The 288,358-nt window shown below is 42.3% G+C and overlaps 1 protein-coding gene across 3 annotated transcripts; it reads left to right on the top strand.

The window, feature by feature from the left end:
- Positions 1–138,608: 138,608 nt before the first annotated feature.
- COL8A1 (collagen type VIII alpha 1 chain) lies at positions 138,609–287,740 on the top strand. 3 transcript variants are annotated; one of them, XM_077294126.1, is made up of 5 exons: positions 138,675–138,733; positions 214,866–215,009; positions 217,977–218,053; positions 279,896–280,187; positions 285,141–287,740. In XM_077294126.1, the coding sequence occupies exons 4-5, from the start codon at positions 279,899–279,901 to the stop codon at positions 287,051–287,053; spliced, it is 2,202 nt and encodes a 733-aa protein (XP_077150241.1). In that variant the 5' UTR covers positions 138,675–138,733; positions 214,866–215,009; positions 217,977–218,053; positions 279,896–279,898; the 3' UTR covers positions 287,054–287,740. The 3 variants fall into 3 exon arrangements, with proteins under 3 accessions (XP_077150243.1, XP_077150241.1, XP_077150242.1); XM_077294127.1 differs by lacking the exon at positions 214,866–215,009 and having other exon boundaries at positions 138,684–138,733; XM_077294128.1 differs by lacking the exons at positions 214,866–215,009; positions 217,977–218,053 and having other exon boundaries at positions 138,609–138,733.
- The last annotated feature ends 618 nt before the right edge of the window (positions 287,741–288,358 follow it).

Below are 288,358 nucleotides of genomic sequence, written 5' to 3'. Positions count from 1 at the left end.
TTTATATGGGACAAAATGTGGGCACTGCTTTCTAGGGCACTTGCACCCGGCATTACTATATGCTATATGGCTGCTTTAGAATTTAGAAGGCCCATAGTGCGACACAATAGGTGCAGTAATACACATACGCCAGCAGTGGCTCAGTATTGGGGTATCAGCAGGATGAGACATTTGTACAGGTTGGGGATAGATGATGATGGGGCTGGAATATGAAAAGTGAAACGCGTTTTTGTTGTATTCTCTACAGACGAGTCCTGGGTGGAAGAAGTTGTCGCATCGGTCTGGGCCAGATGGAAAAGACGTGAAAAGTGAACGATTCCATCAGAAAGAACGTCAGCTGTAAGTCACCAACTATAACTGTGCAGTAATCAGTTACATGTTTTATAGGACTGGTATCTACCACTGACCATATGACCGTAATATCCATGTTGGTCTTTATATAGAGATTATTTTCAGTAACAGCACAGTCATCTCCTACATCGACTATTAGGGTTTGTCACCGAGTTGTAATCAGGGTTACCTGGTTAGGGGCCCACTGAGAAGTTTCACCCTCCCTGAACCAAAACCCTAGCTACGCCTCTGCCTATTGGTAAAAAAACTGAAAGTAGTCACATTAGCCCATACAGCATCTACAAATTTGCTATCTACTGTACCATACAGTACTGGATTTAAAGAACTTGTAGCAAAAAGTCATAATATTTTGAAGAGGAAATTTGCATACTACTATATTGCACACTCATATATCCTGCATTTTACCTTTATAGCACAAGTGGATTTGTGGACCCACTGTGCCACAGGAACAGGCCTGCTCAGGAAGGGACTTAGTTAAGCAGCTTCCTGGTGTTTACTGGAGCTTCTGATTGTGGAGACAGACTGGCCTGCAGATAGCTGCTAGGTACCACTCCTGGATAGATCTGAGTACTGCAGCTTCTGATCCCAGGTGTCCGGTTTGCTGACACTGATTAGGGCTATGTTCCGTCACACTATTCTAGTATACTGGGTTGGGGACTGGCCACACCAGGATTAGAAGACAATGTGCAGGCACTGGCCGCACTGGGACCAGGAGACTTCGGGAACAGGACTGACCGCCCAGGGAGCAGAGGACAATGTTCAGGACAATGGCGGCACTGGGACCAGGGATTTGGGTTCAGTACACTGGCCGCACTAGGACCAGGGATTCGTGTTCAGGACACTGGATGCACCGGGACCAGTGATTTGGGTTCAGAACACTGCAGTGGGACCAGGGATTCGGGTTCAAGACACTGGCCGCACACAACTGCACTGGTAGAACACCTCACTACCTATTGACTAAATTCATTGCTTGGTGCTCCCTAAGGGAGAGGGAGTCTTTATACAGGATGACTCCCAGCAATAGGCTCTAACAGTAATCAGTAACAGGCTAAGGGCATTTAGCTATATGTCCATGATGCCCCTTTAAGAGCAGGGGAGCGCGCTTGCATGTCCAATATGTGCGCCACCCGGAGCTGTGCCGAGCACCACAGCAGGAAGACGGAGCACCTGGGAAACCACGCCATGGGGTCAGGGAGGTGAGTACGCCGACCTCCCTGCATGGACGAAGAAGGGGACACCATGCAAGAGCACAAGCCATTGTGCTACAGGCTGGTTGACATGCTTTTTTTTGACCAATAGAGAAATCTAGTTTCTTTAGGATAGGGTCACATGACCGATTTTCTCTCATCTGAGAAAACTAGTACAATTATGCTAGTCAGACTCTCATCACAGTTTGATCAGAGTGTGATCCGATTTTCTCGGAGGTGAAGAAAAAAAAAAGGTTTTCCATTCAGTTTCTCCGTGAAAAACAGACAACACTTGGAAGTCATCCAAGTGCTTTTCAATGTGTATCAAGGACCCATATATTTGAATGGCCAAGTCTGATCCGAATATCGGAGACAAATCGTGCATGCTGCAAGGCATCACTGAATAAAATAATCATAATCAAAACTATGGATAGCACTCATATCATTTTTATGTTCTTGTGAATCTAGCCTTATGGAAAGACAAAGAGGAGCTGAAGCACTGTGTCTCGTTCATTTCCTCTGCGGTTCGGTAGGGAATTAGCAGAGGGATTTCTAGGGATATATTAGCATAAATACCTCTAACCAGCTCTGTCATGGTTCACACCGTGCTGCCAACAATATGTCACGGATCCCGGGGAGGATACCTTTATCGTCCCCACTACTCACACCCACTACTCACAACAACTTGTCATGAACCGGGGTTGATTGGTTGCCCCTGGTTCCTTTTGTAGGGGATTTATTTATATCCCACTTCCAAGTTCCGGTTTGGAACTTGCAGCTCTCTGGCGCCCCCTTTACCCTCAGGTCAGACTAGGTACTTCACCTAGGGTAATTAGTCGAAAGAAAGGCTGCCTGATATGTACTGGCTATTGGGCATGTGGCAGTGAGGGCAATATAACTACTCCCACATAGGAACAATAATTATCAATGCCGCCGTCGCTACAAAGATTTCCAAGCGCATAGAACAAAGTATGCTGCCACCAGCTCCACTTCCACAAGGGTTAACGGGTCCGGAGCCAACCCAAATCAGTAGCATAATTCACTTCAGAGGAAGCGACAGTTCGTTTATAGAACAGAGAGAGACAAGCTAGCAAATTATATATTTTACTCCATAAAAAGATAGGCAGTGTTTACAAAGTATAAAAGATATTGTAAAGAAGACAAAATCGCGTGTACATTACAGATTACAAATAAAAAAGGATTAACATTGAAAAGAGAACTTACAGGTCGTTATCTCACAGCATCATCATTGCAGCCGTGTGCTGGGGGGAAGGGTGAGCATATATCCAGATGCATAAAACCCCTCTCTATAGCAGCTAGACCCCCAGACAAAAGACACTGCAAACTGCTGTCCCACTAAGTTGTCTCACAGCCCAAAACCCAGGCACTCCCCCTGTGGTGACATCACTTAGGGGCTGATGCCTCCCCTTTTACTTAGAATATGAAAACTATTTTTATGCATATCTCGCTGTATGAACCTCATATAATAAATACCCCAAGATCACAAGGTGCAACATGTCGGGGTGATTCTTTTAAGTGTAAATACGGATTAATTACCAGACCTGCTTACGAAGAAATCCACTTTTTGCACTCGTTGTGCTTAGCTTCTAGCAGTTTCAGTGAGTGATAGATCTATCGAGGTACATCCAGAATATGTAATTCATATATTTCTAGCTCTGGTTGGTGCCCATGTATATCATATTAATAAAACAAAGGAACTCAGGGCTTCTACACAAGTTTTGGCTGGTGTTCGATGTGAGGGAGAATGAGTAGTTTTAGGGAGATGTCTGATATTTGCAGCTAAAAGCAATACAAATTCTTTTGGGAGGGAGAAATGAGGGGCTTAGGATTCACACACACAAGCAGGCAGTGTGAGAAGAGGGGGTCAGGATGGCCCGCAGCTTGTGTCAGCTCAGCTTTAAGGGACTTAGCAAAGCTCAGTGTGCGTGGTAATACACAATCAAATACCTCATGATCCTGACAAGCTCTGTTCTCTGTTTTTCATTTGGTGTCTTGGTATATTTCAGGGATTTATTTTAATAATAATTTTTGTTTTGTTCTGATATTTTTCCCAAGTCCCTATTTCATTTTTGTGTCATTATACATGTAAGTTGCCTGCAGATTAGCCATATATCTGCAGGTAAATTGTATTTACCTTCATGACAGTCTCCCTTTAATTAGCTTAGATCTGAGCTACACAGTGACTTTGGTAGCAACATAGATGTATTCTGCTGCTACATTGCAGAGTAACGCAAGTGAATGGGGTCGCATTGCGACTTGCATAGTATCGCAAACAAATTGAAAAAGAGTTTGAACTATTTTGATTATTTGTGATTTCCTAATTCTCATCACAATATGATCAGGGGTCGAGGTAGAACCAATTACTTCATCATTGTGGTTTACTGGTCACCCATGTAGAACGGTTTGATGATACTATATGCAGAAAAGAATTTTGACATTACTGAAACTTCACACATGGGTGACTAATAAAATAAACTACTTGGATGTTGTACTTGTTTTTTTCATGTACACAATTTCCTTATAATATTGTAGCAGAATTCCTTCTCTGTATTGGTGGGCAATTTTTCAATTGTTCAAGAATTTAATCCAAAAGCAGGAAGACATAAAAGATTGGGAATTTATAGTTAAAACATGCATTGTTTGTTCCAAAAGCTGGCACATACAAAACACTATTACACAGAACCCTAATTTTTAGTTGAAGACATGACATTGGGTATTCGTGATGCCCGTGAGTTTCACTTAAAACTGACCGTTAACCTTAAGCTCTTCTAACCACCCGTTCCCCGCACTCTTTTAACCCATACCCCAATGACTACTCATCAAACGTTTGTTTGGATAAATTGGCCACAGCAGCCTTTTTATTAACATTCAAGCATAACAGTTTAATTTCTTAACATTAAACCCCAGGGAAGGCGGTCCTCGAAGCCCTAAGAATTAACCAAGTCATATCCAATCTCCATAATTTGGCCTCCAGGTCGTGTCCTTGCCTCTAGCCGCTAGGCACCAGCTCAGAGACGCTTAAAAGACTCGCCCGGCCAATATCCGCCAGAATCCCACGGCCCCAGTCATCTCGACTGTATAACCACCAATTTCCTTTCCATTTTCTAAACCACACCAGGGGGAGTCCAGGATCTTAAAAATCCCCCCCCCCTCCAAGCTGCCATTTCTTAGCACCACCAACTTCGAGGACCTCTTTCCCCCCTGCCCTGCTGCCGCGACGAAGCATACTTACAGAACCCATAGCGCAACTGATCCAACCCTTGCCAAGCTTGCCTAAAACTCTTGACACGAAGTCTCCAACCTTTGTAAAACCCAGCAATTCCGCAAATTTAAAAAGGGAGGGTGGGTGGGAGCTTGTTATATTGCTAAGAGGGGCACCAAAATGGTTGCTCTCCTAAGATGGGTGCCCCCTTTTATAATCGTCCCCCCCGTCGCCCCCTTTTTCCCGCCTACTTCACCTCCTAGCCAATCCGTGAGCCCGATTCAAATAAAAATTGCGTCCTCACTCTACATTATTACCCCCTCCTTTCTGTTCACTCCCTATAGGCCCACTCAACCCTGTCATGCTGTCCTCCCTTAAAGGCCTGCGGCCCAGTCCGTCCTCACTTATTCAATAGTGGAACAGACGGGGGCATTTCTTTCAGTGAGAGCTCTATTTATGTGGAATATTACTTATTATGGGTATACAAGATGTTTTCTAAAGTGCCAATATAGCAATAGTTTGCAGGTTGAACAGATAATGAAATTTGGTGAAAATTTTAAATTTGGCGAATCCACAGATGATCTGCTGCATAATGTGCATGTGACATTCAAACATAGCGACAGAAGAGTCCACAGAAAGTGCTTGATCATCAGTGCAAGGATGTCTTATATTGTCTGGTTCAAATATATTCATAAAAGACCTAAAATGCAGACAGAATAAAAGCTTTTCCAGCGATTTTTTAATTGAAATAAAAAGATGTGTTGTGCCATCAACACAAGGTCCTTCACCCCTAGTATTATACTTATGAACCGCTGTCTTCAGCTCTTCCTGGCACCACTCCGATCTTGCACCGCCATCTTCTGACTGCAACACCTGACTGACTGGAAGTCAGAGGTAACGGTCACAAGATCTCAGTGCAAGTCAATGAGGGCCTCATATTGGCTCTCATAGACTAACATTGAGTTATGACTTCTGGATCAACAAGCAACACTGGAGCAATCCAGCAGTGCCAGGAATAGAAGACAGGAGCAGGTAAGTATGGACACTAAGTGCTGGAAACTTAGATTAGTGGCACCACTCCGGTAAAATAAAAGAAACAAACGCTGGAGTGGGGCTTTATAGGGGTTGTGTCACGATTGGACTGGTGAGTAAACTGGGACCAGGGGCACCTTTCCTGGCCCTAGCACTTGGGGGCACCCTAGTTTGCCCTGCTTCCCGGGATACCTCAGATGGCGAGGATGCCAGGGTCTCCGCCCTTGCCCTTGCCCTGTCTCCTAGCTGCAGCCCTGCACCACCCGGGGAAGAGAGGCGCTATGGTGTACCACAGTACACCAACCTGACAGACAGGGGAACAAAGACAAGAGTAAAAGAAAATTCCACTCACACAAAAATATACTCTCACAAATAACAGAGGTATTCACCAGGATGTGAAGGACGGGGGAAGAAAATAAGGCAGGTAAGGATGAGGAATTTTCAAGTGTACAAACCAAGCAACTGTCACACAATAAAGTCCTCCAGCTTTCCAAACACCAGCTCCTCACTCTCCAGATCTATGTAGCAAGTGCTAACTCAGACAAGGACCTGGCCAGAAAGCCTAGCTTTTATAGGAGAGAGGAGTGGTTAACCGAGCACAGCTGAATGCAGGGATCTCCACATGGCCAATTAACTCCTGTCCTGCTGAAAGAAAACAAACACATTTAATACACTGGAGAAGTGCTTCTTCTCAGCGGCGAAGCAGGAGTTATCAGATGCTGTGGTCTTCTGGCACTGCCCTGTCATGAAAACTCCATGACAGTTTGCTCAGTGTCAAAAGTAAAATCTGCAATCACTGTAATAATTCCCCTCTGTGGGTGGGCAATGTGCACACTTGAGATCTCCTGCTGACTTGTCTCACTCAGATTATCTCAAAAGAAGACAACTGAAAGAAGGGCAAAAGTCTAGTCGACACGTGATTGCAAGCAAGCAAATTGTGTACATCAGTTTTCATGAGACTGCCGAGCACTTCTGTGTTATCTATGAGAGTTGCTACTGGACATCTGTGGCAACGGAATATATCAGGGAGAACAAAAGGAGCAGCAATCCAAAATCGGACATGCCAGATCCTTAACTCTCATTAACAATCATATGTCAGGGGCTCCCATACACATTGCACTGTCAGCCAAACCTTTTGATATTGGCAAGATTGGCTGATGTTGGTCTAACGTGTGTTGGGGGCTTTAGAATGGATTTGCCACCAGATTTTACAATATAAACTTTACATATTATTAAATAGATCTCTTAGACAATTTAAGAATGTTGTATTTACTTTGATTATCCATGTCAGAATGTCTGTATAATTCTTTTTGAAAGATAGGCTCAATCTCCACCCAATCAGATAAACAGCTCCTCAGTGTCCCTCCTCCCTGCTGAGAACTCGCACTGCTCAGAACAAGTTGCAGATATCAGTCAGGCTTTGTGGGCCGAGATAGAATACACTTGGACTCCTGAGCTATTTCATTCTATAGGTAGGCTCATAAAATGCTAATTTTAATATACCTGTATAATAAAGGATCATATTGCCTTTGTGACATAGATTCTCAAAGTAAACAAACCAGTTTCATTAACTGCAAAATATAAAATTTAATAATGATTGCAGTTTGTGTTATGAAATTTGGAGGTAAATCTGCTTCAAAGGAAATTGATTCCGGTGCCTGATTTGCAGGCAACATGTAATACAGTAGAGACAATTAATGTATAGTTTTGTGGGGAAGAAATTAGTATAATTTCTAGTTTATTGAAAAAGCCTCAGTTTTTTCAATACTTTGGATTTATAGCGTTCCCTGTATAACAGTGAGTTCAGCTATAGTTGTTAGTCACTGAGTCAGTGGAATATGCTGTACATGCAAAACCAATGGGTGTAACGGTGCACTAAGCCTCTTGGCCAAGCCGAGGGTACATCAAGCACCATAAGTAGGATGTTTGATAAAACTATAGTTTCTGCAGAACATAGGCAGCGATCAGAACAATCACAAGAAGAACATGTAAACTCCAAGTACATGTTGTATTTGTAACCAGGACTCCAACTTATCAGGTTTAAACTTCAGTATGATTGTTTTATTCTCCAGCTCTGCAATACACCGATCCACTCTCAGCACAATGGGGCATAAGACATATAGGCTAGAATTCATCATCACTTGCATTATTTTAGTGACTTTTAGTTTCTTTCTTGTTTTTATGGTATTTGTTACCATTTTTGTGCCAAATCCTTTCAAATGATGCCATGGGTTGATGGATTTTGGGCAAAATCAAAGATATTCTTTTTTTGTACTGTTACTTTTTTTTGAGCTTTTCAAAAATAAAAAAATGCATGATCTTTTAAAATGTCTCACTTTAGTCTTCATCTGCGCAAAAACTAAATTAGACAGATTTTGTACCCCAGTAAGGTACTGGCAGAAAATGTAAAGTTAGGGTATTTTCATATCAGGGTTTTAATTTGTGTTAGTGGCTCTTTCAGGGCTTCCATCTAAAGCACCTAAAAATGGGATTCGGTGGGAATGAAGACGCTGCCATTGACTTTAATGAAATAGGGTCTCTTTGTGCTTTATCTAACCTCTTTTTCGGTGATGTGCACCTTTTTGAGGCAAGCACAAAAAGCGTGTTTGACTATGCTTATTAGGGCTCGCTCACATTGGTGTATAACATGCCCGAGTGCTATCCGATGTTCTATTGGATATCACTCAGCTATATGTTATACTATGGGGCATTGAGGATCTGGATGCCATGAGAAAACAATCACAAAGACGGCACTGTTAACGAACCCTTATAGTCAGCAGCCCTGTCAACACTTTTGGCAAAGTACCGTTTTTCAGGGTTTCAGATAGAAGTCTAGATGAAATCACTGACATGAGTTAAAAGAGTAATATGTACATTCCCTTAGAGAGCTGGATCACCAAGTGATGAAGAGCATAGTGTATAAAAGTTCCCAATGTACTGCTGACTCAAATGTACCATGTACCATGTTTCTCTAGCATACACTTCCACTCGAAAACCTGTGCACTGGGAGCTTCATGGCAAGGATTTTTATGGCCGAGCAGCTGCGTTCAAGCCTTACATGAACAAGCACAATGCCAAGGGTCAGATGGAGTGGTGGAAAGCCGCTGTTACTGGACTTTGGAAGAGCGGAAACATGTTTTATATCATAATGGAACATATTTATCATTCTGGCAGTCTGATGGAGGTGTCAGAGTTTGGCACAAGCCAGGAGAATATTACTTGATTGAATTCATTGTGTCAGTTCTAACGTTTGGTAGAGGAAGGCTAATGCAATGGGCTTATTTTTCAGGGATTGGCCTAGGACCCTTACTTTTAGTGAAGTGAATGCTTCGGCATACAAAGACATTTTGGACTTTCAGTTTTGTGGGCCATAAAGACAGGCTTGGGTGAGTTTGGTGCGGAAGAACTTGTCAGGCTGCACAGAGAAGTGACCTCAACTCCATCTAACATCTTTGAGATGAACTAGAAAGGAACTTGTTGCCTCGGGCGTCTCATCCAACATCAGTGTCTGACTTCACAAATATTCTTCTAGATGAATGAGCAAAAGTTCTGACAGCCACAATCTAAAATCTTGTAGAAAACCTTTGCAGAAGAGTGGACGCTGTGTTATCTGCAAAGTGAGGTCCAAATGGGATGTCATAGAAGCTCCTGTGAATGTAATGCGCAGGTGTCCCAATATTTTGTCCATATATTGTACTATAGGTGCAAGGAAACAGTATTTGCTAATTTTCGAGCACCAACATACTCCTCATCACTGTACAGAGATTGAAAAATCTTCAGTCCCTTCCGTAATGGGATTCACAGCCTAATGTCATACCCCAGAAACAAACATGCACTAGGGACGATTTCATTGGTGTATTTTTAGAGTGGGAAAGGAAACCATTGTAAACCCAATTGGTCAGGTATTTCCAAACACTAGTAATGGAAGCCAGCAATGTTAACCACTGAGCCACCATGCTGCATTTACTTTGGTTACTGTATTATTAAAGAGAACACTTGGCACTTGCTATAAGTTTTAACCTGGTGCAAATTCTTCCATTCTCCTGAATCCTGCAGTATTTTTCTTTTTTTCCTCAGAATTCTCCATTCCTGAGATATGGTTTACTCTTCCCTGTATATTAATTGGGCTTAGTCCTAAAGAAGACTCCTATAGAGAAGAATTGACGATCATGCCCACATAGGGAAACATATGAGATTTTCATACAAGGAAGATGTGGGCCGTATCACAGGAAGGGAGAAAAATATGCCAAATTGATGTGAACAGTGGTATTTACACCCGAAAAAAGACAGATTTATGGCAATTTCTGGGTTCTTTTTAATTCCGAGAATCCCTGTTAATCTATTTAGGAGTCTTAACAAATCGTAAGGCTCAAAACTTTAAGGATTATGTACATAGGTTTGCTACTATGTCCATCCCAATATAAATCTTAAAAAGTAATAAATGAGGAAGTGAGAACTTTAACATTTAATATCTGTTATTCCTATGGATTTACCTTTGTAACTTATAAAGTATTTTAGAACTAATGTTACTGTGTCAGTGAGCACAGCTAATCCGACAATCCCAACTCAGTGAAGAAAAGGAGTTGCTTACCTTGGCCAACCGACCAGAGGAGATGTATTTCTGATATAACAATAATTCATACCAGCCTTAACATTCAATTAATTCATTTCCCTTCATGGATGTCCAGAAAATGACTGAAATAGTGAGAAAATGTTCTAGGTTATTATTGTAGCGGATGAAGATATAAGATATTCTGCCCAACGTGCTTTATTTATATTATCGCTGAATATTGGCATGGTCTAAGGACATTTAATATACTGAGGAACTGTAGCGAGATAACTCTTCTCTTTCCCAGGATTTCTGCTGCTGCATTCTTCACATCCTTTCGCCAGTGTTATGTAATTCAGACATGTTTCATGGAAATGTACAAAGATCGGAACAAGTCAGTCACTGAATTCTGTAGACTTCATTCACTATTGGGAAACTTGGGCTTAGCTAGCTATAAAAGGGCAAAGTCAGAAAACATAGAATAAAAAAAGGATAAAAATAGTCTATTTATTAGGGCAATGATCCTCAGTGGACTGTTATATTAAATATTCCCATCTTCATAGATGGATATTGCTGGACAGTGCTAAGCAATTTTTCAGTTTGCCGCATATTTATATTTTCAGCAGTTCTTGAGTTATTCACCCTTTTGATTTGTTTACAGCCTTGGACTCTTGGACACTGACCACCGTTGCTAGACAGCAGAACATGTGCAGTTCTTATAAGCTCTTTTCTATTGAGCTGGTAAGCACTGTTTTGAAGCTGGCTGGGATCACTGGAGCAGTTACCTCCTAATCCCGAATAACTTTGTTGCAGTGCATACAAGGTAGACTGCTGTGGTGGTCACTCTCTTAGGCAATGAGCCTATCACCTGCAAATTTTAAAAAGCAATAAATTGCAAAAATTCTTGTTCTTACAATCCTCCATTTTTCCAAACTGAACAACTCCAAGTTAACTTGTCTTAGTACTGCTGTCTATGCATTCCCTTAAAGATTTTGGTTGATGTTCTAAGCACTCACGCTAGTTCAGCTATGTCCATTTCAACTTTAATTTATGACTGTGTGAACACGTCCTTAGCACTGTGTCTCACCCTCTGTCTGTGTGAGCTTCGTTTTGTTGTCGAGGTTTTGGGTTACACACTGTGTATAGTTGAGGGTGCAGTTAAGGACAATCGGGTTGAGCCGACATTGAGTGGAAATGTCATTGTGTAATTTTAGGGTGCCAACCTCCACGGTCAGGCAGGGTAAAATCAGGATGAGGTTAGGGATTGCCTAGCCTGTATACAAACTTTTGGTTTGCAGGTTTAACATCTCCCCTGGTTTGTTCATCATGGTGTAAGTGTTAGGGCTCAGTCATAACAAATATATTATAAAAATAGAGGGCCTAGTACTGACACCTGTGTTACCCCACTGTTAACTGTGACCCAATCTTAGTGTGTTCCCTTAAAAACCACCCTTTACTTGCTATCGCTGAGCCAGTTGTTAATCCAATTAACTAAAAATATTTTCCCAAGTCACATTTCTCTCGTTTTATGTGCCACCTTTAATTTGTGGTACTGTATCAAACACATTTGAAAAGTCCAGATTAGAGCACATCTATGGCTTTACCTCGTCCAGTCTAGAACTTACCTCCTCAAAAAACCTGATTAGATTAGCCTGTTTATACTAGGACACAAAGTTATTTTTAAATGAAATACTCCAGGACAGAAAACCATCAAAGATTTTTCCATAATTAAGGATAAACTTACTGGGATTTTCTTTCTAAGTAGATATTGCAGAAAAGAGGTCTATTAGTATATTAGTAGATAATCTGCTGTGAAATATGGAAGTATAATAAATAATACTTGAAGATATAATCTCCTCTAACCCAATGTGCATAAAACCCTTTGTCACTGATAGATTATGACAAACTATTCAGATTCTTCAATGATGAAGTGATACTGAAAAAACATCTTTATCAATGGAAATAATTAAAAGGGTTGGTCCACAAAACAACGTCAACCTCCTATCCATAGGTAAGAAGATATAGGCATGGTCACGGGAAGCTCCACGGCTCAGTAGAACGGGGTTCCCCATTTCAGAGGATTTTGAATGGAGCAATAGTCATGCATGTGCACTACAGCTCTATTCAATGTCTATGGGACTATGGTGACCATTTTGTTCACAGGATTACCCCTAACAATTAATAGCTTATATAATTAGATATGATAGTACTGGAATGCCTTGGGCCACCTAAGAATAAAGACTTTGACTATTCTCCAGCTATAGGTATCTGTCCACATTATAAACATTATTAACACAGGAAAGATATATATCTTGGTACCGTGTTAGCCAGTAGATAGAAAAATATTTAGAATTGAGAGTCTAACACAATCTGGTCATCAATATACCATTTGGAGATTTTGAATGCGAGTAAAAAATAATGGATTAGTTCTTAATGATATGTCTTAATAATGTTTGAAAAATATTTAGAATTGAGAGTCCTCAGTGGTTGTTACCTATTAATGGCTAACTGAAAAGATGGTAACAAATTGCAAGCTTTCGAGACTACTCAGGCCTCTTCATTAGGCATAGACTAAAATAAATTCCGGAGAATCACATATTTATGCACAACACTGCACAGAAAAAAAAAAAATCATGGATAAGACAGGTGACATGAAGCAGAATTACCATTACTGTGATAAACAGTTATGTCCATAAATATTGGACCAGTTCTTAGATAAGGAATGTTTTATTGTCCTCTGATTGTGGTCTGGTTCTGCTGTGATGACCCCACATGGTCTGAAGGGCAAATTCCTAAGTGCCTTAGTTGATGTAAAAAGACAAACCCATGCGACACATTCATTCCTGCACTAAGATTGTCAAAGGTCGTCATCAGTTTATATTCCCATATTCTTCTGTCTCTTTGAGATTTGAAGTTGCCTTTTAATACAAGTAATTTCATGTCCATAATGTTATGATCGGGGAGACAAAAATGTTTGGCCACAGGTAGATCCATTCTTTTTTCTCTTATTGTATGGCGGTGAGAATTCATCCTTGTCCTCAGTTTTTGCCCTGTCTCCCCTAAATACAGACCCCCAGTTGGACATTTAGTACAAATAATTAAGCACACCACATTAGAAGTGGAATTGGGGATCTTTATCTTGTCCGTGGTCATTATAAATGGACAGATTTTTTCTGATTGCAAGGAAAGGTACCTGCAGCTGTTGGAGAGGAAAGGGAGCTTTTGACAATGATGCTTCTTAGATTTGGGGGCTGCCTAAAACACAGTAGTGGGGGGTCTGGTAAAATGGATTATAAGCTGGCATCTTTTTTTCACCACTGTTCTTAGCTTTATTGTTTTCCCACCTGTACTGAGAGGGACATTGTAGGGAAGAGAGGGACGGCCTGCATTGAGTGGGGGCGCCAAAAAAATCATCTCTTAGGGTGCCAACCTCCACAGCAAGGCAGGTGTGAGCAGTAGGTTTATTTAGGACCTTGTTAGGTAAATTATTTGGTTATTTATTTTTTCTGTATCATATATGGTATTGAACCAAGTTTTTTGAATACTGGGTCTGGGTTTTATATGATAATATTAAAAGTGAAGTTTTAAGGGATTATATGTAAGTACTTAGATTTATTAATTCCTAAATATATTTAGTTTTTTGAGCATAACTGTTTATCACTCATGGTAATTCTGCTTCATGTCACCTGTCTTATCCATGTTTTTGTTTTGTTTTTTTTTGTGATGTGTTGTGCATAAATATGTGATTCTCCAGAATTTATTTTAGACTATGCCTGAGTAGTCTCGAAAGCTTGCAATTTCTTACTATATATCTTTTCAGTTAGCCATTAAAAGGTATCAACCACGTAGGACTCTCAATTCTAAATATTTTTCAAACATTATTAAGACATATCATTAAGAACTAATCCATTATTTTTTACTCGCATTCAAAATCTCCAAATGGCATATTGATGACCAGATTGTGTTAGACTAATCCCAGGGACAAACCAACTCTAAATGACGTTGAATATGAAAGTGGGAGAATTTATTACTAAAATGTCTTAAGTTTCTTCATTTTATTCAATGGATCACTTTTCATTTCGAAGTTTATGGAAGAAGCTACAGCCCCCACCTATATGACCTCTTCCAAAGATCAAGTTTTCCATGACTCTGCTCTTTATCTTCACCTCTTAATATTTAGGAACAGTAAGTGCTTTGGATGAGACACAGCAAAGTCTAGACAGATGTGTACCTGGTGATAACTGAGCATGATGATTCATCTGAACAGTCAGCACTGCCCATCAGTCTACTCCTGTTATGAGGCCCAAGAGAACAGTAAAATATTAGCAAAATATTATTCCTAAAACGTAGGTGATAACTGCAGTGAGCCTTTATTTTACAAAGTACAATTATGTAAAATGAATAAAGGAATCATACTGCAAGAATATAATATTTCCATTACTTTCCCACTGTCTGTGTAAAGAAACTTATACACATAACTTCCATTTTGTCTCTGTATTACTTGGTACCAGTGTAAAGAGGTGGGAAAAAACAGAAGATGTGGTTCATTAATGTCCTACACCACTTACAACCAAATATCTGTGGAGCAAACCAAGTAGGCCAGAACTAAAAAATGGAGGAAGCAATTCTGAAGGGAAGAACTTGAAAGTGACATGAGGTCAGGTGCCGCTGTGGGCAAATTATCAAATATAGGAGGCCAAAGTAGGAAGGCAGAAAAGCAGTTGGCACAGGCAAGCAAGGCAGAGAGGATGTGTGAGCGGTGGAATGCAGAGGCAGAGCAACCGAAGCGGGGCTGGAGACCAGGACAGGCAAGACATTGATGGTCAAGTACCAAAGCCCAGGTTTCTCCGGTCAAGACCTGAGACCCTGACTATATTGGTCAAGACTAGTGATGAGCAAATACATTCGGCACTATTCGCTATTTGCACGAATAGTACAGTATTCGGGCTATTCGTTACTCGGCAAGTAATTAGGTATTCACCTTGGTATATTTGAGTGACCCACCCAGCATGTTTGGTGCTTTATTTGCAGCCAATGAACATGCTGGGCTGGGTTACCAATGACAGTAATGCTGATGCCATCTTTGGTGTGGCATTACTGTGATTGGCTGGCCATCCAGTGTCATAGGGACTACTTAAAGGCTGCTAGCGCGATCTTGCACACATTGGAGTCAGAAACAGCATAGGGAGAGCATAGTTTGAGTGTAGTGAAACTGAAAGTAATGTAGGGAGAGTGATAGGAGTTTATACTGGGCATTTATTAATTCCAAAAAGCTCTTTTAAGAGCAGAATATTGTGAAGAGATTAGATTACTTGTTTGTTAGGTGCAGATTTCAGTAGTAGTGAGAGATTTAATAGGAGAGAGGGAGGGTGGGTGAAAGGCAGGCATCTGGGTGGGTGTTCCGATCATTGCAAGTTCATGCTGCAGATCTCTGCTATTTTCCACTGTGTTGTATAGTAGTTATTATTAGGAGCAGAGGGATTAGGGTGAAGTAGGGAGGGTTTCATCCACTACCATAATATACAAAACAGTTATTTGTAGAGTGAAATAAATATTAAGTAGTAATAACATATACAAAACAATTTTTTGGGAGCTACATAATATTCCTGTCTAGCAGCCTATTTTTTTTTCTTAAAATAATACTCGTCAGTGCCAGCATACAGTAACATCCATTCTTTAACCTAATTTCTAAATAATATTCCTCGTCTTTTGTTTAAATACGTAATATTTGTCTAGCAGTTGTGTGACTGAGGCAAAACCTCTTGAGCTGCGGAAGCGTCACTATTTCCCATTCATTTCCATGAGTCTGCTGTTGGCTTGCCTCATAATGCATTTAAAAAAAAAACTCTAAAAAAAAAAATTGTTAAAAAAATATGATTTCTTTATCACGTAGTTGCGCGAATGGCGCAATCTGCGTAGAGATAATCTTACGTGACGATTTAGCAGGGGCAATAATCTTCATTACCCTGCATTTGAAGTGTGTCAGCAAGGCGTTTGAAAAAAAATTCATAATTTCTATTGCTTTAAAAAAATAGCATTTCTTTACCTAGCAGTTGTGCAACTGGGGCAATCCGGGTAGAGATAATCTTATGTGACAATTTAGCAGGGGCAATAATCTTCATTACTCGCTGTTGGAATGTGTGAGCAAGGCAATTGATAGGGAATACAAGTTTCACCATTGCACAATGGTGCATGTGCCAAGTTTTCACAAAGTACAAAACATTAGCCACGTGGGGTAAACATACACTACCATTAAGTACTTGTTGCAGAAGCAGGAGGAGGAGATTTTTGAGTGCCCCCAGACGCAGGGCCGCGGGGTACTCGGTATTGGGCCTCTCTGTCTTGGTCCTGGGGTTGTCACGGTGGCTAGACCCGGTCTGTGACCCTGCTAAGGGTACTGTCACACAGTGCCATTTTCATCGCTACGACGGTACGATTCGTGACGTTCTAGCGATATCGTTACGATATCGCAGTGTTTGACACGCAGCAGCGATCAGGGACCCTGCTGAGAATCGTACGTCGTAGCAGATTGTTTGGAACTTTCTTTCGTCGCTTGATCACCCGCTGACATCGCTGGATCGTTGTGTGTGACACCGATCCAGCGATGTGTTCGCTTGTAACCAGGGTAAACATCGGGTAACTAAGCGCAGGGCCGCACTTAGTAACCCGATGTTTACCCTGGTTACCAGCGTAAACGTAAAAAAAACAAACAGTACATACTTACATTCCGGTGTCTGTCCCCCGGCGTCTCAGCTTCTCTGCACTGTGAGCGCCGGCCGGCCGGAAAGCGAGCACAGCGGTGACGTCACCGCTCTGCTTTCCGGCTATGGTGCTTACACAGTGGAGAGAAGCAGAACGCTGGGGGACAGACAACGGAATGTAAGTATGTACTGTTTGTTTTTTTTACGTTTACGCTGGTAACCAGGGTAAACATCGGGTTACTAAGCGCGGCCCTGCGCTTAGTAACCCGATGTTTACACTGGTTACCCGGGGACTTCGGCATCGCTCCAGCGCCGTGATTGCAAAGTGTGACCGCAGTCTACGACGCTGGAGCGATAATCATACGACGCTGCGACGTCACGGATCGTGCCGTCGTAGCGATCAAAATTGCACTGTGTGACAGTACCCTAAGGGGCGTCCAATGAAAGGTGTGATGGTGGTGCGTGGTGCAAGTCGGGATGAATAACGAGGACACAGGGTTGCAGTCTCTTTACCTCTTTACTGAAGGCTTCAGGGTCCGCAATCCAGAGCACTGCTAACAGGGCTGGCTGAGACCGGCCGGTCCAAAGGCACATCCAGAGTTCTCTTTGCAGGTGGAAATCAGTGCCTACCTTCTAGCGCCTGTGTGTTGTAGTACCTCCCTGCTGAGCACCACGGGATAGTCCTCACAACTGTTGTGTCTGTTTCTGATGTTCTTTCTCACAACTTTCGTTTCTGTTCTGATGTTCTTCTCCGTCCCCCAGATGATATGGCTAGGACGCACCCGTATGATGGGTAGGCCTGGAGTTCTGCCGGGACCCTAGAGTCTCCCCTCTCCCACAATTGCCTCCTATGTCTGCTTAGGTGATTTAGGTGAGACAGCCAACCTAAAGTCAACTGCCCTGCCGCTGTTTGAAGTAATGCTTGGAGCCCAATACTTCCTCGGCGTTCCGGCCACCGGCTACGCGCCTCAGTAGGATGTTGCCACGATCTTAAGGCACGACTCCTACTGATTCTATTCTCCTTCGTGCTGTGATCTCGTTTCTCACTTCTCCACAATAAACCTCGCTTCTTATCCTTTCTTAGATACTGCCGCAATCAGGTGCAGGCGCGGTTCCGTAACGATCTGTCCTTTTCGCTAGGCCTCTGTCAGGATCCCACCCCTGACAGGGACCCCCCTGAATCTTCCCCTGCAACACCCTCTGCCACAGGATGTTGCCTGGATCAAACCCAGTCAGCTTCTCCCTAACTTCCTATCCAACCCCCAGTTTTACCAGATTGTGAGGAGTGGCCTAATACATAGAACCCTTTGCTCCCCCTGGAGGCCAGAGTGTGGAGTGTAATGTGTGACTGTGATACCTGGTCAGGTGAACTCCTTAAGTGCCATCAGACGTACCATCACTCCCCCTTAGTGGCGGAGCGTCAGTACTGCAACGACCAGGACTCTGGGGCGCTGCAATTTCATGAACAAAATGGGTTTGGATGGTAAGGGATGGATGTTAAGACAACTTCGCCAAAATAATATTTTGGCTGTTTTTACATTACATTGCTGTCATCCGTAGGGCTTACAAAGTCAAAGTAAATCCAGCCCTTGATCAATTTTAGATGAGTCAGGCTGCCGGCATTTTCCATTGACAGGCATGTGCACCTATCCGTTATGATTGCACCAGCCAAACTAAAAACCTGCTCAGACAACACACTTGCAGCAGGCAAGGCAACACCTCCAAGGTGTAGGAGAGATCGGGCCAAATGTAGAGCTTGGACAACCAATAGTTAAAGATCACTGAAGAATAAGGAAGGACGCTGGAATGGTAACTTAAGCAGTCTTTCACCATCTTTGTCAACTTCTGCCTCCTTGTCATAGTTACACTCACAGAAAGCCCTTGCTGATGTGACGGTCTCATGAAAATGGCCCTGTTGGTGGACATTTGCTTGACCCTCCCCTGTAATCCTTGTGGGGGAAAAGAGCCGGTACCTCTGCCAGCAGCGTCGTCTAAGGGTAATCTTTTTAGCAAGTCTTCCGCAACGGCCCTCTGGCATGCAGGCACTGAAAATGTCCGTCTGCCTCTGACATGAGAGAAGCAAATTTCTCCTTGTACCATAGGTCAAGAAAGGTGCACAGCCAGTATTTCATGGTGGACAAAATGTTTTTCACACAAGGGTCTTGAGAAAGGCATCTGGACATGAACTTTGCCATGTGTAGCAGACTACAAAGAGTCAAACGTTGAGTGTCATCACCAGGAAGAACACTAACCATCCTCTCCTCCTCATGACACAAAGCCTCCTCCTGCTCTTCAGGCCATCCATTCTGCCATTCTGGATAGGCATGAAGCTGGGATTGGGAGCCCCCTCTGTAGCACAGACCAAAAAGTCCTGTTCCTCCTCCTCCTCTTTCTCCTCCTGTTCCTCGTCATCACCCAATGTGGCTTGAGAATATTGTGTGAGGCTGGGCTGTGTGGTATCAACCACTGTAAAATCTTGCTCCATAGCCACCTGCTTGGCATTCAAAGTTTTCCTCTTTGAGATTCTGCAGCAAATGTTTAAATAGACAGAACAGCAGGATGGTTACGCAGACAATAGCATCATCAGCGCTTACCATCTTGAAGTATGCAAAGTTTTAAAGAACCTCACAAATGTCATCGATCCACACCCAATCAGCAGTCATTATGTGTGGGGGCTGAGTGTTTCTCTGACGGGCATTGACAAGCCGGAATTCAGACAATGATCTCTGCTGCTCACTAAGCCTTGCCAACATATGAACTGCCTACCACCTCAACACATTTATTTAACTATCCCTGTGTTGCCCATTCAAATTTGTATACATAACCAGGATCCTTGTATTTTGTTCTTTCATGCTTTATACATATAATAGCCCTCTGTGTCTATACTTTTACACATACTGGTTCGTAACCGGTTCAAGCAGCATTACATGAACACCCGATTTATTACATTATGGCTGGTCAGAACAATGAAAGCAATTGTTAACATCCACCTTTCGTGTCTCCCCTATTTCCTCATAGATTGCAAGCTTGCAAGCAGGGCCCTCACTCCTCTTGGTGTCTGTTGTTTATGTGATTATTGTTATTTTGTAATGTCTTTTATTGTCTATACAAGTCCCCTCTAAAATGTAAAGTGCTGCAGAATATGTTGGTGCTATAGAAATAAAATTATTATGATTTATTATTATTATTATTATTAGCATTATTAAAGGTCGAATTAGAGCATGTGGGCAGGTCACAAATCAGTCGGTGACAAGGCAAATTAAAGCACTGCTGCAGGAAGTTTAGTCTGGCGAAAGCCCAAGATGACTTTCGCAAATGTGCGCTCCCCCGCCGTACTTTGGCAAGTAGGTGCGGCAAGTCAGGGTATGTTTTTAAAAAACGCTGTACAAGCTCAGCACGTGAACCATGCATGAAATGTGTTTACCAGCTTGCCGAGCTTTAAAGCTGCCACCAAGTTACACCCAATATCACACACAACCAGACCTGGTTGGAGGTTCAGCGTGGAGATTCGCTGATCGGTCTGGTCTTTTATGACCTTCAACTGCTCGGCTGAATTATGAGCTTTATTACCTAAACAGATGAACTTCAGCAGAGCTTTTGCTGCTTCACCAAGGCAATGCTGCAGACCTCCCAGCTGGGGAGTGATGGGGAGGCTAACTTTGATGAGGAGGAGAGACAGGAACTGTAATATGAGGAGACTGAAACCCTGATGGAAGTTGGGGCCACTATTCTTGGTATGGGTTAGATGTGTGATGTCCCAGCCTCTGACTCTGTCCCAAACTCCACCAGGTTCAGCCAGTGTGCCATAAGGGAAATGTAGCGTCCCTGACCACAAAAACGTGTCCCTGTGTCTGTGGTAAAGTAGACCTTCCTTGTGACTGAGTTGGCCATAGCATGGCTGATTTTGTGTAAGACATGTTTGCTTATGTAACACGCATTGATGGCACACCGTAAAAAATAGTGTCGGATGGGGATCGCGTACCATGGTGCTGCCACCGCCAAGAGGTCGCGGAAAGACTCAGTTCCCACAAGTTGAAATGGCAACATTTCCAGGGCTAGCAATCTGCCAATGTTGGTGTTTATAGTTTTTTCAGGTGGGTAGGTGGATATTTCTGCTTTCTGTTAAACGTCTGGGGCAGGTACAAGTGAACACTGCACTTGAACAATGAACTGGACGTGGTTGCTGACTTTTGAGTCTCAACAGGTTGTGGGCAGGAGGCATCAGCGACTGCTTGATGGACAGCATATTTGGAAGGCCGTAACACAGGGGAAGTGGCAGTGCTTTCACCATCAGACAAAGATTTTGTACCCAGGCATTCCGCCCACCTACTGGGGTACTTGACTGCCACGTGCTTTTGAATGCTGGTGCTACTCAGGTTTGCAGTGTTTTTGCCTGTTCTTAGCTTGGTTTTCCAGATGATGCAAATTACATTTGTTTTGTCTGAAGGAATTTCAGAAAAAACTGCCATACAGGGGAGAACTTGGCCTGTTATCTAGCCAAATGCGGGGAGCTCTGTGGAACAGTTGACCGAGTTCTCCCTGTGGTCAAAGCACTACCTCTTCCTGCCTGTTTTTGTGCTATGGATCTATCCCTGTCTGCACTGCTGTGCACGCTAGGCGTGCCACCACGCCAGGTTGGATCATCTGGCCTCATCAGTGACCACGTCATCTTCCAATTCATCAATCTGATCCTCCTGACTGAGTTGCGATTTTAGGCTGACCTCATAGCAACTCTGAGTCATGATTATCCTCCACCTCTTCAGACATGAATTGACCTTCCCCATTGTGGCTTTCTCATGGTCGTGGGTGATCAAATGTTTGGGCATCACTGCACTTCACCTCCTCATTACCCTCTTTAATGGTGCACATTGAGAGGCCTGACAAATTACAGTTCCTCACAGTGGCCAGCATTGGGGTCATATGTCTCCTGGGACTCTTGATGGTGGGAGGAAGGAGGACAAGGTTGAGAATTCAGAGGCCCAGCTTCTTGGCTACTGAGACTGAACTGTGTGGAAGACTTCATGGTACTGCTTGTCAGCACACTGGAGCGTTTGTCTGCCATCCAACCCACAACATCCTGGCAATTGTCTGGGTTCATCAGTGGTGTACCGCACTGACCACATTTTGACAGGAAGGTAGAATGAGATCCAGTCACCTTCTGATAACATAGCATTGGTGGACACCATCGCATCTACGTCCCTTATCATCACCCTTTCTCATATTGAATGTGTGGCACCCCAGGAGTTCAGGTACCACAGTAGTGCTGCCTTCCTCTCGGGGAGGGTAGTGCTATGCCTGGAGACAAGTGAGATTCCCTTTGGCAGGTTATCACACACAACACCTTCCAAATCAAGGCCAGGAGGGGGAGCTCAAAACCCTGTTTTAGGGCAGCTTCCCTGGATAAAGATCCTGGTTTGGAGGAGGAGTCAGTTCAGCTGGTACAGGGAGTCTGTGAGCGGGGACAGACAGGAATGGAGCAGAGAGGAGATACAGAACTCAAGGAGGCTACGAGTAGGCCTCCAAGGAGTCAGTGCGCAGAAACTGGGTACCGAGAGCCCGAGGCTTTTGTGGAAATTCTAAGACACAGAGCAGAACCGGAGGGTATAGGATTACACGGACATTGCCCATTCACACCTGTGGTACAGCAGCACCCTGGAGCCTGGAGTCACCGTGCGGAGACCCCCAGTAGGTATGGCTCAAGCTGCCTACCATACAGGCACTTGTCCCAGGACAGGGGAATCAACAAGGACCTTTTTGGAGCACTTAGTGGCAGCTGGGACCTCAGACACAGCAAGCGCAGAGTGGAAGGCCCCCAACCTGACCTGCTAACGGGATTCTACTTGTCTCTGGACTGCCTGGACTCCTAATGTACCTGTTGCCGGTGCCCTGGACTGTGGCCTACCATCTGCAGTAAACCAGGTAAAGACTTACAACTTGTCTCCTCCGTTTATTCATTGGCATATACTATCCACGCCTTACACCATAGGACCCCTGGGGACCGCGCTTCACCTGTGGGAAGTGTAACACCCGTGCTGCCGCAACATCCCCCAGGTGACCCCTTCAATGCAGCATCGGCCCCACTACTGACCGAACACCACAGGTGGCGTCACGACAGACTCAAACATTTTCCCCTTTAAAGAGCGTTCCCCTTTAACGTTGAGCCCCAGGGCCACGGACCAGGTCGCAGCCACTGTAACATCCCCCTTGAGACCAGACCCGGTCCGAGTACCCCACTGCCCTGGCTGGGCGACTCAAATGCTTTATGCTTATGAAAAATAAATTCCTGGCTTTATTTTTGACAAGTACCATCACAGAGTGTTATGGACAAATTCAATTTATCTAGCAATGTGTTGCAATTTTTAGAAGATATCAAATTTATTACACATGGCAACAGCAGACTCACGTAAATTAGAGATAAATAGTCACGTTTGCGTATCTCTGCAGGCTTTGCGCCAGTCGTACAACTGCTAGATAAAAATACGTTATTTATTAAACCAGCAAAGAATGCGTAGGCTTGTGCAGATTTATCAATGGGACTCCTTTCTCTTTCCCTTGAGGAGTCTGCTTCCAAGTAAAATTCGGCTTGCACATGTTCCTGACATGGGTTTCAGGCCTCACAGACTGACCACAATACAGGCCTCCCTTGCATACACTTTATTCAGAATTTAATTCTAATTCTTTTGGTGTCTGGTAGAATTAAATTTTCTGACATTGATCATACAGCTGCCCCAACTCCTGTATTAAATTCACCTTACAGCAGCTTCACCCGTTATGATAAAATGACCTGTGGAGCTTACAAAACGCAGGTTTCACAGCACCTGTTGGCCCTCTGCAAATTGTAAGCAAGGGCCGCATAATGACATGGCGGTGGACATAGTGGTAGTGGTGAGCAAAACCCAAAATTCAAATGAGCATATTTGCAACGACATGGTAAAGGGATGGGGAATATGTATTCCACTAACTGGCAAACTATTTGGCATGAGGGAGGGACCTCCCGAATGTAGGAGTGAGAGCTTTCCCAATTGTATGATACAGAGCCACCTGTGGGCCATTGCCAAACTCAGGTTTCACGGCACCTGCTGGCACTCTGCTATTTGTCAGCGAGGGCCACATAATGACATGGCGGTGGACATGGTGGTGGTGGTGGGCAAAGCCCAAAATTCAAATGGGCATGTTTGAAATGGCATTTTAAAGGGATGGGGAATATGTACTCCACTATCTTGCTATTTGGTATGAGAGAGGGACCTATCAAATGCAGGGATGAGAGCCCTAGCAAATGTTAAAGTAAAAAATAAAGCCAAAACGCTCCATGTGAACATATGCTAAAGTATAGCTATAATTTTTTTTTTTATCATTTTTATTTGCGTTATATACATGTAGTTGTGAAGGAAATAATGTTTATTAGCATTTTTTTCTTTAAAAAAACTTAGGTTTGGTTTGGCAGGTCTTTTTAAAATCCGTAAAACCGGTGCAATAGTCTGACAACATTATCCCCACATACCATATGTGTGCCAATTTTCCCGAATCCAAATATTTCACTATCGGCTCATCACTAGTAGAGACCTGAAGCTCAGTCTCCACCACTCAGGACCCGACACCATGTGCCCATAAAATCGCTGAAGATAATTGCACATAAATGTACATCTCCTTTAAAGGGAATATATCACCAGGTTTATGCTACATTATCTGACCACAGCATAATATAGAGGTAGAGACCCTGGTTGCAGAGCTGTGTCACTTACTGAGATGCTTGCTGTAGTTTTTAAAAAAAATCACTGTTTTCTCTTCTGCAGATCTACCAGTTAGCTGAATGGTGAGCTCTGTATAACCCCACTCACACCACTGATTTGCATATTTCTGTATGCACTGCGCATAGGCAGAGAGTGTAGGTGGGGTTATATAAACCATCAATTTCATGAATATGGAGGACTATATGGCAGCAGGTTTACTAGTCCTGTAGAGATCTCCTAATGATAAAACAGTGATTTTATTAAAACTACGTTAAATAGTCCAGTAAGTAAGTGACACATCGCTGGAATCAAGGTCTCTGTCCCTACATTATATTGTTTTTAGGTGGAAAAAACTTGGTGTCATATTCCCTTTAAAACCCTTCCAAGATGTGGCCTTTATAATTTTATTTTCAGCTGCCTGTATATAAATGTGGATAGGTATCTAACCCTTCAGGGACGACCTGGGTTGTGCACTATACTGTATATGATAAAGTATACATGTGTGATTATTTTCTCATCTCCTTTATGGAAGGAATTTACATAGAGGAATAGTTGCATGCATCTCACTATTTAGCAAACCTTCAGCCTATAATAAATACTTGTACTTTCTAAAACCGGCACACAGGGGAAAAGTTAAAACAGCTGACAAAATAAACGGAGGTGCAAAATTAGAATTACATAAAAAATTACATAAAAAACAGATGTAAACTCCCAAATATGCTTTTTATAACATCCTTCGGAGCTGAATGCCCGCAAACACAATTTCTCTGTAGCAGAAGTTTAAAAAAAAAGTGCAAGTGAACCCTCAACACTTGATAGGACACAGTCTGAATGGGTTTCAATGTACAAATGCAACAGCCACTGATAATTCCTCATCCTTCGTGGCAGTGGAGCTGCTGTACTTTATAGACAACGCTACTGTCGCAAAGGATGAGAAATAATCGGTGGGCTGTTGAAACAAGCTACTAGATGAAACCACCCATGACAGTATCTAACACAACGACCTCGGGTATACATTTTGGAAACTGCTCGATTTTTGGTGTTTGAGAGATTGAACCCATTCAGACTGCGTCCTACTGAGTCATTGTTTTTTTGTAAATAATATTCAACTTTGCTTCTTAGTGTGTGCAGTGACTGTGTATAGTCTTTCTTTTGGAAGATAAGTAATTTATAGTCCAGACCTCTCATTAAATTCTCATGCTCATCTGTATTTAAATTGGACAATTGCAATCTGATAAAAAATCCAATTGCACTCTGACTAATGTTATTCAATGATTATTTGCGTATCTGCGATTTTTTTTCTCAGCTCGGATCGGACTAAGAAAAAATCGCAGCATGCTGTGAGTGGCTGCATATATCGGACGAGACTCACCATTGCAAGTCAATGGGAGCAAGAAAAAAATCGCAAGGCACACAGAGCATACGTGTGTCATCCAATTTTTACGCACCCTTCACATAGGAAACCCAACATTTCATCAGCCAAGCACAGTAAATTCCCAGATGAACCGTCACAAAAGAATAGAAAGAATAGATATATAGGTAGAGTAGAAAGATGTCATTGAGATATACTCTATAATCAGTGTAGTGTGTGTGCAGTTTAATGTACATAGCTAATAAATGTAAAATTACATTTCAAAACGGTGTAGGATACCCCTTATTTTTACTAACCAGTTGACATAAAGCAGACAGCTGGGAGCTGGTGTTATTATTCGGAGAAGGGGCCACTATACATGAATCTTCTAAGCTTATTAATTACCGCTCCCAGCTGTCTGCGTAGGCTTTACTGGTTATAAAAAAGGGGGACAAAAAAATTAGGGTCCCCCTAGTTTTAATAACCAGCAAAGGCTAAACAGACATCTGTGGGCTGATATTAATAGGCTGGGAAAGGGCCATGATATTGGCCCCCTCCCATACTAAAAACATATCTTCCCACTTGCCCTGGTGCATTAGCAAGTGGGGTAATAACTTGGGGGTTGATGTCAGGTGTTTTATGTCCGCTAACATCAAGCCCAGAGGTTAGTAAAGGAGAGGTGTCTATCAGATTCCCCTCATTACTAATCTAGCAGTCAAAATGAATAAAGGCACACACATAGAAAAGTCATTTAATTGAAAGAAAATACTCCCCGACTCTCTATTACCCATTTAGTAACCTAAAAATAAAAATAAAAAATCAAAGTAATCCTCACCTTTCTAACAAATTCCACACATAGCAGTAATTCTACTTTGTGTCTGCTTCCTGGACTGATGATCATTTTCACATATTTTACACTTAAAGGGGTTATCTGGTCTTTAAAAAATGGATGATTTATCATTAGGATAATCCATCAATATTAGATTGCAGGATGTCCGAATATTGGCTATGCCCACTAATCAGTTGTTTGTAAAGTTTGTAGGACTCACAGCTGCATTTATTGTTCAGATTCGTTGCAGGCTGGTACATGCATTCAAGATATTGCTGCGTGGTTCTTTTTGCTTTAACATTGCAATATCTTAAAGGGATGCTATAAAAATAGAGAAGCACAAATCAGCTTTCAGCCAATGTTAAAGGGTTGTCTGGCCCTGGGCCCTAGCTACAAGTCTGCAGTCACTCTATGTGACTGCTGACTTGCGATCCTCACATCAATCGCACTGTGCACTGAGAGGATTCTCTGGGTTTGGCACAGAATGTGATTTGTATAAACAGTATGCTGTCGCGACCTTGCTCAGTGCAGTTGTATTGAGGGAGACCGGACACAGTCTTGTCGGATTGTGGGCGGTAGTTTGGAAATCACATACTTGCGGTCATATAACTTCTTGCTTCTTGAACCGGCACTGGAGATTCCTCACAGCGCGCAGTTTTCATTTTTCAAGACTTTTATAACAACAGTACATTGATCATGTCATGATTAAGGGAGTTAAGTCTCCAGAAACGCGTTGAGATTCACACCCACATGGTTTATGCTGAAGTTTGTATCCTCTATGCTACAAGTTTGTGAATAAAGAAATTTTATCTTCACAGATTCGGTGGAGCTGGACATTCTTCTTTTTTTGGACCTTACACGTTTCGACACAGCGGGTTCGTGCTCCCGAAGTTCAACTAATGCATCACGGGTGAGCTGGTTTATTTCTCTTTTCTACATTGATCAGTACACATGTGGTCCTGGACTTCAGCTGCAACTTTTTAAGTAAAATACACTTTTGATTTATCATAGTCAAATCCTTACATATCTAAGCAACCCAGATATGTTGTGACACAGTAGACTTCAAGCTCCTTTTCTTTTGGCTCATATGAAGCATATACTGAATTGTTACTCAGCGGAGATCAAGGATAGAATAGGAATGAGGTTGTGCATTAAAGCTGTGGTACACTCCTCGGTTGCCCCTGGCAGTCTCATTTTCTAGGCTAATAGTAAAGCCCACCTTTATTAGGGTAGTGTCAACATTAATAAGAGATAAAACTGCAAAGTGAATGTAAAAACAAGCGGAGAGATTTTTAATGTTCAATATCTAGGCTGCCGGCTACCACTGTTCTCTAGAAGAATGGCCCAGCATGAGCAGTGCTTACAAGCTTTTATTAATAGCTCTTGTAATCACTTATCTAAAGCCAGTATCACTGTGATCTTCTGATGCGGCTACAGTATTGAAAGGTGCACATTTGAGACCAGCAGCACCAACAGACTACTGGTCCAAACTGGCAAGTCAGGACCATCTTTGGTAAACAGGAATTCAAGGGGGCAGGGGAGCAGTGTGTTCCCGATGATTAAACTTTAGATCAACCGTTTAACACATGTAGAAGTTTTTATTTTGTATTATTGTTGTATTGCTCAAAACAATCGTGTTTAGGCTTCAGTTTATAGACAGATTTTGGAACATTTTCATGGCACAGTACAAAGTTCATAATTTCTTCAATACATTACCCAGGGTACTGATGCAATGTAGGTGCTCCACACAATCACACTTTGGGCTTGTGCACACGATCAATTTTCTTGAACGAATATTTTCCATGGTTTTCATGGATAGCACTCATACCTATGATATTTTATAGGGCTGTGCATGTGTCTGATTTTTTACTCTTGGACCAAGTGGTTCGTGGAAAAAATCGGAGACATGTCCAATTTTGATCCGAGTGTCGGTTAAAAATCAGCAATGGTAGTCTATGGGTCCATGGAAAAAGTCGGACTGCACTCGGATAAGATCCATGTGAAGCCCGATTTTCTCATGGAGATGCTCACAGAGAAGAGTTGAAAACCACTCCCACTTGGATAAAAAAAGAACCTGGATTTACATACAGTAGCGGAGAGGTAAAGGAACAAAAGAAAAGCAACTCCAGATTCAGGAGAACATGTAGCCTGACAAAAATGCAGTTAAAAAGGCTCCAAAAACACGGAAAAAAACAAGGCAAACACTCCACAAAACCTGCCTTTTTGACGTTACTTCTTTACTGCCGAGAGAGCATGTCTTGCCTGTGAAAAAAAATGAATCAAAAACGCAATGTGTGCACATAGCCTTAGGCTTTTTCCAGTGCCGGTGGAAGCTGTGACTTTGCTTTGTTGAGCATGCTGCAGGATACGGGTTACGGTGGCTGCTGCTCCATGATTTCGGGGTTTTACTTTTCTTCCTGACTTACATGGCATAACAAGTGACTTTTCTAATTCTTTCAGAAAGAGTCTTCATTTATGCAGTTTATTGGCGTTCCAATCAGGTTTTTTTGAAGCCATGAAACAAATGCATTGTAGGCAGATACATCAACAATTCTATAGAATAAAACCATTGGTCACCGATTGGTTTTGCGTTTGCTTATGTACATAGCTAATAGTTGATCTAGTGTCTCACCTGCCCCTTTGGTGGCATTATAATCTAATATCATCTGCGGCTTTTTGTCATCTTGACTACTTACCGCATCATCATGGTGCATCACGCTCATCAGAATTGCCTTTTTGTTTTTTCTCTTACCAAGGATACCTTGCGGCAGTTCTGGCTTGCATTTTCTTACAGTGCCCAGCATTCTAAGTTTTCATTTTAGCAACAGCTGCCCCGGTTAATACGATGTGAAAAAGTTGTCCCATGTCACATTTTGTCCTCTTAGTCCACCTCAAATAGGAAAAGACTCGCAAACTCTGATTCTTTTCAGATTTTTCTCCAGATTTAATCGGACACCTACCTAATATGGTTAAGATACAACAGGACTGCGAAAGATGCATAGTATGTTATAAGTAGCAATTGGTTAAAATGACTGCTACAAAAAGAAATGCAACTAGTTTTTAAACGGGTTGTTCTGTGAATACATGGCATCACCGATCCACAGAATTAGTGATAACTTGCTGATCTGTGGAGTCCACTGTCCACTGGGACCCATACCAATTGGCAGAACCTTCATCTCCATTAGTATGGTTTGACAGTTCTCATACTATCCCTGCAATTCATTTATTCTCTAAAGGATTACTAAGTGATGGACTTGGCTTTTTCCGGCAGCCCTTTAGAAAATTAATGGAGAGGCATTTGGGCGTCCTACTTGCCACTCCATTTAGTAAGTGGAGAAAAGTTCTCCATCATGGATACACATTCCCCGTTCCACCCAGTAGTGGGACTCTCACCAATCATCAAGTTATCCCCCTATCACCTATAACTTGCTTCAATCCCTTTCAGTGTAAGGGGCAGCAACTTTTATCTGCTGTGCATCAGAGTAGGATAGTTAGTTCATTATAGCAATTGATTCATGGAGACATCACATCTTCAGATTTACAGCGACATGTAAAAGTGTTGGCACCCCGAGTCAAAATTACTGTTACTGTGAACAGTTAAGCAAGTTGAAAATGAAATGATCTATAAGTTAAAGATCACACATTTCCTTTGTATTTTAGGCAAAAAAAAATATTTTGTCATCTTTTACTTTTTAAAAATTACAAAAAGGAAAATGGGCCGATGCAAACATTTGGGTATCCTTGGAGATTTGTTTGCTCAGATAACTTTGACCAAGGTTCTCAGACCTTAACCCCTTCACGCCGCGGCCCTTTTTCGTTTTTGCGTTTTTGTTTTTCGCTCCCCTCCTTCCCAGAGCCATAACTTTTTTATTTTTCTGTCAATATGGTCATGTGAGGGCTTATTTTTTGCAGGACAAGTTGTACTTTTGAACGACACCATTGGTTTTGCCATGTCTTGTACTAGAAAGCGGGAAAAAAATTCCAAGTGTGGTGACATTGAAAAAAAAAGTGCAATCCCACACTTGTTTTTTGTTTGGCTTTTTTGCTAGGTTCACTAAATGCTAAAAGTGACCTGATATTATGATTCTCCAGGTCATTATGAGTTCACAGACACCTAACATGTCTAGGTTATTTTTTATCTAAGTGGTGAAAGAAAATTCAAAACTTTGCTAAAAAAAAAAGCGCCATTTTCCGATACCCGTAGCGTCTCCATTTTTCGTGATCTGGGGTCGGGTGAGGGCTTATTTTTTGCGTGCCGAGCTGATGTTTTTAATGATACCACTTTTGTGCAGATACGTTCTTTTGATCGCCCGTTATTGCATTTTAATGCAATGTTGCGGCGACCAAAAAAACTTAATTCTGGCGTTTCAAATTTTTTTCTCGCTACGCTGTTTAACGATCAGGGTAATGCTTTTTTTATTCATAGATCGGGCGATTCTGAATGCAGTGATACCAAATATGTGTAGGTTTGATTTTTTTTTTTTTATTGTTGTACTTTGGATGGTGCGAAAGGGGGGAGATTTAAACTTTTAGATTTTTCTTATTTTTTTCATATTTTTAAAAACTTTTTTTTAACTTTTGCCATGCTTCAATAGCCTCAATGGGATGCTAAAAGCTGGCACCACTCGATCGGCTCAGCTACATAGCAGCGATCATCAGATCGCTGCTATGTAGCTGAAATGCAGGCTTGCTATGAGCGCCGACCACAGGGTGGTACTCACAGCAGGCCGGCATCAGTAACCATAGAGGTCTCAAGGACCTCTATGGTTACCATCCTGACGCATCGCCGACCCCCGATCATGTGACGGGGGTCGGCGATGCGCTCATTTCCGGCCGCGCGGCCGGAAGCTGTAGTTAAATGTCGCTGTCAGCGTTTGACAGCGGCATTTAACAGGTTAATAGTGGCGGGTGAATCGCGATTTCACCCGCAGCTATTGCGCGCACATGTCAGCTGTACAAAACAGCTGACATGTCGCGACTTTGATGTGGGCTCACCGCTGGAGTCCACATCAAAGGGGGAGACACGACATGCGCCGTACTAGTACGGGGCATGTCATGAAGGGGTTAATTAGCCTGTTAGGGTTATGGCTTGTTCACTATAAATATTAGGAAAGGCCAGGTGATGCAAATTTCCCAGCTTTATAAAAACCCAGCGTCCTATAACCTAGTGCCAAAAAACAGCAGCCATGGGATCTTCGAAGCAGCTGCCTACCACTCTGAAAATGAAAATGGTGGAGGCTCACAAAGCAGGACAAGTCTACAAGAAGATAGCAAAATATTTTCTAGTTGCCCTTTGCTCAAAAAGTCATAGTAACATAGTTAGCAAGGCCGAAAAAAGATATTCGCTCATCCAGTTCAGCCTATATTCAGTCAGAATAAATCCCCAGATCAACGTCCTTCTAAAGAACCTAATAACTGTAAGATACAATATTGTTACGCTCCAGGAAGACATCCAGGCCTCTCTTGAACCCTTCGACTGAGTTCACCATCACCACCTCCTCAGGCAAGGAATTCCAGATTCTCACTGCCCTAACAGCAAAGAATCCTTTTCTATGTTGGTGGAAAAACCTTCTCTCCTCCAGATGCAGAGAATGCCCCCTTGTGACGTCACATTCCTTGGTATAAACAGATGTATATACTTATACATGGCTATTAGATCGCCCCTCAGTCATCTTTTTTCTAGAATAAATAATCCTAATTTTGATAATGTCTCTGGGTATTGTAAGTCCCCCATCCCCTTTATTAATTTTGCTGCCCTCCTTTGTACTCGCTCTAGTTCCAGTAACATGTCTCCAATGCTGGTACTTGCTCAGCCTCAAGCTGCTTAACATCTGCAATTTGACGAGAGCAGGCAAATTCAGCTTAGAGTGGCCATGTAATTAAGAAATATTAGTTAACAGAAACAGTGAAGGTCGAGATAAAGTCTGGAAAACCAACCAACATTTTAGTGAGAGCTGCTTTGTAGGATTGCTAGAGAGGCAAATCAGAACCCCCGCTTGACTGCAAAAGACCCTCAGAAAGAATTAGCAGACTTTGGAGTTGTGGTACATTGTTCTACTGTTCAGAGACATCTTCCCAAATATGGCCTTCATTGAAGAGTCATCAGAAGAAAACCTCTCCTGAGTCTTGACCATAAAATTCAGAGTCAGAAGTATGCAAAATAACATCTAAGGAAACCTGATGCATTTTGTAAACAAATCCTATGGACTGATGAGGTTAAAATAGAACTATTTGGCCACAATATCAAAGATATGTGTGGAGAAAAAAGGGCACACAATTTTAGGAAAAGAATATTTCACCAACCATTATGAATGTGGGTGGATCTATCATGCTTTGGGTTTGTGTTGCAGTCATTGGCACAGGGAACATTTCACAGGTAGACGGAAGAATAAATTCAATGAAATTTCAACAAACTCTTAATGAAAACATAACACCATTTGTAAAAAAGCTGAAGAGAGGATGGCTTCTACAAATGGATAATGATCTTAAACCCAAGTCAAAATCCACAATAGACTACCTCAAAAGGCACAAGCTGAAGGTTTTACAATGGCCCTCACAGTCTCCTGATCTGAACTTCATTGAAAATCTATGGCTAAACCTAAAAATAGCAGTGTATGCAAGACGACCCAGGAATCTCACAGAACTAGAAGAATTGAACCTCTCTTGTCTGGCTACAAGAAGCATTAAGAAGCTGTAATACTTTCAAAAGACAGTGCTTCTAGGTACTAACCATGCAGGGTGCCCAAACTTTTGCATTGACCCATTTTACTTTATGTAATTTTTAAAATGTAAAAGATTAAAATATATGTTTTTTTTGCCTAAAATACAAAAGAAATGTCATGTGTCATCTTTAACTTTAGCCCTTTTAGAGATCATTTCATCTTCAACTTGCTTAACTATTCACAATAACAGTAATTTTGACCAGGGATGGCCAAACTTTTACATGCCACTGTAAGTTGGAATAGTGATCAATGTCGGTTTAGTTTCAGAAATCCCAAGTCATCGACTGTTATCACTAGTCATTAATTTCCCATAAGATACATAATATCACATACTGGCCAAATCTACTAAATACATGGTAAGGCCAGGACCACCGCAACGAACGTAATGCTTCCGTAGTGTCTTTTTCTCTAGTAATGAGCCACTTGTAGTTTTCTTTAAATTAAAAAATATATAGTTTAACAAATATATGTAAAATTTTATTTTTGACTAAGAAAATGCACCTAACACAAAGAACAAACATAGCCTTACATATCATTGTGGGGTACAAAGTTCCAAAAGTGTAATATGTCCTTTAGTTTGTTCTTTGGCCTTTCAGATCCAGACTGACGAAATTCCAATGTAAGTACTAAGCGGCCGAACATGAGACATACAGACGCTCTGTTCTATTGATAAGCTGCATGGTTACCATCCTCTGCTTATTTATATACAGTCTGAGATCACAACTGCAACCCAGAAGCCAATGTAAAAGTTTCACCAGACAAGAAAATGAATGTGTATACAGTGAAGCTATGGTAGGCAAATGCTCAGCTTAACACTTAGTCCTTCTCTGGTCCTGAAGAATTTCCTTGTGATTGCTGTTTACTAACATAAATGATGTTACTTAGTAAAGAGCTGTATATTGTAGGACGGTAGAGGCCACCATTCACACACGTCAGTCTACGAAACCCCGTAATGTAGAATGTCATAGACATGGAAATACATGACTGACACCTCTTCCTGCTTTAATCGTCATGTTAAGAAGAGTGATTATATTAAGTATGAATTAACTAGTGTTACTTATAAGGAGACATACTGAAAAAGCTTTATAAGGGCACATTCTTATAAAATCAGGAACATGTCAAGTAGAATATTTTATTTTACCATTTATATAATTAAAACTTAGCAGAGAAACATAAATGTTGGTAGAACTATTAAATTAAAGGGGTTGTCTACTGCTCAGAGAACCTCTTCACAATCCATATGTTTCCACCTTGTAAAATAACAAGACCTATACTCACCTCCGGTGCTGATGCCATTCCAGCAGTGTTGGTACTAGCTTTATAGTGATCGTGCGACTGTTATGCCACGTGATCCCTGCAGCCAATCCCTGCTGGCTTCACTCTCTCCCCTCTGTTAGAGCACCAGTTCTAATTGAGTGCGATGAAAACCTATTGGCCTCTAAACCCAAAACTGTCAAGCACTTTTTAAACACAGCCGCAAACAGATATCGCAATAAAAAAGACCCATCCCCTTAATATTGGGCCTGCCTTGTTCCCGCCTAAAAAACAGGTACATGCTGGACCCTTTTAATGCCCTTAAAATGACTCTTTTTCTTTAAACATCTTATCGGTTTTTGAACGACTAACTCAGAATTCCAATGACTCCCCCGCCGCTACGTCATCTTGACTCAATATGTCCCCCTCTCTGACTGAAGATGGTGCCACCAATTCCCCTATTCCCATGGCCCCAAAAAAATCCTTAAAGCCTCTGAACTTACAGTAATGGGACCTCGTATGACAGTGAAGGAATTTTGAACCATAACGAAAGCAGTCCGAATAACACTGACTTATCCCTCTTCTGGTACCTACTTAGACAAGGGGCCATCACGAGAAGTCTCATTGGATTCTCTCCCTTTTGTAATGTCCCCCATTCCTATTTTTTCATTTATTAAAGCTGCGGGTCAAATCGTATGATTCCCCACTACAGGACGAACACTAATGTTTAATTTGCAATTCCTACCAAACTTCCACTGTCCTTCATTGAACTACTAACATAGACCTGGCTTTGCTCCTGAACCCCCAGCTTGGGCTGCACCCTCTGAAACTCCATGTTGGGCAGATTCCCTGGTCACCCTTTAAAGGACTGCCCAAAACAGGATGGTGCCATTACTTTTAACCAAAGCTCAATATCTTTCTGATCCCATGAAATACTAGGCCTCTCTGCCCTCTTCTGATGGAATTGATCATCATATCTCAGCCAAGTCTGCCCCTCATAAACACTATATGCTTCTCCTATGGCATCCGTATAGCAGAACAGCCCAGAGCAATGCTCCGATGTCTTCTCACCTATGACGCTAGGTAAAATGGCGAAAGCCTGCAACCAATTAACAAATGTTTGAAGAATAAGCCACCACCTATTATTTTCTTCTTCCTCCTTCTTACTCTCATCCTTTTTTACTTTATCAAGGTAAAACTTTTCCAACGGAAAAAGGGAGAATATTTCTACATATTCATCCTTCCAGATTTTCTCCTCCTATTTAAAATGAGCCCTTGATGGAACCTCCTGGCTGGTGTCCTTGCATGGAAAGTTTAACATAGAACAAAAGTTGCAATATAGCACCATGAAAATTTTAATTGCATTTTATTCAAAAAACTTTCTACAGAAAAAGATGAAGGAAAATATGTAAAATACAGATGGGAATGAAAGAACATAAAGGATAAACCTTACGAGTGTTTCGAGTCTCTGCAGTCTACCATAGGTCCATTCTGTTCCTCTGTGTTGGCAGGACAGGAGTCCTCTAGCAAAAATTCTTTACAAGGATGTTAGCTAAAAACAATAAATTAAATTAGCATCAAGAAAGTCTCAACTGTACTGAAAAAAAGGAGCGACTAAAATTTGTCTAAGGTTTCCTTACACCAGTCTTCTTCATGTAATTGAATGCCTATTCCAAACATGGGTAAAGGTAGGATTTTGTGATTTTTGGGAAGGTTGAATACTCAGGTAAGTGAATTTATTTCGGCACACGAAAGATTAGTAATACGAATATTTTTTATATAACTTTAGCATTAACATAACAATTCTATCTTAAGACACCTCCTAGTAAGAAAAACCAATATTCACACCACCAAGTTCCCTTATAGGTGAACCTCCCCAAGCTGTTTATACAGTATGGTCATGTTGCTCTCCTAAATATGTCAGCCACACCTTTATCTATGTAATTTATGGTTCCTTTACTGAAAAAATTTTATTTTAATTCATCTGTAAATGGCACATAAGGGAAGCAGATGCTTGGAAAGTGCTTTGAAACTCCCAGAGCACTTAAGATTAATTTGCATATGATTTAAAAAAAGTGATTTTTCAGTCAAGGAAAAACAAATTGTGTAAATAAAGGCGTAGGTAACATTATCTTTCTGAGAGCAACATGACCATATAAACAGTTTGGGTAGAGAGGAGATTCTCTCTAATACATCAAATTACTAATGACTCACTTGTATGCTAATTACCCTTAAATTCCTTATACGGTAATTTCTGGTTATAAATGCCCTTTAAATATGTCTAACAAAGGAAAGATTATTTTATATATGATATACAATTAGGAAAACAAGGTTGTGATATGCATCTGGTTGTCATCAACATATTTCTACCCCGGATATGCTGGGAAGCTGGTTTACAACCTGGCAGAGCCTCTGTTGTGTGCCGACTGTCTACATGCAGACATCAGTCTATTTTAGGGCTGTGATAAAATGAAGAGTACAGTAATATCCTTTGTATCTTTATCATGTGCAGACCAACCCTCTGGGACACACAGCAGTGAATTTTGGCGATCTTCAGGCATCGTTTTCCTAAATGGTCTATGTCTAGGTTGCTTTGTAACATATCATCGGTATCTTCCATGCCAATGGTGTGCCAAGCGGGTCTGGTTGCACATCAAGTAGAATATATGTGAGTTGTGAGAACTTTTTAAAACAAACATTGCAAGGTGCAAATATTTCATAGATCTGCTAACTCATGCCTGAAGAAAACTGGCACGTTTAATTCAATTGCCTTTATTGTCTAACCCTTCAGATCTTGATGCCAACAACAGCTGTTTAAGATTGCTTCTTCATGGGCGCACCCCTGGCTCTGAAATTTATTTTGGACTGTCCTTCATTCTTCTAGGTTTGTGTAATATTCCTATCAAGTATTAGTTCGTGCAATTATTTTTTTTAGATTTCTTTTAACATATTTTATAAGGTTTTTCCTCTACTTTTTAGTTTTGCAAGTGAAGATAGAAAAAAATAATAGGTCTTTAAAATATTGATGGTTTGCCCAAGGGCTTGCCCATACATGCAACTGTGCCTGGTAATGTCGGTCCACACATTAAAATTTAGACGTGTCACCGGGCAATCATTCATGGCCTTATTCTAAAGATGGGCCATTCATTTTTTTTATCTGAAATACCCCTTTAGCGTTCCCACAAAATCCATATTCCATTCCTTCTTAGGTTAAATGTTACTCGTCATTGAACTTGTTGTTGACATGATTACATTGTGCCTCCATATTGTTTTACGTATCGGGCTCATTTAGATATCCATAGATCACAGTCCGATCATGGACCACAAATGAATGTCTGCATGAGCCCTTAGTCTTCAGGTGTAGAAGACTGGTGATCCCCTCTGAGAGGTAATAATAATGATAATAATAATAATTTTATTTCTATAGCGCCAGCATATTCTGCAGCACTTTACATTTTTTAAGGGACTTGTACAGACAATAAAATACATTACAACATAACAATAATCACATAAATTGACAGATACCAAGAGGAATGAGGGAACTGCTCGCAAGCTTACAATCTATGAGGAAATTGGGGAGACACGAAAGGTGGATGGTAACAATTGCTTGTATTGTACAGACCAGCCATAATGTAAGAAATCGGGTGTTCATATAATACTGCATGAATCGGTTATCAGCCTAAGTATGTAACAGTACAGAGACAGAGGGCTATGAAATCCATAAAGCATAGCTCCCAACCGTCCCTCATTGTGCGGGACTGTCCCGGTTTTCAGCCTTTGCCCTGCACTCCCGCACAGGACGCTCTGATCCCGCAGACAGCAGGAGAACCAGCCGACACGCCCCCTTGTAAGCCATGCCCCGGGCCCTTACCCTTCCGTATGGCTGCCTGCTTTCTGTGCACAGGACCTGTGATGAGGTCACAGAAGGGGAGGAGTCAGTGGTCACATGATCGGGACCTCCGTGGATTGCAGGACTCGGCTGCCTGTGCTTGTTGCCAACTTGCCACATGGTGCTGCAGCCGCAGGATAAGGTAAGTAATGCCTTGTGTGGGGTCAGGAGGTGTACAGTGTGGATGTAGCAGAGCCGTGTGTGTACGATGTGTATGGAGCAGAGCCATGTGTGTGCGCGAGGTGTATGGAGCGGAGCCATGTGTGTACGAGGTGTATGGAGCGGAGCCGTGTGTGCGAGGTGTATGGAGCGGAGCCGTGTGTGTACGAGGTGTATGGAGCGGAGCCATGTGTGTACGAGGTGTATGGAGCGGAGCCATGTGTGTACGAGGTGTATGGAGCGGAGCTGTGTGTGTGCGAGGTGTATGGAGCGGAGCCGTGTGTGTACGAGGTGTATGGAGCGGAGCCGTGTGTGCACAGTGTGGATGTAGCAGAGCCGTGTGTGTACAAGGTGTATGGAGTGGAGCCGTGTGTGTACGAGGTGTATGGAGTGGAGCCGTGTGTGTATGAGGTGTATGGAGCGGAGCCGTGTGTGTATGAGGTGTACGGAGCGGAGCCGTGTGTGTTCAAGGTGTATGGAGTGGAGCCGTATGTGTGTGCGAGGTGTATGGAGCAGAGCCATGTGTGCAAAGTGTACGGAGCGCAGCCGCGTGTGTAGGAGTAGCTATGTGTGGCCATTATATGGTACGAAGTATCATGTGCGGCCAAAATACAGTATGGAGCATCATGTGCAGCCAATATACAGTATGGAGCATCATGTGCGGTCATTATACAGTATGGAGCATCATGTGTGGTCATTATACAGTATGGAGCATCATGTGCGGTCATTATACAGTATGGAGCATCATGTGCGGTCATTATACAGTATGGAGCATCATGTGCGGTCATTATACAGTATGGAGCATCATGTGCGGTCATTATACAGTATGGAGCATCATGCGCAGCCAATATACAGTATGGAGCATCATGTGCGGTCATTATACAGTATGGAGCATCATATGTGCCAATTTTACAGTATGGAGAATCATGTGTGGTCATCATACAGTATGGAGCATCATGTGTGGCCATTATACAGTATGGAGCACTGTGTGGCCATATTTTTTTGTTTATAATTATTGTATATGAAACAGTGGGATCAGCAGTGCTAAATAGGTGTGGTTGGGACGTGGATATGGGTGTGACTAATTATGAATGGGTGTGGTCAGAGGCGTGGCCTAAAATTTGCCGCAGCGTGCGCTGCGCGCCGCAAACTTTGTCCCTCTTTCCCATCTTCAAAAGTTGTGAGGTATGATAAAGCATGTGAGAACATGATACAAGGAACCTGGTTATGGTCAAAATTTTGAATGGGCAACACAGGGATAGTTAAGTAAATGTGTTGAGGCGGTAGGCCAGTCTGAAGAAATGCATTTTTAGGGCATGCTTAAAACTGTGAGTATTGGGGGTTATTTGAATTATCCTGGGTAGTGCATTCCAAAGAATTGGCGCAGCATGCGAGAAGTCTTGGAGACGGGAGTGGGAGGTTCTGATTATTGAGGATGTTAATATCAGGTCATTAGCAGAACGGAGGGCACGGGTAGGGTGGTAGACTCAGATGAGGAAGGAGATGTAGGGGGTGCTGAACCATCTTTGTGGGTATGAGTGATAAGTTTATATTGAATTCTGGAGTGGATGCGTAACCAGTGCAATGACTGGCACAAGGTAGAGGCATCAGTGTAACGGTTGGTGAGGAATATGATCCTGGCTACAGCATTCAAGACAGATTGGAGAGGGGAGAGTTTAGCAAAAGGGAGACCGATTAGTAGAGAGCTACAATAGTCCAGATGAGAATGAATAAGAGCAACAGTAAGAGTTTTTGCAGAGTCGAAAGTAAGAAAAGGTCGAATTCTAGAAATGTTTTTGAGGTGCAGATAACAAGATTGAGCAAGTGATCAGATGTGGGGGATGAATAAAAGCTCTGAATCAAGTATGACCCCAAGACAGCGGGTGTGTTGCAGGATAGTAATGGTAGAACCACACACAGTAATGGCAAGGTCGGGCATAGGTAGGTTAGCAGATGCAGGAAACACAAGGAGTTCAGTTTTTGACAGGTTCAGTTTCAAATAGAGAGAGGACATGATGTTGGAGACAACGGTAAGACAATCACTGGTGTTTTGTAATAATGCAGCAGTTGTGATGTCAAGAGTAGAGGTGTATAATTGGGTGTCATCGGCACAGAGATGGTACTGGAAACCAAATCTACCTCTAAGAGGTAGTAAGGGAATATATCCCTGTACAATTTCATCAATCCAACAATCTTTTGAGAAGTAATGGAAGAATTTTGTTTAGCCTCTCTGTATTCAAAAAAAGGCAATACTCCTGTGTTTTGCATAATATGTTGGGGTATTTTTGTGTATGAGTTTTAACAAGAATTAATGAATTTAACTCCTTCCCGACATGGCTTTATCAATTTTTTGTTTTCTTTACTCCAGTTCTTCCAATATCCATTTTTTTAAATTTCTAAATCAACATAGCTGTATGAGGGCTTGTTATTTATTATGGAGGATTTGTAGTCTTGAATAGTGTTGAGCATTCCGATACCGCAAGTATCGGGTATCGGCCGATTTTGCTGTATCGGAATTCCGATACCGAGTTCCGATATTTTTGTGATATCGGAAATCGGAATCGGAAGTTCCCAGTGTATGGTTCCCAGGGTCTGGAGGAGAGGAGACTCTCCTTCAGGCCCTGGGATCCATATTCATGTAAAAAATAAAGAATAAAAATAAAAAATATGGATATACTCACCCCTCGGACGGCCCCTGGACCTTAGCGGTGTAACCGGGAGCCTCCGTTCCTAAGAATGCAGTGAGTGTAGGACCTGCGATGACGTCGCGGCTTGTGATTGGTCGTGTGAGCGGTCACATTAGCAGTCACGCGACCAATCACAAGCTGCGACGTCATCGAAGGTCCTTCACTCTGCATTCTTAGGAACGGAGGCTGCTGGTTACATCGCTAAGGTCCAGGGTCCGCCGGAGGGGTGAGTATATCCATATTTTTTATTTTTATTCTTTATTTTTTACATGAATATGGATCCCAGGGCCTGAAGGAGAGTTTCCTTTCCTTCAGACCCTGGGAACCATCCAGGATAACTTCCGATATTTGTGTCCCATTGACTTGTATTGGTATCGGGTATCGGTATCGGCGAGATCCGATATTTTGCCGGTATCGGCCGATCCAATCCGATACCGATACTTTCGAATATCGGAAGGTATCGCTCAACACTAGTCTTGAACAATGGCGTCATTATTTTACCATTCAATGTGCTAGAAAATAGGAAACAACATTCAAGTGTGGCTAAATTGCCAAAAAAAGCAATTCCGCTATTGTTTTTTGGGTTTTATTTTTACAGTATTAACCCCATAAGGACCAAGTCACTTTGTAGGTTAATGACCTGGCCTCATTTTTTAAATCTGACCACTGTCACTTTATGAGGACATAACTCTGGAACGCTTTATTGGATCCCACTGATTCTGAGACTGTTTTTTCATGACATATTGTCCTTCATTATAGTGGTAAAAAAATTTTGATATGACTTGCATTTATTTGTGAAAAAAGCGGAAATTTGGCAAACATTTTGAAAATTTTCACAATTTTCAAACTTTGAACTTTGAGAGTTATGTCACACAAAATAGTTAATAAATAACATTTCCCACATGTCTACTTTACATCAGCACAGTATATATATATATATATATATATAGAGAGAGAGAGAGAGAAAACAACAGGGCTCACCACCTTCTTTATATATCAGCTGGATGCGGGATAGATGAATGAACTGCCGTGGGTGCCAAGAATTTTGCTGGGGTGCTCAGCAGTCGTAGATAACATTTTAGAAATTCGGCACATCCAAACAGAAGTAGATAAAAGTAAAAGGTCTTAATTGAAAATCCATAAAACCACAAACTAGTTCAGGTGACACATTAAAAACTTCTGACTTGTTTCTGGCAACATATTTATACATGAATGGACCAATTACTGCAAGTATTGGAAACAACCTATAGCGACCCTCCATAGAAACACCCAAATGATCGACATAGCACTGGTGAGAACCTGCACAGTACATACCATATAAATAGAGTCTGTAGAGCAATGGTGGAGACATGCACAGTATAGATATAGGGTCTGCAGAAAACTAGTGAGAACCTGCACTGTGTATAAATATATGATCTGCAGAGCACCATAGTCCAGACAGCATCCACAGTGCCTCCATCAAATCAGAGATTTACACAGAAATCCCATTGTAAGCGCTCAGCGCAGAGCGAAGGATAAATGTGATCCGAGCCTTACTTGTGACCTTTGGGAGCCATAATGAAAAAAATAACAGCAGGTGAAGAATTGGTTTTATTTATTTTTTACGCCATTCCTCGTGCGATATAAGTGATTATATATATATATGTATTTATATATACATATATATGTATAGATATGATATATAAAAGATGCTTTATATTGCAAAAACTAGCTTTTGCATCGCCATATTTTGAGATCTATAGTTTTTCCATATTTATTTCTGCTAACAAAGTCATGTGAGGCTTTGTTTTTTTGTGGGACGAGTTGACGTTTTTATTGGTACTATTTTCGGCCACATGACTTTTTTGATCGCTTTCTATTCAGATTTTTGTTGAGAGAGAATGAACAAAATCCAGAAATTCAGAATTTTTTTTTTATTTGATTTTTTCATTGACACTCCTTTTTGTGGTAGAATTGATAAGGCATCTTTATTCTTTGAGTCAGTATGATTTATGATTTACATGCAGTGACAGTTCAAAGTCATGACCGACTTAGTACATCATGGTGCTGGAACTGCCACCCGCTCATGACGTGCTATGTCCATCATTGGACATGAAGGGGTTAATTGTATGGTAAAAATGACCTGTCAACATGGTTCTCCAGGTCAGTACATTTACAACATAACCAAACTCATATAGTTTTTTATTATTATTATCATTATTAATAATAATAATAATAATAATAATGAAAAAAGATTCAGATATTTGTAAAAATAAAAAAAATGTCCTCATGTCGCCATATTCGTGAGATCTGCAAAGTTTTTATTGTTCAATTGGTGGAGCTGTGTGAGGCCTTGCTTATTGCGTGGCAAGCTGTTGTTTTATGATACTATATTGGCAGATTCAAGGTTTTGATCATTTCTAAGGATGAGCGAATTTCCCCAATGATATTCGGATATCACTCGAGTGTCTGGATGCTTTGATATGCTCAACACTCAGAGAGCATTAACTGGTGCTTAGATTTGAAGCTCAAATCCCCGCATGTTTAGCGCCTGTTACACTGCCAATAAAAATACAAAGATTGCATGCCAGTCACTGTATTGCCATAGCCATTTTGTTAGTGGTGTTACTCTGATTGGCTGGTCTCATTACATCATCAGAGGTTATAAAAGTACAGGTGCCGCCACCCTCGGCACACTGATGCCATTCCACAGCTCAGAGACAATTCTTATTGGAGCGAGAGAGTGCTTGTTGATACTGGTGCTGAAGCTGAACAATTATACTATCAGTAGTGTTGAGCGATACCTTCCGATATGCAAAGGTATCGGTATCGGATTGGATCGGCCGATACCCAAAAATACTCGATACCAATGCATATCAATGGGACACAAAATATCGGAATGGTTCCCAGGGTCTGAAGGAGAGGAAACTCTCCTTCAGACCCTGGGATCCATATTCATGTATAAAATAAAGAATAAAAATAAAAAATATTGATATACTCACCCCTCGGACGGCCCCTGGCTCTCACCGGTCCAAGCGTCTGCCTCCGTTCCTAAGAATGCAGAGTGAAGGACCTTCGATGACGTCGCGGCTTGTGATTGGTCGTGTGACCGCTCATGTGACCGCTCACGCGACCAATCACAAGCCGCGACATCATCGCAGGTCCTAAACTCACTGCATTCTTAGGAACGGAGGCTGCCGGTTACACCGCTAAGGTCCAGGCTCCGCCGGAGGGGTGAGTATATCCATATTTTTTATTTTTATTCTTTATTTTTTACATGAATATGGATCCCAGGGCCTGAAGGAGAGTCTCCTCTCCTCCAGACCCTTGGAACCATACACTGGGAACTTCCGATTCCGATTTCCGATATCACAAAAATATCGGAACTCGGTATCGGAATTCCGATACTGCAAATATCGGCCGATACCCGATACTTGCGGTATCGGAATGCTCAACACTAACTACCAGTCTTCTAAGTACTCATCTTGTTCTATTTCTGTTTCTATGCAATACATTCTGCATTTAGCCTAGGGTCAGCTGCAGGAGCAGAGAGAGTGGCAGATTACAGCATCTAGGCAGGGCTTAAAACTTTGTAGTTCATTGTTAAATACCGTATATACTCGAGTATAAGCCGACCCGAGTATAAGCCGACCCCCCTAATTTTGCCACAAAAAACTGGGAAAACTTATTGACTCGAGTATAAGCCTAGGGTGGAAAATGCAGCAGGTACCGGTGAATTTCAAAATTAAAAATAGATACTCCATACCATTGATTATGGCCCCATAGATGCTCCACATAAAGCTGTGCCATATAGAATGCTCTGCACCGTTCATTATGGCCCCATAGATACTCCACATAAAGCTGTGCCATATATACAATGCTCTGCACCGTTGCCCCATAGATAGCTGTGCCATATATATAATGCTCTGCACCGTTGCCCCATAGCTGTGCCATATAGTGCTCTGCACCATTGCCCCATAGCTCTGCCATATAGTGCTCTGCACCATTGCCCCATAGCTGTGCCATATAGTGCTCTGCACCATTGCCCCATAGCTCTGCCATATAGTGCTCTGCACTGTTGCCCCATACCTGTGCCATATAGTGCTCTGCACCATTGCCCCATAGCTCTGCCATATAGTGCTCTGCACCATTGCCCCATAGCTGTGCCATATAGTGCTCTGCACCGTTGCCCCATAGCTGTGCCATATAGTGCTCTGCACCGTTACCCCATAGCTGTGCCATATAGTGCTCTGCACCGTTGCCCCATAGCTGTGCCATATAGTGCTCTGCACCGTTGCCCCATAGCTGTGCCATATAGTGCTCTGCACCATTGCCCCATAGCTCTGCCATATAGTGCTCTGCACCGTTGCCCCATAGCTCTGCCATATAGTGCTCTGCACCATTGCCCCATAGCTGTGCCATATAGTGCTCTGCACCGTTGCCCCATAGCTCTGCCATATAGTGCTCTGCACTGTTGCCCCATACCTGTGCCATATAGTGCTCTGCACCATTGCCCCATAGCTCTGCCATATAGTGCTCTGCACCATTGCCCCATAGCTGTGCCATATAGTGCTCTGCACCGTTGCCCCATAGCTGTGCCATATAGTGCTCTGCACCATTGCCCCATAGCTCTGCCATATAGTGCTCTGCACTGTAGCCCCATAGCTCTGCCATATAGTGCTCTGCACCGTTGCCCCATAGCTGTGCCATATAGTGCTCTGCACCGTTGCCCCATAGCTGTGCCATATAGTGCTCTGCACTGTTGCCCCATAGATGCTCCACATAAATCTGTGCTGCTGCAATAAACAAAATAAAACACATACTCACCTGTCTTGCTTGCAGCTCCTCGGCGCCATCTTCCCGGCGTCTCTCCGCACTGACTGATCAGGCAGAGGGCGGCGCGCACACTATATGCGTCATCGCGCCCTCTGACCTGCACAGTCAGTGCAGAGAGACGCCGGGAAGATGACGCGATGCCCGGCGTGTGGAACGCGGACAGGTGACTATGCGATACTTACCTGCTCCCGGCGTCCCGCTCCTTCCCCCTGCCTGTCTTCGGTGCCGCAGCCTCTTTCTCTGTCAGCGGTCACCGGCACCGCTTCATTAGAGAAATGAATATGCGGCTCCGCCCCTATGGGAGGTGGAGCAGCCTATTCATTTCTCTAATGAGCGGTCCCACGTGACCGCTCAGGGGAAGAGGCTGCGGCACCCGGAGACAGTGGGACGGGCAGGGGGAGCGCCAGGACCCCCGGAAGCAGGTAAGTATATGACCGTGCTCACCCGCCGACCCCACCACCGATCATGACTCGAGTATAAGCCGAGGGGGCACTTTCAGCCCAAAAATTTGGGCTGAAAATCTCGGCTTATACTCGAGTATATACGGTACATATCTGTTGCATGGGACCACATTCTTTTTTTGGGGAGTGAAAAAATTGACTAAATTGTCATCCATATGTATTACATGCTTCCTATTAAATTTTGGTAGTATATAACACGCCAAAAAAGCATTTAAATTTTTTTCCGGATTCAATTAGTCATCTATAGAGTATTATATGCTTTCTGTTAAATTTGGGTTGTATATAACACTCCAAATAACATTCAAATTTTTTCTGGATTCAAATAGTCATCTATAGATTATTACGTGCTTTGAATCAAATGTTTATAGATCCCAATGGGGTAGTATGTCCCATAATGCACTAATGAATATAAAAATGCCCCAAAAAATTGTGCTAGTACAAAAAATATCAAAAATTATAAATATTACATTTTATTAGATACAAAAATACATAAAATATAAAAAAAATTCCAAGACATACAGACACATAAAACAGCCCGGGCGGTGAGAAACCCCAAACAATTGTGAGTACCCTGAAAAGGCAAAGATGCAGCAGTTACAAAAAATACAATAATATGGTAGTATAAAAGGAGTATCACCAAAATCATCGGTCCATTTGTAATGTTGACATAAAATGCATCAAGAGAAACATGTATCCCACAATCTCAAGACATTTATCTGGTACTGTATAGTATAACTAGTAGCTGCATGCACAAGATAAACAACCAAATCATTATTAAGAGAATATGGGCATCCCTATGTTTTAGATATTAAAGTGCATCAGGCATAAAGTATGTTAGAGGTCTTGTGAAATGAATGGACATGGGAGAGGCTTCATGAGGCGGCTTGAGACAGGGCTATCACCCCCAAGAGATAGGACTGTTCTAGGGGTTCCCCTACTCCTATGTGGGAGCAAGTGACACAGGGGGTTGTCACCCATTTCTACATATCGGGTACTCCGGCACTATCAGAAGCAGGTGGAGGTAGTACCCCCAGTCTCCTGAGGAAGGAGAAGAAGAAGCAGCAGACACCTGAAGAGTATTACTGTATCACCCTCCTTATAATATTTTCCTTGCTTTGCACGTTGTGTAAAGCCTTTATGAGTGTTGGAGACTAGAGTACATTAACTACCCATTCAAAATATTTGAATGAGGTCCACCAGTTATTGTCTTTCATGGGACTATGGATGACTAAATGACCCTCCTTTTACTTTTTTTCCTGGCTTTGCACTTTGGGAAAAGCCTTTATGCGTGTAGAAGTACATCAACTACATTTTCAAAATATTTACGTTAAAAAATTCTTCTAGGTTGAATTTGTCATCCATAGAGTATTATGTGCTTTGTGTTGCATTACATTGGTATTTACTGTAAAACTCAAAAAAAGTTCTAAAATTTTTCTGGATTGTGTTTGTCATGCATTATGTATAGTATTATGTGCTTTGTTTAAATTTCGGTGGTATATAACACTCCAAAATTTTTTCTGGATTCAATTAGTCATCCACAGAGTATTAAATGCTTCATGTTCCATTTTAATGGTATACAGTGGTGAACAAAAGTATTGAATCTTTTGTAAAGTGTCATTACTTCTGTCTGGTTGTTGTGATGCCATTTTCCTGGTGATTTTAGTAAACCGGAATCAAATGGTATTCAGCTATAAGGATGAAAATTATTTTTTTTTTAAATGTCGAGTTTCCCTTATTTTTACAATCAGATAAGGCTAGGCAGATAAGTGTGAGCTGATGTTAAAATAGTGTGTGTATGGCCCAATAACTATGGTGCTGCCTAGCCACTTCATATCAGCTCACAGCTGTCTTCTGAGGCTTAGCTGGTTATTTTATATAAGGGGAACCCTATGCAATTTTAGAAAACGAAAAACCCTTTAATAAACAATGCCAATAACATAGCAATGCAAGGCTCTGCTTCACACCTCCACTTGGACATCTGCTTCCTCGTTTCACGTTTTTTGCAAAATGTTGAAATTTACTTATTAAAAAGCCTTTTCCTATACACATTTTGTGTGTTTTCAAATGTAATGCCTGGACGAAGCTTCTCCAGTAGCAGGTCAAAGGTCTTCATGGACATTCGGCAGTAATCAAAAAATGTGTCTGGGTGCCTACGTAGATGCCCATATATATGGGAAAAATGGCCTCTTGTAGCATCTCAGCACAGGAGTGGATGTACCCAGTATCTGCGATGCCTACTCAGGGTGGCTACAGGCGGACAGCCAGCTCCAAATTCCCTTGGTAACATCCAGGTATACAGGAGCTGCTGAGTAATAGTAAACACCAAGTTTGAACGGGCCATAGCTGCAGTATGGATGATGAAAACATTTTAAGGTTAAAATATGAAAGGTCGTTACCCAGGAAAATATGGATGTGCTCAGCATCTGACCCTTTTGGAAGGGGTTTATATAGGGTTATCAATCGAAAATGCCCTTAAATAATAGTCTGCTTTTAAATTGAAACGGACACGGCAAATGCATTGCATACGGATGGCATAGGCATGTCACTCGTCCTACTTTTCAGGTACAACATCGGACTGATTTTCTTAACGATGATGAGTGTGAGCCCTTATAGTTGTGCTCAATGGACTTAGGGGGGTTTTTGTAGGGACGCAACATCTATAAGAGCCTCAGAATCCGCGGCTGCAGCCTTGTGGATGAAGCAAAAGTTATCCCAAGTACCAATTCACTTTAGTCGAGATATGACGGTACCTGATTGGCGCTTGCGGGAATTAACAATCCTTGATGGTTTAAAATTAAGGTTTTTATCACCGAAACACATTGGTGTAATAAAAACCTTAATTTTATACCATCGATGAGTCTTCATTCCCGCACTTGGAGCTCAGGTACTGTGATATCTCCACTAAAGTTAATTCTGTGGTTTATGTGTTTTATGATCATACCATTTACTCAGCTAGTCGACTCATTTCTTATATGTTTTTATCTACCTATTTTTAAACTTATGAATTACTAATAAAGATCATATATTTTCAATGTTGTACTGCGTTGTGACTGGGACTGGATTATATTAATTCTTTATTTTTATAGGTGACAAAACAAAAAAGCCACATGCCATAAAGCATTTTGCTTTTTATTTTTCACTATAGACTTTATTGTAACATCTGACCACAATGTTCTTGGCCCCAAAAATAACACAAAGAAAGATGCTATAAAAAGCAATTTTTATGCAAAAAATATGTCTCCCTTATGTCTGGAAGGGGTTTTTACATATCCAAAATATATTGTTTTGCAATTTGGAAAGTAGCAGGCATTACATAAAGGGAGATTCTACCATGAAATATTTTGTACAGGTAACGTCATAAAAAGTGGTCTTTAGGAAGAAGTGAGAGCATTTCACCATAGTACGGTAGTTTGGCTGTATTCGGCAGCACATAGGCCTTCGCATTGCAGACAGAAATGTTTTTACTGCTACAAAAATTGTAAAACATCAGACACAGAAAATCTGTTTTCTAATAATCCTCCTTTTACAGAACACTTATGTGAATTGTTAGTTCCTGAAAAGACGCTATTGCCATAAATAGAGCGGTGACACATACTGTAGCGTCTAAGGAGCTCAAGGCCAGAAAACGAAAGTCTGCAGTCTGGTTCAAATTAATGCAAACTCTCTCCATGTTTGTACATACACAACTAAATCCACGCAATGGAATAGTAAAAAGAAAGTGTATATAAAAAATGAAATTTCTAAGAATTAGAGATGAGCGAACTTGTTCGGGAAACATTCACCAAATCCGAATGTGCCATATTGGGGTCGAATTTATGTTTGGTGATCGTTTCCAAACCTATCCATTCATCTCTACTTGTATGAACGAATATGTTCAGAAAATGATCACCAAACATAAATTCGACACAAAATATGGCACATTCGAATTTGGCTACTGTTTTCCGAATAAGTTCGTTCATGTCTAATGAGAATGATTAATAATCATTACAACCATCTGCAATTAAAATTGTACGTTAATAGGACTAACGCTAGGCTAAGTATAAACAGGTTGTTTTTGAAGAAGGAATAAAGATATGTGAGTTTGACTTTCTCTATGGTTAACTCTAGGGTGAATTCACACGCAAATTTATAGAAGAAATTTGAGTGATTGCCCTGTTCATCTGAATAGGATCTGCAGAATCCATGAACATGGTCCAGAAACAAGAAATAGATTTTCATCAGCATAAACTAATATTACAAATTTGCCATAGGTGAATATTACCTGTGATTATAAGGGTTGTCCAGTACCGACTACTCATATATGTTTGCACCAGTAAAATAATAACAATTATACTCACCTCCGTTTTAGCAGTGTGAATGCTGTTCCAGCAATGTTGGCGCTGTCTCTCCTAAGGATCATGTGAAATTTTTACGTCACGTGAGCCCTGCTGCTCTCATTTTCTCCAGATGTATGTGATTTGTCCGAAGGAGGGGAGAGCAAAGTGGACGCTGACTGGCTGCAGGCCTTGCATGACATAACAATGTCACGTGATTCCCTCAGAGAGACAGTGCCAACACTGCTGGAACAGCGCATGCACAGGAGGTCGGTATAAGTGTTATTATTCTAATGGGTCAAACATATGGATTAAGAAGAGGTTGTCCAAGTAGTGGACAACCCCTTTAAGTTCACATTAGTTGGATGTAATAGTTGTGTATGTGTAATTTCTGTGGGGGAATTTGTGTTGTGTATTACAGTATCTGCTTTGTAGATGAGATTTTATGAAATTGAATGAATTGATTAGTGCTGTGATTGTCATGTTGACTTATGCTGTGGATTTTCACCTTGGATTTCTTTGGCCAATTGTGTTCTTTTCTGCAGCTGAATTTGCAATAAACTTTGTACAATTTGGTGTGGAACCCCCAGAGGTTCTCCATCTAAAGAGTCAACTCAAAGGGGAGTTAATAAACTTTCAGCAAAGTTGACCCCAAATGCTGGCAGACACGTAAAATAGTAAAATCAGCTGGTACTCAACCTTCCATGTTGCTCCGGTCTCTGTGTTTTGGCTGCATTGGTGACATCACATTGAGCATGTACACCTCCACTGCAGGCTATCAATGAGCTCAGCTGTTTGAGATAAAAGTCCAAATCATAAAGGTATGAGCACTTCACAGTGCATGCAGCTTTTTCCACAGGCTACCACAAGAGTGTCCAACGCTCCAAATGCCAAAAATCCATGTTTCCAAATGTAAACTAGTGTTGAAATCATCATTGTTATTTTACAGACAAGTTTTATTTATGCTCAAAGTTTGTTTCCTCGTTAAATCAAGAAAAGTACAATCATTAATCACTAAAAATAGAACTACTGGCTTGGTGTTGTAAATAACTCCGTCAGATAGCAAAAAATTAAAACGTGCTTTTTAGTTAGACATTAATAAATAAATGCGCCGCCCACATAAAACAAGGATGCATCTTTGGTTGTGTCACCAGTATAAGATTCAATAAACATCTTTGCACATACTGTTTATTTGCTGTCCAATATTAGTATCTGATCTTCAAAAACCTTGTAACAAAACAGCCCTAGTTAAAAATACAGACAAATCCATAATATCCATTCACATCTGTTTGTGGGTATGACCTTCTAATTGGAAATACCACAAAATAATGAGGACAACCCATGAGCCTATCAATACAGTATATCCCCCATCCTCTGGAATTCTGTGCCCCAAGATGTCCAATTATCTACCACATTTGGATCCTTCAAATGGAACCTGAAAACCCATGACCATGCTGCCACCTCAACACCACCGGAACCACTGAAACTCACCAACATACTGTCTCCTTCCCCATCATCCTGTACAATGTAAGCCCACAAAGGAAGGGCCCTCTTCCCTCTGTACCGGTCTACTTTTGTTAGTTTGTCTACTGTAAATGATATTTGTATTTTGTATGTAACCCCTTCTCATGTACAGCACCATGGAATCAATGGTGCTATATAAATAAATAATAATAATATATGACTGTGACTAAATAAGGAAGATAATTAAAGATGATCAGTGTTGGACACCACCAAATCTGCATGCTTAAGATAATGGACTCAATGACATTAAACCCTTTGCAAAAGAGCACCTCTTTATGAAGACCACTCCTTTATGAAGACCACCCATTCATTCAGATGGGATGTTCCGTGGCAGATTTTCATATATTTTGCACATCACACATAGTCTTTGAGCGAACAACACAACTGGAAGACCCTTTTTCAATGCAATTCTGGATAGTCATCTCAAACAGTTTTTCACTGTAATAATGTTGTGGCATAAAAACAAATGTTGACCCTCATTCTTACCTGTAACTATTACTATGGCAAAGGATTTATTTCCTTCTTGTGATGAAAGGCTAACATTCCCTTTATAAAATATATATAACAGAGCGGTTCCTCACTCAGGAATGTCAGGAGGAATTCGGGAATACCCAGGTGACAGTTTAATAACTTTACTCACAAGGAGACAAAATAGTTTATGGAGTTATTCCCAAGGCAATGTGCTTGATGGTTACATAATCTTACAATAGACAACACTCCAGAACAGAGGGAGACAGATGGCATTACAACAGGCTGACACGTGTTTATTTGAGACACTTTACTTGTGCTTGCGACAGGCTAGTAAGTCACCCAGAGCAAGGTCTTGTAGTTTTTTCCTACTAATTTGAACATTTTTGCAGCCTACACTTTCAGTCACTTTGTATCAGTCACCACCAGTCTTCAGTCATCTCTCGAGTCGCAATTCTCTTCAAAGTCAAGCATCAACACTCAGACTCCTCTGGAGCTGCAAGCCTCATAGTCAGCAAAAAGCCTACTTGTTAATGTGAGTCTAGCCAGAAGTGGCCTTTATAAAGAAATTGCAGCCAAACAGCTATTCCTTTAACGTGGAAAGAAGACCAAGCAATGTAGGAATTGGAGCGCAGAAACTGACAGTGCTCTGAACCGATGCATATCAACAAATGGTGTTGGGGATTTTTCAGGAGTAATGGTGCCAAGAAGGCTTCTCCAAGCCAAGAAGGCCCCCTTGTTTGGGACATCTGGAAAAAACATTGTCCTGTGTCATGCCAACTTTAAAACATCCTGAGGTCATTTGTGTGTGGGGTTGCTTTTCATCCAGAGGAGAGGGCTCACTCCATTTTACCTGAGAACTTTTCTATGAATAAGAATGGGATCTAAACGTTAGTGATGGGCGAGCATACTCGGCAATGCTCGTTACTCGCCCGAGCATCGCTGTACTCGCAGTACTCAGTGAGGACCGAGCATTTTAGTGCTCACCCATCACTACTAAACATCCTTCGAAGAGCAACTGCTAACTCTTCCAATGATACAGGAGCCATTTGATGATGAATAATGCTTTTTTTTTCAGAATGATGGAGACTATGTCACAAGGCAAAATAAATAACGAAGTGGCACGGTGAACAAAACTTTGAAATTTTGAACCCATGTCCAGGGAACTCCCCAGATGTCAATCCCATTGAAAACCTGTGGTCAATCCTCAGAATGTGAGTGAACAAATAAAAACACATAAATTGTGATAAACTACGCAAGGATGGGCCATCAGTCATGATTTGGCTCAGAAGCTGATATCTAGCTGCCAAGGAAAATTGCAGAAGTCTTGAAAAATAAGGCTTCACATCGTACATAGGGTTGAGCGAAATGGATCGAACAATTTCAAAAGTCGCCGACTTTTGGCAAAGTCGAGTTTCGTGAAACCCGACCCGATCCCAGTGTGGGGTCGGCCACGCGGTCGGCGATCTTCGCGGCAAAGTCGCGTTTCGTATGACGCGTTCAGCGCCATTTCTCAACCAATGAAGGTGGACGCAGAGTGTGGGCAGCGTGATGACATAGGTCTCGGTCCCCACCATCTTAGAGAAGGGCATGGCAGTGATTGGCTTGCTTTCTGCGGCGTCACAGGGGCTATAAAGGGGCGTGCACGCCGACCTCCATCTTACTGCTGCCGATCTGAGCATAGGGAGAGGTTGCTGCCGCTTCATCAGAAGCAGGGATAGCGTTAGGCAGGGTACATTAACCCCCAAACCACTTGTGCTGTAGCGATTTCCACTGTCCAACACCACCTTTTCTTTGCAGGGTCAGTGGAGGCTAGATTTCTCTTCATCAGCTCTGTAGCTTATTGGGCTGCCCTAGAAGGCTCCCTGATAGCTGCATTGCTGTGTGTACGCCGCTGTGCAAACCAACTGCTTTTTTAAAAGCACAAATCCTGTTGCTCCTTCCTTTCTGCACAGCTATCTTGTTTGTTTGTCCACACTTTTTGTGTGCAGCAGTCCTTTTTATTGCTGCCTGCCATACTTTTCAGAGATTATTGTAGGGAGATAGTAATTGTAGTACAGTCCCTTTTATTTATTTTTTTATATATCTTCCAGCCACTTTCAGCCCCCGAAACTGTGTAGTGTAAAACAGTGGGCCTGTATTTTTCTGCACTGTCCCACACCTGAAAAGGGAGATTAATATTGCCAATCAGTGCATCTGCGCCAGTCCTGTCTGTGGTATCTGTCAGTCATTTTGTGCCACAGAAACTATACTGTAATATAGTGGGCCTGATTTATTCACTAGTCTCCCCCAAAAAAATAAAAATAAAGGGAGAATAATTTTGCCAAATCTGTGCATCTGTGCCAGTCCTGTCTGTGGTATCTCTGTTAGTCATTTTGTGCCACAGAAAACTATACTGTAATATAGTGGGCCTGATTTATTCACTAGTCTCCCCAAAAAATATAAAAATAAAGGGAGAATAATATTGCCAAATCTGTGCATCTTCAAAAAGAACCTGAAGACCCACCTCTTCCGACAAGCCTACAACCTGCAGTAACCACCGATCGACCAAACCGCTGCATGACCAGCTCTATCCTCACCTACTGTATTCTCACCCATCCCTTGTAGATTGTGAGCCTTCGTGGGCAGGGTCCTCACTCCTCCTGTACCAGTTATGACTTGTATTGTTTAAGATTATTGTACTTGTTTTTATTATGTATACCCCTCCTCACATGTAAAGCGCCATGGAATAAATGGCGCTATAACAATAAATAATAATAATAATAATAATAATAGTCTCCCATATAAAAAAATAAAAATAAAGGGAGAATAATTTTGCCAAATCTGTGCATCTGTGCCAGTCCTGTCTGTGGTATCTCTGTCAGTCATTTTGTGCCACAGAAACTATATTGTCATACAGTGGGCCTGATTTATTCAGCACTCACCCACACATAAAAAGGGAGATTTATATTCACAACAAGTTAACATACACCTTCTACCTTGTTTTTCAGTAGCATATAACAGTTGTTAGTTTGGTTACATTTTCCCAAGAATGAGGAAGGCTGGTGGAAGAGGTCGTGGCCATGGGCGGTCATTGCCATCTGGCAATGCTGATGGTGGTGGTGGTGGTGCTGGTGGAGCATCGGGTGGTAGAGGGAAAATCAAAATAGCACCTAAGTCTCGAGTTGTTGAGCCAGCGTCATCGTCCAGCTACACAAGGCCTCGAACGCTACCTTTTCTGGGAGCAGAAAAACTGCTGTTAAAGCCGGAGCAGCAGGAAAAAGTTTTGGCTTTCCTTGCTGACTCTGCCTCTAGCTCTTTCGCCTCCTCTTCGGATAGTTCAAAATTGAAAAGTAGCCAGTCGTCGGTGGATGCTCCCGGTCAGGAACAAGTTGATTCCTTGTGTCCTTCCCCCAAAACAACAGTGAAGGATGCGTCAGGTGACACAACAGTTTACTCCATGGAGCTCTTTACACATACCATGCCTGGGTTAGAAAGGGAAATAGTTAACAGCCCACTAGAAGATGATTCGGACATGGAGTGCACTGATGCACAGCCACAGCTAGATTGTCATGCTGTTCCATCGACTCACATCACTACATTGCCCTCGCAGTGTACTGAGCCAGAAACTGACCCTGATGAGACGATGGTGCCCATTCCCGAACATTATAGCACCTTACACGGTGACACAGAGATAGCTGAACATGAGATTGAAGAGGAGGTGATAGATGACCCAGTTGTTGACCCAGATTGGCAGCCATTGGGGGAAGAGGGTGCCGCTGGCAGTAGCTCAGAAGCGGAGGAGGAGGATCGGCAGCAGCCATCTACATCACATTTGCATTCATCTGGCAGGCCCGTCTCTGGCCAAAAAAGTTTGACAAAACCAAAACCATTTTTCGGACAGCGTGGCCATCCGATTAAAGTAGCACAGTGTGCAATGCCTGAAAAAGTATTCAATAGTAGGAAGAGTGCAGTCTGGCAATTTTTTAACCAAGATCCGAATGATCAGTGCAAAGTGATCTGTAAGAAATGCTCAAGGACATTTAGCAGAGGTCAGAATGTCAAAAGTTTAAATACAACTTGCATGCATCGACATTTAACCACCATGCACTTGCAAGCCTGGTCAAGCTACCAAACGTCCCGTAACGTTGTTGCACCCGCTCACAATGAAGCTAGTCAGCAACGCTACATTCCTTCCCTTACTGTAAGCCCACCGGTTAGAACAACAACAGCAGCAAATGTGAAGGTGTCGTCACTAGGGCAAAGCAATCAGGGAATCAGAAGTTTATTGGTAGGAAACACAGCATGTAGGCCTACATCGAGAATACCATCACCAACTCTCTCTCAATCCGCCATGTCCACCACCAACCCCACCGCAAGTCCCACCATATGCACCTCGCCAGTCAAGCTCACCCTCCAAGAGACTCTCATTAGGAAAAGAAAGTACTCACCCTCTCATCCGCGTACACAGGGTTTGAACGCCCACATTGCTAGACTTATATCGTTAGAGATGATGCCCTACCGCTTGGTTGAAAGCGAAGCTTTCAAAGCCTTGATGGCCTACGCAGTACCACGCTATGAGCTACCCAGTCGACACTTCTTTTCGAGAAAAGCCATCCCAGCCCTCCACCAGCATGTCAAAGACTGCATTCTCCATGCACTGAGGCAATCAGTCAGTAGAAAGATGCACCTCACAACTGATGCATGGACCAGTAGGCATGGTCAGGGACGTTATATGTCCATCACGGCACACTGGGTTAATGTGGTGGATGCAGGGTCCACAGGGGACAGCCACAGTGGGACAGTTCTGCCTAGCCCACGGTCTAGGAATTAGTTGGCTGTAGGCATTTGCCACCCCTCCTCCTCTTCCAGCCGAAGCGAAAGCTCATCCACAGAGCGCAGTCGCACGACCACTCCATCCGCAGCTGCCAGTGTTGCACATGAAGAGTCCCATTATGGAACAGCTAGTGGTAAGCGTCAGCAGGCTGTGTTGGAAATGAAGTGCTTGGGCGACAATAGACACACTGCGGAAGTTCTGGCCGAGTTCTTGCAGCAAGAAACTCAGTCATGGCTGGGCAGTGTACATCTTGAGGCAGGCAAGGTAGTCAGTGATAACGGGAGGAATTTTATGGCTGCCATAGCCCTTTCTGAACTGAAACACATACCTTGCCTGGGTCACACCTTGAACCTGGTGGTGCAGTGCTTCCTGAAAAGTTTTCCGGGGTTACCAGCCCTGCTCCTCAAGGTGCGACGACTTTGCTCTCACATCCGCCGTTCGACCGTACACTCCAGCCATATGCAGAACCATCAGTGATCGTTGAAGCTTCCCCAGCACCACCTAATAATCGACGTTGCTACAAGGTGGAACTCCACACTGCACATGCTTCAGAGGCTGTGCGAACAGAGGCGTGCTGTCATGTATTTGTGGGAGGATACACATACACGGGCAGGCAGATGGATGGCAGACATGGAGTTGTCTGCTGTGCAGTGGTCGAAGCTCCAAGACCTCTGTCAAGTTCTTCAGTGTTTTGAGGAATGCACACGGCTGGTCAGAGCGGACGACGCCATCATAAGCATAAGCATTCCACTAATGCGTCTGCTGATGCAAAGTTTGAAGCATATTAAGGAGCAGGCGTCTGCCGAGGAGGAGGGAAGCCTTGATGACAGTCAGCCATTGTCTGCTCAGGGAAGTCTCGGGGACGAGGTTGCGGACGAAGAGGAGGAGGAGGAGGAATATGGGGATGATTATTTATGGGAGGAGGAAGCATCTCAGGGGGGAATAGAAAGTGTTGGTGGTGCAAGGTCAGGTACAGGTTTTTTGCGGGAGACAAGTGATGTGGATTTGCCAGAAAGTGCTCCTCAACCCAGCACAAGCATTGATTTGACACCTGGAACATTGGCCCACATGGCTGATTATGCATTACGTATCCTAAAAAGGGACCCCCGCATTATCAATATGATGACCGATGACGATTACTGGTTGGCCTGCCTCCTGGATCCATGCTATAAAGAGAAATTGCAAAATATCATGCCACATGAGAACCTTGAGCAAATATTGACTACCAAACAAGCAACTCTTGTAGACTGTTTGGTTCAGGCATTCCCATCACACAGCGGCGGTGATGGTTCTCACACGAGCTGCAGGGGGCAACATGCAAGAGGTGTTAGAGGGGCACAAATCAGAAGTGGCGTGAGGAGCCCACCCCTGTACCTAGGTATGCCACCTGTTTCTTTGTGAATTTTTTTTTGCCAGACATTAACCTCACTTTATTATTTTGGCCTACTAACTGTGTCAGACACTCCTTACAGTTGTCCTCCACTGAACAAAGCTAGGCCGTCTGTGTACTCCTGTAACCTATTTTTAACTGCTTTTTGCCTATTACTTTTTTAGGCCTACTAACTGTGTCTGCCCCTCGGTGCAATCATCCTCCGCTGACCACACCAATGCTGCCTGTGTACCCCTGTAGCCTAATTTAAACTGCATAGAGCCTGCTTTCTCATTTTAGGCCTAGGAAGTCTGTCTGCGGTCCCTCCTTGCAATCGTCCTCTGCTGACCACACCATTGCTGCCTGTGTACCCCAGTAACCAATTTAAAACTGCATAGAGCCAACTTTTTTATTTAACACATACTACCTTTGTCTGTCTGCGCCACTCAATACCGATGTCCTCCACTGAAAAAGCTGAGCTTCAATCTGCAGGCTTTCGGACAGTATTTAGAATTTTAAACTGCATTTGGCCTACTACTTTGGTTGGGCCTAGTAACGGTGTCTGCCGCTCCTGGGTTTTCTCCTGTTTGGTTTTCCTGAGCTTCAATCTTCAGGCTTTCAGCCTACATTTGAAATATTAAACTGCATTTGGCCTACTACTTTGGTTGGGCCTAGTAGCGGTGTCTGCCGCTCCTGGGTTTTCTCCTGTTTGGTTTTCCTGAGCTTCAATCTTCAGGCTTTCAGCCTACATTTTAAATATTAAACTGCGTTTGGGCTACTAGTTTGGGTGGGGCCTACTAACGGTGTCTGCCGCTCCTTGGTGTTCTCCTCCACTGAACAGAGCTGAGCTTCAATCTTCAGGCTCTCATTAAGTAGTTGTTAATATAACACTGCAGTTGGCCTACTAGTTTGGTTGGGGCCTACTAACGGTGTCTGCCTCTCCAAGGTGTTCTCCAGGTTTACTTGCCTGAGCTTCAATCTTCAGGCTCTCATTAAGTAGTTGTTAATATAACACTGCAGTTGGCCTACTTGTTTGGTTGGGGCCTACTAACGGTGTCTGCCGCTCCAAGGTGTTCTCCTCCACCGAACAGAGCTGAGCTTCAATCTTCAGGCTCTCATTAAGTAGTTGCTAATATAACACTGCAGTTGGCCTACTAGTTTGTTTGGGGCCTACTAACGGTGTCTGCCGCTCCAAGGTGTTCTCCAGGTTTACTTGCCTGAGCTTCAATCTTCAGGCTCTCATTAAGTAGTTGGTAATATAACACTGCAGTTGGCCTACTAGTTTGGTTGGGGCCTACTAACGGTGTCTGCCGCTCCAAGGTGTTCTCCTCCACTGAACAGAGCTGAGCTTCAATCTTCAGGCTCTCATTAAGTAGTTGTTAATATAACACTGCAGTTGGCCTACTAGTTTGGTTGGGGCCTACTAACGGTGTCTGCCGCTCCAAGGTGTTCTCCAGGTTTACTTGCCTGAGCTTCAATCTTCAGGCTCTCATTAAGTAGTTGGTAATATAACACTGCAGTTGGCCTACTAGTTTGGTTGGGGCCTACTAACGGTGTCTGCCGCTCCAAGGTGTTCTCCAGGTTTACTTGCCTGAGCTTCAATCTTCAGGCTCTCATTAAGTAGTTGGAAATATAACACTGCAGTTGGCCTACTAGTTTGGTTGGGGCCTACTAATGGTGTCTGCCGCTCCAAGGTGTTCTCCAGGTTTACTTGCCTGAGCTTCAATCTTCAGGCTCTCATTAAGTAGTTGGTAATATAACACTGCAGTTGGCCTACTAGTTTGGTTGGGTTCTACTAACGGTGTCTGCCGCTCCAAGGTGTTCTCCAGGTTTACTTGCCTGAGCTTCAATCTTCAGGCTCTCATTAAGTAGTTGGTAATATAACACTGCAGTTGGCCTACTAGTTTGGTTGGGGCCTACTAACGGTGTCTGCCGCTCCAAGGTGTTCTCCACTCAACAGAGCTGAGCTTCAATCTTCAGGCTCTCATTAAGTAATTGTTAATATAACACTGCAGTTGGCATACTAGTTTGGTTGGGGCCTACTAATGGTGTCTGCCGCTCCAAGGTGTTCTCCAGGTTTACTTGCCTGAGCTTCAATCTTCAGGCTCTCATTAAGTAGTTGGTAATATAACACTGCAGTTGGCCTACTAGTTTGGTTGGGGCCTACTAACGGTGTCTGCCGCTCCAAGGTGTTCTCCAGGTTTACTTGCCTGAGCTTCATACTTCAGGCTCTCATTAAGTAGTTGTTAATATAACACTGCAGTTGGCCTAGTAGTTTGGTTGGGGCCTACTAATGGTGTCTGCCGCTCCAAGGTGTTCTCCAGGTTTACTTGCCTGAGCTTCAATCTTCAGGCTCTCATTAAGTAGTTGTTAATATAACACTGCAGTTGGCCTACTAGTTTGGTTGGGGCTTACTAACAATGTCTGCCGCTCCAAGGTGTTCTCTACTGAACAGAGCTGAGCTTCAATCTTCAGGCTCTCATTAAGTAGTTGGTAATATAACCCTGCAGTTGGCCTACTAGTTTGGTTGGGGCCTACTAACGGTGTCTGCCGCTCCAAGGTGTTCTCCACTGAACAGAGCTGAACTTTAATCTTCAGGCTCTCATTAAGTAGTTGTTAATATAACACTGCAGTTGGCCTACTAGTTTGGTTGGGGCCTACTAACGGTGTCTGGCGCTCCAAGGTGTTCTCCAGGTTTACTTGACTGAGCTTCAATCTTCAGGCTCTCATTAAGTAGTTGTTAACATAACACTGCAGTTGGCCTACTAGTTTGGTTGGGGCCTACTAACGGTGTCTGGCGCTCCAAGGTGTTCTCCAGGTTTACTTGACTGAGCTTCAATCTTCAGGCTCTCATTAAGTAGTTGTTAATATAACACTGCAGTTGGCCTACTAGTTTGGTTGGGGCCTACTAACAGTGTCTGCCGCTCCAAGGTGTTCTCCAGGTTTACTTGCCTGAGCTTCAATCTTCAGGCTCTCATTAAGTAGTTGGTAATATAACACTGCAGTTGGCCTACTAGTTTGGTTGGGGCCTACTAACGGTGTCTGGCGCTCCAAGTTGTTCTCCAGGTTTACTTGCCTGAGCTTCAATCTTCAGGCTCTCATTAAGTAGTTGGTAATATAACACTGCAGTTGGCCTACTAGTTTGGTTGGGGCCTACTAACGGTGTCTGCCGCTCCAAGGTATTCTCCAGGTTTACTTGCCTGAGCTTCAATCTTCAGGCTCTCATTAAGTAGTTGGTAATATAACACTGCAGTTGGCCTACTAGTTTGGTTGGGGCCTACTAACGGTGTCTGCCGCTCCTTGGTGTTCTCCTCCACTGAACAGAGCTGAGCTTCAATCTTCAGGCTCTCATTAAGTAGTTGGTAATATAACACTGCAGTTGGCCTACTAGTTTGGTTGGGGCCTACTAACGGTGTCTGCCGCTCCTTGGTGTTCTCCAGGTTTACTTGCCTGAACTTCAATTTTCAGGCTCTCATTAAGTAGTTGGTAATATAACACTGCAGTTGGCCTACTAGTTTGGTTGGGGCCTACTAACGGTGTCTGCCGCTCCAAGGTGTTCTCCAGGTTTACTTGCCTGAGCTTCAATCTTCAGGCTCTCATTAAGTAGTTGTTAATATAACACTGCAGTTGGCCTACTAGCTTGGTTGGGGCCTACTAACGGTGTCTGCTGCTCCTTGGTGTTCTCCTCCACTGAACAGAGCTGAGCTTCAATCTTCAGGCTCTCATTAAGTAGTTAGTAATATAACACTGCAGTTGGCCTACTAGTTTGGTTGGGGCCTACTAACGGTGTCTGCCACTCCTTGGTGTTCTCCAGGTTTACTTGCCTGAGATTCAATCTTCAGGCTCTCATTAAGTAGTTGGTAATATAACACTGCAGTGGGCCTACTACTTTGGTTGGGCCCTAGTAACGGTGTCTGCCACTCCTTGCTTGTCTCCTCCACTGAATAAAGCTTAGCTTCAATCTTCAGGCTTTCGGCCTATAGGGATTTTTAAACTGCATTTGGCCTACTAATTTAGTTGGGCCCTAGTAACGGTGTCTGCTGTTGTGAATTCCATTCTCGGGCTCCCTCCTGTGGTCATGAGTGGTACTTTGTGAGTTCTGTTCTTGGGCTCCCTCTGGTGGCTTTGAGTGCTACGGCTGGTCTGTAGCTGGACTCCAGCTGCCTCGTTTCCTGCTAGGCTTGCTGCCTATTTAACTCCACTTGGACCTTTACTTGTTGCCTGCTGTAGTTGTATTCCGTACTGGTTCAGATCTCTCTGGGACTTCCCTTGTGACCTGTCTCCTCGTGGAGAAGCTAAGTTCATGCTAGTCTATTTTTGCTCATTGCTATTTGAAAATGTTTCTCAGTATATGATGAGTTCAGTCCAGCTTGCTTATATGCTATTTGATTGCTAGCTGGAAGCTCTGGGGTGCGGAGTTGCGCCCCTCACATCGTGAGTCGGTGTGGGGGTCTTTTTGTATTCTCTGCGTGGATAATTTTTGTAGTATTTTATACTGACCGCACAGATTCCTTGCTATCTTCTGACTATTTAGTTATTAGCGGGCCTCATTTGCTAAAACCTGTTTTCATTTCTATGTTTGTGTTTTCCTCTTAACTCACCGTTATTATTTGTGGGGGCTGCTCTCACTTTGGGGAAAATTTCTCTGAGGCAAGTGAGGCTTTGTTTCTCTCTAGGGGTAGCTAGTTTCTCAGGCTGTGCAGAGGCGTCTAGGCCGAGTTAGGAACGCTCCACGGCTGCCTATAGTGTGTTTTGATAGAATCAGGATTGCGGTCAGTAAAGTTCCCACATCCCCAGAGCTTGTCCTATGTTTTGGTTTACCTATCAGGTCAGTTCATGTGTTCCTACCACCAGGACCATAACAGTCTGCCACTCCTTGCTTGTCTCCTCCACTGAATAAAGCTTAGCTTCAATCTTCAGGCTTTTGGCCTATAGGGAATTTTAAACTGCATTTGGGCTACTTGTTTGGTTGGGCCCTAGTAACGGTGTCTGCCACTCCTTGCTTGTCTCCTCCACTGAATAAAGCTTAGCTTCAATCTTCAGGCTTTTGGCCTATAGGGAATTTTAAACTGCATTTGGCCTACTACTTTGGTTGGGCCTAGTAACGGTGTCTGCCGCACCTTGGTGTTGTCCTGTGTTATTTTCCTGAGCTTCAATCTTCAGGCTTTCGGCCTATATTTTTAATATTAAACTGCATTGGGCATACTAGTGTGGTTGGGCCCTTAAAACGGTGTCTGCCGCTCCTGGGTTTTCTCCTGTGTTGTTTTCCTGAGCTTCAATCTTCAGGCTTTTGGCCTATATTTTTAATATTAAACTGCATTGGGCCTACTAGTGTGGTTGGGCCCTTAAAACGGTGTCTGCCGCTCCTGGGTTTTCTCCTGTTTTGTTTTCCTGAGCTTCAATCTTCAGGCTTTCGGCCTACATTTTAAATATTAAACTGCATTTGGCCTACTACTTTGGTTGGACCTAGTAACGGTGTCTGCTGCACCTTGGTGTTGTCCTGTGTTATTTTCCTGAGCTTCAATCTTCAGGCTTTCGGCCTATATTTTTAATATTAAACTGCATTGGGCCTACTAGTCTGGTTGCTGGTGTCTGCCGCTCCTGGGTTTTCTACTCCACTGAACAAAGCAATGCCGCCTGGTTAGTCCTGTTACCAATTTTGAACTGCATTTAGCCCACTTTATTATTTGGGCCTAGATCTGTGTTTCCTCCTCATCCTGCCCATTGCCCAGCCAGTGCTAGATGAGTCTTGTGGTGCATTGACCCAGACCACTACATTCCCCTTGCACGCTACACAGCCACAATCTGACCCAGCTGAAAGTCAGGTTCCCCTTCCCGCATACTATACCACCTTACACAGGGACAAAGAGGAAGGTGCAGATGAAAGTGCAGGTTCCTTCATCAGGTGGGGGGGCATACTCGTTGGCGATGTGAAACATCGCACAGGGCCCCTCAGAGTACGCAAAAGTGTCCCTGCTGGTGGGAGGCGCCCCCGCCGTGCAAACACACCGCCGTACTTTGAGGGACCCTGTGCCAGTGCCAATGCGAATGAGTGGGCCCCCCCTGCTTGCTCGGGATCACAGCACTTGCAAAGTTGAAATACTTACCTCTCACTGCTCCACCGCCGTGACGTAGTCCACGTTTCTCGGGCCCACTAAAAACTTGAACCAGCCCTACCCCCCACAACTTTAGCCAAATGACCCCCAATTTCCAATGCCTAACTATTATTATAAAGTAAATTAAGTTTGACAAGCTTCAGTAACAAGAATGGATGTTTTTGCCATTAAAATGGGCACTGTAGGTGTTTTCCTGGCCTCCACTCACTGCCGACTATGCTTCCCCATTGACTTGCATTGGGTTTCGTGTTTCGGTCGATCCCCGACTTTTGGCGATAATCGGACGATTTCACTCGACTCGACTTTTGACAAAGTCGGGTTTCGCGAAACCCGACTCGATCCTAAAAAAGTGAAAGTCACTCAACCCTAATCGTACATATTCAGTGTTTGCAAAAGATTGATATTACATTTGGTATTTGTCAATGAAAGTTTAAAAACTTACGAAAAGATTAAAATTGTACTTTAGTAACCAACTTCAGTAACCAAAATAAATCTGACTAAAAACTCTGTGAAAACCAAAATGTGTGCCCGTCTCAAAACTTTTGGCCACGGATATAGGTTACAAGGTATGGGAGCAACTCACATAGTAATGAGGTGGTAGCAAAAAGTTGTAGACTTCTCTAAAAGGATGGGTTTACAGGTTACACTTGAAGACTTCAATAATGGAGGCAGTAGTATACATAGAAATCATAGGGCAATACAGAAGAAGTTACAATTGCCCCCCATGTATGTAAAGCAGGTGATCTGAATGCAACAGCGTAGACAAGAGTATCAACATTCTACTTGTAACTTATTCACGTAACAGGGTTTAATGTGGGAAAGATTATTATCACAGATAAATTGCACAAGAAGAATATTCACAGTATCATTTACAGTTAGTTCTATGCATAGAGATATCTAGGTTAGTACATTACTAGAGATATGTACTCAAGAGTCAAGATCATTTTGGGGTCTACAGTCTAATCTTGGTCTAACCGGGAAGGGAGTAAAGGCTGTATTTAGTGGGAACAGTCTCTAGGGCACCATTGTGGCTTTCCGTTCCCTAACAAAGTCTAATAACGCTTTCTTGGCTGCTTTAGTGTCAGCCAGACCCTGTCTCATCTGCAGCCTCCCCCTGCCCCCTGTGTGTGTGGGGCGCTGCACTATACTGTGTGTGGGGGGCTGCATTATACTGTATGTGTGGGGGGCTGCATTATACTGTATGTGTGGGGGGCTGCATTATACTGTGTGTGTGGGGGGGCTGCACTATACTGTGTGGGGGGCTGCATTATATGTGTGTGGGGGGGCTGCATTATACTCTGAGGGGAGCTGCATTATACTCTATGAGGGGGCTGTATTATACTTTATGAGGGTGCTACGTTATACTCTGAGGGGGTAACATTATACTCTTTGTAAGGCTGAATTATACTCTATGAGGGGGGTTGCATTATACTCTATGAGGGAGGCTTCAGTATACTCTGAGGGGGGCTGCAGTATACTTTGTGGGGGGCTGCAGTATACTCTATGAGGGGGACTGCAGAATACTTTATGAGGTGGGCTGCATTATACTCTATGAGGGGTGCTGCATTATACTCTATGAGGGAGGCTGCATGCATAATACTCTATGAAGGGGACTTCAGTATAGCCTGAGAGGGGCTACAGTATACTCTATCAAGGACCATGGCGAGTGCATTATACTATATGTACTATATGGGACCTGCATTATACTGTATCGAGGACTATCTGTCCCCATCATTCTTCCTCAGCCGATGTAAAGAAACTCGGGAGCGACTTCAATATTGTCGATCACACTCATTTAACAGCCTGAAGTCAGTGCATGTAAATACAAAATGTTTCTGTGTGATGTGCAATATGTTAGCATTTGGGGCCGCACTTTAAACATTTGCCCAGGGCCCCACTTTGACTAAAACCGTCCCTGGCTTGAGCAACAAGTAACAGGGTCAAGTAATCTTCAAACTCCATAATGACGTTCAACTGGTCTCAAGACTAGTAGAGGTATATGGGCTTCTATATTATGGAGATTTATTATCTAAAATACTGGAATCTATCTATTCTTCACTCATTTCTTTCAAGCAAGAACAATCCTGAGTGTAGCTACAATAAGGTTTCATTCACATGTCAGTTTTTTTCACGTACAAGAAAAACTGACCAAGTTTCATCAGTAGTGGTAAATATATGTGGCATAAATATCTGATTCTTCAGAATTTGTATTAGTCTATGCCTGATGAAGAGACCTGTGTAGTCTCGAAAGCCTGCAATTTGTTACCATCTTTTCAGTTAGCCATTAAAAGGTATCAACCACTGAGGACTCTCAATTCTAAACAAGTTTCATCAGTGATTTCGGTCAGAGTTTCATACGAGTTTTATCAGAGTTCAGTCTGAGTTTCACCAGATTTTCTGATATCTAACAGTCTATGAAAATCGGTCCAAACTAAGAGGGCATCCGATTGCTGTCTGATATTTTTCATGGACCTATTGACTTACTGATTTTAATCTGACACTCATATCAATATTAGACATGGCTCCACGATTTTGGTTTTGGAAAATCACAGACATATGAGTAATTCCATTCACAATTATAGGTACAAGTGCTATCCGTGAAAAACACTTAGCACTTGTACGCAAGAAACGCACATAAGAATGAGGCCTAAAGCTGAATTTTCCCCTTTTGCACTCGAAAATGGTTGTGATATTAGTGGGTAGTGTACCATTAACAATCAGAGCCAAAAGCAAAGATGTTAACAAAAGAGACTAAATTCTCAGCATTTTCTCTACATTCCTACTGCATGCGAAACAAGGTTTTACGGCAGTCTGTAGATTTTGTTCTATAAGTTGTATTTCACCTTATACAGGAGTGTGTAGTATGTCAATGGGATCTAGGGCAACCCTTGGAATTTATTATATTTGACTACAAACCTCCAAACTTGTATACTTAAGAGGAATTCTATGGTTTTATCACATTGTATGGTTGTTATGCTTTTTCCTTTTCAATTTTCTTTAGCTAAGGATGAGCTGCATGCATTGATATCATAGATAGGAGAAGACAGTACATAGAGATCAATTCCATCTAGGCAGCAGCGGGGGAAAGCATACAGTAGCTATGGCATTTTACACTGATTATGTTGAACTCCTTAAAGGGTTCTTTGGAACTAACATATTTTTAGTCCATCACTCGGCAGGCACCCACACTGATCAGCTATTAACTGCTTCAATTGCAGAAGGGTGTAAACAGCTGCCACGGTACTGATCCATACATTGTCTGTTTAGAGGCCATTACCGTATACTGCACCTTGCCTCTCATTCATGCAAAAGTTTGGACACTTCTGGTCATAATTACTGTTATTGTGAGCAGCTAAGCATGTTGAAGATGAAATCATCTCATAAAGGCCTAAAGTTAAAGATGACACATTTCCTTTGTATTTTAGGCAAACTATATATTTTTTTATCTTTTTCAATTTAAAAATTACAAAAAGGAAAAAGAGCAGATTCAAAAGTTTGGGCACCCTGCATGGTTAGTACCTAGTAGCACCCCCTTTTGAAAGTATCACAGCTTGTAAACGCTTTTTGTAGCCAGCGAAGAGTCTTTCAATTATTGTTTGAGGGATTTTCATCCATTCTTCCTAAGAGAATTCTTCCAGTTCTGTGAGATTCCTGAGTTGTCTTGCATGCGCTGTTATTCTGAGGTCTAGCCACAGATTTTCAATGATGGTTGAATGTTGGTGTTATATTTGCATCAATAATATGTTGAAATTTAGACTTGAGTTAATATGTTTGGAATCGATCACCAAATATGAGTTTGCCATATTCGTGCCATATTGCTACCCTATTTGTGCCAAATTTATATTTGATGATCAGTTTCCGAACATATTTGTTAATTTCTACTCACATTGACTCCAATGACTCTCAGCTGAATTTGCTAAATTCACTCAACTTTATTGAAATTTCATTCAATCCATTCTTCCCTCTTTCCATAAATTGTTCCCTGTGCCATTGGCTGCACCACAACCTGAAAGTATGTTCTTTTTTTGAAATTATGCGCCCTTTTTTCTCCACACATACGTTTGATCATTGTGAGCGAAGACTTTTATTTTAACCTCATCGGTCCACATTACTTGTTTCCAAAATGCATCAGGCTTGTTTAGATGTTCTTTTGCATACTTCTGATACTGAATTTTATGGTGAGGATGCAGGAGAGGTTTTCTTCTGATGACTCTTCAACTTTTCCATGAAGGCAATATTTGTGTAGATCTCTCTGAACAGTAGAACAATGTACCACAAATCCAGAGTCTGCTAAATCTTTCTGAAGTCTATTGGAGTCAAATGGGGGGTTTGATTTGCTTCTCTAGCAATCCTACAAGCAGCTGTCACTGAAATTTTGCTTGGTCTTCCAGACCTTATCTTGACCTTTGTTGTTCCTGTTAACTCTTAATTACATTTCGAGCTGATGAAATGTCAACTTGAAACTGCTTTGCTATCTTCTTATAGCCTTCTCCTGCTGTGTGGGTCTCCACCATTTTCATTTTCAGAGTGCTAGGCAGCTGCTTAGAAGAACCCATGGTTGCTGTTTTTTGGCAGAAGGTTAGAGGAGTCTGAGCTGGGAAATTTGCATCACCTGGCCTTTCCTAGTGATGATAATGAACTAGCCATAACCCTAAAAGGCTAAATAAGGTCTGAAACCTTGGTCAAAATGATCTGCACACACAAATCTCCAAGAGTGATCAAACTTTTGCATTAGTTCATTTTCCTATTTGTAATTTTTAAAATACAAAATATGACTATATATATATATATATTTATAAATATAATTTTTTGCCTAAAATACAAAGGAAATGTGTCATCTTTAACTTAGATCATTTCATCATCATGTTCACAGTTAACAGTAGCAGTAATTTGGACCAGGGTTACATGTCACTGTAGGCGCACTGTTCGGTCTTCATACATTATTTATGTTTGGCTGCAGTTTCCGCTGATCAATGGTGGTGTTGGGTGTTGGATCACCACTGAGCCGATATTGATTACCTCTTCACCGGTTAGGTCATCCATATGTTAGTCCCGGAGAACCCCTTTAAACTCTGGTACATAGCTTGTAATAGACACTTTAGATGAACTACTCAAAATATTATACAATGAAATTAAATCACTCTTGCTCTGAAAAATGGAAAAAGTAAACTAATAAAGAATAGAATAATAATTGTTATATTAAATACCTTTAAATTGCCAATGTTCCATATGTATCACAAGCACTAAGTTTTTCAATTCTTTAACCACGACGCATGCATAATCCAAGTTGGGTGCAAGACAAGGGCTATAAATTATGTTATAAACTGAGACATCATGACCATATTAAAATGATTCACTGCTCATAAAACCCACGTGGTCACTGACCAAATCTGAGCAAACAATGCAGACATAATAGACAATGAAATTAAGCTAAAACGCCATGCATGAGAGGAGAAATACTATTTTAATTAGGAAATGTATTTTCTGTGGCATGAAAAACCCACATTTTTGGCTTACTTGGACCAGTGGCTGTATTAAAAAAATTCCCACCATCATCTCACTAAAACAGTGTTGTACCCTCAAACTTCACTAAGTGTGTAATGAAATATTGGGATAGGAGAAACAAGTCTATACACTTTACATGAAATTCTCACTAACCATAATATTCGACCATGAGAAGAACTTAAAAGCATACTTGTCCTTTCATAAAAACCTTGTATAAAATCATGGCCTCACTGCCCTCATGCCCCACTAGAGGGACAGACAGGAGAGCCGGAACAGGGAGACAAAGACCCGCTCCTGTAATCCATCTCAGCATCTCTGTTGCTAGAGATGGTTACAAATTGTAAACTCACAAAAAATATGATCAAAAGTGCATCAGATCAGATATTAATAAAATGGAGTCCTCTGCAAAACAATCAGCAATTATCAGAGTAACAAGTAGGACACAAAACCAGGCTCAACATGCGTTTCGCTTTACCTTCTTCAGGACACCTGCCAGCCTCAGTGCCCCTATGGTCAGTGTTCAGTAAACTGGAAAATAGGTGAGCGATGAGCACCAGAAAAACGATGATTTGCAAATTGTCTGTTTAGCACATTAACTATTAAATCATATCAACTTGTCTGAAGCTGCAAAAATTTAAAAAGAGCGATGCAAAAATATGAATGCACATATTCTGATAAAAGCATAAAAGGTTAACTAAATGCTCATGGACTCTGATAAAAAAAATATTCAACAGGACCCACCACATCATTTATATCATTCATATATTGACAGAAGAACTTTTTGCACAACTCATGAGCTCAGGGGTAGAGTTGAGTGAATTCTGTATATTTGGAAACAATTACCGAATCTTAATTTGCCATATTCGTGCCATATTGGTAACCTATTCGTACCAAATTTATGTTTGACAATCGTTTCCGAACATATTTGCTCATTTCTACTCCCATTGACTCCAATGGCGTTTGGCGAATATTGTAAATACAATATTTGCCGGTGATCGTAATAAATATTGAAAAATTTGCTCAACTCTACTTAGGGGCAAGCACAACCTCTGTAGCCCTCATAGTTCCTCCTTTCAAAAATGGCAATCTTTATTGTCACTGTCTGTCTACAAGCTATTTTTCTTATGTTTCATTGTTCTCTAATCGAAACAAGAGGCAGAAATGGTGTCTTCTAAATAAAAGATATGATGAGATAGCTTTACATAGTATTAATACTAATATATTGGAATATGTTGGGTTTATTTATTTATATGACTACATCTCCACAGACATAGCATCAGAAAAACGAGACATAACATATGACACCAGAGCACTGCGGATGACATTCAGATTAGATAATCAGTAATAAATATATTTGTTAACATTATCACTCCATTACATAATTACTTCCATAAACATTTAGAGTGGCTCTTGGATGGATGCGGCTTTGACTGTATATACGATAAGAATATTTTTCCCCGAAAAGGAGGATCCCACATTCGACATAAACACCCTGGGCTAACAATACTGCAAGAAGTCTTTATGAATGTGTGCCCTGGGAGCAGCAGAGGGATCATTTAAAATTCTTAATAAGTGTAATAAATTAATCTATCAGAGTTGTGACAAAAATAAACATCTGTGGTTCTTCAATGGAACCTACTTAATGGAATATTCTATATAACTGTTAATACCATAATTCTTTACCATGTACCATTATTTACACTCATTAGTTTTTCATGTAGAAAAGATTATTCATAATGTGTTTGTAAAAAATACGCCGATATTTTAAAACTCCACGTTGGTCCTAAAATTGATCCAATGTGGTAAATTTCAATATAAAATTTATGGAACAGAGAAAAAGAAGAGGAATGAAAGTGTTAATAATGTGATGATCTGTATAATTACTTATACAGAGACTTACAGACTTTCCTTGTTGCCTTGTTGATATACCAATATAAATCCCAAAAGTAACTGAACGCTAAGCCGTGTTCACATGGAATTTTTTCAAGGCATTGAAAATTTAAAAAAAAAGTTTTTCTAGTAGAAATGATCCATTTTTGTGGAGGTTTTTTTCAGAACTTTTATTTTCCCAAAATATTTTTAACTCCTTCATGACATATGACGTACATCATATATCGTGTTCCTAGCTTTGATATGGGCTCGCACACTGAGCCTGCATCTTTCACTGAAGATGATGGCTGAATAATTCAGCCATCATGTGCATTTAACAGCCACGGGTGGAGCGCAGCTCTGCCCGCTGCTGTTAGCCTATAAAATGCGTCGGGAGGGGGCGTGCTTCATTCCATGCAGATGTGATTGCAGGGCGACAATAGGTTGTTATGACAGTGGAGGGGTCGACTGAAGACCTCTGTGTTTGTCGTGACAATCCTCCTGTGAAAGCCAGCCCGTGGCTGGCATTCATAGGAGATCGTGATTTTCTCAATACATAGCAGGGCTGATGCACCGCCATGTATAGTTCAAGAGATCAGATGATCACAGCTTCAAGTCCACCAAAGGGACTAACAAATACAGCAAAAAGTGAAAAAAAGTTTTTTAAAAAATGAAAGAAGTAAAAAAAAAAACACAAAAGCTCACATCATCTCCCTTTTGCTAGTTTAAAAATAAAACAGTAACAAAAAAATACACATATTTGGAATCGCTGTGTTCAGAAATGTCCGATCTATCAAAATCTAAGATAAATTAATCTGATCAGTAAATATAAAATAAATTAATCTGATCAGTAAACAGTGTAACGAGAAAAAGATAATAATGCCAGAATTATATTTTTTGGCTGTCGTAATATTGCGATAAAAAGCAATGAGAGGTGATCAAAACATTGTATGCACCCCTAAATGGTATCAGTAGCAACATCAGCTCGGGCGCAAAAAATAAGCCCCCAACCAGCACCATATCCCGAATATTGAAAATGTTACGGGTCTCGTACGTGGCAAAACAAGCAAAAATGTTTTTTTTTAACAAATTTATGAATTTTTTTTACCACTTAAATAAAAAATATGTAGATGTTTGATATTTGCAAAATCATACTGAATCTTATTGTCAAACCAGTTTTGCCGTATAGTGAACATAGTAAATATAAAAAAATTTAAAAAATAAAACAAATTGTGAAATTGCACTTTTTTTGCAGCTTTAAAACACACTTGAAATTTTTTTTCCATGCTTTCCAGTGCATCACGATAAAATCAATTATGTCATTCATATATAACTTATCCCGCAAAAAACCAAGCCCTCATATGGCTATGGGGATGGAAAAATAAAAAATGTATGGCCCTTAGAAGAAGAGGGGGAAAAAACGAAAATGAAAAAAAAAGAAAAATCGCCCATGGTTGCAGGGGTTAAACAAATTTGTAAGTGTTTTTTACCTAAGTGTTTTTCCAATCTTTTTGACTTAGTGTGTCAAGTTTTGAGAAGATACAGAAGGACTCCAGCTCAAAAAAGGTATTTTTAAAAATTTGAAGAGGAAAAACTGCTGGAAAAAAATGAACAAATGAACAGTAAAGTAGATTAACACTGAAATTAATAGGAAGAGTCTTCCAAGTATTTTTGCATCTACTTTTAAGGTGTTCTGTTTTAAGCAGATTTGCTGTTTGCCCCCAAAAGAAAACTAAAAAACTATGTCTTATAAAGTTATAATAGAATTCAAATGCAAGCAAAAGCAACTGTTGTGGCTGATTTATAGATTTCCTCTTTGAATGAGTGGGAGTTAAAAATATAGCTAGTTGATCTGCGCTTGTTTAAAGTCCCTTTTATAAGGAACGTTAGAAATGATATAGGGATAAATGATTGTTAATATGATTGTTCATTCCCAATACAGTTCTCATATTGTCGGCAGCATATTCACATAGCCTAATGATTATGTACAAGCAATTGTCGGCCTCAGTAAAAGGGTGTCCACCCTTCAATGTAGTTTATTACATATTACGGAAAAAGTGGACAATTAAATTGTACTACAATTTTGGGCTGCTACCAGTGATTGTTGCATCCTTTACGTTTATGGCAACATCAGAAAGTTGTGGTTGAAGTACCACTCTGTTCCTACATTCTGCATTGCTATTATACAATGTTCTGTGATATACCCTGTTTATGTGTACATGAGTTTGGGAGCTTAAATACTGTGACGGATCGCATGTTTCCTAAGGAGAAGATAACCATAAGGTCCTGGTCCTGGTCAGCATACCTGGCAGAGTATTGGCATGAGTCTGATGAGATATGAAATGCTGCTTTAGTTAGAAAAATTACATCAGATGTGAGTATTAGGATAATATACTTTTTACTGGTGAGATAGTTGGGTCATGGAGTATGCAATACAATGTACTTACTCCTTCCCTTAATGTAGCAAAATCCGTCTCTATTTTTCTGCCAGAAGACATCAGTGGCAGAGGCCAGAAGCTGCCAACCTAAGTGTAGCAGAAGCCACAGAAGGGCAAAGAAATTTTGCACAGTTAGGCAAGTATTAAATGTTGAAGAAAACAATGCCCAAACACCAAGATGTATAAGTCTATTGACCCAAAAGCACAGGAAAAGTTGCCTCCAAAATGGTTAAAACCATATAAATAAGCCACAGAAGTTTTTGGATTCTGTTATGTGGAGAGATGAATGAAAACTGGAATTTTCACTTTTACAGATAAGCGGTATGTCTGAAGGAAGAAGAATGAAGCAAAGGCTCAAACACAGTGTCTACAGTGAAGTATGATGGTGATTAAGTGAAGCCTATAGTATAGCATGGTGGTGGCTCAGTAATGCTGAGTGTGAAGCATGGATGTGACTCATTGATGCCCACAGTAAAATATATATTCAGCCAAGAAAAGGATACAAAGTAACCAAAAAATCACCACTCAAGGAGATATATAATATTAAAATAGAAAATAAATTTTATTATAAATTATAACATATTAAAAGAAGACATGAATCAAAAAAGTAAACCTGAAAGATGTTAGAAGAATCAAGAAGGAAATAAATCAAGTGTAAAGAAGTGGCAAAAGTGGAGTAAAGTCAAACTGCGGGTACTAGCAGCATAAGTATATGAACATATTTCATATTATGGATGCCAGAAAAGATAGTGAGTAGTTATATATATATGCAAATATCAGTAAGAGTTAAAGAATCCACATGGAGATAGGTATGGAGTAAGGCTTACCCATAGTGCAGCTAGTCGACCAACCACAGAGCCACCAGCGCCCCAATGTACGTTTTTCTGATCCGCTTTCTCAAGGGGAGTGTGTTACAGTAAAATGTGATTCCTACAGTGAATCATGGTGGTGGCTTGGTGATGACTACAGTAAAGCATGGACAGGAGGGAAGGGTGAAATTCAGCGCAGACTTCCAGTAGATAAAATCCAAAATTTATTAAGTGAAAAACATAATTAAAAACAAAACCTGATGCATTTCTGACACATCAGTGTCCTAAGTCATAGTATCTTATTTCACCCTCCCCTCCTGTCTTACATTGCCGCAGTCACCATCTGGACTAGCACCTTCCAGGATCATACTAACCAGGAACGAACATTGCACGGCGTGGTAAGCCGTTCTCTTTATACTGTATTACTACTACAGTAAAGCATGCCAGTGGCTTGGGGATGCCTACAGTGAAGCATGATAATAGCTCAGTGATGCTCTGCTACTTTGCTTCTTATGGCACTGTAAATCTGCACTGTATGGAGGGCAAGATGGATTCAATAATATATTCGGAATTCCTAGATGAAAACGTTATGACTTCTGTTTCTGTCAGGAAGCTGAACTCTCACCATCAATAAGTTTTACAATAGGAGAATAATCCCAAGCATACCTCAAAGTCCACCAGTGCTTGGTTTTAGAAGAAGTCCTACAACATTCTGGAGTGGCCATCACAGTCGTCTGACTTGAACCCCAAAGAAAATCTTTGGTGGAGTTTGAAGAAGATGGTTGTTGCACCCATACCCAAGAATACTAGTGAACTGGAGGCCACTGCTCATTAGGAATAGTATAGTGCAGATTTTTTACATAAGAAGCTCCAAAATTGTTATTTCAAGGGGAATTCAAGTATTTACTAAACCAGACATGTCAGGAGAGCTGGCGGCTCCTGTTTATGTAGGTAATGTTAGTATACATCACATCCTCCTCTACATTACCTTGTCATCTAGTCTCACTAATTATCCTGTCAGCAAGAAAAATAAAATACTCCAGATAACTTAAAGGAAAGATATGAAATGACGTTATGGTTGGTAAACGTCTAGGGCTGCTACTGAAAGCCACATTTCTTACTTTGATAGAGACGTGACATGGTGAGATATAGCAGTATGATTACTCATAGTGGAAAATCACCCATTACATTCTTTTTGGTGAAAAAAAGATTAATTCACATTATAAAGCCAAGATCTGTGCCGCTCTGCATGGCTTTAATTTAATGTTGAGACGATTTCATTCTTAAAGTCAAAATGCCTGTGTTTAGTAGAGGCCAATCTCTTGGCAGACTAAAACAAATAACATTTTTGTCAAAAATGTCTGGCATCTTCATTAGGTGCCAAATATTCATGAGACTCAATTTATTAATGTAGGGGAAAAAATGCCATGTAATGTAAAACTATGGGCTAATTTGTCAAAATTCTCTAATGAAAGCTACAGAGACCCACAATCATTATGAAACATACCAGAGTTGCCATAATGTTCCTTTATGATCGATGTAATAATGTTCTGCTATTATAAACTGTCCCTGAAGGGCATTCAGTTAAAGCCTACACTCAGTCATGAACATAGCGGATTAGTATTATAGAGTGGAGCTAAAAGGAATAGTCATTTTCAGCTGAGAAATGTTTGGCCTCCTATATTTATGAGAAACTAAAAGAAATATATTGTGGTTTTCTTATAAGAAGAACACATCGAAAAGGTTAGCTAACCAAGTGTTATGGTCTCACATTGTGAGGTGGAACCTCTAAGCCCAGGTCTGGGTGGGCAGATGGGTCCCAGGACATTGATGCAGAAGGCAGGTAATGCATGCGGGAAAGAAGGACTAGAAGCACTGGGGGGTTGGCAGACAGGACACCAAAAAACAGCAATGGAGCAGGTACTAGAAATACTGTAGGACGCAAGCAGACAGGACACCCCGGAAAGCAGGTATAGACCAGGTACTGGAAGCACTGGAGGCCGCAGGGCACAAGGAAACAGGTATGGAGTAGTTAGTGTGGCACAGTCAAACTAAGAGTGTTAATACCAAAACACAGGTGTGTGTCTGGGTAGACCTTATATAGACCTAGGATGATAACCACATGGAAATACGCCCGGCCAGTTGCAAAATCTGGTGTGGAACACAGCATAAAGTAGTGACAATGGGAAAATGGTGATAAAGCCCTGCAGAGCTTGGGCAGATTCATAACATCTAGATGGTTTTGAGTGACAGCGGGCCTCTATACTTACTAATCACACATACCTACCATACCTGCTTTAAAGAGGTCCTGTCACCAGGTCAAAAGTGACCAGTTTTTGCCCCAATTTTTTTCCCACTACTCCCCTGATTATTCCATGTTGTTTTCCTTTTTTTATTCACTGTACAGTTCCAGAGATATGGGACTTTTTATCTAGTGCTACTTTTCAAGGGGGCATGGCTCACAGGGTAATAATGCAGAGAATCCTGTGAGCCACATCTCTTTGGAAAGACCATATAAATTATCAATAAACCGTACAGTGGATTTTTCAAAGGAAAAAAAAACACAGGGGGCAGTGGAAATAAAATAAAAACAAAGACTGGCCACTTTTGACTTAGTTACAGGTCCTCTTTAAAGCCCAAAATCTGGAAGCTTAAGTCCTTTCTGTAACGATTCAGGAAATGCTCCGAAAAATATCTAATTACAGTCTCATAAAGCCAAACAGGGAGCTGGGTGCAAAAAACTAGGCCCTTTTTTTAAACAAAGGTCACACCATTATGTCTGCAAGATCTGGATTGTTATCAAGTGTAGACCCTATGAAACTGCAAATAATAATGAAGATAAGTGACAGAAACAACAAAAAATAGAGACAACCAGGTCTCCTCGAGGTTTATGATGTCTGTTCCTTGGTGCACAGAACATACACTGACCAGACGTCCAAACTAATAAAAAATGTAAAAGATTGTTCCAATTTCGCAAGGATTCAAAACATCCAAATTTATTATAATATTTAAAACTCCATCATCCAAACAAAAATAAAAATAGTACAAAAAAAAAAATGTTTTAAAGCAACAGGTGTTCTTACTCATGGCATCCATATCACTGGTTACAGAAGATACTGATGAACCTACTCTTCAGGAAAGTGATTGTCTAGGAGCAGGTATATAAAATGTGCAACCTATACAGGGGATTAATAGGTAACGTGAGCAGCTATCACTGTAAAAACTTCTTTACATTTTATTCGATTACATGTACGTGACTGAGCTAAATAATTTCATGGCTCATAATAACTGGTGGCTTGTTAGAGACCTTATAAGGTTAAAGGTGTTGTCCCATAAACAACATTTGTTACCTGTCCACAAGATAAGGATAAATGTGTGATCGTTGAGGGTCCAGCTGCTTAGACCTCAACCAATCTCGAGAACTTGTGGTCTAAAACCTCCAGTGTGAATGGAGCTGTAGAAGCATGTCCAACGAGTACTCCTATACACAGTGAATGGAGCAGTGGTTGCACATGTTTACTAGCACTCCAATAATTAATAATGAGGACCTCGGGACCCCCATTCTTTTGATCAGTGGGGGTCCTAGCAGTCATATTCACAGCAATCTTATATTTATCACCTATCCTGGCTGAAGGTGTTAAGGTCTCTTTTGGCCATCACTCGGGGTCAGCTGCAGAGGGCAAAAGTGAAGGTTGGACCTTATGCAGCCTGAATAGCCTACAACGAAGTAAAGTGAGGGACAGATGCATGTCTCTGTGCCTCCCCATATGGGTGAATTGTCAAAGACGTGGAAGTGTGACCAGCCTGTAGGAGATGAGGAAGACTAGCCTCCTAAGTCTAAGGCCGGCGTCACACTATGCGTAAGACAATACGGGCCATTTTTTACAGCCGTAATACACAGAAATGTTCCCAAAATAGTGATCCGTATGTCATCCGTAGGCAGGGTGTGGCAGCGTATTTTGCGCATGGCATCCTCCGTATGTAATCCGTAAGGCATCCGTACTGCGAGATTTTCTCGCAGGCTTGCAAAACCGACATCTAATGGATTTATGGGCTCAAATGTTCGGTAAAACATATATACAGTATATATATATGTCATTGAGACACATATATATATATATATATATTTATATTTACTTATGAGCGATATAGCAGAAAAGCTGGTAATTCAACTGCCGGCTTTTCATTTCTCCTTCACAAACCCGACAGGATATGAGACATGGGTTACATACAGTAAACCATTTCATATCCCTTTTTTTGCACAGGGATATGAGATGGTTTACTGTATGTAAACCATGTCTCATATCATGTCGGGTTTGTGAAGGAGAAATGAAAAGCAGGCAAATGAATTACCGGCTTTTCGATAGAACACCGGTGCGTATTTCTCGCAAGTCACACTGCTGGTCCGTGTGGAATCCGTATTTTTCTCGCCCCCATAGACTTTCATTGGCGTATTTTTGCGCAATACGCTGACAAACGCAGCATGCTGCGATTTTCTACGCTCGTAACATACCGTATATTACGGATGCGTAATATACGGCTGATAGGAGCAGCCCCATAGAGATTCATTGGGCCGTGTGTATTGCGTATTTTATGGACGTATTTTCTGCGCTCATACATCCATAAAACTCGCTAGTGTGACACCGGCCTAAGAGGATGACCTGTAGAAGTAGCTACAGAACGAGCAGTGCCTGTGGAATAGTGTGAGAGTAATCTGCCCGAGTCAGGAATAAATCTAGGACTCTGCTTACACCATAAATTATTATAAACACGTGTACACATTTTTTTAACAAGATCCCATTGTATTAAAGAGCATTATCAACTATGCTTTAAAAATACAGTTGTTTTAAAAGAAACATATGCTGCCCCAGACCGCCCGAGTGTGGCCATAGAAGGCTATGGATTCATTTAATATACACGAGTTTCCTGGGATATAAGTCACACATAAACCATGTATCGTGTGATGAGAGCCTAGTAAATACAGAAATCAGTCTAGCACCACATGAGTAAAAAAAATCACCAGTCTCACTGATAGTTATTCACACCATTCTGACTGATGGTATATTAAATTTGAGGACACTTTTTCTTATTCTGTAGCAATTATTTTTCTTAGAAATATGCAGTACAGTACGGCTGTTCCCAGCACTTCAGTTTGTCGTTATACATAGTCGTCATTCATAGGAACGCATAACTTTGCCAAATTGGGTGTGAGACGTGGTAGTATGAACATTTTCTATTCATTTCTCACCACACAGCTTTTATCCCTACCATAAAAAGGCACATAAACCAACAACCACAGTGTGTTAAGAACTGATTGGAAGACAGCATAGGGAACGATCATCAGCCACTTTCGAGCACATATTATCACTTTCTTTCATTTTTATGGTTTATTATGTTATATGAGGAGACAAAACTTTAAATTCAGCAATAGATTACGTTAATGCCCGTCAGTGTATGATAAAGCTTAGTATGGAGCGAGAGTTGTCAGTATTCACATGGGTAGAGGATTTAGCAAGGATATTTCCTAATTCTTTCACACATCATATAAATTTACATTTCCTAGAACTGGGGTCCCCAACCCCGCAGCTGTCTGCCAGTTTGTTGCATAACACCAGGTTTATCAAACAGCTATGATGAGAAGGTCTCCAGGTGGTAACTTCAGGGTTTAGAGATAAATTAAGTATTGTATCAGTATAGTAAATCTGGAAATATAATGATACTGCCAGTCAGACGAGGTGATTAAAGCTGAATGCAATAGTATGGCTGAAGCACTTGGGGTGGGCCGCTCAGTGCATAGTGAGCAGTGGCTGTAACCGTGCTCTTGGCACTGACTGACAGTCGGTTCAAGCATTAGAGGTGGCTGTCAGTCAGTCCATGGTTTCAGCCATAGGCGGATTATAATGACGATAATCTGGGCTACACCCAGGGGACCAGGGCCTGATTGCCCTCATTATAATGTTTTGAGCTTTCCAGACAATGCAGAATGGCAGCACAGCTCCCGTCGCCTCTGCTGTGCCAGTGCAATGAAGTCATCAGCTGGCAATGGTGTGATGACAGCCATAGCATGGATGTGCTGGCCAGTAGAAGTGGAGCCTTGGGAACCGCAGCATGGAGCCAGTGGAACGGGAGCGAGGTGAGTATGTCTTATCTTTTTATATTAATATGTGTATGAGATGTGAGGACTCATACTGTATATAGGAGGTTATATGGTTGTATGTTCTCTCCGTGTTTGCGTGGGTTTCCTCCGGGTTCTCCGGTTTCCTCCCACATTCCAAAGACATACTGATAGGGAATTTAGATTGTGAGCCCCATCAGGGACAGCGATGATAATGTGTGCAAAATTGTAAAGCGCTGCGGAATATGTTAGCGCTATATAACAATAAAGATTATTATTATTATTATTATTATTATTATATGGGGGCTCATACTGTATATAGGAGGCTATGTGTGGGCTTATACTGCATATAGGAGGCTATGTGTGGGCTTATACTGCATATAATAGGCTATGTGGGAGAACATAATGTATATAGGAGGCTGTGTGGGGGCTCATACTGTATATACAACCCCTGGCAAAAATTATGGAATCACCGGCCTTGGAGGATGTTCATTCAGTTGTTTAATTTTGCAGACAAAAAAGCAGATCACAGACATGGCACAAAACTAAAGTCATCTCAAATTGCAACTTTCTGGCTTTAAGAAACACTAAAAGAAATCAAGAACAAAAAATGTGGTAGTCAGTAATGGTTACTTTTTTAACTAAGCATAGAGGAAAAACTATGGAATCACTCAATTCTGAGGAAAAATTATGGAATCATGTAAAACAAACAAACAAAAAAACACTCCAATACATCACTAGTATTTTGTTGCACCACCTCTGGCTTTTATAACATTTTGCAGTCTCTGACGCATGGACTTAATGAGTGTCAAACAGTACTCTTCGTCAATCTGGCTCCAAAGCTCTGGCTTTGCTAATTTCACTTGCATTGAGAGAGGCCATCTAGTTAGCACGTAACTGCATATATGCAAATCACATACTTGTGGTAACATGATCAGGGGCGTAACTACAGTAAGTGCGAGGGTTGCAATCGCACCCGGACCCTAGAGCATAGGGAGGGCCCAAAAGTCCCTTTGATCTATACAAAAAGACCAATGCTATTAAAGACTAGCAATAATTGGGGGCACCATGAGAGCTTTTGCTCTGAGGCCCATGCTGTGCAACTTATTATTATTATTATTATTTATTGTTATAGCGCCATTTATTCCATGGCGCTTTACATGTACGGAGGGGTATACGTAATAAAAACAAGTACAATAATCTTAAACAATACAAGTCATAACTGGTACAGGAGGAGAGAGGACCCTGCCCGCGAAGGCTCACAATCTACAAGGGATGGGTGAGAATACAGTAGGCGAGAAAAGAGCTGGTCATGCAGCGGTTTGGTCGATCGGTGGTTACTGCAGGTTGTAGGCTTGTCGAAAGAGGTGGGTCTTCAGGCTCTTTTTGAAGGTTTCGATGGTAGGCGAGAGTCTGATGTGTTGTGGTAGAGGGTTCCAGAGTAGGGGTGATACGCGAGAGAAATCTTGTATACGATTGTGGGAAGAGGAGATAAGAGGGGAGTAGAGAAGGAGATCTTGTGAGGATCGGAGGTTGCGTGTAGGTAAGTACCGGGAGACGAGGTCACAGATGTATGGAGGAGACAGGTTGTGGATGGCTTTGTACGTCATGGTTAGGGTTTTGTACTGGAGTCTCTAGGCAATGGGGAGCCAGTGAAGGGATTGACAGAGGGGAGAGGCCGAGGAATAGCGGGGGGACAGGTGGATTAGTCGGGCAGCAGAGTTTAGAATAGATTGGAGGGGTGTGAGAGTGTTTGAGGGGAGGCCACAGAGCAGGAGGTTGCAGTAGTCAAGGTGAGAGATGATGAGGGCATGGACTAGGGTTTTTGCAGATTCTTGGTTGAGGAATATTTTTGAGTTGAAGTCGGCAGGAAGTGGAAAGGGCTTGGATATGTGGTTTGAAGGAGAGATCAGCATCAAGGATTACCCCGAGGCAGCGAGCTTGTGGGACTGGGGAGAGTGGGCAGCCATTTACTGTAATGGATAGTTTTGTTGGGGGGGGTCGCATAAGATGGGGGAAAGATGATGAATTTTGTTTTGTCCATGTTAAGTTTTAGAAATCTAGCAGAGAAGAAGGATGAAATAGTGGACAGACATTGAGGGATTCTGGTTAGTAGGGAGGTGATATCTGGTCCAGAGATGTAGATCTGTGTGTCATCAGCATAGAGGCGATACTGAAAGCCATGAGATTCTATGAGCTGTCCCAGGCCAAATGTGTAAATGGAGAAGAGCAGGGGCCCAAGGACTGAACCTTGTGGGACTCCGACAGATAGGGGGCGAGGTGAGGAGGTGGTGTGTGAGTGGGAGACACTGAATGTCCGGTCTCTTAGGTATGATGAGATCCAGGATAGGGCCAAGTCTGTGATGCCAAGGGATGAGAGGGTCTGTAATAATAGGGAATGGTCCACTGTGTCAAAGCCAGCTGACAGGTCGAGGAGGAGGAGGACAGGGTAGTGTTGCTTGCTCTTGGCGGTTAAGAGGTCATTGGTGACCTTAGTTATGGCAGTTTCAGTGGAATGGTGTGATCGGAAGCCAGATTGTAAGCGGTCAAAGAGGGAGCAAGAAGAGAGATGGGAGGACAGTTCGAGGTAGACGTGTTGTTCCAGTAGTTTGGAGGCATAGGGGAGAAGTGATATAGGGCAATAGCTAGATACAGAGGATGGGACAAGAGAAGGCTTTTTGAGGATAGGTGTGATGGAGGCATGTTTAAAGCTTGAGGGGAAAACACCAGTTGTTGGTGATAGGTTGAAAAGATGGGTTAGGGTTGGGATGAAGACTGTGGTGAGGTTTGGGATGAAGTGGGATGGGAGCGGGTCAAGTGCACAAGTGGTGAGATGCGATTGCAGCGCCCCAGAGTCCTGGTCGTTGCAGTACTGATGCTCCGCCGCTAAGGGGGGCTATGGTACGTCTGATGGCACTGAAGGAGTTCAGCTGACCAGGTATCACAGACACCAATACACTTCACAGTCTGGCCTCCAGGGGGAGCTAAGGGTGCTATGTATTAGGCCACTCCTCACAGTCTGGTAAAACTGGGGGTTAGATAGGAAGTTAGTCAGAAGCTGACTGGGTTGGAACCAGGCAACATCCTGTGGCAGAGGGTGTTGCAGGGGAAGATTCAGGGGGGTCCCTGTCAGGGGTGGGATCCTGACAGAGGCCTAGCGAACAGAAAGAACGTTATGGGACCGCGCCTGCACGTCATTGCGGCGGTACCCCAAGAAAGGACAAGAAGCGAGGTTTATTGTGCTGAGTGAGAAACGAGATCCACGCAACAAGGAGGATCACCAGTAGGAGTCGTGCTGTAAGTCGAGGCAACATCCTACTGAGGCGCGCAGCCGGTGGCCGGAACGCCGAGGAAGTATTGAGCTCCAGGCCTTACTTCAAACCTACGGCAGGACAGTCAGTTATAGGCGGGCTGTCTCACTCAAATCACCTAAGAAGACATAGGGGGCAACATTTGGAGAGGGGCGACTCTAGGGTCCCGGAAGACCTCCGAGCCTACCCGTCATACGGGTGCGTCCTAGCCATATCATCTGGGGGACGAAGCAGAACATCATAATCGAGTTGTGAGGGAACTTCAGACACAGACACAACAGTTGTGGGGACTATCCCGTAAGCACAGCAGGGGAGGACCACAACACACAAGCGCTAGAAGGTAGGCACAGATTTCCACCTGCAAAGGGAACTCTGGAGGTGCCATCGGACCGGCCGGACTTACGCAGCCCGGTTAACCGTATTCCGGATTGAGGATCCTGAAGCCTTCAGTAAAGAGGTAAAGAGACTGCAACCTGGTGTTCTTGTTATTTACTGCGACCTGCACCGCACCATAACATCATCACCATCCACTCCCTTTCATTGGACGCCCCTCAGCAGGGTCACGGACCGGGTCTAGCCACCGTGACAACCCCAGAACAGAGACTCAGAGGCCCGGTACCGGGTACCTCTCGGCCCTGCGGCAGTGGGGGCGCTCCACGATCTTGAGAGTAGAGTGGAGAGTTGATCTTCTGTAATGGTGGAGAAGTTGGTTTTGGAGGTGGAGGGCTGGGAAGTCGGGAGGAAGGGCTCTGGGGGTTGTTGACCAAAACTGTCTCTGATGTTATCAATCTTCTGCTTGAAAAATGAGGCAAAGTCTTCAGCTGAGATAAGTGGGGGAGGTGCTGGGGGACGGAGGAGAGAATTGAAGGTGTTGAATAACTGTTTAGGGTTGTGAGACAGGGAGGATATGAGAGATGAGAAGAAGGTTTGTTTAGCTGTGGCGAGTGTGGTCTTGAAAGTAGTGAGGGACTTACACCACTGCACATGATCACTAAGTCCCAGCGCCGGCACTGGAGAATCCTCACAACATGCGACTTCTGTGAGGATTCAGAAGTCCGCAGTCGCATACAGTCATTGCAGACTTTAACTTCAAGCTTGGACAACAACTTTAACCAAAAACACTGTACTAAGACTGATATTATTACCATTATATGATCACTGTATGGTGGTATCAGTTTTACACCAGTGCTCTGGAGACATATATGTGCATATCATGCAGGTTCTCACCAGCGACATATCACTGATTGTTGTTGTTCATTTTCCCTTTTCCTTTGCATTCGGTCCAGACCACCATGACCTCTTATTCCATCTATAACTCGTCCCTGCAAAATGTAACACACAGACATATTCACCTTACTGATTTTCCAGGACCCTCCTCTTATTCTACCACCTCTACACAAACCACAACTTGTGCTACCTTATAATAATTCCCCTGTGCCTCCTTTAGTGATGCTCCCCCTTGACCTCGTATAATAATGACCTTGTACCTCCTTATAGTACTAAAAATATACCCTGTGCTCTAAGATTAATAAAACTAATGCCTCCTTGCTTCCCCTAAAATGCTTAGCAGTTCCCCCATTATGCCTCCTCATAATAATTACTCTCAGTGCCTCTTTATTGCAATAATGCTCCTGAGCAGAGGTGTGCATAGAAATAACCATAGAAAAAGTCCAATCACATCACAGTCAAAGAAGATCATATCTCCTAACATTTTAGGAAATGTATTGCAGCTTCAGTTGGGCAAAATAACTGTGTAAGTGGTTTCACTCACTAAGATATGCCTTTCATGACCCCTGTAGAGTGTCTGGCAAGGGGGCGGAAGTTGCAGCTGGGTCAGGAGTGGAAGAGAGGGATGATAAATGCAGTGACAATAGACTGCCTGTTTCTACATAGTGCAGAGAAAAGAGAAGAATTATCTGAGTAGAAAAGCAAAATGAGCAACTGTAAGTACACAGTGCTGTATAATATGATGATTATTAGGAATATATTAAGACTATAAAAACTTTGATGGGAGGGTATATTTAAGTGTCACCGCTACATACATTAGATTTGACTTGCAGCAAAAACAGACATGTATGGTGGAGGCCACACTGTGGGGTAATGCTGGTAGTGTCATACTACATAGTATGCCACCAGGCAAATAGGAATAGCCCCTACTGCTGGGCAGCACTGAAGCTTGTGATGATTAATTTACATTGATAATGGAGTGAGAACAGATGGCAAGAGAAGGTTCATGTGAAGGAGTTGGATTCATGTGGTGGGTACAGAAGAGGAAGCTCTCTATTGCCCCAGTGGGAACCTAAGCAGGTGCCTACTGGTCAGAAGAGGATTTAGGACTGACTTTGAGTATAGAGAGCAAGTTATTGTCACTTATATCCTAAATTCCCATGTGTGTATTGAGCTTACAGATGATTTTTTATTATCTGACTGCAGGGTAAATGAACATTCCCCTGTTCTTCAAACTCGGACTGTGGTAAAACCAACACGGAGTCCAAAGCTGTCACTGAGTGGAGAAAACATGCGCAGCACAATTACTGTCATACACTTGTGCCTCTCCGCAGGATAACTAATCTAATATATAAAGCTGAATGTGTGTATGTATGTATGTGTGTATGTCCGGGATTGGCATCTGCACCGTCGCAGCTACAGCCACAAAATGTTGCACAGTCACACGTCTGGACCCCGAGAGCGTCAAAGCTATGTTGTGAGGCGAAATTTTAACCCCGCGCTTTCCAATTCACCAATTTTGCCCCTATCTACATAAAGGGGAAAAAATGAAAGGAAAAGTGTTGGAGGCAAATTGGCAGCTACCAGATGTGAACAAGGGGGACATAAAGATAGAGAGCGATGGCGCCAAAGAGTATATACCGTACAGTTGCTAAGGTGGGGCCCCGACATGGGATACTCACCACACACGGGGATATGAACACAAACACAAAATGCGCCACACACTACCACGTGCTTGAACACATATACCACCCTCAGCGCACATTTCACCACACATACACCAACCTCGCCACATAAAAGTCGAAACACAAAAGTCACCGCTCAAAACTCGCCACGAGCAAAATTCGCCACATGCAAAACTCGTCACATGCAAAACTAGGCTCACGCAAAACTCGCCACACGTGCAAAACTCACCTGATGGAAAAATCGCCACACGCAAAACTTGCACACGCGGAAAAATTGCCACATGCACAAAACTTGCAAAAGTTGCCTCAAACAAAACTTGCACATACTCAAAACGCACCACACATAAAACTCGCCACGCGCAAAACTCGCCATGCGCAAAACTTGCTGCACACAACTTGCTACACTAACCTGTCACATGCAACTCAACACACAAAATGTTGCTACACGCATGTCGCCACACAAAACTCATCTCACAAAAGTCGCTACATGCATGTCGCCACGCAACTCAACACACACAACTTGACACATGAAACTCGCCCTAAAACACACACAAGTCTGGTATTATCCTTCAAAAATAAAAATCTGATTAATAAGCAGACAAACTACAAGAGCAACAAATGTACCATATAGGAAATACGGCAGCTGTCAGTCACTTGATCTGTCTATCATGTGTATGTGTGAGCTTATATATACTGCCAGGGGGGAGGGCTTCCTTTTGGCTAGGGATTTTTCAGGCTGCCAATAGCAACCAATCACAGCTCAGCTTCTATTTTGCTACAGTTAATTAATCTGAGCTCTGATTGGTTAATATAGGCAACAAAGACATTCTCAGTATAACAAAGCTAATATATGTTGTGAAATGCTTCTATTAGCTTAGTTTTTGCCTTTTACATTTCTATCTATTTGTTTTGTGGTTTTTGTGCGCAGAATAAATTTTTGTTGACACATTCTATTTTGCTAACAGCAGTTATTAATCTGGGCGAAGCCGGGTAGTACAGCTAGTAGGCATATAAACTGCATTGCCGTAGCAGTCAAAAATATTTTCTTTATTGAGTAACCAACAAGATTTGACTTTACTGAGACTGTAAAGTTTAATTCTGCATTTATAATGTGTGTATCCTTTATTTCTTGCTGCACCATCAGGGCATTCCCCACCAGGTCCCTCATCTTCTCCTCCATAACCCCTGTCTGGGTCATCTTACTCTATAACAGCTGGCATTGCAATTTTGTAACAGTTGGGGAGGCACAGGTTGACAACCTAAAACTGGGCATATATATAATAGACACCCTAAGGCGCACCCCTTTTTGGCTAATCTAATATTTTTCCATTCTAACCATTTTGGAAGTTTTAGTCATGTTGGGGTTCCAGTATTATCAGATCATAAATGGAAACCAATTTATGATAAAACCGTGTCATAGAGATTATATAACTCTAGTGTGGTTGTTGAACGTTAGATTTTGCTTTTACATATGCTTGGCAATCTTCACGATAGCTTCCTCCTAAAGCTGCCTCTCAATTTTAATTTGAGCTTTATCCAATGAGCAGCTGGTGCTCTGGTGCTTTGGACTGGTCCACTATAGCACCAGTGGATCCTTTAGTGGGCTGTGGTGATGACAACAATGTACCCTTAGTACATCAGAGCCCAATTTTTTTTTAGCAAAGGAAGATCCTATTTGGAAAATATTTCGAAATTTCACTTCACTATCTAGATTTTTTTTAGAGATTCACAAAAAATCAGTTAGATCATATTTGATCTAATTTGAATATTACATATATAATTTGAATATACAATTAGATCATATTTGATCTAATTTGATTGTTACATATATAATTTGAATATACAATTAGATAATTGAATATGGCTCTTAGGGTACCGTCACACAGTACCATTTTCATCGCTACGACGGCACGATTCGTGACGTTGCAGCGTCGTATAAGTATCGCTCCAGCGTCGTACACTGCGGTCACATATTGCAATACACGGCGCTGGAGCAATAATTTCATGACGTATTTGCGATGTAGAAGCCGTTGATTACTGTGCGCACATCGTATACAACCTGTGTCACACGATGCAATCATGCCGCCACAGCGGGACACTAGACGACGAAAGAAAGTTTCAAACGATCTGCTACGACGTACGATTCTCAGCGGGGATCCGGATCGCAGTAACGTGTCAGACACAACGATATCGTAACGATATCGCTGGAGCGTCACGAATCGTGCCGTTGTAGCGATCAAAATTGCACTGTGTGACGGTACCCTAAGTCTACTTATCTTTGATGATCTATAGGTACTGTAATCCAACACTGAACGAACACCTTAACTCAGTCTTCTCTGTCCAAATTAACTTATTTAAGAAATTAACTTGGGAATGTATGAAGGGCTTTATGCCACTTTAATGCAAAAAAAATTGGAAAATGTTGGCGTCAGGCTTTTTTGCCCCAAAATTCTCAACTTGTTTTAAAAGACAGAGTTGCACCAAATATTTTAAGGGATATGGTTCCTTAATACATTTTGCTTATCTTACTCCATCCAACATTAGTTTCAGTAAATCTTTCTCAATATTTTTGGAGTAGGTTTCCAAAACTCACTTTATGCAGCACAGAAATGTAGAAAACTGTGTTTTTTATATAGCAAGTGAACAGCAGTATCAGCAGCTACTAATATAATAAAAACAGAAAAGAGCATAAGCAATATTCAATATTGAATGTCTAGAAGGATATCATACAGCTCTGGCAAAAAATTAAAAGATGACCACATCAAAACCCTGTCATGGGCAGCCCAATCTCCAGACCTGAATTCCACTGAAAACCTCTGGAATGTAATCAAGAGGATGATGGATAGTCTCAAGCCATCAAGACTAGTGGAAAGAATGCCAGCCCAAGACGCATGAAAGCTGTGATTAAAAATCATGGTTATTCCACAAAATATTGATTTCTGAACTCTTCCTGAGTTAAAACATTAGTATTGTTGTTTCTAAATGATCATGAACTTGTTTTCTTTGCATTATTTGAGGTCTGAAAAAGAACTAAATTTATTGCTTGGAAATTCGGAGACATGTTGTCAGAAGTTTATAGAATAAATGAACAATTTACATTTGACTCAAAAATATACCTATAAAGAGAAAAATCAGACAAACTGAATATTTTGCAGTGGTCTCTTAATTTTTGCCAGAGCTGTATCTCCTCACATAAAACGTCTACTCAAATGGGATGCTTGCTTTCTAATGGTACCATTTGGTCTATGTGTAGCCGAGTTAAATAAATTATATTGTGAACAGTGAGTCATCCAGACAGTCAATTACTTGCCAAGAACATCACAAACTTGACTGAAGTTAGACCAAAAAATATTAGCTCCAGAACAAAACATTAACCACATTTCATCCACTACTCTTCCGCTCTTGAAAGCTGGCATTTGCATTGACACTATTTAGGAATGTCTATATTTAAATGTATTTCACCACAAAATTTAAATTGGAATGGATGATTCTTAACAATGCCATTTCCAAAACTCAAGGGTCTGGAACATTTTGATCATATTTAGGAATGTCTTTAGGGCCTGGAAATAAAAGGTAAATTTTATACAATGGTGTTAGGGAGGAGAGAAAACTACCCGAAATTATAGTACTGTGGGAAATGTATAGGATATAAATATATTAAAATTTGAGAGTCCTCAGTGGTTGATACCTTTTAATGGCTAACTGAAAGGATGGTAATAAATAGCAGCTTTCGAGACTACTCAGATCACTTCATCAGGCATAGGATAACACAATATCTGAAGAGTCACTTATTTATACTCAACAGGACACAGGAACAATGCAGTAAATAAGGCAAGTGACTTGAAGCAGAACTATCAATATGGGATGGGGAGAAACAGTTGAGCCAATAAATATTGAAGGAGTTCATAGATAAGGCAAGTGAAAGTTTTATTGTTCTCTGAATGAGGTCTGGTCCATGGTTGTAATGCCTCCACCAGGTGTCCTCTGCTTGACCCTGTGACTCTGAGTGGTAACTTTAACATCAATGCTCTTTATAATCACTGGGTCTCGAGCAGCGCAGCATGACTCGGCTGAAGCTGTTTGCAAAGACTATGGAGCCTCAGAACAAAATTCCATAATCTTTGCACAGAGGATTTGATGGACTTCGCCGGATTCACTTGGACTGTGTAAGATTTGATGGACTATATCTGACCTTCATGGGAACTTTTCTTTTTTAATGAAGTGATGACCAAGGGAAAGGGTCTTTGTTTTATTTTTCTGTGTTTTGTATGAATGCTATTTTCAGGTTTCCATTCGCTGGACACAATATTTTTCCATTTCTGAGATAGAAGATGGCTGTTACTGCTGATGACATTCTATCTAGACAGAAGTGAGAGGAGTAAGGATGAGCTTTGCCTCTAGCTCCACGATTCTCCATTTACATAGAACTGCATCCATGGTAACTATTATTTGCTATCTGTAATGCTTGTGCCCAGACTGGTTGGAGCAAGCGAAGATTGTGGCCCCACTGTGTGTGTGGGCGTGACTAAGCAGCTACCTTGGTGTTCTCTGGAGCTGGTGAGGTCAGGCTTGTACGACAGGTACCTGTGAGGTACCACTCCAGGGCGGCATCTAGCAGTAGCAGCTGACCCCCAAGGGAACAGGACACTTTAAAGACAGGTGCAGGCAAGTACTTTAGATATACTGTCTGTCTCAGCTGATGTATAGACCGGCAACTACTGGTGGACACAGGTGATGTACAGGCAGACATGGTTGATGGCTGATGCTGGCAGATGGTCGGGCACGGCTGACACTCTGGCAGGCAGGTGGCACGACTTACACTCTGGCCGGCAGGCAGGCACCGTTCAGACTGGAGGGACAGGATCAGTTTCGGGAAGGACTGAAACACAGGCAAGTACGAGTGAAATACAGAGACGGGTATGACCCAGTTCAGACTGGAGAGACAGGAACAGTTTTGAGAAGGGCTGGGACACAGGCAGGTATGATTGGAATACAGGGATGGGTAGGACCCAGTTCAGACTAGGAGCATTTTCAGAAAGGACTGGGACTCAGACAAATACGGCAGGAACAGATAGGACCCAGTTCATACTGGACAGACAAGGAGCCGCATTTGCGGCACAGGTGCAGAGTAGCAGGTGAGGGACAGATGAAGACAGGACAAGATTCACACAGTTACTTACAATGAAGTAACAAGTGTACACAAAGATCACTAACAGTGTGCACAGACAACAGAATAGAGCTAGGTGGCGGTTCAGATACTACAGGTTTTTTGAGAGAAGCGCCAGTACAGACACTGCAGGTCTTTAGAGATACAAGCAGGTTCATAGACTGCAGGTTTAAGGAGCAGGAAAAGGGACAGACATACAGGGAAGGGAAGGTACAGGTACAGACACAGGATACAGGCCTGGGTATACAGCCCCCAGGGTGGAAGAAACAAGAACAGAAACAGGACAGGACCTGGCAACTTAGTAGTTGAACACAGACTGAAAGAGAATGTTGCTCAGGCATCTTCCCATTGGCGGAGATGCCTTAAGTACCAAGTGATTTTTAACAATAGGCTGGGAACACGTTACAAATGCATACACTCTCTCTTTAAAAAATCAAGAAGGGCAGGCATGGCTGCCCTAAGCATACAGCCAGGAAGTATGCACACAGCAAGTAGATGATATGTGGTTTCCAGCATACAGCAAGCAGATGTCAGAACCGACTGTATGGCCAGGAGTAGTGAGTAAGTCGGTGTAGCTGCCTGGTGGGGAATGGGAAGCCATGCAGTGAGGCCAGCAGGGATGTTACAGTACCCCTAACCTTATGCCCCCTCTTCTTCAAGGCCACCAGGAACATTTGCAGAAGAAGTAAAGCCCACCTCTCCTCAGGACCACACACAGTCCAGTCCATCAAGGCATCCTTATAGTAGAATGAGGCAGGCATGATATCAGGAACCTCAGAATGGCAAGTCTCTCTGCCCAACGAGGTCAGCTACCACCGTCGAAGATACAACAATATGGACTTCCTCCTGGTTCGTGGAAAGCAGAGACTTCAAAGCTTCCGTTTTGACATCTTCATCAACCAGCCACATGGGAACTGAAGACAAACTCACAGGGTCCATCTACTGCCCATTAATCAGAGAAAAACATCCTTGATGTAGGGAGGTTCCTGGGAACAGATCATTGGTACAATCGTTGGAGATGTGTGGAAAAATCGTCACTGCTTCCCTTTCTTTGGATCCATCAGCACACCACGACTAGCAGACCAGGTAGAGAAGATGGTGACACTGCTGACTGACCTTGACACATAAAGACCAGTCACCTCTTGTGATTTGGTTGTTCCCAACGAAGCACCACACTGCGTCTCCAGACAAGGATGGGCAGTAGAGTTCTCGGCTTGTGATGACCTATGGGCATACCAAATAGCACATGGAAGGCGATCTTCTCCATCTATTATGCTCTGACTTGGAGCTACAGTTGTTTCTTCAAGACTAGACTGTTCTTGAGTAGGGCTCATCTTTCTCTAGACAACATCCTCACCGGACTCTGGAGCTGTTGAACGAGAATCATACACTGACTCTGCATTGCTTGCAGCTTGAACACACCCATTGGAGCAATTCCCAACAAGGCATGAAAACAGTCATAGACTTTAGTGGAGAGGAAGTACCCTCGGCAAGGACAGGCTCTCCTACTGGCCCAAGGTTTTGGAGTTTCTTAAGCTTTCAGGGCAGAACCTGTCAGGATGTTCCACACAAGTTGCAGCGGTACCGCAATCCCTTCTCACGACTGGATTCAGGCTGCTGCTCAACCAGCCCACTCCTATCAGCCTTCATGGGTTCTGCTCTGGTAGCTGCTTTTACAGGCTGAAGAACAGATGGTCTCTGGATGGCCGTGGCCAGACGTGACAGTTTTCCCACAGGTGTCACCCGTCTGGTCTGTTTTTGAAAGCTTGGGAGGAAGTCTTTGCAGAAAACTTTGAACTAGGGACATTGAAGACCTTTTGGAAGGCCACCAGGAAGGCCTGCAGGTCCGAGGTGATAGGATTCCCCATTCTTACAGGGGGCTGAGCCATTTCAAAGCATCTCCTGCCAGGAAGGACAATAGGAATACCACCTTGACCTGATCAGAGACAAAATGGAGTGCAAAACATTCATAGTGCTGCATGCACTGATCCAGGAATGCACGTCAATGCTTCAGATCCCCATAGTACTTTGGCGGATCTGCTGGGACAGGTTCCATTCTGGTAGTGCAAGTCGCAGATTGAGTATGTACGGCTGCAGGGACTCGGCCTCCAGGGTGGCAGAAACAAGAACAGAAACAGGACAGGACCTGGCAACTCAGTAGTTGAGCACAGACTGAAAGAGGATGTTGCTTAGCCATCTTCCCATTGGTGGAGATGCCTTAAGTACCAGGTGCCTCTTAGCAATAGGCTGGGGACATATTAGGAATGCTCATACTTGCTCTTTAAGAATAAGGAAGCACAGGCACGGCCACTCTAAGTATACAGCCAGGAAGTATGAATACAGCGAGCAGAGGAGATGTGGTGTACAGCATACAGCAAGCAGAGGACAGACCTGACTGCATGGCCATGACTGGTGAGTAAGTCGGTGTATCTGCCTGGTGGGAGATGGGAAGCCATTCAGTGATGCTGGCAGGAATGTTACAGGGAAAGTCTGTCTTCACTGAATACAGATTTTAACTCAGAACTGAGAATTTTGATAATGGCTCATGAATTTTGGCAGAGAATGAAGTTACTTTTGCTGAAAATTTTATAAATATACCGTATATACTCGAGTATAAGCCGAGATTTTCAGCCCAAAAAATGGGCTGAAAGTTCCCCTCTCGGCTTATACTCGAGTCATGGTAGGAGGGGGGGTCAGCGGGTGAGGGGGAGCGACGACAGTCACATACTCACAGGCTCCTGGCGCTCCTGACATGGTCCCTGCATGTTCCATGGTCTCCGGCGCCGGCAGCTTCTTCCCCTGTTCATCGGTCACGTGGTACCGCTCATTAAAGTAATGAATATGACTCCACTCCCATAGGGGTGGAGCCACATATTAATTACTGTAATGAGCGGTACCAGTGACCGCTGAACAGAGGAAGAAGCTACCGGTGTTGGAGACCATCTGTCCGGGAGAAGCTGCCAGGGACCGAGCCGGGAGCAGATGAGTATTTCATATTCACCTTTCCTCGTTCCACCGACGCTCCGTCTTCCGAGTCCTCTGCAGTGACTGTTCAGGTCAGAGGGCGCGATGACGTATTGGTGTGCGCGCCGCCCTGAACAGTCAGTGCGGAGAGACGGGACGCTGAGGAGCAGCGGGCAGCGACGAGAGGTGAGTATGTTATTTTTTTTTTATCGCAGCAGCAGTATTATACTGTATGTGGCACATTGTTAAATGGAGCATCTATGGGGCCATAATGAACTGCATGGAGCATTATATGTGGCACACTGTTATATGGAGCATCTATGGGGCCATAATGAACTGCATGGAGGATTATATGTGGCACATTTTTATATGGAGCATCTTATGGGGCCATAATCAGCATTTGTGCAGCATTATATGGGGCATATTTTAATATGGAGCATCTTATGGGGCCCATCATAAATTTTATGGAGCATTATATGGGGCTCCTGATTCAATATGGATATTCAAAAACACTTAACCTATTGATGTCTCAATTAATTTTACTTTTATTGGTATCTATTTTTATTTTTGACATTTACTGGTAGCTGCTGCATTTTTCCACCCTAGGCTTATATTTGAGTCAATAAGTTTTCCCAGTTTTTTGTTGCAATATTAGGGGGGTTGGCTTATACTCAGGTCGGCTTATACTCGAGTATATACGGTAATTAAAAAGTTGCTTATTTTCATGTGTATTATTAATTTATGAAATAAACATTAAAAAGACGGTTACACTTTAAATCTTCCAGAATCTGTGACTTTTCCTTTTTATTGTAATCGGCACTGCATTCTATAAAACCCGCAATGAAGCACACTTGGATGCCATTCTTCGTGTCTAGCTACATTCTGCTCTAGAAATACCAATGATCACGGCCCCAGGAGGACAGATATATATATACTGATTCACAATTTCTTGATGGAAATTCTTGTTCCAGCCCATTACATTGAATGTATGCAAAATAAACAGTTTCTTTCATTTTCTTTGCCTGATTTTTTTTAAAACTGAGACTTTCGGTATCTGTAAAAATTACTGTAAAAATGATGATTTACATTTTTTTATTTTTTTATTATTCCAAACTATATAGTAAAAAAAAAACTCTAAAAATTTCAAAAATATTGCCTCAATATGGTAATCATTTTGATATAAATTATAATTATCCTTTATTTTTTCAGCTTAAGATTTGAAACTTTAACTTTTAGCTGTTAAAACAATAGCTTCAAGAAAACATAAGCAATCATTTATTGTAAGTCCAATAAAAGCGTAAAAAAACACAAAAATTTGTGTCGTGGAACTAAATTAAGTACTATCAGGCAATTAAAGGTGTAAAATTTCAGAGACGTTTACGGAACTTTTCGGAATTGCAATCGATTACAAAAGTATTAATGGTGAAATGGCATGCACAGCCATGTACGAAGTATGCCATGATTAGCTGCCTGACTTTGTAGCTATGTAATAATACACAGCTGTACAAACAAACATATTTTTATAGACTTTCACTTTACTTATTTTCAGAGAAAGGGGTAGTTAGTAAAGCATAAAAAGATTTTATATTTTCCAAAGTGGTGACTTTAAGATTGTTTAAGACTTTTTGTTTATTTAGCGTAACCATTTTTTTTTACAATGGTTCTACTATGCAAGTGGTAATCTGTGCTTGCTGTCTGGCCTGTATATTGATTTATTATATTTATGTGCAGTAAATGTATTTATTTTGTCTAGACTGATTTTTTTTCTGCGATTCACTTTATAAGGGTCTGAGCTTGTCTCTTTATACCAGCCTGCAATGATCTTACATTGGTTAATTTTCATCCATTTCTTTCGAATACACAGGTAGTCACTTGTCACACAGGTGAATGCCGACGCATTTTAAGACTAAACTAAGGAGGGAAACCAGACAGTGAAGCTAAATGGATGCAGTCAAACATGCCCACTCACCTTGATCAACCAGTGCATGATTTAATGTATGCCTCGGGTCCCGCTTTTAGTACCCCTGGCAAATATCAGACGTCATAAAACTGCAGTGTCAGACATGTTTTCTGCAGCAACCAGATGATGCCACAGTTACAGTGTTCACATACTGAGGTCCCGTTTCATCAAATATGTATAAAACACTTAAAAAAAGCCTCAAAATGTTGTCACAATGTGAAATTACACAACAAAAATGTACCACTTTTGTCATTTTCACGCCAGTTTTAGGTAGATCCAATAAAATAGGTGAAGATGGGGAGGAGCAGGGTCAGGGTGGCTTGTGGCTATACTCGCCCGACAAATTCGCGAAAAGTGGCGGTGTTTTTTATGTCAGAAATATTACTCCACTCCCTGACGGAAGTGCACGCCACTGATAAGATGCACCGTATTCATTGAGTGATGTGCTCCTCTTAATTAATTTGGCACATGTTATTCCTTCAAGGGCCTTATTAAGGCTGATATACAAAACACCAGCGTTAATGAATCGGGAGCTGAGTCCTTTTGCTGAGTTGTGAAAACTCTCAAAATCCACCTCAATAACTCAAAACTGAATAACTGATCAAAAAGTTGCAGTTTCTGCTGCAAAACCAATAGCAAAAAAACGGTATGTGAACACATCCTAAGCATCCAGATGGCCAGATAATTGGCCGTCCAACTTCTATGATAACCAAATGTCAGAAAAGAACATATAGATATGTAATTTTCCTTAACAAAATAGCACTTTAAAATGGATAAATTTTAACGTATCCATAATATAATGTATTTGAGTTACAAATATACCACCATGAAATTACTATGCAATGCCAAGCTTATCCAATAATAAATATTTAGCGCTTTATTTACATGAATAGATCACTACATAGATATATAAAAACAGTTAAAACTCTACAAGAAAAATGAGAGACCCGGTCTCAGCTATATAGGGAGATAAGAAGCCATCTTGGTATAGTGCTACGCGGCTCGCATATTTCTTAATTTTGGAGGCTTGGATATGACTTTCTTTTATGGAGGCTTTGCTATATGATGGCTGTGGTAACTATACTGTGATCTTCATTACTATTGTACAGTGGGGAAAATAAGTATTTGATACACTGCTAATTTTACAAGTTTTCCCTCCTACAAAGAATGGAGAGGTCTATAATTTTTATCGCAAGTACACTTCAACTGTCCAATTTTTAAGGACCGCAAATATCGACATACGCACACCCATTGTATTCAATGATGGTGCACGTGTCAGGTTTTTCACACGGACTGTGTGTCCGTGTGAAAAACCCACAGACATGGCCTTTTTTTTGTGCAGCAAAGACAAAATGTAGGCACATGTGCACATGGATGACACGCAGATAACATGTGTGTATCATCCATGTGATAGATATCGGAACCTGGGAAAAAGCAGTAAAGTTCATGCTGATCCCAGTTCCGGGTGCTGATGGTAGCTCTCAGCATTGTTGCCTGGTCTCCTTGAGATTAGCTAGACCAGTCGGCAAAGATGGGAGTTATATTTAGCACTCTCTGTATACATTGTAAAATTAAGAATTAAATTAAAAAAATGGCGTGGGCTGCCACTTAATTTTCATAATCATCAGAGGTAAAGGCCACTGCTGGGGGCTGATGTTAATGATCAGGGAAGGGGGACAATATCCCAAAGGTTACCAGGCTATTAATAACAGCTCACAGCTGTTTGCTTAGCCTTTACTGGTTAGCTTACGGGAGACCTCAGAAAAAAAATGACATAGGGTCCCCCTACATATTCAAACTAGCAACGGCTAAACAGACAGCTGTGGGTTGGTATTAACAGCCTGGGAAGGGGCAATGGATATTGCCACCTCCCAGGCTACTAACAACAGCCCTCCATAAGATGCGCCAAATTTGGCACTTAGCCCTCAGCTGCTGCAGAAATGGTGCATCCATTCCTGATCACAGTGAGAAAATTTTCATGGCGCTAGCGGTGACGTCATGAAGCTTACCCCAGTTCATCGACCAGCTCACAGTGAACTGAGTGTGGGAACAGCGGGTGCTGAATACAACTCCCATTACTGTCACCTGGTCACGCTAATCTCAGGGAAACCAGGTGACAATGATGAGAGTTGCCTTCAGCACCCAGCGCCATGTGCATGGACGGCACACGGATGAGACACATGGACAGCAAATGGATACACAGATGTCATACAGATGTCACATATGTACATATGGATGGCACACGGACCACGGATCTCACCAGTACTGTTTTTTACAGTACATGAATCACCAGTACGTGCGAAGAAGGCTGTAGAATGATTGTGTAGTGAGGGGAAGAAAGTGCTGAGAACCCCCATTTTAGGTATTGGTAGGGTTCCATCGATCAGACATTTATCACCTATCATATGGGTATGTGATAAATATAAAAAGTGGGAAAACCCTCTTAAAGAGAAATAAAATTAACAAAGATACTCTTATCTCATACAATTGTGGCAAATCCATAGAATATTCCAAAAATGTCAAAAAGATGTGGGTCCCACTATTAGGATTCCCATCTATCTGAAGAATGAGGCCCTGACTCACGCCGCTGTTAGTTGAGAGGTTGCTGAGGTCCATTTATGGTATATCGTGGATATGACGCAAGCATATGAGATGGGATTACCTCTTTTATGAACAACATCTTTTATGTGGAAGCGACACACCGTACACAATTAGCACTTCACAGATTGCAAAATAGTGTTAATTTAGGACCTTAGTATAAACCATGAAAAAAACATTAGAGTTGCACTGAATGTTGTAGTGAGAAAAGTACTGTGCTCCAAGTGTACCCTGAATAGCAGAGGCGGTAACTTTCCCTGTTAATGAATAATGCGCTGTTTAAACCCCTGACAAACAAGGCTGTGCATATGTAATAGCCAAGCATAGTGTCCAGTGCAAGTATTCGCTGAAATTGAATTGTTTGTATGTTTTCTCAGTAAACCTCTAAGAAAGCATATTTATTCTGCTGGTAAACTAGCAATCCAATGAAAATAACCAAGTCCAGATGGGAAAACATCACCGATGTCACAAACTACTGCAGAGTGTGGTCAATGTGTCCTGAAAGCTAAACAAATGGCATCAATCACCCAGAAGGAAAATGTAAATGAGCAGAAAGTCAGAAAAGCCTGATGGTTTATTATTCAATGGGTCTATTGACAAGAGACTGTAAACCTTGGCCTGCAAAGCTTTTCTTCACTGTCATTCTGTAACTTACTGAAAAGTCTACTGGCAGTATATAATGTACTGTGTATAAGGGACACACCTAGTGCACTAGTATAGGGCATAGATTTATCTCCTGGTTCTGGTCATCTCAAATAAGCCAGATGGACTTTTTAGATCATATTAGACTTTATTGCGCCCACAACTTCTGTACCCCTTATAATTGCACATTATGTTATTTATTAATGTGTCTCCGTCCTAGTAAATGGATAGAAAAAATATACTCAAAGGTTCACAAAGATGTTAAATGTTCTTTTTCAAGATTGTAAGACATCTCCTTATAGGATGTCTCATTAATTATACTGTATTCTCAGCAATCAGGGAGTTATCCCCTATCTAAAGATGATGACTAATTGCTGGGGGCATAATTGCAGGAACGTCCAACAAGCCAAGAATGAGGCTTTGAGGAGCACCAAACCTCCTCACCACTCATTGTCTATGGGACTCATGGAGATAATCAAGTACAATGTTAAACAATGAAGGAAGTGAAGATCGGCCTGCTCAACCTTTTTTCCATTTTCAGGATCACTGGGGGGTCCAACTGCTGGGAACAGTAAGTTATCCCCTGTCCTTCGAATAGGGCAAATCTTTAAATCTTGGGAAAGCCACTGCAGTTGTCTCCAATCACCAGTTTCATTTTAAAAGTGACAATGGTCTGGATTCATCAAACAATTTTTCCAGAATTCTGGTGTTAAAATTGTATAACATGTTGCAAAATTTTTGACGAGTTCCTACTTATACAAACATTTACCAACTCTTGATAGCTTTATGCCAAACTCCACCAGCATTTTGAAAAGCGGACAAAGTTTATTCATGAAGGGGAATTATCGAAAGTCATCAAAATTTACACCACAACAGTAGTATAAATTATTATTATTACTATTATTATTATAGTGCCATTTATTCCATGGCACTTTACATGTGAGTAGGGGTATACATAGTAAAAACAAGTACAATAATCTTAAACAATACAAGTCATGATTGGTACAGGAGGAGAGAGGACCCTGCCCGCGAGGACTCATAATCTACAAGGGATGGGTGAGGATACAATAGGCGAGAGCAGAGCTGGTCGTGCACTGATTTGGTGGATCGGTGGTTACTGCAGGCTGTAGGCTTGTTGGAAGAGGTGAGTCTTCAGGTTCCTTTTGAAGGTTTCCACGGTAGATGAGAGTCTGATTTGTTGAGGTAGAGAGTTCCAGAGTAGGGGGTATACGCAGGAGAAATTCTTGTATGACAGAAATGTACTCCATCACCAAGGTCAGCAAACTACATGTCTACATTTCTAGTGGTGGTGCAAAGCAGCGAAAATGTATTAATGAATTTGGCACATCTCACTCTGGTGCACCTTCACTGATGTAAAATGTCCAACGCAAGCATATTTAAAACCCCATAAAGTCCCATTCACTAAAGTTGTATAATGCCTCTATTGGACAAACAAGTAGTAGATTTGGTTTCCAGTACCATCTCTATGCTGATGACACTCAATTATACACCTGTACTCTTGACATCATGCCTGCATTATTACAAAACACCAGTGATTGGCTTAACCGCTGTCTCCAACATCATCTCCTCCCTCTTTCTGAAGCTGAAACTGTCAAAATCTGAACTCCTTGTGTTTCCGACCTCTACCTGTGCCCGCCATTGCCATTTCTATGTGTGGTTCTACCATTACTCCCCAGCAGCACACCTGTCATGAATCCCAATGGCTAGGGATAGCACAGGACAAGCAAAGTACAAATATATTACGGACGAGCTCTAGGGTGATGGAACCTGGGCTGACCGCTGCCCTACGCCTGACAAACGCAACTAGAGATAGCCAGGGAGCGTGCCTACGTTGGTTCTAGACGCCACGCACCAGCCTAAGAGCTAACTAGCACTGCAGAGAAAATAAAGACCTCACTTGCCTCCAGCGGAATGAACCCCAAAAGATATAGTTGCCCCCCACATGTATTGACGGTGAAATGAGAGGAAGGCACACACATAGAGATGATATATATAGTTTTAGCAAATTGAGGCCCGCTGTAAACTAGAAAGCAGAACGATACAAAAGGGGACTGAGCGGTCAGCAAAAAACCCTAATCAAAAAAACCATCCTGAGATTACAAGAACCCATGTGCCAACTCATGGCACATGGGGAGAACCTCAGTCCACTAGAGCTACCAGCTAGCATAGAGACATAATAAGCAAGCTGGACAAAAAACCAAACAACTGAAAATCAGCACTTAGCTTATCCTGAAAGATCTGGGAGCAGGTAGGCAGGAACCAAACAGAGCACATCTGAATACATTGATAGCCGGCAAGGGAAATGACAGAAAGGCCAGGTAAAATAGGAAACACCCAGCCACTGATGGACAGGTGGAAACCAAAGGCCGCAACCCACCAAAGTCACCCAGTACCAGCAGTAACCACCAGAGGGAGCCCACAAACAGAATCCACAACACACACCCCGTCTTGGGGTCATACTTAATTCAGAGCTTTCATTCACCCCCCACATCTGATCTCTGACTCGCTCTTGTTATCTGCACCTCAGAAACATTTCTAGAATTCGACCTTTTCTTACTTTCGACTCTGCAAAAACTTACTGTTGTTCTTATTTATTCTCATCTGGACTAATCGGTCTCCCTTTTGCTAAACTCTCCCCTCTCCAATCTGTCTTGAATGCTGCAGCCAGGATCATATTCCTCACCAACCATTACTCCAATGCCTTTACCTTGTGCCAGTCATTGCACTGGTTACCCATCCACTCCAGAATTCAATATAAACTTTACACTCTCACCCACAAAGCGCTCCATGGTTCAGCACCACCCTACATCTCCTCCCTCGTTTCATTCTACCACCCTACCCGTGCCTTCCATTCTGCTAATGACCTAAGGTTAACATCCTCAATAATCAGAACCTCCCATTCCCATCTCCAAGACTTCTCGCGTGTTCCAATTCTTTGGAATGCACTATCTAGGATAATTCTATTAATCCCCAATACCCACAGTTTTAAGCATGCCCTAAGAACACATTTCATCAGACTGGCCTACCGCCTCAACATATTTATTTAACTATCCCTGTGTTGCCCATTCAAATTTTTTCATAACCAGGACCCTCATATCATGTTCTCACACGCTTTATGCATTTAATAGCCCTCTGTGTCTGTACTTTTACACATTCTGGCTGATAACTGGTTCATACAGCATTACATGAACACCCAATTATGGCTGGTTAGAACAATGTAGGCAATTGTTACCATCCACCTTTCATGTGTCCCCTATCTCCTCATAGATTGTAAGCTTGCGAGCAGCGCCCTCACTCCTCTTGGTATCTGTTGATTTATGTGATTAATATTATGCTGTAATGTATTTTATTGTCTGTACAAGTCCCCTCTAAAATGTAAAGTACTGTGGAATATGTTAGCTCTATAGAAATAAAATTCCTCTTATTATTATTATGGGATTCCTTAAAATACTCGTCTGCTCTTATCTCTCCTTTTCGCCCACTAGCAGCCCTATAGGGTAACATTCAATTCCTTCCAAGCAAAGAATCCTCTCTAGGGTCACTAGGTTTCATCACTATTTTAACATAGACAGAGTCACTCCTTTCCTCATTCTTCAGAAAAAAATTAATCTCCCCACCAGTTAAGTGTTCTGATACCTGCAGCCTAAACCTGAACTAGACCTCATGGAAGTGAAGAAATGGATCTCTTGGTAAATGGTCAACGAGAAACTATCAGGCATAATATCTGACAAAGTAGATAAATTAAAAAAAATCTGATCACCCTGGGCAGAGCACAGTAGCCATATTCACTTTGCTATACCACCCCTGCTCCTATATATAGTGTCCACTTCTTCTAAACAATCTATTAAGTTGAATTTATCTACCTCTTGGGAACTCTTCCCTCTCCTCCCTCCCCTTCTTCACTCCCTTCCCATCATCTATCCCTCTTTATGATCTTCTTTTGGATTGATTGTAATCAAAACTTTGTACTTTTGACATTTTGACGGATGTTACTCCTTTGTTTGTTCCTAAAAATTTCCATAAAAATGAATGCTGTAAAAAAAAGACTAGTGTACAAAATACCAGTGTTGATCATTCAACGCCAATATGTAGAAATATTTATTTTTTAGACTTACTTATTTTTTTATTTCTATGACTAAGATTAGAAAATCTGTTCGTGTAGCAGGGTCCTAAGGTTACGACTGTCCTTAGGGTAGTAAGGTCTCTTATTGCCATTATGAACGCTCCGTGTGTTATGTCAACATGAGATCCACCAAAGGGACATTATTTCAGTGCCATTCTTAAGAGCCAATCTTTACACCAGTCCTTCATTGTAACTACTTTAGGTTTGGGATCCTCTATTACCTTCATAGACATGAACATAAGTTGCCCAAATACATGGATATTTGCCCAACCAGGTAGTTTTACCCAGCCAAAGTGCAGAAATTTGCACAGGGACACCAAGGCAAATGTAAAGAATCCCGAGAAAAATGTCAAGCAGCTAGAGTATGATGAAGGAGCTGGATACATTAACTTTAATGAAAGCAGCACCTTCCTCTGCGATCACAGCTGTGATTACAGAGCAATTTACTTAACAGTCATTAAAGTAAGGAGCACACATTACAGAAAATTGAGGAGAAGACCCCAGAACAAAACAACTTCCAAATTAACCAGTGGAGAGACAAACACTATCCATTAAAGCTTGTTCCTCATAGAAGTTGGAAACCATCACCTATTCTACTGCTAAGGCCGGAGTCACACTACCGTAGAATAAGGCTGAGTGCTATGCGAGAAAACATTACATAGCATTCGGACCAGTGTTAATCTATGGGGCAGCTCACATCAACGTTTATTTTCTCAGCTATATTCAGTGTGCTTGTAAAATCGCAGCATGCTGCAATTGTCACCGAGACTTTGCCGACACTCGCCAATGCAAGCCTATAAGTGCGAGAATAAAATCGCACAGCACTCGGACTATGTGAGTGCTGTCTGATTTTTCCACACCGATGTCCTTTGAAAAGCTGGCAATTCATGTGCCGCATACAGTAAAATCACAGAGTGGCAAATTAGAATAGATAGAATAGATACAGTGCCTTGCAAAAGTATTCGACTCCCTGGAACTTTACAAACCTTTTCCACATGCTTCAACATAAAGATACCAAATGTAAATTTTTGGTAAAGAATCAACAGCAAGTGGAACACAATTGTGAAGTTGAACGAAATTTATTGGTAATTTAAATTTTTGTGGAAATTCAAAAACTGAATAGTGGGGCGTGCAATATTATTCGGCCCCTTTACTTTCAGTGCAGCAAACTCACTCCAGAAGTTCATTGTGGATCTCTGAATGATCCAATGTTGTCCTAAATGCCTAATGATGATAAATATAATCCACCTGTGTGTAATCAAGTCTCCGTATAAATGCACCTGCTCTGTGATAGTCTCAGGGTTCTGTTTGAAGCACAGAGAGCATAATGAAGACCAAGGAACACAACAGGCAGGTCCGTGATACTGTTGTGGAGAAGTTTAAAGCCGGATTTGGATACAAAATGATTTCTAGAACTTTAAACATCCCAAGGAGCACTGTGCAAGCGATCATATTGAAATGGAAGGAGTATCATACCACTGCAAATCTACCAAGACCCGGCCGTCCCTCTAAACTTTCATCTCAAACAAGGAGAAGACTGATCAGAGATGCAGCCAAGTGGCCCATGATCACTCTGGATGAACTGCCGAGATCTACAGCTGAGGTGGGACAGTCTGTCCATAGGACAACAATCAGTCGTACACTGCAGAAATTTGGCCTTTATGGAAGAGTGGCAGTAAGAAAACCATTTCTAAAAGATATCCATAAAAAGTGTCATTTACAGTTTGCAACAAGCCACCTGGGAGACACACCAAACATGTGGAAGAAGGTGCTCTGGTCAGATGAAGCCAAAATAGAACTTTTTCACAACAATGCCAAACGATATGTTTAAAGGGCCAAATAATATTGCACGCCGCACTTTTCAGTTTTTGATTTTCCACAAAAAATTAAAATAACCAATAAATTTCGTTCAACTTCACAATTGTGTTCCACTTGTTGTTGATTCTTCACCTAAAAATTACATTTGGTATCTTTATGTTTGAAGCATAATATGTGGGAAAAGGTTGAAAAGTTCCAGGGAGCCGAATACTTTCGCAAGGCACTGTATATACACATAGGATAGGTAGATATATAGATGTCAGTGACACACACATATACAGTGGGTACAGAAAAGTATTCAGATGCTGTTACATTTTTCACTCTTTGTTTCATTGCAGCCATTTGGTAAATTCAAAAAAGTTCATTTTTCGGGGTCCTTAGGGGTATTACTTGACAGGCAGGCTTTTTCTTGGTCTCCATTGACGTGGAAAGCCTGTATACAAGGATCCCCCAAGATTTGGGTGTTGCAGCTTTGAGGAAAATTTTGGGGTCATTAAAAAGAAGTGATGGTTTTGTCAACTTTGTATGTGAGGGCATAGATTTCATTTTAAGACATGATGCGTTCAAATTCATGGATTCCTGGTTTTTGCAGTGCTCCGGGACCTTCAATGGGAACTCCGGTGGTGTGCGCTTTTGCAAACCTTTTTCTGGCTTTGTTGGAGGATTATGTGTACAATATTGGAAGTAATTTTTTGAGGCACATCAGACTTTATGTTCGCTATGTGGATGACATTTTCATGATATGGGACGGGCCTCGTGAATCATTTGATGATTTTGTCCAGTATCTCAATGAGTCTAATCGAATGAATATGTCGTTCACATGGAAATATGGAGACCTTGATTTGGATTTTTTAGATGTTCAAATTAACGTTGTGGATGGTGGGATCTGTACCAGAGTGTTTCGAAAACCGTCTGCTACGAATTCTGTTCTACATTTTGATAGTTTCCATCCGGCTCATGTAAAACGCTCCCTCCCTTCTAGCCAATTATTAAGATTGAAAAGGATTAATAATACTCAGGAGAGCTGCACTCAGCAGGCAGAAGAGTTGTGTGACAGGGTCCATTGTAGGGGTTAGGCCGGGGTCACACTAGACCGTAATACGGACGAGTGCTATGCGATAAAAAATCGCATAGCACTCGGCCCAATGTTAATTTATGGTGCAGCACCCATCATCCGATATTTTCTCCGCCGTATTCAGGATCCGAGTGAAATTGCAGCATGCTGCGATTGTCAGCGTATCTCGGCCGAGACTCGCCAATGTAAGTCTATGGGTGCGAGAAAAAATCACACGGACCATGCGTGTGCATTGCGAGAAATACGCAGCGGTGTTCTCTAGAAAAGCCGGTAATTCAATTGCCGGCTTTTCATTTCTCCTGCCTAAACCCGACATGATATGAGACATGGTTTACATACAGTAAACCATGTCATATCCCCCTTTTTTTTGCATATTCCACACTACTAATGTTAGTAGTGTGTATGTGCAAAATTTCGGCACTGTAGCGTGTTAAATAAAGGGTTAAATCGCGGAAAAAATTGGCGTGGGCTCCCGCGCAATTTTCTCCGCCAGAGTGGTAAAGCCAGTGACTGAGGGCAGATATTAATAGCCAGGAGAGGGTCCATGGTTATTGGCCCCCCGTGGCTAAAAACATCTGCCCCCAGCCACCCCAGAAAAGGCACATCTGGAAGATGCGCCTATTCTGGCACTTGGCCACTCTCTTCCCACTCCCGTGTAGCGGTGGGATATGGGGTAATGAAGGGTTAATGCCACCTTGCTATTGTAAGGTGACATTAAGCCAGATTAATAATGGAGAGGCGTCAATTATGTCACCTATCCATTATTAATCCAATAGTACGAAATGGTTAATAAAACACACACACACATTATTAAAAAGTATTTTAATGAAAGAAACAAACAGGTTGTTTTAGTATTTTATTGCTCTCTCAATCCATCCGGAACACCCTCGCTTGGCAAAATAATAAACCAACAATATACATACCCTCTGATGAACTGTCAGGTCCCACGAGGTAATCCATCTGAAGGGGTTAATTATTTTACAGGCAGGAGCTGCGCTAAAGCACTCGCTCGTGTCTGTAATCCCCAGGTGATGAAAGGAAAGCTGAGTGATCTTTACTTACATTGAGTTGCGGTGAGGCGCCCTCTGGTGTGTGTGTTTTATTAACCATTTCTTACTATTGGATTAATAATGGATAGGTGACATAATTGACGCCTCTCCATTATTAATCTGGCTTAATGTCACCTTACAATAGCAAGGTGGCATTAACCCTTCATTACCCCATATCCCACCGCTACACGGGAGTGGGAAGAGAGTGGCCAAGTGCCAGAATAGGCGCATCTTCCAGATGTGCCTTTTCTAGGGTGACTGGGGGCAGATGTTTGTAGCCAGGGGGGGCCAATAACCATGGACCCTCTCTAGGCTATTAATATCTGCCCTCAGTGACTGGCTTTACCACTCTGGCGGAGAAAATTGCGCGGGAGCCCACGCCAATTTTTTCCGCTATTTAACCCTTTATTTAACACGCTACAGTGCCCACATTTTGCACATACACACTACTAACGTTAGTAGTGTGGAATATGCAAAAAAAAGGGGATATGAGATGGTTTACTGTATGTAAACCATGTCTCATATCCTGTCGGGTTTAGGCAGGAGTAATGAAAAGCCGGCAATTGAATTACCGGCTTTTAACATATCTCGTGCTGAATTAAATATAAATACAGAATATATATATATATGTGTCTCAATGACATATATATATATATATATATATATATATATATATATATATATATATACTGTATATATGTTTTAACGAACATTTGAGCACATAAATCCATTAGATGTCGGTTTTGCAAGCCTGCGAGAAAATCTCGGCATACGGATGCCATACGGATGTCACACGGATGTCAAAGGGATCATTTGATGCGAGGAAATCGCATCCTCGCACTGCACACGGATCACTGTTTTGGAAACATTTGTGCGATTCTCGTCCGTGAAAAACGGACCTTTTTTTATACGTTGTGTGTGTCCCCGGCCTTATTCCAATTAACTTTTGAATGAGGCTAATAATAGTGTTAATCAGGCAAGAGACAATAATGGTGGTTCTGCCCACTAACGCGATAAGATATTTGTTTTTTGTTTTAAATTCAGCCCTATAGATTTGGCACAGGAATTGGCACATTCTAGAACGTGATAAAGATATTGCGGAGGTGGCAGCAAGGGGTCCCATTATTTCTAATAGACGCAACACCACTCTGGGTGACATAATAGTGAAAAAACGGATGATGAAGCAACAAGGTAATTGGTTAAGTAAAAGTGTTCCTCATGGTAATTTTAAGTGTGGACATTGTCCTTTTTGTAATTACCATGATGTAAATCAAACACTGCACATTGGAGGTGTGTCTCATACTGTCAAAGATTTCATCACGTGCAAAACGACATGTGAGGAGGGGTATACATCATAAAAACAAGTACAGTAATCTTAAACAATACAAGTCATGACTGGTACATGAGGTGAGAGGACCCTGTCCACAAGGACTCACAATCTACAAGGGATGGGTGAGAATACAATAGGCGAGGGCAGAGCTGGTCATGCACTGATTTGGTGGATCGGTGGTTACTGCAGGCTGTAGGCTTGTTGGAAGAGGTGAGTCTTCAGGTTCCTTTTGAAGGTTTCCACGGTATTATTATTATTATTATTTATTGTTATAGCGCCATTTATTCCATGGCGCTTTACATGTGAGGAGGGGTATACGTAATAAAAACAAGTACAATAATCTTAAACAATACAAGTCATAACTGGTACAGGAGGAGAGAGGACCCTGCCCGCGAGGGCTCACAATCTACAAGGGATGGGTGAGAATACAGTAGGTGAGGATAGAGCTGGTCATGCAGCGGTTTGGTCGATCAGTGGTTACTGCAGGTTGTAGGCTTGTCGGAAGAGGTGGGTCTTCAGGCTCTTTTTGAAGGTTTCGATAGTAGGCGAGAGTCTGATTTGTTGAGGCAGAGAGTTCCAGAGTAGGGGGGATGCACGGGAGAAATTCTTGTATGACAGAAATGTACTCCATCACCGAGGTCAGTAAACTACATGTCTACATTTCTAGTAGTAGTGCAAAGCAGCAAAAATGTATTAATGAATTTGGCACATCTCACTCTGGTGCACCTTTTATCGAGACTGATGTAAAATGTCCAACGCAAGCATATTTCAAACCCCATAAAGTCCCATTCACTGAAGTTGTATAATGCCTCTATTGGACAAACAATTAGTAGATTTGGTTTTCAGTAACATCTCTATGCTGATGACACCCAATTATACACCTCTACTCTTGACATCATGCCTGCATTATTACAAAACACCAGTGATTGTCTTACCACTGTCTCCAACATCATCTCCTCTGTCATGAATCCCCAATGGCTAGGGATAGCACAGGACAAGCAAGGTACAAATATATAACGGACGAGCTCTAGGGTGATGGAACCTGGGCTGACCGCTGCCCTACGCCTGACAAACGCAACTAGAGATAGCCAGGGAGCGTGCCTACGTTGGTTCTAGACGCCACGCACCAGCCTAAGAGCTAACTAGTACTGCAGAGAAAATAAAGACCTCACTTGCCTCCAGAGGGATGAACCCCAAAAGGTATAGTTGCCCCCCACATGTATTGACGGTGAAATGAGAGGAAGGCACACACATAGAGATGATATATATAGGTTTAGCAAATTGAGGCCCGCTGTAAACTAGAAAGCAGAACGATACAAAAGGGGTCTGAGCGGTCAGCAAAAAACCCTAATCAAAAAAACCATCCTGAGATTACAAGAACCCATGTGCCAACTCATGGCACATGGGGAGAACCTCAGTCCACTAGAGCTACCAGCTAGCATAGAGACATAATAAGCAAGCTGGACAAAAACCAAACAACTGAAAATCAGCACTTAGCTTATCCTGAAAGATCTGGGAGCAGGTAGGCAGGAACCAAACAGAGCACATCTGAATACATTGATAGCCGGCAAGGGAATGACAGAAAGGCCAGGTAAAATAGGAAACACCCAGCCTCTGATGGACAGGTGGAAACCAAAGGCCGCAACCCACCAAAGTCACCCAGTACCAGCAGTAACCACCAGAGGGAGCCCACAAACAGAATCCACAACAGTACCCCCCCCTTGAGGAGGGGTCACCGAACACTCACGAGAACCCCCAGGGCGATCAGGGTGAGCTCTATGGAAGGCACGGACCAAATCAGTCGCATGAACATCGGAGGCGACCACCCAGGAATTATCCTCCTGACCATAACCCTTCCACTTAACCAAATACTGGAGTTTGCGTCTGGAAACACGAGAATCCAAGATCTTCTCAACAACATACTCCAATTCTCCCTCCACCAGCACCGGAGCAGGAGGCTCAACCGAAGGAACAACGGGCACCTCATACCTCCGCAACAACGACCGATGGAACACATTATGAATAGCAAACGATGCTGGGAGATCCAAACGAAAAGATACAGGGTTAAGAATCTCCGAGATCCTATAAGGACCGATGAACCGAGGCTTGAACTTAGGAGAAGAGACCTTCATAGGGACAAAACGAGAAGACAACCACACCAAATCCCCAACAAGAAGTCGGGGACCCACGCGGCGACGGCGATTAGCAAACTGCTGAGTCTTCTCCTGAGATAACTTCAAATTGTCCACCACCTGATTCCAAATCTGATGTAGCCTGTCCACCACCACGTCCACTCCAGGACAATCCGAAGACTCCACCTGACCAGAGGAAAAACGAGGATGAAACCCCGAATTACAAAAAAAAGGAGAGACCAACGTGGCAGAACTAGCCCGATTATTAAGAGCAAATTCGGCCAGTGGCAAAAAAGCAACCCAGTCATCTTGATCAGCAGAAACAAAACACCTCAAATAAGTTTCCAAGGTCTGATTAGTTCGCTCCGTCTGGCCATTCGTCTGAGGATGGAATGCAGACGAGAAAGACAAATCAATGCCCATCTTGGCACAAAACGTCCGCCAAAATCTAGACACAAACTGGGATCCCCTGTCAGAAACGATATTCTCCGGAATCCCATGCAAACGAACCACGTTCTGAAAAAATAAAGGGACCAACTCAGAGGAGGAAGGCAACTTAGGCAAGGGCACCAAATGAACCATCTTAGAAAAGCGGTCACACACAACCCAGATAACGGACATTTTCTGTGAAACCGGGAGATCAGAAATAAAATCCATGGAAATGTGCGTCCAAGGCCTCTTCGGGATGGGCAAGGATAACAACAACCCACTGGCCCGAGAACAGCAAGGCTTAGCTCGAGCACATACTTCACAAGACTGCACAAAGGTACGCACATCCCTAGACAAGGAAGGCCACCAAAAAGACCTGGCCACCAAGTCTCTAGTACCAAATATTCCAGGATGACCAGCCAACACAGAAGAATGGACCTCGGAGATGACTCTACTGGTCCAATCATCCGGAACAAACAGTCTTTCTGGTGGACAACGATCCGGTTTATCCACCTGAAACTCCTGCAATGCACGTCGCAAGTCTGGGGATACGGCGGACAATATTACCCCATCCCTAAGGATACCAGTAGGCCCAGAGTCTCCAGGAGAGTCAGGCACAAAACTCCTGGAAAGAGCATCTGCCTTCACATTCTTTGAACCTGGCAGGTATGAAACCACGAAATTGAAACGAGAAAAAAACAACGACCAACGAGCCTGTCTAGGATTCAAACGCCTGGCAGACTCAAGGTAAATGAGATTCTTGTGATCAGTCAAGACCACCACACGATGTTTAGCACCCTCAAGCCAATGACGCCACTCCTCAAATGCCCACTTCATGGCCAAAAGCTCCCGATTACCCACATCATAATTGCGCTCGGCGGGCGAGAATTTTCTAGAGAAGAATGCACATGGCTTCATCACCGAGCCATTAGAACTTCTCTGTGACAAAACCGCCCCCGCTCCAATCTCGGAAGCATCAACCTCAACCTGGAAAGGAAGTGAAACATCTGGTTGACACAACACCGGAGCAGAAGAAAACCGGCGCTTAAGTTCCTGAAAGGCCCCCACGGCCGCAGGAGACCAATCAGCAACATCAGCACCCTTTTTAGTCAAATCAGTCAAAGGTTTAACAATACTGGAAAAATTAGCAATGAACCGACGATAAAAATTAGCAAACCCCAAGAACTTCTGTAGGCTCTTAACAGATGTAGGTTGTGTCCAGTCACAAATTGCCTGAACCTTGACGGGATCCATCTCAATAGTAGAAGGAGAAAAAATGTACCCCAAAAAAGAAATCTTCTGGACTCCGAAGAGACACTTTGAGCCCTTCACAAACAGAGAATTGGCCCGCAGAACCTGAAACACCTTCCTGACCTGTAGAACATGAGACTCCCAGTCATCAGAAAACACCAAAATATCATCCAAATACACAATCATAAACTTATCCAGATATTCACGGAAAATATTGTGCATAAAGGACTGAAAGACTGACGGAGCATTGGAGAGTCCAAAAGGCATTACCAAATACTCAAAATGGCCCTCAGGCGTATTAAATGCGGTTTTCCACTCATCACCCTGTTTTATCCGCACCAGATTATACGCACCGCGAAGATCTATCTTAGTGAACCACCTAGCCCCCTTAATGCGAGCAAACAAATCAGTCAATAATGGCAATGGATACTGATATTTGACTGTAATCTTATTCAGAAGGCGATAATCTATACAAGGCCTCAGGGAACCATCTTTTTTTGCCACGAAAAAAAAACCTGCTCCCAGAGGGGACGAAGATGGACGAATATGTCCCTTTTCCAAGGACTCCTTAATATAATTCCGCATAGCAGTATGCTCTGGCAGTGACAGATTAAATAAACGACCCTTAGGGAACTTACTGCCAGGAATCAATTCTATAGCACAGTCACAATCTCTATGAGGAGGGAGCGAATTGAGCTTAGGCTCCTCAAAAACATCCCTATAGTCAGACAAAAACTCAGGGATCTCAGAAGGAGTAGATGAAGCGATTGAAATCGGAGGTGCATCATCATGAACCCCCTGACATCCCCAGCTTAACACAGACATTGTTTTCCAGTCCAGGACAGGATTATGAGTTTGTAACCATGGCAGACCAAGCACTAGTACATCATGTAAATTATACAGTACAAGGAAGCGAATCACCTCCTGATGAACGGGAGTCATGCGCATGGTCACTTGTGTCCAATACTGCGGTTTATTCATAGCCAATGGTGTAGAGTCAATTTCCTTCAGAGGAATAGGAACTTCCAGAGGCTCCAGACTAAAACCGCAGCGTTTAGCAAATGACCAATCCATAAGACTCAGGGCAGCGCCCGAATCCACATAGGCATCAACGGAAATGGAAGACAGTGAAAAAATCAGAGTCACAGACAAAATGAACTTAGGCTGCAGAGTACCAATGGCAAAAGATTTATCAAGCTTTTTTGTGCGTTCAGAGCATGCTGATATAACATGAGCTGAATCACCACAATAAAAACACAATCCATTTTTCCGCCTATAATTTTGCCGTTCACTTCTGGACTGAATTCTATCACATTGCATAGTCTCAGGTGCCTGTTCAGAAGACACCGCCAATTGGTGCACGGGTTTGCGCTCCCGTAAACGCCGATCAATCTGAATGGCCATAGCCATAGACTCATTCAGACCTGTAGGCGTAGGGAACCCCACCATAATATCCTTAATGGCCTCAGAAAGACCATTTCTGAAGTTTGCAGCCAGGGCGCACTCATTCCACTGAGTAAGCACCGACCATTTCCGAAATTTTTGACAATATATTTCCGCTTCATCATGCCCCTGAGAGAGGGCTAACAAAGCCTTTTCAGCCTGAATCTCCAGGTTGGGTTCCTCATAGAGCAATCCCAATGCCAGAAAAAACGCATCCACACTGAGCAATGCAGGATCCCCTGGTGCCAATGCAAATGCCCAATTCTGAGGGTCGCCCCGCAGGAAAGATATTACAATCCTGACCTGTTGAGCAGGGTCTCCAGAGGAGCGAGATTTTAAAGAAAGAAACAATTTACAATTGTTCCTGAAATTCAGGAAGGTAGATCTATCTCCAGAGAAGAACTCTGGAATAGGAATTCTAGGTTCAGACATGGGAGTGTGAACAACAAAATCCTGTATGTTTTGAACTTTTGCCGCGAGATTACTCAGGCTGGAAGCCAAACTCTGGACATCCATGTTAAACAGCTAAGATCAGAGCCATTCAAGGGTTAAGAGGAGGTAAGAAGCAGCTAGACAGCAATTAAGGGCTAGGCAGCAAAACTCTGAAGGGAAAAAAAAAAAAAAAAAAATTTCCCTTAAACACTTCTTTTTCTCCTGCTTCAGCCCAAACAATTAACACTTTGTGGGCCGGCTATACTGTCATGAATCCCCAATGGCTAGGGATAGCACAGGACAAGCAAGGTACAAATATATAACGGACGAGCTCTAGGGTGATGGAACCTGGGCTGACCGCTGCCCTACGCCTGACAAACGCAACTAGAGATAGCCAGGGAGCGTGCCTACGTTGGTTCTAGACGCCACGCACCAGCCTAAGAGCTAACTAGTACTGCAGAGAAAATAAAGACCTCACTTGCCTCCAGAGGGATGAACCCCAAAAGGTATAGTTGCCCCCCACATGTATTGACGGTGAAATGAGAGGAAGGCACACACATAGAGATGATATATATAGGTTTAGCAAATTGAGGCCCGCTGTAAACTAGAAAGCAGAACGATACAAAAGGGGTCTGAGCGGTCAGCAAAAAACCCTAATCAAAAAAACCATCCTGAGATTACAAGAACCCATGTGCCAACTCATGGCACATGGGGAGAACCTCAGTCCACTAGAGCTACCAGCTAGCATAGAGACATAATAAGCAAGCTGGACAAAAAACCAAACAACTGAAAATCAGCACTTAGCTTATCCTGAAAGATCTGGGAGCAGGTAGGCAGGAACCAAACAGAGCACATCTGAATACATTGATAGCCGGCAAGGGAATGACAGAAAGGCCAGGTAAAATAGGAAACACCCAGCCTCTGATGGACAGGTGGAAACCAAAGGCCGCAACCCACCAAAGTCACCCAGTACCAGCAGTAACCACCAGAGGGAGCCCACAAACAGAATCCACAACACTCCTCCCTCTTTCTGAAACTGAAACTGTCAAAAACTGTACTCCTTGTGTTTCCGACCTCTACCGACATTGCCATTTCTATGTGTGGTTCTACCATTACTCCCCAGCAGCACACCCCCTGTCTTGGGGTCATACTTGATTCAGAGCTTTCATTCATCCCCCACATCCGATCACTGGATCGCTCTTGTTATCTGCACCTCAAAAAACATTTCTAGAATTCGACCTTTTCTTACTTTCGACTCTGCAGAAACTTACTGTTGCTCTTATTCATTCTCATCTGGACTATTGTAGCTCTCTACTAATCGGTCTCCCTAGTGAAAAAACAGATGATGAAGCAACAAGGTAATTGGTTAAGTAAAAGTGTTTCTCATGGTAATTTTAAGTGTGGACATTGTCCTTTTTGTAATTACCATGATGTAAATCAAAGACTGCACATTAGAGGTGTGTCTCATACTGTCAAAGATTTCATCACGTGCAAAACGACACTTGTGGTTTATGTGATTTTATGTTGTTGTAAGTCCTTCTATATTGGCAAGACCATTCGCCCCCTCTATGTGAGGTTTAGAGAGCACTACAACTCGATTGGTTCAGGCAAGGGGGTTCCACTCTTGATTAAACATGTTTGGGAATTCCATGGCGGAAACCCACAGGTGCTTTCTTTTGCTGGCATAGAAAGGGTGTCTCTTCCAGTGCAAGGAGGAGATCTGCACAAGCTTCTACTAAAAAGAGAGGCCATATGGATTATGCGCACTCGAACGCAAGAATCCGCTGGATTGAATGAAAGATTGGATATGTCAATTTTCCTGTAATAAGACGGTTTTATTGTGGTTTTGTATTGTTTTCATTTGTTTTCTAAATGCATTTTAATTGTTATGTATAGCTGCTGCACATGTGTTCAAGCACCAGGGGTGGGGTTTAGCTGCCTCCCTCTGTTAAGAGGTGATGTTAGGCTTCTTTCACACTAGCGTCGGCCCGACGTGTCGACGTGCGTTGTAAGAAAGTAATGCCCGACGTGGGTAGCGGAAGCAGTCTTATGACGCTTCCGCTGCTCCATTGTAAGGTGCGGGGGGGAGGGGGCAGAGTTTTGGCCGTGCATGCACGGTCGAAAATGGCGGACACGACGCGCAAAAAAAAGTTACATGTAACTTTTTTTGTGCCGACGGTCCGCCAAAACACGACGCAACCGTCGCACGACGTGTGGCCATACGTCGCAATGCATCGCTAATTAAAGTCTATGAGTAAAAAATGCATCCTGCAGACAACTTTGCAGGATGCGTTTTTTCTCATAAACGACGCATTGTGACGTATTACAAACGACGCTAGTGTGAAAGTAGCCTTAGTCTCACTCATCTATGTGACCTGTAGAAGCGCCACTGCACGGCTGTCATCCATTCAACTCCTGCTCCCATCCTCCCAATGCCGATGTTTTAAAATATTGGAATAAAGAAGTTTTTTAACCTGTGAGTGCCATCCGTTCCTTTCAATTTTTGTATCAAAAAGTTCATTTTTTTCTCATTAAAGGGAACCTGTCACCCCCAAAATCAAAGGTGAGCTAAGCCCACCGGCATCAGGGGCTTATCTACAGCATCCTGTAATGCTGTAGATAAGCCCCCGATGTATCCTGAAAGATGAGAAAAAGAGGTTAGATTATACTCACCTGGGGGGCGGTCCGATCCGATGGGCGTCGCGGTCCAGTCCGGGGCCTCCCATCTTCATAGGATGACGTCCTCTTCTTGTCTTCACGCTGTGACTCCAGCGCAGGCGTAGTTTGTCTGCCCTGTTGAGGGCAGAGCAAAGTACTGCAATGCGCAGGCGCCGGGCCTCTCTGGCCTTTCCCAGTGCCTGCGCACTGCAGTACTTTGCTCTGCCCTCAACAGGGCAGACAAAGTACACCTGCGCCGGAGCGTGAAGACCAGAAGAGGACGTCATTGTAAGAAGATGGGAGGCACTGGACCGGACCGCGACACCCATCGGGCTGGATCGCAGCAGGACCGCCCCTGGGTGAGTATAATCCTCTTTTTCTCATCTTTCAGGATACATTGGGGCTTATCTACAGCATTACAGAATGCTGTAGATAAGCCCCTGATGCAGGTGGGTCTAGCTCACCTTCGATTTTGGGGGTGACAGGTTCCCTTTAATGTACACTCTGCACCCCATCTTAACTAAAAAACAGAAATGTAGAAATGTTTGCAAATTTATTTAAAAAGAAAACCTGAAATATCACATGGTCATAAGTATTCAGACCCTTTGCTCAGTATTGAGTAGAGGCACCTTTTGAGCTAGTACAGCCATAAGGCTTCTTGGGAATGATGCAACAAGTTTTTCACATCTGGATTTGGGGATCCTCTGCCATTTTTCCTTGCAGATCCTCTCCAGTTCCATCAGGTTGGATGGTGAACGTTGGTGGACAGCCATTTTCAGGTCTCTCCAGAGATGCTCAATTGGGTTTAGGTCAGGGCTCTGGCTGGGTCAGTCAAGAATGGTCACAGAGTTGTTCTGAAGCCACTCCTTTGTTATTTTAGCTGTGTGCTTAAGGTTAATGGCTTGTTGGGAGTTGAACCATAGGCCAAGTCTGAGGTCCAGAGCACTCTAGAAGAGGTTTTCATCCAGGATATCTCTGTACTTGGCTGCATTCATGTTTCCTTCAATGGCAACCAGTCGTCCTGTCCCTGCAGCTGAAAAACACTTCTATAGCATGATGCTGCTTCTACCATGTTTCACTGTTGGGATTGTATTGGGTAGCTGATGAGCAGTGCCTAGTTTTCTCCACAAATACCACTTGGAGTTATCATCAAAAAGGTCTATCTTCATCTTATCAGACCAGAGAATCTTATTTCTCATAGTCTGGGAGTCCTTCATGTATTTTTTTAGCAAACTCTATGCGGGCTTTCATGTGTCTTGCACTGAGGAGAGGCTTCTGTTGGGCCACTCTGCCATAAAGGCCCGACTGGTGGAGGGCTGCAATGATAGTTGACTTTGTGGAACTTTCTCCAATCTTCCTACTGCATCTCTGGAGCTCAGCTCAGCCACAGTGATCTTGAGGTTCTTCTTTACCTCTCTCATCAAGGCTCTTCTCCCACGACTGCTCAGTTTGGCTGGACGACCAGGTCTAGGAAGACTTCTGGTGGTTCCAAACTTCTTCCATTTAAAGATTATGGAGCCCACTGTGCTCTTAGGAACCTTGAGTACTGCAAACATTCTTTTGTAACCTTGGCCAGATCCGTGCCTTGCCATAATTCTGTCTCTGAGCTCCTTGACAGTTCCTTTGACCTCATGATTCTCATTTGGTCTGACATAAACTTTTTTGAATTTACCAAATGGCTGCAATAATACTTTCCGTACCCATTGTACCTGTATGAAGAGAATAGAGATGAGTGTTAGATTCTGCCATGAATAACTGCAAGGTACTTTGAAAAATGTATGTAGAATAAATGTACATAAATGCTTAGGGTGTAGATATAAAAGTGACACGTGCATGACAAAAATTACTCTCATCACCAGAAACAAAAATTTTTTTCTTTTTTTTTAGATTAAAAATTATAGTAAAAAGATTAAAAATTAAAATTAATTTGTGTGGAATACATACTTGTCTAGTAATGTCCATTGATAGGCATATAAGTGATCCACAGGACGAACCATTAGTAGGGACCTCTAAAAATAATGACAGACAAAGAATATGCCCTTTATCACAGGGATAATCCGCAGCTATTTAGCAACGGGCCTGAAAATCATGATGGATATATACCTTTTGAAAAGTTAGTGAAAATCTATACTCCATCCATATTGTACACATAAGCCCACAGAGGGAAAAAGCACATTCGTGGCTGAGGACAAAAATGCTGTATTTGGTCCCTTGTCCAAGGAAGGTTCTGCTCCATCCATGATGTGTTCACGGCCTGGAACACGAAAACCATCATCCACCACCAAGGTAAGGCTGGAAATAGCAGAAGCTCCAATATATAATGCACTGAATGAGAGAAGGATAAAATTAAAACACAAAAGCATGACAAATAAAAACTACTCCCTAGGGAAAAAACCTACCCCTTATCCTAAAAAGATGCCTCAATAAGAAGGACAGAGTGAAGGGATAGGGGAGTCATAGGAATGCAGCAAAACACCTGTCATGGTGCCAAACAGTAAATCCACTTACTTTCTATCTGGGCCAGGTTTTTGCCCAGATCTCCACCACGTGACCCCAGGGTGAGCTGATGGATGCCTTTAATGACTAGGCCTCTAGCATTGCTCTCCTGAACTCTCTTAAATTGCCTCTTCAGAGAAAAAGAGGACTTAAACTCTATAGCGCCACCTGTTGGAAGTAGCGATCCTACAAGTCACAATCAACCCTTTAACGAGTCGTGCAATATGACTTAGGATAAAAGACAAATCAGTATCTCGATTCGCAGACACGGTGTTTCGGGCTGTTGGCCCTCGTCAGTGCGAAGCATGAGAACTAATTTGGCTAGATGAGAGTGCAGCGCCCCAGAGTCCTGGTCGTTGCAGTACTGTGGCTCCGCCACTATGGGGAGCTATGGTGCGTCTGATGGCACTGAAGGAGTTCATCTGATCAGGTATCACAGACACCAATACATTTCACAGTCGGGCCTCCGGGGGGAGCTAAGGGTTCTATTCACTAGGCCACTCCCCACCATAGTGGGTAAACTGGGGGTCAGGCAGGAAGTTAGATCAGAAAGCTGACTGGGTTGGAACCAGGCAACACCTTGTGGCAGAGGGTGTTGTAGGGGAAGATACAGTAGGGTCTCTGTCAGGGGTGGGATCCTGACAGAGGCTTGGCAACTTGAACGAACGTAATGGGACCGTGCCTGCTCCGGGTAGCGGCGGTGCCCAAGGAAGGATTAGAAGAGAGATAGATTGTGCTGAGTGAGAAACGAGATCACGCAAAAGGAGAAATACCAGTAGGAGTCGTGCTGTAAGACCGAAGCAACATCCTACTGAGGCGCACTACTGGTGGCCGGAACGCTGAGGGAGTATCATAACATTCAGCTTCAAGCAATACTACAAACAGCGGCAGGACAGTCAGTCTAAGGCGGGCTGTCTAACTTTAATCACCTATGCAGTCTTGGGGGGCAACTTGTGGAGAGGGGCGACTCTAGGGTCCCGGAAGAGCTCCGAGCATACCCGTCAAACGGGTGCCGTCCCAACCAGAACAACAGGGAGGGACGGAGGATTAGCAGAACATCATCTAATCGAGTTGTGAGGGAACTTAAGAAACAGACACAACAGTTGTGGGGACTTTCTGTAAGCACAGCAGGGAAGGACCACAACACATAGCGCTAGAAGGAAGGCACCGATTTCCACCTGTGAAGAGAACTCTGGAGGTGATATTGGACCGGCCGGACTTGCGCAGCCTGGTGAACCGTATTCTGGACTGAGGACCCAGAGATCTTCAGTAAAGAGGTAAAGAGACTGCAACCTGGTGTCCTCGTTATTTACCGCGACCTGCACCCCACAACTGCACCATTATCACTACCCGTCACATTACATCCCCTAAAGACTGTGCGCCCCACGGCAGGGTCACGGACCGGGGCGTAGCCACCGTGACAACCCCGGAGCAGAGACTCAGAGGCCCGGTACCGGGTACCCCTCGGCCCTGCGGCAGTGGGGGCGCCACAAGAGGCTCTAGGTAATGTTTTCAAAAGGGAGTCATCCTCCACTGTCCAGAGCAGGAGCTGACACGCCTCCTTCCAGTGTGAAAGATGCTGATCTAATGCCCTGCAATGGAGAAGCATTGCAGAGTATAAGGGTACCGTCTCACAGTGGCACTTTGGTCGCTACGACGGTACGATCCATGACGTTCCAGCGATATACTTACGATCTCGCTGTGTCTGACACGCTACTGCGATCAGGGACCCCGCTGAGAATTGTACGTCGTAGCAGATCGTTTGAAACTTTCTTTCGTCGCTGGATCTCCCGCTGTCATCGCTGGATCGGTGTGTGTAACACCGATCCAGCGATGTGTTCGCTTGTAACCAGGGTAAATATCGGGTTACTAAGCGCAGGGCCGTGCTTAGTAACCCGATGTTTACCCTGGTTACCATTGTAAATGTAAAAAAAACACCGGCCGTAAACGCCGGCCGTAAAGTAAAAGCAGAGCACAGTGGTGACGTCACCGCTGTGCTGTGCTTTACGGCCGGCACTGACACAGTCAGTGCGGGAAGCTGATGGCGAGGGACGTGGCAGACACCGGAATGTAAGTATGTAGTGGTTTGGGTTTTTTTACATTTACAATGGTAACCAGGGTAAACATCGGGTTACTAAGCGCGGCCCTGCGCTTAGTAACCCGATGTTTACCCTGGTTACCCGGGGACTTCAACATCGTTGGTCGCTGGAGAGCTGTCTGTGTCACAGCTCTCCAGCGACCACACAATGACTTACCAACGATCACGGCCAGGTCGTATCGCTGGTCGTGATCGTTGGTAAATCGTTTAGTGTAACGGTACCCTTAGATCAGCGATCTGTCAGTGGAAAATAGATTTCTCATCCAGAGAAAATGTAAAAACGTAAAAAAAAAGTTATAAAAAATCACAAAATAAAGAACAAAAAAATGAAAAACTATTAATCCAATACATTTATTTAAGTAAAAATAAAAATAAACAAAAAAAATACACCTTGTTGGTATTGCTGCATCCGCAATGACTCGACCTATAAAACAGTCCCACTAATTTACCCCTTCAGTGAGCACCGTTAAAAAAATAAATAAAAAACAAAGCAAAAAACTATGCTTTATCATCATACTGCCGAACAAAAAATGGAATAAAATGCGAATAAAAAGACTAATATAAATTAAAATGGTATAGTTGAAAACAGAAAGAAGCCGCCATACAGCTTCAGCAGAAATAATAATCTTAATATTAATAATCTTTATTTTTATATAGCGCTAACATATTCCGCAGCGCTTTACAGTTTTTGCACACATTATCATCGCTGTCCCTGATGGGGGCTCACAATCTAAATGAAAACTAAAAAAAAAGTTATAGCTCTCAGAATAAAGTGATGCAAAAATATTTTTTTCCTATAAAATATTTTTTATTGTGTAAAAGCGCCAAAACATAAAAAAAAATGTGGTATCACTGTAATCGTACTGATTAACCACTTCCCGCCGTGGCCCTTTTTTGTTTTTGCGTTTTCGTTTTTTGTAACGATTCAATGAATTCAAGTGATTCTGGCATCATTTTCCTGTGACATATTGTACTTAACGATAGTGGTAAAATTTGTTTAACCCCTTAACCGCCGGCGCTTTTTTCGGTTTTACATTTTCGTTTTTCGCTCCCCTTCTTCCCAGAGCCATAACTTTTTTATTTTTCTGTCAATATGGTCATGTGAGGGCTTATTTTTTGCAAGACGAGTTGTACTTTTGAACAACACCATTGGTTTTACCATGTCTTGTACTAGAAAACGGGAAAAAAATTCCAAGTGCGGTGAAATTGCAAAAAAAAGTGCAATCCCACACTTGTTTTTTGTTTGGCTTTTTTGCTAGCTTCACTAAATGCTAAAACTGACCTGATATTATGATTATCCAGGTCATTATGAGTTCATAGAACCTAACATCTCTAGGTTGTTTTTTATCTAACCGGTGAAAAAAAATTCAAAACTTTGCTTAAAAGAAAAAAAAAAGGGTCATTTTCCGATACCCGCAGAGTCTCCATTTTTCGTGATCTGGGGTCGGGTGAGGGCTTATTTTTTGTGTACCGAGCTGGTGTTTTTAATGATACCACTTTTGTGCAGATAAGTTTTTTTGATACCAGGTTATTGCATTTTAATGCAATGTCGCGGCGACCAAAAAAAAGTAATTCTGGAGTTTTTAATTTTTTTCTCGCTACGCCGTTTAGCAATCAGGTTAATGCTTTTTTTTATTGATAGATCGGGCGATTCTGAACTCGGCGATACCAAATATGTGCAAGTTTGATTTTTTTTTAATTGTTTTATTTTGGATGGGGCAAAAGGGGGGGGTGATTTAAACTTATATATATTTTTTATTTTTTTCATATTTTTTAAAACTTTTTTTTACTTTTGCCATGCTTCAATAGCCTCCATGGCTAGAAGCTGGCATAGCCTGATCGGCTCTGCTACAGATCGCTGCTATGTAGCTGAAATGCAGGCTTGCTATGAGCGCCGACCACAGGGGGGCGCTCACAGCAGGCCAGCATCAGTAACCATAGAGGTCTCAAGGACCTCTATGGTTACCATCCTGACGCATCGCCGACCCCCAATCATGTGACAGGGGTCGGCGATGCGCTCATTTCCGGCCGCGCAGCCGGAAGCGGCGGTTAAATGCCGCTGTCAGCGTTTGACAGAGGCATTTAACAGGTTAATAGCGGTGGGTGAATCACGATTTCACCCGCCGCTATTGCGCGCACATGTCAGCTGTACAAAACAGCTGGACCCGACATGCGCCGTACTAGTACGAGGCATGTTGGGAAGGGGTTAAAGCTGCCTTATCAATTTTACCACACTCGCAACTGCATAAAAAAAAGCAAACAACAGTTCTTGAATTAATGGTTTTGGTTCAGTCTGCCTCGCAAAAATAAGAACAGATAGCGATAAAAAAGGACGTGCCCAAAAATGGTACCAATAAAAACATCAACTCGTCCAGCAAAAAACAAGCTGTCACATGACTTGTTTTTGCAATAAAAAGCGTCTTTTAGTGTGTGAAAGCAGCCAAACATAAAAAACCGCATGAGGAACAGCATAAAAAAATAAATAAAACCAATTCTTCACCTGGTGTTGATTGTTCATTCTGCCTCCCAAAGATCACAGTACGACTCGGCTCACATTTATTCTGTGCTCTACGCTGAGCGCATACACCAGGGTTACCGTGTAAATATCTGAAATACGTGATTCAGACAGATCCCCTAATGGAAGATTCCCTATTATGATGCAGATGGAGGTGATGTGGACTCAGATACAAACAATAATATGTGACCTGTATAGTGAACAAAGGCTAATAAATAATCACAAGAGTGCCAGTACATGAATCCCGCCAGGCTCCCATGCCACAATAGCTTAGTCCTGCTTACCCATCATCAATGGCTGCTGGCCTGTTGACGTGCATTTCGCATGGCAGCTTTATCTGTTTGTATCTGAGTCTAGTTCCCTGCCTGCTTACCTCTGGGTACTTGTGTCCTATGCTGTATCAGCATGTATCCTTGGTTATTTTCCTCTATGTAGCTTGATGCTTTTTGCATCTCATTTTTTGTCTGCATTTTGATTTAATAAAATTACTTATTTTTCATATCTTTTGGCGGTTTTTCTGTACTCCGTTTTTTTTCCTGTCTGTTCATGCACCCAAAGAGTAGTTTTCCTCCACATATTGGATATTGTATGGTGCATTTTCTCCTGTTCCCCTTCGGAAAATAAAAATTTGGGGCTAAAAGCTTGTTTTTGTGGGAAAAATGTGATTTTTTATTTTCACTGCTCAGTGTTATAAACTTCTGTGAAGCACCTGGAAGCTCAAGATGCTAACCACACATCTAAATACATTCATTGAGGGGTTTAGTTTCCAAAATGGGGTCACTTGTGAGGGGTTTCCACTCTTTAGGCACATAAGGGGTTCTCCAAATTCGACATGATTCTGCCAAATTTTGCATTCAAAAAGTCAAATGGCGATTCTTCCCTTCTGAGCCCTGTCAAACAGTAGTTTTCCCCCACATATGGGGTATCAGCATGCTCAAGAGAAATTGACCAACAAATTTTGGGGTCCATTTTCTCCTGTTACCCTTAAAATAAAAAAAATGGGTCTAAAGTAACATTTTTGTGAGAAAAAAATAAATGTTCATTTTTTCTTTCCACATTTCAATAATTCCTGTGAAACCCCTGAAGGGATAATAAACTTCTTGACTGTGGTGCTGAGCACCTTGTGGAGCGCAGTTTTTAGAATGGTGAACATTTTGGGTATTTTCGGTCATAAAGGCCCCTCAAAATGACTTCAGATGTGATGTGGTCCCTAAAAAATGGTTTTGTACATTTTGTTGTAAAAATTGCTGGTCAACTTTCAACCCTTATAACTTCCTAAAAAAATGATGTTTCAAAAATTGTGCTGATGTAGGCTATGTGCACATGTTCAGGATTTTTAGAGGTTTTTTCGGTGGTTTTCCGTGGAAAAAAAGCTAAAAAAAACGCTTACAAAAGCATCCCATCATATTTAATGCATTCTGCATTTTTGAGCACATGCTGCATTTTTTTCCACATTGGAAACGCATTGCGGAAAAAACGCAGCATGTTCATTCTGTTCATGTTCGCCCCGATTCTGCACACATAGGAATGCATTGATCCGCTTACTTTCCGCATGGGGCTATGCCCACCATGCGCAAAGTAAGCGGATCATGTGCGGATGGTACCCAGTGTCTGGAGGAGAGGAGACTCTCTTCCAGGGACTGGGCACCATATCCTGTGTAAAAAAAAGAATTAAAATAAAAAATAGTTATATACTCACCTTCTGGCGGCCCCCGGATCCAGCCCAGGCCTTGGCGATGCTCCCTCCAGCTCCCGTTCCCAGGGATGCATTGCGCAAATCACCTGGATGATGTAGCAGTCTCGCGTGATGCTAAGTCATCTGGGGTTATTGTTGCAAGGCATCACTGGGAACGGGAGTTGCCGGGAGCATCGCGAGGATCGGGAAGGCTGCGGGGTGCGGGGGCCGCCGGAAGGTGAAAATATCACAATTATTTTTAATTATTATTATTTTTAAGATTATATCTTTTTACTATTGATGCTGCATAGGCAGCATCAATAGTTAAAAGTTGGTCACACTTGTCAAACACTATGCTTGACAAGTGTGTCCAACCTGTCAATCAGTTTTCCAAGCAATGCTACAGATCGCTTGGAAAACGCTAGCATTCTGCAAGCTAATTACGCTTTCAAAAAGGTAGTGTTTAGCGGGAAAACACATGCCAATTCCGTATGCGTTTTTCCCGCAGCAGGTAGTTGCGGAATTGCCACGTAAATTTCCGCGGCAATTCCGGACATGTGCACATAGCCATAAAGCATATGGGAACTATTATTTATTTACCATTTTGTGTGACATAACTCCCTGATTTAAGGGCATAAAAATTAAAAGTTGGAAAAAAAAATTTCTAACGTTCTGCCAAATTTGCAATATTTTCACAAATAAACGCAAGTTATATTAACCCCCTACTGACATCAGACATACACTGTGTTCCAAATTATTACGCAAATTGGATTTAAGTGTGATAAAGATTTAATTGTTTTGTTTTTCAAATAAACTCGTGGATGGTATTGTGTCTCAGGGCTCAATGGATCACTGAAATCAATCTTAACTCCTTCATGACCGTGGGATTTTCCGTTTTTCCGTATTCGTTTTTCACTCCCCTCCTTCCCAGAGCCATAACTTTTTTATTTTTCCGTCAATTTGGCCATGTGAGGGCTTATTTTTTGCGGGACGAGTTGTACTTTTGAACGACATCATTGGTTTTACCATGTCGTGTACTAGAAAACGGCAAAAAAATTCCAAGTGCGGTGAAATTGCAAAAAAAGTGCAATCCCACACTTGTTTTTTGCTTGGCTTTTTTGCTAGGTTCACTAAATGCTAAAACTAACCTGCCATTATGATTCTCCAGGTCACTACGAGTTCATAGACACCTAACATGACTAGGTTATTTTTTAAGTGGTGAAAAAAAATTCCAAACTTTGCTAAAAAAAAAAAAAAAAAAAAAAAAAAAATTGCGCCATTTTCTGATACCCGTAGCGTCTCCATTTTTCATGATCTGGGGTCGGTTGAGGGCTTATTTTTTGCGTGCCGAGCTGGTATTTTTAATGATACCATTTTGGTGCAGATACGTTCTTTTGATCGCCCGTTATTGCATTTTAATGCAATGTCGCGGCGACCAAAAAAACGTAATTCTGGCGTTTCGGATTTTTTTCTCATTACGCCGTTTAGCGATCAGGCTAATGCTTTTTTTTATTGATAGATCGGGCGATTCTGAACGCGGCGATACCAAATATGTGTAGGTTTGATTTTTTTTTTTATTGATTTATTTTGATTGGGGTGAAAGGGGGGTGATTTAAAGTTTTATGTTTTTTTTATTTTTTTCACATTTTTTTAAACTTTTTTTTTTTACTTTTGCCATGCTTCAATACACAACTCGATCGCCTCTGCTACATAACAGCGATCATCAGATCGCTGCTATGCAGCAGAAAATCAGGTGTGCTGTGAGCGCCGACCACAGGGTGGCGCTCACAGCTACCGGCGCTCAGTAACCATAGAGGTCTCAAGGACCTCTATGGTTACAATACTGAAGCATCGCCGACCCCCGATCATGTGACGGGGGTCGGCGATGACGTCATTTCCGGCCGCCCGGCCGGATGCGATAGTTAAATGCCGCTGTCTGCGTTTGACAGCGGCATTTAACTAGTTAATAGCGGCGGGTGAATCGCGATTTCACCCGCCGCTATTGCGGGCACATGTCAGCTGTTCAAAACAGCTGACATGTCCCGGCTTTGATGCGGGCTCACCGCGGAGCCCTGCATCAAAGCAGGGGACCTGACGTCGGACGTACTATCCCGTCCGACGTCAGGAAGGGGTTAAACACATGGGATAATTAGTTTTCCAGGTGATTCTAATTAAAGGAAAACTACTTAAAAATGATGTTCCACATTATTAAGCAGGTCACAGTTTTCAACTAACATGGGAAAGAAAAAGGATCTCTCTGCTGCTGAAAAGCATCAAATAGTGCAATGCCTTGGTTAAGGGATGAAAACATTAGAAATTTCCCAAAAACTTAAGCGTGATCATCGTACTGTTAAGAGATTTGTGGCTGTATCTGAGCACAGATGTGTTTGTGCTGATAAAGGCATAATGAGGAAGATTTCTGCCAGGCAAGTTTATCGGATTAAGAGAGCAGCTGCTAAAAAGCCATTACAAAGCAGCAAACAGATATTTGAAGCTGCGGGTGCCTCTGGAGTCCCTCGAACCTCAAGGTGTAGGCTCCTTCAAAGGCTTGCTGTGGTGCATAAACCTACTATTCGGCCACCCTTAAACAGTGTTCACAAGCAGAAATGGTTGCATTGGGCCCACACATACATGAAGACTAATTTCCAAACATTCTTGTTTACTGATAAGTGTTGCGCAACCCTGGATGGTCCAAATGGATGGAGTAGTGGATGGTTGGTGGATGGCCACCATGTCCCAACAAGGCTGCAACGTGAGCAAGGAGGTGGAGGAGTCATGTTTTGGTCCGGAATCATGGAGAAACAGCTGGTAGGGCCCTTTATGGTTCCTGAAGGTGTGAAAATGACCTCTGCAAAGTATATAGAGTTTCTGACTGACAACTTTCCTCCATGGTATAAAAAGCAGAAACGTGCCTTCAGGAGCAAAATCATCTTCATGCATGACAATGCACCATCTCATGCTACAAAGAAAACCTCTGAGTCAATGGCTGCTATGGGCATAAAAGGAGATAAACTCATGGTGTGGCCACCATCTTCCCCTGACCTCAACCCTATAGAGAACCTTTGGAGTATCATCAAGTAAAAGATCTATGAGGGTGGGAGGCAGTTCACATCAAAACAGCAGCTCTGGGAGGCTATTCTGACTTCATGCAAAGAAATACAAGCAGAAACTCTCCAAAAACTCACAAGTTCAATGGATGCAAGAATTGTGAAGGTGATATCAAAGAAAGGTCCCTATGGTAACATGTAACTTGGCCTGTTAGGATGTTTTGGAGTTAAATAGCTTTTTGTTCAGTAAATGTGACCTCCTAATGCTGCAAATTCAACAAATGAGCATTTTCAGTTCTTTAAAACATATCAAATGTTTAGAAATTCTACTGTGCCTATTAATTTGGAACAGTGCATTTTAAGTTTTTAATCATTTTGGAGATTATACTGTTATCATTGGGAGGTTTATTCAATAAAATTCGATGTATACTCTAACGGGTGATGACTTTTATTAGACTGACTGTCATTTGCACCGACCATTTAGGAAAATCAGAGAAAAATGTAATTTGCATAATAATTTGGAACATAGTGTACATTTATGCCGAGGTCGGTCTCCCTCCCTTTGATGTGGCCTCCGGCGGTGAGCCCACATCTTTCCGGGGACATGTCAGCTGTTTTATACAGCTGACGTGTGCCTGCAAAAGCCGCGGATGGAATTGCGATCCAACCGTGGCTATTAACCAGTTAAATGCCACTGTCAAACTCTGACAGCAGCATTTAAATTGCACTTCCAGCCATCGGGTCGAAAATATGCACACCGGTGACCCCCGTCACGTGATCGCGGGTCACCGGTGTGTTGGCTTGATAACCTGAAGTCTCCTGGAGACCCCTTTCACCCCATTCAAAATAAAACAATGCAAATAAAATCAAACATACACATAATTGGTATCGCCGCGTTCAGAATCACCCGATCTATCAATAAAAAGAAAACCTGATCACTAAACGGCGTAGCCAGAAAAAAAGTCAAAAGCCAAAATTAAATTTTTTTTGTCGCCGCGACATTGCATTAAAATGCAATAACGGGCGATCAAAAGATCGTATCTGCACCAAAATAATATCATTAAAAATGTCAGCTCAGCATATAAAAAATAAGCCCTCACTCAACCCGAGATCAGGAAAAATGGAGACGCTACGGCTATCGAAAACGGCGCAATTTTTGGGGTTTTTTTAAACAAAGTTTGGAATTTTTTTTCACCACTTAGATAAAAAAGAACCTAAACGTGTTTGGTGTCTATGAACTCAAAATGACCTGGAGAACCATATTGGCAGGTCAGTTTTAGCATTTAGTCAACCTAGTAAAAAATCCCAACGAAAAACATTTGTGGGATTGCACTTTTTTTTTGCAATTTCACCGCACTTGGAATTTTTTTTCCTGTTTTCTAGTACATGACATGATAAAACCAATGGTGTAATTCAAAAGTACAACTCGGCCCACAAAAAACAAGCCCTCACATGGCCATATTGACAGAAAAATAAAAAGTTATGGCTCTGGAAAGAAGGGAAGCGAAAAACGAAAAAGTAAAACCGAAAAAAGCGCCGGCGGTTAAGGGGTTAAACAAATTTTACCACTGTCATTAAGTACAATATGTCATGAGAAAATGATGTCAGAATCACTTGAATCCATTGAATTATTACCTCTAACAGTGATACTTGTCAGATTTGAAAAATTGGCCTGTCAGGAAGGTGAAAACAGACTTTCAGGGTAAAGGGGTTAAGGACTAAGAATAAAGGTAAGAATAAGGGTTGCTAACCCAAAACTCGCAAGTTAATGGATCTTAATTTTTTTTAATTCTTTTTACTTTTTTCACTACGTTTCTAACTGCACAGTGCAAATTATGCTTTAACATTTTCTCATTGGTGTTGTAGCTCAGTCTTCATGGACCCTTGTTCCTTTTTTGATCTGGACACCAGCCTGGTGTGTTCCTACATTCCATGCACCACACCCCAACAAAAAAAGGTCTACCAGGTTTCCTATGTCAATAAGGCCTCTTTCACATGTCCGTTTATTTCCGGTACCGGAAAAAAATGGTACCGGAGATATCCGTGTCCATGTGTTGTGAATGTAATACTTGCGGCACACCGTGTGCCGCATCACTACCACACGGACGACCGCCGGGGAAGAAGCGCTACAGTAAGCGCTGTTCCCCGGCCAGGGGTGCTGAAGATGGCTCTCATCATTCTCCCCTGCTCTGCCTGCGATCGGTGCGAGCAGAGGAGAATGATGAGAGTTATATTAAAGTCTGAACGATGATAGCAGGTAGGGGCTTTTGGGACTCTTAGGCCGGCGTCACACTGGCGAGTTTTACGGACGTAAGAGCGCAGAAACTACGTCCGTAAAACTCGCATTACATACGGCACAATGCTTCTCAATGGGGCTGCTCCTATCTGCCGTATATTACGGTTCAGTATTATACGGCTTTCTACGGCCGTACAAAATCGCAGCATGCTGTGTTTGTCAGCGTATTGCGCAAAAAAATCGCTAATGAAAGTCTATGGGGGCGAGAAAAATACGGATTCCACACGGACCTGCAGTGTGACTTGCGAGAAATACGCAGCGGTGTTAGTGAAAAGTCGGTAATTCAATTGCCGGCTTTTCATTTCTCCTGCACAAACCCGACAGGATATGAGACATGGTTTACATACAGTAAACCATCTCATATCTCCTTTTTTTTTGCATATTCCACACTACTAATGTTAGTAGTGTGTATGTGCAAAATTTCAGCGCTGTAGCTGCTGAAATAAAGGGTTAAATGGCGGAAAAAATTGGCGTGGGCTCCCGCGCAATTTTCTCCGCCAGAATGGTAAAGCCAGTGACTGAGGGCAGATATTAATAGCCAGGAGAGGGTCCATGGTTATTGGCCCCCCGTGGCTACAAACATCTGCCCCCAACCACCCCAGAAAAGGCACATCTGGAAGATGCGCCTATTCTGGCACTTGGCCACTCTCTTCCCACTCCCTGTAGCGGTGGGATATGGGGTAATGAAGGGTTAATGCCACCTTGCTATTGGAAGGTGACATTAAGCCAGATTAATAATGGAGAGGCGTCAATTATGACACCTATCCATTATTAATCCAATTGTATGAAAGGGTTAAAAAACACACACACACATGATTTAAAAGTAGTTTAATGCAATAAACACAGCGGTTGTTGTAATAATTTATTGTTCTCTCAATCCATCAGGAACATCCTCGCTTGGAAAAATAATAAACGCACAAGATACATACCTTCTGGTGAACCGTCTCGTCCCACGAAGTAATCCATCTGAAGGGGTTAACTAATATTACAGGCAGGAGCCCTGCTAAATGCAGCTGTGCTCCGTGCCTGTAATCCCCCGGCGAATGAATGAAATGTAGGTCAATGACCTATAGTTACCTTCAGTCGCGGTGATGCGCCCCCTGGTGGATGTCCTCATATGACCTGGAGCGTGGGAAAAAGTTCCCAGGCTGCAGTTCATGAGAACATCCACCAGAGGGCGCCTCACCGCGACTCAATGTAAGTACAGATCCTGCTTTCCTTTCAGCACCCGGGGATTACAGGTACGAGCGAGTGGTTTATCGCAGCTCGTGCCTGTAATATTAGTTAACCTCTTCAGATGGATTACTTCGTGGGACGAGACGGTTCACCAGAAGGTATGTATCTTGTGCGTTTATTATTTTTCAAAGCGAGGGTGTTCCTGATGGATTGAGAGAACAATAAATTATTACAACAACCGCTGTGTTTATTGCATTAAACTACTTTTAAATCATGTGTGTGTGTGTTTTTTAACCCTTTCCAACAATTGGATTAATAATGGATAGGTGACATAATTGACGACTCTCCATTATTAATCTGGCTTAATGTCACCTTCCAATAGCAAGGTAGCATTAACCCTTCATTACCCCATATCCCACCGCTACACGGGAGTGGGAAGAGAGTGGCCAAGTGCCAGAATAGGCGCATCTTCCAGATGTGCCTTTTCTGGGGTGACTGGGGGCAGATGTTTTTAGCCACGGGGGGGCCAATAACCATGGACCCTCTCCTGGCTATTAATATCTGCCCTCAGTCACTGGCTTTACCATTCTGGCGGAGAAAATTGCGCGGGAGCCCACACCAATTTTTTCCGCCATTTAACCCTTTATTTCAGTAGCTACAGCGCTGAAATTTTGCACATACACACTACTAATATTAGTAGTGTGGAATATGCAAAAAAAAGGGGGATATGAGATGGTTTACTGTATGTAAACCATGTCTCATATCCTGTCGGGTTTGTGCAGGAGAAATGAAAAGCCGGCAATTGAATTACCGGCTGTTCACAGATATCGCGCTGAATGAAATCTAAATACAGAATATATATATATGTGTCTCAATGACATATATATATATATATATATACTGTATATATGTTTTCCCTAACATTTGAGCACATAAATCCATTAGATGTCGGTTTTGCAAGCCTGAGCGAAAATCTCGCAGTACGGATGCCATACGGATTACATATGGAGGATGCCATGCGCAAAATACGCTGACACACCCTGACTACGGATCACTATTTTGGGAACATTTCTCCGTATTACGGTCGTAGTACGGACGTAAAAAACGGACCGTATTGTCTTACGCCGAGTGTGACGCCGGCCTTACTCCGATCATCCGACACCTGCTGCCGCTAATAACAGTGACAGCAGGAGTGGATGATCAGGATATTCCTCAGCCGCCGCCTGCGATCTAACAAGAGTTCCCCCCTATTTTCTTGAACTAACCAGGCAAAACTGACAGCTGCGGGCTGCAACCCTCAGCTGTCAGCTTCATTAAGGTTGGTTATCAAGAATAGAGAGGTCCCCATGCTTTAAAAAAAAAATTATTTAAATAAATAATTAAAAAAAAGCATGGAGTCCCCGCCATTTTTGACAACCAGCCTTGCTAAAGCTCACAGCTGGGGGTTAGTATTCTCAGGCTGGTAAGTGACCATTGATATAGGCACCCCCCCAGCCTAAAAACAGCAGCCCGCAGCTGCCCAGAAAAGGCGCATCTATTAGATACGCCTTTTCTGGCACTTTGTCCAACTCTTACCACTTGCCCTGTAGCGGTAGCAAGTGGGGTTAATATGGAGAGGTGTCTATAAGACACCTGTGCATTACTAATCCTATAGTTATATGTTAAATAAAGACACAGCCAGAATAAAATCCTTTAAGTGAAAAAATGACACAGACTCCTTTATTAATCTCAATTAAACCATACTTACTGCAACGCCTAATTCCACCGAAGCCCTCAATCTCCTGTAATAAAAACAAAGTAAAAAAAAACAACAATATACCATACCTGTCCATCGTTCTGTTCCACCCCCATGTTTGGGGGTAAATAGTTTTCAACCTGGACAGTGCCACCATCATTTACCAGCGGTGACATCATCGAGGCTGTCCTGAACTGCGGTAACCTCAGGACCATGGGAAAATGACAGTGATGATGTCACCTCTGGTGAATGATGCTGCGCTCTCAGCAGCTCATTCACCAGTGGTTGTCAGCCTGGATGGTCGCATCAGCCGACGTGGTCGTACTGCTTTTATTACCAGTTCTAATGTTTATTTCCTATCCAATATATCGGTGATAAAAATTATTTATGGGGAGATGTTTTTTAACACTCACCTATGTTAAAGTCCACCTTTACAAGAAATGCTCATAGTTATAGTGGCACTTGTCACAACATCTATCTATATAATCGTCTAAGGCCGGCGTCACACTGGCGTTTTAAACGGCCGAGTGCAATGCGATAAAAAATCGTATTGCACTCGGACCAACGTTCAGCTATGGGGCAGCTCCCACCAGCTGACTTTTTGTCGGCTGTTTTCCTCTGTCCGAGACAATCGCAGCATGCTGCAATTGTCTCGGACCGAGGAAAACTCTCGGCTCACTCGCACCCATATAAGCCTATGGGTGCGAGTGAGACAGCGCACACCACTTGGATATCATCCGAGTGATGTGCGTTATAAGCGGACCCCAGCAATGGAGGAGATGGAGAAATTCATTTCTCCGCCTCCTCCGCAGCTGTGCTCCGATCCTCCCTGTGCGAGAGAATCGGAGCACAGACGCATGACACTCGGCTCCTGCTCTGCTGCGAGCAGGAGCCGAGTGTCATTAGCATATCGCATCCAATGCTCTGGCCTGTGTTATATACTAAGTCTCTGTGCTATATACTACGTGGGCTGTGTTATATACTATGTGGCTGTGCTATATACTACGTGGCTGTGTTATATGCTACGTGGGCTGTGTTATATACTACGTGCGCTGTGTTATATACTACGTGGGCTGTGTTATATACTACGTGGGCTGTGTTATATGCTATGTGGGCTGTGTTATATACTACGTGGCTGTGTTATATACTATGTGGGCTGTGCTATATCCTGCGTGGGCTGTGTTATATACTGCGAGGGCTGTGTTATATACTACTATACATATTCTAGAATACCCGATGCGTTAGAATCGGGCCACCATCTAGTGGATAATATGTGCATTAGAATGGTTGAGATAAACAGCTACTCTAAATTCCAAATACATTTCAAAATATGAGCTTACCCTCAAAAGCAGAAACATGTTTAGTAAATCCTTATTTATACTTATTGCCCTTCAGTTCAGAAAATTGTAACATTTAGGACACTTTCAATTACAATCACAGTCATCCTTCTTTACAAAAAATCACATATTGAAAAAAAAGTCAAAAATCCAAAATAGCACCTGCATGAAAGTCACATAGTGACTGGATGAAAGTATGCTCCCCTCCTCCACTGCATCTGGTACCTGCTTGTTACAAGAGGCTTCACTACTGAACTACAGAACAATGACCCCATGGTGGAGTGCAGTCCTCCAATGTCTTCTGTGCATTTTTTATTCTCTTTTACTAGACCCTTTTTTACGTAATTACAGTTATTGTGACTGTAAAACATCCCAGTAAAAGAAAACTGTACTTTGCAGCTTCTGTTCCTCTCCTCCCTTTACAGAGCTTTTAAGCATTTGCTGAGTTATGAGATGACAAGCTGATCCAGGGGATGGATGAATTTCACATGCATTTTCTTCCAGTTGCAAATTCTTCTTCTGCAGCCCATCTGACTTTGCTTTTCCCTTTCTCATTTGCTCCCTGGTAATCAGACTGCTGGTGAATGTGCCTGCCTTGTCTGAATGCTACATTGTCTGCCCACCTACTACAGGAGAACTCTCCTCCCACCTGCAGATAAAAGCCAAGTGAATGTTAACAGCAGCTGATCAGAGCACTTTCTCAGACCCTCACTGTCACATATCTGCATCATACCTTTCTCTTGGATCTTGCATCTACTAAGGTAAGATGATGACGTCCTTCTCTTGTCTTATATCTACCTGCTCATTCAATAGGAAAAAGTTTTTAAAAGTTCTAAAAACTTTTTTTAAAACTCTGCAGCAAAAAATATCACCAAATCTTTTCCCACGTTTTTGATATTGCTAAGCTCAGGATTGTGCTAAAGGTATTTTATAATTCTCATATGTTGTTGTTATTTCTTTAGTGAAATCCTTAGATGGTGCAATGAGTAGATGCCAAATTTTGCACTTTGATGTGGGACAAACTATCACTGCTGGAACTGGTAGCAGGTGTACATGAGCTTCCTAAGCAGCAGCAGTGTGTGAGGAAGCTTCATCTTCTCTGCAGGGATGTGTAGAATGTCAGTGTAGACAGAAAGCAGGTGGACAGTAACTCAAGAACTGGTCTTCTACTTCCTTTGGCTGCTAATCTTCTGATACTGGAAAACTAGGACACTGTGTTGTACAGAAAAGATTTTCTGTTGGAAAATCCTGGTTATTGAAATTGGAAGAAGTTGAACTAGTTTCACAGATGGGCAAAAGAACCTAATATAGAAATAGAAATCGAGACGTCTATTTCTTCTCATTATTGTTCGATTTGTCCACAGGATTTAGTAAATCCATATAACAGCATTGCTTTGTGTATATATGTCTCGGAATGGGATGGTCTGGTGGACGTATGTAGTGTCTCCTTTCTACGCATATTGAAAAAAATGTTTCGAAAAGGTCTCTAATTAAATGAAAATCCCTGGCAATATAAACATGGGGATGATTATAGCCCCAGTCACTACTTAGGATTTTTTTTTTTATAATTTGTTATTAATATTTCTTTAATTGGGATTTCCTAGCATAGCGGAGAGTATTCTGCACTTGATTCATTTTGGATGGCCCATCATAGAAAGTTTAATGGTTGATGCTAAATTTCGAAGGAATGAAAAGGTTATGGAAGCTCACTTTGGATGATTAAAAATCTATAATTAAGTAATTTAAGAAAAATATAGGATTGAAAACATATGTGACCAAATTAATAATGTATTCTGTGCAGTTTCTATTCGTAACATCTGTAATGCTGTATATGGTGCACTTGGAACTCTACTTGTATTTGTCGTTGAATCTTGGTGATACACTTATTATCATGCTTCAGAAGATAGATTGGCAATCGGGTAAATTTTTACATACCCCTTACTAGTCTTGAAACCATAAAAATGACATTAGACAGTAATAGTTTTGCTGCCCTGACAATTTTATGATGGGTTAAATAACACCTGATGATACTCAAGGCTTATATATGGCGGTCTGTGGTCAACATGCATTTCTCATGAAGCACCCGTTCAGAGGCTTACAAAGAAGTGACGGGACCTCATTGAAAAACTTGAAATGTAGACCACTTCTGGTGCTGGTGAACACTGTCACACCCCTAGCCAACTGGGATATGATTATTTTCGAAAACCCTTGAGTTTTATAGAGCTATACACATCTGTCTCTATTAGTCTTATCAAGTTACTATTGATTTATAGGATGCATACTCTACTGCTCCTTTCAAACTCTTGCTCACTGCAGTAGTACAATGGTCAGGAAACGTGGGAGTCAGGACCATGTTCTAGTGATGATTGTTGAGGGTCCCAGAGATGAGGCCCTATGAATCAAATAACTATCATTAAATCCTGTGAATGGGTTACCAAAATATCCAATGTAGGGACCATTTTTGACCCGAAAAACTTGTACAACATCCTTGCACAGGTTCAGCTCACTAACTTTGAAAATAACAAATGCAACACACATGGAACGCTCTTCTCCAGGGTTCGTATTTCAGCCATACACATGATCTGTCACATTAATTAATAAGCCGTCAAATTTTAGAATTCATCATTTGGTCAAAACTTTATTACGGCTCTACATATCTCATTACTTGGCATTTTTACTGGACGATAAATAAAATGCAAGCCAATGAAGAACACTATATTTTTATACTATGTTTTGGATAAATTCTTTATCTGCTCACATTTTGATGAAATAGCAGTTTACCTGTTGACCAACTTTACTAATGTATTCTTACAAGAAAAGCTTCTTAAAAAAGTACAAGAACCTGAAATGAAAAAAAACTATCATTAAAAAAAACCCCTTGATTTCCAAGTTCCTTTTTTTAACGGATTAGCCATGACTTTCCTTTTTCCCCTAAGAACTTATACGCATGTAATTGCTAACTCCTGCTCTATGTTGATCTCTGTCAGCACAGAACTGTTAGGGCCCCTTCACACTGGTCGATTCTGCTACGATTACGACGCATTTGCGTCATATTCGACATCGCAGTACGAGCTCGTAGCCAGCGGTCACACTCTACGATGTTAACGCTTTTTCTGACGTAGTTGCGATGTGAACGTCACGCGTCGCAATCGTACGCTACCCTTCACACCGCCATAGTCCTACGACTCCGAGCGTGACGTATTACCAGCATGGGCGTGCTAAAACGTCACGCCCAATCAGGAGACAGGTATGCGGAAGCCCAACCCACGTAGTCGCATTACGAGCTCGTATGACCGCCGTCACATACTACGATTTCGACCGCCGCAGCGAGACATTTACGACGAAAGAAAGTTCTGCTCTTTCTTTCACATCGTACGATGCTGGGCTGCGTCGCAAATCGTAACGCCATGTCACACTTTGCAACCTCGGAACGAGGACGGATAAACGTCACAAATCGAACGCTCGTTCAGACTTTGATTGCACAGTGTGAAGGGGCCCTTACAAACTACTCCTGCCAACAATTTTGCTGCTTCATTTGACCTTGCGTCAACAGAGTAGCTCTTCCTCTACTAGGCTGCTCTGTTGAAAGTGCATCACTTCCGACATCATGCTGATTGACAGCTGGCTTCCCACAGTTAGGTAGAAGGTGAGGAGTCTGCTGCCAATCAGCATGACGTCAGCAGTGATGAGTGAAGCGGAAGAGAAGAAGCTGCTCTGTCGACGTGATATTACCCGAAGATGCAGAATTATGCTTAGCTTATATAGTGCCATCACTTTACAGACATTATCATTTCTGTCATATTTGGGGCTTACAATCTAAATGTCCTATCAGTATGTCTTTGGAGCGTGGGAGGAAACCGGAGAAAACAGAGGAAACCCACGCAATCACGGGAAGGACATACAAACTCCTTGCAGATGTTGTCCTTGGTGGAATTTGATTGCTGGCAGAAGTGATCCATGCCTGCTCTGAGCCGGTAGAGAATGGTGCTGGACAGAACAGGAGGTAGTTAGCAACTACTTGCCTATAAGTTCTTAGCCCCATAGGAAAAACTAAACAAAGTCCTGGAAGGCCCTCTAATACGTTTCCCCTTTAAGAGCTCTACCCCATCTCTGGCATATATTATACTATTGTGTGTATTGTGTTTTGTGACACATTGTCAAATCAAAGTGAATCTAGAAAAAAATGTGACTTTGACTTTTGATGTTATCAAATTGTTCTTTCAGTTCTTATATAAACACTGATGTTGATATTTTCCACTAAGCGGGAGTTCTGGTGGAGATGGGTCAAATCTCTGCTTTATATTAGTAAGTTACATTTCTACATAGCATTTATATAATATCCAGCTCCTGACATTGAAGCAAAACCATAGAAACATTTAGCTTTGGGGCACCGTAGTATGGAGAGTCTCCCACAAAAGGATAATACAGCGGAAATTTCCTGCAATATCTGTGCTAGCAAATACTGAGATTTCATAGATGTCAAATGAGATGTCAGCTACTGTAACAAATCCCCATCTACAAACCCATCTGTTATTGATGTTTTCTTGAATTCTAATACTGTCATTCCAGTGACGGACCAACATTTTTTTTGTATCCAAGGCCTTTTTTGTATTAGATTTATAATTGTCTGTGTTATGAGTAATAAAATAGACACCATTTGTTAATATCACTGAAATAATACCAAAAGTACATCTTATTGAATGTCTGTAATTCGAGGTTTGAAAAAAGTATAAAAAAAAGATAATATTTCAGGAGTAGCTTTATGGAGCGCAAAGGTAGACGCCCATGAGATTTCTGGTACCTTAACGGCCTCTTTACCACCTAGAAAATTACCAGTAGTATAAATAGCACATGGTAGGTGGGGTATTCTGTTCCAGATTTTGTCTCATTTTAAGGAAATTGCTGGGGAGCCAAGAAAGCACAATAGGGTGTTATCCAGACAACACGGTGATCGTTGGCGGTTCTGCTCACCTCAAAAGGTTGTGTGAGACACAACTCTGAAATGACATCAAATGCGGTTCTAGCTTCTGCAGATTGATAGATCCAACATGATAATGGTAGTAGTAGTAACATAGCCGATGAGCTGTGCTGCTGGTGTATGTCTGATCAGGGAGTTAGAATCAGACAAAGGTATTGACAATGTGGTTTATTCTCTACGCGTTTTGAAGTATTACAACTTCTTCCCAGGAAAAACACAGTGTGTGGTTATTTGTGGTTCTCCTGAAGAAGAAGTTGTAATACTTTGAAACGCATAGAGAATAAACCGCATTGTCAATACCTTTGTCTGATTCTAACTCCTTAATCGGATGTACACCAGAAGTGCAGATCACCTGCTATGTTCCTTGCTTCATTCCTTAGCTCATATGATGCAATTGTTCTTTATTTAACATCTACAGTATGATTCCATTACCTGCTTTTTTCACCCAAGACGAAGATTCAGTTGGCAGCCCTATGGTATCACTATCCAACTACCCTGGGTAAGGCAAAGTGTTGATATCCTCCATGTTACTCAATATCCAAGGCACATGTCCTAGATGTTGTCTCTCCGGCTTTGCCACATCATGAAGGACCCCTTCTTTCGGAGTTTCTTGAACTTTTAATTTATAGAGTGATTGCGTAAAGTTTAATCAAACTTGTGTCCAAGCCTCAGTGTTAGAAACCAATGGTATGGACAATTTTATCATATCTTCAGTCAACGACTCCTCATATCCTTATGTACAAACCTGTACTGAAATAAAGACAAAATAATTAGGTGTATAGAAAATTAAGCACTTTTTACCTTAGTTTTACTTTGTTGGAAAGAGTTCATGTTATATGTGTCCCAGTGTGGTCACCCAGTGGTTGTCATCTTGAGGAATCTGCCGCCTGTTGACAGTTTTGCTAGTAGATGACATTAATATAGTGGCATTATATAATGAGAAATCAGAGTTCTCAACTACTGGAGGACCGCTTAATGACTTAAAACTTCCTTCAGTAAGAAAAAGTGTTGATGTCACTCATGTTACTCAATATCCATGGCAAATGCCCTGGTTGTTATCTCCCCATCATTGCTATATTATTAATGACTCCTTCTTTTCAGAGTTTCTTGAACTTTTCATTTATGGAGTGATTGTGTGAAGTTTGATCAAATTTGTGTCCAAGACAGTGTTAGGAGCCACTGGTATGGTACTGCTACAGATGGATCTAGATAAGTTGGAAACTTGGGCCAAAAGGTGGCAGATGCGGTTTAACAATGATAAATGTAAGGTTATACACATGGGAAGAAGGAATCAATATCACCATTACACACTGAACGGGAAACCACTGGGTAAATCTGACATGGAGAAGGACTTGGGGATCCTAGTTAATGATAAACTTATCTGGAGCAGCCAGTGCCAGGCATCGGCTGCCAAGCCAAACAGGATCATGGGGTGCATTAAAAGAGGTCTGGATACACATGATGAGAGCATTATACTGCCTCTGTACAAATCCCTGGTTAGACCGCACATGGAGAACTGTGTACAGTTTTGGACACCGATGCTCAGGAAGGATATAATGGAACTAGAAGGAGTACAAAGGAGGGCAACGAAATTAATAAAGGGGATGGGGTAACTACAATACGCAGAGAGATTAGCAAAACTAGGATTAGTTAGTCTAGAAAAAAGACGACTGAGGGGTGATCTAATAACCATTTATAAGTATATAAGGGGACAATACAAATATCTCTCCGAGGATCTGTTTATACCAAGGAAGGTGATGGTTACTAGGGGCATTCTCTGCGTCTGGAGGAGAGAAGGTTTTTCCACCAACATAGAAGAAGATTCTTTACTGTTAGGGCAGTGAGAATCTGGAATTCCTCGCCTGAGGAGGTGGTGATGGCGAACTCAGTCAAGGGGTTCAAGAGAGACCTGGATGTCTTCCTGGAGTGTAACAATATTGTATCTTACAGTTATATTAGGTTCTTTAGAAGGACGTAGATCCTGGGGATTTATTCTGATTGAATATAGGCTGAACTGGATGGACAAAACTCTGTTTTGGCCTTGCTAACTATGTTACTATGGCAATCTCATCATATCTTGGATGTTCTCATAGCTTTATGAACGTGCCTGTATTAAGATTAAAAAAATAATAATTAAGTATACAGAAAATGAAGCCCATTTACCTTACATTTACTTTGTTTGGAGAAGCTTATTTGTGTCCAAAAGGGGCCACTAAGTGGTTGTGATGTATGTGTACAACCTATTGACGGTTTTTCTAGCACATGTCTTTCAGGTAGTAAAATGACCTAAAAATTGTGCTCCGTGTATCATAAAAAAAGAGGCAAACAGAAAAAAGATTTTAGAGCTCTTAGGGTGCGTGTCCACGTTCAGGATGGCCGGCGGTATCGTCGGAGTGGCTAAGCCGCTCGGCGCTAAGCCCCGCCCCCTTCTGGGACGCGATGATGCCGGATGTGTTAACTGTACACATCCAGAATCATCGCACTCCTCGCATAGGGCCCTGTGATATTCCTTGCGGCGATGCAGCGTCGCCACAAGGAACACGGACATGCTGCGGGCCGCCGCGTGCGTGTTTCCATGCATAGTGGACACGGGATTTCAAAAAATCCCCTCCACTATGCTGGAACATCTGGACGCTGCGTGTTTGACGCTGCGGCCCCACGCAGCGTCAAACACGCAGCGTTAACTGACCGTGGACACATACCCTTATATGTGGAATATGTTGGTGCTATATAAATACAATTATTATTTTTTATTATTATATATAAAAAGAAACAGAAATGTCCCTGGTCATGAACAATGAAAATTACCTGGTCTTGAACTGGTTACCCCATTTTGCAGAAAGGTAAGGGTTGATCGATTGAGTGAGAAGTCCAACTAAGGCTCTTTGCATTGACCAAAAAAATAGGGATATGAAGTTAGGGGCAGTTATTTTTTCCTGGTTGATAAACCCTAGTCACTGTTCTGTTTTAGCAATGACCAAAAATACAGGCGTCTCATCTAACAAATCCATACCCTGCTCAGTTCTGATGAAGGGTGTCTGGTTTGGCTAATTTGAGATTTGAGTTTTCTTCCTCCTGGAGGAGAATTAATTATCAATTTTCTCCAAGTGGTGCCTTTCCTGTAAAGTCTCCATGCACCAGTCAAATCTCCTAAACAAGAACCAGTTCCTCTAGAGTTGTGTGTAAACTAACTCTGTTCACTTCAAGACTAGGAATTTTGACTCTTTTTGCGTTTGTGGCTTTCTATGTTAATGTTAGAGTGAAAAAACTTGTATTTAAATCTATTGTTTTAGGCCATGTAGCAAGCCTTGAAGCTATGTAACTTTTTTTTTTCTATTTATGTTCCAGCAAAGATCCATCTTCCACTCCTTCTCGCTTTGCAAACATTCACTGCTTCTTGTTAGATTGTGCTATTGGAACCTGCCTAAAATATGTCTGCTAATGGCACTAAAACTCTACCCTTTTGCCAACGATAGCACATTTTTGATACTGTACACTATAGTAAGTTCAACTCCTGTTTAAGTCACTTTAGCCAAAAATCTGCAGCTCATGTTTTTCTATAGAAGGTAGCCACTTTGTGATTGTTCTATGAAGATTTTCACTATTATGGCTGTTGTATTAAAAGCTTCTGCACCTTTCCTAAATTGCATCAAAATGTTATGGTTCCTGCTGTTGGAGACTTCAAGGCAGAAAAGAGATGGCTCCTTAAATACTGCCAAGGTAGTGCCAGCTTTTTAGAATTTATTTTACATTTATTTATTTGTTGACCCCCAGTAATGTTGCTTTCGTATACTATTTATGCATTAATACACTGATATAATATACCTGTTATTTGCATTCTACCATATTCAGTTTAATGTGTTACACTTATCAAGTTATTTTTCTAAAACCTTTTTTGAAGTAAATGTCCACCTTTGAGATTATTATGTAGGGGTGAGCGAACCTCCCCAAATTCAATTCAGGCAGATTTTCTCAATGTGTGAAGATAAAAAGGGGGATCCAGCTCCGGAATTAAAATTAAAAGTCTTTATTTCAACATATTTAAAATGGAAAGCTGCTTACAAGTGACCGACAATTAGCATTGAAGAACAGCCATGAACCACTGAACACGTTTCGAACACACATGGTGTTCTTAATCCTCAGTATGATCTTTCCATTTCAAACATGTTGAAATAAAGACTTTCAATTTTAATTCTGGATCTGGATCCCACTTTTTTCTTCATACAAGAGTTCCAGCTTCAGGCAGAGATGCCTTTCCATGCTCGGATCTTCGTTGGACTACAGGAAATTTATTCACAAGGGCGAGCTGAAAACTAACCCTTTTTTGTTTCTAGAGTTTCTCAATTCAAGGTGGTCGTGGTGGTGGGGTGGAGGATTCAATTCACAAAGAAAAAAATTATTTTGAATTTAATCAACTTTGAAGGGGTTAAAAAATTACTCACTTTACTTTGGCCCACCCAATACTTTGCCCAACACCACCAATCCCCTTCTTCTTGAGTGGGCGCAATGCATGTCATTGACAAGCACGCTCTTCCTGTTACAGTAAGGGGCCTAAAGAATGGAAGTCCCGGCCAAAAGAAAAATGAAAGATACGATATGAGGTCCAGCAGTGGTGGACAGGTATGGGGGGTTGGCAGACATACAGTACAGACCAAAAGTTTGGACACACCTTCTCATTTTAAGATTTTTCTGTATTTTCATGACTATGAAAATTGTACATTCACACTGAAGGAACAAAACTATGAATTAACACATGTGGAATTATATCCTTCACAAAAAAGTGTGAAACAACTGAAATTATGTCTTATATTCTAGGTTCTTCAAAGTAGCCACCTTTTGCTTTGATGACTGCTTTGCACACTCTTGGCAATGAAATGAAAGGTCAGTCAGTCTGAAAAAATGGGAAAACTTTGAAAGTGTCCCCAAGTACAGTGGCAAAAACCATCAAGTGCTACAAAGAAACTGGGTCACATGAGGACCGCCCCAGGAAGGAAGACCAAGAGTCACCTCTGCTTCTGAGGATAAGTTTATCCAAGTCACCAGCCTCAGAAATCGCAGGTTAACAGCAGCTCAGATTAGAGATGAGGTCAATGCCACACAGCGTTCTAGCAGCAGACACATCTCTACAACAACTGTTAAGAGGAGACTTTGTGCAGCAGGCCTTCATGGTAAAATAGCTGCTAGGAAACCACTGCTAAGGACAGGCATCGAGCAGAAGAGACTTGTTTGGGCTAAAGAACACAAGGAATGGACATTAGACCAGTGGAAATCTGTGCTTTGGTCTGATGAGTCCAAATTTGAGATCTTTGGTTCCAACTGCCGTGTCTTTGTGCGACGCAGAAAAGGTGAACGGATGGACTCTACATGCCTGGTTCCCACCGTGAAGCATGGTGGAGGAGGTGTGATGGTGTGGGGGTGCTTTGCTGGTGACACTGTTGGGCATTTATTCAAAATTGAAGGCATACTGAACCAGCATGGCTACCACAGCATCTTGCAGCAGCATGCTATTCCATCCAGTTTGCGTTTATTTGGACCATCATTTATTTTTCAACAGGACAATGACCCCAAACACACCTCCAGGCTGTGTAACCGCTATTTGACCAAGAAGGAGAGTGATGCTGTATTACGCCAGATGACCTGGCCTCCACGGTCACCAGACCTGAACCCAATCGAGATAGTTTGGGGTGAGATGTGTCATGAATCCCAATGGCTAGGGATAGCACAGGACAAGCAAGGTACAAATATATAACGGACGAGCTCTAGGGTGATGGAACCTGGGCTGACCGCTGCCCTACGCCTGACAAACGCAACTAGAGATAGCCAGGGAGCGTGCCTACGTTGGTTCTAGACGCCACGCACCAGCCTAAGAGCTAACTAGTACTGCAGAGAAAATAAAGACCTCACTTGCCTCCAGAGGAACGAACCCCAAAAGGTATAGTTGCCCCCCACATGTATTGACGGTGAAATGAGAGGAAGGCACACACATAGAGATGATATATATAGGTTTAGCAAATTGAGGCCCGCTGTAAACTAGAAAGCAGAACGATACAAAAGGGGTCTGAGCGGTCAGCAAAAAACCCTAATCAAAAAACCATCCTGAGATTACAAGAACCCATGTGCCAACTCATGGCACATGGGGAGAACCTCAGTCCACTAGAGCTACCAGCTAGCATAGAGACATAATAAGCAAGCTGGACAAAAAACCAAACAACTGAAAATCAGCACTTAGCTTATCCTGAAAGATCTGGGAGCAGGTAGGCAGGAACAAAACAGAGCACATCTGAATACATTGATAGCCGGCAAGGAAATGACAGAAAGGCCAGGTAAAATAGGAAACACCCAGCCTCTGATGGACAGGTGGAAACCAAAGGCCGCAACCCACCAAAGTCACCCAGTACCAGCAGTAACCACCAGAGGGAGCCCACAAACAGAATCCACAACAGTACCCCCCCCTTGAGGAGGGGTCACCGAACCCTCACGAGAACCCCCAGGGCGATCAGGGTGAGCTCTATGGAAGGCGCGGACCAAATCAGTCGCATGAACATCGGAGGCGACCACCCAGGAATTATCCTCCTGACCATAACCCTTCCACTTAACCAAATACTGGAGTTTGCGTCTGGAAACACGAGAATCCAAGATCTTCTCAACAACATACTCCAATTCTCCCTCCACCAGCACCGGAGCAGGAGGCTCAACCGAAGGAACAACGGGCACCTCATACCTCCGCAACAACGACCGATGGAACACATTATGAATAGCAAACGATGCTGGGAGATCCAAACGAAAAGATACAGGGTTAAGAATCTCCGAGATCCTATAAGGACCGATGAACCGAGGCTTGAACTTAGGAGAAGAGACCTTCATAGGGACAAAACGAGAAGACAACCACACCAAATCCCCAACAAGAAGTCGGGGACCCACGCGGCGACGGCGATTAGCAAACTGCTGAGTCTTCTCCTGAGATAACTTCAAATTGTCCACCACCTGATTCCAAATTTGATGTAGCCTGTCCACCACCACGTCCACTCCAGGACAATCCGAAGACTCCACCTGACCAGAGGAAAAACGAGGATGAAACCCCGAATTACAAAAAAAAGGAGAGACCAACGTGGCAGAACTAGCCCGATTATTAAGAGCAAATTCGGCCAGTGGCAAAAAAGCAACCCAGTCATCTTGGTCAGCAGAAACAAAACACCTCAAATAAGTTTCCAAGGTCTGATTAGTTCGCTCCGTCTGGCCATTCGTCTGAGGATGGAATGCAGACGAGAAAGACAAATCAATGCCCATCTTGGCACAAAATGTCTGCCAAAATCTAGACACAAACTGGGATCCCCTGTCAGAAACGATATTCTCCGGAATCCCATGCAAACGAACCACGTTCTGAAAAAATAAAGGGACCAACTCAGAGGAGGAAGGCAACTTAGGCAAGGGCACCAAATGAACCATCTTAGAAAAGCGGTCACACACAACCCAGATAACGGACATTTTCTGTGAAACCGGGAGATCAGAAATAAAATCCACGGAAATGTGCGTCCAAGGCCTCTTCGGGATGGGCAAGGATAACAACAACCCACTGGCCCGAGAACAGCAAGGCTTAGCTCGAGCACACACTTCACAAGACTGCACAAAGGTACGCACATCCCTAGACAAGGAAGGCCACCAAAAAGACCTGGCCACCAAGTCTCTAGTACCAAATATTCCAGGATGACCAGCCAACACAGAAGAATGGACCTCGGAGATGACTCTACTGGTCCAATCATCCGGAACAAACAGTCTTTCTGGTGGACAATGATCCGGTTTATCCACCTGAAACTCCTGCAATGCACGTCGCAAGTCTGGGGATACGGCGGACAATATTACCCCATCCCTAAGGATACCAGTAGGCCCAGAGTCTCCAGGAGAGTCAGGCACAAAACTCCTGGAAAGAGCATCTGCCTTCACATTCTTCGAACCTGGCAGGTATGAAACCACGAAATTGAAACGAGAAAAAAACAACGACCAACGAGCCTGTCTAGGATTCAAACGCCTGGCAGACTCAAGGTAAATGAGATTCTTGTGATCAGTCAAGACCACCACACGATGTTTAGCACCGTCAAGCCAATGACGCCACTCCTCAAATGCCCACTTCATGGCCAAAAGCTCCCGATTACCCACATCATAATTGCGCTCGGCGGGCGAGAATTTTCTAGAGAAGAATGCACATGGCTTCATCACCGAGCCATCAGAACTTCTCTGTGACAAAACCGCCCCCGCTCCAATCTCGGAAGCATCAACCTCAACCTGAAAAGGAAGTGAAACATCTGGTTGACACAACACAGGAGCAGAAGAAAACCGGCGCTTAAGTTCCTGAAAGGCCCCCACGGCCGCAGGAGACCAATTAGCAACATCAGCACCCTTTTTAGTCAAATCAGTCAAAGGTTTAACAATACTGGAAAAATTTGCAATGAACCGACGATAAAAATTAGCAAACCCCAAGAACTTCTGTAGGCTCTTAACAGATGTAGGTTGTGTCCAGTCACAAATTGCCTGAACCTTGACGGGATCCATCTCAATAGTAGAAGGAGAAAAAATGTACCCCAAAAAAGAAATCTTCTGGACTCCGAAGAGACACTTTGAGCCCTTCACAAACAGAGAATTGGCCCGCAGAACCTGAAACACCTTCCTGACCTGTAGAACATGAGACTCCCAGTCATCAGAAAACACCAAAATATCATCCAAATACACAATCATAAACTTATCCAGATATTCACGGAAAATATTGTGCATAAAGGACTGAAAGACTGACGGAGCATTGGAGAGTCCAAAAGGCATTACCAAATACTCAAAATGGCCCTCAGGCATTTTAAATGCGGTTTTCCACTCATCACCTTGCTTTATCCGCACCAGATTATACGCACCGCGAAGATCTATCTTAGTGAACCACCTAGCCCCCTTAATGCGAGCAAACAAGTCAGTCAATAATGGCAATGGATACTGATATTTGACTGTAATCTTATTCAGAAGGCGATAATCTATACAAGGCCTCAGGGAACCATCTTTTTTTGCCACGAAAAAAAAACCTGCTGCCAGAGGGGACGAAGATGGACGAATATGTCCCTTTTCCAAGGACTCCTTAATATAATTCCGCATAGCAGTATGCTCTGGCAGTGACAGATTAAATAAACGACCCTTAGGGAACTTACTGCCAGGAATCAATTCTATAGCACAGTCACAATCTCTATGAGGAGGGAGCGAATTGAGCTTAGGCTCCTCAAAAACATCCCTATAGTCAGACAAAAACTCAGGGATCTCAGAAGGAGTAGATGAAGCGATTGAAATCGGAGGTGCATGATCATGAACCCCCTGACATCTCCAGCTTAACACAGACATTGTTTTCCAGTCCAGGACAGGATTATGAGTTTGTAACCATGGCAGCCCCAGCACTAGTACATCATGTAAATTATACAGTACAAGGAAGCGAATCACCTCCTGATGAACGGGAGTCATGCGCATGGTCACTTGTGTCCAATACTGCGGTTTATTCATAGCCAATGGTGTAGAGTCAATTCCCTTCAGAGGAATAGGAACTTCCAGAGGCTCCAGACTAAAACCGCAGCGTTTAGCAAATGACCAATCCATAAGACTCAGGGCAGCGCCCGAATCCACATAGGCATCAACGGAAATGGAAGACAGTGAAAAAATCAGAGTCACAGACAAAATGAACTTAGGCTGCAGAGTACCAATGGCAAAAGATTTATCAAGCTTTTTTGTGCGTTTAGAGCATGATGATATAACATGAGCTGAATCACCACAATAATAACACAATCCATTTTTCCGCCTATAATTTTGCCGTTCACTTCTGGACTGAATTCTATCACATTGCATAGTCTCAGGTGCCTGTTCAGAAGACACCGCCAACTGGTGCACGGGTTTGCGCTCCCGCAAACGCCGATCAATCTGTATGGCCATAGCCATAGACTCATTCAGACCTGTAGGCGTAGGGAACCCCACCATAATATCCTTAATGGCCTCAGAAAGACCATTTCTGAAGTTTGCAGCCAGGGCGCACTCATTCCACTGAGTAAGCACCGACCATTTCCGAAATTTTTGACAATATATTTCCGCTTCATCATGCCCCTGAGAGAGGGCTAACAAAGCCTTTTCAGCCTGAATCTCCAGGTTGGGTTCCTCATAGAGCAATCCCAATGCCAGAAAAAACGCATCCACACTGAGCAATGCAGGATCCCCTGGTGCCAATGCAAATGCCCAATTCTGAGGGTCACCCCGCAGGAAAGATATTACAATCCTGACCTGTTGAGCAGGGTCTCCAGAGGAGCGAGATTTTAAAGAAAGAAATAATTTACAATTGTTCCTGAAATTCAGGAAGGTAGATCTATCTCCAGAGAAGAACTCTGGAATAGGAATTCTAGGTTCAGACATGGGAGTGTGAACAACAAAATCCTGTATGTTTTGAACTTTTGCCGCGAGATTACTCAGGCTGGAAGCCAAACTCTGGACATCCATGTTAAACAGCTAAGATCAGAGCCATTCAAGGGTTAAGAGGAGGTAAGAAGCAGCTAGACAGCAATTAAGGGCTAGGCAGCAAAACTCTGAAGGGAAAAAAAAAAAAAAAAAATTTCCCTTAAACACTTCTATTTCTCCTGCTTCAGCCCAAACAATTAACACCTTGTGGGCCGGCTATACTGTCATGAATCCCAATGGCTAGGGATAGCACAGGACAAGCAAGGTACAAGTATATAACGGACGAGCTCTAGGGTGATGGAACCTGGGCTGACCGCTGCCCTACGCCTGACAAACGCAACTAGAGATAGCCAGGGAGCGTGCCTACGTTGGTTCTAGACGCCACGCACCAGCCTAAGAGCTAACTAGTACTGCAGAGAAAATAAAGACCTCACTTGCCTCCAGAGGAACGAACCCCAAAAGGTATAGTTGCCCCCCACATGTATTGACGGTGAAATGAGAGGAAGGCACACACATAGAGATGATATATATAGGTTTAGCAAATTGAGGCCCGCTGTAAACTAGAAAGCAGAACGATACAAAAGGGGTCTGAGCGGTCAGCAAAAAACCCTAATCAAAAAACCATCCTGAGATTACAAGAACCCATGTGCCAACTCATGGCACATGGGGAGAACCTCAGTCCACTAGAGCTACCAGCTAGCATAGAGACATAATAAGCAAGCTGGACAAAAAACCAAACAACTGAAAATCAGCACTTAGCTTATCCTGAAAGATCTGGGAGCAGGTAGGCAGGAACAAAACAGAGCACATCTGAATACATTGATAGCCAGCAAGGAAATGACAGAAAGGCCAGGTAAAATAGGAAACACCCAGCCTCTGATGGACAGGTGGAAACCAAAGGCCGCAACCCACCAAAGTCACCCAGTACCAGCAGTAACCACCAGAGGGAGCCCACAAACAGAATCCACAACAGAGATGGACCGCAGAGTGAAGGCAAAAGGGCCAACAAGTGCTAAGCATCTCTGGGAACTCCTTCAAGATTGTTGGAAGACCATTCCCGGTGACTACCTCTTGAAGCTTATCAAGAGAACGCCAAGAGTGTGCAAAGCAGTCATCAAAGCAAAAGGTGGCTACTTTGGAGAACCTAGAATATAAGACATAATTTCAGTTGTTTCACACGTTTTTGTTAAGTATATAATTCCACATGTGTTAATTCATAGTTTTGTTCCTTCAGTGTGAATGTACAATTTTCATAGTCATGAAAATACAGAAAAATCTTAAAATGAGAAGGTGTGTCCAAACTTTTGGTCTGTACTGTAGGTGAGTAAAAGGAGAGGTTTTTTAGCGCAGGACTTGCTCAATGCAAATTGCCAAAATTTCAGATTCAGGTAAATGTGAACTTCAATTTAAAATTTAAGGTGAATTCGTTTCACTTATTTCTACTATTAGATTTTTTTAAAAATTTTTCCAAATCCAGTACAGTGCAATATTTTTAGGCAGGTTTTGGAAAATAATGCTGCAATGTAAAAATATATTAAAAATAGAAGTGTTAGTTTATTTTTATTAATTATCAAAATGAAAAGTGAATGTACACAAGAGAAATCGAAATCAAAATGATATTTGGTGTGATCAACCTTTGCCTTGAAAGACAGTATCAATTCTTCTAGGTACACTAAGTCAGGGATTTTGTAGGATAATAGGTGTGTAAAATAAACAGTTTTATTAAACAGATGATAAAACTCAGCTTTTTCATATGCAGCTTTTGAAACACAGACATTGACTGAAGCAGAAACTGCTTTATAGGAAGCCTAAAGCTGGGTGAGGAACAGCCAATCTCTGCTATAAAGGTGAGGATGTGGAAGACAGATTCATGTCAGAAGTCATTCACAATGGCAAGATTGAGCACAGCAACAACCCAAAAGGTTGTTATACTGCATCAGCAGGGTCTCTACCAGGCAAATATTTCAAAGCAGATAGAGGTTTCAAGATGCAATGTTCAAGCTCTTTTCATAAGATGCTATGGTCAGTGAAGGAAACTTGGTACAGCAGAAGAGAGACACATCACATTTCATTTTGAAATTGGTAAATGTCAAGCAGTGCCATCAGCTCAGAACTAATAGCAACCAGTGGGATCCAGACTCACCCATCTACTGTTCATAGAAGTCTGCTTAGAAAGGGTCTTTATGAAAGAATTGCAGCCAAAAAAAACATATCTTCATGGTGGAAACAAGGCCAAGTACAGTGGGGAAAAAAGTATTTAGTCAGCCACAAATTGTGCAAGTTCTCCCACTAAAAAAGATGAGAGGCCTGTAATTGACATCATAGGTAGACCACAACTATGAGAGTCACAATGAGAAAACAAATCCAGAAAATCAACTTGTCTGATTTGTCGAGATTTATTTTGCAAATTATAGTGGAAAATAAGTATTTGGTCATTAACAAAAGTTCATCTCAATATTTTTTAATATATCTTTTGTTGGCAATGACAGAGGTCACACCTTTTCTGTAAGTCTTCACAAGGTTGGCACACATCCAGTGTTTGATCGCTTAGGGTCTGACAGGCTGGGACCCCCTGATCCCAAAACTGGAACTCTGAAGTGCCCCGTGTGAATTAAACAGTGGGCGATCATGTGCACTGCTGTCTCTGGGAGTCCCATTAAGAATGAATGAAGCTGCAGTGCGCATGATTGATCACATGAGCCCCAGTTTTCAGGATCGCTGGGGTGCCAGCGTTAGACCCCCTGTTGTCTAATAGTTATCCCCTATCCAATGGATAGAGGATAACTTTCAATCTAGAGAATACCCATTTAACAATGGCTTAAATTTTAGTAAAAAAAATCACTGCTTTTGTCATGATATACAACCCTGGAGCCCCATTCTATGATATCCGTGTGCCCTGAGAGCGAATATATACGTGGAATAATTCTACATGTATATTATAAAATGTGTAGGTTGAAGAATAATCATTGAGATTACACATTATATTGATTTAGACACCATATGCTTTAGGATGTGACACAGCAAATTCATCAAAAAATCTAAGGTATCGAACTTTCAGATTAGTGTATAGAGAACCATTATTGTAGTATTTGTTGCTCCCAATAGTATTCTGTTATGCTTCGTACATCTATATTAATAAGGGTTGACATAAAGTCTACATGAAGTGTCTTCCCTGGTATTTATTACCTTTTTGAAGTTGTGCTCATATTTTACTACAGCCAATTTCTTCTATCCAAGACTTGTAAGTGACTGTTCACCTCTTTGACCTCAGTAAGTAACACATTCAGCTTTAAGATCAGTCCCCATAAAGCATTTTACTTGATAAAGTCTTCGTCAAAGAGTCATTTTCAAAGGTGCAGAATTTGAAACTCTAGTGTGGTCTTCCAGCAGATGTACTGTCTGGGGAGTCAATTTCCTCTGGAATTTTGCAGTTAAGCTCCTACATCTGCCGTGTGTGAATTTGGAACCTTCCTTGACCACAAGTCCACAGATACCAGTATGTGAGAAATGAAAGTATTGTCCCAGAGCATAATTCAGACGCCAAGTTTACAAGCTACTCTTTCTCTTACATTGAAAATGATTTTATTCCTTAAAGAGACTAGGATAATATTTGTTTAAACCAAAAAATTGTTTTTTTTATAATGCCTTCTGGGGCATAAGATTATGCTACTTTGTATGTGCAATGCTGTCTTTATATAATCTAAAGCAAAAATATATAGTTCCTATAATCCAGCAACAACACAATATAAAATGTGCTGGATTATCAGATATTCTCCACTATTCAAAATACCTTTCAGCATAGAAAAGTATAAAAATCTAATTTGTCTAATTGCTTTTAGGAAGAAAGCTCAAAATAATATATTATTACCACAGCAAAGCCGGTTACTGTTAGGCCTCATTTAGACATCCTTTTTTTGGCTTATGGAAGAAAAATTTTTTTCATCAGTGTGTTTGATTTGATTTTCATCTATTCTTACATGTCTATTTTTGCCAAAAGTGAGGCATTTAATTTTCAGGTATGCAAAAAAATAAAAAAATTAAAAATTTCAAGCTGCTTTAGTAGGATGTGCCGAATTCATTAAAAGATGTAACTTTTCATGAATTGATTGAGTTGGTGCTTCTTGTCCATGTCCCTCTTCTACTATGGCAGAGCTGGCTAGGATTGGGTAGAAAACGGCAAAAGTCACAGATTTTGTGACTTATCAAAGTGTTTTATGCCAGTTTTCTGGACTAAACACTTTGATGTATTGGCCACAAAATTTCTTTTGGGAGATTTATGAAGAAGGTCCACTTTAAAAATAAAAAAATGTGAAGTGAGAAAAATATAGGCATAAATTAAATTTATGGGATCAAATAACTAAAAATTGTCATGTAACGTAATTTTGGTTTTGATTTTTTTTCTCGCTACGCCATTTAGCGATCAGGTTAATCCTTTGTTTTTTTTGATAGATCGGGCGATTCTGAACGCGGCGATACCAAATATGTGTAAGTTTTTTTTTTTATTATTGTTTTATTTTGATTGGGGCGAAAGGGCGGTGATTTGAACTTTTATATATTTTTTATTTTTTTTATATTTTTAAACACTTTTTTTTATTTTGGCATGCTTCAATAGCCTCCATAGGAGGCTAGAAGCATGCACAACTCGATCATCTCTGCTACATAGAGGTGAAGCACAGATCACCTCTATGTAGCAGAAATGCAGGGTTGCTTTGAACGCCGACCACAGGGTGGCGCTCAAAGCAATCGGCCATCAACAACCATAGAAGTCTCAAGGAGACCTCTGGTTGTTATGGCAATGCACCGATGACCCCCGATCATGTGACGGGGGTCAGCAGTGCGAGAACCTCCCGCCGTGCGGCCGGGAGCGCTAGTTAAATGCCGCTATCAGCGCTTGACAGCGGCATTTAACTAGTTAATGGGCGCGGGCAGATTGCGATTCCACTCGCACTCATTGCGCGCACATGTCAGCTGTACAAAACAGCTGACATGTCGTGGCTTTGAGGTGAGCTCACCGCCGGAGCCCACCTCAAAGCAGGGGTTCTGCCAGCTGACGTACTATTCCGTCAGCTGGCAGAAAGGGGTTAATCAGAGAAGCAGTGTAACCCTGAAGATGCTGCAGAGTTCCCAAGTAGAGACTGGAGTATCTGTCCATATGACCACAATAAGCCATATATTCCATAGAAGATACCTATATGGAAGAGTGGGCAGTAAAAGGCCTTTACTTACACACAAAAATTGTATGGCTCATTTTGAGTTTGCCAAAAGACATGTGGGAGATTCCCCAAATGTGTGGAGGAAGGTTCTGTGGTCAGATGACACCAAAATTGAACTTTTTTTTATCACTCCAAGAACACTATCCCCACAGTGAAGCATGATGGGTCAGCAATATGCTGTGGAGATGTTTTTCTGTAATAGGGAAAATGGTCCGAGTCGAAGGGAAGATGGATGGTGCAAAATGCATGAATATTCTTAAGCAAAACCTGTTTCAGTCTGTCAGTGATTTTAGACTGAAATGGAGGTTCACCTTCCAACAAGACAATGACCCAAAGCATACTGTTAAAGCAACACTTGAGTAGTTTAAGGGGAAACGAGAAAATGTTTTGGAGTGACCTAGTCAAAGCCTAGACCTTAATCTAATTGAGAATCTGTGGAAAGATTGCTTTTCACCAGAGGAAACCATCTAACTTGAAGGAGCTGAAACAGTTATGCCTTGAGGAATGGGCAAAAATCCCAGTGGCAAGATGTGGAAAGCTCAGAGCGACTTGCAGCTGTAGTTACCATAAAAGGAGACTTTACAAAGTACTGACTTTAGGGGGGTCATAAATTATTCACACTGAATTTTTCAGTTATTTTGTCCTATTTGTTGCTTACTTCACAATAAAAAGAAAATTAAATGTTCACAGTGTGTAGGCATGTTCTTTACATGAACGTTAGCAAACCCCCCAAAATAGTGAAATTTCAGGCTGTGAGGTAGCAAAACACAAAAACTGCCAAGGGAGTGAATACTTTCGCAAGCCACTGTATGTACACACAGAATTTTAGTTTGCTGTGGCCAATAGCTATGAGTTTTTCAAGTGGGAACGATTTCAGGAATCGCTCCTTCCATTTGGCATTTTATAGGCTTGTTTTTTGTTAATACATAGTATACATAGTTATTAAGGTTGAAGGAAGACTTTAAGTCCATCTAGTTCAACCCATAGCCTAACCTAACATGCCCTAACATGTCCTGAGGAGTATTGTTAATGTCTGTGTTCACACATAGCTACATAGATTGTATCAAAACTGCAGCAAGAAGCCCAGCAAGTGATAAATCGCTGGAATGTATATCCCTTCCCCTACATTAGCTCTAAGACATGGTAGGAAAAACCTGGTGATGGATTCCCTTTAAAAAGATGCCCAGGCCTCTTTGTGACATTGACTTCTATTGTAAAGTATGTAGTGGCTTCATCGTGAAAAAAGCCTTAATAAATTGTCAGGTGACTTGGCCGGTTTCACATGTCAGTGCCTCCGGTACGTGTAGTGATAGTTTTCTCACATACAGAGACACTGACACACGTAGACCCATTCAAATGAATGGGTCTATACAGATGTCAGCGTGTTTTGACAGACCGTGTGTCCATGTGCAAAACACGCAGACATGACCGTTTTTACCTGGACACACGGGCCGCCAAACGTCCCGCACTCGTGCACATGGAGAACAGTGTGCACGGCCGTCCGCGGGGGATGCAGTGCTACCGTAAGCGCTGTTCCCCTGCGTGTGGTGCTGAAAGTGGCTTTCATCCATTGTCCCCGGCTCTACTGGCAAGCAGCATGAGCAGGGGACAATGAATGAAAGAAAACACCGACATGGGGTCCCCCCTATATTTTAAAACCAACCCGGCAAAACTCACTGGTGCAGGCTGTTATTCTCAGGCTGGTAAGGGGCCCCCACCAGCCTAAAATCAGCAGACCGCAGCTGCCCAGAAAAGGCATATCTATTAGATGCGCCAATTCTGGAGCTTTGCCAGGTTCTTCCCACTTGCCCTGTAGTGGTGGCAAGTGGGGTAATGAGGGGCCCCTTACCAACCGGAGAATAGCAGCCTGCACCTGTGTGTTTTGATGGGTTGGTTTTAAAATGTAGGAGGGACCCCACGTCGTTTTTTTTCTTTCATTCATTCTCCCCTGCTTGCCTGCTGAGCAGGGGAGAATAATGACAGCCACGTTCAGCACCACACGCAGGAGAACAGCGCTTACTGTAGCACTGCTTCCCAGTGGCCGTCCGTGTGGTACTGATGCAGCACACAGTCACCACACGTGTGTCACATGGATGTGTCACACGGACACGGATATCTCCGATACCATGTTTACCAGTACCGGAAATATCAGGACATGTGAAACCAGCCTAAATGATTGTTGTTTTTTGGAAACCAGAGACTAATTAAAAATGCTCAATAGACTGAACATAAGAACAGCGAGTTGATATTGAATAGGAATAAATAGGAAGAGTCTTTTAAGCGGCATTGGAGCGATTTGTCAGGCGCTCCAACAACTTTTCAAAAAACTATGTACAAACCTTTAAAAAATGCTTCAGGGAAAGAGAAAAAATCTGAAAGCAAATGCTTTGGCGGTAAATCCTCTTAAGGTATGAGCACATGAGGTCTTTTTCAGGTGGATTGTGTCTGAAAGCCGCCTGAAAAAGAACTTTAAAAATACTACAAATACAGTAATTAACATATGCACAGCAATGCTTAACTTATTTTAAGCTCATCAGACTTTAAAAGTCATTAAATAGCTCTAAGAAGTGACCAGTCCATTCTTCAATGAAAGCCACTCACTTGTTTGAATATACAGTTAAAATAACCAAAAAGTTGCCGAAGAAATCGCTATAAGAAAACACCGCTAGCATTTTCGGAAGTGTCTTTTGCTTTAAAGTCTAAAAAACGGCATGTGCACAAACATTTATAGGGTTTTTTTTTAGGTGGTCATAAAAGGACGAGCTGTCTAGTGGTAACCACTTTAGGAAATGCTCCTTCTTTACTGAGTTTTTCAATCTTTCATTTTTTTCTTTATCCTCCCATAATCACTTATTACAGCCGTTATTGTCTGAGCAATAGATACAGTGCCTTGCGAAAGTATTCGGCCCCCTGGAACTTTTCAACCTTTTCCTACATATCATGCTTCAAACATAAAGATACCAAATGTAAATTTTTGGTGAAGAATCAACAACAAGTGGAACACAATTGTGAAGTTGAACGAAATTTATTGGTTATTTTACATTTTTGTGGAAATTCAAAAACTGAAAAGTGGGGCGTGCAATATTATTCGGCCCCTTTAACTTAATACTTTGTTGCGCCACCTTTTGCTGCGATTACAGCAGCAAGTCACTTGGGGTATGTCTCTATCAGTTTTGTACATTGAGAGACTGAAATTCTTGCCCATTCTACCTTGGCAAACAGCTTGAGCTCAGTGAGGTTTGATTGAGATCGTTTGTGAACAGCAGTTTTCAGCTCTTTCCACAGATTCTCGATTGGATTGAGGTCTGGACTTTGACTTGGCCATTCTAACACCTGGATACGTTTATTTGTGAACCATTCCATTGTAGATTTTGCTTTGTTTGGGATCATTGTCTTGTTGGAAGACAAATCTCCGTCCCAGTCTCAGGTCTTTTGCAGACTCCATAAGGTTTTCTTCAAGAATGGTCCTGTATTTGGCTCCATCCATCTTCCCTTCAATTTTAACCATCTTCCCTGTCCCTGCTGAAGAAAAGCAGGCCCAAACCATGATGCTGCCACCACCATGTTTGACAGTGGGGATGGTGTGTTCAGGGTGATGAGCTGTGTTGCCTTTATGCCAAACATATCGTTTGGCATTGTTGCCAAAAATTTAGATCTTGGTTTCATCTGACCAGAGCACCTTCTTCCACATGTTTGGTGTGTCTCCCAGGTGGCTTGTTGCAAATTTTAAACAACACTTTTTATGGATATGATATTTGAGAAATTACTTTCTTTTTGCCAATTTTTCCATAAAGGCCAGATTTGTGCAGTGTACGACTGATTGTTGTCCTATGGACAGACTGTCCCACCTCAGCTGTAGATCTCTGCAGTTCATCCAGAGTGATCATGGGCCCCTTGGCTGCATCTCTCATCAGTCTTCTCCTTGTTTGAGATGAAAGTTTAGAAGGACGGCCGGGTCTTGGTAGATTTGCAGTGGTATGATACTCTTCTTACAACCAAAAATATGAAAAGGTGAAAAATAATCGACTTACCTAAAAAAACACCCCTAATAAGATATAACCTTTATTAAATATACAAAGATAAAAAGAATCCCCAACATGGATTTTTCCTTTAAATAGATTGCCTCACAACCTGGGCCAAAAGGAGATAATAAGAAAAGCAGGTTAAATCAATAAATATACTCAGCTCTACAAGTTGACAGTACCACAATGTTGAAATAATGATAGTAGAAGTGCTACTATGTGATGACACACTAGCTAGAACAATGTGAGGAAATGAGTGACCTAACCCTAGATAACATAACTATCTGAACACCTACCTAGGTGCGGAGGTTGGCACCCTAAGAAAAATCGAGACTGGCGCACCTGCTCATGCGATGGCTGTCCCTGCCTCCTGTTCTGACCCTATAAGGCTGATAGTCAGAAACAGAGGGCCAGATGACTTGCATTGACTGAATGATATCAGATAATGTCAATCAAGAGGTATATTTGTGAACAGGAGAGGGTACAATCAGCCTTAGTCACTCAAAACACACACACGTTTTAAAGATATCCAGATACATTGACAGCCTAGTAGCTACAAACATTAAACTGGTACTGTCACACAATGACCCTTATAAGTATTCCAGAAAAAGTGCATAATCATAAGCTGCATGAAACATATACATAGATACTGCCGCACATATAGGTGTACGCCATACTATTATGGACTGCTAGATATAACATAGGGGCGCAAAAAGATAAAGCCCCAACGTAACCATACTCATCTGTTTATAATGTCATGCAGGCAGCTGGATATAATGATAGCATAGATCCTCAGATGACGAAAGCAAACTCTCAACAAACTCTCGACGCGTTTCCCCTAACCAGGTTCTTCAGGAGAGATTGATGGTGTCTTAGTCATAAGAAGTCATGGTGAAAATGAGGCTGCCATGTGTGTCATCACATAGTAGCACTTCTACTATCATTATTTCAACATTGTGGTACTGTCATCTTTGCCTTGGTTTGGTAGGCTTTTTTTACTGGGCATACCCCCATATATTTATATCATATTAGGGGTATTTCAATATTTGTTTAGTATTTGATTGTAGAGCAGAGTATATTTATTGATTTGATAACCTGCTTTTCTCAGTATCTCCTTTTGGCCCAGGTTGTGAGGCAATCTATTTAAAGGAAAAATCCATGTTGGGGATTCTTTTTATCTTTGTATATTTAATAAAGGTTATATCTTATTAGGGCTGGTTTTTTAGGTAAGTGGTATGATACTCCTTCAATTTCAATATGATCGCTTGCACAGTGCTCCTTGGGATGTTTAAAGTTTTGGAAATCATTTTGTATCCAAATCTGGCTTTAAACTTCTCCACAACAGTATCACGGACCTGCCTGTTGTGTTCTTTGGTCTTCATGATGCTCTCTGTGCTTCAAACAGAACCCTGAGACTATCACAGAGCAGGTGCATTTATACGGAGACTTGATTGCACACAGGTGGATTATATTTATCATCATTAGGCATTTAGGACAACATTGGATCATTCAGAGATCCACAATGAACTTCTGGAGTGAGTTTGCTGCACTGAAAGTAAAGGGGCCGAATAATATTGCACGCCCCATTTTTCAGTTTTTGAATTTCCACAAAAATGTAAAATAACCAATACATTTCTTTCAACTTCACAATTGTGTTCCACTTGTTGTTGATTCTTCACCAAAAATTTACATTTGGTATCTTTATGTTAGAAGCATGATATGTGGGAAAAGGTTGAAAAGTTCCAGGGGGCTGAATACTTTGGCAAGGCACTGTACATTGTCACCTCTGTTAAATTGTCATGAATTTTCTTGTTGAAGACAATTTCCTAATGTAAGAATTTTTTATCTTACATAATATTATGTAAAATCAATAGGCCTTCTCAGAACATTGTCTTATCCAGGCATCTCTTCCTTTAGTGCAAATGTGTGATAATTAAATGCCTCATTACAGGAGTTATCCAAATTTCAATAAAAATAGAAAATTATGCATATCAAATGAATGCAGAACCAGATCGTAGTTTCTAACTTTGGAGACATATAGATCTGGATCTGTATACAGTAAACAGTAGGACTGTTCAGACCATTGTAAACTGTGTTTATTTTCAATACTTGAAATGTGAAAAAATTGTTGTAAAAGGATGAAAAACTTATAGGAAAAGAAAGCATGAATGCCATTCAAAATACTGCACTTTATTTTTTTTTACCTGAAAGAAAACACAGTTAGGCTGGTTTCACACTTGCGTTTTGATCTTCAGCGTTTGCACAGAAAAAAACGCATGCGTTTTTTTCCCTATGTTTAACATTAAAAACGCATGCGTTTTTTTGTACGCGTTTGGCCGCGTTTAACGACGCATGCGTTTTTTTTCTGCATGCGTTCTGTCGCAGAAATGCAACATGTAGTAATTTCTAGAGGCGTTTTTTTGCCGCAAAAAAACGCATGCGTTTCTTTACGGCAAAAAACGTATTGTTGTCTATGTAAACGCATGCGTTTTTAAGCACATGCGTTTGCTTGCGTTAAAAACGCATGCGTTTTTATAGAAAAAGACAAGAATACACCCTGATAAGCCACCCCCCACCATCAAGGTGATAAAGGGATCCTAACCCTAACCCTAACAATATGACAGTGAATACTCTACGAGTTAATATTTTTAGTACTCTATAGCAATACCGTATATCTTGGGGTGTCCACATTGAACAAAGCTTTTTAGTAGAAGAATGTCCTGGTCACCAGGTTAACATCCCTATGGATCCCTAGGGTTAGGGGTAGGGGTAGGGTTAGGGTTTGGATCCCTTTATCACATTGATGGTGGGGGGTGGCTTATCAGTGACCTGGTGACCAGGACATTCTTCTAATAAAAAGCTACCCCTAACCCTAACCCAAACCCTAGGGATCCAAACCCTAACCCTACCCCTAACACTAACCCTAACCCTACCCCTAACCCTAACCCTAGGGATCCTAACCCTAACCCTATCCCTAACCCTAACCCTAACCCTAGCTATTTCTATTTATAGTGGGTTTTCTAGTTGATTTTGAGGATTGGCAGCTGTCACACACTTCTCAGCATGCGTTTCAAAAACACAAACGCATGAAAAAACGCATGTAAACGCGTCAAAACGCCGCATTTTTTTACCGCATGCAAAAACGTATGCGTCTAAAAAACGCAGCGTTTGCGCGTTTTTTTTAAACGCTGCATTTTTAAACGCAAATGTGAAACCAGCCTTAGGCAGCTGTATAAATCGGAATAAGATTGGAAAGCAGTGCACAGACTGGCTGGCGGCTCTCCCGATCCCGGCATCACAGCTTCATGTATTTCTATGCTCGAGTCAAGAGAGCCACCAGCCAGTCAGTGTACTGCTTTCCAATCTTGTTCTGATTTATATGGTCTTCTGACTGCATCCTTAAAGGGTGGCCATCAGCACAAAATGACTATTCAAGCCAAGCATATTTGCTTTGTGCCCCCTTGGCACGGCCAACAGTTCAGTGCATCCTCCTAACTATTTGCTTTCCATCTATCAATTCCCATCTCTCTCGTGTAAAACCAGAGTAGTCAATCAAGGAAGAAAAAGGTGGAGAAGTGCCATGTCAAGAGACTCATTTTAAAAGCAAACCATTCACCTATACATATTGCCAAATAAAATGTTATTCTTATTGAACACTAGAGACTCAATGGACGGACGGCTCACTGCCACGCCAAGGAACGTTTCATCATTACTGAGTCCAATGTGTGAAGCACTCAGATAATATAGAAAACATTTCAGGATATTGGTTAAGCATTTTCAGAACTCACAGGTATTGTCTCAAGATAATCTGTTACATGAAGGACTCTGAACACAAATCTTGGAGTGGGCAGAATACCATGGGAAAAGCAATGTAATCTCCACTGTTCCCAGCAAAGTTTGCTAAATGTCCTTCATGATGATCTGGAATGCTGTTAGAGGAACATTCTGTGGCCACATGAGAAAAGTTTGGAACATTTCGATATGTATGAATAAACATTAAAAAAAGTAAACTCATGCCAGCAATGAGATAGATTTACTGTTGCCTCACAAACAGCTCAACTAAGTATTCAACATCTATCATGAAGGGTACATATGTCACTCATCGAAAAGGGCTTTCAACACATACTATGTTATTCCATTTCACCTTGCAAAATGATTTTTGTAAGTAAAAAACATTGGTGGTGGCACATCACTAAGACTTATGCACAACTACAGTAGCAGTAACCGTATCAGCTTCAGTAGGAAAAAAGAGTATTCCAGACCAGACCTGCAAGACATGTGACTTCTTAAGATGGCTGACATACAAAGAATGAGGAATAAGAAGGGAGGAGTTACTAACATCAGAGCTAGGGAGGCAGACAGGGAGAGAGGAAGGACAAACTACTAAAAGGCAATTCTTATTGCAAAGCAACTCCACAATACGATACAATATAATGCTGTATAATTCTCAAGTCGTGGGACATGACACATACCATATGTATACGTCCCCAATACCATAGCACAAATTAAAATATGGATTATATAGAGTGGCATTGAAAAGTTTGGGCACCCCCTGGTAAAAATTATTGTTATTGTGAACAGTTAAGCAAGTTGAAGATTAAATGATGTCTAAAAGGGCTAAAGATCCAATGGGTAACGTTTCTCCTTGAGGAGAGTGACATGTAAAGCGTGCAGTGCTCCTCTGGGAAATTAAATATGCAAATTGGCTCTTCAGAGAGGAAGCGGACTGGAACTCTATTGCCACCTAGTGGAACTTCCAGTCGGTGGCTCTGGAGTTCTAGTCCCCCCCCCCCCCCCCCGAAGTGCCAATTTGCGTATAACGTTATATTTTCTTACTATTTTAGGCAAAACATATATATTGTAGTGCAGCAGGGTTTACACAGTGTGACAGATAGGCAAGGAAGACAGAATGTTCAACATAAAAGGTCTTTATTCCAGGAACTCACATGCATAGGAACATAGGAGAGCGATATCCTCTGGTTCACAGCTGGGTCCACAAAAACAGTCCGAGTTCCACTCTTTTGCTGTAGGCATGGCCATATCTCGTGGGTGCGTCAGCCTCTTTGAAGTACCTGGCTCTGTGTTAGCTTCACACAGGCCTGGGTTGCACAGAGCCTCCTGCTCTGCAGCTTGCAAAACCAAACTGACACACCCAAGATAAAAATAAGAGATTAAATGGGAATCGTGGTCATAGAGCCACTCCCAAAGCTCAAAGTGGAGGGAGAGATTCGCCCCACTACCAAACCTGCAAATCCCACCTAAAATGAAACCCCATGTCAGGTATTCCTAAAATCTGACTTGGTCAACTGCTACCAAATCCATACTCACTTTTACTTTGCCTTGTAATTAACAGATGTGTTGCTGTAATCACAATGCGCTCCAGCAGGTTTAATATGTCTCTATACGCAAACTTCTTCAAAGTAGCCACCTTTTGCTTTGATGACTGCTTTGCACACTCTTGGCATTCTCTTGATGAGCTTCGAGAGGTAGTCACTGGAAATGGTTTTCACTTCACAGGTGTGCCCTGTCAGGTTTAATAAGTGGGATTTCTTATAAATGGGGTTGGGACCATCAGTTGTGTTGAGCACAAGTCTGGTGGATACACAGCTGATAGTCCTACTGAATAGACTGTTAGAATTTGTATTATGACAAGAAAAAAGCAGCAGCTGACATCCGGCACTATGTGCCAGGAGCGGTCACAGACCGCCCCCGGCACATTAACCCCCGGCACACCGCGATCAAACATGATCGCGGTGTGCCGGTGGTACAGGGAAGCATCGCGCAGGGAGGGGGCTCCCTGCGGGCTTCTCTGAGACCCCCGGAGCAATGCGATGTGATCGCGTTGCTGCGAGGGTCTCTTACCTCCTCCTCGCTGCAGGTGCCCGGATCCAAGATGGCCGCGGCATCTGGGTCATGCAGGGCGGGAGGTGGCTTACCAAGTGCCTGCTCAGAGCAGGCGCTTGGTAAGCCTGCAGTGCTGTAAGTCAGATCGGTGATCTGACAGAGTGCTGTGCAAACTGTCAGATCACCGATCTGTGATGTCTCCCCCCCTGGGACAAAGTAAAAAAGTTTAAAAAAAAAATTCCACATGTGTGAAAAAAAAAAAAAATCCTAAATAAAGAAAAAAAAAATATTATTCCCATAAATACATTTCTTTATCTAAATTAAAAAAAAATCAAACAATAAAAGTACACATATTTAGTATCGCCGCGTCCGTAACGACCCCACCTATAAAACTATATCACTAGTTAACCCCTTCAGTGAACACCGTGAAAAAAAAAAAGAGCAAAAAACAACGCTTTATTCTCATACCGCCAAACAAAAAGTGGAATAACACGCGATCAAAAAGACAGATAAAAATAACCATGGTACCGCTGAAAACGTCATCTTGTCCCGCAATAAACGAGCCACCATACAGCATCATCAGCGAACAAATAAAAAAGTTATAGTCCTCAGAATAAAGCAATGCAAAAATAATTATTTTTTCTATAAAATAGTTTTTATCGTATAAAAGCGCCAAACATAAAAAAATGATATAAATGAGGTATCGCTGTAATCGTACTGACCCGAAAAATAAAACTGCTTTAGAAATTTTACCAAACGCGGAACGGTATAAACGCCTCCCCAAAAAGAAATTCATGAATAGCTAGTTTTTGGTCATTCTGCCTCACAAAAATCGGAATAAAAAGCGATCAAAAAATCTCCCATGCCCGAACATGTTACCAATAAAAACGTCAACTCGTCCTGCAAAAAACAAGACCTCACATGACTCTGTGGACTCAAATATGGAAAAATTATAGCTCTCAAAATGTGGTAACGCAAAAAATATTTTTTGCCATAAAAAGCGTCTTTCAGTGTGTGACGGCTGCCAATCATTAAAATCCGCTAAAAAACCCGCTATAAAAGTAAATCAAACCCCCCTTCATCACCCCCTTAGTTAGGGAAAAATTAAAAGATTTAAAAAATGTATTTATTTCCATTTTCCCATTAGTGTTAGGGTTAGGGCTAGGGTTAGGGCTAGGGTTAGTGTTATGACCCCAATGGCGAGGGTCTCAGAGGAACGTGGAAGTCTGCAGAATACAAAAATCCAGCTCATAGGGCAGTGGTAACTGGGTTGACCATATATCTACTCCTAACGCCAACACTAGAAGTAGCCGGGGATCATTCCTACGTTGATTCTAGATGACACGCTCCAGCCGGAGAATCTAGCTACCCCTAGTAGAGGAAAACAAAAGACCTTTCTTGCCTCCAGAGAAGGGGACCCCAAAGCTGGATAGAAGCCCCCCACAAATAATAACGGTGAGGTAAGAGGAAATGACAAACACAGAAATGAACCAGGTTTAGCACAGAGAGGCCCGCTAACTGATAGCAGAATAAAGAAAGGTAACTTATATGGTCAACAAAAACCCTATCAAAATCCACACTGGAAATTCAAGAACCCCCGAACCGTCTAACGGTCCGGGGGGAGAACACCAGCCCCCTAGAGCTTCCAGCAAAGGTCAGGATATAGATATGGAACAAGCTGGACAAAAATACAAAACCAAAACAAATAGCAAAAAGCAAAAGGCAGACTTAGCTGATATAACTGGAACCAGGATCAGTAGACAAGAGCACAGCAGACTAGCTCTGATAACTACGTTGCCAGGCATTGAACTGAAGGTCCAGGGAGCTAATATAGCAACACCCCTAACTAACGACCCAGGTGCGGATAAAAGGAATGACAGAAAAACCAGAGTCAAAAAACTAGTAACCACTAGAGGGAGCAAAAAGCAAATTCACAACAGTACCCCCCCCTTAGTGAGGGGTCACCGAACCCTCACCACGACCACCAGGGCGATCAGGATGAGCGGCATGAAAGGCACGAACTAAATCGGCCGCATGAACATCAGAGGCGACCACCCAGGAATTATCCTCCTGACCATAGCCCTTCCACTTGACCAGGTACTGAAGCCTCCGCCTGGAGAGGCGAGAATCCAAGATCTTCTCCACCACGTACTCCAACTCGCCCTCAACCAACACCGGAGCAGGAGGCTCAGCAGAAGGAACTACAGGCACAATGTACCGCCGCAACAAGGACCTATGAAATACATTGTGAATAGCAAACGACACAGGAAGATCCAGACGAAAAGATACAGGATTAAGGATTTCCAATATCTTGTAAGGCCCAATAAAACGAGGTTTAAATTTGGGAGAGGAGACCTTCATAGGAACAAAGCGGGAAGAAAGCCATACCAAATCCCCAACGCGTAGTCGGGGACCCACACCGCGGCGGCGGTTGGCAAAGCGCTGAGCCCTCTCCTGTGACAACTTCAAGTTGTCCACCACATGATCCCAGATCCGCTGCAACCTATCCACCATAGAATCCACCCCAGGACAGTCAGAAGACTCCACATGACCCGAAGAAAAGCGAGGATGGAAACCAGAGTTGCAGAAAAAAGGCGAAACCAAGGTGGCGGAACTAGCCCGATTATTAAGGGCAAACTCAGCCAACGGCAAGAATGTCACCCAATCGTCCTGATCAGCAGAGACAAAACACCTCAAATAAGCCTCCAAAGTCTGATTGGTTCGCTCCGTCTGTCCATTAGTCTGAGGATGGAAAGCAGATGAAAACGACAAATCAATGCCCATCCTACTACAAAAGGATCGCCAGAACCTGGAAACGAACTGGGATCCTCTGTCTGACACAATATTCTCAGGGATGCCGTGCAAACGAACCACGTTCTGGAAAAACACAGGAACCAGATCGGAAGAGGAAGGCAGCTTAGGCAAAGGAACCAAATGGACCATCTTTGAGAAGCGATCACATATCACCCAGATAACGGACATGCCCTGAGATAGCGGAAGATCAGAAATGAAATCCATGGAGATATGTGTCCAAGGTCTCTTCGGGACAGGCAAGGGCAAGAGCAAACCGCTGGCACGAGAACAGCAAGGCTTAGCTCGAGCACAAGTCCCACAGGACTGCACAAATGACCGCACATCCCTTGACAAGGAAGGCCACCAAAAGGACCTGGCCACCAGATCTCTGGTGCCAAAAATTCCTGGGTGACCTGCCAACACCGAGGAATGAACCTCGGAAATGACTCTGCTGGTCCACTTATCCGGGACAAACAATCTGTCAGGTGGACAAGACTCAGGCCTATCAGCCTGAAATCTCTGCAACACACGTCGCAGATCCGGAGAAATAGCTGACAAGATAACTCCATCTTTAAGAATACCAACAGGATCAGCGACTCCAGGAGCATCAGGCACAAAGCTCCTAGAAAGAGCATCGGCCTTCACATTCTTTGAACCTGGTAAATACGAGACAACAAAATCAAAGCGGGAGAAAAACAATGACCAGCGGGCCTGTCTCGGATTAAGGCGTTTAGCAGACTCGAGATACATCAGATTTTTGTGATCAGTTAAGACCACCACACGATGCTTAGCACCCTCGAGCCAATGACGCCACTCCTCAAATGCCCATTTCATGGCCAACAACTCCCGATTGCCCACATCATAATTTCGCTCGGCAGGCGAAAACTTCCTAGAGAAAAAGGCACAAGGTTTCATAACCGAGCAACCAGGGCCTCTCTGCGACAAAACGGCCCCTGCTCCAATCTCTGAAGCATCCACCTCAACCTGAAAGGGAAGTGAGACATCGGGCTGGCACAAAACAGGCGCCGAAGTAAACCGGCGTTTCAACTCCTGGAAAGCCTCCACGGCAGCAGGAGCCCAGTTAGCTACATCGGAGCCCTTCTTGGTCATATCCGTCAAAGGTTTCACAATGCTAGAAAAATTAGCGATAAAACGACGGTAGAAGTTAGCGAAACCCAAGAACTTCTGAAGACTCTTAACTGACGAGGGCTGAGTCCAATCAAGAATAGCTCGGACCTTGACTGGGTCCATCTCCACAGCAGAAGGGGAAAAAATGAACCCCAAAAAGGGAACCTTCTGTACACCAAAGAGACACTTTGAGCCCTTGACAAACAAAGAATTTTCAAGCAAAATTTTAAAGACCAACCTGACCTGCTCCACATGCGAATCCCAATTATCAGAAAAAACCAAAATATCATCCAGATAAACAATCAAAAATTTATCCAGATACTTCCGGAAAATGTCATGCATAAAGGACTGAAAAACTGAAGGCGCATTGGAGAGCCCAAAAGGCATCACCAAGTACTCAAAATGACCTTCGGGCGTATTGAATGCGGTTTTCCATTCATCACCTTGCTTAATGCGCACAAGGTTGTACGCACCACGAAGGTCTATCTTGGTGAACCACTTGGCACCTTTAATCCGGGCAAACAAGTCAGACAACAGCGGTAAAGGATACTGAAATTTGACAGTGATCTTATTTAAAAGCCGATAATCAATACAAGGTCTCAAAGATCCGTCCTTTTTTGCCACAAAAAAGAATCCCGCACCAAGAGGGGAAGAAGACGGACGAATATGTCCTTTCTCCAGAGACTCCTTGATATATGAACGCATAGCGGTATGTTCAGGTACCGACAGATTAAACAGTCTTCCCTTAGGAAATTTACTGCCTGGGATCAAATCTATAGCACAGTCACAGTCCCTATGAGGAGGCAGTGCACTGGACTCAGACTCACTGAAGACATCCTGATAATCAGACAAATACTCCGGAACCTCCGAAGGCGCAGAAGAAGCAATAGACACAGGCAGGGAATCTCCATGAATACCCCGACAGCCCCAACTTGAGACTGACATAGCCTTCCAGTCCAGGACTGGATTATGGGTCTGTAACCATGGCAGCCCTAAAACAACCAAATCATGCATTTTATGTAAAACCAGGAAACGTATCACCTCGCGGTGTTCAGGAGTCATGCACATGGTAACCTGTGTCCAATACTGCGGTTTATTTGCTGCCAATGGCGTAGCATCAATACCCCTAAGAGGAATAGGATTTTCTAATGGTTCAAGAGTAAAACCACAGTGCTTAGCAAAAGACAGATCCATAAGACTCAGGGCAGCACCTGAATCTACAAACGCCATGACAGGATAAGATGACAGTGAGCAAATTAAAGTTACAGACAGAATAAATTTAGGTTGCAAATTACCAACGGTGACAGGACTAACAACCTTAGCTATACGTTTAGAGCATGCTGAGATAACATGTGTAGAATCACCACAGTAGTAGCACAAGCCATTCCGGCGTCTATGAATTTTCCGCTCATTTCTAGTCAGGATTCTATCACATTGCATTAAATCAGGTGTCTGTTCAGACAACACCATGAGGGAATTTGCGGTTTTTCTATCACATTGCACCGAATCAGGTGTCTGTTCAGACAACACCATGAGGGAATTTGCGGTTTTGCGCTCCCGCAACCGCCGGTCAATTTGAATAGCCAGTGCCATAGTATCATTCAGACCTGTGGGAATGGGAAAACCCACCATAACATTCTTAATGGCTTCAGAAAGGCCATTTCTAAAGTTAGCGGCCAGTGCACACTCGTTCCAATGTGTCAGCACGGACCATTTCCGAAATTTTTGGCAATACACTTCAGCCTCGTCCTGCCCCTGAGACATAGCCAGCAAGGCCTTTTCTGCCTGAATCTCAAGATTGGGTTCCTCATAAAGTAAACCGAGCGCCAGAAAAAACGCATTAATATCAGCCAATGCCGGATCTCCTGGCGCCAGCGAAAAAGCCCAATCCTGAGGGTCGCCCCGTAAGAACGAAATAACAATTTTTACTTGCTGAGCAGAGTCTCCAGATGAACAGGGTCTCAGGGACAAAAACAACTTACAATTATTCATGAAATTCCTAAACTTAAACCTGTCTCCGGAAAACAGTTCAGGAATCGGTATTTTAGGTTCTGACCTAGGATTTCTGATAACATAGTCTTGTATGCCCTGCACACGAGTAGCCAGCTGGTCCACACTTGTAATCAAGGTCTGGACATTCATGTCTGCAGCAAGCATAGCCACTCTGAGGTAAAGGGGAAGAAGAAAAAAAAAAAAACTCAGAATCTTCTTTCTTATAATCCCTCTTCTGCAATGCATTAAACATTTAATACTGGCCTGGCAAACTGTTATGACCCCAATGGCGAGGGTCTCAGAGGAACGTGGAAGTCTGCAGAATACAAAAATCCAGCTCATAGGGCAGTGGTAACTGGGTTGACCATATATCTACTCCTAACGCCAACACTAGAAGTAGCCGGGGATCATTCCTACGTTGATTCTAGATGACACGCTCCAGCCGGAGAATCTAGCTACCCCTAGTAGAGGAAAACAAAAGACCTTTCTTGCCTCCAGAGAAGGGGACCCCAAAGCTGGATAGAAGCCCCCCACAAATAATAACGGTGAGGTAAGAGGAAATGACAAACACAGAAATGAACCAGGTTTAGCACAGAGAGGCCCGCTAACTGATAGCAGAATAAAGAAAGGTAACTTATATGGTCAACAAAAACCCTATCAAAATCCACACTGGAAATTCAAGAACCCCCGAACCGTCTAACGGTCCGGGGGGAGAACACCAGCCCCCTAGAGCTTCCAGCAAAGGTCAGGATATAGATATGGAACAAGCTGGACAAAAATACAAAACCAAAACAAATAGCAAAAAGCAAAAGGCAGACTTAGCTGATATAACTGGAACCAGGATCAGTAGACAAGAGCACAGCAGACTAGCTCTGATAACTACGTTGCCAGGCATTGAACTGAAGGTCCAGGGAGCTAATATAGCAACACCCCTAACTAACGACCCAGGTGCGGATAAAAGGAATGACAGAAAAACCAGAGTCAAAAAACTAGTAACCACTAGAGGGAGCAAAAAGCAAATTCACAACAGGTTAGGGTTAGGGCTAGGGTTAGGGCTAGGGTTAGGGTTAGGGTTAGGGCTAGGGTTACGGCTAGGATTAGGGTTAGGGTTAGGGCTAGGGTTAGGGCTAGGGCTAGGGTTAGGGTTAGGGCTAGGGTTAGGGCTAGGGTTAGGGTTAGGGCTAGGGTTAGGGCTAGGGTTAGGGCTAGGGTTAGGGCTAGGGTTAGGGTTAAGGCTACAGTTAGGGTTGGGGCTAAAGTTAGGGTTAGGGTTTGGATTTCATTTACGGTTGGGAATAGGGTTGGGATTAAGGTTAGGGGTGTGTCAGGGTTAGGGGAGTGGTTAGGGTTACCATTGGGATTAGGGTTAGGGGTGTGTTTGGATTAGGGTTTCAGTTATAATTGGGGGGTTTCAACTGTTTAGGCACATCAGGGGCTCTCCAAACGCGACATGGCATCTCAATTCCAGCCAATTCTGCGTTGAAAAAGTAAAACAGTGCTCCTTCCCTTCCGAGCTCTCCCGTGCGCCCAAACAGGGGTTTACCCCAACATATGGGGTATCAGCGTGCTCAGGACACATTGGAGAACAAGTTTTGGGGACCAATTTCTCCTGTTACCCTTAGGAAAATACAAAATTGGGGGCTAAAAAATAATTTTTGTGGAAAAAAAATAATTTTTTATTTGCACGGCTCTGCATTATAAACTGTAGTGAAACACTTGGGGGTTCAAAGCTCTCGCAACACATCTAGATGAGTTCCTTAGAGGGTCTACTTTCCAAAATGGTGTCACTTGTGGGGAGTTTCTACTGCTTAGGTACATTATGGGCTCTGCAAACGCAATGTGATGCCTGCAGACCATTCCATCTAAGTCTGCATTCCAAATGGCGCTCCATCCCTTCCAAGCCCTCCCATGCGCCCAAACGGTGGTTCCCCCCCACATATGGGGTATCAGCGTACTAAGGACAAATTGGACAACAACTTTTGGCATCCAATTTCTCCTGTTACCCTCAGGAAAATACAAAACTGGGGGCTAAAATATAATTTTTGTGGGGAAAAATGTTTGTTTTATTTTTACAGCTCTGCATTATAAACTTCTGTGAAGCACTTGGTGGGTCAAAGTGCTCACAACACCTCTAGATAAGTTCCTTAGGGGGTCTACTTTCCAAAATGGTGTCACTTGTGGGGGGTTTCAATGTTTAGGTACATCAGTGGCTCTCCAAACGCAACATGGCGTCCCATCTCAATTCCTGTCAATTTTGCATTGAAAAGTCAAACGGCGCTCCTTCCCTTCCGAGCTCTCCCATGCACCCAAACAGTGGTTTACCCCCACATATGGGGTATCAGCGTACTCAGGACAAATTTTACAACATCTTTTGGGGTCCAATTTCTTCTCTTACCCTTGGAAAAATAAAAAATTGGGGGCGAAAAGATAATTTTTGTGAAAAAATATGATTTTTTATTTTTACGGTTCTGCATTATAAACTTCTGTGAAGCACTTGGTGGGTCAAAGTGCTCACCACACCTCTAGATAAGTTCCTTAGGGGGTCTACTTTCCAAAATGGTGTCACTTGTGGGGGGTTTCAATGTTTAGGCACATCAGGGACTCTCCAAACGCAACATGGCGTCCCATCTCAATTCCAGTCAATTTTGCATTGAAAAGTCAAATGGTGCTCCTTCGCTTCCGAGCTCTGTCATGCGCCCAAACAGTGGTTTATCCCCACATATTGGGTATCGGCGTACTCAGGACAAATTGTACAACATCTTTTGGGGTCCATTTTCTCCTGTTACCCTTGGTAAAATAAAACAAATTGAAGCTGAAGCAATTTTTTTGTGAAAAAAAGTTAAATGTTCATTTTTATTTAAACATTCCAAAAATTCCTGTGAAACACCTGAAGGGTTAATAAACTTCTTGAATGTGGTTTTAAGCACCTTGAGGGGTGCAGTTTTTAGAATGGTGTCACACTTGGGTATTTTCTATCATATAGACCCCTCAAAATGACTTCAAATTAGATGTGGTCCCTAAAAAAAAATGGTGCTGTAAAAATGAGAAATTGCTGGTCAACTTTTAACGCTTATAACTGCCTAACAAAAAAAATTTGGGTTCCAAAATTGTGCTTATGTAAAGTAGACATGTGGGAAATGTTACTTATTAAGTATTTTGTGTGACATATCTCTGTGATTTAAGGGCATAAAAATTCAAAGTAGGAAAATTGCAAAATTTTCCAAATTTTCTTCAAATTTCCATTTATTTCACAAATAAACGCAAGTTATATCAAATAAATTTTACAACTATCATGAAGTACAATATGTCATGAGAAAACAATATCAGAATCACCAAGATCCGTTGAAGCGTTCCAGAGTTATAACCTCATAAAGGGACAGTGGTCAGAATTGTAAAAATTGGCCTGGTCATTAACGTGCAAACCACCCTTGGGGGTGAAGGGGTTAAGAAATGAAGGTCAGTCAGTCCGAAAAATTGGGAAAACTTTGAAAGTGTCCCCAAGTGCAGTTGCAAAAACCATCAAGCACTACAAAGAAACTGGCTCACATGAGGACCGCCCCAGGAAAGGAAGACCAAGAGTCACCTCTGCTTCTGAGGATAAGTTTATCCGAGTCACCAGCCTCAGAAATTGCAGGTTAACAGCAGCTCAGATTAGAGACCAGGTCAGTGCCACATAGAGTTCTAGCAGCAGACACATTCTACAACAACTGTTAAGTGGAGATTTTGTGCAGCAGGCATTCATGGTAAAGTAGCTGCGAGGAAACCACTGCTAAGGACAGGCAACAAGCAGAAGAGACTTGTTTGGGCTAAAGAACACAAGGAATGGACATTAGACCAGTGGAAATCTGTGTTTTGGTCTGATGAGTCCAAATTTGAGATCTTTGGTTCCAACCACTGTCTTTGTGTGACGCCGAAAAGGTGAACGGATGGACTCTACATGCCTGGTTCCCACCGTGAAGCATGGAGGAGGAGGTGTGATGGTGTGGGGGTGCTTTGCTGGTGACACTGTTAGGGATTTATACAAAACTGAAGGCATACTGAACCAGCATGGCTACCACAGCATCTTGCAGCGGCATGCTATTCCATCCGGTTTGCGTTTAGTTGAACCATCATTTATTGTTCAACAGGACAATGACCCCAAACAAACCTCAAGGCTGTGTAACCGCTATTTGACCAAGAAGGAGAGTGATGGGGTGCTACGCCAGATGACCTGGCCTCCACAGTCACCAGACCTGAACCCAATCGAGAAGGTTTGGGGTGAGCTGGACCGCAGAGTGAAGGCAAAAGGGCCAACAAGTGCTAAGCATCTCTGGGAACTCCTTAGATTGTTGATAGACCATTTCCGGTGACTACCTCTTGAAGCTCATCAAGAGAATGCAAAGCAGTCATCAAAGCAAAAGGTGGCTACTTTGAAGAACCTAGAGTATAAGACATATTTTTAGCTGTTTCACACTTTTTTGTTAAGTATATAATTCCACATGTGTTAATTCATAGTTATGATGCCTTCATTGTGAATGTACAATTTTCATAGTCATGAAAATACAGAAAAACTTTAAATGAGAAGGTGTGTCCAAACTTTTGGTCTGTACTATATATATATATATATATATATATATATATATATATATATATATATATATACACTCACTGGCCACTTTATTAGGTACACCTGTCCAACTTCTTGTTAACACTTAATTTCTAATCAGCCAATCACATGGCGGCAACTCAGTGCATTTAGGCATGTAGACATGGTCAAGACAATCTCCTGCAGTTCAAACCGAGCATCAGTATGGGGAAGAAAGGTGATTTGAGTGCCTTTGAACGTGGCATGGTTGTTGGTGCCAGAAGGGCTGGTCTGAGTATTTCAGAAACTGCTGATCTACTGGGATTTTCACGCACAACCATCTCTAGGGTTTACAGAGAATGGTCCGAAAAAGAAAAAAAATCCAGTGAGCGGCAGTTCTGTGGGCGGAAATGCCTTGTTGATGCCAGAGGTCAGAGGAGAATGGGCAGACTGGTTCGAGCTGATAGAAAGGCAACAGTGACTCAAATCGCCACCCGTTACAACCAAGGTAGGCCTAAGAGCATCTCTGAACGCACAGTGCGTCGAACTTTGAGGCAGATGGGCTACAGCAGCAGAAGACCACACCGGGTACCACTCCTTTCAGCTAAGAACAGGAAACTGAGGCTACAATTTGCACAAGCTCATCGAAATTGGACAGTAGAAGATTGGAAAAACGTTGCTTGGTCTGATGAGTCTCGATTTCTGCTGCGACATTCGGATGGTAGGGTCAGAATTTGGCGTAAACAACATGAAAGCATGGATCCATCCTGCCTTGTATGGAGCATCTTTGGGATGTGCAGCCGACAAATCTGCGGCAACTGTGTGATGCCATCATGTCAATATGGACCAAAATCTCTGAGGAATGCTTCCAGCACCTTGTTGAATCTATGCCACGAAGAATTGAGGCAGTTCTGAAGGCAAAAGGGGTCCAACCCGTTACTAGCATGGTGTACCTAATAAAGTGGCCGGTGAGTGTATATATATATATATATATATATATATATATATATATATATATATATATATATATATTAGTCATGTTTTTCATTTTAAAAATTACAAAAGGGAAAATGGGACAATGCAAAAGTTTGGACACCCTTGGATATCTGTGTGGTCAGATAACTTTGACCAAGGTTTCAGACGTTAATTAGCCTGAAAGGGTATAACCTTGCACCAAAAAACAGCAGCCATGGGTTCTATTAAGCAGCTTCTTAGTACTCTGAAAATGATAATGTTGGAGATCCACAAAGCAAGAGAAAGCTATAAGAAGATAGCAAAGCATTTTCAAGCTGCTCTTTCCTCAGTTCGAAATGTAATTAAGAAATGGCAGCAAACAGGAACAGTGGAGGTCAAATAAGGTCTGGAAGACAAAGCAAAATTTCAGTGAGCTGCTCATAGGGTGGCTAGAGAGGCCAATCGTAACCCCACTTGACTGGAAAAGACCTTCAAAATGATTTAGCAGACTCTGGAGTTTTGGTACATTGTTCTACTGTTCAGAGACACCTTCACAAATAAATAGGGTGCTGCTTGGTACTAACCATGTAGGGTGCCCAAACTTTTGCATTGGCGCATTTTCCTTTTTGTAATTTTTAAAATGTAAAAGATGACAATATAGATATATTTTCTTTAAAATACAAAGGAAATATGTGATCTTTAACGTTAGGCCTTTTAGATATAATTTAATCTTCAACTTGTTTAACTGTTCACAATAACAGTATTTTTTTACCAGGGGTGCCATAACTTTTACTTGCCACTGTACAGGCTTCACAAATCTGATGCCTTTCAGAGAATCCTCCTCTGCAGCATACTTGATACTGTATAAATTGAGATGTTTAGAGAATTTTATTTCCATTTTTTCATCTTTTGCAGATCAGTAACATGTTTATCCATCCTGTGATTTCCATAATTCCACAACTTTTCCTTCTTGGTGTTGGTGTTGTAATTTCAATGTTGAGGAGTGTAATCAGTCTTATTTTTGTATCGAAGCATGTATTTCTGCAAATTAAATAGCTATTTTAATTAAAACCTAAAATAATTAATAAAAGGGGTCAAAAATTGTGCCATACTTCTTTTGATGCCATATGTATTGGGAAATTCTTCCATGGAACAGAGTCAGTACAACTAAGTACGACTATTGTGTAAGCTTGGCGCACTGAGCACTGCAATATACTTTAGTTATAGGGCTCTGAACACAGTAATACTGTAGTTTGTGCACATGTCTTTTTCCACCCCGAAACCCACCTAGAGTTTTCACAAAAGAATGAACATATGCATTTCTATGTGAAAACAACTTATTCATGTGTTCAGTCTTTTGAGTGTATTCTAACCACTTCAGGTTTCCAAAGATGCCAGGCGGTTAAAAGAAGTTACCTGAACTTTCTTCTTGTGTTTTCTTCTCTGGAGATGTTCTATACTTAAAGGGAACCTGTCACCCCCCCTCAGGCGTTTGCAACTAAAAGAGCCACCTTGTGCAGCACAAATGCTGCATTCTGACAAGGTGGCTCTTTTAGTTATGATGCCTGCACACGCTGAAATAATCACTTATAAAATGTGCCCCCTCTTACCCTGAAATCGCCAGGGAGGCGGGTCTTTCCTTTCTAATCAGACGCAGCACAGCCGTCACTCCGGCCTGTGCGCGCCGGGCGCCGCCTCCTCTTTCTTCATTATTGTCCCCGGCGTCTGCGCTGTAAGTACAAAGGGCAGCGCAACTGCGCACACCCCAAAAAAAATAAAACTTAATGCGCAGGCGCCGGGGACGATAATGAAGCAAGAGGAGGCGGCGCCCGGCGGGCACAAGGCATATCATGAATCACATGACTGGTTGATTACAGCCCACCAAGTCAGCCTTGCCTTATATACAGTTAGGTCCATATATATTTGGACAGAGACAACATTTTTCTAATTTTGGTTATAGACATTACCGCAATGAATTTTAAACAAAACAATTCAGATGCAGTTGAAGTTCAGACTTTCAGCTTTCATTTGAGGGTATCCACATTAAAATTGGATGAAGGGTTTAGGAGTTTCAGCTCCTTAACATGTGCCACCCTGTTTTTAAAGGGACCAAAAGTAATTGGACAGATTAAATAATTTTAAATAAAATGTTCATTTCTAGTACTTGATTGAAAACCCTTTGTTGGCAATGACTGCCTGAAGTCTTGAACTCATGGACATCACCAGACGCTGTGTTTCCTCCTTTTTGATGCTCTGCCAGGCCTTCATTGCGGTGGTTTTCAGTTGCTGTTTGTTTGTGGGCCTTTCTGTCTGAAGTTTAGTATTTAACAAGTGAAATGTGTGCTCAATTGGGTTGAGATCAGGTGACTGACTTGGCCATTCAAGAATATTCCACATCTTTGCTTTAATAAACTCTTGGGTTGCTTTGGCTTTATGTTTTGCGTCATTGTCCATCTGTAGTATGAAACAACGACCAATCATTTTTGCTGCATTTGGCTGGATCTGAGCACACAGTATGGCTCTGAATACCTCAGAATTCATTCAGCCGCTCCTGTCCTGTGTCACATCATCAATAAACACTAGTGACCCAGTGCCACTGGCAGCCATGCACGCCCAAGCCATCACACTGCCTCCGCTGTGTTTTACAGATGATGTGGTATGCTTTGGATCATGAGCTGTACCACGCCTTCGCCATACTTTTCTCTTTCCATCATTCTGGTAGAGGTTGATCTTGGTTTCATCTGTCCAAAGAATGTTCTTCCAGAACTGTGCTGGCTTTTTTAGATGTTTTTTTAGCAAAGTCCAGTCTAGCCTTTTTATTCTTGATGCTTATGAGTGGCTTGCACCGTGCAGTGAACCCTCTGTATTTACTTTCATGCAGTCTTCGCTTTATGGTAGATTTGGATATTGATACGCCGACCTCCTGGAGGGTGTTGTTCACTTGGTTGGCTGTTGTGAAGGGGTTTCTCTTCACCATGGAACTTATTCTGCGATCATCCACCACTGTTGTCTTCTGTGGACGCCCAGGTCTTTTTGCATTGATGAGTTCACCAGTGCTTTCTTTCTTTCTCAGGATGTACCAAACTGTAGATTTTGCCACTCCTAATATCATAGCAATTTCTCGGATGGGTTTTTTCTGTTTTCGCAGCTTAAGGATGGCTTGTTTCACCTGCATGGAGAGCTCCTTTGACCGCATGTTTACTTCACAGCAAAACCTTCCAAATGCAAACAGCACACATCAAATCAACTCCAGGCCTTTTATCTACTTAATTGAGAATGACATAGCGAAGGGAATGCCCCCAACTGTCCATGAAATAGCCTTGGAGTCAATTGTCCAATTACTTTTGGTCCCTTTAAAAACGTGGTGGCACATGTTAAGGAGCTGAAACTCCTAAACCCTTCATCCAATTTTAATGTGGATACCCTCAAATGAAAGCTGAAAGTCTGAACTTCAACTGCATCTGAATTGTTTTGTTTAAAATTAATTGTGTTAATGTCTATAGCCAAAATTAGAAAAATGTTTTCTCTGTCCAAATATATATGGACCTAACTGTATATAAGTTCTCCCCTTAGGGTATGTTTCCACGTTCAGGAAACGCTGCGTGTTTGATGCTGCGTAGAGCCGCAGTGTCAAATATGCAGCGTCCAGATGTTACAGCATAGTGGAGGGGATTTTATGAAATCCCGTCTCCACTATGCGTGGTAACACGCACCCGGCAGCCCTGCGATTCTGGACATGCTGCGCATCTTTTAGATCGCAGCATGTCCGTTTGCCTTGCGGCGACGCTGCGCCGCCGCAAGGTAAATCACAGGGCCCTATGTGTGGGGTGCGATGATTCAGGATGTGTGCAATGAACACATCCGGCATCATCGCGTCTACAGAAGGGGGTGGAGCTTTGGGCGGAGCGGGTTTTCTGCTCTGTCCAAAGCGCCGGCCATCCTGAACGTGGACACGTACCTTTAGTTTTGGCAGTTTCTGAAAACATTGTATTTCCTCGTTCCAAAGGGCGGCTCCATTTTTTTCGGTGAAAGTTCTTTGCTAAATCTTATTAACAAAATAGATGTACTCGCTTGTGGTTTTGGAAGGCTTTACTGAGAAATTGACATTAAAAGCAGGATTAAGGCAGAAATGTAAACCATTTTTGCATGAACATAGATGTCTGTGGACTGCAGCACTGAGCCAGAAGGCAGCATCCACTTATTGTGCTGGAAATGACAATGTAGCATTGGTTGCCTGACGTAAATCCATGTAATTTAGGGGAACATATTGATTAATGATGGTTTACAGACCATGGAGACCGTTGATATGGAAAAATATTTAGTAATGAAATTTAGTCACTAAAATTGCACTACGTTTTAGTTTGAAATCTTCATTTCTTCATTCATTATCAGACGCCATGACATGCAGCTTGCCACCTGATACATGGTTAAGATTTTCCGGTCACAGCCAGCAACATTCATTTTAAAGCGTAGAGCCGGACAGGATTGGACATGGCCAAGCGTACCAGACAAACTAATCTATAATTCACGCCACAAACGTTATGACAGAATTTTGACCTAAAATTACGAAAGAAATGTACTGCCTGGCATACATGTCTGGTGGCACAGGACATTTCAAAGATGCGCCAAATTTAATAAAGAGGTAGACGCCTTTTAATAAATTTGGTGTCTGTTACTACTGCGCTATCTTCATGAAGACTAGCGCACAATAAATGGGGGCTCATGTGTTTTCCTCTGTGACAGTAGCCTGTTTTGCCTATGGCTCCTCTGTATTGTATAGTTTTGTTCCATTATACAGCCATTTCCTAAACTTCTCTACTTAACGTGAACTATTAGTGTAGATAGAATTTGGGGAAATTAGAATATGTCCAAATATTTAAAGGAGTCGTAAAATGTCAATGTAGATAAAAAAAACTATACTTATTAATTGAACAGAATATTATGTATTGCATAGTTATGTGGAATTAACTCTTTAGGCTGTGTGCCCACGATGAGTTTTTGGGGCGTTTTTGATGCTGTGTATTTTTGCAGCGTCTTACGGTTCCAGAAAATTAGTTGGGTTATAGAAACCTCATGCCAATGATGAGCTTTTGGTGAGATTTTGATGTTGCAGATTTTCTGGACATTTCTGCACCTGTCATGTAAATTAGGCTATTTGCTTTTTTTTTCTTGCATTTGTGTGTGCGTTTTTTTTACATGCGTTTTTATCGCATTTTTGACTCTGCATTTTTTCGCGATTGTTTGGATGTCATGCTTTAAATAAAGCTGCTTTGTTTTTGATACTCTTTAGTATTTGGCTTTGACAAAACTTTATTGATACAGTCATATGCAGATTATATGCTTCAGCCTCAGAAACCCACTAAAAATGCTTGTGTGTTTTTACATGTAATGCAAGTCTATGCAAAAAATCTGTACATAAAACTCAACGTACCCACAAGAGTTAAAAAAGAAGCACAGTGGGAATGAGATCTCTAGAAATCCCACTTTGCTGGAACTGTAAGATACTGCGCTTTTTGGCACAGCAAAAACACACAAAAACTCTTTGTGGGCACACTGCTTCAATTTTTTTTCCACTTGCTAACATAGCCATGTGAAGGCTTAGTTTTGGAGGATGAGTTGAAGGTATGAGACTATTCATTTTACCATTCAATGTACTGGAAAATGGGGGGGAAAAAAGTGTACCTGCAGTAAAAGTGAAAAAAAAATTGCAATTACTCCACTGTTTTTTGTGGGGTTTTTTTTACAGCGTTCATTGCATAATAAAAATAACCTGGCAATATGTTCCAGGTCAGAATAATTGCTTAGATACTAAATTTGTCCAGTATATTTATTTTAGGAATAAAAAAAGTCTAACATTTGTTTAAAAAAAAATACATTTGGTTTGTGTCTCCATATTCGGAGACTTGTTACTTTTTTCTTTTTTTGTGCTGATGGAGCAGTGTAAGGATTTGTTTTTGTGCCTTTGGTTGGCGTTACACTTAACATATGAAAAATCGTTCCAATTCTCTCGGCCGAGAGTCGCACCAATGTTCTCCGTATGGTCATCCATGTGTAATGCGTTTGCAATGCGATGATGCTATTTTCTCGCATCTATGTATCTGTATAGCATCCGTATGACATGCGTATGGCTTTACATTTCTCACTGCTTTTCCCCAATTAATTTAATGGCTCAATGGGCTGAAATGAGGAAAATGTGTGAGTATTTCTCGCAAGTCACACTGATGGTCCATGTGGTGTCCGATTTTTTTCTCACACCCATAGACTTGCATTGGCGAGACTCGGACGATATACGCGTAAATACGATATACGCATGCTGCGACTTTACACTCACGTAGAATACGCCCGAGGAAAAAAACGGTGATCGGAGCTGCCCCACAGATTAACACTGGTCCGAGTGCTATGCGATGTTTCCTCACGTAGCACTCGTCTGTATTATACACTAGTGTGACTCCGGCCTTTAGCTGAAACTTTCATTCATACAAATATGGGGCTATGTGACATTTTGTTTGCTTTTTATTGCTTTTTTTGGTAAAGGGTGGTTTACAAAATAAATGGCAATTCTGGCATTCCAAGTTTTTCTTTTTGGCATTTAACATAACATTTAAATACATCTGTGTTTTGAAAGCTCGAAATTTGGATCTTTTGGGCACGATGATACCATTTTTTTTCAAGGGAAAGTGGAGAAATTTAAACTTGAATTTATTTTTTTAAACTTTTTTGTTATTTTTATATACCATATTTTCCAGCGTATGAGACGACTTTTTAACCCCTGAAAATTATCTGAAAAGTCGGGGGTCGTCTTATACGCCGGGTATGGCGTGTGCAGGGAGCGGTCCTGGATGGTTCCCAGGGTCTGGAGGAGAGGAGACTCTCCTTCATGCCCTGGGATCCATATTCATGTAAAATGTAAAAAAAAGAATAAAAATAAAAAATATGGGATATACTTACCCTCCGACAGCCCTTGGCTCTCAGCGGTGCAAGCGGCGGCCTCCGTTCCTAATGCATTGAGTGAAGGACCTTAGATGACGTCACGGTCACGCGACCGCGATACCACAGGACGTCATCTGTCATGTACAGCTGTCACCCATGGGAATTTCACGGGAGGGTGAGAGCTATTCACTTATTCCTACATCTTGACCTGAAATTACCTGAATTTGTAGACTTATAGCTTATAGCTTCAATTTCTAAAAGTTACCTTTATGACATATTCAGATGTCTGAATATTACAAATATTCAAATTTGAACTGTTACACTCCCACCACTTCCGAAAATGTTTTTATATCCCCTCATTTTTGGCAGAAAAGTGACTATAAACGTGCTGCCACTTTTTACTATAGTAGATGGGAGGTGTTGAGTTTTTATTGTATCATCTAAGACAGGCACTATGTTGGCTACATTGATCTTGTCTTCTGGGATCAGAAGTGTTAGACTATGCCGCCGCGGACCACACACTTCTAGATCTTCATTGTCATGATCCAGTTCTGAGTTTATGTTCAGCTGTCTTGTCTCTGGACTGGTCATGTGGGAGTTAATCCCCTCTTTGCCTCACTTTGAAGCTGGCTGAGCTATTTAAGTCCTCTGCAGCCTGTGGGCCAGTGTCAGCTAAAGTTCATGCTGCACGGTTTGAGCACCTGACCTGTATACTTGTACTAGTGTTCCTTTTGCCTCTGACTGCCTGTACCCGTTTATGACTTGTTCTGACCTCTGGCTTGTACCCCGACTTCGTCTTACATCTCACGTTTTGGTTACCATGTTCCTGGTAGGCTCTGACTTCTTGTTTGTCCCCGACTATCCCTCTGACTCCCCCTGTGTACCTCGCTGATCTCTCTGTATATGACCTTGGCTTGTCTGACTTCTCTTTCATTACCTGTGACACCTGTGTTGTTGTTCAGTGTTGCTGCGCTGTGTGTACAACCTCTTTTCCTTAACCAGCACCCCCTGGTGGAGGTTGCACTATACTGCACTGCAGCAGCACATTACATTCATTATGATAGTTAAGTGTTCCTGATTATTTAGTCATGAACATCACTTTTGACACTAATACAGTATATAAACCTTTAAAGGAGCAAGGCTCAAACAAAAGAAGACTCCTGGAAATCCCAAGTCATTGTCATTCTTTCCATACTTCCACATCCTTTGCCTTGTCATGAACAGTTCTGTTTGACATCAAAGTAAGAAACTTTCCAGTCCAGCAATCACGTCTATGATGTTACAGTTCCTGTGATTAGGAAATGAGCTAGACAAATGTGCCAAGGTATTTGGAGAATGTGGCTAATATGACATTTATAGTTCCGCATATTTTTTTCATTGATCTTAGAGTTGGTGTTTTTAACTCAAGCCAATACTGGATATACTGAAAATCCCAGACATGGCATTTATCATAAAATTTCTAGAATTGTCGATGTCTGTGAAAACTGCCATATCTGGCAATGACACATATGGAACATTAACATATAACAATAGCTGAATGCTGAAAGCTCCACCAAAGGCAGGTCTTCAGCTTTTTAGTTGAGCTTTGTGTCTTTATTTTTGGTGGCATTACTTCTTGTAATAATGCCACAAACACATACACTTTATATGGCAGGGCAAAACCTACGATTACTATCTGTAATGTATGTACGTACCAACCATCTGTGATGTAGGAGGACCTCCTGACAGATGATATTAGGGAAAATAAGGATTGGGCTCTTGGAAATTCCTTATCTGAGCCTATTTTTTTCAGGAAGCCGCTGCCAGAGTTGTCTGACAGCACTTTTCTCCCCTCCAGACATTGAAAACACGTGATCGCTTTGTTGAGCCTAGCACTGAAGTGTATGGGGGAGATAGGGGAGATGGCTATCTGCTGAACGTTCAGCCAACAAATGTCTAAAGTGTTTGGCTAGCACTACTCTCTCTCTGTTCTTCTGTGTGTTTATCTATCGGAAACTAATAACCTCCTGTGTTACCAAATTGTCCCAAACCTTCCCTTAATTTTTTTTTACATTTTTTACAAATATGAACCAACATGGTTAATGTGCACTTTTGAGGCTCAAATAAATGGCAAGGTTGTGTCTTACGGGATGGGGGGGGGGGGGCAGTTCTCATTGTGTTTGGTACAAAATTTTGCACAAATTACAACATTCCAACCAGATTTATTAATCTTTTACACCAAGAACAATACTTACTATACTATTTTAGTCACTCACTACTCTAAAACTGAACAATGACAAGAACTAATGGACAGATGGTCAATAACTACCTGCCTGTTCTGCCCAGGGCAGATCTCAGCCGCCACAGAGTTGCCCAAATTGTGAGAAATTAGGTATGTGACTGGGGCTTCCAAAGGTTTTTTCCTAATTTAACTCAGATTAGATGTTTTGTGTAGAAGACAGAATGGTAAATCAGTCCTTGCATAGACCTTCACATGAATACTAAAGGGGACAGTCTGAAAACTTTAATAATAACAAGAAAAATGTCAAACATTCTTTATTTCCTCTTACATTTCTGTTTTTTAGAAACATAGATATTGCTGTTGGAATGCTGGTTGCTTGCAGAAATAATGCTAGTTCCTTATTTTGGCAGCTCATCACTTCTAGATTTGTTTTCATGAGAAAAATAATACTGCAGGGATTTTCTTGAGTTTTTTCTTGCATATTAACAATATTAACAGGATGATTTTCTGCACCCAGTTCAGACCCAGATAGAAGGGGAATCCAGCTCCAAAAATCAGTCATCAATGATGGATTACTACATGGTATTCTTTATGAACTTTATTAGTGTCACCACATTAACATTACGGTACAAGATTCATCCATAACTGATTGAAGGACAAGCGGAAACTATAGATGAGCGGATTAGAAGAGAGCATTGTTCTGATTTATTGTATAACAATAACCTGATATGACTAAATACAAAATGTTTATTTCTTTGAAGACTTTTTTTAACATTTACATGTATTATAGTATTCGGTTGATTTGTAGGCACCATTGTCTACTGATCAACCGAATACTATAATACATATAAATGTAAAAAAAAAGTCTGGAAAGAAATAAACATTTTGTATTTAGTCATATCAGATTTTTGTTATTGATCTGTAGGCACCATTGGTGGAGATTTTTAAATTACTCTAAAGCCAGGTGCACACCAATGTATTTTCTGTCCATGTGCGATCCGACAAAACATCGGATCACACTAGGACCAATGTTAGTCTATGTCCAATTTTTTCCCTTGGACCAAGCCAGGTCGAGGAAAAAGTTGCAGCATGTCAGAGTTTGATCCAATATTTGGATTGCACTCGGCCATGCGAGTCATTGAGTGTGTAGAAATCATTGGACTGCCTTCACTCGGATTACGTCCGATTTCTGCGCACTGACACAATGTAGAAGATATTTTGTTTTCCATCTTCTCATCACAGTGTGCTCTGATTCTAGCATCTAAGAGAATCGGATCACACTTTGCTGACACTCTGATCAAACTCTGATCAGTGTCCTAGGGTCATCCTGAGGGAATCTTCAGCCATCTGACCCTAGTTTGTCAGTGTCTTAAGGTCAGCCTGAGAGAATCTACAGCCGTCTGACTCTAGTTTGCCAGAGTGTCCTAGGGTCAGCCTAAGAAATCTACAGCCATATAACCCTAGCCTAAAATTTTAAATATATGTAAATTATATTTGTAAATGTTTAAAATTATCTGTTACAAATTAAAAAATATTAAAGCTGATCACTGTAAATGATCCTTCTAAAATCTCCAGTGATTAGCTGACGTTAGGGCACGCTGTGGTCTTTCAAACATTCAAGCAAACAGGCAGCCATGTAATAAAATTGTCATCCTAAGACTTACAACTTAAAAAGTGGGGAGCTAATTTTTCTAGGTAAATGAAGGGATTTTTTAGGAGGTATAGCAGGATCTGAAAATAGGTTATCTTGTTGGGAGAACATTTTAAATGCCTTATGTTAATTAATTGTGTTGGAATAAGATGCCCTTAATTCGGTTGTTTCATGTTTCTTCCGGAGCGCGCTGACCCCAAGTCTTCTCACTTCTTACTTTTGATGGGCGGTGCATTCCTACTTGATTGACAGTTTGGACCATCGGCATCATCATGCTTCTGTCCTATTCGGTGGGCTCTCCATTACTGCAAGCAGATACATTTATGCCTTTGCCACATCAGAGGAGAGCAGAAGCTAAGGGTACCGTCACACAGTGCAATTTTGATCGCTACGACGGCACGATTCGTGACGTTCTAGCGATATCGTTACGATATCGTTGTGTCTGACACGCTACTGCGATCCGGATCCCCGCTGAGAATCGTACGTCGTAGCAGATCGTTTGAAACTTTCTTTCGTCGTCTAGTGTCCCGCTGTGGCGGCATGATTGCATCGTGTGACACAGGTTGTATACGATGTGCGCACAGTAACCAACGGCTTCTACATCGCAAATACGTCATGAAATTATCGCTCCAGCGCCGTGTATTGCAACGTGTGACCGCAGTATACGACGCTGGAGCGATACTTATACGACGCTGCAACGTCACGAATCGTGCCGTCGTAGCGATGAAAATGGCACTGTGTGACGGTACCCTTAGTGTGTTCTCCAAGGATCCTGCCAGCTTCAGGGTATTAATTACAAGGTCTACAGAAAAGAGCTTGTTAGCATTGTGCTCCTTGCCTAGGAGACCAGCCTCCTCTCATAGACTGCAGTGATGACTGATAATCTAGACCGGCAACAAAAAAACAAATTTTACATTCATCAGTCCTTGAGAACAGGGAGGATTTTTTTAACACAAGTGAATTGCAAAGATACCTTTTAAAAAAAAAACAAAACTTTACAATTCTATTGGAATTCTTTTCTTCTGATTGTAGCAGGTTCAGCTGAAACTTTCTTGCACTGGACAATCTTGTCGTTCTGACACTATCATAGTTACCAGAAGTCCAGCAGATGTTGACCGCGTTTGTTGCAGAATTTGGCACCAATCAATTCCTAGGGGAACCGTACTTATCATATGTCCTGTATGTCTGACAATGACATTAAGAATGTGATCAAAAGTGGATGTGCACAAATTCTATGTAATTAGAGAAAACTATATTATATTAAGAGTGAGTTGAGCTTCTGGTGGGAAACTACGTAATGTGGTGTTGGGCGGTAGCCGTGGGTGAGGCTATTACATAAGTCATACCATTAAATAAGGCAATTCTATCCTAATACCTATAATATGTCATTTTACCTTCACTTACCCATAATATATGCCCACTGGGATGACGCCTACCTAGATGCCTGGCTCGGCTTGAGCTCTCGTAAAGTGAATTAAAGGGGTATTCTCATCTCCAAGACCAGAACCCAATATGTAGTAGATGTAATAACAATAATATAGCAAATACCTCCAATTAAATATGTAGTATAGTTCTTCTGATTCGCTATGTCACTATTTGTTTGTTTTTGCACTTTGTGGGCGGAGTTTAGTATTTCCAAGCGCATTCACCTGATTCATCAATTGTGACTTTTTAAAATGTCATAAAATTTTGTGCAACTCCTCTTCAATCCACCACTGGTGTACTTTTGAGTATGCCAGTATTTTGGTGCAAATATTTGTGCCATTTTGCAAAATAGGTGACTTTTGTCACCAAAAAAGTAACAGAGACAGTTCAAGAGAGAAAAAAGACAATTTTGACTTTGCCGCAAATTCATAAAATGGGTGGAATGCAACATTTGTGTAATTTGGTGGAAAAAACATTGAACATGTTGTACAATATAAATAAATAGAAAGTCTTTCAGGTGTTTTTTTTCTTTGTTAAGCAATTTTTCAGGCATTTTCTTGAGCAGAACCACTCCAAAAAGCACCTAAAAGCTCAGTGTTCACATTGCCTTATTGTATTAATTTCAGAAGTTTTATTAGTGATTTACATTTTAATATTAGTGTTTTTCAGTTAACACTCCTATTTGAAGGTGGTTACTTCTTCACGAAATGCAAAGAAAATGAGCGAATGAGGTTTGGGTTTGTGGTTTCCACTGTAAATTATGAGGATGGTTGTGACTTGTGACATTTCCATTTTTATTATTGAAGGACACTTGGCTCCATATCATTCTCATCATTTTCACCTGTTTTTGTTTGTGTTCTGAATAATTCTCAATTCGTGACTTTTTGATTATACAATACATTCATCAAGGATTTTTGATTTTTAAAATTCTCTTTTGTTGTGTAATCAATTTTCTGACTTTTACATAAATGTGGCCTATCCAGATGTTTTAGACTGATCCATCAAATACACATTTCATTTAAAGTTACTGCATTTTTGCACAAATCTACTCCAGTTTTCCCCCGTAATGATCTTTTTTATGTCTGAATTTCTTTTTGCATGCAATTTTTAGACCATTTTGCCAAACATGTGGTTTTTGCTTTAAAAATGCACAAAAAGGTTAAAGACCAAATCAAAGACCATCTTTTACTTCATGCAAACTTCATGAATTGCATGCATCATTTTGAAGAATTTGGTGCAAAAAAACAGCAACAAATACCATGAGAAAAAATGCAACAAAATACATCAATGAATAGTCACAAGTAAAGCGATTTATAAAAAAATTGTAAAAGATGAATGTGGGCCCCCGATGTCCAATTGCTTGACAAATCAAAATCCAAATGATTTGATTTGAGTTTCCTTAGAAATCGAAAAAAAATGTTCAATGTTCAGAATGTATAGAAAGTCCTTCATGAGTATAGCAGGTGGTCACCAAATGGTCAATTGAGAGAATGTTAAGCACTTAAAGGGAAAGGGTGGTTGTGATGACACAGCATTTAATGTTAATTATCTAGACATAAATTCAGTAGCACCAGAGGCATAGACTATTATCTTTACAATGACTTTTGATTTTATATGGTTTTTCTTTGGTTGATAGAGAAGCACAGACAACTTGTACGAGTCTCGATATTGACTTTTCGGTTGATGTTAGTTGTAACTTATTGTCTGTTATCTCTTGAGGACAGGGACGCAGGGTCATGGAACAATAGATATGTCGATTACACATTGTACTAGGCTAGCTAGTTTGTTTACCTGTAAAGCAGAGAAGGATGAACTATGCAGATTGTTTAAATACTCAAACAATGAGGGTTAAACTCATCCTACCTCCCTGCTAACCTGTGAATGATGATCTGAGCCAAAGATGTGGGTATAAAAAGGGATTTCTATCGTTCTCCAAGAAGAATAAAGTGACTTGACAGAACTATAGCCAGGACACCATAACTCCATAAAGGAACACTTTACCAGGACATCATGGTTCCATCAAGGGGGACACAGATTTGGATTCCACAGGATGCCTGCTTAAGGAACCATGGCACTAGTTGGAGGAATACAGATCTGCTTTATTGACCATCACTGAACCCTTGGATACATTTGGAGGAGTGAGGATTTTTACCCACCGGTCACCTGAACCGCATGAAGTCTTTTTGAGAAGCTAAGATTGGTACGGACCAGTCACCAGGCTCCATGGAGACGTTCAGAGAAGCCAGGTTGTGACCCTCCAGTCACCTGGCCATGCACCTCAATGGACTGTCAGGTTCCTAAGCTTGTCTTTACCTCCTCTCTATGGTTGCTCACCAAAAGTGGGGTGTCACTAGTGGGGGTAGTCGGCACTAGAAGTTCAGAAGTCACAGCTGCACTAATCCTGGTGAGTCAGCGGAAGTGTGAGAATGTCATTTTGCACCATCTTGCGTATCTTACTGAGACTGTTCTTTATGTTGCTGTCTGTTTGGTGGTTCAATAAAATATTTGTCATGGGTTTACTGCGACAGAGAGGAGCCAGAAGACCGCAGCATCTGATTTCTCCTACTCCTGCACTGATTAGAAGCACTTCACCTTCACATTAAATGGTTTCTTTTAGAAGTGCAGGGGGTATTCTGCTCAGTTGAGAGTTCTAGGAAGCTTTCCTGCTTTAACGCTCTTCTGTTCAATGTTATCCAATCCAGAAACCCTAATTCTAGTACTCTTTTGCATGAGCAAAATCAGCAGTAAAAATCTATTGCATTTTTTGCAACATAATGAGTATGCTCATTTTTACAAATGGATTTTTTTGTTACATGTTAACCCTAGTACGCATGACGTTAAAAATATACATATTAACGTATTGGGGGCCTTTTAGGCCCCCATGCACATAATGTAGAAAAACACACTTAAATAACTTTCACAAGTTTATTTCAAAATTGCTGAATAAAATATGAATAGTGGACAAAATTTTAATTATAATTTTTCACAGAAAACACCAAAAAATCTTTTTTTCCCCAAATTTCACACAAAGACATGAAAACACACAAAAATGCATAGAAATCTATATCAAACTAGCTGCAGCTACATTTTTATTCTAACTTTCTTTTCTATTATATTAGTCTTCCAAACAATTCTGACATGTTATTTTTTCAGAAGAGTGTTCTTTGCAAACAGTTTCCTTACAAGTGGAACAATATCGCTCAGTTTTCCTCTCTATGTTTCTTGGACACATGAAACAACGCTTTCGTTTTCTTTCTCCTGGCTCTGGAATAATCTGAAACTGTACGCCACACCGTTTCATTGCTTCTTTAGTTTGCTTTGGCAAGCATTTCAAGTCGCTTCGCTCTATCATGTGAGGCATTACAAGTTCATGACAAAGGTCCTTCAAGAATATGCGTCTCCTGTCCTTCCTCCCTGCATGGAATTCCGGATGAGTTTCTGTATAAATAATGAATGAATTTAAGGCTGCTACATCAAGCATATTTGAAAATAGTACTACAGGCCATCGTTTTGTTTGCCTCTTACACGAATATTCTCCCACCATCTAATCCATTTTGTCTACACCTCCTTTTGTTGTATTGTAATGCAGGATGATTTCTGGTTTCAATTTTCTGTCATTGCTGTCAATACTGCAATCGTGATGCATGGTACTGAGTAAAATCACTGATTTCTCCTTCTTCGCCTTGTAAGATACCAAAGTCGCTTTGTTATTGAATCCAAAGACACTCTCATAAAGTGCTCGCTGACGATTGTGTTTCAGTGCTTCTGGAATTTCTCGTCTGTTTTGCTATATAGTACCAACAAGTGTAATAGCTTTTGCAAGCAGAAAATTGCCTAGTTCAACATTGGTGAAATAATTGTCCATGGTAATGTTTCTACCTGAATTGAATATTGGAACAGCAAGAGTTTTGACTATTTCAGACCCCAGATCCTTCTGTACTGGTGCACCAACCTCTTTGCCACAGTAGATTATGCCATTTATGCCATAATAATTTGCAGAATCACGCATCCAGAAGATTTTTATTCCGTACTTGGCTGGCTTTCTGGGCATGTATTGTATGAACTTGCAGCGTCCTCTGAACGGTACAAGTTGCACATCTACAGTAACATTAGTACTAGGATTATAAAGTTTTGTGCAATTTTTGATAAATATGTTCCAGATATAACTGATAGGGGCTAATTTGTCTGTTTCAAATCTCGCTGCACGAGTTCGCTTATCATCAAAGCGAATGATTCTTCTAATTTCCTCATATCTGCCCACTGACATTGTCGCCTTATAGTGTGGATCAGAAAGTGGGTCCAGAAATAATTCTCGTATTGGGACATCATACGATTTTTGACTCCCTGCCAGCAGTAAAAGTCCAATATATGCATAAAGTTCCTCTTTTGAGATATTTTTCCAGGACTTATTTTTTTGCAGAAGCGATACGTCTTCCTTCTAGGTTTGAACATAATAGGACCTCTTCTGCAATATTGTCAGAAAAATAAGTACAGAATACATCTTTAGGGGTAAAGTAACTGGGACTTCCCACAGCTCCTTGAGCCTGTCTCACAATATTGTGTGTTGGACTAATGTAGGAGTACTGTCCCAAAAAACATTCGTTTTGGATGTTCTGCTTATCACTTCTTGAGGATCCTCTAGATTCACTTCTTCATCATCAGAATAATCACTGGATGAGGATGTTTGATTAGCTGGTGGTAGATATTCTTCATCAGACAAAGATAGTTCACTTTCATCATCGCTTTGAAACATAATCGCTTCAATCTCTTGGTCAGTCAGACACTTGGAGGAAGAGTGTGCCATTGCTGACTAGATGTTAGCAAACTAAAAGAAAAAACAATGAACAGAATCAGGGTTGTCCACTCTTTGCTTGTGTGTGACACACTGTAAGTATAATGTCCCCCCTTCTTCCTCTCACCCTCAGCAGCTCTTACATTTTATACTTTTAGGTGGTGTACAATTCTCTGGATTTTTGTGGCTCACAAGCTCTAGCCTTTGCAAGCTTCTTAGAAACAGAAACTGAAAATGAATCAGATTTCCTCTCAACAGCTTATCTTATCACAGGTCCTTCAGCAATTAGCTCACAGTGTATACTGTCCTCAGTACTCTATACACAGCTCATTACTGTGTTCCGAAGGACCTGAGATGATGTCATGGCCTTATCACTCCCTCCAAAAATCACATGACATCCGCACATGTTATTATCCACACCCTGGCCCCAGCATTACTGAGTACAAATAAAGTAACTTGAGACACAAACACTACTGAGAACATGATAAAAATAGCGGGGGCCTAAAAGGCCCCCAATTCGTACAGATGTAGTTTTCATCAAACAAGCATTGTTACACCATAATGCCTATGAAAAAAATTATATGAACAACTGGATATTATCAACAACGACATACTTGAGGAATACCTGGAGTTTCAAAATTCTAACTAAAGTAATTTTGCAGATAATAGCAAAAATGAAAGCATGGGGGCCTAAAAGGCCCCCAATATGCGTTCTAGGGTTAATTGAATTTTAGAAACCTTCTACACATTCATTGTGCTGTAAATTGCTGTGCAAAATGCACAACCGAAATTTGCAGCATAAAAACTCACCCTAGGGGGTTATGCAAACATCCATAAAGCTTGTTACAAGCGTCGACTGCAATGCGCGAACAGGCCCTGGGTTTCCTGACCCACACTCGACAGCCTCATAGGCACACATATGAAGCTGTCGAGATCGGGTCATGAGGCTTATGTACAGTCCGTGAATTGCAGTCCATGCTCAGACCGAGATTAGTGGACATTTGCATGATCAGTAAGAATACAAGGGATCAGCAAGTTTTTGGTGTAAGAGTGCATTTAGATATTATGTTCACTGTATAATTATGTCTCTGTTCACACTACAGTCATGGGGTCCAATTCATCATTTGTGTTTTTTTAAGATGTTTTTCTTTGCCTTGAGTTGTTTTTGTTCACCAAATTCATCAAAACGGTGTGTGAGGTTCATACATTTTGCACAAAGTTAAAAATGGTCCTCTTTCTATCTACCCATTTTTGCAACTTTTTAGTGCAAAAAATGTGACAGTTTTCAAAATGCCACAAAAACTGCACACAAATGAGAGACGCATATACAATTACTCCAGTGGGACCTGGAGCACATTTGCAACTAATTTTGTGACTTTTTGAAATGTCGCAAATGATGAATCATGCAAGCAAATACGGGAACCTAAACCATGCCCTCAATGTCGAACTAAAAAAACTAGCAAATGCATTTAAAAAAAAACTTTAATAAAGGAGCAAATGTAAAGATTAATTTTTCGCAAAAAAAAGGCACAAAAAACTAGATGCAGGTGCAGGGCATGCGAAAAGAAGGAAGCAAAGTAATCTCCTGCAAGTGGATTTAAAAAACTTGGCAGATATACCATATAATAAGCTGCATTGTTATCAAGAGAGTGCAATTTTATATTTTATTTAAAAAAAAATCTTGTCAAAAATCGTACAAAACAGGGAATTTTTATTCAAGTTGTGAATGTCTGTTGTGAACAGACATTCAGAATATGGATGTTCACCAAGTTATTGTTCCAGGTTCTAGCCCTGTTCTCTATTAAACCAAGCCATCCTAATAAAATGTTGATTACACTGGGGGGATGCAGTCATGTGAGGTTTTATTCATCCAGGTGCGTAAATTGGCTAACTAGGACAATGTCTTATTTTATCTTCGATTCATGACTAAAGATAAAAATTTATGAGCACATTAATGTCAATATGGTTCATTATTGGATTCATGTCCACATTTTTTTTACCTCTTTCATATTCTAATAATAGCAATTATTTTATTTCTTGGTCTTTTATCCTATTTAATCCTTTTGTCAGACTTTGCATGTTTCCATTCTCTAAATAGAAATTGGACTAAAGATTTTACTTTGGAATATGGAAGATTTTATCTGTTTCAGCAAATCAATGGAAACTCAATATTGCCTAATGAAAGCTTTGAACTCAGTGAATTTTTGCAATGAAGAAAATTAAACTTAACCAAATATCAGTGCTAGATTTTTTTTCTTCATAGTGATTTGTAGGCTAGTCCTTCTCAGCCTTTCACTAGCCAGAACATAGTGATGCCTGGATATCACCAGTAGCTGAAGTCCATGACAAAAATTTAAATATTTATCTCAATTTACTTTGAATTTGTCTCCTGGATCCAGTATTTCATCATAAGGCCGGGGTCTCACTTGCGTGTGTAATGCGAGAAACTCACGAGAGTCTCTCCCATCAATGCCTGGCACTGCTGCTGGCACTTGAGACCAGAGTGTGTAGCTGCATGCATTTCTATGTGTCCGAGTGCCGGCGGCAGTGCCGGGTATTGACCGCAAGTTTCTCGCATTATACACGCAAATTTGACCCCGGCCTAAGAAGAACAACATTCTGGTAAGACTAGCAATTGTGGCAACCAGGGAAAGATCAATTGTGCTCACCATCAAATGGGTGGTTTCTCAGAGAATTACCTTCATTTTTTAAAGATGATTTTGTGGAATCCTCATTTACTGTAGGTACAGTCATTGCCGGAAGTGTTGGCACCCTTGAAATTGTTCCAGAAAATGAAGTATTTCTCCCAGAAAATTATTGCCATTACACATGTTTTGTTATATATGTGTTTATTTTCTTTGTGTGTACTGGTACAACACAAAAAAAGAAAAAAGGGCATACTGGACACCAATTCACACAAAACCCTCAAAATTGGCTGGACAAAATTTTTGGCACCTTTCCAAAATTGTGGGTAAACAGCATTGTTTTAAGCATGTGTTGCTCATTCAAACTCACCTGTGGCAAGTAACATGCTTGGGCAATATGAAAATCACACTTGGAAACAGATAAAAAAGGCAGAAGTTGACTCAATTTTTGCATTGTGTGTCTGTGTGTGCCACACTAAGCATAGAAAACAGAGAGAAGAGAAATTAACTGTCTGAGGACTTAACCAAAACTGTTGAACAATATCAACAATCTCAAGGTTACACGACCATCTCGAGAGATCTTGATGTTCCTTTGACCATGGTGTGTAACATAAGTTTACAACCTATTTGTCACAGTGTGACGGTCTTCGGTAAGGAAAGGGGGCCTCAAACTGTCCCTGGAACTGGGACCTTAAGTGTCCCTGTCCTGGGGTTACTTTAAAAGATAGAGAGGCCCAAGTCTCTGACCTTACTATGCTCCTCAAACAACCTATTCCAGAGTGAACACGAAACTGAAGGATAAAGTATTAAAACCAATTTATTTTGAATAAAGTATAAAACAAAGAGAACTGACAACAAAACCGTACAATATCATATTACAAAAAATATATATTAAGTGTAGAATACAGATCCAATCATATAATGAAAGATACCAGACACAATAAACCCAAAGGGGACAAGCCCATATGTGAAAATGTACAGTCTATAAAGACTCAATAAAGTGCATGTGCAAATAGAGCAAATAATATTACATAACAACAAAATATATTAAGGGCTTTGGAAAAATACTAGTACCAGTGTAAAGATGATCTGTAGCTCACAGGAACTCCAACGTATGTTTCGCCACTGTGGCTTTTTCAATTCAGGGACTCCTTGAAAAAGCCACGGTGGCGAAACGTACTTTGGAGTTCCTGTGAGCTACAGATCATCTTTACACTGGTACTAGTATTTTTCCAAAGCCCTTAATATATTTTGTTGTTATGTAATATTATTTGCTCTATTTGCACATGCACTTTATTGAGTCTTTATCGACTGTATATTTTCACTTATCACCTTTGGGTTTATTGTGTCTGGTATCTTTCATTATATGATTGGATCTGTATTCTACACTTAATATATATTTTTTGTAATATGATATTGTACGGTTTTGTTGTCAGTTCTCTTTGTTTTATACTTTATTCAAAATAAATTGGTTTTAATACTTTATGCTTCAGTTTCGTGTTCACTCTGGAATAGGTTGTTTGACATGATTTAAGTGGACATTATTCACTAGGGTGAATTTTTTTCGTGTTGTGTATTCTTACTATGCTCCTGTTAATGTCCCAAGCTGTTCCCTCTCCTCCCAGTAGGCCTGTGACAGATATGTTAGTGTAAATACACATTAGAAAAACAGGGATAACAAAATGCAACTTACATACAAAAACACCAAGGGTAGACAGGAATAAAGGGAAGGATAGGAAAGTACAAGCCAAATGGAAATAGGATAATGGAGAAAGCGTACACCCAAAACAGCAGACAACAATCTCCAGCTGCAACTACGAACTCCAACTTCAGCACACCAGGAAGCAAAAGTTTCACAGGCAGGGATGAGAAGGTCTGGCCAGGTTCTATAGAGAGAGAAAACATGCAGCTGTGAGATGGAGCTGCATGTCCCTAACCAGCATACAAAGAGCAGTAAACATCTTGAGCGCCAAAAGTAAACAAAGTCCATTTAATATGAGGAACAAAACACACAGGCTAAATGGAAGATCTGCGATTCACAGTACTCAAAGATCGCCTAACCCCAGATCTCCCAGGAGGATGTGACACACTCGTGACACCATGGCACTGTAGCTAATCTCCTTAAACGTGGACAGAAGAGAAAAATTTATGAAAGTTTGCAATGCAGGATAGTCTGGATGGTGGATAAGAAACCCCAATCAAGTTCCAAAGATTCAATCTGTCCTGCAGGCTCAGGGTGCATTAGTGTCAGCGCAAATAATCTGTTGACATTTGCATGAAATGAAAAGAGCATTTAACAGGAGACTCAGGAGGACCCCACTGCTGACACAGAGAAATAAAAAAGCTAGTCTGCAGTTTGCCAAAATGTATGTGAATTAGCTAAAATGCTTCTGGGAAAGCATCTTGTGGACAGAGTAGACCAAAATGGAGCTTTTTGGTACAGCACATTATTCTACTGTTTACCGAAAAAAGAATGTGGCCTATAAACAAAAGATCACAGTACCTACAGTCAAATATGGTGGCGGTTTAAAGATGTTTTGAGGTTGTTTTGCTGCCTCTGGCACTGGGTGCCTTGACTGTGTGTAAGGCATCATGAAATCTGAAGATTACCAACGGATATTGGATCTCAATGCAGTGCCCAGTGTCAGAAAGCTGGGTTTGTGTTCTAGATCATGGCTCTTCCAGCAGGACAATGAACCAAAATAATACCTCTAGAAGCACCCAAAATGGATGGAAACAAAGCGCTGGAGAGTTCTGAAGTGGCCAGCAATGAGTCCGGATCTAAATCCCATTGATCACCTTTGGAGAGATGTTAAAATTGCTGTTGGGAGAAGGCACCCTTCAAATATGAGAGACCTGGAGCAGAGCGGAAAAGAAGAGTGGTCCAAAAATCCAGGTGAGCAGTGTAAGAAGCTTGTTGATGGTTATAGGAAGCGATTGATTGTAGTTATTTCTTACAAAAGGGTGTGCAACCACATATTAAGTTGAGTGTGCCAACAATTTTGCCCTGCCCATTTTGGGGCTGTTGTGTGAAATTATGTCCAATTTGCCTTTTTTCCTTCGTTTTTTGTGTTGTTCCAATACATACAAAGAAAATAAACATGTATATAACAAAACATACTGTAAGTATTTGCAATAATTTTCTGGGAGAAATACCTCATTTTCCGGAACAACTTCCTGGGTGCCAACACTGTTGGCCATTACTGTATGTCATATGTAAGCACAGAGTATATGGGGCAGGCTTATGAGCAGTACCCTCTATATGTAAAGTGGGAGCCGGCTCATAACTTTACTCAAAGCAATAACAAAAACAAAACTAAAAAAACTATGGAGAAATTGCTGTTTTTTTCCATTCCATAAAAAATATTCTTCACTTTTTCAGTACATTATGTGGCAAAAATTGGTGCCAATATAAAATACAAAAATACAACTCTTGACACAAAAAAAGCTTTCATACTAGTATGTCATTGAAAAAATAGAAGCTATGACTCTTGCAGTGCGGCAGTAAAAATAAAAAAATGGCTCTAGCACAGAGAGGTTAAGGTGAATTTTTCACTATATAAATTAACAATGGATAATACAGAATTACAGAATTGGTATTCTTTAACTTCCTGCTGTTAGGTCACTTTTAAGTGTCTTCCTGCCAGTAAGGCTAGGTCACTTCTTTAAATTGTAACCACCCAAAATATCTTCTGTTTTCCAAAAAGGGCTTCGTTTTTTTCATTTTACTGGGAACAAGCTTGAAAAAACAGAAGTAAAGTAGACAAGGGTGTAATAGACTTCCATTGCCCAGTGTTGTATGTAGAACATTCCTTTAAGGACTATGAATCCAATTATGAAAACATTTCTTGGAACGTAGTAAGGTCCTGTTTTCCCATCTTCAGCAAGCTTAGCCTATGGCCAAAAAGTCTGCATCATTACTGTTGAAATCTGTTTATTTTTCAAAGCTGAAAACTGCAATTCTCTCTTCCCAACACTTCAATCTGTTTTCTTACATCTACTTCAAATTTTGTTTATTAACATGTAAATTCGACAGAGTCAAAACAGTCCAGATTTGGATTAATGGTTCAAACAGCCAGAGAAAAATCCAGACTAGTAATTAAAGACAGAATCTAGTTGATTAGCTTGTCTCAGATTATTGTCATTGATTTCCAACATTTTATTCTCCTGCGGTTTCCAAACATTTGGTGATATTTATGAACATCTGTAAACCTGATGTCAGTGGTCTGCTCCAATCTGATGATCAGCCAGTCTGGTCTCCAGCTCCGCCAGAAAAAAAATTAAAGTCAGATCTAACTTCAGAGCTGATGTGATTGATAGATATATAAATAATATCTTTTTTAATTAGTGTTCATTTTTAGAGAATTTTTAGAAGACATAAACTTTTCTAAATGATACCATTGGGTCGGCATAGAAGGGTTGTTGACACAAAAATAGAAAACAAGGATGAAACTGTAATTGGAGCACAGTGCACCCATTGTGGACAACCAGTTACCATGACCTTGAAGAGCTTCGAATTAGACCCTAGAGCTAGAAAACAGGGCAATAATGAGGTGCTATTTGATGTATTGATAGGTTTCAACAGTACAGTTGCTTTGCTAAACTTGCTGCAACTAAAGACTGAGCCTTATGGCGTAACTGCCACATGTAACCTGCCTATATTGCTGGAGTAGATTTACCTTATACTAATTCCCAAACTATGATCCTGTTGTAGCAGTCCGGTTGTTACTAAGTATTACAGAGTGTCAAAATTCTGTTGTCGAGTGTACCGAGACCAGGGGCTCCTTCCTTGTCCCTGATGCTAGGTGCGGCCTAGCTCAACCTGTTCCCCGGATTACTTCTGATGGTGAAGACGTCGGGGCCATGTACCATTCCCTTAGCTCCTGAATCTGACACCTCTCTGTGACGGAAAACCCGTGACAGAGAGACTGGGATCAGATACACTACCGTTCAAAAGTTTAGGGTCACCCAGACAATTTTGTGTTTTCCATAAAAACTCATACTTTTATTAATCAAATGAATTGAAAATCTAGTCCAGACATTGACAAGGTTCTAAAAAAAGATTTTTATTAGAACTAATAATTTTCTCTTTCAAACTTTACTTTCATCAAAGAATGCTCTCTTTGCAGCAATTACAGAATTGCAGACCTTTGGCATTCTAGTAGTTAATTTGCTGAGGTAATCTGGAGAAATGTCATCCCATGCTTCCAGAAGCCCCTTCCACAAGTTGGTTTGGCTTGATGGGCACTTTTTGCGTACCATACGGTCAAGCTGCTTCCTCAACAGCTCAATGGGGTTGAGATCTGGTGACTGCGCTGGCCACTCCATTACAGATAGAATATCAGCTGTGTTGTGAATTTGCTTTTTGCTCCCTCTAGTGGTTACTAGTTTTTTGACTCTGGTTTTTCTGTCATTCCTTTTATCCGCACCTGGGTCGTTAGTTAGGGGTGTTGCTATATAAGCTCCCTGGACCTTCAGTTCAATGCCTGGCAACGTAGTTATCAGAGCTAGTCTGCTGTGCTCTTGTCTACTGATCCTGGTTCCAGTTATATCAGCTAAGTCTGCCTTTTGCTTTTTGCTATTTGTTTTGGTTTTGTATTTTTGTCCAGCTTGTTCCAAATCTATATCCTGACCTTTGCTGGAAGCTCTAGGGGGCTGGTGTTCTCCCCCCGGACCGTTAGACGGTTCGGGGGTTCTTGAATTTCCAGTGTGGATTTTGATAGGGTTTTTGTTGACCATATAAGTTACCTTTCTTTATTCTGCTATCAGTAAGCGGGCCTCTCTGTGCTAAACCTGGTTCATTTCTGTGTTTGTCATTTCCTCTTACCTCACCGTCATTATTTGTGGGGGGCTTCTATCCAGCTTTGGGGTCCCCTTCTCTGGAGGCAAGAAAGGTCTTTGTTTTCCTCTACTAGGGGTAGCTAGATTCTCCGGCTGGCGCGTGTCATCTAGAATCAACGTAGGAATGATCCCCGGCTACTTCTAGTGTTGGCGTTAGGAGTAGATATATGGTCAACCCAGTTACCACTGCCCTATGAGCTGGATTTTTGTATTCTGCAGACTTCCACGTTCCTCTGAGACCCTCGCCATTGGGGTCATAACAGTTTGCCAGGCCAGTATTAAATGTTTAATGCATTGCAGAAGAGGGATTATAAGAAAGAAGATTCTGAGGTTTTTTTTTCTCTTCTTCCCCTTTACCTCAGAGTGGCTATGCTTGCTGCAGACATGAATGTCCAGACCTTGATTACAAGTGTGGACCAGCTGGCTACTCGTGTGCAGGGCATACAAGACTATGTTATCAGAAATCCTAGGTCAGAACCTAAAATACCGATTCCTGAACTGTTTTCCGGAGACAGGTTTAAGTTTAGGAATTTCGTGAATAATTGTAAATTGTTTTTGTCCCTGAGACCCTGTTCATCTGGAGATTCTGCTCAGCAAGTAAAAATTGTGATTTCGTTCTTACGGGGCGACCCTCAGGATTGGGCTTTTTCGCTGGCGCCAGGAGATCCGGCATTGGCTGATCTTGATGCGTTTTTTCTGGCGCTCGGTTTACTTTATGAGGAACCCAATCTTGAGATTCAGGCAGAAAAGGCCTTGCTGGCTATGTCTCAGGGGCAGGACGAGGCTGAAGTGTATTGCCAAAAATTTCGGAAATGGTCCGTGCTGACACATTGGAACGAGTGTGCACTGGCCGCTAATTTTAGAAATGGCCTTTCTGAAGCCATTAAGAATGTTATGGTGGGTTTTCCCATTCCCACAGGTCTGAATGACACTATGGCACTGGCTATTCAAATTGACCGGCGGTTGCGGGAGCGCAAAACCGCAAATTCCCTCATGGTGTTGTCTGAACAGACACCTAATTCGGTGCAATGTGATAGAAAAACCGCAAATTCCCTCATGGTGTTGTCTGAACAGACACCTGATTTAATGCAATGTGATAGAATCCTGACTAGAAATGAGCGGAAAATTCATAGACGCCGGAATGGCTTGTGCTACTACTGTGGTGATTCTACACATGTTATCTCAGCATGCTCTAAACGTATAGCTAAGGTTGTTAGTCCTGTCACCGTTGGTAATTTGCAACCTAAATTTATTCTGTCTGTAACTTTGATTTGCTCACTGTCATCTTATCCTGTCATGGCGTTTGTAGATTCAGGTGCTGCCCTGAGTCTCATGGATCTCTCATTTGCTAAGCGCTGTGGTTTTACTCTTGAACCATTAGAAAATCCTATTCCTCTTAGGGGTATTGATGCTACACCATTGGCAGCAAATAAACCGCAGTATTGGACACAGGTTACCATGTGCATGACTCCTGAACACCGCGAGGTGATACGTTTCCTGGTTTTACATAAAATGCATGATTTGGTTGTTTTAGGGCTGCCATGGTTACAGACCCATAATCCAGTCCTGGACTGGAAGGCTATGTCAGTCTCAAGTTGGGGCTGTCGTGGTATTCATGGGGATTCCCTGCCTGTGTCTATTGCTTCTTCTACGCCTTCGGAAGTTCCGGAGTATTTGTCTGATTATCAGGATGTCTTCAGTGAGTCTGAGTCCAGTGCACTGCCTCCTCATAGGGACTGTGACTGTGCTATAGATTTGATCCCAGGCAGTAAATTTCCTAAGGGAAGACTGTTTAATCTGTCGGTACCTGAACATACCGCTATGCGTTCATATATCAAGGAGTCTCTGGAGAAAGGACATATTCGTCCGTCTTCTTCCCCTCTTGGTGCGGGATTCTTTTTTGTGGCAAAAAAAGACGGATCTTTGAGACCTTGTATTGATTATCGGCTTTTAAATAAGATCACTGTCAAATTTCAGTATCCTTTACCGCTGTTGTCTGACTTGTTTGCCCGGATTAAGGGTGCCAAGTGGTTCACCAAGATAGACCTTCGTGGTGCGTACAACCTTGTGCGCATTAAGCAAGGTGATGAATGGAAAACCGCATTCAATACGCCCGAAGGTCATTTTGAGTACTTGGTGATGCCTTTTGGGCTCTCCAATGCGCCTTCAGTTTTTCAGTCCTTTATGCATGACATTTTCCGGAAGTATCTGGATAAATTTTTGATTGTTTATCTGGATGATATTTTGGTTTTTTCTGATAATTGGGATTCGCATGTGGAGCAGGTCAGGTTGGTCTTTAAAATTTTGCGTGAAAATTCTTTGTTTGTCAAGGGCTCAAAGTGTCTCTTTGGTGTACAGAAGGTTCCCTTTTTGGGGTTCATTTTTTCCCCTTCTGCTGTGGAGATGGACCCAGTCAAGGTCCGAGCTATTCTTGATTGGACTCAGCCCTCGTCAGTTAAGAGTCTTCAGAAGTTCTTGGGCTTCGCTAACTTCTACCGTCGTTTTATCGCTAATTTTTCTAGCATTGTGAAACCTTTGACGGATATGACCAAGAAGGGCTCCGATGTAGCTAACTGGGCTCCTGCTGCCGTGGAGGCTTTCCAGGAGTTGAAACGCCGGTTTACTTCGGCGCCTGTTTTGTGCCAGCCTGACGTCTCACTTCCCTTTCAGGTTGAGGTGGATGCTTCGGAGATTGGGGCAGGGGCCGTTTTGTCGCAGAGAGGCCCTGGTTGCTCTGTTATGAAACCTTGTGCCTTTTTCTCTAGGAAGTTTTCGCCTGCCGAGCGAAATTATGATGTGGGCAATCGGGAGTTGTTGGCCATGAAATGGGCATTTGAGGAGTGGCGTCATTGGCTCGAGGGTGCTAAGCATCGTGTGGTGGTCTTGACTGATCACAAAAATCTGATGTATCTCGAGTCTGCTAAACGCCTTAATCCGAGACAGGCCCGCTGGTCATTGTTTTTCTCCCGCTTTGATTTTGTTGTCTCGTATTTACCAGGTTCAAAGAATGTGAAGGCCGATGCTCTTTCTAGGAGCTTTGTGCCTGATGCTCCTGGAGTCGCTGATCCTGTTGGTATTCTTAAAGATGGAGTTATCTTGTCAGCTATTTCTCCGGATCTGCGACGTGTGTTGCAGAGATTTCAGGCTGATAGGCCTGAGTCTTGTCCACCTGACAGACTGTTTGTCCCGGATAAGTGGACCAGCAGAGTCATTTCCGAGGTTCATTCCTCGGTGTTGGCAGGTCACCCGGGAATTTTTGGCACCAGAGATCTGGTGGCCAGGTCCTTTTGGTGGCCTTCCTTGTCAAGGGATGTGCGGTCATTTGTGCAGTCCTGTGGGACTTGTGCTCGAGCTAAGCCTTGCTGTTCTCGTGCCAGCGGTTTGCTCTTGCCCTTGCCTGTCCCGAAGAGACCTTGGACACATATCTCCATGGATTTCATTTCTGATCTTCCGCTATCTCAGGGCATGTCCGTTATCTGGGTGATATGTGATCGCTTCTCCAAGATGGTCCATTTGGTTCCTTTGCCTAAGCTGCCTTCCTCTTCCGATCTGGTTCCTGTGTTTTTCCAGAACGTGGTTCGTTTGCACGGCATCCCTGAGAATATTGTGTCAGACAGAGGATCCCAGTTCGTTTCCAGGTTCTGGCGATCCTTTTGTAGTAGGATGGGCATTGATTTGTCGTTTTCGTCTGCTTTCCATCCTCAGACTAATGGACAGACGGAGCGAACCAATCAGACTTTGGAGGCTTATTTGAGGTGTTTTGTCTCTGCTGATCAGGACGATTGGGTGACATTCTTGCCGTTGGCTGAGTTTGCCCTTAATAATCGGGCTAGTTCCGCCACCTTGGTTTCGCCTTTTTTCTGCAACTCTGGTTTCCATCCTCGCTTTTCTTCGGGTCATGTGGAGCCTTCTGACTGTCCTGGGGTGGATTCTGTGGTGGATAGGTTGCAGCAGATCTGGAATCATGTGGTGGACAACTTGAAGTTGTCACAGGAGAAGGCTCAGCGCTTTGCCAACCGCCGCCGCGGTGTGGGTCCCCGACTACGCGTTGGGGATTTGGTATGGCTTTCTTCCCGCTTTGTTCCTATGAAGGTCTCCTCTCCCAAATTTAAACCTCGTTTTATTGGGCCTTACAAGATATTGGAAATCCTTAATCCTGTATCTTTTCGTCTGGATCTTCCTGTGTCGTTTGCTATTCACAATGTATTTCATAGGTCCTTGTTGCGGCGGTACATTGTGCCTGTAGTTCCTTCTGCTGAGCCTCCTGCTCCTGTGTTGGTTGAGGGCGAGTTGGAATACGTGGTGGAGAAGATCTTGGATTCTCGCCTCTCCAGGCGGAGGCTTCAGTACCTGGTCAAGTGGAAGGGCTATGGTCAGGAGGATAATTCCTGGGTGGTCGCCTCTGATGTTCATGCGGCCGATTTAGTTCGTGCCTTTCATGCCGCTCATCCTGATCGCCCTGGTGGTCGTGGTGAGGGTTCGGTGACCCCTCACTAAGGGGGGGGTACTGTTGTGAATTTGCTTTTTGCTCCCTCTAGTGGTTACTAGTTTTTTGACTCTGGTTTTTCTGTCATTCCTTTTATCCGCACCTGGGTCGTTAGTTAGGGGTGTTGCTATATAAGCTCCCTGGACCTTCAGTTCAATGCCTGGCAACGTAGTTATCAGAGCTAGTCTGCTGTGCTCTTGTCTACTGATCCTGGTTCCAGTTATATCAGCTAAGTCTGCCTTTTGCTTTTTGCTATTTGTTTTGGTTTTGTATTTTTGTCCAGCTTGTTCCAAATCTATATCCTGACCTTTGCTGGAAGCTCTAGGGGGCTGGTGTTCTCCCCCCGGACCGTTAGACGGTTCGGGGGTTCTTGAATTTCCAGTGTGGATTTTGATAGGGTTTTTGTTGACCATATAAGTTACCTTTCTTTATTCTGCTATCAGTAAGCGGGCCTCTCTGTGCTAAACCTGGTTCATTTCTGTGTTTGTCATTTCCTCTTACCTCACCGTCATTATTTGTGGGGGGCTTCTATCCAGCTTTGGGGTCCCCTTCTCTGGAGGCAAGAAAGGTCTTTGTTTTCCTCTACTAGGTGTAGCTAGATTCTCCGGCTGGCGCGTGTCATCTAGAATCAACGTAGGAATGATCCCCGGCTACTTCTAGTGTTGGCGTTAGGAGTAGATATATGGTCAACCCAGTTACCACTGCCCTATGAGCTGGATTTTTGTATTCTGCAGACTTCCACGTTCCTCTGAGACCCTCGCCATTGGGGTCATAACACAGCTGCCTGCCTCTTCCCTAAATAATTTTTGCATAATTTGTGCTTTGGGTCATTGTCCTGCTGTAGGATGAAATTGGCTCCAATCAAGCACAGTACACAGAGTATAGCATGGGGTTGCAAAGTGGAGTGATAGCCTTCCTTATTCAATATCCCTTTTACCTTGTACAAATCTCCCACTTTACCAGCACCAAAGGAATCCCAGACCATCACTTTACCTCCACCATGCTTGACAGATGGTGTTAGGCACTCTTCCAGCATCTTTTCAGTTTTTCTGCCTCTCACAAATGTTCTTCTGTGTGTCAAGAGCACCGCAGGGTACTCAGACTGTGCGCCCATGCACGTGTCATGAGCAGGGACGATGAAGACTGGGATGTCCAGATAGGTGGTGCGACTACAGAGACGAGTCGTGCAGCAGGTACAGGACCTGAAGCATTTGACCACCAGAGGAGTGGCCGAGGGCGCAGAGCCTAACCCCAGAGTCCTGGGGAACAGAGTACCAGCGGGCAGCGCAGGACAAGGTGTGGGAACCACACGAATACAAACGGAGAAAAATTCATTTGTGGAGAATGAAAAAAAACTGTCTCCATCTTCTCCATTCAGTCCATGAAACTCTGACCATACTTGGATGTCATCCTAGTGCGGTACGATTTTTTCATAGACCCATAGAGTTAAATGGCTGAGGATGATCCGATAATCAGAGGCAAAATGTGCATGCTGTGAGGTTTTTTTCCTCGGACATCTTAGTCCAAAGAAAAAATCGGACATGTGCCTGCCTCCTTGAATAACGTTAGTCCAAGTGCGATCCGATGTTTTGACGGATCACACTTTGACTGAAACTACAATCAATTGCACAAGCCCTAAGGAATAAAGAATGCCCAGGTAAATGAAATCTGCATGTATTTGGAGAGAAGCAGGAGGAATAGCTGTAATCCAAATGAGTACAAAACGAAAGAGTGTCACCACCTTCAGAGTATGAGAATCCTCTGAAAACATCAAATTTCATCCAGAGATCAGGCTTTCTAATTCCAGAAGTTCCAAGCATCAACAGTGGATTCCGCAGTAGGTGTCAAATGTAAGCGCTCTGCCAGACTGCAGAAGTAAATGGTTACCTAATTCCCTGCAAAATAAAAAGGTGTTATTGTTTCCTAAGTAGCTACTGTGGTAGATTTGCAGATATTTTAAGAGCATTAGTTGATGTAGATTTCAAGAAAGGGGGTAGGGACAATTATTCAATACAAGCTGTAAGAGGGAAAAATATTACAAAAAGGATTACGTAGCACAGGACTGGCCTGTTCCCTTCTATACATCATTCAATAGTGCTATTAGAATTAGTCATAGTTGCACTTTGTTACTTTTAACATCATGTTTAGACTTATTTCTAAATGTAATATTTATATGAAAAATGTACTAACGTTTATTCGGCAAATCAGAAAACGAGCCATTAACTGGAGCGAGGTGAGGAGAAGTTGGCCGGGACCATCTCTGCCAGCATTGACTGGACCCCCAAGGCTATGTGCACACATTGCGGATTTTGCTGCAGATCCGCAGCGGATTTGATGCTGCGGATCTGCAGCTGTTTTCCATGCGTTGTACAGTACCATGTAAACGTATGGAAAACAGAATCTGCAGTGCACATGCTGTGGAAAAAAAGGCATGGAAATGCAGCGGTGTTTTTTCCGCAGTATGTCAATTCTTTGTGCGGATTTTGCAGCGGTTTACACCTGCTCCATAATAGGAATCCGCAGGTGTAAAACTGCAGGTGGAATCCCCACAAAAAAACGCAGGAAATGCGCGGTAAATACGCGGATAATCCGCAGTGTGGTTTACCTGCGGGTTTTGCTAAAAATCCGCACACCAATCCACAACGTGTGCACATAGCCCAACTCTCTTATCTACAGAATACTGACTTGAGTCCAGTTGTATGACAATAGAAGGTGCTCATACACATGATATAAATGTAGGCCCAGACAACTGATTTTAAAGGGATTGGCAGCATGAATCAGAGTCTGTCTACACAATTGTAGCCAGGGATATTTCACTCAGAGATCACACAGTTTGGAAAGCAATGCTTGGGTTATAGGAAGAGATGGTTCCCGGCCATCTCCTCACCTCGCTCCAGAACAGGGTAGAAAGAAGGAGGCCAGGGACCATCTCTCCCTATTGTCTTCGGGTGGCGTTTCAAAGTATAAATTTTCTCTAAAGTGCTGCTGCATTTCACAGTAAAACATACCTGACTGCAGTCGTGCAGACAGAATCTCTTTCACGCTGCCCTTGGTTTGGGTAACATGAATCCACCCCACCATGATGAACATTCGCACTTAAGTAAAGGAATGGGTCAGAGACTAAGGCACAAGAACCTCTAAAGTGTCCCCCCTCTTTTTCACCAAAAAATAACAGCAAAAGTAAAAAAAAAGTTATGTACTTTAATGGTGAGGCTCAACATATATTCCCCACAGTCAGCCCATCTTATCTTCCCCCACAGACAGCCCATAATTTGTTCCCCATAACCAGCCCCTCATATGTCCCCATAATCAGCTTCTCATATGTCTTCCATAGCCAACCCCTCATGTATCCCCCATAGCTAGCCCCTCATATGTCCCTATAGCCAACCCAACATATGTTCCCCAAAGCCAGCCCCACATATGTCCCCCATAGCCAGCCCCCCATATGCCCCACATAGCCAGGCCCACATGTGTCCCCCATACCTAGCCCCTTTTATGTCCCCCATTCATTGGCAAAATATAAAAAAGGGTTTATACTTACCTAATCCTGGCTCCTTGTACACCGTGGCCATTGACTCCTATTGCTTCCTGTGCAGCAGTGGACACTGCATGGGGCAATTACATCACTGTATCACGCCATCCGACATCCCCTGCATGCGCCGTCTCCTACAGATCACAGGCCAGAAGTGACCTGCTTTTTTCAGGAGATCCCAGCAGGGCAGGGAGCTGCTCTGACATAAATTGTATTCGTGTCTTACAGATGAGAATACAATTGAGTGCGGGGAGGGAGCGAGGGCCGGGGCGCAGAATAGAGATGAGTGAGCGATGTCAGTGGCTGACACTACTTCCCTGTGTGCCTGTTACTGTGCAGAATGTCTGCAGCCGGAAGAAGATGCTGGGCGGCTACAGACATTCAGCCATGACACTTTTTTCCCCAAGTGCCACCCCCTCTGGGAGGCAAGAGGCAGTGCCCTAGGCGGGTACCTACCTTGCCTACCCCTCATCCCTACCCTGCATGAATCTAATGATGGGTTTCCTTTAATATGCCAAATGCTTTTTGGTCGAGGTTGATAAGGTATCACCAAAGGAGTATGGCAACAGCATATTTTTGTTTCCTAATCGAAAAAAAAAATATATGCAGACCTGTGCAAGCTGAAATAACGACATTCATGATCAAGTTAGTAGACATAGTCTACTTGAAGGGGGTGGTCCAAAATCAGAATTCATTTTCAACCTAAATCGCTATCTGTTTAATGCCATAATCTAAACTATTTTCTAATATACTGTAATTAAAAATTCCCTATCCTTAACTACACTAACTGCTTTTATTTTTTTTTCACTTCCTTTTTGATGACCCTTTGAGAGTCCCAGTGCATGCTGTGTTACTCAAACGCAGTGTCATCAAGGGGCAGAGACTACGGTCACTGCCCCAGCCCCTGCCTCCATCCCTGAAATGAAGCGTCATCAGTGACGTTCGTTTCAGGGGCTGGGCTAGTCCTTGTGCGATGTGCACAATTACAGTGCACTCTCTCAATGGCTCAGTTTAGCAGTAAAGAGTCGGCAGGAGAGTGCACTGTTGGTACGTATAGTCAGTATACCCAGTTTGCAGAGACCAATGATGTCTCTTTGTGTACATCTCACAGGCATTATCCTAGCCCCAAAACAAGCTTTTCAGGAAGGGGGCAGGGGCTGTGGCAGTGAGCCAGATTCTGCCCCCAGATGATACTTTATTTAAGTATCCCAGCATGCACTGGGATTCTCAAAAAAAAGGAGAGAAAGTGCAGATAGTGAAAGATGGGAAAATTGTAATCACACACTATTAGAAAATAAGTACATTTAATTTAAATTAGATTTTAGACCACCCCTTTAAGAATGATCTGATCATGTAAAATAGGGGTTACATTAAAATATGAGAAATAAGAGATTAATTACCCTTTTTTCTTTATTTTCCAGCCTACAGCTCAGCTATCCCTTATACATGTTGTGAGTTTGCATCAGAAGTACATCAGGATATATGAAAGCTTTCTTTAAACATAGAAATCTTCCTTCTATCTGTGGATAACGATATTTGCTTGAAATTGATCACTAATTAAGAAGGTAACATATTTGTAGGCCTCCATTACAAAATTCTTCAATACTTTAATCTTTATCGGACTCTTCGATCTAGCTTTGTGTTGTCTATTTCACACTTTTTTATCCATCATGATCATTTACATTTGTCTATTTCTTATTACTTGTATAGCTTTCCATAATACTGGTTCCATTAAAATAATTAATTCAAGGGTAATACAGACACTGCTGCTAAGTTTTCAGAACCATAAAGAGGGCTCATGCACATGAATAACTATATTGGATGAGTGCTATCCATGGTTTTTATGCACTCGTACCCATGATATTCTATTGGGCTGTGCACATGTCAAATTTTTTTCTTCGGACCTAGTGGTATAAGGAAAAAATCGGAGACATGTCTAATTTTGATAGCAGTGTCAGATCAAAATTGGTAATGCAACTATATGGGTCCATGAAAAACATCAGACTGCACTCGGATGACATCCAAGCGTGGTCCAATTTTCACAGACTGACAGAATAGAGAAACTTTTTTTTTTCTCTCCAGCTCTGAGAAAAATAGATCCCAACACTGATAAAACTCTGACCGTTTTTCTCGGATGGAGAGAAAATAGTCATGTGCACCTACCCTGATACTCGGCAGGCTGATCTATGGAGTCATGCTTCTGACTCCTCTATTACTCCAACTCCTTCATAAATGAAAGACATAACTTTCAGGGACCGGGCTAATCTCTGCTCACTGGATTTGCTCCTTACAATGCGCACTGACAGCGCTGTCTCTTGCCGATTCATCACTTCTCATCAGAGATGGCGAGGGAGTGCACTGTCACTGTGCATTAAAAAGGATATTGCACAGTGACAAGATCCTACTGAGCATACACTGGAATTGACAATCGTTGCACATCGCACAGGGACTAGCCCAGCATCTGAAATGAACATTAATGATGACGCTTTGTTTCAGGGTGGGGCAGAGGCTGAGGCAGTGCATGCAGCCTCCGCCCCTGATGACCTCTCACTTGACTATCCCAGCATGCACTGGGGGTTCTCAAATAAAGCATTATCAAACATGAAGTTGGTAAAAAATAAATAAAACAAATAGAGCAGAGAGGAAACAGCAGGGAATTTGTAATTAAAGTATATTAGAAAAGAGATAAGATTAAGTAGATAGAAATTTAGGAACCCTTTTAACTTACTTAAAAATATATTTATAGGATTCAAATTTCTCAATTTTCCCAAATTCTCATAAAACTAAATATGCAGTTTATGATATTATGGATTAATATTTTTATTTGGAAGTTGTAGTTAAATTTGCTCACCTCATTTTTCTGTAAACACAGAATGTGTCACTTTTTTGACAAATATAGTGGCTTACGAAAGTAGTCACCCCCTTGGCATTCTACCTGTTTTGTTAGATCACAACCTGTGTTCAAATGGTTTTGTAATCAAATTTGTGTGTGATGCATCAGCACTAAATAGTCTAAGTTTGTGTAGTGAGAAAAATAGAGGCATCAATTAAATTTATACGATTAAAAAAATAAAAATTGGCATGTGCATATGTATTCACCCCTTTTTCTATGAAGCCCCTAAAATGTCTGGTGCAAGAAATGACCTTCATAAGTCACATGATTAGTGACAGAAAGTCCACCTGTGTGCAATCTAAGTGTCACATGGTCTGTCACTATATACACACCTTTTCCGAAAGGCCACAGAAGGTGCAACAACATTAAGCAAGAGGCGCCACTAACCAAACACTATGAAGACCAAGGAGATCTCCAAACAAGTCAGAGGCAAAGTTATTGAGAAGTACAAGTCAGGGTTGGGTTACAAAAAAAATTCCTATCTTTGATGATGCCCCAGAGCACCATCAAATCCATTATCATCAAATGGAAAGAACATCGTGCCACAACAAACCTGCAAGGATGGTATTAATCAGAGAGGCAGCACAGAGACCAAAGGTAACCCTGAGGGTATGTGCACACATTGCGGATTTGACGCAGTGGATTCGCAGCAGTTTTCCATGTGGTGTACAGTACCATGTAAACCTATGGAAAATCAAATCCGCAGTGCACATGCTGCGGAAAAATCCGTGTGGAAACGCTGTGGTTTATTTTCCGTAGCATGTCAATTCTTTGTGCGGATTCCACAGCGTTTTACACCTGCTCCAAAATTGGAATCCGTGCTATTTGCCATTTTTTTTCGGGGTGCAGTTGGGCCCATTCGGTCTTGTAAACTGTGGTGTCTGTTCACATGGGATGCATTTGGATAGTGCTGGGCAGCCTGCCTGATCTAATAGAGTGTGTTGCAGCCATCTTAACTACATGGGTCCACTGCATCCTGACAGTGCATTTGTTTGGAGGCCTAGGCAGGTAAGCATCTCTGCCGTTTTGCTGTTTTCTACATACCACAAAGCTTCATGTCCGTTCTATATCTGAATCAGTGATCAGACCTGTTTATCCACATCAATGGGTCTGTAAAAAATAAATCAGGCACATAGACTTCACCTTTTGGTCTTTTTTTTTTTTAGCTAACAGGAAAAATGGATATCATACTGGTGGTAAAAATGAATACGGACCAAAAATGGATGAAAATCGGATTCAACACACTGATGAAAAATAGTTTTTTGATTTTTTTTTTCTCGCATGCAAAAAATAAAACAAAAAATATGCGTCTTAAGTGAGAGCTTAAACTGTCTTGCTGGAGTAAAATGCACAAAAATTATTAAAATGTGCATATTTGGTATGATGCATGTAATCTAGAAGTAGATTGGGATTAAAATATCCCCTCCCACACAAACCTGCCCATTTTCTCACTTTTAAAAAGTTGCAGATTGTAGCAGAAGTATCATGTGCACCAAAGTTCATGATTTTTTTTATGGTAGAAAATTGGTGTAAAGCCGCTAAGAAATCTTCTCATAAAGCTTTTCAGTGCATAACATTTTAATAGCCATTTTACATTGTTTATTTGGTATTAATAGATGCCTGGAACCTTTTTTTGCAGGAACTTATTGGGAACAGACATATCTACCTACATTTTTATGAAAAAGAGGATTTTCTTCAGGATCTCAAAGCTTAAATGTAAGCTATACAAATGATCATAGATGGCGACATGTAACCTATGTACAGCTGGGCTTCCGACACTCTTGACAAACAGTTGATTTTTTCAGGAGAAGCAGCCGACAGTCTGGCATGATCACTGCACTGCAGAAGAAATGTACTTTTACATGGTATCCAATTTTAGCTTTTAGAAGTGATGTGTTGAGCGAAGGACCCCCAATATGCCATTCATAAACCCTAGAGCATCGTTCCCCAACTTCAGTCCTCCAAAGCCAACAACAGATGATGGAAGCATTATCATGGCACCAGAAATTCCTGCAGGTCCTTTCACCTCAGCAATACTAAAGAAATCCTGCCTGAAAACATCAACTGTTGATGACTCTTCACTACTGGAGTTGGGTAAAACTGCCCTAGAGGAGCATACATACAAACATAGGTGGACATACTGCCGGTTCAACCGCTGCGGCTGCTCCGGGGCCTGGAGGTTTCCGCGGGCCCCTGCAGGGTGACTAATAATGAGGGCAATCTGGCCAGTTTATCCGGCCCTGAGGCTCCGGGAGGCCCCTGGCCAGATTGCCCTCATGTGCAGCAGGCAGGGAGCAATCCCTGCAGCTCCGCTGCCTGCAAAAGAAAATGGAAGTGGAGTGGAGCTGCAGGGAATGGATCTGTCCTGCTTCCTGCTCGCGCTTCCTGTCTCACACAGCAGCGGCTGAATGACATCATCATTCAGTTCCGTGGCTGTGCGAGACAGGAAGCTGCCGGTGATGGTGCGGCTTCAGGATACCATGCGCAGAGGTGAGGTGAGGTGTGTGTGTGTGTGTGTAGAGAGGTGAATGGTGCTGTGTGTGTGTAGGTGGAGGAGAGGGCAATGATGGGGGAATGGGGCAGAAGGCAATGATTAGATTGACGAAGAGGGCATTGATAGTGGTGGTGGGGGAGAAAGCAATGATGGGGTGGTGGAAAGGGCAATAATTGGTGTAGTGGGGAAGAGGAAATGATGGAGGTGGTGAATGGACAATAATGGGGTGGTGGGGAGGAGGAAATGATGGAGGCGGTGTATTGGACAATGATGGGGTAGTGGGGGAAAAGACAATGATGGTGGTGGTGAAAAGGGAAATGATGGGGATGGTGGGGAGGAGGAAATGATAGAGGTCATGGAATGGGTAATGATGGGGAGAAAACAATGATGGCAGTGGAAAGGAAAATGTTGGGGTGGTGGGCAGGAGGCAATGATGGAGGTGGTGAAACGGGTAATGATGGGAGTGGTGGGGAGGAGGAAATGGAGGTCATGGAATGGGTAATGATGGGGGTGGTGGGGGAGAAGACAATGATGATGGTGGTGGAAAGGACAATGATGGGGGTGGGGGAGGAGGAAGTGATGGAGGTGGTGGAATGGGTAATGATGGGGTAGTGGGGGAGAAGGCAAAGATGGTGGCAGTGGAAAGGACAATTATGGTGGTGGTGGTGGGGAGGAGGCATGGTGGAGGTGGTGGAATGGACAATAATGGGGTGGTGGGGAGAAAGCAATGATGGAGGTGGTTAAAAGGGCAACCATGGGATGCAGGGGAGGAAGACAATAAGGGGTGAGGGGGATTGGGATGGGAGGAAGGGGGATTTCTAATGGATTTAGGAACAGGGGGAGGTGGAGGAAGACGTTATTATCGATTATTATGTCTAACACAGTCCCTTAGTATAAAGTGTACTCATGTATAGCACAGTCCCATAGTGTATAGTGTACTCACTTATTATGTATAACATCATCCTTAGTTATATGGTTTCCTCTTTTGTTATGTATAGCACTGTCCCTTGTTACGTACCATCCTCTCTAGTTATACATGATGCCCTCCCTTATTCTATAGCTTCCTCTGCTGTTATGTACAGTGCTGTCTCTTACATAGTGTATTCTTGTTATTTTTGTTATTCACAGCACCCTCTTTTATAACATAGTCCCCTCTCTTGTTAGATATAAAATGACTACTGATGGAGCAGCTGGTGAACAGATGACCAGTCCATCAGCTCCTCCTTTAGAAAAGAAGCTTTCCCATGCTCCATCAGCCATCATTGCATTATACAGCTAACAACACAGGATGGTATGTAATAAAAAACAGGGCTCTATAAAATCCAATATATAAGGGATGGTGCTGCACATAACAAGAGAGGGCACTGTATAATAAGGGATGGCAATATACATAATAAAGGTGACTATGTAATATATACATGTATGTGTGTGTGGCTATATATATATGTTTGTAGGTTTGTCATCTTAAAAGGAGGGGGGCCCAGACACATTTCCTGCACAGGGGCCCCAAGCAGTCTGTGTCCACCCCTGCATACAAACATGGGTAGCTTTCACAAGTCAACTCTAATGATACATTTGTGTGAAAAAGTGTTTGCCCCACTTCACAATTTCCTATTCTTTTGCTTGTTTGTCACACGTAAATGTTTGAGATCATCAACAAATTTAAATATTAAACAAAGATAACACAAGTAAACACAAAATGCAGTTTTTAAATGAATGTCTTTATTAGTAATCAAGATCCAAGAAGTATCGTTTCTCCTTGCGGAGAGTGACATGATAAGCATGTCGAGGTGAGGAGACTTAAAGCCACAATGCTCCTCTGGGAAATATGTAAATTGTCTCTTCAGAGAGGAAGAGGACTAGAACTCTAGTGCCACCTATTGGAAGTAGCAATGTCGACCTAACAGTCAATGTCAACCCTTTTAACAAGCCTTGTTACATGACTTAGGATAATAGCCAAACCAGAATCTCAATTTGCAGACACTGTGTTTCGGGGTACTGCCCCTTGTCAGTGCAAAGTGGAGATCTGGTTTGGCTGATTGAGAGGCGTCTGACCTGGATCCAAGATGTATAGTTTCTCCTTGCGAAGAGTGACATGATAAGCATGTCAAGGTGAGGAGACTTAAAGCCGCATGCTCCTCTGGGAAATATGCAAATTGTCTCTTCAGAGAGGAAGAGGACTAGAACTCTAGTGCCACCTATTGGTGCCACCTATTGGAAGTAGCTGTTAGGAGTCGAGTTCCCACCACTGCACAGGGGGAATCTTGATGCATGTCTGCTATGGTCTCCCATTCTGCATCAGCCGCAGTGGATCCTGCTCAGCAGAGACGTTGGTCCCAGTGTCTCACTCAGTCTGATACTGTGCAAAGGGTTACTGCTGCCTTCCCAGGCTCTGCTGTTGTAGCTTGCACTGGTCAACGGCGAGCAGGCTTTTCTGGGACTGCTTTGCACACACTGAGCATGCCCAAGGTAAGACCTCTCATTGGAGGTCAGGGGTCACATGCTCAAGTACTGCTGCAGCTCCCATTGGTCCTCTAGGAAGGTCCTGAAGTTGCTCTGGTATTGCAACTTCCATTGGTTCCCTAGGAAGGTCCTGAAGCTGCTGCAGCTATAAAAGGTTTGCACGGCCATGCGCTAGTATCACCTCATGTCATTAGCTTGTTATTTGTGGTCGCGCCTGTATGTACGTATTCAGGGACCCGGCTGAAATAAGCCCCTAGAATACCAGTACTTCCGGTGAGGAGTTTTGAATGTATGTATTCAGGGACCCGGCTGAAATAAGCCCCTAGAATACCGGCACCTCCGGTGAGGAGTTTTGAATGTATGTATTCAGGTTCCCGGCTGAAATAAGCCCCTAGAATACCGGCACCTCCGGTGAGGAGTGTTTGTGTGCTTTTTGGTGCGTGACCACTAACTGCCATCAGCTCAGCAGTTAGCTGTGTTCCCCTGTGATGCTAACAGGGCACAGTATCTTGTTTCTAGCGAACCGGTGGAGTTAACAGAGTTCGCTTATACCGTCATATAGCGCCGCCATTTGCCAGCAGCAGGTTCCTCTCCTGCACGGTGGATTTATACATATATATACTGTATACTCGGTGGTTCCGCCAACCCTAACAGTAGCAATCCTAACAGTCAATGTCGACCCTTTAACGAGCCTTGTCACATGACTTAGGATAATAGCCAAACCAGAATCTCAATTTGCAGACACTGTGTTTCGGGGTACTGCCCCTCATCAGTGCAAAGTGGAGATCTGGTTTGGCTGATTGAGAGGCGTCTGAGCGAGATTCAAGAAGTATCGTTTCTCCTTGCGGAGAGTGACATGATAAGCATGTCGAGGTGAGGAGACTTAAAGCCGCAATGCTCCTTTGGGAAATATAATTGAGATTCTGGTTTGGCTATTATCCTAAGTCATGTGACAAGGCTTGTTAAAGGGTCGACATTGACTGTTAGGATTGCTACTTCCAATAGGTGGCACTACAGTTCTAGTCCTCTTCCTCTCTGAAGAGACAATTTGCATATTATTAATCAAAAAAGAAATCCAAACCTACTGGGCTCTGTGTGAAAAAGTGGTTGCCACCTAAACCTAATAACTGATCGGGCCACCCTTAGCAGCAACAACTATAATCAAGCATTTGCGATAACTGGCAATGAGCCTTTTACAATGTTCTAGAGGAATTTTGTTTTGGTCCGCTCATCTTTGCTGAATTGTTGTAAGGCTACTTTCACACTAGTCCGTCGATACGGGCAGACGCAAACCGTCGGCCCAACGTGTGTTAAAGTAGCACAACGTGGGCAGCGGATGCAGTTTTACAATGCATCCGCTGCCCATTGTGAGTTCCGGGGAGGAGGGGGTGGAGTTTCGGCCGCACATGCGAGGTTGAAAATGGCAGACTCGACGCACAAAAAAAGTTACATGTAACTTTTTTGTGTCGACGGTCCGCCAAAACACAACTCATCCGTCGCACGACGGATGCGACGTGTGGCAATGCGTCGCTAATGCAAGTGTATGGTGAAAAAACGCATCCTGCGGGCAACTTTGCAGGATGCGTTTTTTCTCCAAGACGACGCATTGCGACGTGCGTCGAACGACGCTAGTGTGAAAGTAGCCTAATTCAGCCACATTGGAGGATTTCTGAGTATGAACCGCTTTTTTAAAGTCATGCCACAGTATATTTCTGTCGGATTACTGCCAGGACTTTGACTAGGCCACTCCACATTCTTAATTTTGTTTTTCTTAAACCATTCAGAGGTGGACTTGCTGGTTTGTTTTGGATCATTGTCCTGCTGCACAACCCAAGTGCACTTCAGCTTGAGGTCAAAGATGGCTGGACTTTTTCCTTCAGGATTTTTTGGTGGACAGCAGAATTCATGGTTCCATTTACCACAGCAAGTCTTCCAGGTCATGGAGCAGAAAAACAGCCCCAGACCATCACACTAATACCACTATATTTTATTTTTGGTCTGATGTTTCTTTTCTGAAATGCTGTGTTACTTCTACACCAGAATGGGACATGCATCTTCCAAAAAGTTCAACTCTTGTCTCATCAGTCCACAGAGTATTCTCCCAAAAGTCTTGGGGATCAATAAGATGTTTTCTGGTAAAACTGAGACAAGCCTTTATGTTCTTATTGCTCAGCAGATGTTCTCGTCTTGGAACTCTACCATAAAGGCCATTTTTGCCCAGTCTCATTCTTATTGTGGAGTCATGAACACTGATCTTAACTGAGGCAAGTGAGGCCTGCAATTCTTTGGATGTTGTGTGGGGCCTTTTGTGACTTGTTGGATGATTCATTGCTGCGCCGTTGGAGTAATTTTGTTCGGCCGGCCACTCCTGGGAAGGTTCACCACTGGTCCATGTTTTCGTCATTATTGTATAATGGCTCTCAATGTGTTTTGCTGGAATCTCAAAGCTTTACAACCTTTCCCAATCTGATGGATCTCAATTACTTTGTTTCTAATTTGCTCCAGAATTTTTTTGGATCACGGCATGATATATTGCTTTTGAGGATTTTTGGTCTACTTCACTTTGTCAGGCAGATCCTATTAAAGTGATTTCTTGATTGAGAACAAGTCTGGCACTAATAAGGCCTGGGTGTGGCTAAGGAATTTGAACTCAGCTCCCCAAAAATATGATAAACCACAGTTAATTTATGTTTTGGAGGGTGGCAATCACTTTTTCACACAGGGCCCTATAGGTTTGGATTTATTTTTCCCTCAATAACAAAAGGCCTTCGATTAAAAATTGCATTTTGTATTTACTTGCGTTATCTTTGTCTAATATTTAAATTTGGTGATCTGAAACATTTATTGTGACAAATGAATAGGAAATTAGGAGAGGTGCAAACACTTTTTCATACAACTGTTAGTATCTGAAAAAATGAGTATCTGTGAAGGATTTTCCCCAGTAAATGTATTTTTTCACACATATATATATATATATATATATATATATATATATATATATATATATATATATACTAATCTAAAACCTAAATGTGTGTTCAATAAAATTGCTGGTGGATTAATATGAGAACAGCTTGGCATGTTCTTTACAGTTGCAGCTGCAAAGTTAACAGCCTGGACAATAGCAAGTATGTCACGTCCAGTGGGCAATCGACCTTAGATCGCGAGGTGCTGAAATGTTTGGCCAGTTTGATGTTCCTCATCGTTAGCTTTTATTTACTGCGATGGATTATTAGTAGTGTTGAGCATTCCGATACCGCAAGTATCGGGTATCGGCCAATACTTGCGGGTATCGGAATTTCGATACCGAGATCCGATACTTTTGTGGTATCCGGGTATCGGTATCGAAACAACATTAATGTGTAAAATAAAGAATTAAAATAAAAAATATTGCTATACTCACCTCTCCGACGCAGCCTGGACCTCACCGAGGGAACCGGCAGCGTTGTTTGCTTAAAATGCGCGCTTTTCCTTCCTTCCGTGACGTCACGGCTTCTGATTGGTCGCGTGCCGCCCATGTGGCCGCGACGCGACCAATCACAGCAAGCCGTGACGTAATTTTCAGGTCCTTCTAGGCATTCAGTATTTTAAAATTACGTCCCGGCTTTGTGATTGGTCGCGTCGCGGTCACATGGGCGACGCGACCAATCACAAGCCGTGACGTCACGGGAGGCAGGAGACGCGCGCATTTTAAAATGCGCGCGTGTCCAGCCTCCCGTGACGTCACGGCTTGTGATTGGTCGCGTTGCCCATGTGACCGCGACGCGACCAATCACAAGCCAGAACGTAATTTTAAAATCCTGAAGGACCTGAAATTACGTCACGGCTTGCTGTGATTGGTTGCGTCGCGGCCACATGGGCGACGTGACCAATCACAAGCCGTGACGTCACGGGAGGCTGGACACGCGCGCATTTTAAAATGCGCGCGTCTCCTGCCTCCCGTGACGTCACGGCTTGTGATTGGTCGCGTCGCCCATGTGACCGCGACGCGACCAATCACAAAGCCGGGACGTAATTTTAAAATACTGAATGCCTAGAAGGACCTGAAAATTACGTCACGGCTTGCTGTGATTGGTCGCGTCGCGGCCACATGGGCGGCACGCGACCAATCAGAAGCCGTGACGTCACGGAAGGAAGGAAAAGCGCGCATTTTAAGCAAACAACGCTGCCGGTTCCCTCGGTGAGGTGAGTATAGCAATATTTTTTATTTTAATTCTTTATTTTACACATTAATATGGATCCCAGGGCCTGAAGGAGAGTTTCCTCTCCTTCAGACCCTGGGAACCATCAGGGATACCGTCCGATACTTGAGTCCCATTGACTTGTATTGGTATCGGGTATCGGTATCGGATTAGATCCGATACTTTGCCGGTATGGGCCGATACTTTCCGATACCGATACTTTCAAGTATCGGACGGTATCGCTCAACACTAATTATTAGATATATATTATTGTTTACTAACGATCAGTCCATTGTTTATACACTAAAGTACAAGTGAGCACATAATCTCCAAAACTTGTGACTGCTGTCCCATTGGGGAGATCATGGGAAGCTGAACCTTACATTGTGCCAATGTGTCATCAGAAGGCGACTCACAGCTTGTTAAATAGTCACAATGATGTCATTAGATAACTTTGCTGCTACTTAGAATCCCCAATGTGATATTATTAGCTTGGCTCCCACTGTTAAAGAAGAAAAAGTGATCATTATAATAATTTTGGATTTATGTAAAATATTGAATGCTTTATACTGCAAAAAAAATATTGTCTGGCTTAGAAAACCCCTTTTAACTCATTGTGTCCGCAGACAATTTTTTGTTTTAAAGTTTCCAGTTTTCTCTACTCTTCTTTCAAGTGCCAGAACTTTTTATCTTCCGTCGACATATGAAGCTATATGAGGGTTTGGTTTTTTTGCAGGAGGAGTTTTAGTTTTTAATTACGGTACATCATCCATTTTACTGTACAGTGTGCTGAAATTTTTGGGGAAAAATATTCATGTATGAGGAAATGGTGAAAAAAAATCAATTCTGCCATTACATTTTGGGTTTTGCTTTTACAGTTTTCATTGTATGGTTAAAATTACCTTTTAACATGATTCTCCAGATCAGTACAATTACAGAAATACTAAACTTAAATAGATTTTTTTTTCTGAAAAAAAAATAATTCAGAAACTTGAAAAAAAAAAGTTGCTTGCGTCAACACTTTCTGATTTTCATAATGTTTTAATTTTTCTATTGATTAAGCCATGTCAGGACTTGTTTTTGTGTGTCAAGCTTATGGTTTTATTGATACCAATTTTAAGTCCATGCAATGTTTTGATTGCCTTTTATTGCATTTTTTAGGACTGCGTGGTGTCCAGGAAACCGCAAATTTGACATTTTGATTTTTTATTCTACTACTGTAGAGGTTAATTAGTTTTATATTTTAATATACCACTCTTACATATACCACTCTTAAGTTTTAGAGATGCCAAATATGTCTATTTTTCACACTTATTTTTATTTTTCAAATCTGTGATTGCTTGGTCACTTATGCTATATACTGCAATACCATAGTGTCGCAGCATATATTAATACTGTAAATTACTGTCTCCTATGAAGCTCAGCCTGTGGCTGAGCTTCACATGAGTCCCAATATAGCAGCAATTGAGGCAGACGGTAACAAGTGTACGAAAATGCAGCCAACAACTCCATTTAATTGCCCCTTTAATTCTGAACTTTTTTTTTTAGTTCAGAATTTTTTTTAACTTCTAAAATATTTAAACATTTTTATAAGCTTTATATTGCCAAAATCGTACTGATCTAGAGAATTGTAACGCAGATCGCTTGTACTGCACACTGAATGCTGTAAAAAGAAAATATAAAAAGCAATTGCAGAATTGCATTTTTTCACCATTTCACTGCACTTGGAATTTTTTTACCCATTTTTCAGTACATCGTATGGTAAATTGACTCATTTAATTGAAAACTACAACGCGTCCAACAAAAAAATAAACCCTCATACAGTTTTGTTGATGGAAATATTTTAAAAAGTTTTAGCTCATGAAAGAAGGCAAAAAAAATGAAATATTGCAAAAATGAAAAAATTGCCTGGTCTGAAAAAGGGTAAAGGAGGCAAAACAGTGTCATCAGTGTTTTTCACCCGAGTTTCATCAGTATTTGGTCAGTGTGCTAGTTTTGACCATTAGTGTTTCATCGGTGATTTTTACTTAAGAATAAATTGAATTTTAAAGTTTCTCCTTTTCATTACAGTGTTAATTACAGACACACAAAGACTGTACACTGATGCCATCCGTGTGCTGTCCATGATTTTCTTGCATGAGTAATTTTCATCGATGTCTGCGATTCAAAAAGACTTGTCTTCGTAAGACACGAACATGTGAATAGCACCCTAGGCTTTAACGGGTAGGGGTTCTATAAGTTCTATTAGAATCACAGATAGAATACATGCGTGACTTGTTGAATGAAGCATTAGACTCATGTTTGAGTAATGGGACATTTTGAGGTCAGAGAGAAGGATCCCTTTGCTCAGAACTACCTCTACGACATCAGCTGAACCATGGTGGTTACAGAAGCCTTGCCAGCTTTGATCTAGATGAGACCTTGCTTTTAGTGGAGAAGGTGCCAGGAGGACCTGTTTGTGTCCCAGCAGCGATATCTAGACTATCAGGACTCTTCTGATGTCTGAATGAACTGCTGGAGAACCCTACTCTGATCAGTAGATACTTGCTGATTCATGCATTTGGAGTATAGCCTTCCTTACGTAAGAAAGAAAAGCCATCTCCTCCGCTCTTTTTTATCTGCCTGAATACATTCAGCCATAACATTCACAACAATCTCTCTACGGAACAAAACTGTAAACTGTTTCTCTTAAGAATGACAGTATAGAAACAGAAACCGCTTTATGTCAACATTCCTGAAATGTAAGGCACATATCAAACGTGTAAGATTTGTTTTTATCTAACATCCTCAGACTATATTCTGTCTGCCATGAAGTCCCACATACATATATCTCAGAGTGTTATATAAACACTTCGTACTCATACATGTTCTGTAGAATTCTTAAAATATTAGCAATGTGAGTCTAGAGTCTTACTTTAAAAGAGGCCATAAACGTCTTCCCCAAATGATGGAGATGGTGTTTCTTTGATTATGTCTACAGACTGTGGTGTAAACTCCAGGAATTTTCACATTCCCGCTAGTCTTTCAGCACATACTGTGAAGTTTGCTTTGCTAGGGCAAGGTAAATTTTGCATTCCTAAATCCTGGGACCCGTTCCTTAGTTTATGGCTGTATTTATTTTGGGAATGTTTCCCATGATTAGTGGCCCCCAATCCTCTGCTGACAATGGAGGTAAGTAATGGGCTGTAATAAAGAAACCCATAGGTCAGAGATGCAAGGGTAAATATGGTAAAACTCTTAGAATTTGGACTGAACAGATCATTGTGTATCTCCAGGTTGGTTTGTAATTAGTTAGAAAGAAAATGTGGTGTTGTATGAGATTAGTGAATAATAGATGCCATCTGTGAGAAATAGTGCCATTCTAGTCCTTAGGTCGGGGTCACACTTGCGAGTGCAATGCGAGAAACTTGCACTAGTCTTTCACATCAATACCTAGCACTGCCACCGGAACTCGGGACCAGAGCATGCGGCTGCATGTACTTCTATGCAGCTGAACGCTCCAGTCCCGAGTGCCGACGGCAGTGACGGGTATTGATGCGAGAGACTCGCGCAAGTTTCTCGCATTGCACTCGCAAGTGTGACCCCGGCCTTAGACTGCATCTGGTTATGTATCTTGGCTCCATTCACTTACAAGAAACCTGTTGTATGGATTTAGGCTCTGTAACATCTAGCTCGTAGGATCTTTGGGTTAGACAGTTGGCGCATGAGAAGCTTTCGGTCCATTTTTTTCCCATGCACATCAAAGCAATTAAATCAAAGTACAAAATTAATCCTTTGGCGTCTAGCTACTAACTAAATGTAGTAGCCTTTTTCAAAGCTTTTGCATGCGTTTGGTACTCAGTAGATATACCATGTCCTGTTTGTAATATAGCTAGGCATCGTACCCCTCATTGTTCGATGCATGCCCAACGAGCACAAAAAAAGGTACATGCAGTAGATTAAGAAAAGATTGGTCGTAACGTTGAGTGGTTGGACACTAAAGGAAAGCAGCATCACTGGGGATTTAAAAGAGAGGATGCATTGCACACCTCTAAAGACTTAATCACCAGATATCAACAAATATGAAGAGTGAGGCAGTGCATCCAGTGAAATGAAACCATGGGTGGTTCATAAATAGTTCATGCGCTGCCTCACTCTCCATATTTGAGGAGTGGTTGGCAGATGTCAATAAAGCCAAGAATGGTTGGACCAGATCCTGAACTATGTAATGCTGCGTGATATTGTCACTGTCCAGATTCATCTTGTAACTTTCATGCAGCGCGCAGCTTTTTAAAAAGTGATATTTGCGATTTGTTAGCATCACGTTTAACTAAAAGAGGCATTGGCGATTCATGCAGAAAGGTATGGCAGCTGTTTAAGGTCTTGAATGGCCTGGAAGACAATTTCACATTTCATCTGTATTGCGTCTGAATTGTATGGCTACATTGCCATTATTAACCTAGGAAATGTATTTGGTCTTGTAAATGTTAAAATGTTGATGCAACTACAGATGTAAAAAAACGGTCACATGGATGACAATACAGATTAAAGTTGTCTGGTTTTCTGAATGAAAATTAGACGCTGCCCGATTATTATTATTATTATTTTTTTTAATCAGGTTGTACACAAACCCATAAAGTTTCATCTATTCACACGCTCAATGGGTGTGTGTGGTGTCTGAGAAAAAAATCAGTTAGCACATCGATACTTCACATGCATATGTTAATTTAACCGAAGGCTCATGTAGGGGGTATGATATATTACGCTTGTACCTTTGCCTTTCTCTCTCTTTTGTCCTGATGCCGTATACTATCAGTGTTTGTATATTTGTTAACATATGATGGTACTGCAACACGATTTAGTGTATTACTACTCCTATACAAAGGTACTGCTACACTGTTATGTGTATTACCGTGTCTTGCTAAATGTATATATGTGTAATGTTATACTGTTGTAATGCTGCTATGTATTGGGTAAGTGCAGTTATTGAATTGTCCACTAGATGGGGTCATTATAGTGTACAGAGCTTCCAGCTAGCGTGTAGTGTAGGAAATGGTTAACATAGGAGGGACTGCTGTGTGATAAGGTTAGGAGCGTTTCCTGGTACAGTGAGAAGGGCCTAGGCACCCGAATAGTCCACATGGGCTCTAGGCCCAGGACACCACAGCAGTCACGCAATGTTTAAGAAGAAGAGAAGTAAGGGGATGCTGGGATTTCTGACCATACACCTATTACTTTGTTTCTCCGTTGCGGCCGTAACCCACACCAGCCGGGCCCATGGAGATTCCCAGCCTACTTGGCTAGGAGCAGAGAGTTTGAGACATTCCTCAAGCAGGAGTGGGGTAACTTTGTTGACGACAATATACAGCATTGGGATGATCCTGTACTCATGTGGGAGACGGGCAAGGCAGTTATGAGAGGGAGAATTATAGCATATGTGACAGGGAAAAAGCGTAAGGCTGGACGGGAAACGAGGGACCTCCAGAATATGGCCATATTGGCCTATAGACGGTACCTGGGATCTGATGATTCAGAGGACTGGTCACAATGGCAGGATGCTCTGTCGTTGCTAAATGCACATTTGACTAAGATAGCCCAACAGAAAGTAGACTTTGACAAACAACATTTCTTCCGATGGGGTAATAAAATAGGAACTCTACTGGCTAGACTGGCAAATCCGAAAGGTCCCAGACAGAAAATCCCGCTTCTAGTGGACCCCATTTCAGGGACTCATTTGACTAATAGTGAGGACATACTACAGGCTGTTCACACCCACTACACGGCCCTTTACTCCACACGGGGAGGAGACATATCCTCCATAACACATTCTTTAAACTCTTTACAGTTACCTATGTTGACAGACTCCCAGCGCACAACCCTTGAGATGCCTATCACACTAACAGAGATACGCTCCGCTATTAAAACAATGGCAAATTATAAATCACCAGGACCGGATGGTTTACCTGTAGAATATTATAAATTGCTCTCTCCTGATATAGATCCCCTCCTCAAGGACCTACTCAACTATTATTTGGAGGGGGGCGCATCCCCAACCTCTTTTAACTCTGCATTGACTTCCCTAATTTTAAAGCCGGGTAGGAGCCCTACACAGATAACATCATACAGACCCATATCCTTGTTAAATCTGGATTATAAACTGCTGGCAAAGATTATGGCTAACAGAATACAGATGTTTCTCCCTGAGCTTCTATCACCGAACCAATATGGTTTCACCCGAGATAGACACTCGACCATTGCTGTCCGCACGGCAATTGCGGCCACCATAGTGTCAGCTAGAAACAAGAATTCTTCTAACATCTTGCTTAGTCTGGACGCGGAGGCTGCGTTTGATAGTGTAGAGTGGCATTGGATATATGCGGTGCTGGAGAGCCAGGGATTCGGTGAGAGATTTGCGGCATTGATCAGACTATTATATAATTCACCTAAGTCCAAAATTATAGTTAATCAACAACTAACTGAGGGGGTGGAGTTAACCAGAGGCACTCGTCAGGGCTGCCCACTTTCCTCCATTCTATTTAACCTTGCCCTTGATCCTCTTATACGTGCTTTGGAGTCCCTGCCATTGTTTAGAGGGATACGGGTAGGGAGAATTAGCCTGAAGCTCACAGCATTTGCAGATGACATCTTGCTCTATATTGCCAACCCAGAGGAGGCCCTCCCTGAAATTATAGCCCTTATGGATAAACTGGGGACTATGTCTGGATACTCTATTAATCCAACTAAATCCAAGGCCCTTAACCTACGCGCTTCGCGCAAACCACCATGGGCGGGGATATATACCTTTGAATGGTGCAAAGAGGCATTGCCCTACTTGGGGGTACATATAACTAAAAACCCTCATGATCTCCAGAGAAGTAATCTTTTTCCCCTTATGCAAAAAATTAAAAAGGAACTAGAAGGATGGCAACATCTAACCCTTTCATATTTGGGTCGGGCATATCTGTTAAAAATGATTGCTATCCCACAGATATTATATTTTATACAATCCCTTCCAGTATTGCTTTCCCCTAGTGAATTACGGGTAATAAATGGTATGTTCCGCGCTTTCATATGGGGAAAGAAGCATCATGCTATTAGTATGGCCATTTTGGAACAGCGCCCATCGAATGGAGGCATCAACTTTCCAAATTTAGAAAATTACAACCTGGCAGCGCTGCTTCGCTATCTTAAAGACTGGATTCATGATACTTCCATATTCACTAACACTCAAGTAGACCAGAATCTGATACCCCATACCAACTTATTATATTTCCTACATACACATAAGGAACTGTTACCCTCCTCAGTGATGGATAATCCTTTGTTAATGGTGATGTGGAAGGTATGGCATAAGTTACGCCATAGATTTTCTCTTAATGCACATTCTTCACTTTTCTTACCAATATTTGGGAATCGAGATGTCGGGTTGAGATTGGGGATGGAGGGCTTATGTGCTAGGTATCGGGCTGTGACAGTGGGCTGCATATTAGACTCTTCGACACGCAGACCACACTCTTGGACATTCACTCGGAGATACCTTCCCTTGAAAATGGGATGTCTCGCGAATTGTGCAATCTTGGAGGTCTATGCTACAAGGGTGGGAGAGCGGTTATCGGATACAGATTGGGAAAACCCATTTGACACCATGTTACGAAATAGGTCTTCACTATTCCATTCTACTTCTAGATTCTATCTCTTTTTGAGAGAGGAGATGGACTACACTAAAAGAAAAACAGGCCTTCCAAGATGGCTCGCTCGTTTCCCAGCCTTAACCCCAGAACATATCGTTAAGGCAATGTTCTATGCTTGGAAGGCTTTACCGGCCTCTTCTTATAGGGAAATGTTGCTTAGATTGTACCATGGCACATATGTATCCCCACATCGTTCGTTTCTCATGGGCCTATCTCAATCGGCTAATTGTCTAAAGTGTGCGGCTCCTGAGGCAGGCCTTTACCATCAATTTTGGGATTGCCCGGCAATTATGGGGTTTTGGAGGGAGGTAAAAAGATTTTGTCTAGACCACCTCTTGAATTATATACCCTCTACGGCAGAGTGGGCGATATTGGGAATATGGCCTGAGGAGGTATCGAGAATTACAAGGGGGGCCAAACGTCTGACGTGTATAGTGTCCATGGTAGGGAAAAAATGTATATTACAACAATGGATCACAGCGGAACCTCCAACGCTGACAATGTTTTTAAATAAATTAAAACATGTGTTCCGTATGGAATGGATAGAGGCACAGTTGGGGGAAGATCGCATGGTGCCCCGTTTTTTTGATACTTGGGAGAGTTTCATTGATATGTTCTCTGAAGAGGTGAGAACTCATCTTATAGCTTGTTTTGAACAGTCCCCATGGTATATCACTAGGATGGTGGCAGGAGATCCCCCGATTCGATCTAATGGACAAGATAGGGTGTGACGGAAGTGACAATGCACTAAATAACTGTTACCAGTAGGTTGATATGGTTTCAATGATGAAAAGTTATTGTTCGTTTTATAATCTTTATTTTACTGTTTAAAAAAGAAACAAAATAAGTTAAAAATGAAGGTCATTTCCTTTTTGAATGTGTGATACTGTTGAGTTTACTGATCTCATGGATTCTAAATATAATTACATATGTTTCAATTATATGATGCCCATGAGGCCTAGATTTGTACACTATTACATGGATCACTGTATTGCATAATTTGTGAACATGAATATTGCATCCTTCAATATAAAACTTCTTAAACAAAAAAAAAGAAGAAGAGAAGTATAGCCATTCGGAGACTATAGGACAGAAGTATGGTGTCAAGCAGCAGGATTGCAGCAGTTCATAGCTGGAAGAAAGAAGCTGTCCGGAATAGTACAGGGCTCAGATTGTTCAGCATGTGGCAGATTATTGCATGGGTCGATGCTCTCAGAACTGGGGTGAAACAGACTAGAGAATCCCCAAGCACAGTGAGTCTGAACAGGGAGAACACTGCTGTACTACCTAAGGTATTATTACCTCATAATGTACTGGAGGACGGGTAACTGAGTGCAGGGAAAGAGCAGACTGAGAACTGCATGGGACTTGTTGTTGATGTTGTTACTGACAAGAATGTGCTGCCAAGTTGTTCAAGTAAAGTTTCACATAGTTACATAGTTACATAGTTATTAAGGTTGAAGGAAGACTGTAAGTCCATCTAGTTCAACCCATAGCCTAACCTAACATGCCCTAACATGTTGATCCAGGGGAAGGAAAAAAAACCCCATGTGGCAAAGAGTAACTCCACCATGGGGAAAAAAATTCCTTCCCGACTCCACATACGGCAATCAGACTAGTTCCCTGGATCAACGCCTTATCAAGGAATCTAATATATATACCCTGTAATATTATACTTTTCCAGAAAGGTATCCAGTCCCCTCTTAAATTGAAGCAATGAGTCACTCATTACAACATCATACGGCAGAGAGTTCCATAGTCTCACTGCTCTTACAGTAAAGAATCCGCGTCTGTTATTATGCTTAAACCTTCTTTCCTCCAGACGTAGAGGATGCCCCCTTGTCCCTGTCTCAGGTCTATGATTAAAAAGATCATCAGAAAGGTCTTTGTACTGTCCCCTCATATATTTATACATTAACATAAGATCACCCCTTAGTCTTCTTTTTTCCAAACTAAATAGCCCCAAGTGTAATAACCTATCTTGGTATGGCAGACCCCCCAGTCCTCTAATAACCTTGGTCGCTCTTCTCTGCACCCGCTCCAGTTCAGCTATGTCTTTCTTATACACCGGAGACCAGAACTGTGCACAGTATTCTAAGTGTGGTCGAACTAGTGACTTGTATAGAGGTAAAATTATGTTCTCCTCATGAGCATCTATGCCTCTTTTAATACATCCCATTATTTTATTTGCCTTTGTAGCAGCTGCCTGACACTGGCCACTGAATATGAGTTTGTCATCCACCCATACACCCAGGTCTTTTTCATTGACGGTTTTGCCCAGAGTTTTAGAATTAAGCACATAGTTATACATCTTATTACTTCTACCCAAGTGCATGACCTTACATTTATCCCCATTAAAGCTCATTTGCCATTTATCAGCCCAAGCTTCTAGTTTACATAAATCATCCTGTAATATAAAATTGTCCTCTCCTGTATTGATTACCCTGCAGAGTTTAGTGTCATCTGCAAATAATGAAATTCTACTCTGAATGCCCCCTACAAGGTCATTAATAAATATGTTAAAAAGAAGAGGGCCCAATACTGACCCCTGTGGTACCCCACTGCTAACCGTGACCCAGTCCGAGTGTGCTCCATTAATAACCACCCTTTGTTTCCTATCCCTGAGCCAGCTCTCAACCCACTTACACATATTTTCCCCTATCCCCATTACTCTCATTTTATGTAACAACCTTTTGTGTGGCACCGTATCAAAAGCTTTGGAAAAGTCCATATATACTACGTCCACTGGGTTCCCTTGGTCCAGTCCGGAACTTACCTCTTCATAGAAGCTGATCAAATTAGTCTGACATGAACGGTCCCTAGTAAACCCGTGCTGATACTGGGTCATGAGGTTATTCCTCTTCAGATACTCCAGCATAGCATCCCTTAGAATGCCCTCCAGGATTTTACCCACAGTAGAGGTTAAGCTTACTGGCCTATAATTACCGAGTTCAGTTTTTGCCCCTTTTTTGAATATTGCATTGTTGCAACATGTTGCATTTGAACCAGACTGTGTCTCAATTCTTATGAAGCCAGTTGCAGAAAGGCCTCAGCACCACAGTGGTATCCCTGATGGTGTAGCAGGAGAAGACAAAGGTATGCTGGTGAAAGAATGCTGTTTTCATGTAAGCGGAGGCCAGGGCAATGATACACCAGAGTGTACGGTCATGACTACAACCCTGCCACTCCCTTACACTCACATAAGCCTTTTTTGTCTATGTGCTCTCCTTGTGCCCAACAGACCAAGGTTAGCCTATGTTCTGGTACCTCAGGTCCGATTTACTGACTAGACTGGTGCATGTAAACAGTTGGCAGCTCCTGTATCTGCCATATGCAGATCAGAATACGGAGCTGCTTGCAGAGTCACTAGTGACTGTTCTGCAAAGTTCAGCACTCATCTGAGCCTAAAGGTACCGTCACACTCAGCAACTTTGCAACGAGAACGAGAACGATCCGTGACGTTGCAGCATCCTGGATAGCGATCTCGTTGTGTTTGACACGCAGCAGCGATCTGGATCCCGCTGTGATATCGCTGGTCGGAGCTAGAAGTCCAGAACTTTATTTCATCATCAGGTCGGCGTGTATCGTCATGTTTGACATCAAAAGCAACGATGTCAGCAATGTTTTACATGGAGCTAACGACATGTGAGAACGATACGTGAGTCGCCGTTACGTCACTAGATTGCTCCTGCATCGTTCTGGAGCTGCTGTGTTTGACATCTCTACAGTGACCAAAACAGCGACGCTCCAGCGATCGGCTCATTGTCTATATTGCTGCAGCGTCGCTGAGTGTGATGGTACCTTAACTTAGAGGCCGGAGTCAGACTAACCATATGAAAAATCGGTCCGAGTCTCCCTGCCGGGAGTCGCAACGAGTTTTCACACCTAGCATCCGATTTACATCTGAATGCAGGGCGATTGCTATCCGATTGCAATGCGATTTTAACAAGAGCTTTTAGATACAGCAATTCTCTGTCATTTACACATCGTTTTGAAACGAAATATTCGTCAAAACACACATATATGTATAGATAGATATACAGTATATATATATATATATATAAATATATATATATATATACAGTTGTGCTCAAAAGTTTACATACCCTGGCAGAATTTTTGCTTTCTTGGCCTTTTCCCAGAAAATATGAATGATAACACCAAAACTTTTTCTCCACTCATGGTTCGTGGTTGGGCGAAGCCATTTATTGTCAAACTACTGTGTTTTCTCTTTTTAACTCATAATGACAACCCAAAACATCCAAATGACCCTGGTCAAAAGTTTACATACCCCATTTCTTAATACCGCGTATGACCCCCTCTAACATCAATGACAGCTTGAAGTCTTTTGTGGTAGTTGTGGATGAGGTTCTTTATTTTCTCAGATGGTAAAGCTGCCCACTCTTCTTGGCAAAAAGCCTCCTGTTCCTGTAAATTCCGGGGCTGTCTACCATGAACAAAGCACACAGCTTGAGATCTCCCCAGAGAGTGTCTCAATGATATTGAGCTCAGGAGAATGAGATGGCCATTCCAGAACCTTCACTTTATTCTGCTGTAGCCAATGACAGGTTGACCTAGCCTTCTGTTTTGGATCGTTGTCATGTTGGAACAACCACTAACCATGAGTGGAGAAAAAGTTTTGGTATTCTCTACAACTGTAGATAGATAAATAGAATAAAAGCCGTCAATTCATGTACTCGTACAGTATTATGACAGTGTGACTGGTTAGAATAGAATAGATAGAATAGATTTGTACACATAGAATACATAGGTATATAGATGTCAGTGACACACACACATATATATGTATATGCAGCGCCCCAGAGTCCTGGTCATTGCAGTAATGTCATTCTTCCACCAGGGGGAGTGATGTTACGTCTGAAGGCAATAAAGGAGATCACTTTACCAGGTATCACAAACCACACAACACACTCCAGCCCACCAGGGGGAGGTACACTCCTATCTATTAGGGCACTCCTCACAATTAGGTAAAACAACTGGTGGTCTGGATAGGAAATTAGTCAGAAGCTGACTGGGCTTCACCCAGGCCAGAGGGGAAGGAGGAACATCAAAGGGCTGTAGACAGAGTGGGTCCCTGACAGGGGTGGGATCCTGTCAGAGGCCTAGACAGAAGGCCACGGAGCTGCGCCTGCCCCACGTGTGGCAGCATCCTAAGAAAGAGACATTGGAAGAGAATTGTATATCGGAGGGTGAGAAACGTAGTCATAGCAAAAGGAGAGGAATCCAGAAGGAGTTCTGCCCTGCAAAAGGCTGCCTCCTTTCGGAGGCGCAGGACCCGGTAGCCGGAACACCGAGGTAGTAAACATCTCTAAAACTAGCTCCAAAGACCGGCAGGACAGGCAATTCCACATTACCTGCCCGACCTTATACCCAGGAGTCACGGTGGCAACTTGTGGGGGCCGGGGCATGATAGAGTCCCTGTAAAAAGCCTCAGGCCACCGGTCATACGGGTTTGTCCTATCCATTCCATCAGGGGACAGAGAGAAAGAGAAATAACCTCTAGAACAGTAACATCAGTTGTGAGGACCTTACCGAGAAGCTCAGCAGGGAGATACTACAACATCCAGGCGCTAGAGGAAGGCTACTGATTTCCACCTGGATAAGGGGACTCTGGATTTGCCTTCAGACCGGCCGGACTCTCCCTACCCTGTGGTCTGTACCCTGGACTGTGGATGCTGAAGCCTTCAGTAAAGGTAAAGAGACTGCAACCTTGTGTCCTCGTTCTTCACTGCGCCTCACACCATTCACCATCTACACTCTGGGAAGCCCTGGGGATACACTTCACCTGTGGGAAGGTATACCATCTAGCTGCCATAACATCACCCCAGTGGACCCCTAAGCAGCGTCGGTCACCCTGACCGAATACCACAGGTGGCGTCACGAACATTATCCCTTTAAAGACCTTTCCCCGATAAACAACGGACGCCCCTAGGGCCACGGACCGGGTCAGCCACCGTGACATCCCCACCGAGAACCGAAGGACCCGGTACCGAGTACCCCATTGCCCTACTGGGGGTGCTCCATATATGTATTACTTACGTAGATAGAAGAAAAGACGGCAATTCATCTGCCGTGCACTGTAAAATCACTACAGGAGCCGACAGGTTAGAAGAGATGGCTTACATAGAGTAAATACAAATAAAATAGATAGAAATATAGATGTCAGTGACAAATACAATTAGTGCAGTGTGTGTGCAAATTACTGTACATGTATTTAATTAATAAAAGATTATTTTTCGGAAAAAAATGGAGTGCGCTCCCGCACAATTTTCGTAACAAGGCAGAGGGAACGTCGTTGACACGGAGCTTCCTAGGCTATTAATATCAGCTCACAACTGTATACTTAGCCTTTATTGGCTATTAAAATGGGAGACCATAAAAAATTATGTATGGTCCCCCTATAATTAATAACAAGCAAAGGCTGCGGGCTGATATTAATAGCCTAGGAAGGGGCCATGGATGCTGCACCCCCCCAGGCTAAAAACATCAGCTCTCAGCCACCCCAAAAAAGGTTCATCTCTAAGATGCACCAATTCTGGCACTTAACCAAACTCTTCCTACTTGCCCTGTAGCCGTGGTAGGTGGGGTGATAGTTGGAGTTGATGTCACCTTTGTATTGTTAGGTGACAATAAGCCCCGAAGTTAGTAATGGAGAGGCGTCAGAGATGCTGTATAAAAACACAGAAACCCAGAATAAAGTCCTTTAATTGAAAGAAAGACACAGACTCCTTTAATAATCTTAATTAAACCATACATACGATCTCGCCCATTCCCCCAATGCCCTTGTCCTCTGCAAAAGAGTTAAAAAACAAACATTATTCCACACCTTTCCACAGAGATGCTACTAATCCATTTGTCCCATGAGGGGTCTAAGTCTGCTACATCAAGATGGCAGGCTGCATGGTTGCATGACGCGACCATACATCCTGTCATCCAGCAGATACTGAGCACATGGTGCTCAGTGTCTCTCTGTGAACTCCTACTATCTATCTGACGGCACCGCGAGCGTGAGAAAGTTCTCCTGCTCGTGGTGCCGTCAGACAAGTCCTGCAAGTTCACGGCCAATGAACTCACTTCACCTTTCTGCTGATCAGTTGTCCGACGCCGCAGCTGCAAGTGTCGCGGCTGTGTCACAGTCACAACACATGTATGGAGAGCCCAACAAACAGGTGAACAACAAATTCGCTCATCTCTAATCATCACTAGTGTTGAGCATTCCGATACCGCAAGTATCGGGTATCGGCCGATACTTGCGGGTATCGGAATTCCGATACCGAGATCCGATACTTTTGTGGTATCGGGTATCGGTATCGAAACAACATTAATGTAAAAATGTGTAAAAGAGAGAATTAAAATAAAAAATATTGCTATACTCACCTCTCCGACGCAGCCTGCACCTTACCGAGGGAAGCGGCAGCGTTCTTTGTTTAAAATTTGCGCTTTTCTTTCCTTTACGTGAAGTCCCGGCTTGTGATTGGTTGCGTCGCAGTCACATGGGCGACGCAACCAATCACAGCAAGCCGTGACGTAATTTCAGGTCCTTAAGGATTTTAAAATTACGTCCCGGCTTTGTGATTGGTTGCGTCGCAGTCACATGGGCGACGCAACCAATCACAGCAAGCCGTGACGTAATTTCAGGCCCTTAAGGATTTTAAAATTACGTCCCGGCTTTGTGATTGGTTGCGTCGCAGTCACATGGGCGACGCAACCAATCACAAGCCGTGACATCACGGGAGGCTAAACACGCGCGCATTTTAAAATGCGCGCTTGTCCAGCCTCCCGTGACGTCCCGGCTTGTGATTGGTTGCATCGCGGTCAACCAATCACAAGCCGGGAGGCTGGACACGCGCGCATTTTAAAATGCGCGCTTGTCCAGCCTCCCGTGACGTCCCGGCTTGTGATTGGTTGACCGCGATGCAACCAATCACAAGCCGGGAGGCTGGACACACGCGCATTTTAAAATGCGCGCTTGTCCAGCCTCCCGTGACGTCCCGTCTTGTGATTGGTTGCGTCGCGGTCAACCAATCACAAGCCGGGAGGCTGGACATGCGCGCATTTTAAAATTTTAAAATGCGCGCGTGTCCAGCCTCCCGGCTTGTGATTGGTTGACCGCGACGCAACCAATCACAAGCCGGGACGTCACGGGAGGCTGGACAAGCGCGCATTTTAAAATGCGCGCGTGTCCAGCCTCCCGTGACGTCACGGCTTGTGATTGGTTGCGTCGCCCATGTGACTGCGACGCAACCAATCACAAAGCCGGGACGTAATTTTAAAATCCTTAAGGGCCTGAAATTACGTCACGGCTTGCTGTGATTGGTTGCGTCGCCCATGTGACTGCGACGCAACCAATCACAAAGCCGGGACGTAATTTTAAAATCCTTAAGGACCTGAAATTACGTCACGGCTTGCTGTGATTGGTTGCGTCGCCCATGTGACTGCGACGCAACCAATCACAAAGCTGGGACTTCACGTAAGGAAAGAAAAGCGCGAATTTTAAGCAAACAACGCTGCCGGTTCCCTCGGAGAGGTGAGTATAGCAATATTTTTTATTTTAATTCTTTCTTTTACACATTAATATGGTTCCCAGGGCCTGAAGGAGAGTTTCCTCTCCTTCAGACCCTGGGAACCATCAGGAATACCGTCCGATACTTGAGTCCCATTGACTTGTATTGGTATCGGGTATCGGTATCGGATTGGATCCGATACTTTGCCGGTATCGGCCGATACTTTCCGATACCGATACTTTCAAGTATCGGACGGTATCGCTCAACACTAATCATCACTAATATAAATAAGCAATGCTTGGAGCAGGGAGAAACAAAAGCATTGTGCAAGTTACATTACAATAAAACATACTAACACCAATGCTTATGTGACAATACCAAGATATTATGGTTTATACATGAGAAAAATCACCAAAAAATAATGATTGTCACATCCTGCTGTACATGTGCTGCAAAAGCTGATAGCTGCATTTTCTACGCATTTTTGCACTCACTCATTGCTTTCTATGGGAGAAAAAACACTGCAAATACGCTGAAAGAATTGACATACTTCAGTTTAAAAAAAAAGCAGCAATTTTCCAATTCAGAGGAATTTTAACATTATATTATGGATAGTCGAATTAATTTTCCTCCATGAAATACACGGACATCTGAAAAATCGCCAGATATGGAGAAGCTGCATTTCATTTTGGCTCAAAGAAGGGGTTCCAAACTTGGAATTCCCTTACTGTAACGTCCATGTACTCTATTAGGGGCAGTGGTCATCTCTATTTCTGTAAAAGCTAGAAGCGACGTCAGTAATACCCTGGTACTCTGGGCTACATTACATAATTGAGGGCACATTTTCAGAATAGGAAAGAAGGACTAAGCACATAGTTTTTTATGGGTGACAAGATTCCTAGAAAGCCCCTTTCAAACAACGCTGTTATGACATATGATTTTATTTAACAATGAAAGTGTTGGAGAAATAGAAGAAATGTTTTTACTGCCTGAAAGCAATTATATTTTTACAGCATTTTTGACCATTTTCTCCCTTTGAATTGTCATGTTTTTCCTGCATTGCACTTTCACGCTTTGTGTTTTTGATGCCTTTTTTACAGCAGGAAATCACCAGTGGCATTTACTTAAATATGCCAGTAATTAAGTTGATTTGTGTTCATTCGAGAGAGCTGGAATGTTTAAGCCTGAAGGATCTAGTTTCATTAGCATACGTGAATACTCTTAATTATGGTTGTTTAGATTGTACAGAATTGACGTGACTGTTCATTATTGCTGGCGCTTCTACTAAGGGTTGACTTACACTATGGAGCAATTGCATTAAGAGGGATAGAACAGGAAGTCTAGAAATTCTCTGCCCCATTGGCACCACTTATATCTCACACCTCACAATCTCCGCATAATCATACAGGTACATTTGTAAACAACTGTGTGGATGGCAGGGGTGTATCTAGATTTTCCAGCACTTGGGGAAAGAATTCAGTTTGGCGCTCCCCCTTCTCAAGCAGATATGCGATTTGCTCACTTAGTCATGTGCCGACAAACTGCTCTCCCTAATTCTCTCAATGTTCAATGAAAAAGTGAGAGATGCAGGAAGTAAAGCTCGTTGTCACGTGACGGAAAGAATGAAAATTGCATATGAGTAAAGTGTCATGTCATGACTGCTGGAACCAGCAGAGCTGAATCCTGACAGTGAGTATATTACACACTGTTAGGATTAGTGTGACACCCCAGGAATTCGGTTGTCACAGTGGTATTGCCTTCCTCACAGGGAGGGTGGTGCCATTTCCTGAAGCGAGAAGGATCCCCTTAACAGGTAACACTTACAAACAACACTTTTCTGACTCCAGGCCAGAAGGGGGAGGTCTAGACCCGGTTTCAGGGTAGCTTCCCTATATATTCTGGCTGGAGAAGGAGTTAGGGAGTGAGCAGTGGGGAGTCGGTGAGGAAAGCTGGAGCTGAGCAGATGTGCGGTTCTGCAGCTCCTGACAGAAGAGTCTGTTAGAGACAGTGAGGGGAGAAGGAGCACAGGAGGAGAGAGAAACGAGTGGAGCTGCGAGTGGGGTCCCTCCAGGTTCAAGCGCAAGAAACCGGAGGCCGGAAGTCTGAGGTTGTGGGGGGTAACTGTATGCCCCACAGCAAAAACCGGCGGGCAGGAGTTTCCAAATCTCCTGGCCACAATTACACCCGAAGGCACAGTAGCAGATTAGAGCCCGGAGTCAACACATGTAAAAAGGCTCGAGTTGCCTGCCTTGCGGGTAGTGTCCACCTAAGAGGACAGATTGAGAGAGGACCTTGTATGAAGCCTAGGGCAGCAAGGGACTTAGAACACAGCGCAGAAAGGAAGGCTTCCAACCCCACCTGGCTAGGGGGATTCCGAATCGCTTCCAGGCTGCTCGATTCCAAAGATCACCTGTAATCTTTACATGAAAGTCATCAGTAAAAGGTAAAGAGACTGCAACCTTGTGTCCTTCAATTCTTTCCTACACTTCACCAGCTATCATCCTGACCAACGACACCGGGAGCCCTGGGGACTAAGCTCCACCTGTGGGGAGCTACACCACCTCTGCTACAATACCATCATCCCCAGTGGACCCCTTTAAGCAGAGTCGGCCATCCCTGGCTGAGTACCACAGGTGGCATCACGAACATACTACATTAGACTTTGTTTCCATTTCCATTCACCCCCTTTTTACTGGACGCCCAGAGCTACGGACTGGGTCACTGCCACCCTGACCACCCCTTTAAGAACAGAACCAGCCCGGTACCGAGTACCCTACGATCCTAGCGGGCAATCCATTAGCACCCTATGGTACTTCTTTTTATATTTAAAGGGTGTGTCCAGATTTGAGCTAAAAGTTTGCAGTCACTGTAGGTGGCTTCTGAATCCTCACAGCAAATGCACTGCACAGGATTGGGATTCTCCCTTGCAGGCAGCAAGAGTGCATGGTCATGTGAGCACAAGAATGCGACTTGTTTTCTTCTGTCCACATTCTGACTAGATGTGTCCGGCCTTGCACAAATCATTTTAATTGCGTAAAGGCACACATGTCTAGTCGTCATGTGACTGCATGTTTGTAAATCACATACTTGTAACCTCTCACTCTTATTGCTGACACCAGAGAAACCTGACAGCATGCAGTGTGCGCTTTCAGACTTCAGAAGTCTGCAGTCACATAGAATGACTGCAGACTCATCACAAACTTGGATAACACCTTTAATGCTCCTAACAAAAATAAAAACATTGCAACCCTTAACTTGTCAGATGGCACAACACTTTATTAACATAGCCATGTATCACGTAATCTTACAAGTTATGGATTGTTACAGATGTACAGTATCAGAACCGATAACAGCACAAGACTCCATTACCAGGACCACCATTAGTACATAAATACATCACCAGAACCACCAGCAGTACAAAAATTCATCATAAGAACCGCCAGCAGTACAGAAATACATCCATATAACCATCTGAGAGACGCGAGTACAATTGATCACTGGGAACTGACGCGCTGTACCTTCTGTGACCCGGTTGTCAGTTTGACAGCTAGCTCAGAGAGCTGCCTACTCCAAGTTGGGGGACAACAAAATGCAACCACAGGGTAGACACCTCGGCCCCCTCCTGCCCCTCTCCCAGATATACCTCTGGTGTTAGCAGCCATTATTTTTCTGCATGTTTAGGTTTTTGTCTTTAGCTTAAATACAACTGTTTTCATCACAATAGTTTTAAAATATTTTGCTTATTTATTTAGTTGTTCTATCCTTAGGCCAAGATCTGTATGTGCCAAATATTAATTACAGATCTACCATCATTTTACTTCTATTTCATAAATCAATAATTCATATAAACCTAAGCAACTTTGTAATATATCGTATGAGGGAAATCTGCTTCTTCTCCTGGACTGATCTATCACTCTCAATCCATGAGTAAAAGCGGTGTTCAGTGAAAACAAATCTTCCCATTACTAAGTTAGGAAATGACAGTTGGTGCTTTTAAAATTATATGGAGAGGGGAGAAGCTAGAGTCCGACACAGACATGCAGCAGATTTTCCTGAAATCCACAGTTAGGGTATGTGTACACGTTGCGGAATTTGCTGCGGATTTTTCCGCAGCGGATTTGGAAAATCCGCAGTGCAAAACCACTGCGGTTTTCACTGCGGATTTTCATGCGGTTTCTTCTGCGCATTCCTCTGCGGGTTTTCAACTGCACTTTCCTATTGGTGCAGATTGAAAACCGCTGCGGAATCCGCAGAAAGAAGTGACATGCTACTTCTTTTTTTTCCGCAGCGTTTCCGCGCGGAATTTTCCGCAGCATGTGCACTGCGGTTTTTGTTTTCCATAGGTTTACATGGTACTGTACACAGCATGGAAAACTGCTGCGCATCCGCAGCGTCGGATCCGCAGCAAAAACCGCAACGTGTGCACATAGCCTAACAGTTCTGCAGGGAACTTTATGAGCACCAACTCTCAATGAGGTATCGCTGTCATCGTACTGATCTGAAGAATAAAACTGCCTTATCAATTTTATCACACACGGAACTGTATAAACGCCCCCCCAAAGAAATTCCTGAATTGCTGTTTTTTGTTCATTCTGCCTCCTAAAAATCGGAATAAAAAGCGATCAAAAAATGTCATGTGCCCGAAAATGGTACCTATAAAAACGTCACCTCGTCCCACAAAAAAACAAGACCTCACATGACTCTGTGGGCCAAAATATGGATAAATTATAGCTCTCAAAATGTGGTGATGCAAAAACTGTTTTTGCAATAAAAAGCGTCTTTTAGTGTGTGACAGCTGTCAAACATAAAAACCCGCTATAAAAACTCGCTATAAATAGTAAATCAAACCCCCCTTTATCACCCTCTTAGTTGGGGAAAAATAATAAAATGTTAAAGTATTTATTTCCATTTTCCCATTAGGGTTAGGGTTGGGATTGGGGTTAGAGATAGGGCTGGGGTTAGGGTTAGGGTTTGGGCTAAAGTTAGGGTTAGGGTTGGGGCTAAAGTTAGCGTTAGGGATGGGATTAGGGTTAGTGTTGGGATTAGGGTTAGGGTTGGAATTAGGGTTAGGACTGGAATTAGGGTTGGGATTAGGGTTAGGGTTGGGATTAAGGTTAGGGTTGGGATTAAGGTTAGGGTTTTTTTTAGGGTTAGGTTTGTGGTTAGGGTTATAGTTGGGTTGGGATTAGGGGTGTGTTGGGGTTAGGTTTTCTAGTTAGGGCTATGGTTAGGATTAGGGGTGTGTTGGGGTTAGGGATGTGGTTAGGGTTATGGTTAGGGTTGGGATTAGGGTTAGGAGTGTGTTGGGATTAGGGTTGGAGTTAGAATTGGGAGGTTTCCACTGTTTAGGCACATCGGGGCTCTCCAAACGCAACATGGCATCTGATCTCAATTCCAGCCAATTTTGCATTGAAAAGTCAAATGGCGCTCCTTCCCTTCCGAGCTCCACCATGCGCCCAAACAGAGGTATAACTGCATAAATGGGGTATCAGCATACTCAGAGCAAATTGTACAACAACTTTTGGGGTCCAATTTCTCCTATTACCCTTGGTAAAATAAAACAAATTGGATCTGAAGTAATTTTTTTGTGAAAAAAAGTTAAATGTTAATTTTTTTTTAAACATTTCCAAAATTCCTGTGAAGCACCTGAAGGGTTAATAAACTTCTTGAATGTGGTTTTGAGTACCTTGAGGGGTGCAGTTTTTAGAATGGTGTCACTTTTGGGCATTTTCTGTTATATAGGCCCCTCAAAGTCACTTGAAGTGTGAGGTGGTTCCTAAAAAAAAAAGGTTTTGCAAATTTTGTTGTAAAAATGAGAAATCGATGGTCAACTTTTAACCCTTCTAACTTCCTAACAAAAAAAATGATGTCTCCAAAATTGTGCTAATATAAAGTAGACATGTGGGAAATGTTATTTATTAATTATTAGATGGTGGCCCAATTCTAACGCATCGGGTATTCTAGAGTATGAATGTAGTTTATTTATGAAGATTTAAGAATAATGCAATGAATACACAGGATTCGGCTGGCCGGGTGCGACCAATCAGTGAAGTGGTGTTTAAATCCCACGCCAATATCGCTGATTGGTCACGGCCGGCTGGGCGTGTGGTTCTAATCCCGTGGTTCAATTCACGGCCGGACTGCTCCTGTCGGCCTGGCGTGACCAATCCAGGGCCAGCTCCAAGTTTTTGAGGGCCCCAGGCGAAAGAGTCTCAGTGGGCCCCCCCTTTAACACATACCACGATTCATGATGCACAGATACAGTAGAGAAATATAGCACAGCCACGTAGCATATAAACACAGCCCATGTAGTATATAACACAGCCCACGTAGCATATAGCACAGCCAGGCAGCATATAACACAGCCCACGTAGCATATGGCACAGCCATGTAGCATATAACATAGCTACGTAGTATATAACAGCCACGTAGTATATTGCACTGCCCACGTAGCATATAACACAGCCGACGTAGTATATAGCACAGCCATGTAGTATATAGCACAGCCCACGCAGTATATAGCACAGCCCATACAGTATATAACACAGCCCATGTAGTATACAGGTCCTTCTCAAAAAATTAGCATATAGTGTTAAATTTCATTATTTACCATAATGTAATGATTACAATTAAACTTTCATATATTATAGATTCATTATCCACCAACTGAAATTTGTCAGGTCTTTTATTGTTTTAATACTGATGATTTTGGCCTACAACTCCTGATAACCCAAAAAACCTGTCTCAATAAATTAGCATATCAAGAAAAGGTTCTCTAAACGACCTATTACCCTAATCTTCTGAATCAACTAATTAACTCTAAACACATGCAAAAGATACCTGAGGCTTTTAAAAACTCCCTGCCTGGTTCATTACTCAAAACCCCCATCATGGGTAAGACTAGCGACCTGACAGATGTCAAGAAGGCCATCATTGACACCCTCAAGCAAGAGGGTAAGACCCAGAAAGAAATTTCTCAACAAATAGGCTGTTCCCAGAGTGCTGTATCAAGGCACCTCAATGGTAAGTCTGTTGGAAGGAAACAATGTGGCAGAAAACGCTGTACAACGAGAAGAGGTGACCGGACCCTGAGGAAGATTGTGGAGAAGGACCGATTCCAGACCTTGGGGAACCTGAGGAAGCAGTGGACTGAGTCTGGTGTGGAAACATCCAGAGCCACCGTGCACAGGCGTGTGCAGGAAATGGGCTACAGGTGCCGCATTCCCCAGGTAAAGCCACTTTTGAACCATACACAGCGGCAGAAGCGCCTGACCTGGGCTACAGAGAAGCAGCACTGGACTGTTGCTAAGTGGTCCCAAGTACTTTTTTCTGATGAAAGCAAATTTTGCATGTCATTCGGAAATCAAGGTGCCAGAGTCTGGAGGAAGACTGGGGAGAAGGAAATGCCAAAATGCCTGAAGTCCAGTGTCAAGTACCCAGTCAGTGATGGTGTGGGGTGCCATGTCAGCTGCTGGTGTTGGTCCACTGTGTTTCATCAAGGGCAGGGTCAATGCAGCTAGCTATCAGGAGATTTTGGAGCACTTCATGCTTCCTGGCACCTGCTCACAGTGCCAAAACCACTGGTAAATGGTTTACTGACCATGGTATTACTGTGCTCAATTGGCCTGCCAACTCTCCTGACCTGAACCCCATAGAGAATCTGTGGGATATTGTGAAGAGAAAGTTGAGAGACGCAAGACCCAACACTCTGGATGAGCTTAAGGCCGCTATTGAAGCATCCTGGGCCTCCATAACATCTCAGCAGTGTCACAGGCTGATTGCCTCCATGCCACGCCGCATTGAAGCAGTCATTTCTGCCAAAGGATTCCCGACCAAGTATTGAGTGCATAACTGAACATTATTATTTGATGGTTTTTTTGTTTGTTATTAAAAAACACTTTTATTTGATTGGACGGGTGAAATATGCTAATTTATTGAGACAGGTTTTTTGGGTTATCAGGAGTTGTATGCCAAAATCATCAGTATTAAAACAATAAAAGACCTGACAAATTTCAGTTGGTGAATAATGAATCTATAATATATGAAAGTTTAATTGTAATCATTACATTATGGTAAATAATGAAATTTAACACTATATGCTAATTTTTTGAGAAGGACCTGTATAACACAGCCCACATAGTATATAGCACAGCCCACATAGTATATAGCACAGCCCACGCAGTATATAACACAGCCCACACAGTATATAACACAGCCCACTTAGTACATAACACAGCCACGTAGTATATAGCAGTGTGGGCACCATATCCCTGCTAAAAAATAATTAAAATAAAAAATAGTTATATACTCACCTTCCGGTGGCCCCCGGATCCAGCCCAAGCCTTTAGCGATGCTCCTGCCAGGTCTGTTCCCTGTTGTGAATTCCGTTCTTGGGCTCCATCCTGTGGTCATGAATGGTATTTTTGGGAGTTCTGCTCTTGGGCTCCCTCTGGTGGTTTCGAGTGGAACTTAGCAGCTGCTTTCACTAATCGGTGCCCTGGCCTTGTTATTTAACTGGGCCTTAGGCTGTAGTTGATGCCAGCTGTCAATGTTTCTTCCTGTGGATTCAGTCCTTTCCTGGAAGTTCTTTGTTGGCCAGTCCATTTCAGCTTAAGATAAGTTCTGCTAGTTTTTGGGTGTTTCCCTGCTTATGACCTTCTGTTCAGTTTAAGTTATGTCTCTTGTCCAACTTGTCATTATGAATTATTCCGGCTAGTTGGAAGCTCTGGGGTCACAGATTTGCTCCTCCACACCGTGAGTCGGTGTGGAGGTTATTTTTTGTAAACTCTGCGTGGACTTTTAGTTTTTATACTGACCGCACAGTAGTCTTTTCTAGCTCTGTCTATTTAGATAGTTTTGGCCTCCTTTGCTAAATCTAGTTTCATTTCTGAGTTTGTCATTTCCCTCTCCACTCACCGTCAATATTTGTGGGGGGCTCTCTTTCCTTTGGGGGTTTCTCTGAGGCGAGATAGTTTTCCGTTTCCATCTTCAGGGGTAGCTAGTTCTTAGGCTGTGAAGAGGTGTCTAGGCAGAGATAAGCACGCTCCACGGCTATTTCTAGTGTTGGTGTTAGGAGTAGGGATTGCGGTCAGTAAAGCTACCACCTCCCCAGAGCTAGTACTTTATTTGTTTTACCCACCAGGTCATTTCAGTTCTGCTCCGTAATCACTAGGTCATAACAGTGATTACTGTCGGTGGAGCTGCCACCTCCGCTGAGCTTGTCCATGATTGGTTTTACCCACCAGGTCATCTCGGTACTGCTCCGTAACCACCAGGCCATAACAGTACAGCTGGCCTACAATGTGTTAAATGCATCTCAAAAGAGGGAAAAGAAAGTTCTGAGTCATTGTTTTTTTTTTCTTGTTGCCTGTTTTGTCTTTTTTTTTCCCCTTGATTTTTGGATGGTGCAGGAGCTTGGTGCTGATATGGAGGTTCAGGGTCTGTCTGCGCGTGTTGATCATCTCGCTGCAAGGGTACAGAGTATCCAAGACTATGTTGTTTAAACTCCTGTTTCTGAGCCTAGAATTCCTATCCCTGATTTGTTTTCTGGGGATAGATCTAAGTTTTTGAACTTTAAAAATAATTGCAGATTGTTTTTTGCTCTGAGACCCCGTTCCTCTGGTGACCCCATTCAGCAGGTGAAGATTGTTATTTCTCTGCTGCGTGGTGACCCGCAGGACTGGGCATTCTCCCTTGAGCCAGGGAATCCTGCATTGCTCAATGTAGATTCATTTTTTCAAGCACTTGGACTGCTTTATGATGAACCTAATTCTGTGGATCAGGCAGAAATTTTTTTACTGGCTTTGTGTCAGGATCAGGAAGCAGCAGAGATATATTGTCAGAAATTTAGAAAGTGGTCTGTGCTTACAAAATGGAATGAGGATGCCCTGGCAGCTATTTTCAGAATGGGTCTTTCTGAAGCCCTTAAAGATGTTATGGTGGGGTTTCCCACGCCTGCTGGTTTGAATGAATCAATGTCTCTGGCCATTCAGATTGATCGGCGCCTACGTGAACGTAAGATGGTGCACCATATGGCGGTGTCCTCTGGGCAGAGTTCTGAGCCTATGCAATGTGATAGGATTTTGACGAGAGCAGAACGGCAGGAGTTCAGACATCAGAATGGGCTGTGTTTTTACTGTGGTGACGCTACTCATGCTATCTCTGACTGCCCGAAGCGTACTAAGAGGGTCGCTAGGTCGGTTACCATCAGTAGCGCTGCCCTGAACTTAATGGACCTAGAATTTGCCAAGCGCTGTGGTTTTTCCTTGGAGCCTTTGCAGAGCCCTATTCCCTTGAGGGGGATTGATGCTACGCCATTGGCCAAGAATAAACCTCAGTACTGGACACAGTTAGCCATGAACATGGCTCCAGCACATCAGGAAAATATTCGCTTTTTGGTGTTGCATAATTTGCATGATGTGGTTGTGCTGGGGTTTCCATGGTTACAGGTACATAATCCAGTGCTGGATTGGAAATCTATGTCTGTGACTAGTTGGGGTTGTCAGGGGATACATAGTGACATCCCCCTGATGTCAATTTCCTCGTCCCCTTCTTCTGAAGTTCCTGAGTTTTTGTCGGATTTCCAGGATATATTTGAGGATCCTAAATCCAGTCCTCTGCCTCCTCATAGGGACTGTGATTGCGCTATTAATTTGATTCCTGGCTGTAAGTTCCCTAAGGGTCGACTTTTCAATCTGTCTGTGCCTGAGCATGCCGCTGTGCGGAGTTATGTAAAGGAGTCCTTGGAGAAGGGGCATATTCGCCCGTCTTCGTCACCGTTGGGAGCGGGGTTCTTTTTTGTTGCCAAGAAGGATGGCTCCTTGAGGCCCTGTATAGATTATCGCCTTCTCAATAAGATCACGGTCAAATTCCAGTACCCTTTGCCTTTGCTCTCTGATTTGTTTGCTCAGATTAAAGGGGCTAGCTGGTTTACCAAGACTGACCTTCGAGGGGCGTATAATCTTGTTCGCATCAAACAGGGTGATGAATGGAAAACAGCATTTAATACGCCCGAAGGCCATTTTGAATATCTTGTGATGCCTTTCGGGCTCTCTAATGCTCCATCTGTGTTTCAGTCCTTTATGCATGATATTTTCCGGGAGTATCTGGATAAATTCATGATTGTATATTTGGATGATATTTTGGTTTTTTCCGATGATTGGGAGTCTCATGTGAAGCAGGTCAGGATGGTATTTCAGATTCTCCGTGCTAATACACTGTTTGTGAAGGGGTCTAAGTGCCTTTTTGGAGTTCAGAAGGTTTCTTTTCTGGGGTTCATTTTTTCTCCCTCGGCTATTGAAATGGACCCTGTTAAGGTCCAGGCTATTTATGATTGGACTCAACCCACATCTGTGAAGAGCCTTCAGAAATTTTTGGGCTTTGCTAATTTTTATCGCCGCTTCATTGCTAATTTTTCTACTGTGGTTAAGCCTCTGACCGATTTGACCAAGAAAGGTGCTGATGTGGTGAATTGGTCCTCTGCGGCTGTGGAGGCCTTTCAGGAGCTTAAGCGTCGTTTTACTTCTGCCCCTGTGTTGCATCAGCCAGATGTTTCTCTCCCTTTTCAGGTTGAGGTTGACGCTTCTGAGATTGGGGCAGGAGCTGTTCTGTCTCAGAGAAGTTCTGATGGCTCTGTGTTGAAACCGTGTGCTTTCTTCTCCAGAAAGTTTTCGCCTGCTGAGCGTAATTATGATGTCAGCAATCGGGAGTTGTTGGCTATGAAGTGGGCATTTGAGGAGTGGCGACATTGGCTTGAGGGAGCTAAGCATCGTGTTGTGGTCTTGACCGATCATAAGAATCTGATTTACCTTGAGCCTGCCAAGTGGTTGAATCCTAGACAGGCTCGGTGGTCTTTGTTTTTCTCCCGTTTTGATTTTGTGGTCTCGTATCTTCCGGGATCTAAGATTGTGAAGGCTGATGCCCTGTCTAGGAGATTTTTGCCTGATTCTCCGGGAGTCCGTGAGCCGGCTGGTATTCTCAAGGAGGGGGTGATTCTTTCTGCTATCTCCCCTGATTTGCGGCGGGTGCTTCAGGAGTTTCAGGCTGATAGACCCGACCGCTGTCCTGTGGGGAAATTGTTTGTTCCTGATAGATGGACTAGTAAGGTGATTTCTGAGATTCATTGTTCGGTGTTGGCCGGTCATCCTGGGATCTTTGATACCAGAGATTTGGTTGCCAGGTCCTTTTGGTGGCCTTCTTTGTCACGGGATGTGCGTTCCTTCGTGCAGTCCTGTGGGACCTGTGCCCGGGCTAAGCCCTGCTGTTCTCGTGCTAGTGGGTTGCTTTTGCCTTTGCCTATCTCTGAGAGGCCCTGGATGCATATTTCCATGGATTTTATTTCTGATCTTCCTGTTTCTCAGAAGATGTCTGTCATCTGGGTGGTTTGTGACCGGTTTTCTAAAATGGTCCACTTGGTACCTTTGCCTAAGTTGCCTTCCTCCTCTGATTTGGTTCCTTTGTTTTTCCAGCATGTGGTTCGTTTGCATGGTATTCCGGAGAATATTGTGTCTGACAGAGGTACCCAGTTTGTTTCTAGGTTTTGGCGGTCCTTTTGTGTTAGAATGGGCATTAATTTGTCTTTTTCTTCGGCATTTCACCCTCAGACAAATGGACAGATGGAGCGAACCAATCAGACCTTGGAAACCTATTTGAGATGCTTTGTGTCTGCTGATCAGGATGATTGGGTTACCTTCTTGCCGTTGGTCGAGTTTGCCCTTAATAATCGGGCTAGTTCGGCTACTTTGGTTTCGCCTTTTTTTTGTAACTTCGGTTTTCATCCTCGTTTTTCTTCAGGGCAGGTTGAGCCTTCGGACTGTCCTGGGGTAGATTCTGTGGTGGACAGGTTGCAGCGGATTTGGACTCATGTGGTGGACAATTTAACATTGTCTCAGGAAAAGGCTCAACGTTTTGCTAACCGCCGTCGGTGCGTTGGTCCCCGGCTTCGGGTTGGGGATTTGGTCTGGTTGTCTTCTCGTCATGTTCCTATGAAGGTCTCTTCCCCTAAGTTCAAGCCTCGTTTTATTGGTCCTTATAGGATTTCGGAAATTATCAATCCGGTGTCTTTTCGTTTGGCCCTTCCAGCTTCTTTTTCCATTCATAATGTGTTCCATAGATCTTTGTTGCGGAGATATGTGGTGCCCATGGTTCCCTCTGTTGACCCTCCTGCTCCGGTGTTGGTTGAGGGGGAGCTGGAATATGTGGTGGAGAAGATTTTGGATTCTCGACTTTCAAGGCGGAAACTTCAGTATCTGGTCAAGTGGAAGGGTTATGGCCAGGAGGATAACTCTTGGGTTTTTGCCTCCGATGTCCATGCTGCCGATTTGGTACGTGCTTTTCATTTGGCTCGTCCTGATCGGCCTGGGGGCTCTGGTGAGGGTTCGGTGACCCCTCCTCAAGGGGGGGTACTGTTGTGAATTCCGTTCTTGGGCTCCATCCTGTGGTCATGAATGGTATTTTTGGAAGTTCTGCTCTTGGGCTCCCTCTGGTGGTTTCGAGTGGAACTTAGCAGCTGCTTTCACTAATCGGTGCCCTGGCCTTGTTATTTAACTGGGCCTTAGGCTATAGTTGATGCCAGCTGTCAATGTTTCTTCCTGTGGATTCAGTACTTTCCTGGAAGTTCTCTGTTGGCCAATCCATTTCAGCTTAAGATAAGTTCTGCTAGTTTTTGGGTGTTTCCCTGCTTATGACCTTCTGTTCAGTTTAAGTTATGTCTCTTTTGTCCAGCTTGTCATTATGAATTATTCCGGCTAGTTGGAAGCTCTGGGGTCGCAGATTTGCTCCTCCACACCGTGAGTCGGTGTGGAGGTTATTTTTTGTAAACTCTGCGTGGACTTTTAGTTTTTATACTGACCGCACAGTAGCCTTTTCTATCTCTGTCTATTTAGATAGTTTTGGCCTCCTTTGCTAAATCTAGTTTCATTTCTGAGTTTGTCATTTCCCTCTCCACTCACCGTCAATATTTGTGGGGGGCTATCTTTCCTTTGGGGGTTTCTCTGAGGCGAGATAGTTTTCCATTTCCATCTTCAGGGGTAGCTAGTTCTTAGGCTGTGAAGAGGTGTCTAGGCAGAGATAGGCACGCTCCACGGCTATTTCTAGTGTTGGTGTTAGGAGTAGGGATTGCGGTCAGTAAAGCTACCACCTCCCCAGAGCTAGTACTTTATTTGTTTTACCCACCAGGTCATTTCAGTTCTGCTCCGTAATCACTAGGTCATAACAGTGATTACTGTCGGTGGAGCTGCCACCTCCGCTGAGCTTGTCCATGATTGGTTTTACCCACCAGGTCATCTCGGTACTGCTCCGTAACCACCAGGCCATAACAGTTCCCAGTGATGCTTTGCGGCAATAACCCGTGATGAAGTAGCGGTCTCGCGAGACCGCTACGTCATCTGGGGTCATTACTGCAAAGCATTACTGGGACCGGAGCATCGCGAGGAGCGGGAAAAGCAGTCAGGGATGCCGGAAGGTGAGAATATCACATTTTTTTTTTTATTATTATTTTTACCATTATATCTTTTTACTATTGATGCTGCATAGGCAGCATCAATAATAAAAAGTGAAGGGGTCTTTAAATCCCGCCCCAATATCGCTGATTGGTCGTGACCGGCCGGGCGCGACCAATCAGCGACGCGGGATTTCTGTTACAAATAGAACAGATGGAAATGGACCTTAGACGATTATACATATATCTACTATATAATTGTCTAAGGGTCACTTCCATCTGTCTGTCCTTCTGCCTTCTGTCCTTCTGTCTGTTACGGATATTCATTGGTCGCGGCCTCTGTCTGTCATGGAATCCAAGTCGCTGATTGGTCATGGCAAAACGCCCACGACCATTGCCACGACCAATCAGTGACGCGCACAATCCAGAAGAAAATGGCCGCGCCTTACTCCCCGCACTCAGTGCCCGGCGCCCGCATACACCCCTCCGGACCGCGTTATGCCACGGGTGACGCACTCCGTTACCGCTGCTATTAACCCTGTGTGACCAAGTTTTTACTATTGATGCAGCCTATGCAGCGTCAATAGTAAAAACATCTAATATTAAAAATAATAAAAAAAATAAAAAATTAGATACTCACCTTCCGCCGCCTTTCCCGTTCCTCGCGATGCTCCGGCCGGTCCATGCAAGCGGCACGTTCCGGTGGCAAGGATGGTCTGGGAGAAGGACCCGCCATGACGTCACGGTCATGTGACCGCGACGTCATCATAAGTCCTGCGCGCCTGCGCGAAAAGGATCTGCCATGACGTCACAGTCATGTGACCGCGAAACGGTCATGTGACCGCGACGTCATCACAGGTCCTGCGCGAAAAGGATCTGCCATGACGTCACGGTCACGTGACCGTGCCGTCATCACACCCTGGGACCGGAAGCTGCCGCCTGCACCCCACACAGGCGACAGAACTACAACGCGCCTGCGGAAGGTGAGTATATGTTTATTTTTTTAACCTGTGACATACGTGGCTGGGCAATATACTACGTAGCTGGGCAATATACTACGTGACTGCCCAATATACTACGTGGCTGGGCAATATACTACGTGGCTCTGTGCTGTATACTACGTCGCTGTGCAATATACTACGTGGCTCTGTGCTGTATACTACGTCACTGGGCTATATACTACGTCATTGGGCAATATACTACGTGGCTCTGTGCTGTTTACTATGTCACTGGGCAATATACTACGTCGCTGGGCAATATACTACGTCGCTGGGCAATATACTACGTCGCTGGGCAATATACTAAGTCGCTGGGCAATATACTAAGTCGCTGGGCAATATACTACATTGCTGGGCAATATACTATGTTGCTGGGCAATATACTACGTCACTGGGCAATATACTACGTGGCTGGGCAATATACTACGTGGACATGCATATTCTAGAATACCCGATGCGTTAGAATCGGGCCACCATCTAGTATATATATATTTTTTTTTTTTGTGTGACACATCTCTCTGATTTAAGGGCATAAAAACTAAAAGTTCAAAATTTTCGCCAAATTTCTGTTTTTTTTCACAAATAAATGTAAGTCATGTTGAAGAAATTTTACCAGTAACATAAAGTACAATATGTCACGAGAAAACAATCTCAGAATCACTGGAATCTGTTGAATCATTCCAGAGTTATAACCTCATAAATTGACAGTGGTCAGAATTGAAAAAAATGGCGCTGTCAGGAAGTTGAAAACAGGCTTCGGGGTGAAGGGGTTAATTTTTATTTTCATAAATGAATAGTTCTCATGAAAATAAGAATGTTACATTACTGAGATAGGAGAGGACAATTGGTGCTGATAAGATTCTATGTAGACCAGAGAGGGGAGGAGCTCTTAATGTAGCTCCTCCCTCTCTGGTCTACATAGAATCTTATCAGCACCAATTGTCCCATCCTATCTCAGTAATGTAACATTCTGTCTCTGCTCAATGCAGATTTTACCAATGAATCAAGAATTTTTGGAGAGTGAATGATCTGGCCTGGCAGCGAAAGAAGCAGATTTCTCTGATAAGATATATTATAAAGTTGCTCATTTTCACAGTTATAATTAATTTGTGAAATAAAAATTAAAATGACAGTTACAATTTTATGTAGGTTTTGGAGTTCATGGCATGGACTAAATGAACTGATCTTATTAGTTAGCTTTAAGAAAGTGGAGTCATCAAATGTAGTCCGATTATTATAAATGTGCGCTATGTTTTTTATGACTGCGGTAACGATAAAGAATAGAAGTTTCTAAGTTGTGTAAGTTTTGTGCCAGAGTAACCCTGATGAATCTTCCCTATTATGTGGAAAAATAAGGAGGTAGAATCGCTCCTGCTAGATAAAAATGAAGCAGTAAACAATTACAAACAGCAGACGCGCCGTCGTACAGCGCCCAGATAGCACCATACTGCCTACAAGTCACTGTTCTGGAGGGACACTTATGGACGGCGCTGCGCCATAATTGTAGTTTTAAAAAAAGTCATGTATTGTTTAGAGCAGTGTACGAAGTTTTTCCCCACTCGTGTCACCATCATCAAGTATTTGCCAAGTCTTAAAGGGGTTGTCTGTTTTTTCATTGTTATGCTTTTTTCCGTTCCAATAGCTTATTGTACATAAAAATAACAAAGAAATCTATTCTTGCTCAGTGCAGCTCCAGTATAAACTCTCCGTGTTGCATCTGGTTTTCATTCATATGGCTGCAACGCAACGTAACCTAAACATCACGTGACTTCTTCAACCAATCACTGAGCTCATGGAAAACTGATGTACATGTCACCAGAAGGCTGAATCAAGACAATTCTTTTAAAGGGGTTGTCGGACCTTAGGCTGACTGCAGACATATGACTCCTCACTCTACGCGCTGTAAGGATTCTCTGGTGCCGGCACCAGGAACGGGCAGTCATGTGATTGCAAGTATTCAGTTTGCATGCTACATGTAGACTAGACTGTTCTGCGTTGAGCATGCCTGTCTAGTCGGCATGTGACTGCATGAAGTCAAATCCCATACTTGCGGTCACGCGCCCGCCGCTCCCTCACAGTGCTCAGTTTGTGCGATGTGAGGATTCACAAATCTGCAGTCACGTGTCACTGCAGACTTATACCCGAAGGCCGGACAACCCCATTTTTGCCTGGATTTACATTAGGAACTGGCATAAAAGTTTAGTGAAAATCACAGATGTCCATGGTGTGTGCACAGGCTGTCCAAGGTGCGCCAATTTTATTCAGGTAAAGTTATTATTCAAGTAAATAACCCCCATGGTGTCCAAATAATGTCACCCAGTGCCCTAATCCAAGTGCTATAGTGCCCTAATAAAAGTGCCTCCTATTACTCTTATCATGTGGTGCCCAAATAATATCATATAGTGCCCAAATCCTAGAGCCATAATATCCTGCTAAAAGTGTCACTTATGAACCTTATAACATTATCACATAGCGCCCAAATAATATCATACAGCGCCAAAATCACAACGGCAGTGTCCTAATAACAATGTATTATTCCAGTGCCCTCCTCAGACTACACCAGGTAGTAATCTCTCATAAGAGGGGTCATGGCAGGATTTGCATGTGCTGCATTTTTGTCTAGTTAGTGTAAGAATTAGCTTTGTATTATTACGTCTAAACTGCACACATGTGACAGAAGTGACATCTACGTGATGCCACGCACATGTTCCCGGCTTACCTCTGTGTTTCACTTCTACTCTCCTACCCTTGCCCATTTCCTATATGTATTTCACATATTTTAGTCTGGACAGGAGTGCAAGAGCTAAGTTGACTCGCATTGATAATGTAAAAATTGTCATCAATTCACTTATCACAAACCACATCCATAAATAATTGCCCTGCTACATTGTTATACTTAGTAGCGCAGTATTAATAATTTCTTTTAAAAAATAAAAAAAAAGTTAAATTTTTAGACCAAATGTCTAACGGAGAAACAAAACACAATACATCTGTGATTTAGCAATAGAAAAAAAACAAAAGTAGATTTTCATATAATTCAATGGGATTATATTGATCAATTAGACTCTACATTTTTTTCTAATGTACAGGTCAATGTCGCCACCTAGTGTTAGTTTAGTAAATTACATCAAGCTCTATTCCAAATTGGGACAGGTTTGTAAATGTCGGAAAATGGTGAATAACTGCAAGGAGGGAGGTCAGACAGCGTCCACAGTGACTCCGCAGGCTTCATTGAAGTGAATGGCTCAGTCAGGGGTCTGTCCAGGTTCCTGTTTTTCAGAGATTCCAACAGAACCCCCAAACGCAGAATTGAGCACTCTACAAGTGTGAACCTGTCCCTAGGTTGCAGTCATATTACAGACTTGTGTTGCACTCACAGAAAAAAATGTAAGACATAAAGAGGTGAATTTATGAGGAACTCTTCACATATTGCATACTTTGCCACCTGACAAACCTTCTTCTGCCACCATCGTTACATTTATAGTAGAGGGAGAGGACGGGAGACACAAAGTTCATCAGCTTTATTATATTTTTCACCAGAAATTGCCATAAACTTTTAACCTGAATGTAGATTTTGTTTGTGGAGCATTGACTGCCCAAGGTACACAAAAGTTATCAAGAAACCTGCACCAAAATACAGGTGATACAATGTAAGTGCAGATTCTTTTGATCAGTAAGTATTGTTTCAGGGGGAGAATACATTACCACACACAGCAGTATATGGCGGCACAGCGAGTACCTACAGGTCCATTATACAGGATTTTGTATATATTATATTAGGTGCGTGAACATAGTAGATCCAACATTTAATGACATTAGAGTGATAAAATCTGCTTAATAAATTGAATGTAGCCCCAGATCACCCCACTAAGACCGTACAGGGGATGAATTAGCAACATTCATTTATGGTTTTATATGTACTAGCATTGTGGATTTTCATCTCTTTGGGATTTTTTCTGCTTTAGGCTTAAAAGGAACGTGTCCCGTCAAAAACGCTATTAGCCTTTTTCGCATGTTCTGATGATTCCTGTACTGGAAAAAACAGTACTGGTAAGATCCGTGGTCCGTGTCCATGCACCATCCGTATGTGACATTTGTGTATCCATTTGCTGTCTGTGTGTCACATCCGTGTGCCGTCCGTGTGCCTGTGTGAACGTACTGGTGCCAAGGAAAAGCTGTACAGTTTGCGCTGATCCCAGGCGTCGGGTGCTGAAGGCAGCTCTCTTCATTGTCACCTGGTCTCCCTGAGATTGGCACGATCAGGCTACAATGATGGGAGTTGTATTCAGCACTTGCTGTGTGCATCGTGTGTAACATTAGGAATTACATAGAGGTTACCGCTGGTCAAAAGGTTAGCTCTGGCAAAAATTAAGAGACCACTGCAAAATGTTGAGTTTGTCTGATTTTTCTCTTTATAGGTATATTTTTGATTAAAACGTAAATTGTTCTTTTATTCTATAAACTTCTGACAACATGTCTCCGAATTTCCAAGCAATACATTTTGTATTTTTTTTCTGACAAAGAAAAATGGTCAAACTTAAAAAAAAAACAAAAAAAAAACAATGCTTTCAGACCTCAACTAATGCAAAGAAAACAAGTTCATAATCATTTAGAAACAACAATGCTAATGTTTTAACTCAGGAAGAGTCCAGAAATCAATATTTTGTGGAATAACCATGATTTTTAATCACAGCTTTCATGCGTCTTGGCATGCTTTCCACCAGTCTTTCACACTGCTCCTGGTGCACAAATGTAAGCAGTTCTTCTTTGTTTGATGGCTTGTGACTATCCATCATCCTCTTGATTACATTCCAGAGGTTTTCAATAGGGTTCAGGTCTGGAGATTGGGCTGTATATATGTAGTTATTTTTTACATTTTAAACATTACCGTATTTTCCGGATTATAAGGCGCACATAAAATGTTGAGAATTTCTCAGAAATAGAAAGTGCGCCTTATAATCCAGTGCGCCTTATATATGAACCCAACAGTAAAGAGAGAGGTTCATACAGGATCCTTTACCTCTATCGTGGGCGGCAGGGGTCGGCGGCGGCATACCACAGCACCACCATGCTCCTCCCCCCCGTGCGCCTATGAATTTATTCTTCACTTGGACAAACACAAAAAAATACCGCGCTATAACCGCCCCACTAAGGAGGCTACTAGTGCATGAATACCCTATTGGTATATATAAGACCAACTGGCTGCGGGCCCGAAGTGAAAGTACAAATAAAGTGCACGCTTATATTACGCCCCTAATTGGCACCTGGTTCCACAGCACAATCTAGCTCCAACAGTATTAATATTTACTCACATCTACCTGCTTAAGGGTAGAGGATTACCTACTTCAGCCGCAGGGTTGATGAGGCTGGCGTGCAGGGGTCCCGTGACGTTCCTATACAGCAGGTGGGGCGGAAGAGATGCTTTGGCCGCAGGGTGGATGTGACCGGCGTGCAGGGTTGCTGCGCCGCTCCGGATCAGCGGGTAGGACGAAGGAGGTGTGGGCAGTGCAGAGCCAGAGGCGCCCCGGCCGGTAGCGACACTGGATGCACGCAAGAAACAGGACGGTGGCCGATATCAGTCGGCCGCTCGACCTGGCAGTGACGTCACTAGCTACGGAAGCAGCGAAGGGTCAGATTCAACCAACGCGTTTCGAGGTGGGACGCACCTCTTCGTCAGGGTTCTTCACTTGGGTTTTTACAGTATCCATAAATGGATTGAGCATTACGGCCACCGTAGTCAGGAGCCACACTGAGTGATACTTACAGCTCTGTGCGCAGGATCCTTGCAATATATCTGTGCTTTAGCGTTAACTATACCCACTACCCCAAAAAATGCCTCCTGTTAAGAGACATGCTTATGATGCAGGTTTCAAGCTTAAAGCTACAAGTTATGCAGTAGAGCATGGAAATAGGGCAGCTGCAAGAGAATTCAACATTAATGAATCCATGGTGCGTAAGTGGAGAAAACAAGAAGATGCCCTCCGCCAAGTAAAGAAGACCAAACTGAGTTTCCGAGGAAACAAAGCAAGGTGGCCACAGTTGGAGGACAAAATAGAACAGTGGGTTATGGAACAGAGAAACGCAGGTAGAAGCGTCTCCACTGTCTCTATTCGACTCAAAGCCACTGCTTTAGCACGTGACATGGAGATCAAGGACTTTCGAGGAGGTCCTTCATGGTGCTTTCGTTTCATGAAAAGGCGTCATCTCTCCATTCGCACCAGAACTACTGTGTGCCAGCAATTACCAAAGGATTATGAAGAGAAGCTGGCCATTTTCCGCACCTACTGCATAACCAAGATAAATGAAAAGAATATCCAGCCAGAACACATTATTAACATGGATGAGGTTCCCCTCACTTTCGATATCCCCGTAAACCGTACTGTTGAGAAAACAGGGACCAGTACGATATCTATACGTACCACAGGAAATGAGAAGTCATCTTTCACTGTAGTTCTCGCTTGTCAGGCTAATGGCCAGAAACTACCACCCATGGTAATTTTCAAGAGGAAGACTTTGCCTAAAGAAAATTTTCCTGCTGGTGTCATCATTAAGGCTAACCCAAAGGGCTGGATGGATGAGGAGAAGATGAGTGAGTGGCTGAGGGAGGTCTACGTCAAGAGACCGGGTGGCTTTTTTCACAAATCCCCATCCCTATTGGTCTGTGACTCGATGCGCGCCCACGTGACCGATACTGTCAAAGCCCAAGTGAAGAAAACTAATTCGGAGCTTGCTGTCATCCCTGGTGGATTAACCAAAGAGCTCCAGCCGCTAGATATCAGCATCAACAGGTCATTTAAAGTTAAATTGCGAGCTGCATGGGAGCATTGGATGACAGAAGGTGACCACACATTCACCAACACAGGGAGGCAACGCCGTGCGAGTTATGCCACTATGTGCCAGTGGATCGTGGATGCCTGGAAGAATGTATCAGTCTCCAGTGTCATCAGAGCTTTCAGGAAGGCTGGAATCACCACTGAAGAGCCTAGCAGCAGCAACGAGACCGACTCGGATAATGAAGAGGAGGACCCCATGCTTGATTCCGAAATCGCCCAACTGTTCAACTCCGACACTGAAGATGACGGATTTGATGGATTTCTGGTGGAGGAATGAACTGAAAAAGTACGGTAAACGTTTTGATTTGCAATTACAGCTGAACCAGTTGCAAGTTATTGTTAAAAAGTGTAATAAATTTTGACTTGCAGTCTGAGCAATGGTTTATTTAACGGTAATGTGCTGCGCCTTATAATCCAGTGCGCCTTATATATGAAACAAGATTGCTTATAAGGCGCTCATAGAAAGTGCGCCTTATAATCCGGTGCGCCTTATAATCCGGAAAATACGGTACATGAAGGAAGGATTTGTTTGCTCAGATAACTTTGACTAAGGTATGAGACCTCAATTAGCCTGTTAAGGTTATAGCTTGTTAACTATCATCATCGTTAGGAAAGGCCAGGGGATGCAAATTTCCCAGCTTTATAAAAACTCAGCCTCCTCTAACCTTGTGCCAAAATCAGCAGCCATGGGTTCTTGCAAGCAGCTGCCTAAAAATGGGGAGGCCCACAAAGAAGGAGAAGGCTATAAGAAGATAGCAAAGTGTTTTCAACTTGCCCTTTCCTCACTTTGAAATGTAAATAAGACATGGCAGATAACAAGAACAGTGAAGGTCAAAATAAGGTCTAGAGGATCAAACAAAATTTCAGTGAGAGCTGCTTGTAGGATTGCTAGAGAGACAAATCTGAAACCCTGCTTGATTGCAACAGACCGTCAGAAATATTTAGCAGACTCTGGAGTTGTGGTGCATTGTTCTACTGATCAGAGACACCTGAACAAATATGGCCTTCACGGGAGAGTCATCAGAAGAAAACCTCTCCTGCATCCTCACAATAAAATCTATTCCCTTTCTCAATTTGTAATTACAGTAGATGTTGTCAGTGATAATATTGAGAGGAGAGTTGGGCTGTGTTTCAATAAAAAGAAAGACCGTTCTGACTTTCTCTGGGGGCATGTTCTTTTTTACCTTCCATCACACATTCTGCTTATGATTTGTCAACATCATGCAGAGGAAAATGAAAATGCTCCCAGAGAAGAATCTGCTAACGCCCCCCTTGGTTTTAGTGAAAACTAGAATTTAAACTTTACAACCATATTTCTCCATTATGGATGTGAGAAATAAAATGAAAACTGTTTTATTCAGCTCAGCAGCCAATATTTCTGCTGTAAATGTATGGCAGAAGTGAACAATCACCCGAGAGTAACTGCTACAACTGCAACAGTATAAACCCTTTAAATTCAACTACCAATAGCGACAGCCACATTTCAGAGGCCATGAACATTGCAGTCCTCAATCTGGATTCCATTGGCCTCCCATGCACAGCGCTCGCAGGGAGCCATTTGGTTGCCATGGCAGCTAGAGGTCTTCTAAATGGCTTTGTTTCCTCCATCGTATTACTACTATGAAGCCAGTCCAACAATTATACTGCGGTATTGCAGAGTATGGAGGACTAATAAGAAACATTAAAAATATGCTAAAGCAAAATATAAAAAGCTTAAAGGGGTTTTCCCACAAACAAGGTTAATTTTAAAGGTGATTTTAATCAGTACATCTTGAAATAATAATAATTTCCGCAGTTGGATGTGTTAAAAAAGTTGCTATTCTGAGATAATCTTATAAATGTGCCCCTGCTGTGTACTGTGTAATGGCCGTGTCTGACCGTACAAGAACATGGTCTGATCGTACCACAGCTCCTCGGCATTGGAGGACGCAAAAGAGAATACAGATAGCACAGCATGGCATGTGAGGTAGAACATTTTCCTGCCTGTTTTTAAAAAAATGTTTTGCCTCAAAGAAAGAATTATTTGCGATCCCCCGCTGTAATGTCTGTATACTTTTTTTTACTTCTATCCGTGCACAGGAGATGTGGTACAATCAGACCATGTTATAAGTGGAACTTATTATTATTCCAAGATGTATTGATTAAAATTAACTTTGTTTGTGGGATGACTCCTGTAAAACACCAAGCATAGTTAGCAAAATCTAACATATAAAAAAATTTACAGTGAGGAAAATAAGTACTTGATACACTGCTGATTTTGCAACTTCCCACTTAGAAAGGATGGAGAGGACTGTAATTTTTATTGTAGGTACACTTCAACTGTGAGAGACAGAATCTATAAAAAAAAATTAAAAAATCACATTGTATGATTTTTACATAATTAATTTGCATTTTATTGCATGGAATAAGTATTTGATACAATAGAAAAATAGAACTTGATATTTGGATCAGAAATCTTTGTTTGCAATTACAGAGGTCAGACGTTTCCTGTAGTTCTTGACCAAGTTTGCACACACAGCGGCAGGGATTTTGGCCCACTGCTCCATACAGATATTGTCCAGATCTTTCAGGTTTCCCTCAAAAGATTTTCTATTGAGTTCAGGTCTGGAGACTGGCTGGGCTACTAAAGGACCTTGAAATGCTTCTTATGGAGCCACTCCTTAGTTGCCCTGGCTGTGTGTTTCGGTCATTATCATGCTGGAAGACCCATCCACAACCCATCTTCAATGCTCTTTTTGAGGGAAGGAGGTTGTTGGCCAAAATCTTACGATACATGACCCCATCCATTCTCCCTTCATTATAGCGCAGTCATCCTGTCCCTTTTGCAGAAAAGCACCCCCAAAATATGATGTTTTCCCCACCATGCTTCACCGTTTGGATGATGTTCTTTGGGTTGGACTCATCTTTCTTATTCCTCCAAACACGGCGAGTAGAGTTGATACAAAATATTTTGGTCTCATTTGACCATATGAACTTCTCCCATGTCTCCTCTTGATCATGCAGATGGTCATTGGCGAGCTTCAAATGGGCCTGAACTTGTGCTGGCAAGAGAAGGGAAACCTTGCATGCCCTGCAGGATTTTAATCCATACGATAAGATACTATACACTTTATTGATCCCGAGGGAAATTATGGTATTACAGCAGAGTTACAAAACAGCATTTCAAACATTACAACATTACAAACAACAGTACATAAAGTAATTACTAGATACAGATCTTGCACATGACTAACCACATTACGTAACAAATTAATTTGGGTGAATGCAGGTACTTAAATCTCTGATCATTGCCATTAGTGCATCAGCCATAGGTCATTGTCGTCTTTCACCCTTAGAAAATTGTTATATATCCCCATAGCAGTAGGCACAAACGATTTCCTGAATTTCTCCTTCTTGCACTTAAGTAGGATTAGACGACTGCTGAATGTGCTTTTCTGTTTCAAGAACAGCTTGTATAGTGGATGTGTATTATTGTTCATTATAGCCCTACACTTCATCTGAATCCTATCTTCCACTACCTCCTCAAAAGAGTCAAGATGGAGGCCAACAACCGCGCTTGCCTTCTTGATAAGTTTGTTGTAAACTGGTAAAACATTTCGAGCATTTTACTGCACACATTGAATGACCTGAGCTTCCGTAGAAAGTACAGTCTGCTCATTCCCTTCTTGTAAACCTTTTCTGTATGACACCTCCAATCAAGTTTGCCATCAAGGTGAACCCCCAAATATTTGTAGCTCTCAACAATCTAAACCTCCTGGCCAGCAATAGTGATCGGTAAGTAATCCTCCTTTTTCTTTCTATAACTCACCACCATCTCCTTGGTTTTCTTTACATTTAGTTCTAGACAGTTAGTCTGGCACCAATCCACAAAGTCAGACACCACCCTTCTATATTCCTCCTCCCCCCGACCTCCCACAATGCCCCCTACAATCAATGAGTCATGTGAGAATTTTTGCAGGTGACAGATCTGATTTATGCTGAAAGTCAGCTGTATACCATGTGAAGAGGAAGGGTGACAACACTGTACCCTGAGGGGCTCCAACACTGCTCCGTACACTGCCAGATACCACCTCCCCCATCCTTACAAACTGCTGCCTGTCCGTCAGGTAGTCGTTTATCCAGTTCACCATCCCCTCATCTACCGCCATATCAGTCAACTTATTGCGTAGTAAGGGTGGCTGTAAGGTAATGAAAGCACTTGAGTCAAAGAACATGGCGCGCACTGCAGTTCCATCATTGTCCAAGAATGAATGTACTGTATGTAGCAGAGACACTACCGCATCATCCATCCTCAATCTCTGCTGGTACGCAAACTGTAGGGGGTGAGTAAAAGCCCTCACCCTCAGGCACAAGTAGGCGATTACTATTCTCTCCAACGACTTCATAGCATGCAATGTTAAGACCACTGGACGATAGTCGTGTAGGGAAGTCGGAAAAGTGATCTTGGGAACCAGGCACCCGGCAGGCGGTCTTCCACAGCATTGGTACTCTCTGTAATTGTAGGCTCCTGTTAAACAGGAGCTGGAAGACAGTACATAGTTGGTTTGCGCACGCTCTGAGGACACGTGGACGGAGGCCATCAGGCCCAGCTGCTTTGACAATGACTAGTTTACTAAACTGTTTCCTCACATCACTTGAGGAGACAGTGAAAGCAGACCGTTTATCCCCCAATGTCAATGCTGCCGATCGTTCCCCTGCTTCATCCCCCATTCCTGATGACGCTACGCTTGTGTTTGTGAATCTATTGAAAAACTCGTTCATTTCATTAGCCAAGGGCAGATCCACTTCCCCACGCCCCGGCCTTGCCTTTAGCCCAGTTAACTGCTTCATGCCCGACCACACCTCCATGGAATTGTGTGACAATTTAATTCGGAACTCCTCATGGCCATTCTTAATTTTCAACTTTAAGTCCCTTTGTATCAGTTTCCGTTTCTTTGTATCCTTCATTTTAAATTCCAGTTTTTTCTTGTTTAGTAAGTGTTTCAATTATTTTGTAATCCAAGGCTTGTTATTTCCATAACATCGAATCTTTTTAACTGGTACTACAGTATCAGTACAAAAATGTATATAATCAGTTACTCTCCTGAAAATATCATTTACATCATCATGCTCTCCCCTGTCGCATATCTCCGCCTGTCTGTGAGGTCAAAGCAGTCTTGCTGCAGGGCCTCCTCAGCTGCAGGAGACCACCTTCCCGGGGAAGGGGGTAGTGCAGATGAAGAATAGGCATCCTTAACATTTGCATAGAGGAGATCCAATATACTGCTTTCCCTTGTTGCACATTTCACATATTGATAGAACTTTGGAAGAGCCTTTGAGATCATGACTCTGTTAAAATCCCCAGAGATTACGATTAACAAGTTTGGGTGCTTTGTCTGAAGGTGAGCCAACACCCCTGACAACACTTCCCCAGCCGCCTCTTGGCTTGCGGATGGAGGTATATACATGACTACTGCAATGCAAATGGAGAATTCCCTAGGTAGATAATAGGGCCTGAGGCCAACTGCTAAGAGTTCAATGTCTGGACTGCAGTGACTTTCCTTAACAGTAATATGCCGCTGATTACACCATCTGTTATTAATGTATAATATCACCCCACCATCCCTCTTACCACACTTCGCTTTGTCTCTATCAACCTGGACCATGTGAAACCCTGGAATCGAGACCCTTGAATCAGGGACCTCCCCATGTAACCAGGTTTCTGTAAAGCAAATGAGACTGCATTCCTTGAACTCCGTCTGAGTTTTACACAGAGCTAGCAGTTCATCCGTCTTATTTCCCAGCGAGAGTACATTACCCATGATAATAGAAGGTACTGCTGGTTTAAACCTTCTTCTCCTGGACTTCAACTTTTTACCTGCTCTGCAGCCTCTGAAAGGTCCCCACACTTTACGAGGAATATGTGGTATGGCCACAGCTGGAGAAGACTTCAACCTGCTCAGCTCCAGAAGTCGATCCCTTGAATACACAACACATTTAGTGACGGGATTTGGGACAGCCAGCAGATCAGTGACCCTTTCCTTCGCTCCAGTCCACGCCGTGTCTGACTGTGTCCAGTGTAGAAGCTGTGTGTATTGCGGAACTGTAGTTGACAGTGGTTGTATTAGAATCATGTCCTGTTAACTGCTCATCACTGGTATCCATTTAGGAGTTGCATGTACCTGTGGGGGAAGTACATACTGTAGTAGTGGCAGATCTGGGTGCCGATCCAGAGCTGCATGTCCAAGAGCGTTTGGTTGGTTGTGGTGCAGGTGCCGGGAAGCCTTTCTGCAGTGCCTGTCACTATACAGTGATGTCCCCCCTGGGGCAATGTAAAAAAAAAAATCATAAAAAAAAAATTGTTCCAATAAATACATTTCTTTAAATTAAAAAAAATAAAAGTACACATATGTCCCACTAGTTAACCCCTTCATTGAACACCGTAAAAAAAAAAAAAAACAAGGCAAAAAACAACGCTTTATTATCATACCGCCAAACAAAAAGTGGAATAACACGTGATCAAAAAGACGGATATAAATAACCATGGTACCGCAAAAAAACAAGCCGCCATACAGCATCGTCAGTGGAAAAATAAAAAAGTTATAGTCCTCAGAATAAAGCGATGCAAAAAGAATAATTTTTTATATAAAATAGTTTTCATCATATAAAAGCGCCAAAACATAAAAAAAGATATAAATGAGGTATCTCTGTAATCGTACTGGCCCGAAGAATAAAACTGCTTTATCCATTTTACCAAACGTGTAATGGTATAAACGCCTCTTCCCCCCCCCCCCTTCCCCCAAAGAAATTCATGTATAGCTGGTTTTTGGTCATTCTGCCTCATAAAAATCGGAATAAAAAGAGCTTAAAAAATGTCACGTGCCCGAAAATGGTACCAATAAAAATGTCAACTCGTCCCGCAAAAAACAAGACCTCACATGACTCTGCGGACCAAAATATGGAAGAATTATAGCTCTCAAAATGTGGAGACGCAAAAACTATTTTTTGCAATAAAAAGCGTCTTTTAGTGTGTGACTGCTGCCAATCATAAAAATCCGCTAAAAAACCCGCTATAAAAGTAAATCAAACCCCCTTCATCACCCCCTTAGTTAGGGAAAAATAATAAAATTTTAAAAAAATGTATTTGTTTCCATTTTCCCATTATTGTTAGGGTTGGGGCTAAAGTTAGGGTTAGGGTTAGGGTTGGGGCTAAAGTTAGGGTTGGGGCTAAAGTTAGGGTTAGGGTTGGGGCTAAAGTTAGGGTTGGGGCTAAAGTTAGGGTTAGGGCTTCTTAAAGAAAAAGTCTGTGAGAGCCAAGTCAAGCCTTATGCACTAAAACTGCAAAGAAGCAAAGAAATCATTACATAACCTCAAAATGCGCCTTCCACTCCAGCACATCTCTTTCCGAATGTAAGCGATGACTTAATGACTTCCAGTGACCGCTAAAGCTGTCATCGAAGCATCAGAACTGGAGCAGAGAGTGGATTACAGAAGTATGTATGTTTTCTCTTTTTTTTTTCTTTATAAGCGAGGCTTCCCAAAGTTAAAGGTGATTTTCTGCTCTTCTTTAAAACCCAAGGGGAGCCAAATACAATCATAACAGTTTTTTTTTATACTTTCTACACTAGTGTAGTCCCATGGAGATGCTGTTCCCAGAAACTATTCCGCTTGTAAATTTCATTAATCATACTGGTTATTTCAGCTGCTTCTTAGTAAAGGAATTTTGGAAGAATAAATTGATGTTACTTGACTGTAGAATTCTGAGCTTTTTGGATTAAGAGCAGAACTCATTTATCTTCAAAGAAAAACTTGTGCATTAAAGAATAATATCTACTGTAGAGTAAATTCGGCCACTCTTCATGCCCACAGAGCTGTATCCCTATGACAGAGTGTATAAAAGTTTCATCCAGAAAAGTTCGACAAGTTTTTTCTCACTTGTTATCTGTGTACAATCCTTTTTTTTTAATAAACTTAGCAGCTATTAATAATTTTCAGGATCATTTGCAGTTTCCTATGTTACAGAATTGCAATGTTTCTGTACAAATCAGATGTTATGCTGTGACTCAGTATTTATTCAGATTTTTTTTTTACAAACCAATAGACTTGGGTGAGTTTCATCCTACTTATGGAAGAAACTAATGCATCATGCAATTTTTTTTTCCGCACACAGATTTGGTCACTGAAAAATATCAGTCGTCTGCACTGCCCCATTGAATAACATAGGTCCGAATGCCATCCATTTTTTTTCACAGGCAGCATTTGTACCGAAAAAAATGGTCGTGTGAACAAGCCTTAAATGGGTTTTCCTACAAACAAAGTTAATTTTAATCAACATCTTAATAAATACATCTTGGAATAATAATAAGTTTCACAATTAAATGTGTTTGAATAAAATTTCCTGCTGTGCCCCGGCTATGTACTGTGTAAGGCTAGTTTCACATTTGCGTCTATGTGCGCAGCGTATCATCTGCAACTGCAAAAATGCATGCAAACGCATAACGCAACATTTTTTATCCACATCAGATTACGCATGACGACAAAAAAACGCAGCATTTGCATGCACTTGTATATGCGCTTGCGCTTTTTATGCGCCTGCGTTTGATATTTCCAGGAGGGAGTGTCTCAATGGGCGTGTCTAAATCAGTTCCTGGACATGCGCAGTCCAAAGTATGTAAGCGTAGACATGCGTATGCATGTGTTCCCATAGACAGTAATGCTTTTTTTTTAACGCACTCATCCGCATGCGCATGCCTGCGCATATTTGACGGAAATTTGCCACCTCAAAAATCCCAACATGATGCGTTAGCTGCTCCCCACCACACACCGTGAAAAAACACATGCGTAAGCGAACACAGGCAAATGCATGCCCCTGCGTCTACAATGTTAAAGATAGGAAATCAAGGCTCATGCGGATGTATGCATCAGAAATGCTGTGGACACAACCGCAGATGTGAAACCAGCCTAAGGCCTCCTTCACACGTCTTGGTGATTCCTGTACAGGAAAAAACAGAACTGTGAGATCTGTTGTCCGTGAGATCAACGTGACCAGGAGACAATTATGGGAGTTGTATTTGGCAGTTTCTGTGTCCATCCTGTGTAAAATAAAAAACGTGGGCTCCCGCATAATTTTCATAACCAGCAGAGGGAAAGCCAGCAGCTGGGGGCTGATATTAATAATTTGAGAGAGAGAGATCCCAGAATGGAAAACGCATGCTTAGTTTAAAAAAAAATGGAATCCGTCGCCGGATTCCGTCATTTGACGGATCCGGCACCATAGGGTTCCATTATAGCAAATGGCGGACGGCGACGGATCCATCTCTGTCCTTTTTTTTGACGGACACAAAAAACTTTATTATGTCTGTTTTCTCCGGCCGCCGGAAATACTATTTTCGATGAATCTAGCAAAAAACGGATGAAACGTGAGACCATCCATCGCAATCCGTCGCTAATATAAGTCTATGAGAAAAAACAGATCCGGCGGCAAATTTTAGCCGGATCCGTTTTTTAAAAAATTTGCCGGATTGTGCCTGACGCCAAAAAACTGATGTGTGAAAGCAGCCTTAGCCTTTCATGGTGAATTCACAGCAGATCCCAGAAAAAAATGACATATGGTCCCACTATAAATTCAAACCAGCAAAGGCTAAACACTACAAATTTATTGGGCATGTCCAATAGCTGCAGAATAGAAGAAACAGATGTTACACATGTCGAGATGCAAACTCAATGCTGTAAAAATCAGCCAAAGCAATCATGTACAGCTGCGTACGCTCATGAGCAAATATAATTACCAAGAACCATCAAACAGGATTGCGGAGAAGACAGCATGCAGCGACCATTTCTTATTATCAGGAGATGGAGAGTCTTCCATTTCTGTAAATGTTCTTTAGGGACATTTTGTGATTTAAATTAGTTGCTACCTTTTAGTCATTTTGGCTGATCATCCATTCTTCGAAAGATTTAACAATGTTTCAGATTTTCTCCATTTTTAAATAACGTGAAATCTCTTGGAGTCGTGGAGTCTTATAAACATATTTCTACTCTTTTCCAAACTGATATATTTAACTTTTTTCATCCTTTTTGACCTGTACACAAAACAAAAAATCCCCCAATTCATCTGAATTACAGCAGTTCTACTTTGAATTATGGCCTTGATTCAGTGGCGTAACTTGAAGCTAAGAGGCCCTAATGCAAAAGCTCCAACTGGGTCCATATTTACTGCAAGTCTTTAATAGTATTGCTCTTTTCATACAGGCAAAAGGGACTTTTTGGGCCCGGGTGCTATTGCAATTCCCTTGCACCTATTGTAGCTAGGCCCCTGCCTCAATTCATTAAGACACTACACATCTACTATATAATTGTCTAAGGGTCACTTCCGTCTTTCTGTCTGCCTGTCTTTTTGTCTGTCTGTCTGTCACTGAAATCCCAAGTCGCTGAAACAGCAAAACAGCCACGCCCACGACCAATCAGCGATGGGCACAGTCTGGCGGCAAAATGGCCGCTCCTTCCTCCCCGCAGTCAGTGCCAGCTCCATAATCCCCTCCAGTCAGCGCTCACACAGGGTTAATGGCAGCGTTAACGGACCGCGGTGTAACGCACTCCGTTAACGCTGCTATTAACCCTGTGTGACCAACTTTTTACTATTGATGCTGCCTTTGCAGCATCAATAGTAAAAAGATCTAATGTTAAAAATAATACAAAAATAAAAAGTGTTATATATTTACTGTCCGTCGGCCCCTCGGATACAGAACAGGCCTTTCCCGCTCCTCACGACGCCCCGGTGACCGCTCCATGCATTGCGGTCTCGCGAGATGATTATGTAGCGGTCTCGCGAGACCACACGTCATCATCTCGCAAGACCGCATGCACTCTTGGGACTGGAGCGTGCGAGTAGCATCGGTAAACGCTTCGCCTGGATCCGGGGGCCAACGGAAGGTGAGTATATAACTATTTTTATTTTAATTCTTTTTTTTAATAGGGATATGATGCCCACATTGCTATATACTACGTGGGCTGTGCAATATACTACGTGGGCTGTGCAATATACTATGTGGGCTGTGCAATATACTGCGTGGCTGTGCAATATACTGCGTGGCTGTGCAATATACTATGTGGCTGTGTAATATACTACGAGGCTGCAATATACTACGTGGCTGTGCTATATACTACGTGGGCTGTGCTATATACTACGTGGGCTGTGCTATATACTACGTGGGCTGTGTTATACACTACGTGGGCTGTTATATACTACGTGGGCTGTGTTATACACTACATGGGCTGTGTTATACACTACGTAGGCTGTACTATATACTGCGTGCGTGGGCTGTTATATACTACGTCAGCTGTGTTATATGCTATGTGGGCTGTTATACACTCCATGGGCTGTGCTATATACTCCGTGGGCTGTGTTATATACTACGTGGCTGTGCTATATACTCTGTGGGCTGTGTTATATACTACGTGGCTGTGCTATATACTCCGTGGGCTGTGCTATATACTCCATGGGCTGTGCTATATAATACGTGGCTGTGCTATATACTACGTGGCTGTGCAATATACTACGTGGCTGTGCTATGTACTACGTGGCTGTTCTATTTACTACGTGGGCTGTTATATACTACGTGGCTGTGCTATATACTACGTGGCCGGCTGCGAACAATCAGCGACAGGCGCAGTCCGGCCGCGAATTGGCGCAGGATTTGAACCACGCTTCGCTAATTGGTCGCGGTTGGCCGAATCCTGTGTATTCAATGTATTATTCTAAAATCTTCATAAATAAACTACATACATATTCTAGAATACCCGATGCGTTAGAATCAGGCTACCATCTAGTGCATAAATAAAATGCAGGAATACAATGCACCAAATTCATTAAGAGGCACACGTCACTGAAAAGGGATATCTAGGCCTGTGGATGAAGTCTGCAGTCACGCTATGTGACTGTAGACTTGTGTATACTCACAAGGTGTACAATGTGCTGTCAGGATTCTCCAGAGCTGGGAGTTGGCAGTTATGTTACCTCAATTATGCGATTTGCATACTTCCAGCCAAATTTCAACTAGACGTGTCTGGCCTCTCTCAATTCACTTGTATTGAGAGAGGCCGCGCACATCTAGTCTACATTTGACCTCATGTATGCATCTCGCATACTTGCAGTCACGCAACCGTCCACCCCCAGAGCTGGAGAACCCTAACAGCACACAGATAGTGTGCCATGAAGATTCACAAGTATTTAACCCAAACCTGGACAACCTCATTAACAAATTTATTGCATCTTATCAAAGTTAAGCATATTTTATGCAAATCTGGTGATTTTTTTAAAAATTAATTTCCATATCACATTTTATGGTAAAAAAAAAAAAAAAATTCTCTCTTGCCACTGAGCCTAACATTAGGCTGATACTCCCTGTTCTGTGCAGACTACTTTTCAGTAAATATCTCATTATCATCACAAGGCAGCATCACAATGTCAGTTATCATGTATATATTGATAACACAGGATCCTTCATTCAGAATAAGTGATGGTCACAGCTCACCTCGCTCTTAGGGCTGCCACTAGGAATTTTGGGGCCCCATACTGGCAACATTTTCGGGGCCCTCTTGAGACTCCGCCCAGGCTCCAGTGTTTACATTCCTGCTCCCGTGTCTCCATTCCTACCCCCTGTGTCTTCATTCCTGCCCCCAGTGTTTCCATTCCTGTCCCCATTGTTTCTATTCCTGCCCAAGTGCCTCTATTCCTGCCCCAGTGTTTCCATTCCTGCATCCTGGGTCTCCATTCCTGCCCCCATGTCTCCATTCCTGCCCCCATGTCTCCATTCCTGCCCCTATGTCTCCATTCCTGCCCCTATGTCTCCATTCCTGCCCCCTATGTCTCCATTCCTGCCCCCTATGTCTCCATTCCTGCCCCCTATGTCTCCATTCCTGCCCCCTATGTCTCCATTCCTGCCCCCTGTGTCTCCATTCCTGCCCCCTGTGTCTCCATTCCTGCCCCAGTATTTCCATTCCTGTCCCCAGTATTTACAGTCCTGCCCCCAGTGTTTACATTCCTGCCCCAATGTCTCCATTCCTGCCCCAATGTCTCCATTCCTGCCCCATTGTTTCTATTCCTGCCCCAGTGCCTCCACTCCTGCCCCAGTGTTTACATTCCTGCCCCCATGTCTCCATTCCTGCCCCCCGTGTCTCCATTCCTGCCCCAGTGTTTACATTCCTGCCCCCAGTGTTTACATTCCTGCCCCTAGTGTTTACATTCCTGCCCCCAGTGTCTCCATTCCTGCATCCTGGGTCTCCATTGCTGCCCCAGGCCGCTTTCAATAAATTTTCACAGTGATCTGCTGTGAAGACACTGTGCATGAACTGTGGTGACCTAATCACTGGCAGTTTCCCACGGTCCAGAGGTCAATGCAGTTCAGCATGGCTGGGAGCGCAGCCTCAGTGACGTCACTGAAGCTCCACTCTCAGCAGCTCATTCACCAGTGGTTTTCAGCAGAGACGGTCGCATCTTGGCACCATCCTGATTGAAAACTAATTATCCCCAGACATGGATTACAGCATGGGACAGAACGACCGACAGGTATGGTATATTGTTGTTTTTTTATTTTACTTTTATTACAGGTGATCGAGGGCTTCGATGGAGTTAGGTGAGGTCGTAAGTATGGTTTAATTAAGAATATTAAAAGAGCGTTTGTGTTTCTTTCAATTAAAGGATTTTTTTCTGGGTGTCGGTGTTTTCTTACAATGTGACTATGGGGTTAGTAATGGGGGCGTCTTATTGACGCCTCTCCATTACTAACCTTGGGGCTTGACGGTGACATCAACCCCCCCAAACTATTACCCCACTTGCCACCGCTACAGGGCAAGTAGGAAGAGCGAGGCTAAATGCCAGAATTGGCGCATCTTATAGATGCACCTTTTCTGGGACGCCTGAGAGCTGATGTTTTTAGCCAGGGGGGCCTGTATCAATGGCCCCTTCCTAGGCTGTTGATATCAGCCTGCAGCTGTCTGCATAGCCTTTGCTGGTTATTAATTATGGGGGAACTCCACATCATTTTTTGGGGGTTCCCCATTTTAATAGCCAGTAAAGGCTAAGTATACAGCTGTGAGCTGATATTATTAGGCTGGAAAGCTCCATGGGTATTACCCCCTTCCCAGGCTATAAACATCTGCCCCCAGTCATCTGCTTTCCCTCTGCTGGTTGCGAAAATTACGTGGGAGCCCACGCCATTTTTTTCCTAAAAATAATCTTTTATTAATTAAATACATGTACAGTAAGCTGCACACACACTGTACTAATTGTATTTGTCACTGACATCTATATATCTACCTATTCTACAGTATATGTATTTACTGTATGTAATCCATCTCTTCTATCTTGTCGACTCCTGCAGTGATTTCACTGAACACGGCAGATGATTTACCGGCTTTTTTTCTATCTATCTCTCTATGCAATATAAATACACACACACACATATATATATATATATATATATATATATATATATATATATATATGTGTGTGTGTGTGTGTCACTGACATATATACTGTATATACATCTATTCTATGTGTATATATCTATTCTATCTATTCTATTCTACCTTGTCATTCTGTGGCTATACTGTATGCGGCAGATGATTTGATGATTTGCCGGCTTTTCTATCTGTCTGGTTGTCTGTCTATTTATCTAATATATACAGTGGGGGAAAAAGTATTTAGTCAGCGACCAATTGTGCAAGTTCTCCCACTTAAAAAGATGAGAGAGGCCTGTAATTGACATCATAGTTAGACGTCGACAACTATGAGAGTCAAAATGAGAAACAAATCCAGAAAATCACCTTGCCTGATTTGGCAAGATTTATTTTACAAATTATGGTGTAAAATAATTATTTAGTCATTAAAGGGAATCTGTCACCCCCAAAATCGCAGGTGAGGTAAGCCCACCGGCATCAGGGGCTTATCTACAGCATTCTGTTCTGAAAGATGAGAAAAAGACATTAGATTATACTCACCCAGGGGCGTTCCCGCTGCTGGTCCGGGTCCGGCGCCTCCCATCTTCATCAGATGACGTCCTCTTCTGGTCTTCACACTGCGGCTCCAGCACAGGCGTACTTTGTCCTGTTGAGGGCAGAGCAAAGTACTGCAGTGCGCAGGCGTGGGCCTCTCTGACCTTTCCCGGCGCCTGCGCACTGCAGTAATTTGCTCTGCCCTCAACAGGACAAAGTACGCCTGTGCTGGAGCCGCAGCGTGAAGACCAGAAGAGGACATCATCTGCTGCATTTTCCACCCTTGGCTTATACTCGAGTCAATAAGTTTTCCCAGTTTTTTGTTGCAAAATTAGGAGGGTCGGCTTATACTTGAGTATATACGGTATATACAAATATTTATATAAATATTTTATATTTATCAAAGTGTTTTTGCGAGATTTCGATTTTCACACCAGTCCCTGCCAGATCTGTGAAAGTGGATGATACATGGGCAGGATGGGTCACGGCGATGCCCATCTGACACATTCTTAAAAATTTGCACCACTTTAGTCTGACTGGTGTCACATTTCTGTCAAGGCGCACGTCCCTGTAAGATGCACCTAATTAATTAAATGCCGTGTCTCTCCAAATGAACTAGATGCATATTATGGCACCACGCCTTTTAATTAAAATTTAAATCATTATGGGGCAAATGTGCAGCTCGGCAACTCAGCACATCCAGCCGCCCGACATCGCGAATAGCTGATTGGTGGGGCGTGCTGGGTGTCTATTCCTCACCAATCAGATATTGATGACCTAGCTTAAGGATAGGACATCAGTATAAAAGTCCTGGACAACACATTTAAGTGATTATATAAAAAACTATACTGATGAAGACCGGATTTAATTTAGAACAATCCTTGCTTTATGTACAGTGTTTTGTGACTGAAGATTGTACATTGACAAATTTATGATTGTTATGTTTTTTGTCACGCTCATATCTGCTAACTTCTTGTATTTTAGGTTATGGCGCTTCCACTCAATCCCGTAAAAAGACTCCCGTTGTTATCAGTTATACTTCTTAGTCTGCTGCGTTATGGCAATGGAGGTGGCTACTATGGAATGAAACCATTACCGCCACAGATTCCTCAATACCAGCCCATGGGGCAGCAAATGCATCACATGCCGATGGGAAAAGATGGCACACCAATGGGACATATTGGAAAGGAGAAGGCACACATGCCGCATTATGGAAAGGACATGCCTCAAATGCCAATGTTTGGCAAAGATATGATGCAAAGAAAAGATGGAAAAGGTAGATATATTCTGCAAGTTAAAGGGCTCCTATCACCATAAATACGTAATTTTATAACTGGCGTAAATGCAGCTGTTCTCCTGAATCTGGTGTTGCTGTTTTTTACAAGTGCCTCTTCATTCCTGAGATGGGCCCCCTCTTCCCTTTATATAAATCTAGCATTTTTGAGCCAACTGGGTGTGGTTCTCAAGAAAATTATCATGGAAAAGAGTTGGTGGCCATGCCCATTTGGCTTAAAAAATTACTAGATTTAGAATTATATATAGGAAAGAGACAGCCATATTTTTGGAATAGAGAAGAGCAGGAATTAAAGAAAAATGCCACATTCAGAAGAACAGCAGCATTTACACCAGATAAAAAAAATTACATATTTATGTCAGGTGACAGGTCCTTGTTTGTCATTTTCCTCTATAGATTTTAATGAGGACCTGACTTATTTGTATACATATTTGTTGTATGACTCATGGACTTTTGTGGACAAACCTCTGCATTGTTACAAACAGTAGATCACAATTGTTTTTTGTGACCAGTTTAGAGGATTACCTTTCTCCTGAGCTGCACATGCACTTCAGACACCCCAAAACACCGCAAAATCATAGAACTGAGCCAGAACATAAGTTGGTATACGTTCAAAGTTTAATACTTACACGTTGTGGCCATTTCACAGACAAAACCCAAGAAAAAAAACAGAATGAGCATATACCCAGTAGTAAGTAAATAAGTAAATTGTAATAGGACATGTAAATAGCAGGTATTAAATTAAACCTATTTTGATAAAAGCTTAAAAGCCATCCTACCACGTCAAGGTGTACCCAGTTGGGACAGTCCTATTTTCTAGCATTAAAACCTTAGCTTGTGTCAGGTGGCCTCAATGTAGATAAGGGCAGAGCTGGACACAGGATTGACTGTTCAGACCCTTACACATGGGAAGCTATATAGATGAAACGTCTAGTTAGAAAAGGGGGAGCCTGTTTAAACAAAGTACAAGAAAATACAGCAAAACCAAATAAATGAGCCGGAGCATAAGTTGCTATACGCGCAATGCATGTGAGCATGCTCATATTGTGGCCATTTTACAGACAAAATCCAATAAGAAAACAAAATGAGCATATACCCTGTAGTAAGTAAACTGTAATGATACATGTAATAACATAGGGTACTTAGTTAACCCTATTTTCATTATAAAAAAAACCTAGCAGTCATCCCATGCAACAAGGTGCACCCAACTGGGACGGTCATATCTTCTAGTATTAAAACCTCACCTTGTGTCAAGTGACCTCAATGTAGATAAGGGCAGATCAAGACACGGGCCCGACTGTTCAGACACTCCAAAATGCTGTCCATATCACGCAAGCGGTCGCAATCAGTTTTACTGGTTCTGTATATAAATCAGCCAAAGTAAAACACAAATGATACAATATAAAATCTTCAACCAGTTGGCCAATAACTGTACATACAGATCCAAACTCACCAGAGCTGATCCAAGTGCACAGCCCCAAACCAAACAATTGCTTTACTTACTGCAATTTCCAAGGGGTACAGAGGGCACCTTCACCCTATGGACTCTGTGCAAAATTTTTGGGCAATCCAGAATTTTTCATATTTCTGCATAAATTTGACTGAAAACTACACCAAAGTCCTAAAAGTAGATACAGATAGATAAAAGCAGATAAACAGAACCAAGTAAAAGAAATTGGTAAAAAAAAATATATAACACTTGGATTATTTTTTCATAATCTTTATTCTTTTTTTTTTTTCATAATAAAAAAATCACAAATACCACGTGTGTGTGAGTGGCAAAAAAATGTGAACCTTTAGGATTAGTAGATAATTTCAAATGTATCTGGTGTCTTCAATAATCTTCAATGTTTTATTTAAGCCCTTCACTGCCGTTGATGTATATTTACACCAAAAGTCGCATCCCTACCTTTGATGTGGGCTTGCATGCTGAGCCCACATCTTTCGCTGCACATGATAAGTGATTTAATTAGTCATGTGCATTTAACAGCGGTGCTCCACCTGCAGCTATTAACCAGTTAAATCTCGCTGTCAGTCATTGACAGTGGGATTTAACATGCACCAGTCAGAATCATGTCATTCATCCCACCCATCGGAGCCCACAGGACCACGGAGCACCAATGGGTTGTCATGACAGCCGGATGTCTGATGATGACCCCAGTACCTGTTATTACGTTAGTCCTATGAGCGCTGGGCTCATAGCCGGTGTTCAAAGTAGATCATGATTTCTGCTTCACATAGCAGTGCTGAAGCACAATGTATAGCACAGGCAATCAGATGATTGCAGTTTCAAGTCTCCTAAGGGGACTATTAAATCAAGTGAAAAGTAAAAAAAAAAAGTTTTAAAAATATGGAAAAAAAAACCCCACAAAAGTTCAAAACAACCCCCATTAGAAATAAAAAAATCTAAAAATACACATATTTGGTATCGCTGCATTCGTAAAAATTAGATCTATCAAAATATAAAATAAATTAATTCAGTCAGTAAACGGCATAATGAGAAATAAAATCAAAATGACAGAATTATGTTTTTCTTACCTCTGCAATATTGCAATAAAATGCAATAAGAGGCAATCAAAACATGATGTCTACCCCGAAATGCTATCAATAAAAATGGCATCTCCAGGCACAAATAATAAGCCATCACACAGCTCCATATCCCGGAAAATGAAACCACTACTGTCTCGGGAAAATGGCAAATTTCAGATTTTTTTTTACAACTTAAATAAGTAAAATCTATACATGATTGGTATCTGTATACTCATATTTACCTGGAGAATCCTAAGGCTGCCATCACACTAGCAGTATTTGGTCAGTATTTTACATCAGTATGTGTAAGCCAAAACCAGGAGTGAAACAATTAGAGGAAAAGTATAATAGAAACATATGCTCCACTTCTGCATTTATCACCCACTCCTGGTTTTGGCTTACAAATACTGATGTAAAATACTGACCAAATACTGCTAGTGTGATGGCAGCCTTATAGTAAACATGGTAAATATAAAATAAATAAAAAGTTGTGGAATTGCACTTTTTTGCAGTTTCAACATACTTAGAATATTTTTCCCACTTTCCAGTGCATAACATGATAAAATAAACGGTGTCATTCAAAAGTACAACTTGTCCTGCCAAAAACATGTACTCATATGGCTATGAGGACAGAAAAATAAAAAAGTTATGGCTATTGGAACTAGAGGATTAAAAAATGAAAACGCAAAAACGGGAAATAGCAAAGTCATGAAGGGGTTAAAAAGCAGGAATTTATCAATGTCAGACTTTCACAACAGATGTTTACACCATGGTATACTTACACAAACAGAGGAGATTTCTGAAGAAGAAGAGTTGTTGATGCTTAAAGGTCCACAGAGTTTAAAAATGGTCTTGAAGTTCCTTGACAATCCACAGTCAGACAGATTGTGCACAAATGAAGAAAATTCAAGACTATTATTATCTTCCCTAAGAGTGGTTGACCAACAAAGATCTCTCCAAGAGAAAGGCATACATTAGTCTTCAATATCACAAAGGAAACCAAGGCAGCCTCTAAACAACTAAAGGCCTCTCTCACATTAGCTAATGTTAATGTTCATGAGTTCATCCTCCGGAAGACATTGAACATGGTAGGTGTGCATGGTAGGACTGGAAAGAGAATGCCACAGCATAAAAAAGAACATTGCTGCTCATCTGCAGTCTGCTGCGTGGAACACACAGCGATGATAGTATCATGGTTTGGGCCTGGCTTTGCTACAACTAAGCCAGGACGGCTTGCCATCATTCATGGAACAATGAATTCTGAATTTTAACAGCAATCTGTAAGGGAAAATATCAGGACATTTGCCCATGAGCTGAATCTCAAGAGAACGTGGCTCATGCAGCAAGACAATGACCAAAAGCACAGAACTCATAATACAAAATCATTTTTAGAGAAGAGTAAATTTAAAGTTTTGGAATGGTCAAGTCCCTGACCTTAATCCTACAGAAATGTTGTGGAAGGACCTGAAAAGAACTGTTTATAGAGAAATGCACCAACAAGTTGAAGGAGTAATGGTCAAGAATTTCTCCAAGCCGATGTGCAGGACTAATCAACAATTACTGGAAACATTTAGATGCAGTTATAGCTGCACAAAGGAATAAGTCTCCAAAATAAAACATGGCAAAGGCCAATATTTTTGACTCATTTGTTTGACTTGATTCACTTTATCTACTTTTAGGACTTGTGTGAAAATCTGATGTAGATTTAAATCAAATTTAGGCAGAAATATGGAAAATTCGGAAGAGTTCAGAAACTTTAACGCGCCACTGTATATCTAATCTATATATAACATCATGATAAAAATATGAAATAAAGAAACTAGGAATAGCTTAGCACAGAAAAATAATAATGTAAAAAAATTTTTCATTTACTCCCCAAAAATTTTAATGGGCAATTTTAAGATCATCTGCATGTTCATTCAGCAACAAGATCGGAAAATGGACTTTTTGGTCTTTCTAGTTTTGGTACTTGGCTAGTGTTTCTTAATTACACACGATATACCAAAGCGACTAGATCTCATCACAGGAGTAAAGAAGAATTTGCAAAACAACAGTTTTTTCTTTTTTATTAACTGTTTTTGTTTGGTGTGTTTTTTGTTTATATTTCTAACAACAAAAAAGCGAGGTAGGTGGGTGAAACCTGCCATTGATTTGAAAATGTTTGTATGATTTTCCTACTGGTTATTATTCGGTTTTGTTTAGGTTTTTTTTCAAATCAGACAGCACTGGCATAGGTAAAAATTCATCCTAAATATTTATGCTTTTTTTGTTTTGCGAGTGATTGGTCATTGGTGGCGATATTCAAATATGTTAAATTAATGTCAATTACAATGATTAAACTTATTGTTGTATATGGCATTGTTACCACAGAGGAAATATAACTTTATTCTTTTTTTTTTTAACCAGAACTTCCATTATCTGCGCGAAGAGGTGATCAAGGCCCAGTCGGTGAACCAGGGCCAAGAGGGCCACCTGGGCCTCCTGGACCACCAGGACAAGGAATGCCAGGACCTAAAGGAAACCATGGAGCCGCTGGCCCACAAGGATATCCCGGAATTGGCAAGCCAGGAATGCCAGGCATGCCAGGAAAACCAGGAGGTATTGGAATATCAGGTCCAAAAGGAGATCTGGGTCCAAAAGGAGAATCTGGACAAACTGGACAGCCAGGGCCCCAGGGGGCACCTGGACTTGCTGGACTAGCTGGTATTGGAAAACCAGGTGAACCAGGTTTACCAGGACTTTTAGGACCTAAAGGTGAACCAGGATTTAAAGGACCACCTGGATATCCTGGTATTGCAGGCCCAAAAGGAGATAAAGGAATTGGCGTACCAGGATTACCTGGACTTAAAGGTCCTTCAGGATTACAAGGGCCACCAGGCCAACCTGGCTTACCAGGTATTGGTAAACCTGGCATGAATGGCTTCCCAGGACCAAAAGGGCACCATGGTAACCCTGGGTTACAAGGGCAACCAGGACTAGAAGGACCTGTTGGACCACCTGGGCTTCAAGGTCCACCAGGAGTTCCAGGTGTCGGAAAACCAGGTCAAGATGGTCTTCCTGGTGAAATTGGAATACCTGGTGGCAAAGGTGATCAAGGACTTCCTGGTTTACCTGGAGCTCCAGGTCTTCCTGGAATTGGCAAACCAGGTTTTCCTGGACTTAAAGGTGAGCGTGGTTTTGGTGGTCCACCAGGCCCCATTGGCCCAAAAGGTGAGAAAGGTCATGTAGGTGAACCAGGTATTGGAGGCCAACCAGGTGAGCCAGGTCCAATCGGTTTACCAGGACCTGTGGGACCTCCAGGTGTTGGTGGATTTCCAGGGCCCAAAGGAGATCGTGGCATTGGAGGCCCTGAAGGAACAACAGGACCAAAAGGTGAACCAGGAAGTCAAGGACTTCCAGGCAAACAAGGATTTCCAGGTGAAGTGGGTCCTCAGGGTCTGAGAGGTTTGCCAGGACCATTAGGTCCTAAAGGAGAATCTGGACACAAAGGTTTAATTGGACCACCCGGTGCACCTGGATTGCCTGGACCTAAAGGAGAATCTGGAATTCCCGGTGAATTAGGTTTGCAAGGACCAACTGGAATACCTGGTCTTGCAGGGCCAAATGGTCCTATTGGTCCTCCTGGACTACCAGGACCAAAGGGAGAGCAAGGTTTACAGGGGGCACCTGGTGTACCAGGTGTTGGCAAAGCTGGCTTGCCAGGCCAACAGGGTCCAATAGGGCCACCTGGAGCTTTAGGACCCCCTGGACAACGTGGCTTACCTGGTCCTCCTGGTCCACCAGGTGAGCCTGGACTTCCAGCAGAAATCCAACCTACACCACCAGGAATGGGTCAATATTTGCCAAATATAGGACCTGCAATTGATGGAGTAAAAACCCCACATGGTTACCAAGGAAAGAAAGGGGGCACAGTCCCAGTTCATGAGATGCCAGCCTTTACAGCAGAACTAACGACTGCCTTCCCACCGGTAGGAGAACCCATAAAGTTTGAAAGATTATTGTACAATGGCAGACAAGGCTACAATCCACTCACAGGCATGTTCACTTGTGAAATCCCTGGAATCTACTACTTTTCCTACCATATCCATTGTAAAGGTGCAAATGTTTGGGTGGCGTTATACAAGAATGCCGAACCATTGATGTACACATATGATGAGTATAAAAAAGGCTATCTGGACCAAGCTTCAGGAAGTGCAGTGGTCCCACTGATGCACGGAGACAGAGTATATATTCAAATGCCGTCAGATCAAGCGTCTGGACTCTACGCCGGACAATATGTCCACTCATCATTCTCTGGATATTTATTGTATCCAATGTGAACAAAAATTAGTAGAGACTCTTAAATTAAATTTGCTTTTACTTTTTTTATATTGGTAATAACTGCCTTAAAACACTGCTACCAGTGGCAAAATTTTGCTAAACGGTATATTTCTGGCCTGAAGGCATCACCTTATGCTGACTGGTTGGACCATCCTTTACCACAGCTAAATCTTCTATTGTACTATGCAAATTATATAAAAACAGAGCTGAAGACTTTATTTTCATTGAATTAAGGTCTGGTGCTACCCTCTATGGAAATAGTGTTTTGGCACATATTGCACATACAGATCAAAAAGTTGTTTTTTTTTAACTCTGGCAACATTCTTTCAACTACATTATTATTTGAAATTAATATATTTTATTGCATAGTTTACAGATAGATTTCTGAAAAGTAAAAAGTTTTACTAGAAGAAAAAAATCAACAAAAAGCAAGGCTATTGTTACAAGATAAGAAATCTGTGTTAATTCATCAGTAACGCTCATATCTGTCCGCCATGTTTTAGTAAATGATAGAGACATTTTTGCCATGTGTAAAGCAATATCAAGGGTTTCTTTTAACAAATAGTGCTGCTCTTCCCCAACTGGAGCTGCAATACCAGACACAACCTATGGTGAGGCGTGGCACAGTTTCTGGGGAAAAAAACCCAGATCCTTTTTCTAAACAGTAAACATGGATGATTGGGAAAGCAGTTTGGTTATTCAAAGCAAATTATCTTTGACTTTTCCAATGAATTGTCTGAATACATCCTGTAAATGAGGTGCTGATTAATTTTTCATGGCGATCACAAAGCTCCAGATCATACATTTCCTGTATTTCCTATAACCAGAAATTCTTAGAGTATTTTTTGTACTGTTTTTATGCCAAAGCACAAAGTAAATTTGAAAGGTGCCGATATATTTTCTATACCGAGGCACAAATTTGAATTTCTTAACTCCAGTGGTGCCTAACCCTACTACACGATATTTTCTGCTTTAGTACGACTGTGGGTCCTGAAGTGTATCATTGCATAGAATTTACCTTTTTATGTGCAGATTTAGTATTACTTTTACTTGAGGATTTTTTTTAAAGGAACGCTAAACCTAGAAATGTAAACTACAAATATACCGTATTTTCTGGTGTATAAGACGACTGGGCGTATAAGACGACCCCCAACTTTTCCATATAAAATATGGAATTTGGGATATACCCGCCGTATAAGACGGGGGTCATCTTATACGCCCAGTCATCTTATAGGGCATGTGGTTCCCAGGGTCTGGAGGAGAGGAGACTCTCCTTCAGGCCCTGGGATCCATATTCATGTAAA

The sequence above is a fragment of the Ranitomeya variabilis genome, chromosome 3 (genome assembly GCF_051348905.1).
Source record: "Ranitomeya variabilis isolate aRanVar5 chromosome 3, aRanVar5.hap1, whole genome shotgun sequence".
In the NCBI taxonomy this organism is placed as follows: domain Eukaryota; kingdom Metazoa; phylum Chordata; class Amphibia; order Anura; family Dendrobatidae; genus Ranitomeya; species Ranitomeya variabilis.
This window is presented reverse-complemented; position numbering and strand designations above follow the sequence as displayed.

Coding starts and splice junctions, on each gene's coding strand:
- COL8A1 (XM_077294128.1), top strand. CDS start 279,899: ATGGCGCTTCCACTCAATCCCGTAAAAAGACTCCCGTTGTTATCAGTT. Junction 280,188..285,140: donor GCAAAGAAAAGATGGAAAAG/GTAGATATATTC, acceptor TTTTTTAACCAG/AACTTCCATTATCTGCGCGA.